The 284,103-nt window shown below is 49.9% G+C and overlaps 6 protein-coding genes, 2 long non-coding RNA genes and 1 pseudogene across 28 annotated transcripts; 5 read left to right on the top strand and 4 right to left on the bottom strand.

Annotated features, from left to right (window-relative positions):
* The first annotated feature begins 3,702 nt into the window (after positions 1-3,702).
* Positions 3,703-83,624, top strand: ABAT (4-aminobutyrate aminotransferase). Of its 2 annotated transcripts, none has more exons than XM_036074794.2 (16): positions 3,703-3,839; positions 48,587-48,701; positions 58,352-58,449; positions 60,383-60,412; positions 61,698-61,815; positions 65,285-65,334; positions 71,747-71,827; positions 72,548-72,640; positions 73,143-73,205; positions 75,280-75,343; positions 75,811-75,959; positions 77,108-77,245; positions 78,032-78,199; positions 79,528-79,674; positions 82,122-82,233; positions 83,393-83,624. In XM_036074794.2, exons 2-16 carry the CDS (start codon positions 48,632-48,634, stop codon positions 83,512-83,514), a joined length of 1,503 nt encoding a protein of 500 aa, XP_035930687.1. In that variant the 5' UTR covers positions 3,703-3,839; positions 48,587-48,631; the 3' UTR covers positions 83,515-83,624. The 2 variants fall into 2 exon arrangements, with proteins under 2 accessions (XP_035930687.1, XP_035930692.1); XM_036074799.2 differs by lacking the exon at positions 3,703-3,839 and adding an exon at positions 32,844-33,134.
* LOC118524581 (zinc finger protein 106 pseudogene) lies at positions 52,278-54,219 on the top strand (annotated as a pseudogene).
* A 2,614-nt stretch (positions 83,625-86,238) lies between the features above and the next one.
* On the bottom strand, positions 86,239-90,546 carry LOC144382296 (uncharacterized). The gene is made up of 3 exons (XR_013448919.1): positions 89,883-90,546; positions 89,590-89,663; positions 86,239-89,445 (listed from the first exon to the last, which is right to left on the bottom strand). It is a non-coding gene; the product is annotated as an uncharacterized LOC144382296 (long non-coding RNA).
* A 3,476-nt stretch (positions 90,547-94,022) lies between these two features.
* Positions 94,023-100,116, bottom strand: TMEM186 (transmembrane protein 186). Of its 3 annotated transcripts, none has more exons than XR_004911720.2 (3): positions 100,035-100,107; positions 97,480-99,133; positions 96,379-96,501 (listed from the first exon to the last, which is right to left on the bottom strand). XR_004911720.2 is itself a non-coding variant. In XM_036074814.2 (2 exons), the coding sequence occupies exons 1-2, from the start codon at positions 100,035-100,037 to the stop codon at positions 95,866-95,868; spliced, it is 639 nt and encodes a 212-aa protein (XP_035930707.2). In that variant the 5' UTR covers positions 100,038-100,116; the 3' UTR covers positions 94,023-95,865. The 3 variants fall into 3 exon arrangements, 1 of the variants encoding a protein (XP_035930707.2); XR_004911722.2 differs by having other exon boundaries at positions 97,480-98,644; XM_036074814.2 differs by lacking the exon at positions 97,480-99,133 and having other exon boundaries at positions 94,023-96,501; positions 100,035-100,116.
* Positions 100,117-100,214: 98 nt separating this feature from the next.
* PMM2 (phosphomannomutase 2) lies at positions 100,215-122,390 on the top strand. 2 transcript variants are annotated; one of them, XM_036074830.2, is made up of 8 exons: positions 100,215-100,369; positions 105,361-105,472; positions 107,836-107,912; positions 108,600-108,691; positions 111,143-111,242; positions 111,371-111,446; positions 112,539-112,654; positions 120,901-122,390. In XM_036074830.2, exons 1-8 carry the CDS (start codon positions 100,289-100,291, stop codon positions 121,000-121,002), a joined length of 756 nt encoding a protein of 251 aa, XP_035930723.1. In that variant the 5' UTR covers positions 100,215-100,288; the 3' UTR covers positions 121,003-122,390. The 2 variants fall into 2 exon arrangements, with proteins under 2 accessions (XP_035930723.1, XP_077930956.1); XM_078074830.1 differs by lacking the exon at positions 120,901-122,390 and adding an exon at positions 118,919-120,887.
* A 1,640-nt stretch (positions 122,391-124,030) lies between these two features.
* CARHSP1 (calcium regulated heat stable protein 1) lies at positions 124,031-136,412 on the bottom strand. Of its 2 annotated transcripts, none has more exons than XM_036074840.2 (4): positions 136,346-136,412; positions 128,419-128,583; positions 127,578-127,700; positions 124,031-125,850 (listed from the first exon to the last, which is right to left on the bottom strand). In XM_036074840.2, exons 2-4 carry the CDS (start codon positions 128,574-128,576, stop codon positions 125,688-125,690), a joined length of 444 nt encoding a protein of 147 aa, XP_035930733.1. In that variant the 5' UTR covers positions 128,577-128,583; positions 136,346-136,412; the 3' UTR covers positions 124,031-125,687. The 2 variants fall into 2 exon arrangements, with proteins under 2 accessions (XP_035930733.1, XP_077930957.1); XM_078074831.1 differs by lacking the exon at positions 136,346-136,412 and adding an exon at positions 128,729-128,817.
* Positions 136,413-136,484: 72 nt separating this feature from the next.
* LITAFD (LITAF domain containing) lies at positions 136,485-152,027 on the top strand. 15 transcript variants are annotated; one of them, XM_078074828.1, is made up of 12 exons: positions 136,485-136,764; positions 137,199-137,313; positions 139,436-139,563; positions 142,096-142,203; positions 142,855-142,971; positions 147,943-148,075; positions 148,173-148,348; positions 148,513-148,686; positions 150,299-150,388; positions 151,167-151,190; positions 151,610-151,754; positions 151,890-152,027. In XM_078074828.1, exons 8-12 carry the CDS (start codon positions 148,572-148,574, stop codon positions 151,996-151,998), a joined length of 483 nt encoding a protein of 160 aa, XP_077930954.1. In that variant the 5' UTR covers positions 136,485-136,764; positions 137,199-137,313; positions 139,436-139,563; positions 142,096-142,203; positions 142,855-142,971; positions 147,943-148,075; positions 148,173-148,348; positions 148,513-148,571; the 3' UTR covers positions 151,999-152,027. The 15 variants fall into 15 exon arrangements, with proteins under 15 accessions (XP_077930954.1, XP_077930955.1, XP_077930941.1 ...); XM_078074829.1 differs by lacking the exon at positions 151,167-151,190; XM_078074815.1 differs by lacking the exons at positions 151,610-151,754; positions 151,890-152,027 and adding exons at positions 143,696-143,842; positions 145,016-145,124 and having other exon boundaries at positions 150,299-151,600.
* Positions 152,028-157,618: 5,591 nt separating this feature from the next.
* USP7 (ubiquitin specific peptidase 7) lies at positions 157,619-222,743 on the bottom strand. 2 transcript variants are annotated; one of them, XM_036074674.2, is made up of 31 exons: positions 222,590-222,743; positions 190,416-190,520; positions 184,224-184,422; positions 182,319-182,457; positions 181,606-181,694; positions 179,399-179,507; positions 178,354-178,484; positions 177,701-177,755; positions 176,630-176,710; positions 176,440-176,530; positions 173,896-173,978; positions 170,868-170,977; positions 169,153-169,309; positions 167,948-168,092; positions 167,553-167,683; positions 166,573-166,707; positions 166,012-166,113; positions 165,744-165,849; positions 164,910-165,002; positions 164,753-164,820; positions 164,306-164,406; positions 163,298-163,451; positions 162,458-162,525; positions 161,863-161,971; positions 161,698-161,775; positions 160,903-161,003; positions 159,991-160,090; positions 158,968-159,087; positions 158,709-158,780; positions 158,478-158,568; positions 157,619-158,235 (listed from the first exon to the last, which is right to left on the bottom strand). In XM_036074674.2, the coding sequence occupies exons 1-31, from the start codon at positions 222,666-222,668 to the stop codon at positions 158,129-158,131; spliced, it is 3,309 nt and encodes a 1,102-aa protein (XP_035930567.1). In that variant the 5' UTR covers positions 222,669-222,743; the 3' UTR covers positions 157,619-158,128. The 2 variants fall into 2 exon arrangements, with proteins under 2 accessions (XP_035930567.1, XP_035930573.1); XM_036074680.2 differs by lacking the exon at positions 222,590-222,743 and adding an exon at positions 189,497-189,672.
* LOC144382078 (uncharacterized) lies at positions 198,892-211,237 on the top strand. Its single transcript, XR_013448475.1, has 3 exons — positions 198,892-199,070; positions 199,995-200,110; positions 211,139-211,237. It is a non-coding gene; the product is annotated as an uncharacterized LOC144382078 (long non-coding RNA).
* Positions 222,744-284,103: the final 61,360 nt, after the last annotated feature.

Here is a 284,103-nt window from a genome sequence, read left to right as displayed (position 1 = left end):
GGGAGTAAATGACTTGTTCAATGTCACACAACCACTGGGAATTCACTACAAGTCCCCAGCCGGTTCCCTTTCCGTCACACCCAAATGCCCTCCGTGATATCCCTATACTATTTTGTGAGCAGGAAGTGTGGAAAGCACAGACCTAAGAAATAAGGTACACACATTCTAGTCTGGCTCCAGGCAAGTTCATCCCCATCTCTATGCCTCAGTTTCCTCCTCTGTACAATGGGTAGCCAATCTCTAAGGGCCTTTCCTGCTCAGACTGCTGGCACCCAAAGAGCTTCATGCTCCATTGCCCTCATTTCCCTTCTCAAAGATGCTTTTCTGCAAGGAGCTCCATCCTGGGCCACAGCCAGCCCCTGGAAAACATTCTGGGCATCCCCTGCAAGACACCTGTGGCCCCAAGCAGCCCCATAGGAGAACCATGGGACTATGAAAAATGCAAGGGGAGCTAATGTGAGAAAGGCCTTGCCAGCGTGCTGACAGTTTTCTTCACAAGTGTCACAATGAAGCTATTTGAGAATCAGCTTGCAAAGCACCGGGCTGTTAATATCCCTCTCACACCCCTCCTTAACCAGGAACAACGCAGCTCCTCCCGAATGCCCAGTACCAGGGCCTAACCCCCAGTGGGTGCTGTGAATGTTTGTTTCCCCTGATCGTCTGGGACCAGGGCTTGGCAAACTTTTTCTGAAAAGGGCCCGATGGTGAATATTTTTGGCTTTGCAAGCTGTACGGTCTCTGCTACAACTACTCAGCTCGGCCATTGTAGCATAAGGACAGCCATAGATGAAGCATAGCTGAGGGGGTATCGCTGTGTGCCAATAAAACTTTATTTATGCACAGTGAAATTTGAATTTCGTTGTCATTTTCATGTGAAAGAAAATATTTTTTTTCTACCATTTAAAAGCTAAAACCCGGGATGCCTGGGTGGCTCAGTGGTTAAGCGTCTGCCTTCGGCTCCGGTCATGATCCCAGGGTCCTGGGATCGAGCCCCACATCAGGCTCCTTGCTCAGCGGGGAGCCTGCTTCTCCCTCTCCCACTCCCCCTGCTTGTGTTCCCTCTCTCGCTGTTTCTCTCTCTGTCAAATAAATAAAATCTTTAAAATAAATAAATAAATAAATAAAAGCTAAAACCCACTTTATATAATAGCTTGCAGGTCATATAAAACGGTGGGCTGCATTTGGCTTAAACTTTTGCTTTTTTGTTTTTCATTTTAAATATTTTTTCTTGGTATAGGAGCAATATATATTTGTTATAGAATAATTAGAAGTTAGTGATGTGTAAATAAAGTAAAATTAGAATCATCTATAATTTTAACATATAGCTGTAACTATTTATACTAATGAGCATTTATTTTTTCTCTCTCTCTCTCTCTCAATCTATATTGGTGCTGTCCAATGTGATAGCCACTAGCTACATATGATGATTTGACCTGAAACAAAAATTAGATAAAATTTAAATTTCAGTCTCTCAGTCGACTAGCACATGTGAAGTCTTCAATACCTGCGTATAGCCAGTGGCTACCATCTTGGACAACACAGGTACAGAACATTTCTGCCATCACAGAATGTTCTGTTGAACAGCACTGATCTATCCAGGTCTATTTATATAGACTTAACAAACACAGGACAATACCAAATAAATTTTTTTGGTGAATATCTTTGTTCACTTAATATTTTGAGATGACATTTTCATACCATCCAATATTTAATACTTATGTTTTATTGGCGGCATTCTGTTCATTCAATAGATGTCCCTTTAGAGTCTCTGTGGTTGTACTTTTGTTTCCAGTTTTTTTCTACAATAAACAAAATAACACTAAACCACTTTATCACTAAACCTTTGCACCATTCATTGCTCAGGAAAATGTTTTTAATAGGAATACCCAGTTTCTCTCCAGGAAGGCTCTGATCATTTATACTCCCATCAGTAATTCATGAAATTGTCCACTTCCTTGAAACCCCCACAAATAATAGTAGTTATAATAATAAAAATCAGGGGGCACCTGGGTGGCTCAGTCATTAAGCATCTGCCTTCGGCTCAGGTCATGATCCTAGGGTCCTGGGATTGAGCCCCACATCGGGCTCCCTGCGCAGCGGGAAGCCTGCTTCTCCCTCTCCTGCTCCCCCTACTTGTGTTCCGTCTCTCGCTGTGTCTCTCTCTATCAAATAAATAAAATCTTTAAAAATAATAATAATAATGAAAATCAGGCCATTTTGGTTGATGAAATTTTTCCATCTCTTTAACCTGCCTTTCTTTGACAAACTTTATTTCCTCCTATGTTTATTGACCATTTTATTTCTTTGGGTGGGTTTTGGGCAGGAAAGAGGATTATCTACATGGCTTAGATTTTAAGGAAAAATTGCTGGATTTATAACCCAGGCCTCATAAAGTTCTGCAAGCAAGGTGGCAGGATTAACCTACCAAAAAAGATTGGCAAAGCTCTTTCAATTTCAGCAGAACCTTGGATCAATTATATTTTCTGTCTGTTCCTTTGAATGATTCTTATTTATTGTTTCTTTTTGGTCTCTATTGTCATAGACCACACTAGAGGGCAGGTAGTTTTTTTGGGTGTTTTTTTATTTGCTTATTTGTTCTTTATTTGTCTTAATTCCTTAATTACTAGGATGACAGTCCCTGCCTAACCAGAGATAGAGCAGCCTGGATTCCTGGAAAGCAGAAAGGAGGGATCTCAGGTTTCTGCAAGATACTAGCAAACTAAAGAAATAATGACTGATCAGGATGAATAGGGAAAACCAAGCTGTGTTCTTTTGTGGCCTTTGAGGGTCTGGAATTTCCATTCATTATGAGCTGTTGGTGATCACATGTTGTTCGGATGGGCAGTTTCTGTGTCTTTGACTCTACCACTGAATGAATGCATCCTCTTTCCAAATACCTTTGGAAAGCTGCTGGGCTATCAGTCATTGACCCTTTAATATTAATTAGCTTTCATATTGCATTTTAATTTTTATAAAATCACCTTCATCACGTCTACAGTCTCATTTACACCCATGAAGGAGGTACTATCACTGTTGTCTTCATTTGCTGTTAAGGAAACTGAGGATCGGGTAGGTGGAGTGACCTGCCCTAGATCATGCAGGCGGAACCATGGACTCTTAGTCTAGTGCTCTTTGCATTGCCTCCAGGGTGCACAAGCCATTTCTCTTGCGGAGCTGGTGGGGCAGGAGGTTTGTTAAGTGAATGGCAGCTGGGAGGGCTGAGCGAGAGGGCCCTGAACGCCTGCCCCGGGGCGGGGGGGGGGGGGCGGAGAGGGGCAGGGCATCATACGGACTCTGACTCCAGATCTAGGGTTCCAGAGCCAGGGCGCGGGGTGCAGGTGGGGCAGCTACGCTCACCCGCAGGCCCCAGGACCCAGGAAAGAGGACAGGAGGTAATTCAGGTCTAGGTGAAATCAACCTATAGAGCCGCCCCCTTTTAGAGACGCGCTCTCCACCCGGCCATCAGATAGGCTCCCCTCCGGCCTGATGAGGGTCCTCAGCCTCCTCCTCCACAGCCCCAACCCTCGCCCCCGGCCCTCGCGGTCCCTCCTCCGGGCCCCCGGCTCCTCCGCCCCCGGAGGCCGGACTCTGCCCCCGCCCTGCCTTCCCCCTCCCCCCGGGGGCGGTGGCCCGTGGCGGGCGCGCTCATTGGCTGCGGCGCGAGCGAGGGCCGGGGCCGGCAGCGCTGATTGGCCGGCTCGGCTCGGCGGAGCTAGGAAACCCCGCGAGTCGCTGGGGGAAGTGGGGCAGAGACTGGACGCACCCGGAGCTCAGAGCGCAGGAACCTCAAGTCGGAGCCCGGCAAATCGGAGTCTGCAGATCGGAGCCTGGGCCTGGAGGTAAGGGCCCGGCGTCGGGTCGCGTGCGGGCGGGTCCTTCCACGCGAGATGGAGTCCTTTGGCCATGCACCCAGGGAGCAAAAACGGAGCGTCTTTCCCCAGAATCGGGGCCCTCATCCTCTCGAGACGCGGGTCCCCTCCCCCAAAAAGAGAGGGTCTCTCACCTCCCAGAGAGCAAAATAGCCTCCTTTTCCCGTCAGAAATGGGCTCTTCCTCCTAGCCCCAGGCTCTGGAGATAGGATTTCCCCTCCCTAATTTACCCATTGGGATGGAATGTACCCTCCCAAAGTGGGGTCTAACCTCCGCAGGTATCTAGGGCCCCCCTGATCTCTTCGGAGATGGATGCACCTTCCGCCTCCCTCAGAAACTAAGTTTGGATCTCTTCTCCCACCCTCGCTTCGGAATGATGAGGGTCTTCGTTATAGATAGGTCATTCTCCCTCCAGGGAAAATGAAGGCCCCCAGATGTCCTGGGAAATAAGCCCCTCCTTAAGGCAGGGAAATCTCGGGGCAGAGACTCACCATGTCACCCTCAAACCCAATAGGGACCTCCCTGTGTACCCCAACTCAGCACCTGGACTCTGGGATTTGCCTTCAGATATGGATGATTCCCTCCCCCTCCCCCACCCCACCCGAGACCCTCTTTCCACCCCTTACAGAGAAATGGTTGCCTCAGACACCACCACATTAAAGCATTTGGGGGAAGGTACCCTCTTCCTCCAACAGATGTGAGGCAAGGGCTTTCATACTCAGCAGTAGGACTGGGGTCTGGCCACCCATCTGAACCAAGTCGCCCACCTCACTCCTCCTCTCTCTAACCCTTTCAAGCCAACAGCCTCTCACTAACACCCTACACCCACTCTCCCAGCCTCTCCCAAATCCCATCCTTCCCCGACTGTACTCCCACACCTCACTGCTCCACCTAATCCCATCCCACCTTTCCTCTCCCACCCTGGCCAGAGATGAGACCAGATAATGTTTAATAAGAATAAAGCCCTTAAAGCCAGGATCCTGAGCCTAGGGACGGACCCTTCTACTGCCCTCTGAACTCTGACAGCAGAGATGGCCTCTGAGGCAGCAGGACCACCAGGGACACCCCCCCCATCCCCCACACAAAGGGCTGGTGATCAGGATGTTCTCCCCTGAGGCAGCCCAACCTCTCCCCTGGAGAAGGGAGTGTCAGATGCAGAGAGGAGGGCCCCAGCTTGCTCCCTGGGGCTGTCCCCTTACCTCCAGCTCCAGTGGGCACTGCTCAGTGGAATTCCCTGGGCACTTGGCCAGAGAAGGTAGATGCTGCAGGAACCATCCACTGGGCTGGAGACAGTGTTGGCTTTGCTGGGCTAAGGGTCAGGATGTTGGTGACTTGAGGGGGCCTGGGAAGAGCTCTTCCCTGGCAGGCAAGGGTGGAGGACAGGAAAGAGAAAGGCAAGGAGCTTTGCCTTGCTCTTTAGAGCTGCACCCGGGGCATGGGGTATGGAGAAATGTGTGTCCTGGATGTCCAAAGAGGTCAGCCCCAGGGAGAGGTAAGTCTGGAGTTCTGGGCTTCTAGATTAAAGATCCTGCCCCTTCATTTGACAGTTGAGCAAACAGAGACACAGAGAGGGGAAGACATTTGCTCAAGGTCATCCAGCCAGTGGGTGGCAAACCTGGTCACAGTCTCTGCAGGGATTATGGGGTGCTTGCGTCTGGGACAGGAGCTCCAGTGCTCACATTTACGGCCGGGACTGACCTCTCCACTTGCCAGAGGAGGTGCAGAGGCCCTGAGAATGTAATGCAGCTAGGATGGGGCAGAGCTGAAACGCAGCACTGCCCCCCCCCAACAGGCCACCTTGTAGAATCCACTCCTGGGGGTCCGCACTTAACTGCTCACCCCATGGGAGCTTTTTGCTGTGCCCACCACCACACTGACACTTGCCAAAAGCCAAATCAGTCAAGGATGGCGAACGAGATGGGTTGCAGTGTGCTGGTGCCCGAGACCGCCGCAGGAGCCTCAGTTGCATAGCTGGGTTTGCTCCAGGAACTTTGGACAGGCCCCTTCCCTCCTGTCCCTCCAGCAATCTCGTATCCCTGCTCAGAGCATGGCTTCTGTTCCTGAGGCACTGAATGTGGCCAGAGCTGAAACTAGTCGCAGGGCTCCAGAACCATCCAACCAGGCAACAGGGACCAGGTCCCTGCAGATGGGAGGGTCTTGAGGCGGGGGCTCCCCCCTGCCTCCAGCTAAAGGGTTGGCTGTCATGCTCCGATTTAGAGCAGGGAGCCAAGTCCAAGCTGCCAAGGCGAAAGTTCCAGAGCATGAGGGGGAACTGGAGTGCATAGAGGTCAAGAGATTAGTCCCTGGACCCCTCTTATCTGGGTCTAGAGCCCAGATCTGCTACTTGCTGTGTGATCTTGAGGAGATTATTAACCTTATCCACATAAAACGAGTTAATCCTCGTAAAGTGCTTAGCTACTACAACAAATGGGTGGAAGCAATGATTGTGATTTCAAGTGCAAAGTCATAAAACCTTTGTGCCTTTAGGACCACAGACCGTAAAGTCAGATGGAGCCAAGAGTGAATGGCTGGGGAGGTTTGGGCAGGTCATTCCCTCTCTGAGGCTCTTACCTCATCTTTGAACAAGGTTCGTTGGGGGGTAGGCATCAGATAAGAGACAGCCGCAGAGCAGGCCTTCTATCCTCGGCAGTGTTGACATTGGGGGCGGAATAATTTTCTGTCTCGGGGGCCGTCCTGTGCACTGAGGGTGTTTAGCTCTGTTCTGGCCCTTCTCCCTACTAGATGCCAGTACAGGCCTCTCTAGTTATGCCAACTAAACTGTCTCCAAGCATTGGCAGACGTCCCCTGGGGGGCGGAATGACACCCACCCCTCCCACTGAGAACTGCTGGCCTAACGCACATGTCTTGCACATCCTTGATCCTTCTTCTCCTTCCTCAGGCTCCTTGTTCTGCCTTCTGCATGATGGAGGGGTTGGTGTCCAGCCGCTGAGCCTCTCAGTGTTAACAACGATCTCAATCCTTCACGTAAAACAGGACTTTGCCACCTCCAGAGCACCTTTATGTGCATTAATCTGGGCCTCCTATTTTACAGATGAGCAAACTAAGGCTCACAGAGGTTAAATGGCTTGCCTAAGGGCATTACCCCCTTCCCTGCTAGAGGTCAAACAAATGTTCATGCCAGCAACAGTTTCAGAAATAACCTGGTTCTGGAGCCTTCTTCAGAAGGTCATCTGGCCATCTCTTCCAGAACTCACACTGCCCTCCCACCTCTAGGACTCTCCTATAGCTGTGTTCACTCGTGCATGCAGCTTGGCGAACACAGGAATGTCTGCGGCAGAACTTTGCGGCACCAGCACGGGGAGGGGCTACATCACATGCGTTCACAGAGGGAAATGAGCAGTCCTTTTAGAAAAATGAGGGAGAGGTACATTCCTGACCTGGAGAGTTCCCCGAGACATTTAGTGAAAACAATAAAGTTGCAGAATTAATATATACAGTATATTAAAAAACAAAGATATATGTGAATGCATATGGGAATGATTAGTCAGGCATGCAAGGGGTGTGAAAGAGACCTATCTATATATAAGAATATATTCATGGGAGGGGTGCCTGGGTGGCTCAGTCGGTTAAGCGTCTGCCATCAGCTCTGGTCATGATCCTAGGGTCCTGGGATCAAGCTCCACATCAGGCTCCCTGCTCACGGGGAGCCTGCTTCTCCCTCTCCCTGCTCATGCTTTCGCATGTGTGCGCTCTCTCTCTCTCTTAAATAAATAAATAAAATCTTAAAACAATAGAATATATTCATGGGGGAAGAAGAAGAGGAGGAGGAATCCTCTAGCCAGCTTCCTGTGCATTACAGATGAGCACACAGCACACACAGGTTGACAGACTTGCTCTGGGTCACCCTGCCAAGAGTACAGCCATGGGACTCCAGCCCACGAGAGGAGGCCTGCCGCTGTCCCCAGTGTCAGCGTGCTGGGTGCAGGCGAGGTCTGAGGACCGCACACTCCTGCCTGGACCCGTCCCTCTCTCTGGGGAAATGCACATGCCAGCAATTCTGGTGGCTGAAACTTGGGCCTCTGCACTTTCTGAGAGTTCGGGAACCATGAGAGAGGAATCTGAGGCTTCCCCACCCCAGGCTGAACTTCTGCCCTGGCTTTGGGGAACTCCTTAAGCATTCCAATGGGCTCTGGGGTCAGAGTGCCTGCAGCTGAATTGGGCTCCTACCAGCGTGATGGCCTCATGCCGTGACCACTCTACCTCTCAGCATCTCATTTCCCTGTCTTTGGAAAGGGGTTAATAGTGGAAAGCAAAAAGAAGAGTAGTGAGAAGAGGGGCAGTAATAGGACCTGCTCGTTACTGAGCAGGATTACTGAGAGGATTAACCGAAAACTGTGTTCCAACACCTGGCCTTCTCTGCTTCTGTGAACACGTACGTACAAGTTTTGGTTTAAAGACAATTTTGGTTTCCGTTCTTTTGGCGATATGCCCAGGCATGAACCACTCAGGTCACATGATCAGTCACATGCTAATTCTTTGTTTAACCTTTTGAGGAACTGCCAAACGACACCATTTTACATTCCCACCAGCAAGGAACGTGTGAAGGTTCCAATTTTCCACATCCTTACCAATGCTTGTTATTTTCCAATTATCATTATTTTTACTATTACCACCATTCCAGCAGGTGTGAAGTGGTATCTCATTGGTTTTGATTTACGGTTCCCTAGTGACTAGTGTTGTTGAGCATCTTCTCATGTGCTTGTTGGCCATTTGTGTATTTTCTTTGGAGAAACGTCTATGTAAGTCCCTTGCTCATTTTTCAGTTGGGTTGTCTTTTTGTGATTGAGGTTTTTGGGGTTTTTTTTTAATTCTATTTATTTATTTAGAGAGAGATAGTGCAAGTTGGGGCAAAGGGAGAAGGAGAGGATCCCAAGCAGGCTCCACCTTCAGCGCAGAGCCTTATCTGGGGCTCGATCCCACAACCCTGAGATCATGACCTGAGCTGAAATCAAGAGTCAGACGCTCAATTGACTGAGCCGCTCAGGCTCCCCTTTTGGTTGAGTTTTAAGAGCTCTTTATATACATGAATGTATGTTTGTGTTGCCATTTCCTCTTGCATATAAACATTTGCTCAGCTCCTGTAGTTCAGGCAGTCTTGTGACCTTAGGAGATCAAGGTGACTACAATTCAGTTACTTCCCACAAGGGGCTCCCAATCTAGAGCAAAGTTTCTCAACCTCAACACTATTAATTTTGGGGGACTGTCCTGTGCATGTTTAGCATCATCCCTGGCCCCTACCCCACTAAAGGCCAGTAGCACACTTTCCCCCATGTTGGGACAACCAAAAACGTCTCCAGACATCACCACACGTCCCATGGGGGCAAACTTGTCTCTGGTAGAGAATCACTGGTTTAGAGGCTAAGACAGATGTGTATATCTACAATTTCAGTCCTATCTCTTGTGCCTAAAAGGGTTCATGGTAGACATTCAGGACATACTTGTTGGATGTTGGGTGGGTGAGTGGATGGGCGGATGGATAGATGGATGGATGCATGGACATAACCACTTTGTTGGTTGGATAAATTGATGGATGAGTGTGTGAATGGATGGATGAATAGATGAATGCAATTTACTTTTTTTTATGTTTTTTATTTATTTATTCATGAGAGTCAGAGAGAGAGAGAGAGAGGCAGAGGCAGAGGGAGAAGCAGGCTTCCCGTCTAGCAGGGAACCTGATGCGGGACTTGATCCCAGGACCCTGGGATCATGACCTGAGCCGAAGGCAGATGCTTAACCATCTGAGCCACCCAGGCACCCCTAGATGAATGCAATTTATAAAGCCCAGACATGTGCCTGAAATTCTACTATGGGAAAACAAAACACTGTTTGTCAACCTAGAATATTCTACCCTTTCTCTCCCCCTAGCACAGTGGTTCTCACACTTGAGCATAAGAAGCCCTGGAGGGCTTGTTAACACACAGATTGATGGGGCCCCACCACCAGACTTCAGTAGAGTCATTGGCCTGGCAGAATACTCCCAACCTGTTTTCCATCCATGTTCTTTGAGAACCCTGCACTGGAATCCTCCACCTTGCCAACCTGTCCTTTCTCAGAGGTCTATAGGCTTAACTACCAAGACCTCCCATTTAGGTAGTCACATTTATTGCCTTAGACTATTGGCAGCATGCTGGAGATCTGTCCCTTGGCCACACTGAGAATTTCTTCAAGGCTGGGACCCATTGTGTCCTAGCACCTTACTTCTGGAAATGTGGTACAATGCCCAGCCGCACTGTAGCATCTGGATACTCATTCGAAATGCAGACTATTGGGGGCGCTTGGGTGGTTTAGTCGATTAGGCAACTGACTCTTGGTTTCAGCTCAGGTCCTGACCTTGGGGTCAGGGGATTAAGCCCTGAGTCGGGCTCTGCACTCAGTGGGGAGTCTACTTGAGATACTCTATCCCTCTGCCCCTCCTGCTCTCTCTAAAAAAATAAATAAAGCTTTAAAAAAAAGAAAAGAAAAGAAATGCAGACTGTTGGACCCTACACAGGCCTACAGAATGCAAATCTATATTTTAACAATATCTCAGGTTGGCGGTGGCAGGTGGAAGGTAGGATTCATGGTCACATTCAAGTTTGGAGACCTTGTCCTAGGACACCTGTATCACCCTCACAACTCAGAGCTAGGCCCTACTTAGCTTTGCCAATGAGTTACACTGACAGTGTTTGTTACAGTGTAAATGGTGTCTGGGCTGGAACATCATTTGGGCATTACTGGTCTTTCCTGTCTTTGCCTTATGTACTTCATCTCTTGGAATGTCTGAACCGAGGGCCTGACCCATGGGAAAACAGAGGCCCAGAGGGCAGTGCCTTGCTCAAGGTCGCAAGATGACCATGAAGCAGAACGGAGATTGCCATCCATTCCCTCAAGGGGAGCAGGACCCAGAGGGCTTGAAGTGCCGCTGTGGTGACTGACGCATGACAGTGTGGCGCGGGAGGGTGGTATTCGGAAGCTGCTGTGCTTGCTCTTCCGAAGCGGAGAAATGGGAGATTACTTAAAAGTAGTCCAAGCGGGGTACCTGGGTGGCTCAGTCAGTTAAGCATCTGCCTTCGGCTCAGGTCACGGTCTTGGGGTCCTGGGATTGAGCCCCGCATCGGGGTCCCTGCTCAGCAGGGAGCCTGCTTCTCCCTCTCCCTCTGTCCCTCCCCCTGCTTGTGCGCTCTTTCTCTCTCAGATAAATAAAATCTTAAAAAAAAAAAAGTAGGCCAGGAACCAGAAGTTGAGTGGTATGGTTTCATTTTTTCAACAAGTATTAATCGGGTACTCAGCAGATGCCAGACACTGGCATTGTGTATAGAGTATTGAGCGAGGAGAACAAGGTCTCGCCCTTAGTGGCTTCTGTCTAGGTGAGCAGTCTCATCACGCAGCGTTCGTTCATTCATTAATGTGTCTGCTTGTTGCACAACTTCGTGTGTCCTGTAGAGTACTAGGGGTGTGTGTGTGCGTGACACGGGAGAGATAGAGACCCAGCTGCTACGCCAGAGGATCTTCTAGGCGAGCTGTGGGGAGACAGACCGGAACAGCTGCCGTTCAGCGAGATGCATCCCGGGGAGGCTGGGAGTACATAGAGGTTGGAAGTCAGAGAAACCCTGGGGATGCTGGGGAAGAAATTGCAGGAGAAAAAGGCGGGAAAGATGTTCTTGACAGAGAGAACTTGAACGGAGGCTCAGAGACTTCACAGAAAACTGTTAAAAGAAAATCTTCAGGGGCGCCTGGGTGGCTCAATCGGTTAAGCGTCTTGTCTGGCTTCGGCTCGGGTCATGATCCCAGGGTCCTGATATCGAGCCCCAAGTCAGGCTCTCTGCTTAGCGGGGAGCCTGTTTCTCCCTCTCCCTTTGCCTGCCGCTCCTACTGCTTGTGCTCTCTCTGTCAAATAAAATCTTTAAAAAAAAAAAAAAAAAGGAGAAGAAAAAAAATCTTCATATAAAAAAAGGTTAAAATCATTATTCCCATGCAGACACAAAAACAGACACTTGTTTGAGATTGTATTAAGCTCACTCAATGAGGGAACTGGGCAGATGTTTGAACCAGTTCAAAGGCAAAGTCAACTAAAGCACAATTATGTATGGAGAAAAGGAATGTTGAAATGAATTGCAAATGGAAGGGGGAGATGATTGGACAAGACAGAATTTGCTTGTCTATCAGTTTCCTACAACTTACAAAGGATTGGAAAAAACAGCTCAAAGATAATGAACAGGGCTAGAATCAGATAACTGGAAAGTTTGTATTGTATGCAGATAATGCATAATATTCCATTGAGACACAGTTTTTTCCCCCCTATAAAACCAATGTTCAGAGGATGGTGGAGGCCTTCAGTGGAGCATAGGGTGGGTGAATGAGGAGAGGGGAAGCTTCAGGAGGGCCAGATATGGACATCCAGGTGACCGATGATAATGTGTGGACTTGACACAGAGACCCATAGGGAACCATGGAAGGGTTTTAAGCAACGAGGTGACCTGATTTGATTAGCACTGGAGAAAAATCCTTCTAGAAGCTGGGGGAAGAGCAGACTCCACCTATAGGTGGATCAGAGAAGCCTGATAAAAGATGAGATGACAGGGACATCACCTAGTGTAAGTCTCGGCAAATTTCTTCTGTAAAGGGGCAGATTCGTAAATACTTGAGCCTTTGCGGGCCATATGGTTAACAATCACAACTATTCACCTGTACCACGACAGACGCCAGAGACAATGTAATGAATGGGCAAGTCTCTGTTCTAACAGAACTTTATTTACATAAATGGGCCAGTGGACCGGATGTCTTTTCCCACCCCAGCCCTCCACCACTGTTGGTCCACCTCTGACTAGAGTGGTAGTAGAATGGCTAGAGCTGTCCATGGTTTTGACAGGCCTACTGTATCCCCTCCTCCGTCCAGATCTCTAGAACTCATTGGCAGCTCTACTGGGGGGAGCCTAGGGACACCTCCCATCTGCCTTTGAGCACAAGTTCCCTGAGGGAACCAGACAACCCTTGGGGCAGATAAAGCTTTTAGGACCTCAAAACTCCTCTGGGGACCAGGTTGGCCGAACAGCCTCTTACAAGCAGCCAAAAGAGCAAGCCACTTCGGGAGGGCTGTTCCTGTGTGGGAACAGGGCCTGCCTCCCCTCTCCTTGCCCAGAGCTGTAAATAGCTCTCTGCTGGCATTGCAGGCTGAGCACCCTTCTGGGGACAGGCTGGAAATAAGCACACCAAGGCAAGGAGCACTTGTGCAAATTACTGCCTGCATGCGGGTTTGCAAGCCTGGCATCCTGCCCCAGCCCTAAGTGCATAGTCCTCCCAGGGGCCGAAAGCAGGGTTCACAGAAGAGCAGCACACACAAGGACGTGGACTTTCAGCCCTGGGGACAGGGTCCAGGAGGGCTTCAGAGCTAGGTTGTCAGAGTAACCATAAGCTAGAGGGACAAGAGGAAACCTTCAGAAGATCCTGGACTCTGCCTACCCTAATGACAAGGACCCATAAATATTGGCCACTCATATTTGCCCAGGATTCAGTGGGTGCTAGGGCTATTGCTAGGCCTGTTCTAAGGGGTTTATGTATATTTGCTCATGTCCCTGGAGGAAAGACTGGTCAGACTGCAGGGGTGGGAATGCAGGCCCAGAGAGGATGGCAGACTTGCCCCGGCTCTCAGAGTAATAGCAGCATGTCCACCAAGAAACCCAGGTGTACAGACTCTGAGGCCCCGGGCCTAACCCTGAGCCACACGGATGCTGCTGTGCATCGTGTGCATTGTCCCCATCCCCCCACCCCCCTACCTGACCTCCCTTTACTTATCATTCAACAGAAATAATAATGTCTTATCCCTTGACCAGCTGCTGTGGCAAATGAGAAAGCAGAATTAAAAAGTCAGAAATGCTGAATAAGACCAGCAGCAGGCAGAGGAAAGTCCAGAGCACTTCCTTCAGCAGCCACCGCCCACAAATAACTCGGATTATTTGTAGTCATTGATCCCTTTCCGCCGTGTGCCCCACCTCGAGGGCCTGCTGTTTCGATGTTCCTATGGGGTCAAGGGAAAGGTCACGTGTGTTGCCGGCCTGTGGAAGGCCCCGGAGGTGGTGACTTCTGGACCTGTTTCCTCATCTGTAAAATGGCAACAAGGATACCATGTCTTGGAACAACATATTGGTGGTTACCAGGTAGGATGGTCAGGGCGAACGTGGTTGAATGCTTTCTACCTGCCAGACACCAGGCTCTGGATGATCTCATTTAATGCTCTCAGTACCCAAGTGGGAAGGTTCTCTTTTGTGGATGAAGGCAGAATCAGAGTTTTAAGTCCCTTGGCCAAGGTCAGAGGTAGGAAGGGCCATAAACTGGACTTGATCTGAGACCTGCCTGGCTCCAAAACCCATCTTCAAATGTGTGACCTCCAAGGGCCAGAGAGTCAGAATCCCACTCCTTCCCTTCCCGTGCCTTTATCCACCCAGTCCGTACGTACTTACTCTGTTTTTAAGTGATAATTTATTTTCTGAGTAGGCAGAGTAGCGCATGGTAAAATACTCAAATAGTACAACTCAGTTTACAAAGAAAAGTAAATTTTCCTCCTTTATTCGAATCTCCTGGGCCTCTTCCTTTCCCTAGAGGCAGCTCCAGTATTTTAAAGGGGGTCACTGTTTTGCGCTTTTTTTTGTTTTGTTTTGTTTTGTTTTTTTAGGGGAGGAGGGGCAGAGGGAGAGAGAGAATCTTAAGTAGATTCCCTGCTGAGCACGGAGCCCAACTCAGGGCTCAATCCCAGGACCCTGAGATCACGACCGGAGCTGAAATCAAGAGTCGGACGCTTAACCAACTGAGCCACCCAGGTGCCCCTCACACTTTGTTTTTTATCCTGAATATATTGCAGGGGGCTCTTCTTACCCCTTTTCATGGCTGCAGAGCATTCCATGGTGTTGGGCACTTATTTATCCCACCAGCCCCTGTTAATGGGTTCCGGATTGATCCCAGTATCTTGCCATCCCAGAGGAGGCAGGAATGGACGGCAATGCACATAGTCATTTCACACATGTGCAAATATTTCTGGAGGATAAATTCCTAGAAGTGGAATTGCTACATCAAAAGCTATGTGTGTAGGGTTTTGTTTTGTTTTTTTTTTCACATCCTTTCTGGAGACCTTTTTCTTTTTCGTTTTCTTTCTTTTTTTTTTTTTTTGACAGAAAGAGACAGTGAGAGAGGGAACACAAGCAGGGGGAGTGGGAGAGGGAGAAGCAGGCCCCCTGCCGAGCAGGGAGCCTGATGCGGGCTTGATCCCAGGACCCTGGGATCATGACCCGAGCCAAAGGCAGATGCTCACCCAACTGAGCCACCCAGGCACCCCTGGAAACCTTTTTCTTATTAAATATAGCATGCATATGGAAACGTACACAAAACAAAAAAGAACAATTTAGTCTTTTTTCACGGAGCTAGCGGTCCTATAACTGCAACCAAGTCAGCAAGTAGACCGCCCACTGGGAGCCAGAAACAACAGGCTCCTCGTGCCCTTCGTAACCGTGATCCCAGCCCCACAGAAGCCCTTCCAGTCTCTCCCAGAGCCTGTCCTTGCTCTTGTGTAGGGCTCTTGCACTTTTACTACCTGAGGGTGCATCCTTCATGACAGATTAATTTTGTCTGTTTTTTTCCATTGTGTTCCATTGTGTCTAGCTTCTTCTGCACGCCCTGACATCTGAGATTTATTCATGCTGCTCCCCATAGCTTTGTCCATTTGTTTTCATTGTTGGCCGGTAATCCAGTGTGTGCATGGGCCGTCATTTTCTTTACCCCACTGCTGGGGGACATTTGCATTGTTTGCAGTTTGAGGTCTGTCTTCGTCTGCCCAGGTGCCATAACAAAATACCATAGACTAGGGGGGCTTGAATAATAGAAATGCATTTCTCACAGTTCTGGAAGCTAAAGGTCTGAGATCAGGGTGCCAGCACCTTCAAGTTCCGGCAAGGGCTCTCGTCCTGGCTTGCACATGGTCGCCTTCCTGCTGTGTACCCACATGGCACTCTGGTGTCTCTTCTTTCGAGGACACTTATCCTACCATGAGAGCTCCACTCTCACCACCTCATCTCAACCTACCTATCTCCCAAAGGTCCCATCTCCAAATACCATCACACTGAGGGTTGGGGCTTCGATGTATGAAGGAGGAAACACAATGCAGTCCATAGGAAGGCTGTTACACATAGTGCTGCCATGAGCACAAAGTGGCTGCCTGATTCAGGCTCCACCAGCCATTGTATGAGACTTCCAGTTGCTCCATATCCCATCCAGCTCCAGTACCTTGACTTGCTATTGTATTTTGTAATTTTAGCCATTCTGGTGGGTGTGTAGTGGTTTTTAAAATTTCCCTACTTACTCACTGAATTTGATCATTCCTTCTATGTGTTTCTTGGTGGTTTGGATTTGCTCTTTTATGAAGTGCCTGTTCAGATCCCTTGTCCATGTTTCTTTTGAATTGTCTGGGTTTTTTTTCTAACTGCTTTGTAAGTGTCTTTGTCATGCTTGATAATGATCCCTTTGGCAGTTGTATGTTTTGCAAATAGCTTATACCCTATGGTGTGGTTCTCATTTTCCTGGTGACTTTTGGTGATTGGAATTTTTAATTTTTGTATAGCTCACATTATTAATCTTTTCTTTTAAAGTTAATGCTTTTTGTGTCCTTTTTCAGTAAACCAAGGTCATCCACAGTGCCCCCTCCTAAAAGCTTCCACGTTTTACCTTTTGGATCTATGTCTACTACTGCCTGGGGTTGATCTTTACGTACTGTGTTAAGGAGGATCATGAGAAATTTTTCTTTCCGTAGGGATAATCTAATTGATCCAATATCACTGCCACTTTGTCATAGGTCTCTTCTTCTGTTCTCTGTTCTGTTGCGTTGGTGTTTGTCTTTGCCCCCACACCATGTCATCTTAACCACGGTAGCCTTGGAGTGTGATAGAACGTGCCAGATTGCCCTCTAAAGAGACTGCTACTAACAATTTAACAAAAATCTACTGAGGGCCCAATGTGGTCCCAGACAGTGTAATGTTGGGGATATGATTTTAAGTATAAACACAGCGTAAAGAGTTCTGCTGTCTTGTAAGCAGCCAGACATGAACCAAATAGCTATAGAAATAGAGACGCCATGACAGTGTGGCGGTGCCCACAAAAGGGAGAGGCCTGTGGGTCTTACAGTATGTGAAGAGGAGGATTTGATCTAGAGGGAGAGGGTCAGGGAAGGCTTCCTGGAAGAGGTGTGTCACAAGTTGTATAGGAATTAAGGAATCAGAAGCAAGGGAAAAGTATCTGGGGTAGTGGGAATAGCATCTGCAAGGGCTCTGAGGCAGAAGCCTACATGAGACAGATACCAGATCGAAATGGGAGAACACAGAGGGAGGGAAAGGTGGTATATGTGGAAATTAGAACGGTGAGCGGGGCTGGACCTCCAGGCCTTTGAACCATGTTCATGGGCTGGTTTTTGTACCATCATTAACAATTATCCTGAGCCGGGTACCTGGGTGGCTCAGTCGGTTAAGCAGCTGCCTTCGGCTCAGGTCATGATCCCAGGGTCCTGGGATTGAGTCCCACATCAGGCTCCCTGCTCAGCAGGGAATCTGCTTCTCCCTCTCCCTCTCCCCCTGCTTGTGCTCTCTCTGTCAAATAAATAAATAAAATCTTTAAGAAAGAAAAAGAATTATCCTGAGCAAATAGCAGGAGTCGCCTTGAATCTTCCAGATTAAGAACAGTCCCAAGAGCCCTTTCAGCACACCTAGGGTTGCTTCTTTGCAGGAGAAAATGTGCAGCAACCTCTGGAGTGACACCTCTGTTCATTTAGCCTCATCCTGCAGCATCTGGCGCCGAACACTTGGGTTTTGCCAGCCGCGGAAGGGACAGCTCCTCCTCCACGCAGGTCTGCCTGGCACAGCCTTCTGCCCCCAGCCTGGCAACCATGTCTTGCCAGCTGGGCCCTCCTGGGACGGGCCTGGAGCCAGACGCCGTGCCGCGGGCTGGAACTGTTCCTCTCGCTCTTCATCATCATCCCTACTCATCACCCTGGGGAGGTGCTGGTATCCTCAGTCCATGGATGAGAAAACGGAAGCTCAGAGAGCCTAAGCCACTTGCCTAATACCACACAGCTTCCAAGGGACAAATATGATAGTTTCCAGCTCTCGACAAATTTAATTTCTAAACTTGAGTGGTATTTTTTTTTTAAGATTTTATTTATTTATTTGACAGAGAGAGAGAGATCACAAGTAGCCAGAGCGGCAGGCAGAGGGAGAGGGAGAAGCAGGCTCCCTGCTGAGCAGAGAGCCCGATGCGGGGCTCTATCCCAGGACCCTGGGATCATGACCTGAGCTGAAGGCAGACGCTTAACTGACTGAGCCACCCAGGTGCCCCGGTACTGTTTTTTTCTTTTCAAAATAAGGAGTGGGTCAGACTGTTGAAGAACTTCTCCGGCATCCTTACAGCACTGTTCTGAGTCAGGATTCTAAAATGTCCCCAGATGCATACCCTGAGCTGCACGGAGGAGCATCTAGGCCTAAGACCCCCGATCCTGCTCTTGGCACTGCCGTTTTAATTTGGTAGCTAGTATGGGGTTTGAGTTCTTTCTAAGTGGGGTAATTGAGAAGGTTTTAATCAAGATGTATGTCTGCTGGGTTTTTACAGAATTGGGAGGTGGGGAAGAGATCTATATACACCAGAGCTCAAAATCTCATTAAAATGGGTCCATCTCTGTTTCGGGATGAGAGATCCAGACGTGGCCGACAAGATTGCTGTTGTTTTCATGAATCCAGGCATCTGTTGTGTTCCTTGGGAGTTTTCAAGGCAGGAATTTGTTGGCAAGAGAACGAAGCAGCCGGGAGCTCCAGGGAGGTTTCAGAGCCTGGAGAGATGGTGCAGTCTAGGAATAAGGATTGACATTCCCCCCTATGGTGGGATAGGTCAGGGGTAAAAATCCAGCAGAATACAGACTTCTGCGTGTCCCTTACCTCTCCTGGACCATGCTCCTTGTGTCAGCGCACGCTCTGTGACCTGAGCATCTAGGCCGTGCTTGGCGGTCCGTGTGCTTGCTGCGAGCACCCTCTCGGGAACTCCCTCACAACCCCATGACATGATTTCAGACCCATTTTACAGAGGAAGGGCCATGACCAAACTTGCCCCTGCTCCCCAGAAACCAAGCTCAGGAGCTGGAGTTTGAACTGCTCTGTGGGTCCCTTGGAGGGGATGACCTGCCATTGTTCCTTAAGAGGAGGAGATTTCCACCAGGGCGACTGTGCCCTGCCCCTCCTCCCACGCTAGAGGACATTTGTCAAGGTCTGGAGACACCTTGGGATGTCACAACCTGCAGGGGGTTGGGGGGAGGCAGCAACATTGGCACCTAGTGGGCAGAAGCCAGGGCTGTCGCTAACCATCCTGCAGGGCACAGGGCAGCCCCCACCACACACGACACAGAAGGACCTGGCCCGCAAAATCCATAGTGCTAAGGTGGAGAGACCCTGCTTAAAAGCACACCTTTTCCATACCCTTTCTAGAGTTTTCAGAGGCCGTTTGCATTGGGGAGCACATCTCTCTCTATGCCTCCTTGTTCCTGGTGATTGGTTCTCAGGGGGTTTCTGGGGGTTCTCCCACTAGTATGGGAGCTCTGCGTTGGAGTCAGTAGAATGCTTAAGATAACATCAGTAAGGAGGGGGCCACTGAACCTGGCGTCGATTTTGAAACTCACCACTCCAGATCCTGCATTCCAGTCTGCTTCTAATAGGGCAGATTCGCCCCTGGGTTGATGGGGGAAGTGGAGAAAAATCCCCTACAGGGGCCTGAAGCCCTGAGCACCTGCCATACCACATTCTTGCCCTTCTTCTGGGAATGAGGAATGTTCATAAAGTCAGGCCATGCTGCTCAGCGCGGTGTGCCAAAGGTCACTGTGTTCGTCCAGGGGAGCTGTCTGCACGTTTATCTCGAGGGAAGGAGCAAGTGTGCAAGCCTCTCCTTGCCCTTTGTGTAGCAGTTCCACTGCCCTGTGCAACTGGATAAACACTTTCCCCAGTGCAGTTCGGGAGAGATTCGCTTGATTAAGACCTTTGAAGGAGCCAAAGGTATGTCGTAGGAGGTAGTAGATGGTAACCGAATTTTCCTGGGACTGGTAGTCTTTAACCTGGAGAAGGTTATGAAATGAGGCATGGTCCCCTTCCAGGCGCCGGGGTTGCTGGGAAGTCCTGCCAAGGCTCAGCTGGGGGACTGCAGGGACCCCCTCTGCATCCTGTCACTGGCGTGAATGAACAGAGCCAGCTGCAGGGCTCAGGGACATCCACACACGAAGCTCGCTGCCCTTGCTGTCAGGGCTTGCTATGGGGGCGATGCGGGGGGCAGCGCACAGCTCTGATTTTCACAGGGAACAAAAGGGCAAATGAAACCCTTTGACTAACCTCTGTTCCGAGCACTTTACAGGTATTATTATTTAACCCCCAAGGTACGTCCTGTTCTCATCAACATCTTACAAACGAGGAAACAGGCACAGAGGGTCTAAGTAACTTAGCCAAGATTATATGTGGTTGAAATTTTGAAATTCCCATCTTCAGTGATAGAGTTCAAGGACAGTCTGTCCCAGAGAGGCAGCCTCTTGTTGCTTAGGGCAGGTCCCCCGTCATTCATGGAGGAAGGTCCTCTGGCCGCCCCAGACCAGGGTGCCCACCTCTCTTTGGGGAAGTCATTGTTGGGGCCCTCCTTCTCACAGGGGCTTACCACTCTCTTTCTCCAGCACTCAACTGTGAATCCCATGAGGACACAGGCTTTATATGTCCTTTCCATGTCCTCAGCATCATCCCAGGAGCTGGCATAAAATGAACACGTGGCTGGTGTTTGTTGAATGAATACATGAACATGTTATTTGGATATTTGGATAAACTCTTTCAGAGAAGTTCTTGACAGGGTTCCGTGTACATTTTGGTTCTGAATTTGCTTGGAGGGATTTCTTTTGTTTTCATCTTGCTCATCTTTTTCCAGTAAGCTTATTGTTTTGAGATCCTTGTAGATTCACACGTAGTTGTAAGAAATAATACAGGGAGATTCGGTGTGCTCTGCACTCAGTTTCCCCCAATGGTAACATCTTGCTAATCTGTAGTCACAACCAGAAACAGCGTGGATGCCATCCACCCATGGGTTCCAATCCCCAGCTCAGCCTTAAAACCTTGAGCTCATCGGTTAACCTCTCTGCACCTCAGCTGGGTAGATGGGGGTAACCATCGTATCCACTGTGATGGTCGTGGTGGGGAGTAAATGAGGTAATACGTGGAAACACTCAGAAGAGTGCCTGACACAGAGTAATTGCTCGGTAGAAACCAGCATTATCCTCGCCATCATTTCTTTAAATTGAATCTATTTGCTTTATTCACTGGGCTTCGTCCCAGGCACCCATATCTGCACACTGATGTGGTTTCAGACCCAAGAACTGAGGGTGACTCACTGGGTATTGGGAAGTGACTTGACTCTGAGCCTCAGCTTCTTCATCTGGAGAATGGGCAAGATGATAGAACCCGCTTCACAGAATTTGTTGTGAGATTTTGGTTGTCAGGGCAGACAGCAGACCCTCTAGAAATGGAGTCCTGTTCCTTGCCATCTAGAACCTCCAATGAGGCATCAGACAAATTCCTTGTCTTCTCAGAGCCTTGTTTTTTCACTCTGTTAAAAGGGAGGATTGGACAAGATCTGATTATCCAGCTTTTAGAGTTTTAAATTTGAGTATCCCAGTCACTGCCACCACTTTGCTAAAAGAGGGACTTGTGTTTGAGTGGAATGGCCCATTGGAATTGGCCGTGGCAGGTGCCCTCTGAAGGCTGAGCCACCCATGGAGTAACTTAGAAATCTGGAGCTCCCAGGCAGAGAAGGAGAAAGAAAATGTGGCAGGCCACCACATCCTAACACCCGAGTTCCAGTTTGGAGACACAGCCTGCTCTCCCTTCTTCACCCACATGCTGCACTTCCCTGACCACTTCCCCGTCCCCGACGTATTTCACAGGGACACAAGGACTGGCAGGCCGGGTTCTGCCCACACCGCTCGGCCAGGGATCCCAGGCATTGAGCCTGAGCGGCTGGTACTGGGGCCACCGGCATCCATCCTTGTGACCAGAGCTCTTTGTTCCCAGGCTCCTCAAGCTTTGCCGGGGGACGTCCTTTGGAAATAAGAGTGGCATGTCGGTGCCACATGGTTGTAGGGGAAAGTTGCTGAGTGTACAAGACATTGTACACTTGAGCTGGCATTGTGAGAGAGAGTGGGGGACTCCTCAGAGATTTCTGCTAAACGACTGAATGGGAAACAGATGGTTGGTTCGCATTGGCTGCGATAAGAGGCCGGCGCCTTGCTGGAGTTTTCATTTCCTGCAGGAACCCAAGGACGGTAGAGGTTGTGCTTCTCTGTCTCTGTAGAATCACCCCATAGCACCATGCTCGTGACTGCAGAAAAGCGAGGCGGCCAGACAGACATGGGTTCAAATCCCAGCTGCCACTTATTTGCTACAAGGGTGGGGGTGAGTTTTGCCTAAACTACTCTGAGCCTCAGTTTCCCTATCTGCAAAATGGGAACGAGTCTTGCCCACAATGGAGCACTGCTAAGTCTTGAACGAATAGCACTCGCAGCGAACACAGGCACCAGCAGCTATCGGTGATAACCGAGTGGAGCAGTTTACCTGGGACATCAGTTACCTGCCATTCCTTGGAGCACAGCAGTGGCCCCAGGAGAGTGGGCAATCACACAGGCACAGAGCCTCAGAACCTGGGGCCGGGAGGGACCTCTGAGCTGATCCAGTCTAACCAGGCCCCTTCCTGGATGCTTGAAGTCCCTCTCCTGCATCCTAGAGGGGATGTCCAGAGTCTGGAGTGGAACCCATTCTCATGCAAGAAGTTTTCTTAAGTTATTAGCCCGAAATCTGCCCATTCTGGCTATTTCCCTTTTGTTTTGTAACTTATCCAGGACTGCAGCCATGGTACAGGCACGGCTGGACTCAAACCTGCGTCTCAGGGCCCAGCTCATGCCCATAACCTCCAGAGCCCGTTACCTCTGTTGTTCAGGGTCCTATTGCTCATTCCACTCTGCCCAGGACTCAGCACAGCTCTGGACACACAGAAGGCCGGTGTGACCTTGCAGGGGGAGTTCCAGGGAAGAAGGTTGCCCTCTGCCTGTGAGCTCTCCATAATTTTGCGTATTGGCAATCTGTGTTCCTGGAGTCCAGGCCAGCCCTTCTTGTCTGCAGATGCGGACCGGCTGATGGGACCGTTGCCGGAGAGATGGGGGAGTGTTCCCAGCAGCCAGGTGCCCTGGGAGGCAGATGGGAGGGCACCCATGTCGGACAGGCCTGTCTGAGCAAACCCAAGACCGCCTACTTCCCCAGAGGGCAGCTGCCTAGATGGAATGATCATTTGTTGATCTTAGGTTTTCCTCGTACAAGGTCATTCTGCTGCTCCCATCCGCAGACATGTCCATGTCCCAAGGACTTAGCAGCATTCAACACATAATTTATATTGTGCACTCACTAGGAAATAGAGGTGAGCCAGAGAGGTGAGGAGCTTGCATTCCAGTGCAAGAAGACAGCCACATCAATGAAGAAATGAGAAAAGTGACAGGCCACAACGAAAATCACATTTGGTGACGTGCGGTTGTGGGAGTCAAGGAAGGCCTCTCTGAGAGGGGTGATAGCTGAGGAAGGCGCTGGCCATTCAGAGGTGGGGGGCACGCATTCCAGGCAGGGTCGGGGGCACAGCAGGTGCATGGTGCAGGTTTGGGAGACTTGGAGCTTAGTCCTTCCAGCTGCCCCTGGGAAGTGGATGACATGGGGGCCACAGTGGAGACAAGGAGACCTTTTAGGAGGCTGCTTGTGGCGGAGGTGGCTTGGATTCGGGTGGAGACAGAAAGAGAGGTTGTCCTGGAATTGTCTGGAGTGACATCGGGCTACGAGGGGTGGAGTCGGCGCCTAGGTTCAGACCCAGGCCTGAGTGGTACGTGTACGAGCTTGGGCTCTCTTTCCCTCATGTGTACATGTTAAAGTGGGGGACATGGCAGTTTGTAGATTGGAGGTGATGAGAACGGGGCCTCTCTCACCTGACTGGTAGAAACATTCGTTGAGATAACAGTCGTTTCCCAGGGTTGATACAACAAAGTACCACAGACAAGGTGGCTTTAAACAGCAGGAGTTGACTCTCTCACGGTGTTGGAGGCCAGAACTCCAAAGTCAAGGTGTCAGCGGGGCTGTGCCCTCTCCAAAGGCACTAGTCCCGCTCTGTGTGCCCGAGTGTTCCTGCTACCAGAGGGAGGTCAGAGCAGCTGAGCTCACAGCTCTCCTCTAGCAGTAGGTTTGCCCCCCTTGGCCCAGGGCCCCTAAAGCCCGGCCCCATCAGAGCTTGCTGAGAGAGGGGAGCTGGGGGGATCAGGCAGCCCAGCGGGGTTGGCCAGAGAGGTGGACAAAGTGGGGCACATCCCTGGCTGTATCGTCTCTCCTTAGAACCAGCTGATAAAGCAGGTATGCCCCTTGTTTTAAGGAAGCTGACTTTCAGTGACCTGCCAGAGCTAATGGCAGTGACCAGAAGAGCCAATATTTGACGCAGAGCTTGTGTATTTTCCTTCCTGTGGCAAGCGACCCCCCGAGGGCTCTCCCTCCACCAGATGGCTCCCACGCTGTGAGCCTCTAAAACTTAGTGGCTTCAGACAATGATCATTATCTCCCCCACTTCTGTGCGTTGGCCAGCCTGAGTTGGGTGCTCCTGGCTTGGGTCTTTTGTGTAGTGCTGGGCCAGGTGAAGCTGGGGCTGGAATCATCCGAAGGCTCGGCTGGGCTGGACGTCCAAGATGGCTTCTTCACCCCCAGACCTGGCACCACAGTGCTCCTGACCTCTCTCTCCATGGGGCTCTGCCTCCAGGACCTCTCCTGGTGACCTGGGCATCTCATGGCTCAGACGTCTCCCAGGTAGTCCCTTCTTCCATGGAGGCAGGCCTGGACTGGCACCACATCACTTCCGCCACATTGTTTCATGTTTAATAGTTCTGTCGTGGCATAATTCACATATCGTACAATTCACTCCTTCAAAGCATACAATTCAGTGGGTTTAGGTATATGACATTATTAATGTTTTCAAATTGTGGTAAAATATATGTCACCAAATTTGACATTTTTCAGTGTACGATTCAGTGGCATGAATTACATACACAGGGATGTGCAACCTTTACCGCTATCTGGTTCCAAAACCTTTTCATCTCCCCAAATAGAAATTCTGCAACCAGTAAGCAATAACTCCAGCAACCAGTAACCTTAAATCTACTTTCCGTCTCTGTGAATTTGCCTGCTGCCCATGTGTCATGGAAGTGGATCATACCCCATCCTTCTGTCTGGCTTCTGGGTAGGAGGCCATGGGGGGTGCCCTGGGGATTTGGACACATGTGGCAGTGGGAGAACCGGGCAGATTCTGGATCTGTTCCCAAGGCAAAGCCAGTGGGATTACCGATGGGTCAGACGGAATCCTGTAGAGGGGGCCCCTGGAACGGTTGGGTGGCCTGGAGCCTCGTACGGGCCCCCAGCCCCAGGTGCAGGTGACCACACAGCTCTGTTGTCATCCTGTCATTTCAACGGGAACCGACTATTTGTATTAAGTGATACTGCTTTCCAGACAGAATAGTGATGTAAAATTACTTAAACTTATTTGTTAAAGTGCAAAATTATTTCAAGGGAAAGGGTCTTACAAATACTGGCCAATACAGCAAAATGAGGCAGACCACCGGTGCCGAGTCTGGAGAAGCACGCCCCTCCAGCGCTGCCGACGTGTTGGCAGAAAAACCAGACACCATCTGCTGTGGAAAGCGGCGGGGTGTGCATGCCCTCTAGAAAAACCAAACTTCTTGTGGAATGGACCGACGTGGACCGCGGGTTTGTTATTGGGAAGACGGGACAGATCTGCGGCTTGAAGGCCGCGAGTCCCTGGTTGGAAGGTCAATGAACTGTGTGCAAAGGGCCAGATGGTAAATGCCCTCAGCCTGTGGTCCTGCGGTTTCTGTCATGGCTTCTCCGCTCTGCCAGCCTAGCTCTTAAAGGCGGCTGTAGCAGCCGCAGATGATTGCATGTTCCAGAAATGTTTATCTGCAAAATCAGGCAGCTGGCCAGCATTTGTAGACCCCTAGCCTAGAGTCTGAGTCCCCGGGTGGCAAAGTGGCAGAGCATCCTCTTCTGGGACCTTGTGTGAACTCCAGACCCCCAGACTCTGAGCTGAAGCTCGAGCTTCCACCTCCTCCCCTCCCCCCGCCGTCGTCCTGGGATGAGCCGAGAAGTCCCGTTTCATGTTGACTGAACTCCTGCCGACATTGACCCACTTTCACCTTGTAAGCATTTCCACCTGGGGATTGGAATCTGGTTTGACCTGGTTCAATGCCAGAAAACTAACGTAGTTTTTATAGTCCATTTGGAAGCTCATCTCCTCTTTCCACACCTTCGGAAACCACACCGAACTCGGATCAATTTTCAAGTGCCTCTGGGCTCTGTGTTAATGCCATGTCAAATTATTCAGTAGTTGTTTTCCTATAATTAAATGTCTAGAAGCACTCGCCTGCCATTAACTGAGGCTGCACTCACCCCTCTTATGCCTTCTTTCTGTAAATTATTCGAGAAAGCCAGAGAGGCATCTTTCCTCCAAACATTGGAGTAAACTAATAATAATAATGCACGTCATCACGATAATTCAGAAAATACAAAAAAGTAGACCGCCAACCATAGATGAAAGATAAAAATGTTGAACAGAAAATATGTTTCTTTCTTTCAAGCCTTGCTTTCCCATGTACTGGTTTATGGTTTTGTTTTTGTGCCTTAACAAAATTATAGCCAAACTGCATGTAAAATTTCCTGGTTCTTTCTCTCTCATTACATTGCTTCGAAAATCATTTCCCTGCTTTTTTACATAGTTTTCGGTAAATAATTAAGCTGTTGTATCACAGCTAATTTGAGGGGTCCCCTGCTGCTGGTTGTTTACATTGTTTTCAGCTGTCCACTCTTGTAAACTACCCTGCTGTGACCATCTCTGAGCTTGGAACTGTTCCTGTTGAGGATTACTTGCATTAGCTAAATTTCTGGAGGTGGAATTATGTGGGGTTAAAATAGTTAATATCTCAAGCTCACTTTGGCAGCACATATACTAAAATAGTTAATATCTCTTGATTCCTAGTGGCTGCATTGTTTTCCAAAAAGTATCTGCACCCAGATACTCTCCAGCAGGGTCTGTTTGGAGAGCCAGGGTGATGTTCTGACTTTCAGACCTGAGATCAGAAAGACATTAGCTTAGCTCCTGGTCAGTTGGGTTTTCATTCTGGGTATCATTTCAAAGAGAGGAAACTGACTCTACACCTAACACACTCCCTCGATTTTACAAAGCAGTTAAAGAGAGGAGGCAGGCGTCATAGTTCCTGTGGCCAAGGATGCTGTTTCTGCATACTAGCCATTTGCCCACGTTTCTTGGTAGAGCCTCTAGACCCTTTGGGTTAGGACTTTGCACACAGTAGGATATTGAGAACTTTTTTAAAAAATAGAAGTGTCATTCGGGCAAGTTGCCTTTATTCTAAGCCCTCAGGTCTCTTATCTGTAAGACGGGAGTAGTAAGAATTCATTCAGCAGACACTGAACATGACCACTGTGTGTGCCAGGCATTGTGCCATCTGCTAGGGACACACTGCATCTCTGGGGAATGGGGAATGGCATGGAAGGCATACATTCAGGTGATACACAAATGAATATACACGTGCAAAAAGTGGTAAGTGGCAAGAAACAATACCACTCTAAGAAATTACAGTGGATGCTTTTATTTCCCTATGGTTAAGGAAAAGGCTTCTCTGAGGAGATAATATAGGATGTTTGAAACCTGAGGCATGCCTGGAAGTTGACCCAGCAGACGTGAGGCAAGCCATCCAGGCAGCAAGAATAGTCCATGCAAAGGCCCTGAGGCCCCAGAGCTCTGTGCTTTCCAGGAATCAGAGGCAGGGGTTGCTTGGGCAGCGTCCCAGAGGCCTCATGAAAGCCTGGGAACCAACACTGAGCCGAGAAGTGACAAGCTGAGGGCGCGGGAGCAGGAAGATGTCTGTCCCAGCAGTAGATGACCATGGTGGTCTGAAGGAGGCGGTGAAAATGAAGGAGAAAAACGGATGAATCAGAGTCCTATTTCAGACGCAGATCAGAGTTCCCTTTCTTACTCCCTTCTCTGGTTTCATCATCCAGCTGATGACCAGGCAGGTCAAGGAGTCAGTGCTCAAGTGTGGTTGGCTTCTAAGCGAGTTTGCAAGAGGCAAGAGTGAAGCCTGCGTTTCTGAGGCAGCAGCAGTTCTATGGAACCAAAGAGCTGGCTGGACTAAGCTCCGGTGCATCCTGGCCAGGAGTCAGGGATGTTGGCAGCTCCGGGGCACGTATCTCTCAGCTCTGGCCAGGATCATCCCAGAACGAGTGTCAGCATCCCCATCCCCAGTGAGACACAGCCAGTTCTTGCATGTCACAGGTCAGATTTGGCCCAAACAGGAGGGGCAAGTGAGAGCCAGCCCGCCTTCCCACATGCGATCCCACAAAGGAACGAAGCCACCACTGTGTCCAACAGGGAGATGCTCTGAGGGGGTAGATGCTGGACTTGACTGGTCCCTCTAATTCACATCCCATCAAGACAAAAGGAGGCCCACGGGTGGAGGCATTCATTGTCTGGTTTATTATCATTTCTTAAGATCCCACGCAGGTACAAAGTTCAGAGCAAGTTGCAGACTTTTTAGCTAATGCTTAAATGATCTTATGTATTGATTAATCAGATTGTTTAAAATTAAGTGCCACAAGTCAAATCCCCCTCTCAGGAGTTTAATTTTTACAGACCCGTGTGACTGACATGTTGAAATGGGATATTTGGCATCCGTTGGTGGCTCTGTGAGGGGCTAGGTTTCTGGATGAACTTCGGTTCAAACTCCAGCTCTTTGGGTAGGTAATTAGCTCTATGATCTTGGGCATGTTCCCTAAACTACCTGAGCTACATGTTTCTCCTCTGTAGCTCGTAAGAGCGCCTGCTTCCCAGAGTCGTGAGAATAAGTGAACTCATATATGTGAAATAATTAGTCAGAACAGGGCCAGGCATATGGCAGGTACTTAGTAAATGATGGACAATATCATTAAGGTTTGGATTCATTTCAGGAGTGTATAAACTAAGCTGCCTTCTCCAGGAAGCCACATGTGGCTCCTGACCACCCGAAATGTGGCTCGTCTGCACTGACGGGTGCTGCAAGCATAAAATACACATGGGATTTCCAAGATGTAGCAGGACCAAAGATACTAAAATCTCATTGATTAGTTTTCATGTTGATTATTTTCTGAAATGATGATTTTTTGATATATGAAGTTGAATAGAACATACAACTAACATTAATTTCATCTGTTCCCCTTTTTTAGGTAATATAGCCACTAGAAAATTTTAAATTCCTTCTGTGTCTTGCATTTATATTTCTTTTTGACAGCAGTGATCTAAAGGCATGACTTAAGAAGCAGGAATGATTAAGAAATGGGAAAACCATGGACTTTATAGCCAGAAGGATTTAGGGGCTTGGGGCACCTGGGTGGCTGAGTCGGTGAAGTGTCTGGCTTTGGCTCAGGTCATGATCTCAGGGTCCTGGGATTAAGCCCCACGTAGGGCTCCCCACTCAGTGGGGAGTCTGCTTATCCCTGTCCCTCTGTCCCCCCACCACCACTCATGCACACGCTCTCTCTCTCAAATAAATAAATAAATAAATTTTTATTTAAAAAAAGAAGGAAGAAAGATTTAGGGACTTAATCTGGGTAGCACCATGCTCTGGATGCTACTAGGGAAGTCCCTTAACCTCTGTGCACCTCAGCTTTCTCATCTGCAAAGTGGGAGCAAAAATCCCTACCACCAAAGAGTTTTGAGGCTTAAATGAAACTGTTTGTGAAGTGCTGAGCTGTGTCCTCAGCACAGGATAGGTGCTCAGACAGAAATACTTGCTCGGTGGGCTTAGCATTCCAAGGTGGCTGAGTACGCCCTGAAGATGCATTCATAACTACCTTTCAGTGGTTTAGCAAGCTGACCTTGGCATGCTGTTTTCACCCCCATCGCCACGTTTGACCTTTCAGAACGACCCCGGGAGGTATAGTCAGCCCCTCATGGAGCTGGAGAGACAGAGGCCCAGGAGCCCTTCAGGGTCGGAGCAGGAACCTTGTGCTTTCCAGAAACTTGCAACCTCCTGCCTCCTGCCAACCTTGTGCTTTCCAGAAACTTGCAAAGTCTTCCAGAGGCAGGTTTCAGTCTCACTTCCCCTCCAGTCAGATGGTGTCCACAGGCGTCCACAGGCGTCCCCTGAACCAGAGAGAAGACCAACACCTAATACAGCCCAGCAGCGTGCAGGGCAACCTTGCCTGGTAGAGCAGATGTGGTGCTGTGTGTTACTGAGGCAGACTGGAAGGTCAGGAAAGGCACCCCTGGCCTCTTGGTCTCCAGCCTGGTGGAGAACAGTGTTGTCACAGCTCACGAAGCCGTGCTCCCTGGACGCACTGGCACCCACTTCTGTCTCAAACCAACCTGGTACCCAAGTGTAGAAGCTGCTGGGGACACAGGAGACCTTGCCCCCTACATGCTGCATTGCAACGTGCTTTAACTTAATAGGTTGAACACTTTCTCTTGTCAGTACATAAAGCACTACCTCATTCTCTATCGGATGAATGTTATTCTGTGTTACGGATGCACCAAAATTTATTTAGCCAGTTCCTAGTGATGGACATTTAGGTTGCTTTCCATTTATATCAATGAGGAAAATTCCCTCAAATAGAATGATGCTGCAAAAAAGTGGTTGGTGCATTTAAAAGTTTATAGATTTTGATAAAAATGCTCTCCAAGGTATGTGTATAAATGTATAGCCCCACCAGCAATGTGTGAGGTGCCCGTTCCCCCACACTGTCAGCATGCCCAGATAGTTCATGATGGGAGGTCAGTGTGGAAAAAGCAGAGGGAGGGTGAGGTGGCCGCTGGGAGGCTGGGGCAGCTCTCCAACTAGGACACTGGGTACCTGAACCAGGAGAAGAGCAAGAGAGGGGAGGGTGGAGGCTAGAGCTACAGTGGAGGCCAAATCCAGAGTGTGGTGCTGAGCGAAGGTAACCGGACAGAGGAACCAAGCATGGGTCTCGGGTTTCCAACTTGAACAAATCGGGTCTGTTTACTGAGATGCTGCACATAGGAAAGGGAGTAAGTATGTGAAGGGAAAACGATGGTTTTAGCTGAGATCCTACTGAGCTCAATATGCGGGACATCCTGTTGGCTGTATCTACTGGCCCAGGGAGGAAGATTTGGGGATGGTGAATCTTTTGTGGAAATTGTGAGTGTGCATGAGCTCTCCCTGGAGTACATGGATGGATGGGTGGGTGGGTGGATGGATGGACAGATGGATGGACAAACAGGTGGATGGGTGGGTGGATGGGTGGATGGATGGACAGATAGACAGGTGGATGGATGAATGGAAGAGAAAACGGATGGGTGGGTGGGTAGATGGTCAGAAGGATGGATAGAGAGATGGATGGATGGACAGATGGGCAGATGGATGACAGACAAAATCTAGACTCTATTCTGTTTAGATTGAACCATATGAAATTTCTGCCTCTGTTGTTCAAAAATGACAAAATACTTAGTTTTACGCAGGCTAAAGTATTTGAGGGGGAAAGGCACATCACGATGTCTGCAATTTACTTTGAAATGCATCAGAAACAGAGAGGATTAACGGATGGATAGCAGGGTAGATGTGTGATAAAGTGAGCATGGTACAATGGGATCATCAGGAGCTGGGGGTGGAGGCAGCATACAGGTATTCACTGTCAAATTCAGTGTTTCTCTAGGGTGGAAATTGCTACAGTAAATTCATGGAAAATGTTTTTCAATGGTCAAATGTTGGCAATTTCATGTGGTTTCACTTAATATGTATTCCTCATTTGGCCAAGAGAGCCTTCTGGGTTCCCATCTGTGGCACCAACAGATCTGCCTTACAGGGTTTCTTTGGCTTTATTCTTCCCAGAGGTGGGGGCTGGGGGTTGGCGTACCTCCCTCCTGGATTTAACGTTGAATTGCCCTAATGAGCTGATTACTGCGCCAAGTTCGTTGGTATCTGGCTTGTAATAATTATAGATTTCCTTTGCGATTTGATCCCATTGGTTGCCACAGCAACAGCGTAATAGCTCAACTGAAGTACTGTCACGGTGATTTAGAACCAACATGTCTCTTGCAGCCTCCCATCCGGGTGCCCCCACCCCCTTGCTATCGTCATGGCAACTGATGAGCAGCACATGACCAAAAGCTTTGTGTCCCCCCTCCTTCCTCCTTCTCCCCCCCCCATCTTGCAACGAACCATCCCCGCTTCCTCTCCTGAGCACCCCGTGGACAGGCATTGACCCCAGCTTGGGCTATACTTGGGGGGGGTGCTAGAGTAATTGATGCCCCAAACCCCCCACCCAGAGAGGAGGTCACGTGGATGGTCAGAGCCAGAGATGCCCCTCTAGCCCCTAGGGGTCTTGGAGATGACTTGGCGCCCCTCAGAGCCCCTTCATGTCTGAGGCCATACCACAGGCAGGATCTGCTGTGCCTCCCCCATAGGAGAGCTGCAGGGGGCGGGGCATTGAGAAATCCCAAGCCTTGGATCACTGCTTTGTACTCCAGGGGTCCCAAGCCTATGAGAGAAATATCTAGGAACATGCCCCTGGAAGGAGAAGGTGGGGGGCTGGCAGAGAGCCTATTTCAGAAGGTCCCAGGTCAGGGGGCTCATCCTTCCGGTCTCAACTGAGCTGGGCTTAAAACGTCTTTTTAAACAGTCCATGTTCTATTTTTCTCTGTGTGTTTCTCTCTCTTTTTTTTTTTTTTCAGTCTCTGTGTGTCTGTTTCTCTGTGGATCTTTTCCTTTCTGTTTCTGCCTGAAACCTCTTTGAGAAGCTACCTCTCAGCCTCTCACTCTCTTCCCTCCCTCATCCTTCACCCCCTCTCCATCCCTCTGCCTTTAGCACTTGCTGGGAACTGGCTGAGAGCATCCGTTGCCCAAACCTCCTTTGGTTCTGAGGCTCTTTTCCTCCCTCCTGTACCTGAGCCCATGTTTCGGGGACTGCCTGGAAGTCCAGAGCATCCTCCCGAGGGGGAGCTGGTACCCGGAGGCACCTCTTAGGATGAGTCCAGCCTGTCTCATCCCTGGGACTCTGCAGAATGGCATAGAGGAGGCGTTTTAAGCAGGCAGGAGCTGGCCTTGCTGCAAGACCCTGACTACCAGGCACTGTGAGTGAAGACCTGTGTGTGTGTGTGTGTGTGTGTGTGTGCGCTTGATATGTATTTGCACGTACCTACTGGTGTATGGAGGTGTGTCTCAACATGTGTCAGTGGCTGTTACGCTAGTGTGTGTGCCCATGTGTGTACCTGTGCACTTGTGTGCAAGTGCGCCCGTGTATGGCTTTTGGTCTGAAGGACACACAACTGTATATGACAGATTTTTCAAGGACACTTAGTGGAGGGAGCACAGTGGGATGAGCCCCTTTAAAGTGGGAACAGAGGGGGAGGGAGAAGAAAAAAAAATTTTTAAATCAAGTGGGAACAAAATAAACAAAAATGGTATTAAAATGACAGATAAGGGATTCGTTTTTGCCTGCGGGCTTGCAGAAGCATTTCTACACGCGTCTGCCTTCTGTCCCCAGGAAATGAAGTGAGGGTCACCTTGAAAAGGTATTTTTGCTCAAGCGCTAAAATGAATCCTTCCTTTCCGTTCTGAGGGCTCAAACAGCACACACGCACATGCACCTGTCTCTTTGAAACTCGGGAATGGAAGGCTGGGGCGGGGGGAGGGGGGGGTCGCCATCAGGGGCACTTTGCTTCACCCTCCAGGAGACCGGAGTTTGCCATGAGAATCTCTTGCTTGACAGCCAGGATGGCCCATGCCAAGAGCAGGTAGGAGGGAGCTTTGGATGGCGACTCCCCTCACATCTCACACTTCTGCGGTCTATTAGAAGTTCATTTTGAGTTTTGTTTTGTTTTTGTTTTTTTTCCATGGCAGCAGCCCGTGCCCCGAGAGGTGGCGAGAAGGAAGCAGGTTTAGAAAGCAAAATTTCACTTGCAGGGTGAGATGTGGGAATCTGGATGACTTGCCATTTTGTAGTTAGTGTGTGAGAGCCGGGGGCCACACCACCCGGGGAAGGGAATCCGTGCTTCGCCTGACCCTGAACACTGGGGAGGCTTGGCGGCCAGCCGCTCTAGGTGAATGCTGACTGCAGCCTGGCCACTCCCAGGGCGCCTTGGGGAAGAGGATGGGGCCAGAGACGGGCACGGCCTCAGGAAGGCTGCAGGCCAAGGAGGGACAGACCCCGGTCCCCTGGCGCGGTTCCCTCACCCTCAGAGGACTGCTGCCCTTGAACGTCCTCCAGGATGGCATTCTTGTCCCCCTACGCCGTGGCCTCCATTTGCAACAGCTTCACCCCCTTGGTCCACCTGCCGAAGCCCTCATCACCTTTAAACCTCCTCTGTCCCTGCCTCCAGGGAATCTTTAACTTCCACTCGAGTAGAGCTGGTGCTGTACGGCCTCCCCCACCTGCCCCCAGTACCTTGTACCCCGGCATTACGTACCCTGCAGACCTTTCTCCGTGTGCCCACGAGCTGCAGCCTGTTTTACAAGGAACTTAAGAAAAATATTGATTAAGGGACACCTGGGTGGCTCAGATGGTTAAGCGTCTGCCTTCGGCTCAGGTTATGATCCCAGGGTCCTGGGATCGAGCCCCACATCGGGCTCCCTGCTCAGAGGGAAGCCTGTTTCTCCCTCTCCCACTCCCCCTGCTTGTGTTCCCTCTCTTGTTGTGTCTCTCTGTCAAATGAATAAAGAAAGAAAAATATTGATTAAGACAAATACGTACAGAGCAAGCAGGCTGGACTCTTACAGTACCTGTGTCATAAAAGGCATAACGGCTAAAATGGGGTTCCAGGTTAAAAGAGACCAAGGAGCCCCGTGAGCAGATGCAGCCGCGCGGTCCTGTGGTGGCGCCGGGAACACAGAGAACAGCTACGAAAGACATTTCAGGGACAAGAGGGCCAACTTGAATGTGGGCTCTTAGGTAGTAGCATTGTGTCAGTGAGAAATTACCTGCGCTTGGCATACGTGTGTCTCAGATCACTTGTGCTGAGGGTATATGGAATGTTCTTGTTCTGTTGTTTTGTTTGTTTTGTTAATGGAGAGTAATACTACTTATAAGGATTGTTCGGAAAATTGAAGGTGCTATATCATACGTAAAGAGCTTAGCACAGGGGCACCTGGGTAGCTCAGTCGGTTAAGCGTCTGCCTTCGGCTCAGGTCATGATCCCAGGGTTCTGGGATCGAGTCCCACATCGGGCTCCTTACTTGGCAGAGAGTCTGCTTCTCCCTCTACCTGCTCTGCCTGCCGCTCCCCCTGCTTGTGCTCTCTTTCTCTGACAAAAAAATAAATAAAATCTTAAAAAAAAAAAAAAAAAAAAAAAAGGAGCTTAGCACAGGGCTTGGCCCAGAGATGGCGATCGGTAGATGTTTGTAGTTGCTGTTGCTGGTTACACTTGTTAGTGCTGTCCCGGCACCTGGGATGGATGCACAGGAAGAGTCTTTCTCGTCTGCACCCAGGACCGGCCTCCCGGGCTTGTGACCCATGTGGTCACACAGGGCCTGCGCTCACCAGGGGCCCTCCCCATGCTTGGTATAATGCTCTACTGTCACTGTCTTGAAGTTCTTAATCATTTCTCAACAAGGGGCTTCGAATATTCACTTTTGCACTGGGTCCCACAAATCACCTCGCCAGTCCTGTCTGCACAGCAGCTCTTAGACTAAACTCCCTGTCACCGCATCGCAGCTCTGACAGGCCCAGTCAGGCACGTCCATTACTTCAGGCCCAGCCCAGCCCCGACACCATGGGTCAGTCTCCAGTGTCCAGCACAGTGGCCGCTCCCCACATGTGACAGTCAAGCACCCTAGATGAGACTCATCCAGATAGAGATGTGCTGAGGGTGCAAAATTTATACTGGGTTTTGAAGATGTCGTACCAAAAAAAAAAAAAAAGGAAGGTGAAATATCTTAATAATCATATTGATTACATGTTGAGATGATTATATTTTTAGGTATGTTGGGTTAAATAAGATTACTAGATTTCACCAGTTTTGACTTTTTTTAAGATTCTATGTTTAAGTCATCTCTACACCCAACATGGGGCTCGAACCCACAACCCTGAGATCAAGAGCTGCATGCTCCACCGACTGAGCCAGCCAGGCACCCCTGATTTTACTGGTTTAGCATGGCCTCTAGAAAGTATAAAACGACTTATATGGGTCTCATTTGAGGCTCACATTATATTTCTGTTGGACGGCGCTGCCTTCGACCAGATTACCTGATGCTCCATCATGACTAAACCAAACCAGCCAGCAGATGACAGCCCAGTGGATCAATTTCCAGCGTTTTTTTTTTTTTTTAAACCAGACTCCAGCCCTGATGCTCTAGCTTAGACCCACGTCTCCCCACAAAATCCATCCGGCACCTCTCTCTCTGGTGGGGTCATTGCTGCTGGGCAGCCTTTTTTTCCTCTTCCCTTCCTTCTTGAAATGCCCCAAGGTACTGATTTTTATACCTCCAAGAGTTTGTCGAGTGGCTTAAATATATTTGCAAGGCACCCAGTGGACAGAAGGAACACTGAACTTGGAATCAGAAGAACTAACTCAGGAATTAAAATCCCAGATCACTGACCCTTCTTTGTCGGGTGAACCTGGGCCCTTTACTTACCTTCTCTGTGCAGGGAGGCAGAACGGAACCAGCCACACAGTCTCGCAGACCTGGGTTTGAAGCCTGGTCCTGTGGCTTCCGAGCTGTGTGACACAGGGCAGGCCCCTGACCCTTAAACACTGAGCCTCCGGAGTCCACACCAAGGGGCTGGAACCAGCCTCTTGTGTTTTCTTTGTTTGTGTAGTGTTTCTTTCCCCACCTTGATGTTATAGCTCTTCAGAGTGATCAGGAAAGAATGTAGACAGGGAGTATTTATAAATTCTCTCACGGCTCTCTGGTGTTGTGAGCCAGATGTTTACATGCTTGAAAAGCTATCCTGAGAGCCAGCTGTGAAAGCGGGGGGTGGTCTCAGTCCTGAGCAGATGGATGGATCCCCAGTCATCTTGGTCCCCCTCTCTGTCCCCCTTGCCATAGTGACCAAGACTGACTGGGACCCCACGGTCAGAGCACTGAGCTCCGTGGAGTGCAGCATGTTTGTTGAGCCTTCCCTGTGTGATGTGGGGCTGCTGAGCCAAATCAGTCGCCTACTGTCAAGTGACGCTCATGATCCTCATCATAATGTGAAATTATTTATTGCCTGTTCCTTCCATTGGAACTGAAGGCAGAGACTCTGCTGCATTGGTTCTTGTTCCCACCCCCACCTGGGTCCTTAGGGTTTAGTATTGCGTCTTCAGGCAGTAGGAGATCAGGAAATGCCTGACAATGAATCCATGAATGAATGAATGAATGAATGAATTTCCCTGGCTAAAGGGAGAGACAGAGATTGTCACATTATAGGTGAACTGGAAAAGAATATGCATATAAGTTTATAGATAACGTACACATGGCAAATGCTAGCAGGTGTTGAAACGAGGTGGTGGGTACAGCCAGGTTTACCCTGAGTGTGTGAACATTTTCATTAAAAAAATGAAGTTAGGATTGCTGGAGAAATCCAGATGAGTGACATCTAACCCTGAATTGGTGAATCAGGAAGGCTTCCTGGTAGAGGTGGCCAGAGGTGCACTATGGAAAAGCACACAAGAGTTACAGGAATATAAACAGGAGGTGGGGGTTGCACAGGAAAGACATTTCAACAGATAATAGCACATGGGTGATGGATGACCTGGAGGCAAGATAGAGCAGAGTGTGAGCAAGTCAGTGTCAACAGGGCAGGGAGGGGCGACCGTGTACCTGGCCAAGCAGCTGGGCTTAATTCTGGGGGCAGTGGGAGCCAGGGAATGTTCAAGTAGGAGAGGGACTAGGTAGCTGCATTATGTAGCTGTTCCCCCAACCCTTCTCTTTCCCCCTGGAGGATGACCAAGGTTTTTGTACGTCTCAAGGAGTATCATTTTAGAGATTAGCTTTTCACTTAGCAAGTTTGTTTTCCTGTAAAGGTATCAAAAAGTCATAAAACGGGCACCTGGGTGGCTCAGTTGGTTGAGCATCCGACTCTTGATTTCGGCTCAGGTCATGATCCCAAGGTCATGGGGTCGAGCCCCTTGTCAGGCTCCATGCTCAGTGGGGAGTCTGCTTGAGATTCTTTCTCCCTCAGCCCCTTCCCCCACTCGCATGCTCTCTCTCTCAAATAAATAAATCCTAAAAAAAAAAAAGTCATAAAACAGAGGCACTTCTCTTTTTTTTTTTTAAAGATTTTTATTTATTTATTTGACAGAGAGAGACACAGCAAGAGAGGGAACACAAGCAGGGGGAGTGGGAGAGGAAGAAACAGGCTTCCCGCGGAGCAGGGAGCCCGATGCGGGGCTCCATCCCAGGACCCTGGGATCATGACCTGAGCCGAAGGCAGACACTTAACGACTGAGCCACCCAGGCGCCCCTAGAGGCACTTCTCTTAAGGGGTGGAAGGTGGAGAAGCCTCCTGATGGAAGTCAAGGCACCAGGGACACTGGGACACCTAGATGGCTTTCTCTGCCATTGAGGGTGCCAGCCCAGGATACATTCCATCACAATTTTATCCACTCCGGATGTTTGGCTCTGTGTAGACAAAACAAGTTGTTTTTGTTGGCTTGTTTTTGGACAAAAGTGACACTTTTCTGGCCTCGAAAGCCGATAAGCCTTCTTCCCCAGGCTTGAATCTGAGCTCTCTCTTGGTGCCACATTTTTGTCCTCCAGAGGCCCCACTCCTTTTGCAAAATAAGCTAAACAAGGCACTGTAAGCTTCGCGGTTAACGGCTCCCGCCATCTGCCCTCAAACGTCCCATGGGATGACTCTGAGTGCTCCCTATGTGAACAGATTATGTGTTCTGTCTCGGAAAAACAAGCTACCAGATGGGGAGGTAGGGCTGGGCATGAGGATTTTTGAAGTCTCCCATTCAGAAGGCCTGCCTGTTTGGCCACAGCCATGTGACTGATGACCGCCATGGTCAGATCCAGAGCAAGGGTGAGCCTGCCTGTGTGTGATTGGAATAGTCTTTACAGAAGGTGATGGATCAGGGTGCTTTATCTGACCACATCCTTGGACCTGCCCTCCACGGGCTCACCTGCACCAAAATGTTTAAAGAGTTAGCCAGAAAAATTAGGAAACAAGAAATGGTGGACAAATTCTTTTTCACAGATTCATATTTAAAATACTCAGCAAGGGGCGCCTGGGTGGCTCAGTCGTTAAGCATCTATCTGCCTTTGGCTCAGGTCATGATCCCAGAGTCCTGGGATCGAGCCCCACATCGGGCTTTCTGCTCAGCGGGAAGCCTGTTTCTTCCTCTCCCACTCCCCCTGCTTGTGTTCCTTCTCTCGCTGTCTTTCTTTGTCAAATAAATAAAAATATTTAAAATACTCAGCAAGATTTCTCCATTACCTGGAGCTGTCCTAAATACTAAGGAGTTCTAAAGATGCCAGTTCTTCTTCTGAAAGGACATTCCATTCCATGGGGCTCCTCGTAGAATGGGGGCCTCTGCGCCCTGGAAGGGACAGCAGGGACAAGTGTTGGGGCATAGGGAAAAGTCCAAGTGTGGCCTGAGGTTGGAATTGTTAGGGCAATTGTAGGCCCCTACCGATGATCCTGTGGCCAAAAGATTAGAGTCCTTGGGAAGGCTGCAGACAGTGACAACTGTTGGTTTGAAGTTCTTGGTCCCTGTGAAAATTGTATGTATTGGCCTGAGTTGTCTGATGAGATTTCTGGGTAAGGACTGAAGCCACCATCCTGGTAATGGGGCCAGGTCTCAGCCCTCAAGCTGACACAGCCCTGGTTCTCACCCAGCTCCATTGTCTTCAGCTGTGTGACCTTTCGCAAGTAGCAAAACCTCTCTGAACCTCTCCCCCACCTGAAAAATGGGAATAGTACCATTTGCCTCCAGGAACAAGCGAGACAGTGTTTTGAGCCTTGACATGATACACATTATGGGTTCATTGAATTGTAGCAGATCTCTGCATGCACACAGAAATGAACAATCCTTTGAATTATTGAAAAGTGAAGACATCTCCAAGGGACGTGGTCAGGCACATCTCGTAACTCGAATGAGCAACAGTGTTTCCAAGTCACCTGCCTTGCAGAACTTGAAGGGAAGAAATTGGCTCCTTTGTTATCTGCTGTAGTATTTGCACCCTTAGCAGTTCCTGGAGTCCTTAAAATGATTTGTTTTCTCTGAAAGGGAAATGTACCTCCTCCAATCACCTATTCGTTGTTGGCCCTCCCACAGGATTGCAAGTTCCCTGAGAACAAAGTGGGACATGTCCTTGTTTAGCATGGCATCTTGGGGGCTTAGCCCTGGTGCTCCATACACACCTGTGGAACCAGACCTTCCTTCTGCAGCTTTAACCTGGGGTAGCTTCTTCCGCATTGGCACAAGCATCCTTTCCAACCGGATTCTGTTCCTTCAATCCTCCCCCCTTGTAGAATCAGAAATACAAAACTAACTCAACCATTTGCAAATGTTTCTGTCTGAATACGTGCTACACACAGAACAAAGGCTGTCTGTCTCCCCGTTCAGAAGGCTTGCATTTGATGCCTTGTCTGTTCTTTTTCCCCTTTACCCTGTTCACGGGCTAGGGCCCACCTGCCTTCTAGCACCAAAGCGCTCATGCCTCATGGGTAGCTTTCATTCTTCCCATTTCACAGATGGGGAACCTGTGGCCCTGGTGAGTTGTGCAACAGGTCCAGAATCATCAAGCTAGAATATGGCACCTCTGGACCCCATTTCTGACTCATGTGACTTTCTCAGCTGCGACTCTGCCTTTCGTAGAAGTCAACATTTGCCTGTTTCCAAGAACAGTATCGCCCTCCCCTTGTACGAGTCACCACTGATTGCATGTTGCTGCAAGAGGCCAGTCATAGAACATCATGCATGCAGGGAGGGAGGGCTGGGGCCCATGCTGTGGGGACAGCCAGGGGAGGCTGCAGGATCTGGCACTGGAGGAGGGAAGCCAGGTCCGAAATAAAGCCTTCTGTCCCAGCGCCATCCATCACAGCCCCGTGAATGGGGCCCTGCTCGCCATCTGCACAGGCCCAGGGCTCTGGCTTTGTTGGTTGCCATGGCGACCCTTGGCCCTGACAACAGAGGCGCACTTGGCTATGTGTGTCATTGTGTCCCATTGAGTCTGCAGAAAAGCCAACAGACAGCCGGGGCTGCAGATGGGAAAGGAACGTCCCAGGCCTCAGCCAGCTCTTTTGTCTCGGCCTGCAGAGCAGATATGAGAATGAGAGACAGAGCATCTTTTGGGGCCCCAGAGAGGCCTGGGGGTCCATTTCTAGCCAATGACTCATGCAGAGATTTTGTGTTCATGGGGCCTGCGAGGCAGCGTAGTGGAAAGGTGAGTCAGACACCATCTTCAGGACATTTATGGAGCACTTAACTATTTATTCAATGATTGTTTGTAGCCAGGCACTGCTCTGCGGCTGGGGATACAGCAGGGACCCAAGTCTCATGTCTCAGTTCACACTCTGCTAGCCCATGAGTTAGGTTCAAAGGGGTATTATCCCCATTTTACAGATGAGGGAAAGGGGCACAGAGAGGTTGTTTAACACGCCGAAGGTCACACAGCAAGTAGAGGAGTCTGGTTTCACATTCAGCACCCTGCACCCCACCTCTCCAAACGGCCACCATGGGCTGCTTTCTCCCTGTATTTTTGAGATGTTTAACTCTCAAAGTCAGAAACCCTTCATTTCCAGAGAGATGGGGATCATGCAGTCCTGGATCAAGTGCAGGGTCCACCATCCACCTCTAAAGACAGTAGTTCTCAGCCTCCCCTCGGGGGCTTCACCAGTGCCCATGTCACACCCGTGAGACTCTGGTTTAGTTGTGCTGGGTGGAGCCCGCCATAGGTGTTATGCTCCTGGAAATTCTCACACGCAGCCAAGGGTAAGAACGGCTGGCTCTGAGCTCGGAGACCCTGGAGGAGCCCATCAACCTTCTGAGCCTGCCATCCTGCAGAAGGCTGAAATTAGACGTGAAGGTACATCGTATGTAGCAAGTGAGCGATAAACAGCTGCCAATGCTTTGATGACTTTTCTTCTTCCTCCAGGGCATTTTTTCTTGGGGGGGCCCTTTCCCTGAATTCCCCTACCCCATTGATTTAAACACTGCCCTGGCCTCGCCCCATCCCATCCCACCCTCCGAATGCAAGCATACGAATGCACGCATACGCATACGAGGCAGATAAGAGGGAGCAGAGAGAAGTAATTAACATTTTAATTAAAGAAAAGGGGCTGGGGAGAGGTGGGTGGGCCTGGAGGGCTCACTGTCTGGTTGCACCAGGGTTTGCAACTTGTTTTGACCGAGACACACAGTAAGAAACAGCATTTCTTGCAGGTGTCCTGCATGCCTCAGACAAAAATTACCCTCGCCCGCCATGCGCTCGGATAGATCCTATTCTATTTAGTTTATGTTGGTTTAAATTTCCCTTTCAGTTCTGATCATGTCAAGGAATGACATCCCTCTGTGATGCTAGCCTGCCTTTGACACCAGACTGATATCTGTCTCCAGATGTGCAGATCGCACAGGGCGTGGGAGACAGAGCAGAGACATAGATGCTCACACCATCTCGGGGGCAATGCAGTGGGCCTCTCGGCATGCAGGCCAGATGGTTCTCGGGGTCAGAAGGGGCCATGGAAACTATGTGATCCAACATGAGGGGAAACTGAGGCCAGGAGAGGCACATGGCTTTGGCTCCTGAGCCAAGCAAGGGCTGTGGTGAACAGTCACGTACACAATGATTCCAGACTTGGGCAGAGGGGAATATTATTGTTAAATTGTTGTTTTAACACAAATTTCAGACCCGCACACTAATTTTCATGAGTCCTCTGATGGACCTTTTTAAAAGGCAGGTGTTGCTGTCCCCGTTTCACAGCTCAGACGTGTTGAGTTCACTCACTGCATAAATTGACCCGGGAACTGCGCTGAGCTCTGGGTACCCTGGAGAACAAGAAAAGCCTGATCCCCTCTCTCTTGGGGTTTGCATTTTTCTGAGTGTGATTGGAGTGTTTCAGGCAGGAAAGTGATGTGAGATGAATTATCCTTAAAAAGGTTGGGGACCAAGTAGAAAATAATGGAAGGAAAGCAAGAGAGAAAGCCAGGAGAGCACCGAGGGTATCAGTGCTCCAGTCCAGGTGAGATGATGCAGTTTGTGCCAGAGCGGTTTAGGGCCTTGCCCCCAAGCGGGACCCCTGGGCACCCAGCTCCCTACCTCACTGTGGGGGGGAAGGGGAGCCTTCCTTTGTAACTGCCTTGCATCTGAGAGGCTCCAGAGCATGTCCCCAGGAAGAGTCTGCCTTCTGTTGGGCCCCTTTCCCTGGTAACCCCAGAAACCTCCATGGACCTCAGACCACAGAGCTCTAGAATCAAGCACTGCATCATTGGCAGAGAATACAAAAGGGAGGGACAAGTCAGAGACAGAGGAAACTCAAATGTCTGAAGAGCCTATGATCCGCCAGGCTGTTCACATCAGTTGCCTAATTCCCAGCGCAGCCAGTAAGAGAGGCATCGCCCTCCCCATGCCGTAAATAAGGACTCTGAGGCTCAGAGTGTTTTTGTAAGTTCTGCTCTGTTAGTTACATAAGACAGTGAGCTTTAGAACTGAAGCCCAGGCTCCAGGCATTGCACACATATCTGTAGTGTCTATTACAGGGCCCATGACAGACATCACTAATCTATCACAGCTCTATTTAATCTTGATCTTGGTCACTGGTTCATCACCGGCACCTACACACAGCCCTGGCATATGGCGGGGCGCAGTGGTTTCTGCTAAGGGAATGACTGAATCAAGCAGGGTAAATGACAACTGTAGCGGCAGGCACTCAAACGCAGGCCTGCATGTCCTCAAACCCTTGTCTTGTCTCCCATCTCTAAAAGGGGAGGGCCAGCTCCGTAATTCTCTTGTTTGCTTTTATTTTTTTATTGCAGTCAAATTCACATAAAACAAGATTACCCAAGAACCATTGTAAGTGAATAACTCGGTGCCTTTGGCACATTCAGGCACATTGAGGCAGACATCGCCACCAGCTCCAGAACTTTCTCATCATCCCGAACAGAAACCCCATTAGACAGTCATCCCCACTGGCCCCTCTCCCCAGTTCTTGCAACCACTCACTTGCTTTCTGTCTCTTTGGCCGTGCCTGTCCTAGACATTCCATACAAATGGAAGCTGTGTGTGGCCCTTCGTGTCTGGATTCTTGCACTGAGCATCATGTTTTTGCGGTTCATCCACTTTGTAGCATCTATCAGCACGTCATTCCTTATTATGAAGGACCCTGTGGTGTGGACAGACCCCATGTGGCTTACCCATTCAGCCACTGATGTACACTTGGGTGGCTTCCATCTTTGGTATTGTGGATGGTGCTGATATCAACGTGTGTGTACATGTATCTGTTTGAGCTCCTATTTTGCATTCTTTGGGGTGTACACTTAGGAGTGGATTGTTGGGGGCGCTTGGGTGGCTCAGTCAATTGAGCATCTGACTCTTGGTCTCAGCTCGGGTCTTGATCTCATGGTTGTGAGTTCGAGCCCCGCACTGGGCTCTGCACTGGGCATGGAGCCTGCTAAAAAAAAACCAACAACAACAAAAGGAGCGGAATTGCTGAGCTGTGTGGTAATGCTATGTTCAACTTTTCGAGGAACCCATAAGTCTTAAAGGCTAGGGATTTAGAAGCTGGTCTCTGGCTCCTTCCTCCCTCTCAACCCTCACCCCGTAGGTGCCCTCCAACATGCCTTGGGAGCCCCCCTCCTCAGCTCACAGTGACCCCAGCATCTCATTGACATGTGGCTTGTTCCGTGCACCCCTCCGCCGGACCTGGCTGAGCAGGACCCTTCTGAATAAGATGGAAGAGCTGGACCCCCCCACACACACTGAGGGTGTCTCCAGCCGACCCTGTACATCCTCTTCTCTTCCACCTTCCCTTCCCCTGTGATTTCGTGTCCTGGCCGCCCTCGCCATGTCCCCGACTCTTGCCCATTCTGCATCTCATCACCCCTGAGCATTTGCTGGAGGTACCTCCCCTTTCCTCTGTGGCTTCCGAAAATCTGCTCACCTTTGAAGGTGCAGCTCGTGTGACACCTCACTGGCATCGTAAGCCCCGCCAGAATGAATCTCTGTCTGCGTTTCCACAGCACCTTGCGTATTCGTACCAGCAGAAGTCATGATTTCACCCTGTCTGGTACAGAATTACTCGTTGACAGTGAACTGGAAAATTTTTATATACATAGCTTGCCCAGTTATTTTAAGGATTTATTGACATGAAGGGGAAAGCAGCCTAGTGCATTAAATTCTCCTATTCTCTCCCCTCGTCCCTCTGCCACTAAATTATGAGCTTCAGAAAGAGAGGAGCCTTTTACCCATCTCAATACCTACATAATGCAGTGCCTTGCCTGTAACAGGCACCTAATTAATTTTTGTTGATTGAATTAGTGGGCTAGAGAAAGTGAGCACATGACATCAACTCTTCTGATTGTTGGAAGCATATTGTGCTAAGAATTCACGTCTGATAGAGATCAGGTTTTGTTATAAGGTCAATTTCAACTGCAGGCCACCAAAATGTCACCGCCATGTATTTCCCATTGTGACATTTTGTAATTGAAAGTGTGCAGGTGTGACTCTCACTTTTGCAGAGCATTCAGATGTTAATATGCGCATTCTCCGAGATTCTCGCATTTTCAAACACATGTTTAATGGAAATTAAATTGTGTGGAGTCTTAAGTTTGAGACAAATGGTTTTAAATGAGAGACAGCAGCCGCTGGTTCTGCATAGTCACTGTGCTGCTAAATGAACAGGCTTGCTTTGAGTTGGATATGCTGCTGGAATAGATTAAAAAACAAAAACAAAAAAACATTGAGTTATCAAGGAAAGAGTATGGTTTCTCAGTTAATTTATGGTCGCATGTTCCAGACCCATGCTCTCCTCAATAACATTTCCTCTGCTGAAAGGCAACAAAATTTCCTCTCTGAACTAGATCATTTGTATTCATCAAGCCCCAGTATCTACTATGGTGAGGTGTTTTGTTATTCGCTGAGTTAATCGATGTTGTCATGAAGGGCTTTGGGCTCAGACAGTCCCAGGCATTCCCGTAACCAAGGCCAAATACATAACCCCTCCGAAATTCCATGTCCTCATCTCCCTCCCCACTGGATGGCTGGGCACATTGAGGGGGATAAAGTGCCCTTCAGAACCGTACCCCGCTCCCTCAGACTACAGTCACTTCCTCCTGGGACGCCTCCCAGAGCCCCCACCAGGAGAGACTTTATCCTTAGCCACCCTGCACATGCTGGGTGGTGGCTGAGGAGGAGAGCCCTAGGCAGGCACTCCCAGTGCACTCCCAAGATGTGGGGCCCAGTCTGATTCTCTAACTGTGCTATTAGCTGGACTCTGTAAGCAAAAGAAACCCAGATACTCAAGCAAGCTAAAAGGGGGCGGGGGCGAAAAGGAAGGTGGAGGGAGCTTTCTTCTGGACCAGTGGGATGGGAACACTTCTCCCTCGGTCCTTCCATTTGGAGGGACATCTATGATCCTGACACTCCTGGCCCTCCCCCTGCCGTACCGGCTCACCCCCAGGGATATGGGGGACTCAGGTTGGCCCCAACAGGTTCAGAAGTGAGTGGTGCACTCATGGCCAGGCTGGGCTGCAGGCTTGAGGTGGAACCAGGGAGCCTCTGTGTCCAGGACCTCCGTCCTCTCTTGCAGCTGCTTCTCTGTTGCACACTGTTCTGCATGCCGGCTCCTCTCCTGGGGTAGGAGGTGCGACCCCACAGCTCCCAGGACTCTGGCCTGTCCCCGTCCAGTCAGCTGCGGCCAGGGGGGTCACACAGCATGGACAGGGCTGCCGGGTCTGCACCCCTGTAGACAGAGGAGGAAGTTTCCAAGAGCGGGGAGGCACGGTGTGCTGAACGGACACCCCAAAGCTACCTCCTGCACCCACTTCCCAGGAGCACCTCAGTTGCCTCATCTGTGAAGAGTGGATAATGACGTAGCCATTCATCTCCTGGGGCTCTGGGGATGAAACAGGGTGGTATCTGCAGCACCTCTAGGTGCTCAGGACATGGTCATGCTTGGAAGGCAAGCACTGCACTTGACTGATCCCTGTGCCCTGTGCCCAGTGCCCACAGGGGGGAGAGGGTGAGGGGGACACATAGTAGGTGCACCATGAATATTCATGGAATGAGTGAATCCTTAAACCAGTGCCAACACCGCCCTCCTTTGTTTAGTCTCTGCTTCTAATAATACAGCTCCACGTCCCATTAGCTCTGGGGTACTGGGTTGGGAGCACTGCCAACACATCGTCCTGAGCTTGGTGCCAGACATCCGTCCAAGTCCTCACCCGTGCTGCTAAGCCTGCAGCCGCCCCTAGTTGGCGCTTCCTCTGTGTTTTGTTGCAGCGTGAATGGATGGACATCTATGAAGTGTTAGGACTCAGTGACTCTGGGGTCAGACAGATCTGTTTTCAGATCCACCATTAACCTCTCTGTGCCTCAGTGTCCTCATCTGTAAAGAGGGGACCACAAAGTATTGTGCGCATTCATAACAATAATGAATATTAATAGTGCCCTATGCAAAGAGCTTAGCACAGCGTGCAGCATGCAGAAAGGACTCAGGAAACAGGGTCCAGAAGTTGTGAGACGTGAATGGCTCCATCATTGTTCTGAGATCCAGCACAATATAACCAAAAATACACACTCCAGATAACAAAGCAGGGATTTAGCAAGAAAACCCACAAACCAAAAGATGCAGGGGGAACACACTTGAATGGTGGCCTGGGGAGGGGGTGGGGGAGGTGATAAAAAGAAAACAAGGTGGGGGGGCTGTTGTTCCAGGCCCACAAAGCAATGGGCAACTGGCAGGTCTAGCCAGGGAGAGCAGGACTTGGGAGGGGTCTGGGGCACGGGAGCTGAGAACCCTCACTCCCTGGGTTCCAAAGCGAAGTTCCACATCCAGGGAACCCCCTCCATCTCCAGCAAACTTGAGAAGGTTGGTCACACTGGAAATATGCACTCCCCAAAACGGGCCACCAGGTACTGCATGGGGTCCTGGGATTCCCAGACAGTGCTGGGGACCAGTGTTCAGTGTGGGGACAGGGCAGCAGGGCTCCCAGCCTCCCGTGTTGTGCGGCCACTGCATCTGCTCTGAATCTTCCATCTGAGCCCTCCCATCTCACAGATTGGGCTGGCTTGTCCCCTGTGGATGATGCACCGAGCTGGTCAGCTTGCCTGCAGAGGGATCTCAAGCCAGCTCTGTCCCCTTGCTCTGGTTTTCCACCTAGAAAATGTGCACAGTGATCCTGCCTGGGGTGTGGTCAAGGTCAAATGAAAACACTTTTATTGAAGGAATCTCTACAACTAACATGGGTCTCAAACCCACGACCCAGAGATCAAGATTCACATGCTCCTCCAACTGAGCCAGCCAGGTGCCCCTGGCCTTCGGTTTTTAAAGTGTATCCCCAGTATGAAAGCAAAGGATGTGATGTCAGAAGAAACTACATGGGAAATGGCAGGGAAGTGTTCTTGGCTGGCCTGACTGTGCATTTCTGGTTTCTTCCAGGGTGGAAGCGTGTGAAGGGGGCCTCTGTTCCTGGAGGAGAGGATCATGGCCTTCATGTTGCTCAGCCGGCGGTTGGCCTGCACCTTCCAGCACAACTACAGCCTGCTCGCACCCAGTAAGCCGTGGAGGGGGGTCTTGGCAAGAACTGGTCCTGATGGGAAACACAATCCAGACTGGGGATACTTGGACTGGGAGAGCCCTTGGGGGTTAAGGGGCTGGCCAGCCGGTATTTCTGGGGCTGTCTCCCCCTCACACACACTAAAACTGTCCCCATCACCCCCCTCCATCTCCCGTCTCGGCCGTGCACTCCTGTCCCCGAACGAACAGCTCTGTGGTGGACAGGAAGCTGATCCGGCCTGGAGCCACGTTGCTTGCCTGGAGCGGCAGCCCCAGCAGCCGGAAGGGTCCGGCCTGTCCTCACAGGGACTGTTGGGGAAAACACATAGCTGAGCTTGCTGCCAAGAAAACAAGAAGGCTACAAGTATCCCTGTGATTGACCCAAAGGCCAAGTGGGCTTCCAGGGTACTGGATAGGAGGCGGCTACCCCCACCGCACTCTCCCTCGCGGGCACCCACCCACCCCCAGCTGGCCTGCAGCACCGCCCACTCCGCGGCCACGTCTCTCCGTCTCTCCGGGGCTTCTGTTTCTCTCTGCCTCGCTGAGTGCAGGCAGCTCGGCCAGGCCAGCCTCATCAGCTTGCAGGATCCCGTGAGACCTCCTTCCCAGTGGCCCCACCGGAAGGCACGCATGAATCCCATTTTGCAGGTGAGAAAGCCGAGCCTCAGAGAAGCAAAGTCAGTCTAGCTGCAAACACTGGGTTATCATCCCTCCCCCATGTGCCTCCCTGGGGCTCTGGGGGAAAGAGGGGCTAGTGGTAACCCCCTTAGGGGAACCCTACATCCCCCCCACCAAGCCTGTCCCAGTTCTCTCAGAGCCCCGTGTTTGTCATCGTTGTGTCCTTTTCTTATTGGTCTCGTCTGCCTTCTGAAGACAAAGTGCTGGCTGTGGCCTTGGTTCGCATGTAGAATGCAGGTGTTTATACCCTGGGTAGGATAAAGAGCAGGCGTGTTCTCTCTCCCGCAGGAGTATTAGCAGGTTTTGTTTTAAAATAAACCTTTTAACTTGGGCTGATTTTACAAGTGCAGAGAAATTACTAAGCTAGTCCAGAGAGGTCCCCTGTGCCGCAATGTCCCCCACAGTTAAAATCTTACATCACTGGGATGCATTTGTCGAAAACTAAGAAGCTGGCCTTATATTTTACTGTTAACCAAACTCCAGACTTCTCTTTGGATTTTACCAGCCTTTCCCTTGACGCCTCTTTCTGGATCCCAGGATCCAGCCCCAGTTCCCCCAGCGCACTGCGTTGTCACGTCATCTCCTCTGGTCTGTGACAGTTCCTGCCTTCCCTTGTTCTTGACCTCCGTAGCCTTGAGGAGTTAGGTTTTGAGGTTTTGTTTTGTTTTACACAATTATAAGAGAAGCATATTAATGCTGACCCATTATTATGTTAAAAATAAACCGAAACCTGACCAGTGGTGCAGGTATGGGGTGCTCCAAGCAGGAGGGAGAGTCCTCCCTAGCTAGTACTATGGAGCACCTGCTGGGTGCCGAGCACTGTGCCAGGCGCTGAGGATACACCAGTGATGAGAGAGCGTGGCTCCGCCTTTGCAGGTCATTCTCACGGACGTCGGAGCCTTCCCAAGGAGAAAACCAGGAAAGAGCAGTGGGTCAAGACTCCTACTAATGGGCCCCATTTCACCAAGTGAGCCTGACCAGTGGGCAGGATGTGAGCCTCCGTTTCTCTTCGGGAAAGTGGGGGTGGTACTGGTGTCCTCCCTGCTTTGCACATTTCTTGTCTCAGAAGGAACAGTTCATGTGAAAGCTCTTCGTTTATGCTTCCATTAGGCGGGGAGTGGCTTAACTCCCATTTTACAAGCATGGATATGGAGGCATGATGAAAAACCAAGACAGATGTGACTAAATCGGAGTTACCAGCTCTGCATTTTCTTGGCCAGAGCTGAATCTTTTTTTGGCACACTTGTGCCAGATGGAGAGAACCATACCGTGAAATTTTTTTTCTTTTCTTTTGGCCTATCACTTTGACATATCTAGTATGATAGATGATTGATAGATGGGTTGATTGATAGATACGAGTTTTTTAATACTAAACCACAGTGTTGGCAAAGATTCAGGAATCTGTGCACTCCTACACTGCTGATGGGCAAGTAGCAATAAGGAAATCATTGTAAAATGACAGCTAACCTTTAATCCATTTAATCCCCTGGGAGAGGAAAGGGAGACTCAGAGAAATTATATCACTTTCCCAGAGCCTCAGCGCGAGCAAGTGGCTGAACCAGGCTTTGAACGGAGAGCCCGGCTGGTCCCAAAACTTGCAACCTTAACTGCTATATTAGTTATTTATTGCCTTGTGACAAATAGCCCCAAACTTAGCAGGTTAAAATAATGTTTTTTATTTAATATTTTATATAATTATTTATTTATTTCATGGTTCGTGTGGATTAGGAATCTGGGTTGGGGGGCAGCTTAGCTGGATGTTCTGGCTCCAGGTCTTTCACGAGGGTACAGCTGAGCTGTTAGCCAGGGCTGCGGTCTCACCGGAAGGCTCAATGTGGAAGCTGGGGGATCTGCTTCCAAGCTCACTCCTGTGGCTCTGGCTCGATTTGGGGCCACATGGACATCTCCACAGAGCAGCTCACAACATGGCACCTGCTTCCCCGGAGTGAGGGAGAGCAGGAGGGTGCTTCAGCCCTCACCACACCCACTGTGCTTAGGTGTTGGTGTGGTGTCTGCACCCATCAGATCACTGTGAAGCCATTAGACACGGTGGCTCAGGGCTGAGACAGTGCTCCCAATGGCATTGCTTCATGCCCCTCCCCCCAAATCATTGATAATCTTATCCTGGCAAATGGAGTGCAGAGACTGAGAGACTAGACAGCAAAGCGGTTACCTCTGGGTGGTGAAATTGTTGATATTTTCCTCCATGAGTGTGTTAAAAAAATCAGTGGCATGCTGCCTTCCTGAGAACAGGAGAAAGGGCTGGAACTTTGCTACTCAGAGGCGACATAGTGCACAACTCTCCTCTGACCATACCATACCTATGATGCATTTGGCAAAAGACCTGAACAGCCCGGAGAGTTCCCTGCCCCCTTAGAGAGCCAGCACGCCCAGAAGAGTGATGGAGAAGGAAGCCCTCTTCCGTCAAGTTCATCGTCAGCCCTGCGGTCTCCAGTTTGGCAGATGCAGACACAGACGGCAGCTGTGCCTCTGCACTGAGCACAATGACAGCCAGGCTTAGAAATGGAGAGTTCCTGGGGGTGGATCGGCCTCTGGGTCCCCTTCACCCACGGGAGTCCTGTCCGAGCAGCCACATCCCCTGCTCTCCGAGTCTGCGGCAGTGTTCCTGCTCCAGATGCCTCTGTTCAGGTTAAAGGAGAACGTCTCCCGAACAAGATGAGAATGCAAGAATGTGAGTGCCGTGTCACGAGGCTGTGGCTTGCAGTGCATCCGAGGAATGACTGCGAGCTAACAGAGAGAACAGTGCCAGTGGTCCAGCTTAGCCAGCCATCACCGCAACCTCGTCCTTCTCAGGGCTGACGGAAGCTTGCCAGGAGCTTAGCCAAGAACCAAGGATCTCCACGGAGCAAGGAAACACCAGGAAGAGAGGAGACACATGCTCTTCAAAATCAACTGCCCCCCCGCCCCAAGCATAGGTGAAAAAGGTGAGGAGCCACCCAAAGGCAATAGTGGGTCTTCCAAGATTGTCATTTGCATCAGAAACCCCCCTTGGAGAAGGAGCCCCACCTCCAGTTGACCAGCCTGCACACAGGCGGAGTCCACTCCGACATCAGCTGGAACAACGGGAAACGAGGAAAAAGAAACTCAGGAAGAAGAAGGCTCTGTGGGCTGCCCATGTTCTTGAGAACAGTGACACTGGACAGGATGTATTTACTGCTCACCCTGCAAGGGAAGTAAAAACAGGAAAGTCAACCAAAGTGGGGAGAGTTACAGCCTCCACGTGGGAAGGCAGCAGAAGTGGTCCAGAACAAGAGTGTCAGAGATGAGAAGTCCTAGGAACTCCTAAACCTCAGTTCCAGGCAGTGGCCATTGATTCTTCTGACTCTGGTTTCTCTTGAGAAACCAAACAGTCAATCTGAAAAGGGTATTTGAGACCCCAGAGAGCAAAACTCATGAGAAACACGTCGTTGTGGTTGTGATAAAGTTAGCTCTATGTAGGAATTGGCGCTTGCTGTAAGGATGGTGTCCCTGTGAGTGTGGCACACACTCAGACGGTGATCTCTTCCATGAAGGGATCAAAGAACTCTTTACAAATATCCTAGAGGGGCACCTGGGTGGTTAAGCGTCTGCCTTCGGCTCAGGTCATGATCCCAGGGTCCTGGGATCGAGCCCTGCATCGGGCTCCCTGCTCGGCGGGGAGCCTGCTTCTCCCTCTCCCACTCCCCCTGCTTGTGTTCCCTCTCTTGCTGTGTCTCTCTCTGTCAAATAAATAAATAAAATCTTTAAACACAAAACAAAACAAATATCCTCAGAGCCCGGAGATGAGGATGAGTCACAAAAGGCAGGGTGAGGGGCACCCAGCCTCAGTGAAGAATGCAATTCAGATACCTGAGAACTTACCTGTTCAGCAGAGAACACTGTCCGAGCTTCTAGCTGGTGAGTCGGAAGTGCATGGTGTCTGTGAGAGCTGTACCTCCGAAGTGAGCTGCCCCCTGATGCTGGAACCTCTGGGGAGATGCCCTTTACACTAGCTCCAGCGGCCACACCATTGGCTGCTACGCATTCAGACGCGAGGGCATGTGGAGCAACCACAGCAGGAAGAGCCATAGTAGACAGCGAATCTTCTATGCAGGGCTGGCAAATGGCACTGTGGTCACCTTCATCAAGAACAATAAACGACTCGAGGTCTTTGAACACCATGGTCCTCAGGCTGGCAGCTGTCTCACCACAGCTGAGGAGGGTGCCCCCAAAGTGGCTCGTTGTTGGGTCTCGTGCCTGGACCATGAGATGCACAGAAGGGACTCCTCCTCGGAGTCCTCCGGAGGGCCCCAGCAAACCATCCTTTGCATGAAGGTGGTGTGTGACCTTGTGTTCAGTGGCTCCAGCCCGGCTCAGTCAGCCTATGCCTACAGTATTCGTACTGGTGACCTTGCGTGGATCTGTGAAAGTCACAATCACACAGTGACTGTAGGAAAATCCTAGGAAAAATGATGGTGGCCTCGTGCCTGGAGAAGTTTGTGTCTGTGGGTCACAGACCCACAATCGATTGCAAGTTTACAGAGGACACAGAGACATGATTATGTGTATGACCACCCTTAAAAGTATGATTTATCCCGGCCGACATGATGCCAGTATTCAGGCTGCGAGGCTAAATCCGATGCAGAATTACCGCTGTCAAAAGGTGGCGCAGTTGCCCTCTGATATTTGGCGTTTCTAGATCATTCAACACAACATCTGCTCGCAGACCACATGGACCCAAACTTTCAAACCCTGAGATGTCGCTGGAAGAAGTGTGATGCTCTTTTCATGGCTAGGAAAGGATCCAAACAGGACACACAGGACGACGTGCTGAGGATAACAGCAAAACTGATTCATGAAGTTTTTTGCCTCCCATCTTGGGAGGTCATTAGTTGAACTAATTTCACATCGGCCCCGAGCAGAGGCCGTGGTCTTCCCTTCCCCAGAGAAGCAGGGAGGAAGTGGTATCCAGCCAGGCGCACCCCCAACGCAAGTCTGGGCATCTCTATGGGATGATAGGTTACACTTGAAGTTCTTACTGGAGGTTTATCAGAATTAAACAGATTTTAAGGAATGATACTTCTCTGGGACAGCATGTAGTAATTTATGCTAGTAGTATTCTCCAGATATTATAGATCTTAATTGGTTAAAAAAATAATAAGTAGGGTGGACACTTGGGGGGAGGGAGGATAAGATTTTTTAAAAGAAAAGCAGAGCATACAACTCCAATTGAACTTGACTTTGACTTTGGCCAGGCTCACATACAGAGACCTTGCTGTTTGGGAAACTGGCATTCGTTTATTACTCTCACTCTAAAGATCAAGAGAACAGTAAAAACATTTGATGGCTGTTTTTATAGTTTGGAGTTAAACATTGACTCTGGATTGGCGAGGCCCCGAGGGTGGCAGGCATCGTCATCAGACCCAGAGGGCTGGGTGGACCACCCCCCCACCTTGCGGGGTCTCAGGTGTTGAGGCACACGCCTGCCTCCTGGCTATGCTGCTTCGTTCATGAATGAAAATGCTGGGTAGTTCAATATTAATTCAAACTTTCTTTTCTTCTTTGTGCCTCTAGGAATTTGTCTTTGAAGGAAGTGAGTTGTTTTGCTGCAAATGTTTCATTTCAGAGCCCGGCACGAGATGAGATGAAGGATAGTCTCTGGGAAAGGAGAGGTCTGAAGGACAAATTCTCAGCTTAGCCGCTTACCAGCTATGTGACCTTGGGCAAACTAGTTGACCTTTCTGAGCTTCAGTGTCTTCACCTGTAACATGGGAATGATCATGACATCTACCTCCCAGGGGGTTGTGAGGCTTAAGTGAGACAGTCCATGGAGAGTGCTTGGGATGCTGTTGGGTATGCTCACCATGAACTCCTGATGAATGGACACCTCTGCTCGCGTGACTTGTTGTAAGAGATCCCAGGAAAGGAAATCTGGTTGTTTTCTCCTGTGGTTTATATATCATGATTATATATCATCATTAAGAGAATATTCGGGGGCACCTGGCTGGCTCAGTCTGTAGAGTGTGCGACTCTTGATCTCAGGGTCATGAGCTCAAGCCCTACGTTGGGCGTGGAGCCCACCGCAAAAAAAAATACGCAAGAGAATATTTGTTATGTTGGTATTTGGTTATTTTCCTCTACAAAAAGTCATGATTGAAATATAGTAGGAAAAGCAAAAGCATCGGACCTGGGTTCAAATCCTGGCTCTGCAGCTGACTTGGTATGTGGCCTTGGGAAAGTTGCTTAACCTCTCTGCTCCTCATCTATAACCTGAGAACCATCTCTCGAGAGGGTTGTGGATAAATAAAAACAGTAGATGGGAGTTCGCCTGGGTAGGGCCTGCCTAGCACACAGTGGGGGCTGAATCCATGCTAGCTGCCCCATCATCCCGTGTTCGATAGCCCTGTTGCCAGCAAACTTACCAGGCTGTGGTTTTCAGGATCTCTGCCCAGAGGCCCTGGCCCTCTTTCATCCACACCCACGAAGACTTGGCACATGGTAGGAACCGATGCAGCTCTTCATACAGACCTGTCCCTCAGCTTCCCCGTCTCATGCCCCATCCCTCCCTGATCCCTGGGGGATGGGTTCTCGCCCTCTCTCCACTCCCCTGCTGCCGTCTGCTCGCAGCCTTGGTGTCCTTTTACCAATAGCCCCACATGACCCCACTCGCGCCTGTCATTCCTCTCGAGACCCTTTCAGCTGCGGCTCCCACTGGGGATCTTCCAGCACCAGCATTTCCACTTTCCAGATCCCAGGAAATCTGGCTGCTTCGGCATGGTGTCAAGACACTTTCTGGAGAAAGGAAGAGCGGACCTGTGTGTCCTCATTAGAGGACAGCTTGCAACTTTGAATTTTTCACTTTCCCTCTACTAGAAACAGTGGGACCCGCACCAGTTAAGAACTGTTTTTTATCCAAACGTGCGTCCTTGTTTTATGCAGGTCTAGCTGGAATCAGTCTGGACCAGTCACGTTTAATGTAAAAAAGAAGTCATCGATATGTTCCACGACCTTTAACGCTCTGCTAATGGGACAAACTCTTTAGGGATTCCCTTTTCATTTTAAGATCAAACAGAAAACAATAAAAGCTGGCTGCTTCATGCCTTCAAATAAGAGTAGCACTGGATTTTAACTGGACTTCATGTTCAAAGGGCTACATTTTGTTACATAATTAATTTCAAAAACCCTCTTTGATATCCAGAGCAATTATGGAAAATTAAGAATGAATTTAAATATGTTTTCTAATATGGCTTTGTAGAGTTTCGCAAGCTGTGTGTGTGCGAGACAGAGAGAGGGAGGGAGGGAGAGACAAACAGAGCCTAGCATGTTCTTTGCTTCTCTGAGTTTTGGTTTTCTCTCCTATAAAATGGAAACAATACTGTACCCCTCAGGGTTGCATAAAGAGAAGTGAAATCATGTATACGACTTACATGTGATTCCCTAGTTTGATGCAACCCAAGTAAGAGGAACTAACATTTCCCATGTACCACTTACGTGCCAGGAAGATCAAAGATGAGCAGGGACATTAAAGGGATTTCTGGGGGTTACTGATGGTCTGTCACCCAACCCTTACCTTGGGTTCAGCACAGATGTCTTTCAGTCAGGGATCAAGGGTTCAGCACAGATGTCTTTCAGTCAGGGATCAAGACTTGGGGTTCAGGCTGCCCTTTATTTCCGCCACATGCTGAGCTCAAAAGCCTTGTGGGTCTAGCCTGGGAACTCCCCTATGTACATTTATTACAATGCAGAAATGTGAAATGGATCTCAAGCAAGTAACTTGTGCCCCAAACCACCTGAAAATTAGAAGAGTTTTTTTTTTAAAAAAGGTTTTATTTATTTATTTGAGAGAGAGAGCAGGAGCGGGGGGGGGGGGCAGAGAGAGAGGGAGAAGCAGGCTCCCTGCTGAGCAGGGAGCCCGATGCAGGACTCGATACCAGGACCCTGAGATTATGACCTGAGCTGAAGGCAGACACTTAACCGACTGAGCCACCCAGGCGCCCCGGGGACCACCTGAATTTAGACATTTGATTATTCCTCCTAGGTGATTTTTGAATGCCACAACTAGGGGCACAACTCGGGGGGCGGTGCTCCTGGCACCCGGTGGGTGGAGCCAGGGATGCAGATAAACATCCTCCAGTGCACAGGACGGCCCCACAACAGAGAGTTATCTGGCCCGAAATGCCAGTAGCACTAAGGGCTGAGGAACTCTGCTCTATAGAGACATTTGGATATAAGTTTGGGTATAAATTAAATTTTGGCAAAATTTGGATAATCTTTATAATCGGACCTTTCACATGGTAATACTATGGCCATCTTTCCATGTCCATAAAAGTTCAAAATTTCCAGGGGCGCCTGGGTGGCTCAGTTAGTTAAGTGTCCAACTCTTGATTTCAGCTCAGGTCCTGATCTCAGGGTTGTGAGATCGAGCTCCACATTGGGCTCCACGCCCAGCATGGAGTCTACATAAGATTCTCTCCTTCTCCCTCTGCCCCTCCACACTCGTGCTCTCTCTCCCTCTCTCTCAAAAAAAAAAAAAAATAATAATAAAAATGTCCATGTCCCTGAAATAGTGGAATATGCCATATTGTGTTTAGCTGCCGTCCATTGTTGGAAATTTAGGTTGTTTTCTTGTTGAAAGACAGTATTATTATAAATATTTGTAACATACATTTTTGTGTACTGGTCCCATTATTTTCTTAGGATGAATCATGAAATGAGATTGCTCGGTGGAAAGGAATAGGAAGACATCATTAGCTGATACTCACACCAGCAGAACATGAGCATACCTATTTGCCTACAACTTCACTAGCACTGGGCTTTCCCATTTGTTGGAATCTGCACTGTTTTTGTGGTGCCCAGGTCTGGCCAGACTCCATGTTCAGGGGTGGTCTGGCTAGGATGGGGTCTCTGTTGGGGACATTGGGCACCTGTTAGGTCAGAGTTCTCATTATACCTACTGTTACCAGGGATTCTCACCATCTTTGTCTACTACAGGCTCCAGACACATCAGTCAAGCCGCAGCCAAAGTCGACGTCGAATTTGATTATGACGGGCCTCTGATGAAGACTGAAGTCCCAGGGCCTAGATCTCGGGTGAGTTGAGCACACTTGAGTGGTGTTCTTAAGAATGGAGCGAAAGGAGTCCATGAGGCAAGAACACAGCGAAGCTTACGGACCTGCGTTCTTAGCTGCTTTCAGAGAGCTTACCACTAGAGATCCAGGACATTAAACTAGGCCATTCTGCCGTGAAAAGTCAAAGACGCCTTCTCAGAGGAGATGTATCAATTGTCTGTTGTCACAGTAATGCTGTGTACAAATTACAGAACCTCAGTAGCATACAGATGACTTACGCATCTGGGGTTAACTGGGAGTTAGCTAGGCAGCTCTGTTGGGCCCATCTACATGCCTGGGGGATGACTGACCACTGGTTGATCTAGGCTGAGCTTGTCTTAGTCACTGCAGTGACCTGGCTCTACTCCATGTGTCTCTCATCCTCCAGCCCCTGGGCTGGGCTCATCCTCATGGCAGTGGCAGAGAAGAGCACATAATGGGTCTCTTAAGGTCTAGGTTCCACATTGGTGTACCATCACTCCTACCTCATTCTGTTGGCCAAAGGAAGTCACATGGCTTGCTTTGAGTCCAGAGTGAAGGTCTGGGGCAGAACATCTGACCAAAGTGGAAGAAAATGGCAATGCTAGATGGCACAGGGCAGGGTAGCAAAGGCCCTTGATCTTGATCTTGACCTTGAAGGATAAAAAGGAAGAACTCACCAAAGGAGTGCATTATTCTTTTGTAGACAAGGGGAACGGTATGTGGAGAGGCGTGCAGGGTGACAGGACATGGCATATGAGACACATTGGGTAGCTCTGAATCCCTGGAATAGATGTTACTGTGTGAGATGGAAGAGGCACAAGATGAGTCCGATGAGGGAGGTTGGTGCCTCTCCTCAAAGATGCTACACAACGTGCATATTATGCATTTCAGAAGGCTGACTAACCTTGGCTCTATGTTGTGATGTGCTATACTGTTTCTAATGTTTGCACCGAAAAAATAACAGTGTAAACCTTTTTAATACAAACTGGCTTTTTTTTGCAGATTTTGCAGATTTTGCAGATTTTATCCACAGTGCCACTTTTTTTACTGTCAGAAAATATCCCTTTTGTCACTGCAACTATTTTATAAATCCAGAAATCTTTGTACTAATGCAAGTGATTGTAGTTATTTTGATAGCATTTTACCAACGGAAGGAGGGACATTTTTTCATGCATATTTCTGTGGAGGAGGAGTGGATTTTAATTTCATAGTGGTGAAATACCTGGAATAATTTTTTTTATATTCTTGTCCTTAGTATTAGTTTCTATTTTTATGTGGAAATATATAATTTTATGACACTAATTGCTAAAGTTGATTTTATGTTGTATTATTTTTATAGATTAAATCTTTGTAGTAGTAAAGCAACTAGTTCCCAGTTCCCAATTTATAATTCCCAGTTTCTATACAGACTTGTACATGTGGTTTTTGGAGTGTTCAGATTATAATTATAAATGGTTCTTTGATGAGCAAGTTTATATTTTCAGTTGATTTTATTTTTTCTAACGGTGTTAAAGCCTTTTTTCCCAAATGAAAAGGGAACCAGGGTGCCTGGGTGGCTCAGTCCATTAAGCGTTCGACTCTTGAGCTCAGCTCAGGTCTTGATCTCAAGGTCACTGGGTGTGGAGCCTACTTAAAAAAAAGGGGGGGAGACCTATGCTTTTATGAGCACTAAATAAATACCTTTAGCTTAAATATTTTATTGTTATCCTTTCAAGTTTCTAAATCTCTGTTACACTGGTAATGTAACTGGCAGGAATAGTTTCCTGCCAACTATTTATATTAAGCAATTTTTAAACAATTATAATATTGCTGACTAATTAACTATGAAGTTATTGGCATAAGGGTTGGGGGAAGCCCCAAGACTTGAAAGACTTGAAGTTTCTTTGGCAAGAGTATGTCCTTGCTATAATGCTTTTGCTTTTCTTGCCTGCAGGAGTTAATGAAACAGCTGAATATAATTCAGGTAAGTGAGGATGAGCTAGCATCCCCTCCACTCCTTCTCTGCCATGACTTAACTGAGGGACACAAACATTTAGGCTGTGCCAGCTCTTTAAAAAAAATGCAACTGACTTTGTTCTAAACCTTTTTTCCCCCCTAATTTCCCTTACGATTTCTTTTTTGACTTATTTGTTATTTATGTGTTAGTTTCCACATTTTGGTGAACTTCCCAAATTTCTTTCTGTTACTGATTTCCAGTTTCATTCTATTGTGATTGGGAAACATATTTTGTGTGATTTCAATCCTTTTAAATTTACTGAGGCTTTTATATTGTCTATCCTGGAAAATGTTCCACGTACACTTGAGGAGAATGTGTGCTCTACGACTTTTGGGTGGAGTGTTCCATAAGTGTTTGTGGGACCTGTTGGTTTAGAGTGTTGTTCAAGTCTTATTTCCTTGCTAATCTTCTGCCTGTTTGTTTTATCCACTATTGAAAGCCAGCTATTAAAGCTGCCAGCTCTCCTCTTATAACTATATTTTCTTCACTTTTGCCCATTTTTGCTTCATGTATTTTGGGGCTCTGTTATCAGGTGCTTACATGTTTATAATCGTTATATCTTTTTAGTGGACTTCACCTCTAGAAACACTTTTGTTTAACATTGATTTTGTCTGATTAATATAAACCATTTCAGCTTTCCTAGGATTGCTCTAAGAATCATGTATCTTTTTCCATCCTTTTACTTTCAACCTATTTGTATTCTTGCACTGAAAGTATGTCTCATGTAGACAGCATATAGTTGCATCTTTTTATCCAATCTGACAGTTTCTGATTTTTGATTGGGTTGTTTAATGCACACACAGTTAATGTTCTCATTGTTATATTTATATCTTCCATTTTACTCTTTGTTCTCTATATGTCTCATATATTTTTGTTCCTCTTTTACTTTTTTTGCATTAAGTGGATATCTTCTAGTGTGCTACTTTAATTTCTTTCATAATTACTATATATTTTTTAGTTTTCTTCATGGTTGCTCTAAGGCTTACCATCATCTTAACATCAGAATCTTCTTCAGATTTATTTCTGAACCTTTTGTTGTGATATATAAAATACAGAAAAATTCATAAAATACAAATTTACAGCTTAGTAAACTATTATAAAGCAAACCATTCATGTAAGCACCCACAGATACCCTCTGTGTGACCATAGAATGGGCAGGATATGGTTTACTTCACCAGTTCAAGCTTCATCCGAAAAGACGAAGAATCTAGGGGATTGTGGCAACCCTGAATCAGTCTCTGTTTTCTCCAAGAATGCAGAGGCTGTGCACTTTTTCTGCAATTATGAAGAGAGCCGAGGCAATTACCTGGTCGATGTGGATGGCAACCGGATGTTGGACCTATACTCCCAGATTTCCTCTGTTCCCATAGGTAAGAGCTGGGATACCCACCCTCGTATGTACCTCCTCTCTGTTAGTTGTGGCAGTCCAGACTTTAGATGCTCCTTCCAGTACACACATCCCTGTGTGCTGCCAGACACTTCCTTCAAGGGCAGAGAAAAGGAGCAAGTAATTGGTAGAGGATCTATTATAGGGACTTTATGTGCCTGCTCTTCTCCCATTGACTCTTCCTCAAAACCCCACAGGGTGAGTATGTATTAATGCCCCCATTTTGTAGATAGATAAGCAAAGCTCAGAGAGGTGACGTGGCTTGCAGAGGAAGCATGGCCGGGACATGAGCCCAGGTCTGTGGAACCCTAGCCTTTAATGTCAGCTGTCTTAGGTTAGGTGTCATAGAAGAGCCTGAGGCAGGGGTTCTGTGCAAGTTGCTTATTAAGGGCATGCTCTCAGGAGACAGGGGAGAGAGGGAAGGGCTAAGAAGGATGAGGTCTCAGCCAGAGACTAGCCATGGCCTGATCCCACAGGGGGCTCTGGAGCATGACTTGCACCCCAGAGTTGGTCCCAGGCAGCGTCAAAGAGGCTGGCCTTTTTGTACCCCAGTGGCAGTCAGTCATTGCCTGTTAGGTGCCTGCAGGAAGGACACGGCTCATCTCTTAGGCAAAGGGGCTTCCATTCACCAAGGGCAGTTTTCCAGAAAAAGAGGCAGCTGGAGCTGTTACTGGCCCCCACACAGGCAGCTGGGAGAGGGGTGGCCTGCCCAGCCAAGGTGAGCAGTGGGGGCACCAGCAGCATGTGCCTCACCAGGCTCACCTCTGGCCCATACAGAGCCTGGCTTGCTGCTGGAGGAGGGCACGGCAGATGATGGGATGGATAGGGCTGACACAGACACGCAGGTCGCTGCTGTGCTCAATGGTCTGTGGGGGCTGAGCGTCTCATCTGGTGAAGCCTGACCCTTCATGCATGATGCCAGTCCCTATTTATTTCCCATTGAGATGCAATTAGACAGTAAGGTGACTGATTCTTTTTTGGAAGCCCATCATTCAGACACACTTTGGCCTCTGAAGGCATTTTGGGTTCTTTGATTTACACAACCCCGTCTGCATTCTCGGTTGGAGTGAAAGGGCTGGTTCTGGAGTTCTCAGGGTCAAATCCTAGCTCTACCATGTAACAGCCATGGGCTGCAGGCCCTTCTCTTCCCAGCTAACTCCACCATCCTTCTGACCCCAGCCCCTGCAGGCCTCCCTCAGTTCTCATCCCCAACCAGCCAACAAATGTATGGGGGCGTGAGAGATCAGGCCAGCAGAAGTTGAGAAAGCACAGGGAGTTCTGAAAGTTCTCCGCTGGCTGCCTTTCCTCCCCTATCTGTAGTCTTTGAGATGATTTTTTTCTAACTGGTAACTACTGAGAATTTGCCATAGGCCTGGCATATTGCTAAGCACCTTACACACTATCCCATTAGACCCCCACAACAGTCCTATAACTGTAGGTCTTTTAACATCATCTCTAGCTTACCCACGGGACCAGGTTTCAAGAGGTCACAGGGTTTGTCCAGTGTGTGCAGGGAGCCCAAGGAGTTGAACCAAAGGCCCTCTGCCTCCTAACTTACTGCTGTGATAGCAGCCTCACAGACAGCCGCTCCACCCTGCCGTGGCCTGCAGGGCAGGGTCCCACAGCGTTAGAAGCCCAGGCGTGGATTTCCTTGATCAGAAGGACCAGCTTTGCTCTCATCTCTTCCTCTGAAGTCAGTAAGACAAGCTGTATCTGTGGTTTAATAAGATTTTCCTGGAACTGGCTTATCTACTGAGGCAGAGAAGTCATCAACACCCAGGCAGCCTGATAAAGAACCAGAGCTGAAAGACCTCTGGCTAAATACAATTGGAAAAAACCACAGAGTGCTCCTTCCTTGAGTAATGAGCACCCTGCAGCCTTGGACCCAACACGCCCTCGAGTAGGGCGGGAGGGCAGGGAGGCTGCTCACAGCTCTGAACCCTTGGACCCCCAGATCACCCCCAACACACACACCAGTCCACCCTCCTCGAAGCAGGCAGCGAAACCACAAGGCTCTTCAAGTCCGTTCACTCTTTGATGCTGCAGAGGAGAAACTCTCCCCAGGGTAGCGCCAGGGCCTCACCACCCCTCTGAACTTGCTAGCCTCCTCTGGTGGAGCAGAGCGGGCCTCAGGCCCGGAGCCTTGGGCAGACCTCTCACCTCAGTGCTGCAAGTCCCCTTTCCGAGTAAGTTCATTTAAGGGCGCCTGGCTGGCTCAGCAGGTGGAGCATGTGACTCTCGATGTCAGGGTTGTAGGTTTAAGCCCTACGTTGGGTGTAGAGATTACTTAAATAAATCTTAAAAAATAAAGGAAAAAAACCAAAGTAAGTTTATTTAAACAAAAAATGAATTGGCTTAAAGAAAATAGGTACAAGGTATGCATGGTAAAAATTCTGATAGTTGGAGACCAGGAGTTTCCCTCCAAGATCTGTTTCCTGTTCCAAGATCCACTGGCTGGTCTCTCTGGTGTGACAGTTCTGGGCTCCTGCCCATGTCCCTGGATCTCCACGTCATTCACTCATTCAACTACTGTCTACTGAGCACGATACTTGGCCACTGCCTCAGAGGGGCTTCTGATCTGGTCTCCTGACCGCCGTGCCCCCCACAGAATTGGCCTTCCTTCGGGAGTCATTGCCAAGATTGGGACCGATGAACAGAAACCGGAAGTTCAGGCCTTGAGCCGGGGACCCTCTGGCTCCGATGCTGTGCAGCGTCCTCCCTCCTCTACGATAAAGGACTCCCCTGACTGAGCATGCGCTGTGCGCAGAGGGCTTTCTGTTCAGTACGGCCCCCGGTGGGTGTCGGGTTGCCTTCAAGCCTGGAGATACCAGAGCACATTGCTCATTTTACGGGTGTGTAGGGCGAATTTGTAGAAGACCAGTTGCAGAGTCAAAGGGTGTCCCAAGCCCTGTCGTGCAACCTCAGACTCAGTCTGGACAGTCGATGCAGCGGGACTCTGGAAAGCAGCAAATGTGCGAAGTGGGGGAGTGCAGGTCATGGGTTGCAGGCTGCACCATTCACTCGCTCAGTTCCTGAGCAGATGTCTATTACGATTTGACCCGAGCAGTGGCCCTGGGGAGGAAGGTGAGGGCCACGTCTGCAATTTGTCACACTGGCTTGGGGGACCACTTGCAGCCCTGGTCCTGAAGTGGGCCTTAACCTTGCATTCACTGCCTCGTCTGTGTGTCTAGCCCAGTAGGGCTCATACCTGGGCCTCAGGATCAGCTAGAGAATTTGGGAAGATCTCTGGCAGCAGCCCAAGTGATCCTGAGTCCAGAGGTCTTGGAGGGCCCCAGGAATGGATCTTGTCTGCAAAGGATAACAAGGTCCCTTATGAAGGGAGTGGCAGGGTTGGAAGGGAAGGTGGGGTGCACCCGTGGGGGAGGGGCGAAGGGACCCTGGGCGCCATGCGGGCCTCTAACCAGGACTCTAACCGTGCCCTCTCTTCCCAGGCTACAGCCACCCTGCTCTCCTGAAGCTGATCCAACAGCCTCAAAACGCGGTGAGTCCCCAGTTATGCGGTGTTCATGGCGATCCAGAGGATCATTGGGTAGCCTTTGGAAATAGCCCATTCATTCATTCATTCATTCATTCCACAAATATTTATGGAGCACATACTATACGCTAGGAACTTGGAATGCCTTGGTGAGCAAAACCACAGAGCCACGCTTCCACAAAAGCATTGGATTGCGTCCGTATCACGAGCTACAGAATTAGGCAAACAGTACTGTGTCGGCATGAAACAATGATGGTGGCAATAGTGGTCGACATTTATCGAGAGTGAAATGTGTGCCAAACACTGCGTTCAGCACTTCACAAACTATAGAAATGATCCCTGAAAGTATAGTCTTTGCGTTCAGCACTTCACAGCTACAGTGTTGACAAGTCCTACAGGATGACAAGTGAGGCAGGGCCCATTGTCATCCCCATCCTACGATGAGGACACTGAGGCACAGAGAGGTTAAGTATTTGTCCAAGGTCACACAGCTGGAGGAGATGCTGGGAATAAAACCCATGGGGCCTGGGCTTGTCAGGGATTGAGTAGGCCGAGGGTCAGGGAAGTCTTCCAGGGAAGTGACTGAAGGAGAAGCAAGTGCCTCCAGGACCCCTGCAGGGAGAAGGGAGTGGGAGGGAGAGCGGCTGCGAGGATGAGGAGCAAAAGAGGACAGGTGGCCAGAGCCGAGCCAGGGACCTGACAGTGTGCAGACTTAGGGACCATGCAGGCGGATGTCAGTCTCAGCACCGGTGATGGCCGGAGAGGTGGTTCTCTGCCGGGGAGCCGTCCTGGGCACCGTAGGACGTTCAGGGGCACTGCCGGCCTCCCAGACTCAACGCCAGGAGCATCCCCGTCTTAAGTTGTGAGACCCGAACCTGCCTGCGGACATTGCCGCATGGGCCCTGGGGCGGTAGAGGCGCCCCCTAGATGAGCACCCAGAGGGAGAGGGTCAGGGAGCCGTTGATCGGTCACACTGAACGTAACACACACAGAGACGCGCATCCCCCCCAAGCGCACTGCTCAGTGAACCGTCCCATATAACCCGGTGTTTCTCAGCTCTGCTTTCATGATTACTTCCTTAAGGAGCCTTTTTAGACGTTATTTTCCTAATTGTTCCCGTCGTGGTGCATTGTTAATGCCACCACGTTTCCTATTGCCGCCATGGCCAATTACCACCAGTTTTGAAGCTTACAACAACACCCATGTATTGTGGCACAGATTTCGTGGGCCAGGAGTCTGGTGGGCTCAACTGAGCCCTCTGCGTAGGGTCTCACAGCTCTTAGCTGGAGGCTGTGGGGCAGAATCTGCTTGTGCACTCATTCAGGTCGTTGTACCTTATTCTCGTGGTTTCCCTATGGTCCCTCTGTCCTCAAGCCAGCTGTAGCCAGGCCAGTCCTCTCTCTGCCTGCCTTCTGTTTCTGCTCTTTCTTTTTTTTTTTTTTTTTAAGATTTTATTTATTTATTTGACAGAGACACAGCGAGAGAGGGAACACAAGCAGGGAAGTGGGAGAGGGAGAAGCAGGCTTCCTGCGGAGCGATGCGGGGCTCAATCCCAGTACCCTGGGATCATGACCTGAGCCGAAGGCAGACACTTAAGGACTGAGCCACCCAGGCGCCACTGTTTCTGCTCTTCATAGAGGGCTCACGTGGTTGCACTCAGCCCACCTGGAAAATCCAGAATAATCTCCCTATCTGAGCGGATCCAGAACCTTAATCTCTTCTGCAAAGTCCCTTTTAGCATGTCACGCCTTCCCGGTATGGGATGGGAAGAGGGTGTGGCATCTGCTTGGAGGCCGAGGTAGCGCCTATAATACTCCTCTGCCATATGCTATACGTGTACCATGTAGACCGTGCTTTCCACATCCCTGGGGGAAGAGGTTTCTCACCCCTGATGAGAATGCATGAGTTGCACCTGGTCCCCACAGCACGCCCCCGCCCGGATGCCGTCCCCTTAGGTCTAACGGCACAGGTGCGTTTCTTCCATTCTGTCCGGCCACGTGCACAGAGTCGTGCAGTGCGTCTTTATTGTGCCTGGCTTGTTTCCCTCGAAGTCCGTCTGAGGGATTCATCCTCATGTGTAGCCGTAGACCATCAGCGCCCAGGACTTTCTAGCCTTCCCCCGTGTGTGTTCACTGCCGCTGGACCGTTGGGTCGTCCCCCCCGAAGACCGCTGGGGAATGTTGGAGCACGTGTGCTTTGGGGACCCCATGCGTGCCTTGCCGCTGGCCGCCACTGGTGTGGCCATGCACACACGCAGGCGGCCGCAGCTCCTGCCAGCCCCCCCTTCCAACAGCAGCGTGGGAGTTCCAGTTGCTCCACGTCCTCACCCACACCCAGTGTCGCTGCGAGGCTTTCATTCTACTAAGTGACACAGTGAGTGTGACTCCTCAAGAGAGATCTAAGCCAGACCAAGGCGGGGGGGCGGGGGGTAGGTGCATTGGGAACCGACTCCCCGGGCTTGAAGTCCCATCCCTTTTTACCCTCAGAGTTGAAGGTAACAGGAAGGAACCACATGTGCCCCCTCAGAGATGGCTGTGCCCCGCAGGGAGGGGCTTTGGGACACGTCCGCCCCTGCTTGTTGCCAAGTTCAGGGGCTGCTGGAGTGGAAATGGGTGGCCCCCTGAAGGTGCCTGGTGAGCCCGTTTGGGAGGCTCCACGGGGATGTTTACATTCAAAGCCTGGCTTTGTTTCGAAACGTTGTGCAGATCCCAGATGCCTCAGCAGTTGGTGCTGAAAAAAATGTGTCAACAAACATGTCACACACATTTGCGGTGTCAGCTGCCTCCGGAGGCAGAATCATCCCCGAAAACACGTGATTTCAGGGGATGCCCTGCCCCCACCTGTCTCTGCCAGGAACCTGGGAGAGTCGGCTTCATCCTCCCTTCCTCCTGCCCACTTCTTGCCTCTCACCCCTCACCCTGTCGGGACCAGCCCTGGCCTTCACGTCCCCAGCAGCTCCTCTCCACCAGCCCCCACCCCAGCAGGCCAATGCTCACCTCCTCCAAGCTGCGCCTTGCGTGGAACTCTTTCCCGTACCCCCTGCCTCTGGGATGCACCCCAGTGCCCCCACTTCAGATGCAAAACCTTTGGTGGTCTGGCTCCTGCTTCTTTAGCCTTATTTCTTGACTTTTGTTCAATCGTCAATTATTGATTGAATCCCTGCTGCGTGCTGGGCACTGTTCTGGGTGCTGGTGAGGTCCCGGTCTGCGTCATTCTGGACCTCAGTCTGTGCTGACGCTGTTGTCCTGCAGAAGTCTGGGGTCGGCCAAGTGAAAGGAGCCCCCAGCAGTCTTAGAGAAGCGGTAGCTGCCATCAGCTCAGTAGGGCGGGGGCACCTGGGCCACCAGCTGGAGGACCACAGGCTGACATGCCGGGTCTTCCATCAAGGGCCGGTTCCTGCCAGGTTGTTGAAGTCCTACGAAGGGGCCAGTCAACCCTTTTGTACCCCAACCACATCACCCTTAAACTCCAACGTCATTACTTCATGTGGCTGCAGAAAACGAAGCCGTGGCCCCTGGATCCACTTTCTGGGTTCCAGTTCCAGTTTCTTACGTCACCAGGGCCACTCATGACACCGCCCACCATTTGTAGCTTGGTCAGTGCAGAGTCATCTCGCGTCCGCGACACCTGGGAGCGCTGAGTTGCTCAGCTCAGACACGTGCCTCCACCGTGACCCCCAGGCCTGTCCCCCTGCGTGACTGCTCGGCTCGACTGAGCTGCTGTCCCATCGCATGCTCGGCCCTCTCACCAGCCCCTTACAGGCACCAAGGGAGGAGTCCCCATTTGGGCGGATAAGGACTCTGAAGACCAGAGAGGTTTAGCCTGTGCCCAGGTTGTACAGCCACTTAAACCCAAGCCCATTCTTTTCACACTGCACTTTACGAGTGCTGAGTCTGACAGCAAGGGTTCTAGAAACCTGTCCTCATTTGATTCTGCTACCCAATGTCCCAGATAATTTTCTGTTCTTAATGTCATGCTTTGTTGAACAAGAACACCACCCCCACATCCTCCCTGGTCCCAGATAGGCAGTCAACCTGCCAGCCAGCATGGCCGTCCCCTCCGTGAGCTGCTCCCCCCCACCAGCGATGGCGCTCCCCCAACCCTGATCTCACGATGTGCTTGATTTCTTAGGAGCCCCACCAACAGCTCAGAGCTAAAAGGAAATGCCCCTACAAGCCAGCCAACGTCTCTGGGTTGCACCATGCAAACTCGTATCCTGCATTAACATTTTTGGGTGGAGGCTGCCTGCAGTGTCTGGCAAAGGATGGAATCTGAAGTCGGCAAGCCTGATTGGAGTCATGCTTCTGCCCCTCCCGGTCTGTGTGACTTGCGGCAGGTTGCTTGACCTCTCTGGTCCTCAGTTTTCCCAGCACTACAGTAAGGAGGGTTAATGTCCCCAGCTACTTACCCTAGACTCACCCAGGTGGTCACAAAGCAGAAAAAATAACAGAGTATGAATCTAGCAGTCCAAGCCGAATTCCAAAGCCACCAGGAGGCCTCCGTCTGCAGCGATGGCGCTATTTGGATTTGCGCTGAGATTATGGCACTGATGAGAGAGGAACCAGAGCAGTCCCCAGGCCCAGTCATTCCCCCTGCTTTTAACTAGGTGATGCAACTGCAGACTAGCTTCAGATGTACCGATGAGGTGGAGACAGTTCCCACCTGCCTTTCACCAAGTTCGCCCACTGCCAACACCTCCCTCCCCACAGCGCCATGTCAAAACTAAGGAATTAACATGGGCACGTTATGGAGTGCAGACCTCGTTCAGATTCCCCCGCTTTCCCCAATGTCTGTTTTTTGCTTCCAGGATCTAGTCCGGGATGCCACATTACACTTGGCCCAATCGCTTCTTAAAACCCAAATCCACCTCCTGGCAACCTCGTTGTTTACCCATTGTGTAGACCCTCCCTGGGCCCTTCCCGACCCAGGCCTGGGGCACTCTGGACCTCCAGGGGGAGAGGGCTCTAGTCTTATTCCATCTGAGCACACAGCCTCACCCCGCGTGGACGAGATTCCTCCCGTGGTCGGCGTCTTTCCAGAATTAGATGTTCTCCTTTATCCTCACTCTAAAGCAAGTCTCTGCAGACCAGCCTTTGGGGAGATTTGGGACCCTTGGCCGGGCGTGTGCCTCCAATCCTGTCACTTCAGCAGCTAGGAGCACGCTTGTGTTTTGAAGCCATCAGGCAGGGAGGGGCTGGTTTTCTTCAAGAAGGCGGCTCCCTGAGTGTGGGACTGTTCCTTAGGCCAGAGGTTGTTTTAAGAGAATTTAAAAATCCAGACACAGCACAATTCAGCACCCAGACATTCCCCCAGCCCATGTGTAGTCCGTCCCACCCCAGCCCCTGGCAACCGTGCACTGCTGTGTGTCCCTCTAGTTTTGCCTTTTCCAGAATGTCCTATGAAGGGGACCATGCAGTGCGTACCTCTCTGATTCTGGGTTCTTTCGCTCAGCATCGTGACTTTGAGATTCTTCCGTGTCCCTTCATGTTAGCGCGTGTGTCGGTAGATGGTTCCTTCTATTGCTGAGTGGTTTTCCGTGGCATGCAGGTATCACTTCACTTACCCTTCCTCCGGTGAAGGGACGTGTGAGTCGTTGCCAGGTTTTGGCAAATAAAAATAAAAGCCACCGAACACATTCACATACACTCAGGTCCTTGTGTGGACGTGTGCTTTCATTTCCCTTAGGTAAATATCTAGGAGAGGAATTGCCCATTGACAGGGTGTATGTGTGTTCAACATTGTGAGAAATGGCCACGCCGCTTCCCAAAGTGACTGTACCAGTCTTCGTTCTCACCAGCCGTGAACGAGGGTCCTAGTGGCTCTGCACCCTCGCCCAGTACTTACTAGTGTCCACTCTGTTTTTTAGCCACTATGCTGGGTGGTTTTAAAAATCATAATTATAGTTTAATTATAAAAATATAATTATAGGGCGCCTGGGTGGCTCAGTTGGTTAAGCGACTGCCTTCAGCTCAGGTCATGATCCTGGAGTCCCTGGATCGAGTCCCGCATCGGGCTCCCTGCTTGGCAGGGAGTCTGCTTCTCCCTCTGACCCTCCCCGCTCTCATGTGCTCTCTCTCTGTCTCATTCTGTCTCAAATAAATAAATAAAATCTTTAAAAAAAAAATATATATATATATAATTATAAAATTGCAGGAAGTTAGTAAAAAATAGTACACAGTGTACCTTCTCCTGGCTTCCCCCAACGGTACCATCTTCTAGAACTGCAGTGCAATATCACAACCAGGAAATACGACGGTACTTTTTTACACCTAGAGCAATCCTAGTGGATTTCTCTGAAAGTGCGGGGAAGTCAGCCTATCTGAACACACTTGCTGTGAAATGCTCTCAGTTGGTCTTTGGTCGGCGGGGAGCCGGGTCAGGGCTGAGAAGTCACTGTCGGTCTCCTGCCTTTTTGCAGAGCATGTTCATCAACAGACCTGCCCTCGGAATCCTTCCTCCGGAGAACTTCGTGGAGAAGCTCAGGGAGTCCTTGCTCTCGGTGAGTTCTCAGGAACAGCCCACCCCTGCTGGGACCCACCTCTACCCTCCAGCCCCGCTGGGAGGCAGTTCCATCTCTTGGAGGGGGTGCCAGCCAGGGGAGGAAAGGACTAAGAGCCACACGTTTGAGGATGGGGTATGTCTACTTCAGTCTTGCTCTTGTGCTGTATCTTTCATGAAGAGCATTTTTAATTTTCCTTTTGAAGAAAAGAAGGGATTCCTTGTGCACATGAAAAGGAACCAGGGGAAACTATTTGTTGCATGATCGGAGCTTTGCATGTTATTCACCCCTCCCTGACATTTTGGTTTTAGTGGTTACAATTAAAGTCATTCTGAACCTCAGCTTCCCACCTATAAAATGTGGGCATCTCAGGGGATGGCGGGTGCCCCTGGCAGGACAGTCTGGGCTTTTCTTTGTGGTTTTTTCTTCCCTGCCCTCCAGCCTCGGGGCCTTCCTGGGCTTCTCCACCACACCCTGGAAGAGCCCAAGTCCGTTCTCCCAGTCCTGCTCCCTGGACCTTCCTGGATCCCTCCCTCGGGACCTTCCTGGATCCCTCCCAGTCCTTCTGCTCTCAGGACCTTCCTGGATCCCTCTCTCGGGACCTTCCTGGGCCCCACAGCCCCCAGTGCCCAGGGTGGGCCCCTGTGGAGGCTCAGCACCATCTAGGGCCATGTGGAAGTCAAGATGGAGCCGAGGCCACAGCTGTTTCTCTCCCTGCAGGTGGCTCCCAAAGGGATGTCCCAGCTCATCACCATGTCCTGCGGCTCCTGCTCGAATGAAAATGCCTTTAAGACAATCTTCATGTGGTACCGGGTGAGGTTTGGGGCATGAGCACGTGCTTGTGCGCACATGAGCGCACACACACACACAGCCTCCCCAGCCCCCAGCCACACACTCGCCCCCTGTCCAGCTGCACATCCCCCCTGGCCAGAGTACTGAACATCAGTCACCACGGTTAAAATCCAGAGAGGGCCACTACCTGGACAGGGCTTCCCAAGCCTCCCACGGCGGGGGTGGGAAGACCCGAGTAACCCAATTTCATTACACTGGTTTTCCTTGGCATCATATACACTATCTCAGCAGCTCTTGTTGTTGCTGACAGAACAATAATGCACCTCTGTATTCCTCTCCTTAAGTTGTTGCAAGCACAATGAACAATCTCATGCATTAGTACATACTCAGACCGGTTAGTGTATGTGAATAGCCTGGAGAAAGCACTCACTAGGGACCCGAACTGAACATGGGTCTGAGTGCAACGTGGAAGCCCCTCCTTCCCTGGAGAGTCTCTGAGATTTTGTCTGTTCTGTTTTGTCAGAACAAGGAAAGGGGTCAAACGGGTTTCTCCAAAGAGGAGCTAGAGACGTGCATGATCAACCAGGTAAGCGCAGCGGGCCCTCTGCCCCGGCCCCTCACAGACCCTGGCCCTATCAGGGAGGAGGTGTCTCATGCAGCTCGGCACCCGTAACAGAATTCCACACACAGACTGGGCGGCTTACACAACAGATGTATTTTCCCACAGCTGGGGAGGCTGGAGTCCAAGGTCAAGGTCAATTCCGTTCCCTGGGCCAGGCACTCTGGGGTCTCTTCCTCTAAGGGCACCAACCTCATCACCAGGGCCCCACCCTATGATCTCATCCAACCCTGATCACCTCCCAGAGGCCCTTCCTCCAAACACCATCACATTGGGAATGAGGGCTTCCACATGGATATTTGGGAGGGACACAGACATCATGTCCCTACCGAGGGGTTCCCAAGCATTCCTACTCCCTGGTCCGTTCCCCTGGCATCAAGGCTGAGTGGAGCCCTTCCTGACCAGCACTCATCAGTTTCCCAGGACAGCTGCCTGAATTTGACTGTCTGAGGAGCCTTTAATATACTCTCCAGAATCATCCAAAATGTCAGCACAAAGGAACGTACAAGGGTGTTCAGCCCATTGGTGCTTATAGTCTTGATAACCAGAAAAAATTGGGAACCAGCTATATATCTCGTAACGGGGACAGGGGAATGAAGTGTAGGGCTTCGTCCACAGAGACACCAAGGAGGCCAGTGTCGGAGGTGAGGGGTGGGGGTAGGGGCACAGGAAGAACCAGGTGGGTAGATCTCAAGCTCCCCAACCAGCTTCAACCAGAGCAGGCCTGTCCTCCCCCATTCAGTGATTGAGACAGAAGTGTCTGCTATTAAAAAAAAAAAATCAAGAGCCACTGAACTCAACCACCTCCTGCATACATCCACAAGATTCTGCAAAAACAGTCACAAAGGGTTTCTCTTGGCCTGGAGACATGCGTGCTGTAATTTAGTGAAAACAGTGGAATGTTAATTGCATGGACACTGTGCTGTCAACCATGTAAATAAATACACAGGAGATTACTGGAAGAAGTCCTGCTAATATGTTTACAGTGGGTTGCCTCTGGGTGGTAAGATTGCTTTTAATTTCTTTTCATGCTGCCTTAAATTTTTTTTTTCTCCTAATCCACCCCTTTCTGTGTGTTCATACAAACCTACATAAACTTAAGCATTCTCTTCTTCCTTCTGGCCATCTTTAAAAACAGTGGATCGTGCCCTCCCTCCTTCTCACCTGATCCCCATGGACATCCTGTTCCATCAACATTTGTAGATCCCATTGCTCACATGTCATGGCTGCATCAGGGGGCAAACAAGGAAAGTGACAGGAGGATATTCCAGAGTTTGCTTGGAGGGGATGAGAGGGGGGTTGGTGCTTTTCCCTGGGGCTCTCAGGAACCTGGGGGAGATCAACCAGCCTGAGGAAACACGATGTGAGCCTCCCAGCATCTCTGGGTCCCCAGTCATCTGCATGAAGCAGCTGGAAATGGGTCTGGCCCGGTGGGGGCTCAGGAAACAAGGCCGCTGTGCTATCCACATGGGAGTTCCTGCTCCCTCCTGAGCCTGGGGCAGCCTCTAGAGGAAGAGGGTGCCACTCCTGCCCCAGCCCCACAGACCCCTTCCAAAGGCCTGGGGCATTTCCGGTGAGATGCCCAGTCCAGCCTCGTGTCCCGGGAGACACCTGGCCCACCAGGGCAGTGGAAGCCAGGGCAGTCTGGCCGCAGGAGGAGTTCCAAACTCAAAAGCCATAGCAGACCAGCAGGTGACATCAAGGCCTATGGCAGGTATTGGGCCCTAGCTCAGCGAGCTCTCGTCCAGCCTTTAGGCTTGGCCACCTGCTGTGGCCACAGGAGGAAAATGGGCCCAGATGATGCAGAACTTGTGAGAAGCCAGAAGTTTAGATACTTCCATTAAATCTCATTCTTACTTTAAGGGCAAAACAGAATGTCTGTGGGCTGGATGCAGACCTTAGGACTCGGTCTGTCACTTGGTCCTGAGAAGGGACTCGGGTTCTTCTGATAGACGTGTGTGTTCCTCTAGGTGTGCGGGGTCAGCAGTACAGTCCCCCAGCCCTACGACTGTGACTGACCACCACTGTTTCTTGGTCCTAGGCCCCCGGCTGCCCCGAGTACAGCATCCTCTCCTTCATGGGCGCGTTCCACGGGAGGACCATGGGTAAGGAGGGACCGGTGTGATCCCCCGGTAGCAGTTAGAGTACGAGTAACAGTGGCAACCGCAGTGATGGTCACCTTAGGTCCCACCTTGGCCGTTTTCACACGTAGTGTCTCACTGACTCCACACTGTCCTCTGCAGAGGGGGGTTGTTATTCCCACTTTGCAGACGTGGAAGTCGAGGCTCGGCAAGGAAGGAACATGCCAAGGGTCGCCAGGGGCACAGGCAGCATTCAAACCCCGGCTCCGTGCCTTCGAAATCTGCTCAGTCCGCGATGAACCAGAAAGCAGGGTGCGTGCACGTGACGCACACGCGCACAGGTGCTGCTTCAGCATCAGGGCGTCAGGAACTCCAGGCGGCAGGCCTCCCTGGGCGTTGGGAGACGTGGCCTGAATTGCCCATGATCTCCTTTTCAAAGACTGTTCCTCCTACTTCCCCAAGCCCAACCGCCTTCTGTTTTGCTGGCCTAGGATGCTTAGCGACCACACACTCCAAAGCTATCCACAAGATCGACATCCCTTCCTTCGACTGGCCCATTGCACCGTTCCCACGGCTAAAATACCCTCTGGAAGAGTTTGTGAAAGAGAACCAGCAGGAAGAAGCCCGCTGTCTGGAAGAGGTAACACTGCTCCGTCTCCTTACCCCGGGGGGAGAGGAGCAGAGTTTGTCTGGGACCTGCGTGGTGGTCCCTGGGAGGGACGTAGGGACAGAGAGGCCTCGTGTCCCACATGTTCTGCACCAGGAAAAGTAACGGACACCTTGATTTTGCCTCCTGGCATCCATCACCCCATTTCTGGTTCTGATTTCTGTATCTCTTAAGTTTCTTTGGGGGCAAGCTTCGCTGACTCCAGAACAAGAGGGACTTTATGAGAATATGGGGCAGCCCATAGAAAAAGTGGACACCTAGGACCCTGTCGTCCACCACTTTTCAGCCTTCTCCCAAGTCCTAGGGCTGCTCTGGGGTTGCAGCGGGGGCAGGGGAGGGACTGAGGACGGGCAGCCCCCTGTTGCCGCGCCTTCACCACACCCAGCAGCCCTCCTTCGATCTGTTCCACATACTGGGCTTCCATGTTAGACTCTGGAAGGAGTCTTTGCTGGGGAAAAGACACTGGAAACTTCTTCAGGCTTGGAACCTGAGCTCCAATGAGGCTGGTTTGAGGCTGGTTTGCCTCTTAGACATGTCATCCTTTTTGATCAGTTAATAATTAACATGGACTGCGTGTGAACAAGGTGCCAGGTGCTGGGTACTTAGTGGCAAAGAAAAGAGACGAGAATGGAGTCCAGTACAGCCCCGTCCAATAGAAATATTTAGCTACATATGTAATGGGAAATATTTAGCTACATATGTAATGGAAGTTTTTCTAGAAATCACCGTTTTTTTAAACAAATATACATCTGAGATTCTGCACAGAAAGGACTCTTCTACCAGTAATAATATCACACTAACGATACAGTAGTGATAGTATGTACTTGAGGTGACGGCAGCAACCGCTTCCCATACGCCAGACCCTATGCTGGGTGGTCTCATTCAGTCCCTCTGTGGCCCGAGTCCTTACTTTCTCCCCCGCAGGTGCTAGCACCGACCCAAGTAGGACACATTCCCACCCACACAAGCGGCTCCAAACGGATGCCACAGTCTTCACCAGAAGTGCACGTGAACACATGTTCTGGCATCACTTTGGGGTGGGGGGGGACCACCTGCCCAGCCGTGGACGCTGCCCTACTAAGGCTTCCGCCAACCACTGTTACTTGCCCCCGGGAATGCAGGTGGAGGATCTGATTGTGAAATATCGGAAAAAGAAGAAGACAGTGGCCGGGATCATCGTGGAGCCCATCCAGTCTGAGGGTGGAGACAACCACGCGTCTGACGACTTCTTCCGGAAGCTGAGAGACATCTCCAGGAAGGTCAGTGCATGGGGCTGGGGCTGGCCAGGGCCATGGACCCTCTCCAGCTGGTTTTCCGGAGCAAAGGGTCAGCTCTGGGGTCCTTGCACGTGTCCAGATGGTCAGAGGCTGCCCGGTGGCCTCACAGATAGAGGTGTTGGAGGCAGGGGCAAGGTCGGGAGTTTCTCCCTCAAATCTCACTGCAGAACCAGCCTCCACCCTGCCATGTTAGTCAGGGACTTTCCCAATCCAGGGACGCCTGGGAAGGCCTCAGCCGCCTCCTTTTCTCTCTACAGACCCCACCTCATCTTTCAGCCCAGTGTGGTCCACACTCAACAGATGCAAAATGAGCAGACTCTAGGCTAGTATCACGTGTTTACTTTAATATCTCGTGCACGTGCAACTGGCACATCCAACCAGTGAGACAGGAGCTGCTCTAAACACAAATACTCAGTAACTAGCAGTCAGGGTGGTGAGTTGAACTGGCAGACAGGACAGCTGGAGCCTGGGGGGCAGGTCTGGGCCTCTCTGCTGGGACTGCCGGCCCGCAGAGGGAGTCCGCTCACTTGCTCGGGGCCTGAAGCCAAATGCAACGTCGCTGTGCATGGGTTCAGGGCATACTCGATGTTACGGTCCTGTTCCAGCTCAGCAGTCTGAGGACAGATTCAGGTCCAACTCTGATGGAGCTGCTGTGCAAGGCCCAGGAGCAGGGGCCTGATTCACAGACCAGAAGGCCGTGCATCTCTGGCTGGATGCTGGTCGACAGTGGTGGGTGTTGATTTGCTCCTTCTCTCCCTTCTCGGCCAGCATGGCTGTGCCTTCTTGGTGGACGAGGTCCAGACAGGAGGGGGCTGCACCGGCAAGTTCTGGGCCCACGAGCACTGGGGCTTGGCCGACCCCGCGGACGTGATGACCTTCAGCAAGAAGATGATGACCGGGGGCTTCTTCCACAAAGAGGAGTTCAGGCCCAATGCTGTGAGTAGCCGCCCGCCCTCTCCTGGCTCACCACCACTCCTTTCTCCAAACCCAGAGCTGAGTGGACCCCCACCAGGTCACATAGGGCCCCTGACACCCACTTCTTACCAATGTAATGAGCCAGTGGTTATGATCACCCAGATCTGTTCAGGGCAACTTCCTCACAGCCCACTGTCAGGCTCCTGATTTCCGTGTGCCCATACGATAATGTTGTTAAGAGCTGCTGCTGTGAACTGAGCATCGGCTCTGTGCCTGGCCCAGTTCTAAGTACTTCTCATGTCCTTTTAATCCTTACAACAATCTAACCAAGTAGGTGTTATTTTTCTCTCCCATTTTACCAATGAAGAATCAGGCACGGAGGGGTTTTAAGTAAGTTGTCCAAGGTCACACAGCCTGTTAAGTGACAAAGCCAGGATTCAAATGAGGAGCCCATGCTCTAAACCACTACACTGTACTTCGAGATTTACAGAGCGGTTCTCATACACACACATACACACACACAGTTATCAGGGGCCCGGGATCTTTTCTTCCACCATTCCTGTATATGCTTTCCACCCTCAAGATTGCCTCATGATCCAAAATCACTGCTGGAGCTCCAGCCATCACATATCAATTCCAGACAGTAGGAAGGAAAAAGGGGGGAAGGACAAAGTGGCTCCCTTTTTGTCTTTATAAAGCAGCCTTCCCAGAAATCCCACATTTCTATTTCTAATACTTTGACTAAGATCTGGTCCACATGTCCACTCCTGTCTGTGAGGGACACTGGGAAGTGTGTTTTAGTTGGCTGCACTGACACCTGAATAATGCATGCAGGAATAAATCGGTGGTCATTGTGAGTCAGACTCACAGTTTGAGTCTGCTCAGGCCACAGGCGGCTGGACCCTCCAGCTCTGGGCAGAAGGGCTCTTCGTGACCATTAGCTGGGGAGGGTCAGCTGACCTCCAGCCTCTGCCTGCTGGGTGTGCTCCACTCAACTCTGCCACCTATATTTTCTGGGTCAAATCACCTAACCTCTCAGAACTTTGGCTCCTCTTCTATAAAATGAGGATTATAGTAGTTAAGGGCCAACTATCGTGGTTGCCCCAGGACCGAGGGATTGTCCAGGGCATAGGCCGACTTGGTCTCCCTAACAGTAGCACCTAGCTAGAGGGTTGTTGTTTTGGAAAGAATTCAGTGAGATGATGTGCGTTACCCTCCCTGGCCTTGGTAGATGCTCGCTGGGCTAGTTTCTCTCCTCCTAAGGAGGGACAAATGTGTCTGAGGGAAGCGGGCCCCTCCAGGGTGTGCCTGTGTGTGAACCCTTGGCGACACCCTGTGCCTCATTCCAGCCGTACCGGATCTTTAACACCTGGCTGGGGGACCCGTCCAAGAACCTGCTGCTGGCCGAGGTCATCAACATCATCAAGCGGGAGGACCTGCTGAACAACGCAGTGCATGCTGGGAAGGCCCTGCTGACGGGGCTGCTGGACCTCCAGGTACCCCTCCCAGACCCCCACCCGTGGCTCCCCACCGTCCCCACCGTCCACCCACCAGCATGGTATTGTACCTGCTCTCCCGTGCCGTTTCTGTAGGGCCCGTCCCTCCCCCACTCCCAGCCCCTGGCTCTCTTAAGTTCAGGCATCTGTCCTCTGAGAAGCCTCGCAAACACCCCACTTACATTCCCCCGACTTGTCACCTTGGCCCTTGTCGCTCCTGTCCTCTTACACGTACCACTCCCAGCAGCGCTGTCCAACGGGACAAGCCCCAGAAGCAACTTTAAACGTTCTAATAGCAGACCGACAGTAAAAAGGAAGGACGCAAAGTTAGTAATAATGTATTTTACATAACTCATTACATCCATACGATGATTTCAGCCTGCCGTCAATACAGAAAATAGTCACTGCTGGATTTCGTATTCTTCACTAAGACTTGGAAACCCAGCCCGGACCTTACACGGACAGCACGGCTCCAGTAGCACTTGCCACATCTCAGGCCACACGTGGCTGCCGCATGGGACAGCACAGCTCTGTTATCACCGCGTGTCTTTGTTATGTGGTGCTCCCTGCCTGACACCCTCCCCTCACCCAACACGGACTCGCCCAGACGGGGCGGGCCAGCGGGAGCACACCCAGCAGGCTGAGGCTGGAGGTCGGCTGACCCTCCCCAGCTGATGGTCACAAAGAGCCCTTCTGCCCGGAGCTGGAGGGTCCAGCCGCCCGTGGCCTGAGCAGAACCACCAAGGGCGATGGCAGGGGTGGTGGGGAAGGGGGGTCGGTCAGTAGTTGTAACAGCCTCTGTTTATTGAGCGCCTCCTGCATGCCCGGCCTGGAACAGGGGCTCTTAGTCGCCCGTGGGGTGAAGTCCAGCAGGGATACGTGAGTGTAGCCACCGTTACTATCCCAGTTTTACAGATGAGGGAACTGAGGCATGGAGGGGTCATTAGCTTGTTCAAAGTGACACAGCTTCCATATGGCACCCAATCCACCAACTGGAACCTGATTCTGGTGGACTTCAAAATCCATGTTCTGGGGGGTCCCCAGGTGGCCCAGACGCTGAAGGGGTAAAGTGAGACCCTCCAGCCAGTCAGCAGGTGCACGAAAGAACAGAGGAAGTACTGCAGTCACTTCCAAGCCTCAGTTTCCCCATCTGTGGAGATCGGATGGTCTCCTCTGCTGGTGGAGTGAGGATTCAAGACCATGCATGTAAGTGCCTGGCACACATATGGGCCCAGTTATTACCACCAGAATGTGGCTTTATCTCCACTTCCCACCAGTGAGATGACACTTGCCCCTTGGCTCTGCCCCCAGTGCCCTGAGATTATGTTTTTTAAGATTTATTTATTTGAGAGAGAGAGAGCAGGGAGAGGGGCAGAGGGAGAATCGATCCCACGACCCTGAGATCATGACCTGAGCTCAGATCAAGAGTCAGATGCTTAACTGACAGAGCCACCAGGCGCCCCTGCCCTGAGATTATTTGGGGTCATGCAAGCCCTGTCGATTATCCTTCCTTCACATGAACAACAGAGTGGGGAAGAACAAAGATCTCCTACGCCGACTGACTGCAGTAGCTTCCTCGGGCTGCTGGAACAAACGGCCACAAGCTGGGTGGTTTAAAACAAGAATTGGTTCTCTTACCATTCTGGAGACCAGAAGTCTGAAATCGAGACAGCAGCATACGTAGGGATTCTTTCTGGAGGCGTGGAGGGAGATTCCACCCCACACCTCTCCCGGCTTCTGGTGGCAGCCAGCAATCCTGGGTGTCCTCTGGCTTGTGGGTATGCATTCTGGCCTCTGTCCCCAGTGTTCCCATGTGCCCGCGTCTCTGTCCAGATCTCCCTCATGTAAGGACGCCAGCCTTGGAGTCAGGGCCACCCTAATCCAGTGTGACCTCCCCTTAACCTAACTAATTGCATCGGCAAAGACTCTACTTCAAAGTAAGATCACATTCGCAGGTTCCAGGTGGACGTGAACTTGGGGAGGGGAGCACTGTTCCACCCAGTACCCAGTCACAGAGCCTAGAGTGAGGATGAGCGTCCTCCCCTCAGATTCACAGGTTTTCTAGAAGAAGCGCTGACAGATGGCTAACATCCTCTGAGCACCTGCCAAGTGCCAAGCCCTGCGCCTGACATAGAGATCTTGTGTCACTAAATTCCCACCACAGCGTGTGGGGGGCAAGAGCATTTGCATCCTTGGGTTTACGGAAGAGGAAACTGAGGCACGGGCCACTTCCGCAACTGGCCCCAGGGTGCATCAGGAGAAAGACACAGGGCAGGTTCTGGACTCAGGACTGATGTGTACAGAGCCAGAGCCCGTGACCCCACAGCCGTTGTGCTGGCCGTGCAGAGGCCCGAAGGCCAGACCCTGGGGGGCACGTGAGGAGCTGCTCACAGCCCGGCTGCTGCCTGGGTGACGGGCTTTGATGCAGCCTTTTCCCCCCACTGCAGGCCCGGTACCCCCAGTTCATCAGCAGAGTGAGAGGACGAGGCACCTTTTGCTCCTTCGACACTCCTGATGAAACCATACGGAATAAACTCATTTTAATGGCCAGAAACAAAGGTAAGTGAACAGGACTGGAAGCTGAGCCGCATCGGGGACCCAGGTCACCTGGGGAGGGTGCACCGCGGGGCGCAGGGAGGCAGGGGGTTTGCGGGGCTGAAAACAGTCTGAGTGCTCTTTCTCAAAAGAAGGGGAAGTGGCCAGCAGACTTCCTTATTCATTCACTTGATAGATATTCACTGAGGTGGTGAGTTGCATTAACAGAGGAGAGAACTGAGATGATGAAGGAACGAGACCATTGGGGCCCTTCCTTCGAGGAGCTCAGGGTCTAGCAGGAAGGACCATGTGAGACGGCGTTTCATAAACCATCGGTTGTAGTTCTGCATCCTAAGAAGAAAGAAAGGAGGCTAAGGATGGAATAGCGGGGGGGGGGGGGGGGGGGGGGAGTGTGGAGACCAGGAAATCAGGGGAGGCTTCCTTGAGGAAGAGGCATTTTACCTTAGGTCTAGCCAGGTGAGCCAGGGCTGGCCAGGTGAAGATGAGGAAGGGCATTCGGGCAGAGGGAGGCACATGTGCAATTACCTGAGGCGGGATGGAGCCCACAGAGGCAGAGAAGCGTCTGGAACGGAGTGTGGGGAGGGGCTGCCAGGCGCATGTCACATGGGCCTGTGGAGCCCGTTCAAGAGTCCCAGCTTCTTCCTGAGCTATGGGAAGCCATGGGAGAGGCTCAGGGGGGTCAAAGTGTGCGATCAGAGGGCCTGAGATGGGTCAAGCAAGACTCAGCCCCTTCACTGCTCCATCTCAGAATTCCCGAGGAGCAGGGGTAACTCGTCTCCTCTGTAACGAGAAAGCTGTTTCGGGGGCGCTACGAGACCTTGACCAGAACACCTAGCCAGTCAGTGCGCAAGACACCCTTTAAAATCAGCAGGCCCGACCGCCCCTGGTGACAGTTGTGCCCCTTGCACCTGCTGCCGGCTGCCCGCACTCCGTCACCTCTGTTTGCTTCTTTCCTTCCTGACCCCACCATGAGTTTCTGGAAGGCAGGTCTCAGTGGGCCTGGTTCAGGGGCAGCAGAGCAGGCATTCGAGGTGGGAGGGAGGGAGGGAGAGAACGGCCGGCGGGGTGGGTGGAAGGACAGACGGAAGCTGGACGGAAGGAAGATGTGCAGTCCCCGGCCGGCGCCCAGGCCGCTGACTGCACCCCCCACCTCTGCTTTCAGGCGTGGTGTTGGGAGGCTGCGGGGACAGATCCATTCGGTTCCGCCCCACTCTGGTCTTCAGGGATCACCACGCGCACCTGTTCCTCAATATTTTCAGCGACATCTTAGCAGACTTCAAGTAAAGAAGCCATTTCCACTACGCTCTGAGAAAGCCCCGATCTCAACTGTTGTCAAATTGATTAGTTTGCCTAATTCATGTTTTCACTTAAAGTATCAGAGGCGAATGCGTAAACTGAAGGGTTCTTTGTGGGGAGGGGGTGTTTGTGATGGCTTTGGGGGGGAGGGGACAGGCGGGAAGGGCTGGTTTTGATTTTCCTCCCTGCAGAGCCAATGACGCACATGGGTCTAAGCCCAGGAAGTCTGCGTGAGCCCTGGACATCGTATTCGGCAGGGCCATGAGGGTCCTGGCCATATATGTGCCCACCTTGACCCCAACAGTGTCTTTGGAAGCCAGGAAGGGAATACAGCTGCTCCCGGGATGGGGGCTGGGACTTCTGGGTTCCAGTCCCTCTCAAGTGCCATACTGTGTGATCGACCATGCGGGCTCCCCACATGGTCGCCCCCTCCCGCCCGGCCCTGGAGCTCTGAGCAGGTCCCGTGCACAGTTCAGCAAAGGACAGGACAAATCACACAAGGGCAGGACAGTAGGAACATTAGGCTGGAGCTTGCAGTGTGGGAAGGGGTCCAGTGGCCTCCTGATGACTCGGGCCACTCCATTCAGTGCATCTGGCGATCCTCTAAACTGTGAATTCCGTCCTTGATGGGTCTTGGCCTTGGCCTTGGAGAATCTCTGGGTGGCAGCTCTGGCACTTCTTACTCGCCACTCTCCATTCCCCCAACTCTGTCCCCTCTGTTAAATGTCATCCCAGTCCTCTGGGGGTGGGGGGACTGCAGCCTGGGCATCCACGGGGACACACAGGAGCCAAAAGGGCAGGGGCACAAGCCAGTCACCCGGGAGCGGAAGCCCAGGGCCTGGGGCAGCAGAGCCACCTCCTCTTGTCTCCCCGGGCATCAGGGGTCTGACCCGTGGACGCCTCGCCCCGGGGGCCTCCGCTCCACTCCTGAGCAGGCCTCACTGGACGGCAGAGCTGTGCGAAGCTGCTCCAGCACGGGCAACCAGTTGCTGAACTAGATTTCTTGAGGGAAGCACCGTGAACTCAAGGCACCAGAGCACCATGCAGAAAAGATTGCCTGTTGGTTCAAGGTTTCCTTGTACTTGCCGCTCCAGATTACAGGTTTTCCTGATGGAGAGCAGGATGTAACTTACCAGGCAGATGAGTTAAATGCTTAGTTGGACGGTGGTGGAGGCCAAGGGGCCTCTTCTGGAGGCGAGACATTCTTGGAACCGACTGGACTTCCGATGTCCTACAAAGAGCCTCTGGTTGTCCCCCAGCAGTGGAGTGGTGTTTAGTGGGCAGACTCGGGAGGCCCCGCTGTAACCCCTGCCCCGAGGGAAACGCTCTGCCTCCCCCTGCCGGCTCGGCTGTCTCGGGAGATGGACACACCAGGGTTTTCAGTTCAGCACTTTGCTCTTCTAATAACTTAATCATCCAAAGACCTCAAGCTGGTGGTAGTGGTTTCTTTTTCTTTTCTGCTTCCACTGTTCCAAGTGGTCCTCAACCTACGTTTGTAGAGAAGGAAAGGCACTAGCATGTTTGACAGACGCGGTCAGATCCGTGGACTCTGGCGCACGCCGCATCTCGTGGTCCATGCGAACCATTGCTCTTCAGAAGGACTTGTGTCGGTGTCAGTGTGAGGCTGTTTGCTCTGCCAGCTGAACGGAGGTGTCTGCCCCCCTCTCTGTGCCAGGTACCACTCGCTCGTATGATCATCTCTCTATTCTGTCATTCCTTCATGGAACTTTCGCTAAGTCCCTCCCTTGTCCCAGGCCCAGCGCGAAGCACTAGGAATACAACATGGTCCCTGCTGTCAAGGGACTCCCATCTCATTAGGGACAACAGACTCTTCAACCAGCAATCCAAGCCGAGTGGCAAGTGCTGTGACAGATGTATGGAACGTCGGGAAATCAGAGGGAGTGCCAGGCAGGCTCAGGAGGTTTCGGGGAGAAAGTAACATTTGAGCAGGGTTTGGTAGAATGAGCAAGAGTTCTCCAAGCAGACAAGGCAAGGAAGAGTGTCACACAAAAGGGGACAGCACGTTCAAGGCACATCAGTTCACAGTCTCACACCTTCCACTGGGGATCCAGGTTCCACAGGCAATATCCCAAGATTAAGGCCTTATTTAACAAACAAATCAGATGCAAACCGAACCATAATTCATTTATCGGCATAAGTATGCTTTCTCTGGAGAACTTCAGCATTGGGTGCAAACATGCGGTAAGGTCCCGGAGTCCAAAAGGTTTTCAAGCCAGGGCGCAACTAGAAACTCAGCTCTTTGGTGGAGAGAGTGGCTATAAATATTTTGTTCTCTCCCATGGGGCAATCATAGAGAAATGAAATCATTTTACCTGGAAAGTCATTTCCAGACTTATTCACTCCTTACCAAGGGAAGTTACTTCTCATGAAACTTTTTAAGCCATTTTTCAACACGCTCTTGTTGGCTCAGGGCATCACATGAGTTCCTGAGGCATCCTCTTTTGGGGGTGGGGGTATAGCTGGAAGAATCTGAAGGAAAAGTCTCTCGGCAGGGCTCACGATTGTAGGGAGAGAGGTAGGTAAAAACGGGGAGCCCAGCTGACAGGTGGCTGACTAGGGTAGGGCCCGTGGAGTGCTTCTGTGGCCGACGGTCTGGGAATGAATCCATCGCCCATCAGTGCCATAGACTTTAGTAACTATCTCTAGCAAGTCTTGTCACTTTTACAGAAAACAAGGTCCTGTAATAGCAAGTCTTAGCACATCCTCACTTTTATTATAAATGGGTGTTTTTTTTATAATTTTTACTGACACTCAGTAACCATGCAAAAGTGTGCACAACATTAATATACCTGTATATCTATACCTATCTCTATACATACACACACACACACACACATATATATATACACATACGTATATCAGCTCATGGTAGAGAACCATAGCTAGGGAGCTCCGCCGACTTACACATTCAAAGTGATCTTGTTTACAGTATTCTGTTGACAGTGCCAATAAATGATAAAGAAATTAACATGTCACAATGTAACTGATGACCATATGCACAATTCCGTGAATTAAATCTGTTTCCTGTTGTTAATCAGTATTCTTAATTAAAAAAAAATTTATAATGGAAACATCAGCATGAACGTGGCCTTTTTGGGGTTGGAAAGTTTTGTTAAGTCATTGTCTGACAAGTACATATTAAGCACCAATTACATACCGCTTAGGGAGGCCTTGGGGGATTCCTCTGGCTGCATAAGTCTGCCTTGGGCTCAGGAAGCACCGTGAGGCCATTAACCTCACCAAAGCTCATCGAGGACTTATCATGTGACAGGGGCACAGGGCTGGACAAAGCATGGTCCTTACACTCAGGTCATCTTCCGGCAGGGCAGAGGTCACAGCAAGCCACAGTGTAGGGACCGGAATACAGGCAGACCCTGGCTGCTGTAGAGGCACAAAGGGCAGGTCCCAAAGTTGGAGTAGAAGTTAGGTCCCTGAGTTCCATCTTCAAGGTCGAGTCGGAACTGCTGCAGTGACTCTGAGGAGGGACGGAAGGCAGTCCAGGCTGAGAGCAAAGCTAACGAGGCACGACGGCAGGGTGAGGGCAGGCATTCTGTGGTGCAATCAGAGAGAGGACCACAGGAGCCAGAGACCGGACCAAAGAAACAGGCAGGGCTCGGCTGCAGAGGGCCTCCCCCGCCCTGCTCAGAGGCACGGCATTTCCACGCTGTGGCTCAGGCGCCGCAGGTTGGGAGCAGGGGGGTCACCCACCGTGCTGAGCGCTCCTGGGAAGGACGGGGAGGCCGAGAGACCAGTCAGGAATCTAGTACAGTCAGGGCGACTTGGCGGCCCGACCTGGACCGGGGCTCGTGGGCTCCTGTCTTACCAACGCTCCCAGCTGTGTCAGCGACCCTGTAAAACTAGGCAAGGCATGGGTCCCATGGTTTTCCAGGCTTCCTCCACTTTGGACACGCAGCATGTCTGTAAGAGAATTCTCTTGGAAGATAAGATTTACCATTAAACATGTTTTTAAAATAATCACATATAGTGGGGCGCCTGGGTGGCTCAGTCGTTAAGCATCTGCCTTCGGCTCAGGTCACGATCCCAGGGTCCTGGGATCACATCCCGCATCGGGCTCCCTGCTCAGCGGGGAGCCTGCTTCTCCCTCTCCCTCTGCCTGTCGCTCCCCCTGCTTGTGCTCTCTCTGTCAAATAAATAAAATCTTTTTAAAAATCATAATCATCACATCTAGTAATGATAGTTATCATTTGTTGAGCATCTACTATGTGCACGCATATTCTGCGGGATCTTTATAATTTTCAGGAAAACCTACGAGCTATGTATTCGTATGCCTATTTTCAAGATGAGGAAACAAGCTCAGGGACGTTGGGGGAACTGCTGAAAATCACACAGCTTGGAAGCCAGGATCTGAAACACACAGCTGTATGAAAGATGGTCTATTAGTGTATAAACAAACGTGTGTGTAGACACATGCAGTCAGCTTCGGATTGGGTGAGGGTGGGGACTGTCTTCCACTCCAGGACCCTTCTCACAGCCAGCCTAGCTACCAGCCTGCCCACTAGCCTTGGAAAGTCAACCTGAACTGGTCGGCATTCATGTGAGCTCTTAAAGTAATTTACTAGAGTGGGTAGTGGAAGGCACCAAAACCTCAAGGTCAAATACTCTCTGTTCAAAACAGATACTGTTTTCTACTTTCTGTTCTCCTGCGGTGCTGGGGAGGCAGGATGCTGCAGGGGAATGACCTAACTCTGCTGCTTTCTAGCTGGGTGGCCTTGAGCAAGTCTCTTCACCTCTCTGAACCTCCTCTACAAAAGGAGGCTGCTAACAGTAACGCTCGCTAGCACTTATCAAATACTCCCCTGGACCGAGCACTATTTTAAGTGTATTCCAGGTAGTCAGTCCTCTCACCACCCTAGGTGGGTGCTATGGTCATCGCTGCTTCCCAGGTGAAGAACCCAAGGCACGGAGAGAACTCCTCTAACGGGTCACAGCTGACCCACATACAATGTGGCAGGACATACAGTGTCCAAAGAATGATATATTTCTGTCAAAGTTAAGTTCCTACTCGTAGATACTAAGTCTATTTCCCGAAACGGATACAAGCCCGACTGAGTGCCGGGGTCTATCTCAACTGTTAATCAGTGAAGCGGATGTTTTGGCACCAGCGTTGGTACAAACATGGCCAGGTGGTGTGGTCCCTGATTAACTGGGCAGGATTTTATAGTTGAATGCCACAGGATCAAAACAAGGCCATAAAAGTTGGACTCTGCCTGGGGCTCAAAGGGACCCTGGTGCTTTCCACATGGGGACTCACAAGTCCTTAAGTCACAAAGCAGCAGCAAAACGAAAGCCCCCACCCCCGGCTGTCTGGGCAGTTCACCCCAGGCTGCCCCCCCACCCCCGCAAGCAGCAAAGCCCACCAAATGGGCGCTGGGAAGTGCACTAAACATGGTCCTTGAATGACAGAAGCCTTATCTTTGGTAACCAGGGCAGGGAGGACACCAGCTCCCAGCTGTGCACACTGTGAATGTCCCCGGATAGTGCCGACCTCACCGTGCTCTGGGGGACCACATCGGTCTGCTCAGGTGACTACGACAGAATACGACTGTTGGCTTACAACCCCCCTGGTGAGCTTCCTGGGTGTAAACTGGAACTGGCCCCCATGCACAGAAGGCAGGGCGAGACTGGAGAGAGGCAGGCCACCCCAAACAGGCAGGAGGCAGGGGTAATAAGCAAGGAAACTTAACTTACAAGGCTTGTCTTGGGCAGCTGCAAGATGAGGAGGTCTCCACACCCACCTGCCAGAATCTTAAGAGTTTATATGAAGGCCTTCACTGGGTTCAGGAGTGTCCACTGTGCAGATGGTCTCAACACCAACACATCACCATGTCAACGAGGTGTCCTTGGGCAGCTTCCGGAAACAGAGAAGTCAGGCGGAACCTGCATTCCAGGGACAGGGCAGGGGGTGAGGAGCCTCCGATTGCCCGGGGCCAGTCTGAGGGTCAACTGGCAGTCGCGCCCTCTTGATGACCTCCCCAACAACCATACACTGGACGGCTTAAACGGTAAACATGTATTTCTCACAGTTCTGGAAGCTGGAAGTCCATGGTGAGGTTCTTGGTCAGGACCTCTTCCTCCGATGTCCTCACATGGCCTTCCTGGGGTCATACAGAAAGCCTCTTTATTTGTAAGGGCCCGAATCCCATCATGGGGACCCTAATCACCTCCCAAAGGCCCCACCTCCAAACACCATTACACTGGGGGTTATGGCTTCAGCATCTGAATTTTGCGGGGGGTATACACCTTCAGTCCATAGCAAGTACCGTATGGAAACGGACATGGTATAGACCACCCCACTACCTGCAGCTAAATCATACCCAGCCCAGGGCACGGAGGCGCCCAGAGTCCAGACAGGTCTCAGCAGACAGCCAGGAAAACCACTCTAGGAGGGACAAACATGACCATGTCACCAACGATCTCCACGACTGAATGTTTCCCAATGTCCGCTCAGGTTCCAAGTCCAGAATGGGAATTCATGGTGGAGAAACTTCTCTTCACCTAGAAAGCTGACTTGAAAGAGACCTTGTTTTTCACAGCATTTTTCTTCATTTGTTAAGATAGACAACATACTCTATCGTGAAAACTTAAATACAGTATTAGGTTATAAAGTTCAATGTGCACATCTTCCCTCCATCCTGTCCACCCCCTACCACCCCCAACCGTAACCACTGTGAACAAATTAGAATCTACGTGGTTTGTACAAACATAGAAATAAGACCACATGAAACTATATTGTTCTGTGACTTGCTTTTTCTTCCACTTACCATTACCCTATGGTTACCTTTCTACATCAGCAGATATAATTCAACCTCATTCTTTTCTTTTTAAGATGTATTTATTTATTGGGGCGCCTGGGTGGCTCAGTCTGCCTTCGGCTCAGGTCATGATCCCAGGGTCCTGGGATCGAGCCCCGCATCAGGCTCCCTGCTCAGCGGGAGGCCTGCTTCTCCCTCTCCCACTCCCCCTGCTTGTGTTCCCTCTCTTGCTGTGTCTCTCTCTGTCAAATAAATAAATAAAATCTTAAAAAAAAAAAAGATGTATTTATTTATTTTAAAGAGAGAGCCTATGAATGGTGGGGAGGGGCAGAGGGAGAGAGAAACTCAAATAGATTCCTCGCTGAGCACGGAGTCCAACACGGGGCTCAATCCCATGACCTGAGCCGAAACCAAGAGTCGGATGCTCAACTGACTGAGCCACCCAGGTGCCCCTCAACATCATTCTTTGTAAGGGCCATGTAAGACTCCATTGTATGGCTATGCCAACATTTATTCACCCACGTGACCTACTCACAAACTGTTAACTTCCAGTTTTGTCACTGCTGTTCATTCGTTTAGCTATTAGAAACATTCGGTGAACATCCTCGTAAGTCGGCTTGGGTATTTCTATTAGATTATTATTTTGGCATTGTCGTCAAAGTGGGGGAATCGCCGATATATCCACTGCCTGAATCTGAAGGCCACTTGCATCTCCTGAGAAACTGCTTTATCATCTGCATGGCTTCCAGGCAGGGTAAATCCCAGTGATTCTCAAAAGCCCGGGTGCCTCGGAATTACCTGGGAAGCATAAAAATGCAGATACCCCAGCACCTACCAGAATCCACAGGGGTTGAGCACAGGTGAGCTTGGACAGATCCCAGGTACTGCCCCCCTGGCGTGCTGCAGGAGCCCTCGGGGGTCAAGTGAAGATCTGTGGTTCTGGCCCAGGGAATAAGGGGAGGGAACAACACATTTGTTCTGTGTGCCCTCTGCTGGTGGTGGGAACAGACAGCACATCGAAATGGTGGCTCTTTCCTGCCACTGGTGAGAATGGGGCTCTCACCTCCAGTGTGGGGATGCTTCAGGGCAGCAATCATCAACCCAGGCTACACGTGAGAATCACCTGGGGGACCCGGACAATAGCAATGCCTGGTCACGGGCCTGGGCAATGACATTTCCTTTTTTAAGATTTTATTTATTTGACAGAGGGAGAGCAAGCGAGCATAAGCAGGGGGAGCAGCAGGGGGAGCAGCAGAGGGAGAGGGAGAAGCAGACTTCCCACTGAGCAGGGAGCCGGTAGTGGGGCTCAATCCCAGGACCCTGAGATCATGACCTGAACAGAAGGCAGACGCTTAACTGACTGAACCACCCAGGCGCCCCGGACAACGGTATTTTTTAAAAAGCGCTCCAGGTGATTCTGCACATGGAGCCAGAGCTGAGAACCTATTCTTTAGGCAAAAAAATTTGCCCCGGGAACACGAAGTCCAGAGGCACAAGTTACTGTGGTGTTTTCTCTCCTGATAGTCGACATCTGAAATTTCCAGCCTGCCTGCATTTCAGAATCGGCTTCAAGCTTGTCAAAAAGATTCTGGGGACCCATCCCACAACATAACCAGAATCTCCAGGAGTGAGGTTCACTCAAGTAATAGCTTACAACTAGACCAACACCAGGGGTTATTTGAGTTAATTCTTGTCTTTAATGAGGTCAAAGTCAAATCATTAATACCTCTTAAGACATTTTATAGGGGCGCCTGGGTGGCTCAGTCAGTTAAGCGTCTACCTTTGGCTCAGGTCGTGATCTCAGGGTCCTGGGATCGAGCCCCGCGTCGGGCTCCCTGCTCAGCAGGGAGTCTGCTTCTCCCTCTGCCTGCCACTCCCCCTGTCTTGTGCTCTCTCAAATGAATAAATAAAAAATCTTTAAAAATAAAAATAAAAAATGATAAAAATAAAGGATCACTTTGGTGATCCCAGGATCCTGAGATGAAGCCCTGCATCGGGGCACCATGCTCAGTGGGGAGTCTGCTTGAGGATCCTCTCTCCCTCTCCCACTGCCCCTCCCACTCATGCTCTAGCTCTAAATAAATAAATCTTAAAAAAACAAAAAGCAAAAAGCAAAAACAAAGGATCACTTTGGCTGCTGTGAGAACAGACTCTAGAAGAGGAAGGATCATGGAAGCAGCAGGTTGCCACAACCCAGAGGAGATATGAGGGCGGCATGGATCCGAATGGCAGGGGTGCACAGGGGGAGAAATGGTCAGCTTCTGGTCGGATTTTTGAGAGTCGGCCTAAAACAAGAACAACATGCCATTTCCCCTGAACAAAGAACTGGTGCTTCTGAATGGGTTGGTGGCTCCCCGGGACGCCCAGGCTCTGAGTCAGGGCTCGGGGAGAGTGTTCTCCTGCATGCAGAGCCCTTGTGTCTGGGAAAACCCCAGCTATGCCCAAACGGTGGGTGCCCAGCGTCCCCAAACGCCTGAGGGACATAACCACACACTCCCCCAGACTAGGGTCTCCAACCACAGGAATCAAATCCACAAACCTACAACCTTACATGTGCATCTCTAACTACAACTGAATACAAATTACAAAGTGTGGTTTCTTCTTGTTTCTAAAAGATCCCACACTTTGGGGCACCTGAGTTGCTCAGTCAGTCAAGCGTCTGCTTTCAGCTCAGGTCATGATCTCGGGGTCCTGGGATCGAGCCCCTGTCAAGCTCCTTGCTCAGCGGGGAGCCTGCTTCTCCCTCTCCCTCTGCTCCTCCCCTCAGCTTGTGCCCTCTCTCTCAAATAAATAAAACCTTTAAAAATGTATAAAAATAAAAGCTCCCGCACTTCCTTCCACCGTTCTCGCCTTTCGCTGACCCTCCAGGCTTTCCCTAGCGCTTAGGATCAAATCAGGGTCGGCCCCAGCACATGCATCCCGCTCTTGCTCTTGTTCCTGCCTCCTCCTCACGGCTACCCACTCCCCCCTCACTGCTCCCAGTCACCTAAGTACGCATGTGCACTGGTTCACCGGCCGTCCTGCCTCCCCCAGAGGGACCCAAATCAGCCTCTTTGTGGCCAGTGCTGAGCAGGGCCTGGCACAGATTTGGGCAGAATGAAGGGCTGATCTGGAAGCTTGCGGGAATAGTCTTGTGTTACAGGCTTTACTTGCGCCTGTGAAATGAAATAAATTAACTAAGAAAACCAAACTTCTTTTGTGTTAGTGACAGAGCGGGGGAGGGAGGGAGAGAGAGAGAGAGAGAGAGAGAGAGGATATCAGGCAGGCTCCACGCCCCGTGCAGAGCCTGAAGCGGGGCTCGATCTCACGACCCTGAGACTTTGACCTGAGCTGAAATCAAGTCGGGTGCTTAACCTCTTGAGCCACCCATACGCCCCATGATATACCACATTCCTTTGTTAACAACAGGGAAAATGGAAATGACTTAAGTAGAAAGGTTTAAGGACCAGCTACATCCACTCAGTGGAGTATTTTGCAATTTCTGAATTTGTTTTTACACAGAGTATTTAAATGAAAAAATCAAATTATCTGCACCTTTTGTTTCAGGAAAGGTGTGCTGCCTATTGTTTTCCCCAACTTTACTGAGCTATAACTGACCTATAATGCTGTACCAACTTAAAAGTGTACAACGTAATGATTTATCTATGTATATATATTGCAAAACGATTACTACAACATGGTTAGTTAACGTCAGACATCTCAAATCGTTACAAAGTTTTTATTTTCTTGTGATAGAATATTTTTAATGGTTTACAACTAAAATAGTCTTGTATTACAGGAAGCAAAAAGCCCAAACACTTCCAGGTACAGGATAACATCTATGTTTTTAGAAAAGCCTGGAAGCACAGTGAGACACCACTTCACACCCATTAGGATGGTGATTATCCAAAAGATGGACACGGAGAAACTGGAACCCTCGGGCAGTGCTGAATATAAAATCACGCAGCCACTGTGGGAAAGCCTGGCGGCTCCTCACAAAGTTAAACGTGGAGTTACCCTATGATCCGGTAATTCCACTTCTCAGCACACATCCAAAAGGACCGAAAGCAGGACCTCAGATTTCTGTAGACCCATGTTGACAGCAGCATTATTCACAAGAGCCAAATGCTGGAAACAATCCAAATGTCCATCAACGGATGGATAAACAACATATGGTCTACACATATATTATTCAACCATAAAAAGGAATGAAGCTCATACACGCTATAGGCCGGATGCACCTTGAAAACAGGATGGCAAGTGAGAGAAGCCAGACATCACAGACCATGGGATGTCTGATTCCATCTATACAAAATGTCCAGAATAAGCCAATCCACAAAGACAGAAAGCAGATGAGTGGTCACAACGGCCAGGGGAAGTGGGGAGTTATGTTTAACGGGGACAGTTTCTCCTTGGGATGACGAAAAAGTTCTGGAAATGGACCCAGGTGATGGTTGCACAACGCTGTAGATGTACTTAATACCACTGAATTGTACACTGGAAAATGGTAAAAGGATAAATTTACATTCTGTATATTACACCGCAATAAAAGAAGACTGGAAGTCCACACAACAAAACATGTAGTTATTGACTTTTGAGTGGCAAAATTACAAAGATCATGTCTCCCTTCCTCTTTACTCTGTTACAGATTGCATAACAAACATGTATTACTAATTGAGAGGAAGGGCAGTGCATATAATTAGCTTTAGTTTATAAAATAATGCACCAGAATACAGTTCATATCACTTTAGCACACTGCAGAGCCTTCCGACAGGAGGGCCCCCAACGTCTGGGTGTTGAACACAATCTTGGCAGGGGCCGGGCCGACACCTGTCCCAGTCACTGTGCGGTCACCATCCCGGCGGGGTCAAATGACCCACCTCTATCTAGGCTTCTTCCTGGTCCTTTCTGGGGCTGAGTCCCTGAGGAGGGCCGGCACAGGGCTTGGGAAATCTCTCCTGACTGCTTGGAAGCCTTGCACCACACCATCACCTCTGCACTGACCTTGACATTTACTGTTTATTTTCACACCCATCCCATGAGACAGGCAGGATTTTCCCTTTCATGGATGTGACAACCAAGATTCAGCGAGACTCGATAACCTGCCCCAGGACCAGGAGTTGAGGACTGAGGTTGCTATTATTGCCAGAGACACAGGGAAGAATGTTTTAAGCTCATGTGAGCTTCACAGAAGTGCCCAAGCGTTCTCACTTGGAATCCTGTGCTCCCCCTGCCACACCTCCCTGCCTTCTGATTTCTCAGCACAGCACAGCTTGAGTGAACCCAACATAGCTTCCTCCAAGAACTGGCAGTTAACAGAAACTTCTGGCCATTATCTGGCTGAATGTCACACACAAATGCAGTAAGAATTTGTACGAAGGACCGCTCTCCTAAACCCAATTAGTAGCTCCTGCCTCATGAATTTCCTCATCCCAAAAGACAAGGGCCTAGAGGCCCTGGCAAAGTCTCCGGCTGCCTGATCCCCTTCTTTGGCCTCACCCATGCCCTCGGTGTTCCTGCTGGAGATGCAGGCAGCCCAGGGCCACCTGGAGGCCCAGTTCCCAGCTCACTTGAGGGTGTCCAGCATCCCAAACACCTGCGTGAAACGCTCTCTGTCCAGGACGCGTCCGTAGCGCAGCGTGAGGTAGAAGCTCTGCTTCCCACTGTACTGCTGGAGGCGCACGAACAGCTCCTGGGGCCGGTCCGCGCTCTCCGTCATGGGCATCACATCTGCCACGGGCCAGTCCGTGTCCTGCCGCCGGCCCCAGAAGGTCAGGTGGGCTACCCGCAGCACGGTGCCTGCCTCATTCACATACAGGATACCCACCAGCCTCCGGAAGAAGTGGCTCATCCAGCAGAGCATGGCCAGGGCGAAGCCAGCTATCCCGCCCGCAAAGCACAAGGAGCCGAGAGTCACGAGGCCGTGCGAGTACCAGTAGAAGCCAGGGGGCAGGGCCAGCAGCGTCAGGGCCGTCTGCGCCACCTTCAGCTGGGACAAGTACCCGAAGGCTCGGATTGCATCGAACCGGTAGACCATCTGGAATTTCTCTGTCTCCGTGCCTGCAGGCTTCTCCTTCAGGGTGGGGGTCCTGCTCCCCACCCGCCTCCCAGGATCTTGCCCGAGGCGGCACCACAGCCCGCAGACAGGCCTTCTCCATGCAGCTGGGCCTGCCAACCGTAGCGTGGCTCGGAGGAGGGCGGCCTGGAAGGCAGACAGGACACCGTTGCTCTCGAGAGCTCAACCACGCGAATCACAAAATAAACACCTGCAGAGCATCTTACCTGGAGGCCCCTGCCGATCCTGTGAGGTTGCTGTTATTACCAGAGACACAGGGAAGGATGTTTTAAGCTCATGTGAGCTTCACACAAGCGGTGCAAGAGGGGTGCCATTACAGTTGACCCTTGAACAACGCAGGGGTTCGGAACACCAACCCTCCAGCAGTCAAACTCCACATACAACTTCTGACTCCTCGAAAACTCAACTACCAATAGCACAGCGTTGGCCAGAAGCCATACCGATAAATCCATTAACACGTATTTGTTGTTACATGTATTATATACGGCATTTTTACAATAAACTCAGCTAGAGAAAAGAATGTGATTAAGAAAACCATAAGAGAAAATACATTTACGGTACTGTATTAGCGATACCATTAAGTTTATCTTGTTTCCAAGATGAATTGTCAGTACCCACATCAACACTGTCTTGTAAGACACAAAACACTACAGATAGTACAAATATTACTGACACGAGACACAAAAAGGAAGGATAATAAGAAAGGGAGATTCGTTGTTGATTTATAAGGACAATGATTCATGGATTGGTAACAAAGCAGCAGTAATAGGGTTGCTTTATGGCAGCCTAGTGTAATCGATACTGTTTCCCAGGAGCCTGGTCTATATGCGAATGAATGAATCCTTATAAACTTCTGATGGCATACAGTATATTACAGTCAGGTTCAGAATACAGTATCGGAAACAGTTACTTTTTTAAAAAAACCACTTAGCCATGATGATAGGCTAATAGGCATTTTCTCCAATTACGGGGGGCGGGGGGAAGGGATGGAGGGAGGGGGAGGTAAGGGACACCCTGCAGGGTAATTAAATCTTTGAAAACAAAAAGCAAAGTTACAAAACAGTAAGAAGACACATTGTTAATTTTATATTAAACATCACTCACCTTACAGCCTCTAAGGATAGGCTACCCACTTCCAAAGGAGGCTTTCCAAAGGAGATTTTCACATGAAGACACTCACATGCGCAACAGGGAAGTTTAAGTGGACGGCATAATGACTATTCACTATTTATTACACGGAAGCGGATCAGCGGGTAGGTCTTCTTCCTTGTTGTCTTCCTGCTGAGTAGGCTCAGGGTGAAGAGGCAGAGGGGTTGGTCTTGCGGTCTCAGCGGTGGCAGAGGTGGGACAGGTGGAGGGGGCGGGAGGGCAGGCAGGAGAGGCAGGTACACTCGGCGTAACTTTATGGAAATACATAGTAACTTCTGTCTGACTTCTTTGCTTTTTCATTTCTCTAAAGATGTTTCTGTACGGTACCAATCCCTCTTCCACCACCTGCTTTAGTCTCAGTGCCCGGATTACAGAAGGGTCCATGTTGTAAAAGAAGTCAAACGCCGTCTTGAATAATCGAAACCCTTCTGCCAGGTTGTCTAATGTCAACTTGTTTTCTGGCCCTGCTGCTTCTACATCTTCCTCATCTGGCACTGGTCCGGAAGCTCTCATCTCCACTGAGGTGCCTTCGGTTAACTCCTCTGGTGTGGGGTGTATGAGCTCTTGATGTGGGAACTCATCGGCGGCCTCTTGGTTGGCAGAAGCTGCTTCTCCTGCTATCTTAACATTTCTTAAGCCAAACCTCTTCCTAAAATTATCAAACCATCCTTTGCTGGCATTAAATTCTCCAGCTTTAGTTCCTTCGCCTTCCTTTTGCTTCAAGTTATCGTACAACGACTTTGCTTTTTTTCGAATCATACTAGAGTCTATAGGGATGCCTTTCTTGTAGCAATCCTGCACCCACATAAAAGCTGCATTTTCAATACGAGATAAAAAAGTATCTCGCAAAAAGTGCAAGGTCTTCGCGCCTGCTGGTGTAGCTGCCACAACGGCTTCGCGGATTTCCTTTTCTTTTTTTACAATGGTCCTCACGCTGGACTCATTTATCTTGAAATGGCGGGCAACCGCAGCTGCAGACTTCAATCTACAGTACATATCGAGCAATTCAACTTTTTCTTGTAACGTCATCACTTTTCTCTGCTTCTTGGGAGCACTTCCAGAATCACTAGTGGCATTTCGTATGGGTCCCATGCTGTTATTCAAGGTTTACGATATTGCACTAAACACGATGAAAAATACGCGAGAACCACGGGATCACTTTTTACTGCCATTTGCAATTTACCAGCGATGAAGTGCTCACGCGGAGATGATTAGCAACACACACCGTGTTAAGCACATACAACACTTGAGCTCACCACAATAGTAACAGGGGGTGGCTATGGAATTATTACAGTAGTACAATACGTACTGTAGTTAATTTTATGCAGTTAGGATTTAATACTGCATCTTCATGTTTGTTTGTTTCTCTCGACTATGAATGATGCCGTGTAGAGTCTGTAAGTCTCTGTGTGCATTTTGATAAACTTTTTATAACTTGTGTATACTTTATGGTAGTAAATAAAATAAACTAGTATCTACCTGTATTTTAGGCATTCATGACATACCTTTTTATTTTTTCAGTAACTCTAGGCTACGCAGTTCATCTGCCAGGTTTTTCAAATTGTTGCAAATCTCTGAAAAATCTTCCAATGTATTTATTTTCAACAATCTGCATAGAAGTGGACCCACACAGTTCAAACCCAAATTGTTCAAGGGTCAACTGTATTCCCACTTTACCACTGAGGAAACTAAACACAGAGAAGGTCAGAAATTTGTCCAAAGACACACAGCCAGTGAGTGGGGCAGAGTCTGACTCTCAAACTGGTCCTCTTTCCTTCAGGCAGTTCAAAGAGGTACAAGAAAGGTGGCAGAGCTTTCATCCATTCAAAAAATATCTAGGGACGGCCAACTCTGGGCTGGGCACTGAATGCATTAGGCTGTGGGAACATTTTCCCCAGCAGGAACCAACGTCCTAAAGGGTAACAAATCCCTGCGATACTTAAAATAACCTATTTTCTGTCAGGTTAAAGCATCATCTTCCGTGCTGAAGGGGAAGCGCTGTTTTCTGAGCCCAGTTGCGGGGCTGGGGGGGGGGGGGGAGGCGCCAACCCGCAGCACAAGGGTTTTATCAGGTGCACGGTTGTGCAGCGAAAGATGCTCCGGGCTTGGGGGCCTGATCTGGGTTCCGATCCTGGCTCCTACAGTCACTAGCTGTGGCTCCTTGGGCAAGTTCCTCCGCTTCTCTGGGCCTCGGTTTCTTCGCCTTTCACAATGCGGATTCACAACATACCAAATGAGACAGTGGTTTCAAAGCCCTCAACTGCACTTGGTGGACCCGAGGATCTGATGCGCCGGGACGGCGCTCAGTGAATTTCAGTGCGCGCTACTGTCGGCCCACGTGACCCAGGCGCAGGAAGGCGCAGCACAGAAAGCCTTAACCTACGCCGGAGGTCCCCCACCCCCCGCGGATTCTCCGAATCAGAACCCAAGGAATCCGCCTGCCTGCCCAACCTGGACCACGACCCCCAAAGCGCACGACTTCCCGCAGTTCCCGCCAACCGCCTTCTTACCATGGCCCAGCTGCCTGTCGCCGGAAGTGAATCCCCTCTGTCCCCGGAATCTCTAACGGCGCCTGCTCGGCAGTAAGAGGACGCCGTGTTGGCGCATTGCATCCTGGGATTTGTGGTTCCGAAAGAATATAGGATGCAAGTCCCGGGTACCGTGGGAGTGGATCCTCCTCCTCCCAGCGTGCCCTGCGGCACGGGGCCGAACCCGGAAGTTCTGGGCCGAATTCCCGGTTGCCAACAAGTCCCATCCACAGTGGATGGAAACCGGCGACATGGCGGCGTCCGGCCCAGCGCTATGCCTCTTCGACGTGGACGGGACCCTGACGGCCCCGCGACAGGTAGGCGGCGCCCGGCGGGCTGGCGGCAGCGGGTGCAGACCCTCGGGGTGCTCGGAGACATGGGACGGGGCCGAAAAACCCTTGAAAGCGAAAAACGTGTATGGGGTTGGAAAACGCAGTTCTGGACTCTCACCGCATGCCCTGGATTTGAACCTCAGCTCAGCCCCCTTGCCAACTATGTGCCCTCCTCGGTCCTGTCACCTGTGAGCTGTACCTTGTAGCCTAATATAAAAAACATAGGTTTCCAGGTCAAACAGACCTAATAGAGTCTCAGTTGTACCCTTTGACAGCTGTCTGACCTTGAGCAAGTCACTTAGCCTCTGAGTCTCAGCATCCACGGCTTTAAATGGGGACCTTCCCAGTTCCATATGGTGTTTGTGAGGGTCGAATGAAATCGCATAAATTCATAAAAGTATCTTGGGTACGGTAGGCTGTGTTCAGTAATAGTCAATAAATATTAGCCGCTGACACCACCCCCTATCTCAGCCCCCTTCTCCAGCAGGAGTGAGCAAGGAGACCTAGATTTTTTCACACTGCCTGCTGAGAGCCCCCTTGAACTGCAGGAAGCTTGCTTCCCACTTGCAGATTTTGCTGCTCCAGGCATGGACATAGGTTTCAGTTAAGATCAGCATTTGTGATGAAGCTCATGCTGACCTCCTTGCACGGACTGGTCACCGAACAACAGCCATTCAAACTTGAGACTGGGCCCAAGTGACCTCACTAACTTCCCTTTCTATCCCTACCTTCTTAATTTTGGCCGGAGGGTGGCAGTGGTGTGCTCCAGACGTCCACATTAAACGTGTGTGACTTCGGATAACATCATTTTGCCTTTCTGAGCCACAGGTTCAGTGTATCTAGTGATGAAACTCAACTGCAAGTTCTTCAGAGGCCCTTTCTGACTCAGATTCAGTGACCCAACACACACTTCTGGACTGTTAGAGAATCTCTTGGCCATCTAGAGCCAAAGTCAACAACTCATTGTTTGTAAAGAGACAGCAATAATGTATGTCTTTGCCAACCACATGGTCTGTAGTAACTACTCAACTTTAATGCAAAAGCAGTCATAGACCTTATGTAGACACAGCATGGCTGTGTTCCAATAAAACTTTATTATTTGACAGAGACACAGCAAGAGAAGGAACACAAGCAGGGGGAGTGGGAGAGGGAGAAGCAGATTCTCCACTGAGCAGGGAGCCCGATGTGGGGCTCGATCCCAGGACTCTGGGATCATAACCCGAGCCAAAGGCAGATGCTTAACGACTGAGCCACCCAGGTGCCCCCCGATAACTTTTTTATTTATTATAAAAACAACCAGCTGCTCAATTTGGCCCATGGGCTGTGATAGTCTAGGGTTCACATTCCAAACCTATTTACATGATATCACTGGACCTTCTCAACCTTTCTCCCTCTTTCATCCCATGCAGGATAATTTCTGTTACCCATTTAAACATAAGGAAACCGAGACTCCATGAAACCATGACCTTGATTTCTCACAGCAAATCTGGTACAAGTCTCGGGTTGCTGGGTATTGTTATTTGCTAAGTTTGCCATTTTCTGCCACTGCTCTAAGATGGGGGCTTGCTTCCCACTTGCAGATTTTGCCATTCCAGAAGGTGCTTCTGCCTTCCAGAAAGAATCAGGGCAGATGAGCATGAAGTATGAAATAGCAAAGAAACCCACAATGTATTCCCATAACACATTTGAAACATGACAGTCTTTGCAGCAAACTAATAATTTTAACACTGAAAAAAAAGAAGTCTAACAAAAGAAAGTTGTTTCTGTGTGCCGGGTGTTCCAGGTAAAAAATAAAAATATTTTAGCAAGAGATCTATTCATTATAGAATAATACCTTCCCTCCCTCAGTACATGCATTCTCAAACACTGATAAGCATATTACAGTCCAGAAGCAGAAGAATGGGTTATCTTACAGCTGCTGAAACACAATATGACATAAACAGATAAAATCTAATTAGAATGGAGTCCAGAGCTTCGCAATATCACTATAAACCTGAGTGAATTGTTTTCCGGCTTTATGTCATAAAAAATTCAAACATACAGGGGCACCTGGCTGGCTCAGTCAAAGGAGCATATGACTCTTGATCTCAGGCCTGTAAGTTTGAGCTGCACATTAGGTGTAGATATTACTTTTAAATCTTAAAAAAATAAAATTAAGATTAAAAGGAAATTCAAACATACAGAATCACTGAGAAACTAGTATACAGAACAGCTGCATCCCCACCACTTAAATTCAACGTCGATTGACATTAACGCTCTTTTTTATTCTTCGCTGTACCACTTCCTAAGCTGCAGTCATCATGGTACTTCACCCCAAAATATTTGAGCCTGGATCTCTTGAGGACATCTGTGGTGACCATAGTGCCATCATCACCATCACCAATGAAAATTATCACCAGTTCCCTCCTATTATTTAATGCCCCAGTCTAGCAGTCAGCAAACGTTTTTCTGTAAAAGGCCAGATAGTAAAGAGTTGAGACTGTGCCGGCCAGGTGGTCTCTGTCACAGCTACTCGGCTGTGTCCTTGCAGCCACAGACACCACGCAGATGATATGGCTGTGTTGCAGTCATACTTCACAGAACCCGACAGCAGGTCAGTGCCGGCCCACACACCCTATTCTGCTGACTCTTCTGTACTCCCATCAGTTTTCCTCTGTTGTCCCCAAAAAAGTCTTTTATAGTTGGTTTTTTCAGAAGGTGAATTTTTAACATGCTTTGACCTCAATTTTAAGCTTTTGGGTCTTTCTCTGTGCTTTATTTTGTCTAGGATGATTTATAAAGAATTCCTTGTGATTAGCAACACAAAAATTATTTGGGAACATCCCAACAACTTTGTGATTATTTTGCTCCAAAGATCTCTCCTGCAGTGGGTAGTTTAGATGCTCTGTTGTGCTCACAAGCAGCTGGGTCTTATTTCCTGTCAAAAATCATTTGCTGCCACTTGGAAGTGAGAAGGTGCCTTCTAACGCACACACATTGCAGACACACCTGATGGCCACAGTACCACAGAGCTCATCAGTGTGCACAGGGGTTAAGATAAAATAAATTGCAGCTTTGGGTTCTGCTTGAAGATGGAAGTATTGCATTTTTAATATTTTGCAATCCAGGGAATCTTGCCCACTTCTTGCCATTCTGACGTCAGGAGTCTTCCCCACTTTCTGCCATTCTGACATCATTCTGACACTTGGAGGGCTCCGGGACCCATTTTCACAGGCATTGATTCATAGAGGCCACTGGTGCACTTCTAGATTTTGTCTGCTAGCTCAAGATTCCACTGGAAGGCGTAGAAAAGATTGTATTCTGTTATAAGCCCTTCTGTACAATTTTATTAATCCTATGTGTATATTACTCTAAAACAGTTTCTTTAAGAAAAAGAGAAGAATTGAACTCTAGACGTTTTTGTATTGAAGTTTGTTTTTGTTTTTAATTTCTGCTAACTTCATTTCTAAAGATAGCCCATGTGTGGGCTGCCTGGCTGGCTCAGTCAGTGGAGCAGGCAACTCCTGATCTCCGGGTCATGAGTTCAAGCCCCATGTTGGGGGCAGAGTTTACTTAAAAAATAATAAATTAGGGGTGCCTGCGTGGCTCAGTCAGTTAAGCATCCTACTCTTGGTTTCAGCTCAGGTCATGATCTCAGGGTTGTGAGATCGAGCCCTGCATTAGGCTCTGTGGCTGGGCATGGAGCCTGCTTAAGATTCTCTCTCAAAAAAATAAATTAATTAATTAATTAAAGATACCGCATGTGAATATACAATTCGGATTGGTAAAAGTAACAAAATAACTTCAAAAAATGAATTGTGTTTGTCTTAATATAGGAATATTTTTTCATGTTCATAATTTCTTTTGAAATAGTGCACAGTTTGGACTTTAACTAGCATAAAATTATACCATTGAGACCACTGTTGATAGGTAGGAGCTTTTCTTTTAGGAGAGACTAATAGTGATCTTACTTCTGTACTTTATTTATTTTTGGTTTTGTATAATTATAACAAACCAATTCTGAACATCCTCTTTAATCTTATCATGTTATTTTGCTTTAAAATCAGCAACTTATATTTGTAAGTGGAATACAGTATAGCATTTGAAAGGAACGCTCTAGATCTATGTGTATCGGCCTGGAATGGTCACCGCAACTCACTGCTCAAAACACAAGTCACTGCACAAGACAGAATGAGTCCTTGTGTTTCAGGGCACCTGGGTTCAGGTCGTTAAGCGTCTGCCTTTGGCTCAGGTCATGGTCCCAGGGTTCTGGGATCGAGCCCCACTCAGGCTCCCTGCTCAGTGGGAAGCCTGCTTCTCTCTCTCCTACTCCCCCTGCTTGTGTTCCCTTTCTCACTGTCTCACTCTCTGTCAAATAAATAAATAAAAACTTTAAAAAAATAAAAATAAAAAAAAATAAACCAGAATCAGAGTACAACTTCTTTAAAAAAAAAAAAAATGAGTCCTTGTGTTTCAGAAATAAGACCTATTTGGGGCGCCTGGGTGGCTCAGTCGTTAAGCGTCTGCCTTCGGCTCAGGTCATGATCCCGGGGTCCTGGGATGGAGCCCCGCATCGGGCTCCCTGCTCCGCGGGAAGCCTGCTTCTCCCTCTCCCACTCCCCCTGCTTATGTTCCCTCTCTTGCTGTGTCTCTCTCTGTCAAATAAATAAAATCTTAAAAAAAAAAAAAACCAGACCTATTTATTTGTGTGCGTACAGACAAGCATATGAACGCAGAGAGGAATAGCTGGAACAGAACACAGCAGTTGTCAATATATTGCTTGTGTCTTTTAAGCTAGGTAAAAATAAGTAAAATTTAACACATTTTTCTCTGGTAAAAAGTTGATGTCCCCAAATCACAACTAAAATATTTGGACTTACTACAGATCTAGAGCCTGAATTGGCATATATGAAAGTAAGGATTGTGTCTCTCTTAGAGTTTTAGCCTCCTGGTTACTTTACGGCTCATGACTTTTTATCTTCCTTTTTGAAATGTAGAAAATTACCAAAGAAATGGATGGCTTTCTACAAAACTTGAGGCAGAAGATCAAAATTGGAGTAGTAGGCGGGTCGGACTTTGAGAAAGTGCAGGAGCAGCTGGGAAAGGATGGTAAGGAAACGCTACTTGTTCACGTCTGGTTAATGGCAGCTTCCTATGAGGACGTCAGGACCTGTGGCCATTAAGTATCTTAGGCAGGCCTGAGCTCTCCTCCCCATGTGGCAGGGTTCCTGCTGCCTTGTTTGGACAGACATTCTCTCTGCTTTCTCTTTCCTCTGTTCTTAATGCTATGAATAAATTTCTGGAGTTGGTGGTGGACCACTCGGGACTCATACATGGATGGGGTCGCCCAGATGTTGGAGTGTGTGTGGCACTGCCTGGAATGCTTCCCGTTGTCCCCGTCCACTCTCCTAGCTCAGCTCAGGCCCCATCTCCTGACCGTCCTTCTCACCCAGGTGTTGAGGTGCCCTCTGGGTCTAGGGGCCCCTCTCCGTTGCCCTCACACAGGGTCTCCCAGAGTTCCCTAATCATGAGTCACCCAGGCTCCTCCCCTGTCTATTAAACCAGGATCTCCAGTGCAGGACTCCAGGAAGCCAGGGGTTCTTACTGGCCCCTTCACTGGAGATGCTGAGGTCTCTGGGGCCTTTGAATCGTATTTTAGCAGCCCCCCCCCCCACCCGGGAGATTATGATGCACAGCCCTGCTGGCAGAGCACTCTGCTCGCTGGAAACTATCTGGTATCCGTCCGTTTTTCTTGAACACTACGACTATGGATTCCTCATCTTGTAGCCCCAGGGCCTCCTGGGTGCCTGGCCTATAAGAACTAGAGGGTGGCGAGATGGATGAGTTGATCGTTCTTCTGGACACCGTTGACATTTGGGGCCGGCTCATTCTCTGTTGTGGGGGGCTCTCTTGTACACACTGTAGGATGTTCAGCAGCGCCTCTGGGGCCTCCAGCCATGGGATGCCAGGAGTACCTCCATGCCCAGTGTGACAACCGAAACTGTCTCCAGATATTGCCAAGTATCCTCTGGGGGACCGTATCACCCTCAGTATATAACCAGTGTTTTAGCTGTAATATCTTACAGTCCAAATCAGCGTAAGCTGTATGTATTGGATTAGTTACTCTGAGCATAATCTATGCATTCTCTTTAAAGCTCTCTGTTCTGCTTACACTTAATTTTCCCCGTAGATGCTCTACTTAGAAACACCAGAAACAACATAATGGGGCACATTAAGCCCCGGAAATCCTGTTACCCGACCCTGATGGCCCTTTCTGCCTCTGGCCATATTTTTAACCACAGGCACAGAGAGGTTTTATGTCAGGGTAGGGCACTGTCTAGATTTCAGAGTGTGAGTCAAAACAACAGACTCAAAACATTCACAAGCTAGAAGAAAGTTGAAGACCCAGCTGTATCAGAATCACCTGGGGAGCCTGTGAAAATACAAATGTGAGGGCCCCCCCAAAACACAGGGCACCTGGGAGTCTGCATTTTAACAAGCAACTAAAGTTTGAGAACCCAGTTAGACTTATGTGAGTGGTCTCCAAATCTGGCTGCATGTAAGAATCACCTAAAGACCTTTTTAAAAAAATTGGGTTTTTTTATTTTTTATTTTTATTTTTTCTATTTTTTAAAGATTTTATTTATTTATTTGGCAGAGAGAGAGACAGCGAGAGCAGGAACACAAGCAGGGGGAGTGGGAGAGGGAGAAGCAGGCTTCCCGCTGAGCAGGGAGCCCGATGTGGGACTCGATCCCAGGACTCTGGGATCATGACCTGAGCCGAAGGCAGCCGCTTAACGACTGAGCCACCCAGGCGCCCAAAATTGGGTTTTTTTAAATTCTGATTTTTAGCCTGGCCCTGCATGTTCTGATTCAGAAAGCCTGAGAGCAGAGCCTGGGAATCTGCACATTTTCATCACTGCCCTGGGGATGCGGGTCCACAGGGAGGCTTGGGGGCTGTCCTTGGCTCCCGTCTTCCTCTCCAGGTAGAGGGGGCTGAAGGCAGAGACGTGAGAGGGCCCACCAGCAAGTCTTCCATCTCCAGCCTGGCCACCGTCTTGTACATTTGTAATTAGAGAGTCTTCTTTTTTTTTTTTTTTTTTTATAGATTTTATTTATTTGACAGAGAGGGACACAGTGAGAGAGGGAACACAAGCAGGGGGAGTGGGAGAGGGAGAAGCAGGCTCCCCGCTGAGCAGGGAGCCCAATGCGGGGCTCGATCCCAGGACCCTGGGATCAGGACCTGGGCCAAAGGCAGACGCTTAACGACTGAGCCACCCAGGCGCCCCCCAAAGTCTTTTTTAGAAAAAGAATTTTTTTTTTTTTTAAGGAGCTTTTTTCCCCACCTGTTGAACCTGTTAAGACGAGATACCCTTTCACAGTCCTTATTGGAGTTCAGTTTTATTGACGATATGTGTTAATCGAAAAATAGAAACTCCAGCTTCAGTTCTTTTCTTTTATTTCGGTTGCAGTGGTTGAAAAATATGATTATGTGTTTCCTGAAAATGGCCTGGTTGCATACAAAGATGGGAAACTCTTGTGTAAACAGGTAGGTTCTTGAGTATCCAGACGACCATATACTGTTATTGAAATGGTTTCTAAAAAGATAATTTGACATTGGGTGCTTCTGGAGAGGTGTATCTGGAAGGTGAGGAGCAGGAGGAGTGAATCCCTACCCCACATTCTTTTCTACATCTTGAATGTTGAACCATGTGACTATCACATATTCCAAATTGTGAACTAAATTTTTATCATTGTTTTTTAAGGATACATAATCTGATATTTCTATTATGCGAGCAGAGACTAGGATAGACTGCCTCTCTACAAGCATTTTTAAGAGGTACTGTGTAGCTCTTATTAGTAACAAGATCATTCCACTCAGGCATAAGAAAAAGTCTGAGGGGAATGAATACACTTTTTGTCAGTGTCTCTAGATATTTTAATTGAATAAAAGCAGCAGTAATAAACTGTTTGGGCCTTCCATGAAGCATTCGAAAGATAATGAGTACAAAAGTCTTGAGTCATGGAGCAGGAAATGCTTTAACTAAAGCCCTTTGTGGTTTGCCTTATGTTTGCAAGCAGGGAAAGAAGGAAAAGGTGGTGGGGCGTGTCACCCTGGCCGCCACATCAGCCCAGTGACCCCCACCAGTAGTGGCTGAAGCCCTGGGTTTGCTGTAAAGTTATTTTGAAAATGCATCCCCCTAAATCAAGTAACCCCAGTATTTTCTTTATCTAGAGTATTCAAGGTCACCTGGGTGAGGCCCTAATCCAAGATTTAATCAACTACTGTCTGAGCTACATTGCAAAAATTAAACTCCCGAAGAAGAGGTAGGTTTGCTTTTAGCAAAGAGGCTGCGTGTGCTAGCATGGGGAGGAGTGGCATTGGCTGGGTTGGTGCTGATTCCAGTCCCGGGCTCTGTGCTTAGTTAGTAAGACATTGCTGGAAACCTTCTAGTGGAAGAATGAATCCATAAATGATGGCTTTGCCACATGATGGGAATTGGAAACTAGACGCTTGCCGAGGCTGTGGGTCCGAGGAAAGGCCTGTAAAACCGCAGTGTGAGAAGAGCATCAGCCCCAGACCCGGGAGTCGCCCTGGAGGCCCAGGCCACACTCCACGCGCAGCCTTGCTCGCTCGGCCCACGGTGTGACATAAAATCTGCATTAATTGCTGTCATTTGAAAGTTAGATTTCACGTTGTAAAATACCATCACTTCTGGCTTCTGTGGTCTCTGAAGACCTGTCATTTCAAATTCGCACAAGATCCCCCCTGAATTCAGGCAGCAGAGCTGAGACCCACCTGGATCAGCATTTGCCCACACCTCTCGTCAGTCTCACTGTGCACCCCACACACAGGTCACATAGGCGCAGGAAGGCTTCAGATGAGTCCAGATCCTCAGGGAGGAGTTGAACACTTGATAAACTTCCTTAATCCTAGTTTTTGAGAACAGAAGCCTTTCTAAAATGCATCAGCCTCCCTCCCTTGGGAATGAGAGTAATATCATGTCCTTGAGTTGGGGAGAAATCATCGAGCCTCTCTTTCTGACAGTTTAGCACCGCAGTCCTAGGGTCACCCCTGGGAAGGGTCACCAGGGTCCCTGTAGAAGGTATAGGGGACAGGCCTGGTCCATACCAGCTCCAGGACATCCCAGGTAGGGGACTCTTGAAAAAGCATCTTAGATGCACCTGTGTTGTATCATTTGCTTCTGTGCAAGTTGAGCACAGCCGGGGAGAGGATCCAGCGGTTGAGATTTTGCTGCTTTTACTTTACCTAACGAGTATTCATTGCTTCCCAGTTAACAAAAACTAGGACATTTGGTTTTCTCAGGACCCCTTAGAGGTAACCACAATGACTACGTCAGCCCCTCTGTGAGGCTCCAAGAGGCGCCCAGAGTCACACAGCCTCACAGGAGGCCGCGCTGGCCTTGAAGCAGGCCCTCAGCTCAACACTGGGCCGGGGTCCCTGGGACTTACAGGTGGCTGGTGGCTCGAGATCAGGACTGTGTGTGGAAGACAGAAAGGGCCGAGGGAAGAGGTTTGAGAGGCTCATAGGCATCAGCGTTTAGAACTAGAAGATACTTCTGGGCACCTGGGTGGCTCAGTTGTTAAGCATCTGCCTTCGGCTCAGGTCATGATCCCAGGGTCCTGGGATCGAGCCCCGCATCGGGCTCCCTGCTCTGCGGGAAGCCTGCTTCTCCCTCTCCCACTCCCCCTGCTTGTGTTCCCTCTCTCGCTGTGTCTCTCTCTGTTAAATAAATAAAATCTTAAAAAAAAAAAAAAAAAAAACTAGAAGATACTTCTGAGCGCACAGTCACAAAACACTTAAATTGCATTGTAAGGATAAATAGCTCACAGTTGTTTGAGCTTTTAAGAAACTATTTTGAGATTCAAACTGGAAACACGAGGGGATATGGGTTTTTTTTTTAAGCATCTTTATTCAAAATAAGTAGTGTTGAGCTGTTCTCATTTTCTGTGATCAGATCAACCATTTAGTAGCGGCTGGCTGCACAGTGTTTCCTCGGTAATGAGGGAGGAGGCTCGCCAAACAGCCCTCCGAGCCTTTCCCCGTAGCTTTGTGTGGTCAGATCAGTGGGTTCAAGGGGTCACTAGCAAAGGGGTCAGGCGCATGAATTTTCAGACTCCTCAGGGAACTTGAGAGATGGTAATCATTTCCATAGCTCTTTTTTTTTCTTTTATTTGACAGAGAGAGAGAGAGAGCGAGCACAAGTAGGCAGAGAGGCAGGCAGAGGGAGGAGAAGCAGACTCCCCAGCTGAGCAGGGAGCCCAACGCGGGGCTCGATCCCAGGACCCCAGGATCATGACCTGAGCTAAAGGCAGATGCCCAACCGACTGAGCCCCCCAGGCGCCCATCATTGCTCTTTATTAATGATAAAATTCACTGTCCAACAGAAATAATGTGGGCCACGTGCAATTTTAAGTTTTCTGTAGCTGCATTAAAAAAAGAAAAAGGAACACCGAAATTAATTTTAATCGTGTTTTATTTAACTCGTTATAGTCAAAATATAGTCATTTTAACACATAGTCAACGTAAAACATTTCGAATGAGGATGACTTTCCTTTTTCATGCTACATCTTTGAAATCTAATCTCAGTTGAGATTAGCCGCATGTGGCCCATGGCTGCCGTGTGGCTGAGCCCAGCCCTGTGAAATGTTGATCACACCAGCCCCTGCCTTCTGGAAATTTGAGCCTATTTACCCATCTGTAACGTCGCCCACATAAATAATGTCTCTCTGGGGCCCGTCCCCTTTCCTCTCCAGGGGTACTTTCATTGAGTTCCGAAATGGGATGTTGAACGTGTCCCCGATTGGGAGAAGCTGCAGCCAAGAAGAACGCATTGAGTTTCACGAACTCGATAAAGTGAGCCCCTTGAACACAGCCTGGGTCTATGGAGATAAGATAAGATGTGCAGCCTGGCGGCCGGCGGCTGAAGGGTTTTTTCTGAACTGCCATGCACTAGATAATCGGTATCTTCTTGTTCTTCTCAGAAAGAAAATATCAGACAGAAGTTCGTAGCAGAACTGCAGAAAGAGTTTGCGGGAAAAGGCGTCACGTTCTCCATAGGTACCGTGCATTCAGGCGGGTTTCCTTCGGGCTTTGGTAACCGCTTGCCAGGGGGTTTGCCGGGGGCCGGTGTGGAGGTGGGCAAGAGGGGTTCAGGGGCAAGCACTCCTGTGTGGTCAGCCCTCATGGAGACTCACCCCAGCTGCCGGGTTTGGTTCTAAAGTCTCACCCGGCAGGATTCCTCCCCACACCTCTCCTGCTGGCCCAAAATAGCGCTCGGCCCAATAGATTCTGGAATCTCATGCTGGGTGAGCAGCAGAGATCCTTAGCAGTCAGTTGGGTTGGTTTTACAAATCAAGAAACTGAGGCCCTGGAAGGAAAGGGGACTTGTCTGAGCCCACAGAGGTTGTATCTACAATGGCGGCCCGGCGTGCAAACGGTTCCGGTGTCCGACGGACTTCTTCCTGCGGCACTGGCGTCTTGGCCTTGGTTTTTGGTAGAATATACTTGTCAGACATTTGAAGCGAACGCTGATGAGTGATTATGTAAAGCCCTCTTGTTTTAGCACCTCCACTAAGTGTACAGTTGTAGGAAAACCGGAATCGCAAAGGGATTATGTCTGATAGACAAACGGGTAGATGTTCAAGTGTTCTTGAACAGCAAGGTGAACATCTCTCTGACAAAGCTTTCAGAGGGTTTCATCGCTCCTGAAAGCTGCCTGCAAGTCACCTTCCACGTGCTTTTCCTTTTCCCTGCAAGATGAACTGCATGCAGCCTGCCTCGTACCCTGAGAGCCAGAGCATGTTAAAGCTCGGGCCGGCCCAGATGAATGAAGCTGTTATCAGCTTTTCCACCAGCATGCTTCATTTAGACCCATGCGCTTGGCGCAGCACTTGAATACAAATGCATTCCTTGTTCTGAGCTGGTGGTCTGTCTCGCTTTTCGATTTTAGGTGAAATAATGCTGGAAAAAGCAATGTCATATTAATTTCTAGAACTGGTCCCTAAAGTAGCATAAGTAGCGAACAAGGGTGTTAAAAATCAAAGACCTTGGCCCTCCACTTGCTGACGAGTAGGCCACACGTTCTTTTCAGCAAAGTGCTCTTTGCCTCCTTTCCACCTTTAGCTTTTGTGTCTTCCCCCCTCTCGGCAGGAGGCCAGATCAGCATTGATGTCTTTCCTGATGGCTGGGACAAGAGGTATTGCCTGAGACATGTGGAAAATGACGGCTATAAGAACATCTATTTCTTCGGGGACAAAACCATGCCAGTAAGTACGGGAACATTTTTTTGGAGTTGGACTGTTCAGTTTGGGCTGGAAAAGGGGACATGGACACATGGGCCTTTTCCCCTCCCCCACGCGGTGCGCACTGGCCCAGCTCACACTGAGTGGGGGCTTCTGCAATTCAGCCTCCCTCCCTTTGCACTCCCACACCGGACGCCTCGGTGGAGGCAGAAATGGAGCTCTTTGGAGGCTCACTTCGCGGCCTTCCAGAACATCTGCCCCAGTGCTTCTGTCCGATCCTTTGTGCACTTCCAAGCTCTTGGCCAGTTTTATGTCATTTTTCCACTGTGTTTTTCCCCCAGGGGCATTCATTATGAGTTGGGCACGAGGAGTCCTAAATGGTAGGAAGACAGGAAATCTCACGAGTCTAAAATTCAAGAGACTGTGCCAGGGACTGTTTAGCAGTGGACATCACACACAGACGGTTTGGGGAGCTGTTCCTGTCGGAAGTCCCAGGTCCCAGACTGATTCTAAATCAGGGCTGAGAGCAGAGCTGTGTCAGGCCAGCACCATTAGGAGGACTACAGAGAGGGATTTCCCCAGAGCCACTGTGGCAGCAGGATGGGGCTCTCCTTGGGAGAGGTGGGCCCCGAGAGGAGGTTCGGCACCAGCCACTCACTGCCCAGCCCTGGGCCTGTCTCCGGGCTCCTCCTTTAAATTCCTATTGCCCTTTGGGCCTCTCTGCTTCCCTTTACACACTGCCCAGTAACGGGATACCTTGCCATCAGAGGTCCTGGTTTGGGCTTTGTGGCCATCCTGCACCCAGCAGGTGTGTCCTGGATGCTGCACATTCAGAGTTTTCTTATCCCTCTGGTCTCTGGTCCACTGCAGAGTACTTGCCGCTCTGCTGAGGTTTCTGGGGTGGACCTACCTGCCTTTCAGCGAGGTCTCTGCATATGGTCTTCTAGCATGAAAGGGACTTCTGATCAGGAAAGGCTCGTGTCCATCTCTCTAAATGATGAAACCAGGACTTGGGCGCCTGGGTGGCTCAGTCAGTAAAGCATCTGACTCTTGATTTCAGCTCAGGGCATGATCTCGGGGTCCTGGGGTCAAGCCCCACAATGGGCTCCCTGCTCAGCGGACTGTCTGCTTGTCTCCCTCTTCCTCTGCCCTTCCCCGTGCTTGCGTTCTTTCTCTCTCTTAAATAAATTAATAAATCTTAAAAAAAAAAAAAAAAAAACAGGACTCAGAAAGGGTAAGTGACTTATTCAGGGTCACACAGCTCACGCCAGAGCTGGTGGCACCAGAACAGACTACTTTGTCTTTAAGTACATAGGCTTTCCAGTCCAACAAACCGTCCCTCCATCGTGGTGGGGAACATTCTCTTCTAGTTCCCAGACCACATGGTGCTGCTTTTCAGGAGGTGTAGCCTTTAGCCTCGTTCTTAATGACGGAGAGAAGTGGTTTACAACCGCGTCCATTTGTTGAAATTCTTCGGCTGCAGAAATACTTTGAATGCAAGCTTTGAAACAAGCCTCTGTCAGATTTGGATGTCTCTTGAGAAAGCAAGCTCACGCACTCACACGTGGGATCCCAGGGATGGCCAGGTGCCTCTGCAGCCCTTCCAGCCCCGTGCCAGCCCTGGGCTGGGAAGAGAGCTGTTGAGACAGGCGAAGCCAGGTTCTTAGTGATGACACTCTTGCTGTGTGCACATAGCTGTCAGAAGCCTCAGCTGGGACTTTGCAGAATGGAATGCGGTTCTTGAGATAAGCAGAGAATGCCTGCTTTGGGGAATTCTCCATCTGGGAATTAGAGCGTTTTCTGTGCTATTTAGCTGCTACAGGACCACACACTGATTCTGTTTGTTTGGTTTTTAGTTCTACCTACTTTTTTTTAAAAGTGGATACTAGTTACGGAGGTGTTTTTCCCGATTCTTAATGAACATAGTTCATCGTAGAGCATTGGAGAAAGTTCGAGGGAGAAAGTTTGTCACGTGTGGTGACACCTCCCAGCCTTTTCTTTGTGGACATATGCGACCCCCGAAGTGGACCCTGCATGCTCATTATTTGATTTTCTGCTTTGTTCTCAGTACGAATTTTATTTCCCCATGTTAGTGAATATTCTTCGAAAACAAGGTTTTCAGGGGCTGTATGACCCGTTTCCCCAGCAGAGGCCCTGGGACTGTCATTGTTGACACCGTGGTGACAGTTCTCTGCCCTCTCTGACGCTGTCAGTCAGTGGTTTCCTGGAAATGGGAAGTGACAGTCCAGCCGTCTAAACCTTTAAACAGGCACAGAGCCTCCCAAACACTAGCTTTAAACTTCTCGTATTCAGTGATAGATTTTGAAAGCTGTTTTCTTTCTTTGCACCAAGGCAAATGTTCTTGCTGGTTTCCAGGGAAACAGCACTTGAGCTGAGAACTGTCAGTAAAAAGCCATTTCCCAGGCGTGCCTGGGTGGCTCACTCGGTTAAGGGTCTGGCTCTTGATCTCAACTCAGGTCTTGATCTCAGGGTCATGAGTTCGAGCCCCATGCTGTGCTCCGTGTTGGGCGTGGAGCCTACTTAATTAAAAAAAAAAAAAAGCCATTTCCCTGCCAAGCACCACAGGCTTAGAGACCTGCCTGGCAGCCTCCTCAGCCCTAGCAGCCACGTCCATCTGGCGGGATCAGATGTTACACAGAGCCCCTCCCCCCTTCCCTGCTTGGAACACCCCCAGAGAGCAGGGTGAAGAAACTAGATGTTGGCCCTTGCTTTTCTAAATGCTTGTCAGTCCTGGAAAGCCCTACCCCCGCATTCCTGCCCATCAGCCACATCAACCAGGGTCTGTTAAAACCCAGCTCTGAGTGCAGCCTCGAGGCTCTGGGCCCAGCCTGGAGTGCCTTGGTTTGCTGCAGGGAAAGGGATGGCCAGGGCACAGAGAGGCACCCCACCCTGCTTTGCATGGCTTCGGGCAGCGGGGAGACTTAGGCAACTGACTCCACCCCCCCCCCCCCAGCCTTTCCGTATTCCCAGGCTAGACAGCTTCCGCTGGTTTAATGCTTCCTGGCTTTAAGGCAGTTGGAACATGAAAACATTCTAACACGTCATGAACATCGACAGCTGATTGACTTTTTGACTCAGCAGATCCTTTTAGGTGATTGAGCTCTCTGGGGGGCACCCTGCCCTGCTGCGGGAGGGGACTGACCAAGTACACGGCGGCCCCGCAACACGGCGGAATGCCCCATGGCTGTACAAACCGCTGATGCAGACCGATCTCTGGGGTGTTTTATCAGGCGAGCCAAGTAAGGTGCAGAACAATAGAAGTAACATGCACTACTTTTGTCTAAAGAAGGGGAAGTAGTGTCTCTTCACGTTGCTTGTAAGTGCATAAAGGGAATATGAAGGGACACCCAAGAAAGCAGATGACAGACCTCCGGAGGGCCAGGGACAAGGATGGGAGAGACACTTAGCACTCTGTCCCTTTTTTAAATTTTGAACTCTGTGAATGTGCTATCTATGGAAAAATAAAGCTTTAAAATATCAAATTAGGAAAACTAAATTCTTTAGCTTCTAAAGCACTTCAGTCTCAGATCCTCAGCTGGGCACTTAGACGTTCTGTCCTCTGGTCCTTGGGCAGCCTGGCGGGGAGCATGGGACGGGCAGCAACAGGCTCCGTGTGGGGCGGGGCGCAGTGCAGGGTCAGAGACGGGGTGGCATCCAAAAGCCTCTCGTCATTCTCCCACATCGCCTCCAAACTGCTATTTAATCGTGCAACACTTGGTTTTCCACAAATGTTAAAAAGGAAGATCTGTCTTTATTTTTTATTTTTATTTTTTTTTAAGATTTTATTTATTTATTTGACAGAGATAGCGAGAGCAGGAACACAAGTAGGGGGAGTGGGAGAGGGCCTCTCCCGCCGAGCAGGGAGCCCAATGCGGGGCTCGATCCCAGGACGTCCTGGGATCATGACCTGAGCCTAAGGCAGACGCTTAACGACTGAACCACCCAGGTGTCCCAGGGAAGATCTGTCTTTAAAATAAGCTTCAAAGAGGTCCCCATCGGCCTGGTGGGAAGAGGCAGCTTTGAAACCCAGAAGACCCAAATCTGGCCCCTGCTGCCCACACGGTGACCACACACGTCTCTGTATCCGTGAGCCGCAGTGCCTGTCACCCCCGTGGGCACACAGTTCCTCTGAAGCAGTGGGAGGAAAGGGAGGTTCTGGAGGGAGGGTGGCCCGGGAAAGGCAGCAGGACTTGCCTCTCCCAGCAGGGGAACCAGCCGGCTACCAAGTCTGCAGCTTTTAATAAAGTTTAAGAAAAGCTCATCCAGTATGAGAGATTGGAGGCCTACAGGGTGGGCGATGCGTGTAAACCGACGAGCCTTGAGTTCCTGCTCAGGCTTTGGACGGAGTTGGCCTTTGGCCATGACCTGGGTGTCCTCGCCATGCCTGGCATCTCCTGCGCTCACTCTCAGGATGCCTGAGGGCCGATGAGGGCACAGAATGTGTCCTGTGCGCAGACCTGCCCTACTACTCATGTGTTTCAGTGCGAAATCTGAGACCCAGGTCTTAGGGGACTAGTGGCAGGGTTAGGTTAGCACGGAGAGGGGAGTCCCTTGCTCCCAGAGAGGCCCCCAGGAAAATCGCTGCTCCCCGAGATCTGACTGAAGGAGGTTGGACCGGGTTAGATATTCTTCACGCAGCTGAGGGGGTGCAGCCGGCTCCCTCGTGGGAGGACGGGAAGCAGGACACCGGACAGGGGCACCATGGGTGCAGGTGTTTGTTGGGGTCCCTGCTGACCCGCCTTCCTTCTGTGGTCTTGTCGCGCCTGAGATCGGGGGAGGACTGGCTGGATAAGCCCTGAAGAAGGAGCAGACCCTGCTCTAGCTCTTCTGTTCAGGGGGACCCCAGCTTCAGGCCCCTAGAGTGTGGCCAGCCCTCGGGGACTCCCCTGGTGCGGTCACTGATGTCTATAAATCAGCATTTCCTGGATGCATGTCTGTGCCCAGGCCCCTCACACAGCGCTCAGCCCCATTTTTGTGAATGAGGGGATGTGCCGGAGCCAGGAGCAGACCCAGAGGGCACCCCGGGGGCATTAGCAGGACAGCAAGCCAGCTTGCTTTCCACCACACCCCAAGCTGGTTAGTCATCAGATATCTAAGGGCATACGTTTTTATCAAATCTATCTGAAAGTTGTGACAGTTTTCATCCCCAGCTAATGATCACACGTTGAGAAACAGCTACATACCAGTCATGCAGCGCGCACTCAGATCCGTTTGGCTTCCCACACAGCGGCCCGCGGGCTGGGGACACTGGCCCTGGAAGTGCTGGTAAAGCTCCCGCAGTGACTGTCACCTCAGCCCAGCGAGCATGGCTGCCCCAGGGCTTTGAGGCCAGAGCCCTTTTCCCTTTGGCCTTTGTACCCTGATACCTAGAAATTTGATCAATCCCGTTACATTGCCGAGAGATGAATGTCCACGTGCGGCAGGAGTGGACTCCCAGCCGGAGGGGGTCTGCCTGAGCCCCAGATGGGTGGTCATAGCAGAGACCCTCTCGAGGTCTGGCGGCCTGCCCAGCAGGGCCCACCGGCCGGGGAACTTGATCTGTGTTCCCTTCCTCAGCTCCCCCGTCAGGATCCTCAGGCTTCACCAGAAGCCCCCCATCAGCTCAGCAACAGCGTGTGCGGAAACACAGCCTGGTGGCAGGGAGACTGGACCCCACGCAGAACTGCCCTCTGGTTTTCTGTTGCACCCTCAGACTTGGGCCTTGTAGGGATTTAAATATTAATGGTCTGTTTGCACTGAGCTGCAGACCTCTCCTCTGGGCCCTCAGGTAACACGATCTGGCATCCGTCGATCCGTCGCTTTGGCTTTGTTCCCTTTGTCTTAAATCTAGTGTGACCCGTGGTCCCTGTGCAAATCCAGTGTTTGGAATTTTCAGTTCTCTGAAGCCTAATTCTAGGGGAGGGCGCTCACACTAGCTCACTTTGTGCTTCTGCTTCTCCCGACCTCCCTCTGAGTCTGCGTGCGAGCCCTGTACAGCCCCAGGGAGCCACAGGGGAGGCCAGGTCCCCTGGCAGGAGAGGAAGTTAAAGTCTGAGGTTGGTGGTGGTGGTGGTTCCGAGACGCTCTTGCCGACTTTGCTGAGCCCAGACAGAGCCCAGAGAGCCGGCCCCGCATGGACCAGGTCTCCCGGGAGGGACAGGCTGGGTGGCTGCTTCGGACTCGTTCGCTGGGGAAGGGCGTCTGCCCTCCTACCCTGGCTGGCCGTGCAGCCTCCTAACTGCGGTGCTTCTGCTCGTCGTCCTCATCCCCCACTTTTCCATCCTCCAGAAGGTGAATCTGATCGTGTCCCCAGGTGGCAGCTTTCCTGGTGGCTTCACAGAAGATCCCAAGTCCTTACCTCCCTGGCCTGGCGGGCTGCTGAGCTGCCTTCCCAGACACGGCTTGTCCCCTCACTTCCTCTGCTCACAGGTGCCTCCCTTGCCACCCCGGGTTCTCTTCCCCTGTTCTCTGCCCTGCGGAGTTGTTCACCTCCGTCTTCTGCCCTCTCCCCGCCCCCAACTCAAGCTGTGAAGGTGGCCCCTACCTTGGTTTGGTTTGCCCAGCAGGTAGTAGGTGCTCCCCGGGCTGGTTGGGTTCATGTGTGAATACAGACTCCTCCCTCCTGAGTGAGTGAGTGAGTGGGAGTGAATGTGTCCCTGGTAGATGCTGGGTTTTTCTGGATAATGCACGAATCTTTTTTCTATGTTAGGTTCTCTGCAGTGGTTTTTACCTCCCGTGCTATTCGCAAGAGGAATCCGACTTTAATTCTAAGAATTGCATGAACTGGTTTCACGTTTACTTGCTTAGGTAGCACATGGTGGGCGTGACGCTCAGCGCTGACCCAGAGCCCCTTGACAGCACAGAAATCTGTGAGGCCAGGGCCGGACCCCAGCAGCTCCCCCAGTCAGTGCTGGGAAGGGACCTTCCCCAACATGGCTCCAAGTTCGTGGCCCCCTAACCTGACTCCTACACCTGGCGCACTTTGGGCCCCAGGAGCGGCCCCTCCTAAAGTTTGGGGAGAGGTTATTCTCACAAAAATGAGAGCAGTAGGAATTACCGTGTCCATCAGTCCTTTATTTTTTTTTTTTTTTTTTTAAGATTTTATTTTATTTATTTGACAGAGACCAGCGAGAGAGGGAACACAAGCAGGGGGAGGGGGAGAGGAAGAAGCAGGCTCCCCACAGAGCAGGGAGCCCGACGCGGGGCTCGATCCCAGGACCCTGGGACCATGACCTGAGCCGAAGGCAGACACTTAACGACTGAGCCACCCAGGCGCCCCTCCATCAGTCCTTTAAAGGGACGTCAGATTTTTCCTTTAGAATCTTTACGATAAAAATCCATTTTTGTCTCTGCAGTCATTTTCATCGTATTAGAAACTAATTGATTTTTCCAAGGAAAACCTAGGGAATTGCATGAGAAGCAAAGCAGGGGCTTTGCTGCAGCTCGGATGTGGGCACGGCAGGAAGCCTGCTCCACTCACCCGAGACCAGGGGCGGGGTGGGGGTGCCACACGGACCGGAGGACCCACAACCACGGAACCCCCGTGATGTGCTAGGGCCCGGCAGAAGCAGTCTTGCCCTCCACTCTTGGAAGTGGCCCAGGGGAAGTGCCGTGTGCACACGCCTGGAGCCCATGAGCTGAGGGGCGGGTGCTCACCTGGTGACCCCCACAGGGCTGCGGGCGGGGTGCGGCGTTACCGCTCCTCCGCGGTACAGGCCGGGTCCACAGCTGGGCCGCCCGGCTCACACGCCAAACACACGGACTATTTAAATGTAAACGAATCAAAATCAAACAAACTGTTCCTCTGTGGCCCTGGCCACATGCCACCAAGTGCTCAGTAGTCACCGGTGGCTGCTGTCAGCTCGGAGGCCGGCCTGTCAGCATCACCGCAAGGTCCAACGGCAGCGCCGCGGTGGGCTGTCAGCCCTGCCCCACTGCCTGTGACAACAGCTTGGGCACGGTTAAAACACGGTGGCACAGAGTGCCATCACCTGCCGCGCTTGCTGTATAGAAAAATAAGCCTCAGACAGATCCTCACAAGAGCGTCGTGATTTCTTTCATAGGCATAATTACACGTTCCAAGCAAATTGCAGTTCGAGGGAAGGTGATAAAGCCTTTCTCGGTAATGCCTGTGCTCGGGCTGCTACTCTCCCGGGGGCTCAGGTGACCGAAGCCGGCCTCCCTGCCGGTAAAATCGCCAGTTCCTCAGCTCCCCGGCCGCCTGTGCCCGGGAGAAGCGAGGCGCCCACATCTCCTTCGTGTCTTTGCAGGGCGGGAATGACCACGAGATCTTCACCGACCCGAGGACCGTGGGCTACACGGTGACGGCCCCCGAGGACACCCGCAGGATCTGTGAGGAGCTGTTCTCCTAACGGCCCCTTTCCCAAAGGAGGGCAGGGCATCCCGCTGACAGGCTGCAAGGGCCACTGGTGGCCACACTCAGGATCCCTCCCTCCCTCACACGCCAGGCTCCCCACACTGTCCTGTGGCCCCGACCACGACGTGGCCTCCACCCCCAGTGCCAGAAGCAGCCAGACTTGTCAAGAATGGCCTGAAGGAATACCTCCACCCCGATTTCATCCCCCACCCCCAAGTCTCAGACCCTCCGTACGTGCAATCACGGTACACACGGTTTTGAGGGGAACCTTCCCCATCATTCTAGAATGATACAGAACGAATGTGCCTGGACCCTCACTCCTCATGGGTCTTGTGAAAAATGTAACCGGTATCAATGTTTGGACCCCCTGTGTCAGTACCGACGGGGGCATCTGGTGATGAGAAAGGACAAGATGTTTACAGCCATCCCTCCCCAGGACAGAAGTTCAACAGCGCCTCCGGAGGGAAGCTCCTGCCTGCGTGTCAGCCTGGGGGGACTCTGAAAGCCAGGGCCCTGTGGCCGCCGGGCAGTACTGAGCTCAGCGGCGCGTGGGACGCAGACAGGTGGCCGCCAAGTGACCACTGACCCCAACGAGTTTGCACCTTAGCTGGCCTGCAGCACGGCAGGCGAGCTCCGAATTCACTACACTTAGGAGAGCCCACTGCGCCTCCGCCTGTCAGGACGGGAGCAAGTGGGCCCCATCTGCCCTGCCCCCGGATGCTGGCACAGGCTGGCTCCCCGAGGGCCTCACTCCCCTCCACTTTCTCAGGGATCACATGAGAGCCTGGATCGTTAACAGAAGAGGAGTGGCACGGCTGCTCTGCAGCTCTTTTCGTGAAGCTGCAGGTCTGCCCCGGCCTCACCCAGACCTGGACCTAAGGGGTGGGAGCCATCCGGTGGTTGGGCCTGCGACCCCCACTCGTGCTTCGAGTTCTGCGAGGTCCTTGTGCCACTGGAAGGCAGCTCCAGGGTCCCGTGGGGGAGCGCTATCCAAGGAAACGGTTCACAGGTCACTTTTCAGAATCTGGACTCGTCAGGACCCACAAATCCTCAGTCCACTCCAGTCCACAGCACGGCCTCTGCCTGGGGCTGGCCGACCTGAACGGCGGTCTGCACCCCCGCCGCCCCACCCCCACCCCACCAGGTGCTTTCATCTCAGTGTTCGCTGGGTCCTTCCAAGCCTCCCAGGCGCCCCCAGGCTGGTCTTAGCTTGGGGTCTGGTTGGGGGCAGTCTGCATGACCACACCCAGGGCTGACGTTGCTCCATGGTTCCCAGGACACAGCCACCCAGGGGTACCTTTCCTTGTTGGATTTTGCAAATGATACTGTAATGACCTTTCACAATGAAATGCAGCAAATTAAAGTTGATTTTATTGTTTCCCATTTCTCATTTTGAGGCCTTTCTCCTTCTTTGACGGTTACATGAATAGTGAAGTGAATGACCAGCCATGCTGTCTTCTCAGATTCTGGAAGATCTGCAGATCTGAAGGCCACTGCTTCAGACACTGGTGTTCCCGGGGTTTCTGCAGCGCCAGGGTTTTGTGCTTCCCGGCTGGCACAGATCCTCGCCTTCCTGCCCACTGGGTAAGGATCCACAAGTTTCCTTGTTACAGCAAAGCAAGTCTTAACTCAAATTTGCCCTAACCTTTAGAACTGGAGACAGCCCTGCCTGGGCTGCCCTGGGCAGGTGCCCCGAGGCTGTGGGGCTGGGCCCCACCCCTCCCTGGGTTCCCACCGTGGCTGCCAGCCAGACACTGGGCGGCAGACCCCCTGGGCCCCTTTCACCACCCCCGGGGCCTCCCTCTGTGCTGCCAGGACCTCCTCCCGCCTGCCCCGCCTTCCACAGGCACCTACGCCTACCACAGGCATCTTCTGTCTCCGGGTCTTCCAGAACCCCCGGGGCTCCCCCAGCCAGGTGTGGCAGCCTCACCCACGCTGGCTCTGCTGCTGACCAGCGGCGTGACTCAGGACGGGTTCATCGCAGCCTACTTGCTCCTCTGTTGGGTGGGGTACGGCCCCTACCACACAGGAGACCTAAACGAGCTACCTCCAGCCAGGCTACTACTAACTTCACGACCCCCCGGGAAGCCTGTGAGAAAGTGAGGCGCCTTCAGTGAGGCGCCTGCACTCCAACCCGAGGGAGGAGACGGGACAGGATCTACGGGACACTTGGCAAGGTCTCTCAGCCAGTGGGCAGGGGGAGCACCCCGATCGGGAAGATTTGGCAGATTTGTCGAGGTGGAAGTGGCCTTGAATCACTTCCTCTCCAAGGGCTGCTTCCTCTTCCCCCACTGCTCCTTGACCTTGGCCCCATCAGGCCACTTGGGCTCCGTCCCATGGCCACCCCACCCTTCTCTCAGAGCTGGATTCCTGCACCACCTGCAGGTTCTCCCACCTGCACAGTACTCGCTGAGTGCAGCACTTGGACAGATCTCCTTGTTTGGGACAAAACGCCTACTTTGGCTTCTCCCTAAACAGGTCCCTCGGCCTGGTTGTAATTGTTCCGAATACACTTTGAAAATCAGTACTGCAGTAAAAATACTCATCTCTGCACCATCAAAAATGATCTACCCTCCCTCGGGAGACCCTGGCTGGGCAAGACCTTCCCAACCTGACCCGTAAATCCGACCCAGAGCATCCCTGCCTGTCAGCCCAGCCTCCCCGCTGCACCCCTGGACACCCAGTCCCTGGGCCTTCACACCTCCCACCACCAAACTTCCCTCGGTCGGGCCTGCCCCTGCTCTCGCCGCTCACGCTCACACAGTAAAAGTTCAAGTGCATCCATGCGGCAAGTGGCATTTTGTTGTCCCGAAGCCTGACTCTACTGCTAAGCTGCCCAACGTTGGAGAAGGATGATTAAGGGAAAAGGGATGATCCCATTCTCTTATTCACCACCCCAAAAAACCAGCCTGTGAAGCAGAATGACACGGAGCATGACTGTCCGCCCCGTTCGGGGGAGACGCCCTTACCTGCTGGCTCACAGGCGAGGCACCGGCCTCCACCTTCAAAAACAACCCAGAGCCTTGCACAGAACACACTTTATTGAGAGAGAGGCGGTTGGTGGGAGGAAAGATGTGGATGGAATCCCAGATGCTATTCCCAGCTCTGTCACCAACATCAAACGTCCTCCCGAAAGGAACTCTGGAAGCGTGGCCTGTAGCTGACAAAGGCCTCCAAGGACCCAGCAGGAGGCAGGGGGCGCAGGAACCCTTCGCGCGGCCCCACGGGCCAGGAAAAAACAGACCAAATGCTCACTTCACTGCACTGTCTGCCGGCACGCGCGCGCGCGCACACACACACACACACAACACACTTGCGTATTTTAAAAAGTCACTAGTCGTCAGCAAAATAGTTCTACCTTCCAACCCCTTTCAAAGGAAGCCCTCCCCAGACTGAAAGACAAACAGGTCCACAGACTGAGACACCTGATGAGGGCCTTCCTGCTCCCGGCATCCCCCCAGCCCGGCACCCGAAGGCCGCCCTCCCTCCTCTGCAACACCCGTCTGCCCCAAAGCTTTCAAGGGTTCACTTCCCTGCACTGACACATGGTTTCCTGACTACACATAAGCCCCATATTTCAAAACATTATTACCCAGCTATTTCTAATTTTAAATCACAACGAAAGCCAAACCAAACCACCGCAAAGAAACTCCTAAGGATGTGTTTACGGCAAATATCTACAAATGTTTGAAATGTCGGCAGCGAAGTGCGCACAGGGCTGGCTCTGGCTGAGAGCCTTCGTTATTAAAAAAGGAAAGAAAAAAATCCTAAGCATTTCTTAACACCGGTTTGCAAGAAAACCCCATCACCAAAGGTGCATTTCTCCTTTAACTTTTGATTTGACCAGGCCTGCCCAGAAGCAAGCTACCAACTCTCTTCTGGAGGCATCTGGACAAAGGTCTGATTTTAAACAAAGACCCTCCCTTCTCCCACCCCCACCCCCCACCTAAAGGACCAGGGATGTGAAATGCCTTCTAAGTGATAATCATTCACCTTGAGGGTGGAAGGAGACCGGGCTCCTAGGAGAGTATACAGCTGAGCCCGTTATAGCCGGAAGGAGGGGGGGCACTCAGGTCTCCCAGAGAAACTCTTTTCCCCGGGTGCCCAGTAGTGACACCTCCCACTTGCAAGGCACCAGAGCCCGCCCAGCTCTCCCTGCTCCCCGGCCGCCCCATGAAGCCAGTTCCCCTAGAACCAACCACAAGGAAGGGTCTGGGCCTGGAGCCACGGACACAAGAAGGGTGGCCACATGGGTAAGAATGCATCGTGGGAAACGTGCAGGGCCCCGGTCAACCCCAGCGCGGACTGGGCCTGGGGATTCTAAGTCTCCAGTCCAGGGGCACAAAGGACTCTATGGGTTGGGGAAGCGCCGCCTGACCCACCCCCGGGCTGGGGTTGGACCCTCCACTCAGCCACCAGCGGGCACCCCTCCTTTTTCCATGCTTTTAATGCTTTTCAGATGGTGAGAGGCTGTTGCAATGGTCAGAGGCTGTGCTGGTGGCCGAGAGCACCCCCATGCCTGCCCCCCACACCCCTTCCTCCAGGAGATACTCAAAAGGGACCGGGCTCCCCCCTTTGAAGCCCCATCTCAAGCAGTAGACCGGCATCTCCAGTTTGGTCCTGCCTCCTCCCCCCAGAGTCTCCCGCAAGCCCAGGAGAAAGGGGTGCTTCCGGCCTCTCCTAGGAGCTGACGACATGGCCGGACCAGGTCTCGTGCTTGGTGCCCGGGGCCAGATGGGTGATGACCACCTCCACGGCCTGCAGCTTCTCGTTCTTGGGGGGGATGGAGCACATCTTATAGGTGACCTCGTCGCCTTCCACGGGGACGTACTCCCCTTCCACGCTGCAGAGGTGGGAGACAGCACTCAGTGCCCAGCACTCAGAAAGGACCGCAGCCCCTGCTGGTCAGAGGGCCACCCCTTTCACAGGAACTGCCCCTCCTGCCCTGCCACCGGAGGGAGCCACCCCATTTCATTGGTGCCACATCACCCCTCGCCTCCCCTGACGTGGAGGCCAAGACCAGGCTCAGCCTGTGCAAGGGCCCCTGCTGTCCATTAAACATGGGCCTGTGGACAGAAGGGCAGGGAGAGCCAGTCTGAGCCTGAGACAGAAAGATTAGGCCAGCCCGTCACTGTCGAGCATGGCGCACCAAGTCTCCTGAGCTCCTGCAGCACACCCACCCTGGTCCCAGGAGCCCCCCAAACCCAGCTGCGTGCATCTCTGCCCTCCAACTCCCCAGGCACTCAGTGAGCTTACAGGAAAGTCCCTTCTGTGCTTAAAGCTAGTTCCAGAAAGCGTCCTCTCCCTGTGACCACCCCCAGGAAGATTCCCTCACGTTCCACGGGGCACAAGCCACCATCTTGATGCCCCCTTGAGGATACCTCCAAGAGGAACATCCCCCTCAGCTCTTGGAACTGGTTTGTCTTGACTGAAGAATCCCCTAGCAAATGGTGCCTCCCTCTTGGATCTGGCCACCAGGAAGCTCAGGAATATACCTACAGTCCACTTCCGGCGTGCAAGTGGCCATCCCCATCTCTCTACCTCTCTGATTCACTCCCTGCCCCCATGTTTTCCTGACTTATTTTTCACGGTGCCTTGTGAATATCCTTGTAAGCCACTACAAATCCCTTCTGGACAGAGGCAAGATGGAAATACATGTACACATCCACGTATGTGCGCATCCACACATCAGATGCATTGCCTCAGCACCCTTCTCATGTGTGCACTGCAGAGGGGCCCGTGTAAGGCCTGACGTGGAAGAACGTTGGGAGGAAGGCCTCAAGAAGGGATCATTCGCCCATCCCGACAGACATTTGCGACAGTACCCTTCCTATTTGCAAAAACATGGTTTTTCTCCATTGCCTGGTCTGCTGTGTGGGGTAGGACTCAGCCTGCCACAGATTGAAATAAAGATCGGGGGGTGCAGAGGCCAAAGAATGGAGCAGGGGTAAAGGAGTGCCAGATGAGGTCCCCACATATCTGAAGGCGGGAAAGAAGCACAAGCTCTGGCTGCCTTCCAGCCCCGAGGCCTCGGATGTGTGAGCCGCACCCTGGGCCTCCCGAGGGTTTCCACACAGGAAGGAAGGACGTCAGTGAGCAAATGGCAGGGGAGAGGGTCCAGCTCCAGACTTCCTTCCTGGACCACAGGGGTCGCGCAGCCCCCAGCCTCACCAAGCGGCCTCCCCCGAGCTAAGCAGGAGACCAGACCCCGGGTCCAACGCAGCTCCCACAGCTCCTGGGGGCGCCCCCCTCCCCATCCACCAGATACACACGGGAACTCAGACCCATCCCAGGGGCTCTCAACATACCTGCGTGCTCTCTCTCTCTCCCGCACGTGCACACACATGCACATGCACGCACGCAGACTGTCGTCACCTGCAGCCTCCCACACACACCACTGCCAAGTACAGTCTCACCACCCCACCCCCAGACACAGTCACACACAGGTCACAGGCAGAGTCTCACACCCTCACACACAGCGCCCACTGAAGTCACACCCTCCCCCTGCCTCCTTGGGGCCTAGGCAGCACCTGCCCCAGCCCCAAACCATCCAAACCAGCCCTGACTCACTCTGAAATGTGCAGGAAGATGTCAGGGCCGCCATCGGCCGGGGTAATGAAGCCATGGCCCTTGGATCGACAGAAACATTTGCAGACTCCTTTGTAGACGGGACCTTGAGAAGCCCGCACCGTCCTGATAGAGATGAAGAAGGTGAGGAGGCCCCCACCAGCCCTCCAAAACAGCCATCCACTCTCCTGGGGCACACCCAGCTCATCCCAGAACCCCCCCACCCAAAAGCTGTGCCCCAGGCAGTAGCCAGGGCCACAATGTCCAGCTGTGCAGGCTGTGCACTGCACAACTCTGGGAGCCATTCACACAGACCTCCATAAGAGTGACTCTCTGATGACCCTGGCAAATTTTCTCAGGCCTCAGTTTCTCCATCTGGAAAGGGTATTAGACTAAAAGCTCTCTGAGCATCCCTCCGGGGACTAATTATTAATAACTACAGCAGCCTCTACTCCTTGGGCCTGAGATCTGGATCCGCCAGGCACCGTGCAGGTCCTTTGCAGCTCTGTGGCCAACCTGCTACTGTCCCCATTTTGCAGTTGAGGAAGTCGAGGTCTTGCAAAGGAAGAGGCTTGTGTGTGGTTAACACCCAACGATTTAAGACCCCAGTGATTTCCCATTTGTTATGACCCCCAGCCTGGGGCAGGCTCAAAGGGGCCTGGGGCAGTGCCCCCCAAAGTTTACAGGGTGCCTTTCCAGTCTCTCACCATCGGTCCTTAACCCAACCCATCTACCCCTTTGACAGTCAAGGACACTGAGGCACAGAGATGGCCAGACACAATGACTCTGGCTCTGGGCAGGAGACCTATCTCAGGAGGCTTCCCCAGGCTAACCCAAGACTCACGCTGAGAAGGTCCTTGTCCGGCGGGTGGGCAGTGGGCTGGGGACCACGTTGCCCCGAAGAGGGGACGGTGACCGATCTCGGGCCCGCTGGGTGTCCAGCAGCCCCACCGAAGTCTGGTGGGTCGGGGGCTGTGGTGGCGGAGGAGGCTCAGATGACATGGCTAACCTAGGGAGAGACAGAGGGCTCTCAGGGGCTAATGCCTTGCAAGGAGGGGCCCCCCAGATGCACCCCCCAGCCCTGTGAGAATCTGAGAGAGTCTGCCATCCGAGACCCAGTGCTCTCGGCTGGGGAATGCAGGCGCAAGGCTCACTCAGCGTAGAGGTCCCCTTGTCCGGAAGCATGCCCGGCTTGCCCCAGCTGGGTCAGGCGCCTCCTGGGCTCCTGCGGCAGCCGTGGGCCTCCCTCTGGCATCATCCTGCCGGGAAATGCCTGCTTGTCCCAAGACAAGGATGCCATTAGTCCCCTCTACATCCCCAGCGCACAGCACAGATCTCGGGGCACTGAGTCAATACTCATGAGAGGGAGGGAGAGAAGGAGCAGGGACGGAGGGAAGGAGCCAGGGAGGGAGGCAGGGCAGGGGGGCCTTACCACCAGCCACCTAGATCACACTCCAGCTACTCAACAAACGACCCGCTAAGTGCCAGGCACCGTGGAGAAGGCGGAGAGGCAAAAGAGAGGACAGCACATGGTGTTCCTCCCAAGAAACTCTGGACACAAATCAGAGAGGCACAGACCCCAGGTTTGGATCCCCGGGGGCTGTCACCAGCCTGCACCTGGGACAGCGAGCCCGAGGGACCCAACATGGCGGGCCACTGCAGAGGCCCTTACATATCCAGGCGCTCAGTGTGCACCCTGCCTGGGTCACTGGCCGCGAGGAATGCCAATTCCCCCAATTCCCCCCGGTCACCCTTAACATGCATCAGGGGCGGAGTCAGCCCTGGCCGGGGGCGCTGGGCAGAGCGGACTCCATAGCTGCTGCCCTGCTCTGGCACTTGTGCCAAGAGCAGGATGTGGCCACTGCCCTGAACACGTGACCACCAACGTACCCGCTCCGACTCGGCCTTGCTTGGCTCAAGCCCAACAGGAAAGAGCAAAGCTCAGGAGCCAGAGGGCTTTGGGTAAGTCCTTCCCCCTCTCTGGGACCAATTGCCCCATCTGCAACATGGGGCAGCTGAGTAGGCGTCCCTGGGCACCTGCTCGGGCTGGTGATGGCACGGGAGGTGAAGCAGAGCCAGGCCCTGCGGCCGGGGCAGTGGAGGAGCCCGAACTCACACTTGGCCAAGGCACATAGAGCGAGGTGGGGGGGCGGCGGCAGCCCCGACGGCTTGTGGGACTCACACAGGGTTTTCACATTTAAAACGGGGGCTGTCTTACACATAGCTCTCTCAAACAGGGGCTTCCAACTACTCTTGGAAAAAAACTCGAAGCTCTGATCACTCTGAACCCCCGTTTGCCACCCTGCTTCCCTCATTGATGGCGACTCTGTGGCCCGGGGCCCTGGGCTTTCAAACTACATCACCCAGGAGTGTGCCCTCTGCCCGCAACCCAAGCCACCCAAGACCCGGGCCTGGTTCCTCCACCGAAAGGGCCAAATTCTCCCCGTCCCTTCCCCCACATTCTACCCACAGCCCCCCACACTCCCCTGTCTGGCCTTAGATCTGTCCTGCTAGGAAGAGAGAGGGCCGGCTGGCCTTCTCGAGGAAGTGACATAGTACCTCCTGACCCTTCTCTCAGCTGTAGCCGTGGCCAGGGAGGACCGGGGAGCCCCCACCTCATAAAGGCCCCGGCTGCTGGGCTGGGGATCAGGGCTCCAGCATGACCCACAGCACAGGTCATAGAGTCCCAGAATGTTCCGGTGCTTGGGGTTCTGGGAAGGGGGCTGGCCCAGAGAAAGGAGCGCCCTGCCCAGGCCTCCCGGGGCCAGAAGCGGGGGGGGGGACAGCGGCATGAGGGCAGGGGACCCCCCCCCCGCCTCCCCTGCCATCCACATCCTTGTCCTCTGGAGTCAGGCACATCTGACCTCACACCATTGCCATGAAGTTGAAATCATATAATACACACTAAGCACTCAGCATCTACCAGCACAGCTATGATTGTTGTAACTGTCACCATAAGGTCATTCCACCAACAGGTGACTGGTGCCAGGCCCTAGTCATGACACTAGAGACACAGGGCCTGAATTTGGAGGCAGAGAATAAATAGGTAAATAAGTATATAAATAAGATCATCATAGATTCCCAAAAGGGCTGGTAAGAAATACACAAAAGGAGATAAAAAGTAAGGGGTGAGGATGCTTTTCTAATGAGGGTACACCAGGGCCCTGAACAGTAAGAGTCAACCTTGTGAAAAACAGAGAGGCTCTCCCAGGTAGGGGAAACAGCCTATGCAAAGGCCCTGAGGTTGGCAAGGGCCCAGGTGTGGCTGAAGGCCAGCAAAGAGGCAGTGTGGTGGGCACCAGGGATGGGGAGACAAGGACCAGCTGACGAATTATGGGGCATCATCAATATGTGTCTCTTCCTTTCTTCACACCCATCTGTCCGTCTGTCTGTCCCATGCCTTTTACGATGCCCACCTCCCCCTGAATTCATGAAACAGGCCCAAATTGGAGGCCCCTTTCTCTCCACCCCAGCAACCCTGATTCCCCAAATACACCCAACCCTCAGAGATGCCAATGGGAGCCCATGGCCTTGGGGGTGAGCAGCCTGAGGGCAGCACAGGGTCCCTCCGTGTCCCTAGGGCCCAGCACTGAGGCTGGTGGAGAGCAGGGCTCCCTTCTTAACCAGCATTAGAACCAGGAACGTCAGCTGGCGGCCACAGGGAACTCGGTGTGTCCTCGCGGGCCCAGTCCAGCAGGGGGTGGTGACAGCCAGGCTCGCCCGGCAGTGTTAGAAACCGGGGCCCAGAGGGCACCACTGGCTGGGGTGGGGGGCATGGGGAGACCTCGGAGCCTTCACCACCGCCCTGCCTGCCTCTCTCAGCCCATCTGAGCTGAGAGAGCAGCTGGGGCAGCTGGAAAAGGCCTGGCCACGGGCCAGCCCACCCCCAGGGCCGGGCACAGAAAGAGGAGTGAATGGCCCCTGTGTGGGGGAGGCCCGGGTCAGAGTCCAGCTGTAAGGAAAACAGCTGGGGGAGGGGGCAGCCAGTCAGCCAGGAGCCAACCCTGCAGCTGCTGCTGACCCCCCCTCCAGCACAGGTGGGGAGAGGGGTACAGAGGGCCAGCCACACCCCCCGGCAGAGGCGGGGGCCACCCTCTGTGACCAGCCCCCTCCACCACCAGCCCACGAGCCCCTCAACTCCCCACAACTCCCCGCGGCCGGGAGCGGTTTGCAAGCAGGTGCCTGAAGCCCAGACCTGGGATGGGCCTCTGACGGGCAGCAAAGTGGCCCAAATGTCCCCGGCCAGGGCGTGTCACAGCTGCTGTGTGCAAGTGCTTGTGTACATGCCTGTGCACGCGTATACATGTGTCCTCACGTGCGTGGGCTTGTCACTGCCTGTGTGTGCACACCAGGGGACCGGGTGGGGCCGCGTCTGTCCCCCAAGCACGCTGGGGGCTTGCACTGGCACCCGAGGACCTTGACGAAGGTTACATCCTTTCCAACGGTTACCGGGCCACCCACTATGCACAGGAAACGGACACAGGGCTGCAAATTCCTGCCCTCAGGAGCATAGGCTCGGGGACTGGAGACCCACCACCGGGACAGGAACGTGTCCTGGAGCTAGGCACTTCACCTATCTCCACTGGTTCATCCCCATTTAGCTGATGGGAAAACTGGGCACTAAGTGTCAAGTAGCTTGCCTTGGGCCCCCCAGCTAGGAAGTAAACTAGGGAGATGTTCTGGAGAAAAAGCAAGCAGGGCAGGGGAGGGGAGCATGGGTGAGGGGATGCATCTTCAAAGCAGGTGGTCTGAGGAGGTGGGTAAGCAGGGGGCCATGCTCCCCTTCCCTCAGTCAGCTCCCACCCCAGGTTTTAAACAGTGCCCAGAGCCAGGGGAAGGGGACCCAAGGTCTAGAGGTGAGGGAGCCAGGAAGTCACTCCCACCCTGGCTGCCCTCAGGGAGGGGTGTGTCAGCAGGGCCTTCATCCCCGGAAAGGGTGGAGAAGGGGGCCTCAACCCAAAATAGCCTGGGAATTTTCCACATGCCCTGCGTGTCCTCCTATTAGGTTCTCAGAGTCCAGCAGGCACCAGGCTCTGGCCTTCCCAACCCCTCCCCTCGGCCCACCCACCCATCTGGGGACTCCAGACAACCCTGCAGACCCCCCGTGAACCCCCACCTCCTGCCCTCCTGCCCTGAGAAGCCAACAAACAACCGTATCAAGGATGAATGAGTCTTAAGCCAGAGCCAGGTGCTTACTACAGGGAGGGGAGCTTTGGCAGTGTTCTCTCAGTCATTTACACTCTAGCGAGAGGGAGTTTGCAGTTTATTTCCCAAGACTCCATTGTTGGTAGCTTTCACACCTCTCCCTGAGGGCAGGAAGATGGGGGGTGAGGGGGGGACTAGGGGAACAAGAACTGGGTTCAATCACGTTGGGTGCTTCTTTCCCAGTGTGGTTCTTGGCAAAGCCAGGCCACTCCAAGCCTAGGCTGAAAACTGGGGGTCTTGGGCCTTGCGTGGGTTTCTGGCTGGGGGAAGCCAGAGCTGGGCATCGTGCATGGGCACTTCCCAGCTGCAGGGCCAGGCTGCTGCTGGCACGTGGGGATGGCCCCGAACCAGCCCACAAGAGGAGGGGGGCAGGGCACTGGAGAACCAGCCACAGTCGGGGAAAGGGGACAAGAGTGAGGCTGTGCTTTGATTCGCCCGATGTCCACTGCCCACTACCCACCGACTTCCGTGTCAGGCTCACCGCTGGGCGTTCGCATCCACGAACTAGATTCATCCCCATGGCGGCACAGCTGGGGAAGTGCTTTTCTCATCCTCGTTTTACAGGTGGGAAACTAAGGCACAGAGGGTCACACACTTTAGGGTCTCCATGAGTCTGTGGGGTGGTGATAAAACGCAGATTCTGATTCTGAAGGGCGGGAAGGGGATTTGGCAGGTCTAAGGCACTCTGGGGAGTCAGGTGCTGCTGGTGCATGGAACAGAACGGCACCAGAGTGGGGCGGCTTGACGACCTGCCCACCTTCACAGCCAGTGGGTTGGCAGGTGTCAACCCCGTGTGAGAGGCTGGAAGGGAAACTGGGGGGCGGACTCTGGGTGAGTCACAGTTACTCTAGGGCACCCAGGTTCCTCCTCTGTCAACTGAGGCTGAGACTGGGTGACCTCCTCCCCACCTCCAGGCCAGCTGGGCCCCCACCTGGCAGAACGGAGGGCTGGCGGTGGAGGGGCGATCCGCCAGACAGAGGGGTCCCAGGAAGCAAGAGAGGCCCCAGGAGGAGACCCTAAGCGGGCCTCGGCCACCTCCCACTCCATTGTTCGGGACAGAGCCGAGGGAGGCGGGGAGGGAGAGGATAGAGGGGAGGCAGGGGAGGGGCGGAGGCCAAGGGAGGGGCGCGCAGTGGAGCTGAGGGCGGCGGGCTGCAGCGGGCCAGCCACCGCCGGGAACCAGCAGGGCCGGACGCAGAAACACAAACAAGGCGGGAGGGTACAAGCCGCGGCCAGACCCCCGGCCGGGAAGTGCCCTCCCGCCGCCCCTCGGGGCCCCAGAGTGCTAGGAAGAGGCCAGAAACCCGAGGACCGGCGGCCCGGGAACCCGATGCGGCGCCTCCGGCGTGGCCGCCTGACCCCCGCCCCGGAGCACCCCGACGGCCTCGCCGGGACCAGCCCCGCCCGGCGGAGAAGGTCCCCCAGCGCCGCGCCCCACCCCCCAGCTCGTAACCAGAAGCCGACTCTGCACTCCATCACCCCCGGAGTCACGCATTCCCGTATTGCATCCTTACCTCCAGCACCCCCTCCCCCCTCCGCGAGGGGCTTCGGGGGGCTGACCGGAGTTTTAGGCCTGACTGTGCTCTCCACTCCCCCTGTGACCCCTGGCAAGCGACCTCACCGCTCCACGCCTGTTTCCTCATTTGTCAAACGGGACAGTAATGCAGCATCCCAGGCCCCCGGACGCGGTGCGGACGGTGCCAGCTACAATGGGCTCAGCCAACAATACTTGAGCCGCTAATGGTGGAACTGTCAGGCATGGGGCGATCTAGAATAATCCCTCCCATTGCTGTCCCTGCTGATGAGACACAAACCAAAAGCCCTGACTTGGCCACCCCGCGGGACAAAGAAAGACGTTCCCCTCCCAGGGGAACCCACCCTCAACGTCCACCCAGGGCCCCAGGGCCCCAGGGCCCCGCTGGGTCTGGCTCAGCTCCACGCTACAGGACCCTGTTCTTGCCCTTGAGGTGCTCCCGCGCCACTTGGGGGTGTGGGGGCGGGAGGACGGGCAGCCTAGCACTGAGAACCCGCCGTCACCAAGTCCCCCTGGGGAGCAGGAGCGCAAAAGTAGGTGGAAAGGGCCCTGGCCGAAGAGGGGAAGCTGCCTTGAGTCTTAAAAGGGTCACTTCTGGGGGGGAGGGGGTCATTCCTGGCAGAGGGACCTGCAGGGGCAAAGGCGTGGGGGGGTGGGGGGGTAGGAGGCCGCGGAGCCTGGAGAAGGTCGCCTTGGAAGGTAACAGAAAGCCCTGTGGACAAGTTTGGGACTTAGACAATAGGGACATCAGCGGACGGTTTTAAGGCGGGGGTTGATTTGAACCGGTTGTTTTTACAAGCTCCTTCTGGCTTCGGAGAGGCGAGAGGATTGGAGGGGCCAGACTAGAGGCGGAGACAGAAATATCAAAAAAGCAAGTAGAATATATGACAGTAGATAATGCTTCTCCCGGGACTGGGTTAGCCTCCTCCTTTTATTCTCTCACACCCCGTTATGAGAGAAATTATACCACTAGTCTACAAACTGGGGAACTGAGGCACGAGGTCTCCTCTTATGCAGTGAAGACACCTCCACCAACGGGAACGGAGGCCCTGCCTGGAACCGGCTGATCCCCGCTCCCCCCACCCATACACACATCCACTCCAACCCCAGATAAGATGTGAGGGCCGGGGACTTTCTTTTTCTTTTTATTTTTTTTTTAAGATTTTATTTTATTTATTTGACAGAGAGAGAAAGAGAGACAGCTACAGAGGGAACACAAGCAGGAGGAGTGGGGGAGGGAGAAGCAGGCTTCCCGCTGAGCAGGGAGCCGGATGAGGGGCTCGATCCCAGGACCCTGGGATCATGACCTGAGCCGAAGGCAGACGCTTAACGACTGAGCCACCCAGGCGCCCCCGGGGGCTTTCTTTTTAAAAAATCAAAAAACAACGCTGCATTTCCGGCCTGTAAACCGGTTGCCGGCGGGGCCCGCGGAGAGGGAGCCTGCGGGCGCGGGTGAAGTTTTTCTGCTCCGCCCAGAGGCCCCCCATTCGGGCGCAAACACTCGGCGAGCGCCCGGCGGCTCCTCCTCCCCCAGAGGCGGCCAATCGTGCGGCGCCAGGACGGCTCCCTCCGCCCCAACCTCCCCAGCAACCGGGGTCCCACCGCCCGCGCCGCCCCACCGGGCTGGGGGGTCGGCGCCCCCTCCCCGCGCGGCGCCCCCCGCTCCGCCCCTCGAGTCCCCTACTCGCGGTCTTCCCACGGGTGAAAGCGAGGGGAGGCTGTCCCTGCACGCCGCAAGCGCTGCTCGACGTCCGCCCCAAATCCCTCCCGCTGCTGCCACACCCGCCCCCTTCCCCGGGATGAGTAACCTGCTCTCCCCAAACAGGCCGCGGCGGCTCGGGCATTTCCTCGGGGCCTAGAGACCCAGCCCGGAGCCCCCTGCCGGCGGCCAGGAAGACCCTGCAAGAGGGGGCTGGATGCTCCGGCAGCCGCAAGGAGGCCGAGGTCCGGTCCGAGGTCCGGTCCGAGCTCCCGCCGCCCCGGAGAAGACACCCCGCCACACCCCTCTGGGAGACCCGGAGAAGCTCCCTACCTGCGATCCGCTCCGCTCCGCCAGCTGCTCAGCTCCGACTGCGAGAGCCGAGGAGCTGGGGAGGGGGCGTGGTCCGCGGGGGCGGGCCGGCCGCGGCCCCGCCCCCACGCGCTCCCAGCCAATGGGGCGGCGGGCCGGAGGCCGGACGGCCGGGGAGCGCGGCGCGCGGGGGCAGCCCCGACGGGAGCTTTGTGTCCGTGCGCTGGACTGGCGGGGGAGCCTGGGGGCCCGCCGGTGCTGCCCGTCAGGTCGGGAAACTACCCTGAGGAGTGGAGGGCTCGTGCAGGTCCCTGCCCTAACCACCCGCGGCAGGTCCGGCCCGAAGCTGACCTTCGTTCCAGAATGCGGAAGGCCCGGGGCGCCTCCATCTTGGCGGAGAGAAAGAGCTCCAGGAACGTCGAGAAGGAATAAAAAGAGAGGTAGAAGGGAAACAAGCCAAGAACTGAAGGGAAGAAAAGAGGGGAGGAAAGGAAGGCAAAAAAAAAAAAGGCAAAGAAAAAAAAGAGGGAAAGCTACTGATTTGTTCTCTTGTTTGTTCTTAATTTGCACTCCCTCCTAGAGTCCTTGAGTCCCTTGTCTGTGCAGGTAAATGACAAGACTCTCGTGTAACAGGAGAGGAAACTGAGGCACAGAGAAGTGACACCTCCCTGGCCCCACCTTTTCACAGCGCGTCCCACCAAGAGGGGCCCCTAAAAGCGAGCCCAGCCCTGGACCGAGGCTTATGTTGGTGGAAGGGGGGAGGGATCCCAGAGCTGTCCTGGGACTCTGGGCCCTGCTGAAGCCCATCCAGCACTAACTGCCTCTCAATCTCTCCCTCTTTCACCCTCCTTTCCTCCTCTGATTGCCTACAAAGAAGAGACCACTGAGGACACAGCAAGAACACAGCTGTCCACAAGCCAGGAAGGTGGTCCTCCACCAGGAACCCAATTGCCAGCACCCTGATCTTGGACTTCCCAGGCTCCAGAACTGTGAGATGTCAATTTTTGTTGCTTGGGCCACCCAGTCTCTGGTGGTTTTGTTGTAGCAGCAGGAACAGCCTTTCTCTTTCTTCTCAACTAACCACAGTCTCTGAGAATTTCACACCCAAGTTTGGTGCAGTTCTGGGCTACAGTCATTCACTGGGTGTGGCGCCCAGCTCTCTTTGGGGTGCTGAGCATCCAGAAGTAAAAAGTGCCCACCCAGTACCCGCCCAGGAGGAGTCACCTCCTGTTGAGACAGCGTGCCGGTGGATAAGGAGGATGCCACGTGGTGGGCTGGGTAAGCCTCTGTGGCTCAGTGAGGGCCCTGCCCTCGGCCCTGTCAGATAAGACCGGTCCCAGGGCTGAGTTCTCTCTCCCAAATTGTCATGGCTTGAGCCTCCTGCGACCCGAGACGTCAGCCCACCATTGTGACCCCATCCGATGGCACTAGCCTAATGGCCAGACTTGAGCCAGCAGCAGATGAGGAGATCTGGCCTAACTTTTCCCAAAAGCCCAATAAGGACCAATTATCTATTCAGCCACCTGACAAATATTTATTGCACCTGAGTTCTGTTCCAAGCCTGGGACTAAACAAAACTTGTGTGGGTTCTGTCCCCCCTCCCCCAGGGGGTTATAGTCTTAAGAGGGGAGGCAGGGACTCCTGGGTGGTGCAGTCGGTTAAGCATCTGCCTTCAGCTCAGGTCATGATCTCAGGGTCCTGGGATCGAGCCCCACGTCTGGCTCCTTGCTCCTCCTTGCTCAAAGGGGAGCCTGCTTCTCCTTCTCCCTTTGCCGCTCCCCCTGCTTGTGCTCTCTCTCTCTCTCCTTCTCTCTCTCACATAAATAAATAAAATCTTAAAAAAAAGAAAAAAAAATAAGAGGGGAGGCAGATGTTAAACCAGTAATCACAATGGTATAAAATCCCGCTGTACCCGCAGCAAGGACAGCCACTGGGATGGAGAAGCCAGGAAAGTGCTGGTTGGCCTGAGATCTTCTGGAAGATCAGGAATTAAACAGACAAAGGAAAAGACATTCCTGAGGGAGATTAGAGCAAGTGCAAAGGCCCTGAGGCAGGAGTGTGGTGGGGCTAGAACTCAGGGAGAGAGGAGAGGGAGTGTGAGGTATGGTAACAGGAGCCAGAGTGGACTAAATTTATGGGTCTCCATTAGGAAGCCTCATCTTTAAGAGTGCTGGCAGCCAGGGAAGGTCTAAGAGCAGGGATGAAGTGGAGACTTCTCCACCCACCTGCCCCCGTCCCCCCCCCCCCCCCCGTCCCTTCCCACCATGACTGGGGCCTCTTCCATCTCACCAGGAGGAATGGCCTCCTGCCATGGCTTGTGCCTCCCCCTAATATCGGTGCCCATGCTTGTTTCTCATGCAGCAGCCAGAGTGAGCTTTCAAAAGCATAAATCTAACCATTGCTAAAGAAAAAAATGACTTATGACACTTGTTAAAACAGTAAGATGGACTTCATTCAGGACTGTCGTGAAGGTTCAGGGACCACGGCTATGGGGCTTTGCCCTAAGGGAGAGAGTTGGAGCTCAGCTCCGAATATGGCATGGAAAAGTGGGGATTTATATAGCCAAAGAGCGGGGTCAGCGAGTGGGGAACTGCTAGGAGGAAGTATCGGAGGGAAGGGGGGATTCTGGCTAAGCTGAACTGGCAGGATTCTTGCAGAAGATGAAGACAGGCCAAGGCAATCAGGCATCCCCTGGGAGGTGGCAGGGGATGAGGAATTTGGTGAGATCTTGAGGGTAGGGAATTCTGGCTAAACCAGCTTGACGGGATTCTTGCCAAAACTGGACTCTCCAAGGGCAGGGTCAGAGGCTCACATTCGGGCCTAGTAGAGCAGAGGGCTCAGAGGGACCTACATACAGTTTGGCCAGGGAGAGAATCTTTGTCACCATGTCCTTCCCCTGCTCAAAACCCTTCTGTAACTCCCTGTTGCTCTTTAAATGAAAGCCAGACTCATCTGCTGTAACACTTCGGATTGACTTGACATAAGAAAACTCCAGTAGGGAGCATGAGCAAGCTGGATGTGTAGACCTGTCAGGTAGAAGACAGGGGTGGTATGCCTGGGGTTGATAACGGCAGGTCTGGAGTCCTCAAGGACTGGGTGTCTCTTCAACAGGTCCCCTCTCTTAGCACCTCCATTTTTCATCTGTAAAATGGGGACAACGTCAGCACGTCTCTCAGTAAAGGTGGTCGTGTTGTAGAAGTGAGAGATTCATGGATGCTTAGAATACAGCCTGCTACACTGTAAGCATTTTTTTTTTAATTTGCTTTTTAAAACACTTCTTGCTTAAATCTACGTGTCACCCTCGTAATGACAATAGCTGCCCAGTTCTGCTCCCTACAATGTGCCAAGCACACTAGACACCATAATGTGTGTCAGAGCTGGTGACCGGCACAGTGGAACTTCTTAAAGCCTTATCGCAACCCAGAAAAATTGTCGTCCCATTCTACAAATGGGGAAATGGGGCTCAGATCAGCAATGCAACTTACCCAAGGTCACACAGCACTAACTGGACAGGCCGAGATTTGAATGTCGCCATGTGACACCCCAAGGTGCTCATTCCCCAGGCCATTTAGACCGAATTCCCTCCCCGTGCCCGGGATATCACACACATACACACACACACCACCCCCCACCCGACCCCCGATGTCTCAGAGAGGGGCCTCCCTGGGCTGGAGCAGGGATGGGAGCTCGGGCTCTGGGAACACCTGCTTTTCCCCGCCTAGTGCTCTTTGTCTCTTTTGGGCCGCTACTTTCTGGACAGTCACACCCAGGTTCCTGGTCTGCTTCCAGCCACTGCCCATCCATGTAGCAGCCCCAGGTGGTCTTACCAGGTCTCAGCACTCTCTGCCCAATCTCATGTCCCTCTGCTCCCACCACTGCAACCCCACCGGGTACCTCAGGGCCTTTGCACATGCTGTTCCCACAGCTGGAAACTCTCTTCCCCCACATCTTCCCAGGCTGCCTCTTTCTGGTCATTACACCTCAGAAGAGGGGACCCTCTGCCCACCCTGAACCAAATATGGTACCCCTAAAATGTGTGCTCCCCAGGGCGGGCACCTTGTCTGCCTCCCTTGGTTTCATATGCCTGACACATAGTAGGTGCTCAGTAAGTACACGTTGAAGAAATAGGGGCCGCAGCAGTGTCATGGGATGCAGTGAGATATGTCAAGGACGAGGGGCCTGACAGATGACTAGGTTTCCCCTTCTGTAAAGTGGAGCCAGGAGAGCCTGCAGTTGAGAAGGAGTTGCATGGGGAGGCCAGGGGAGTGCTGCACCTGGGCTGACCCCGTCCAGGCAGCTCTTGAGGCTGGAACCTGCTCAGGACGAGGTCCAAGTCAGTTGGCCATGCCTGTTGGCTGAAGGAGAAAAAAGATGGGCCCAGGAGCCCACCTGTGTGAACACACCCCACGCCCAGATACCCCGTCTGCGTACCTCTCCCGTGCAGACACACAGACATGGCAAGTCCCAGACACGTGGCCCACACCGGGTGAAGGGACACACACACACACACACAAATATCTCCACGTGCAAACCTGCTCTGCACACAAACACAGCATGCAGATGAGACACGCCCCCGACCCAACAGGACCCACATCACGAGCAGCATCAGCATCTCCCCACACACACACGCACACACACGCAGACAGAAGCGTGCATAACCACACGCCCCCACCACACAGCTCCTGAGGCTCTCCCCCAGACCCCAAGAGCTTTCTCTGTCTAGAAAGTCCCCCTCTCCACCAGGCAGGCCTCAGGGGCTCTGTCCTGGAGTTCTGAGGGCAGGGGATGGAAGGCAGCCACCCAGGAAAGCAGTAACCCTGTCACCCCCTCTCATCGAGGTGCCTGCTGTTCAGTGAGAGGGCCTCCAAGGGCACCCAGGACAGGAGAAACCCCCGCTTTCCTTTCCTGACCCCGGTAGGCAGGGGGCTTGGGTGTGAGGTGCCCCTAGCAGCACACACCTCCTCACATTCCTCCAGCCCCCAGCTCGCCCCAGGCTGGGCGGAAGAGGAGGCAGACAGGGTGGTTGGCAGAGCTGGAAATTTAGCTCAGAGAGGTTAGGGGATGCCCCGAGTTGACCCAGCAAGTCCCCGCCCAGGGCTCCCGGCGCCCCCGCAGACAGAGCAGACGGAAGGGAGGGCTCTGGGGAAAGCCCCACCCCACACCTGCCCAAGAATGACAATTACAACTCATTCCTCCGGATTCCTTTCTCTTCCCGTCACCTTGCCGTCACCTTGCCCGAGGTGGGCCCTTCTGGGAGGAGAGGATGAGCAGGAAGCAGAACAAAGAAGTTGCATTGCCTTTTTCTTTTAAGCAGGCCCCAGCTGCAGAGCCTTATTGCTCAAGAAGATAGCATAGCCCAGAGAGGGTGAGTGAGGCGCCCAGGGTCACACAGCAGGAGAGGACCAGGGGGCCTCCCAGGACCCTTAGCTACCAAAAGTCCAGGCTTATGCCATTCCTGGGATGGCCTGCCTCCAGCCCTGGCTTTTATGACTCTGCTTATTATTGTCTTGCTTATTAACATTATTGATTGCGAATGCATTGCAAGCTTTCTACGTGCCAGGCACAGAGTGAGGTTCTTCACGTGGATATCTTTCGTTCATTACTCATGCAACAAAGTTTGATTGAGCATCTACTGTGTCCTGGGCACTGTGATAGGTACTGAAGAGACAAATATGAACAAAACTAATGAGGTCCCTGCTCTCACAGAGCTGACATTTTAGGGGCAATAGACACTGATCAAGTAACCGAATACATGAACCTGTCCATTCCAGACAGAGCTCACCGGAAGAGCATTCGGGTGCAGAACAGCAAGTGCAAATGCCCAGGAGCAGGATGGAATAGAATGGACCATAGGCATGCATAAAGGATCAGCCAACAAGGTAAAACTGTCTATGAAATTTTCCTAACACTCTTGGCAGCAAGGATTATTATCAGACCCATCGTGCAGGGAGGTGGAGATGCCTGCTTGGGGTCACACACAGTTGCGAGCAACAGAGCCCACACTTTAACAGCTTCCTCCTTTATGCTCCGCATCATTTTGGGGATTCAAAGGTGGAAAATGAACAAACAAAAACCTGTCCTCCAGGAGCCCTGAGTCTGGTGGAGAGCTGATGCTTACAGAGGGGCCCCCGAGGAGCCCAGTCAGGCCTCCTGGCTCCCTCTTGGGGGGCCCTGTGTCTGGGTGCCAGAGACTGGGGTCTAAGCCAGCTCCAGCTCAGCCTGGCTGTGTGGCCTTGGGCTGGCCTCATGCCCTCTCTTCTTCCAGCCTGGCCTGAGGGATTCAGGGTAGGACAGGAGTTCTCAGCCCCAGGGCAGCCTTGGGGAGCACTGGAAAAGCCCTGAAGGGAGGGTGATGGTGGGAGCCCAGGGGAGGGGCAGGATGGGGACCTCAGGACCCACAGAGCCCAGAGGGAGGAGGCCAGGCTGACTTGTGCAGCCTGATGCTGCCCCCTGGTGGCAGTGGCCAGGATGGGGGGGAAAAGATGCCGAGAGCCCAGCCCATCAGCTCCCTCATTCATTCACCCTCAAAGGGTCCCAGTGCAGAGCCGCAGCCTGGATCTCAACCCTGTGTGAGGGGGACTACCGTCCCCAAAATCCCCCAAGAGGGAGACTGTACCCAACCCTGTCCAAGGACCCTGTTTCCCGAGGTAAGATATCCAGGGGATTTTAAGCCAAATGGGGTGTACTGGATGAGAGGAGCATGCAGCTCGTTTGTTCCTTCGTTCATTCCCTCATTCAGTCATTCAGTCATACATTCAACCTATATTAATTGGGCACCTTCTGCATGCCGGCCTCTGGGGGATGCAGCAAGCCTTAAATCTCAGGCACCTATACATACAGGGGTGTGGACAGGCTCCAGAGGACATGCCCCGAACCCTGCCATGGAACAGAGAAGTGATGATGAGCTGACACCAAGTGGAGGCAAAAGGGACTGGGCACATGGGCAGGAATGCCAAACCGGAGGTTTCAAGACTCTAGGGTGTGGGCGCCACAGTTACTGGTAAGAGAGAGAGATCAGAGGGACTGCTAAGGAGGTGGGGCTGGAGGCAGGCCCCCACCAGAGAGGTGATGCCCATGACGACAGCACCTTTGTGGGAATTAAGGAAGCGCTTCCTCAAGATGCCTTTTTTTCCCCATCAGCTGAGAAACAGTTGTAATCACAAATCTCTTGTGCTCATGATGTATGGGGCACCTGTTATGCCATGCACCCCCACCTGCGTGCCCAGACTGCCCCCCCTCAAAGACGGCACCTTCAGGTTTACCACACCTCACAGCTGGCATCCTGGTAGTTGCTGATGCTTGGAGGAAGTTGATCTCGTTAAGGAGGAAGATGTGCAGCCTGAGAGCAGACACCCAATCTCTCCCTCCCAGTTCCCTGCTGGAGCAACCCAACCTCTGGAATAACTGTGGCCAGCAGATGGCGCTGTGGGAGCCGGCCCCTGGAATAACTGTGGCCAGCAGATGGCGCTGTGGGCCCCCGGGGACAGTTGGATTGCTGCCTGCACACGTGATACACATGTAAAGCAGATGCTCACTGAGCACTTACTCTTCTCTGTTCCTCCATACAATAGATTGTAGCGATGGTCCCCATTCTCCCTCTCGATGCCCGTTGTCATGTAGCTTTTTGCATCCCCATCACAAAAGGGTGAGCTGTGCCATTCTGCCTTTCTAGAAATGTGGGTAATGAAAGCTCTCCCATGGCCACTAGGTTTAAATGCCCATAGTTCATGCAAACAGCAGAAACCCAGTGGTCTGCTTCTGCGCCAGTTCCAAAGTCCTACACAAGGAGATCTGATTGGTCTAACCCGGGTCAGGCTGCTGCCCATTCCTGGGGTGGGCAGAGATCTCAGAGAAGTGATCCTGTGGCTCAAGTATAATTTTGCCCATAAATACTACAGCGCTGTCCTGCCTCATTTAAATAAGTCTGCTCTGTATAGTTCTGCCATCAAACTCACAAGTTACATTCATTTTTGTTTTCCACTTTTCGAGATTTCTTTTTTCCTTTACTTTTTGCCCCCTCCTCATTTTATTGTAAAAAAAAAAAAATGTGCAAGCGTAAAAGTGGAAATAATTGTGAACACCCCCAGACCCACCACCTTGATCCTACACCTGTCGCCATTTTGCAAGATTTGTTTTTTCACAGATGTATCCATCTAAGAATCCATCAACCCTTCCTACCTTTCAGTGGTTTTAAAAGTGAGCTGCAGACATCAGTACACTTTAATCCTGAACACTTCAGCTTCCATAGGTCATTAACTAGGGGGCGCCTGGGTGGCTCAGTCGTTAAGTGTCTGCCTTCGGCTCTGGTCATGATCCCAGGGTCCTGGGATCGAGCCCCACATCGGGCTCCCTGCTCAGCGGGAAGCCTGCTTCTCCCTCTCCCCCTGCTTGTGTTCCCTCTCTCGCTGTGTCTCTCTCTGTCAAATAAATAAATAAAATCTTTAAAAAAAAAAAAAAGTAGAACTCAGTATTTATCTGCAGCTTTTGAAAAAGTTTGTAATGAAAGACACAAATCTCACTGTACCGTTCTGCAAGTTTTGAGAAGTGCATACACCTGTGTAATGCCAACCCCTATCAAGACATGGAACGTCTCTACCAGCCCAGAGTTCCCTCAAGCCCTTTCTGTTAATAAATCCACACCCCTGTTGGCAGGCACTGTTCTGATTGATTCTATGACTTTTGTCTTATCAGGAAGTCCATATAAATGGGATCATACAGTTCGCACTCCTGTGGGAGGCTTCTTTCACACAATGCATTTGCAATTCGTTTATGTGGCTGCATGAATGGTGCCTTCTCATTGGTGAGCAGTATTGCAGCCTGTGAATATACCACAGTTTGTTTATCCATCCTCTTGTCTATGGGCACCAGAGTGGTATCTAGTTTGGGACTAATTTCTTTTTATTTTTTTTTTTTAGAGAGGGGGAGGTGGGAGGGGCAAAGGGAGAGAGAGAGAGACTCTTAAGCCCCAATCTGGGGCTCAGTCTCATGACCCTGAGATTGTGACCTGAGTGGTTTCTAGTTTGGGACTAATTTCTTTTTATTATTTTTTTTAGAGAGGGGGAGGTGGGAGGGGCAAAGGGAGAGGGAGAGAGAGAGAGAGACTCTTAAGCCCCAAGATGGGGCTCGATCTCATGACCCTGAGATTGTGACCTGAGCCGAGTCTGACACTTAACTGACAGAGCCGCCCAGGTACCCAGTTTGGGGCTATTTTAAATAAAGCTGCTGGGAGCCTTTATGTCTATCTTTTTGGCGGACATGTCTCCCTTCTCCTGAGGAAACACCTAGGCATGATGTATCTGGGTCATAGGACAGGTTTATGTTTAGTTTTGCAAAGAAACTTCCAGACTTTGGATGCTCCCACTGATGACAGATGATGAGAATTTGGGGTACTTGTCATCTCTGCCACTACTTCACATTAGTTTTTGACGTTTTTAACAATCCAGGGGTGCAAGCTCCAGGAGTTTGGAAAAATGAATAGTTAAGTAGTCATGACAGTCATCTTTCCATCATTTTAGAAATTCTAGTGTGCCCTTTGCAGTCAACCTTCCACTCCCACCCCAGAAGCAACCGCTGTTCTGAGTTCCCTCACCGGGGCTCAGCTTGGTCTGCGTTAGAACTGCAAATAAATAGAATCACCAGTTATGTACTGTTTTAGGTCAGGGTTTTTCTTTTGCTCAAAATCATTTTTTGACAACACACGCATGTTGCCAAGTACATCCATAATTCCTTCCTTTTGCTGTTGAGCAGTATTCCTTGTTATAAATGTTTATCCGCTCACCTGTTCACAGATATCTAGGTTGTTTCTAAATTTTGGCGATTAGGAAGACAACTACTATGAATCTTCTCATACGGGTCCTTTTTATCTTTTTTTTTTTGAACATATGTTTTTATCTCACCTGGGCAAAAATCCGGAAGTGGAATTGCTGGTCACAGGCGGGCTTGCGTTTACCTTTATAAGAAAGTGCAGCTTTCCAAAGTGATGCAGCATTTCACACCCACACCAGCAGCGTATAAGGGTTCCAGTTGTTGCCCATTCTTGTCAACACTTAGGATTGTCTATTTTTAAAAATTTAACCAGAGGTCCCTTTGGTTTTCACATTTCCTAGGTGGCTAGAGATGCTGAACACCTTCTCATGTATGTATTAGCCACAGCCATGTTCTCTTTTGTGAAGTGTCTGTTTGGGTCTTTTTTTTTTAAAAAGATCTTATTTATTTATTAGAGAGAGAGCAGGAGAAGGAAGAGGGAGAAGCAGACTCCCCGCTGAGCAGGGAGCTCCACATGGGACTCGATCGCAGGACCCTGAGATCATGACCCGAGCCAAAGGCAGTCACTTAACTGACTGAGCCACGCAGGTGCCCCTGTTTGGGTCTTTTGTCCACTTTTAACATGGCACTTTTAAGATCGTTCAGTTGGAGTTCTTTTATATTCTGTATACCTGTTCTGCAAATACTGTTTTCCTGCCTGTGGCTAAACTTTTTTTCTTCCCCCACGGTGTCTTTTGAAGAGCAGGTGCTTTGATGAAGTCGTCTTTCAAGTTTTTTTTTATGGCTTGTGCTTTGTGTCCCGTGGAAGAAATCTTGATATATGGCCACATTTGTTTGTTTTCCGCTGCCGTCCGTTGTTCGCTGTTGCTTTTTTCTTTTGTCCATGCTTCCTTTTAAATTAGTAAAAGTAATGATATGGTTCCAAAGTCAAACCTATAAAGCAAGACATAGAGAGAACCTGCCTCCACCCCATCTCCGTCAACATCAATTTTGATTGGCAAGCACTGTTCTGATTGCTTCTATGACTTTTGTCTTATCAGGGAGTCCATATAAATGGGATCATACAGTACACACTCCTTTAGTTTTTAAAAACTCGTTCTTTTCTTTCGTTTTGGAAATTTTTTTTATTTGTACTTATTTATTCAATTAATAAGTATTTATTGAGTTCCTACATTATAGGTGGTGAGGTTTGTCTTGGAAATTATATATATCCCTCCCCATTTCCTTACACACACGTGTGCACGCGCACACACACCCACTATATATATAGTTATATATAACTTCTTGGTTTTTTAGCAATGTATCTTGGAGAGACTACACCATAGGAATTTATGAAATGTATCCTCTTTGCTCTCTCATTCTCTCCTCTTTCCTTCCTTCCCTCCTTCATTTTGGGTAGTTTCTGAGTAGCTATGCATGGACATTTGGATTATTTCGAGTCTTTTCTGCTGCATCAAATAGCCTTGTCCCAACGTCATTTGATACTTTTGCTGGTCTGTCTTTGGGATGGATTTCAAGGAAGAGTATTGCTGGGTCCAAGGGTCCCACATCTTTAAGTGTGTGACTTATCACCAGATCCCCCTTATCGGGTCCTATGGGAAGATTCATCTCCCCTGACTCGCCATAACTTTTGGTCTCTGTCAATCTGAGGGGGCGAGCAGGGCCGTTTGGAATGTTCCCCGATGTTCTGTGACAGTTTATTGGCCGTGTCCTTACTGGCCGTGATTCCTAGCTAAAGCCCCAAACCAGCTCTGGACACACGGGCTGCCCTCTGCCATTGGGAATGTCTCTCCTGGGCTATTCCGGCCAGTAGTCGTTTTGCAGTACTAACACCATCTTCACTTCATTCGCAGTACTTGGGTTGTGTCTCATATGATCTCCTAACAATCCTCTAAGGAGCAACTAGCATCCCCATTTTACAGCTGAGGAAGCCAGGGGATGGAGGGTTGGAGAAAGCATCTTGCCCGAACTCACACAACTAACCAGGTAAGGGCGGTGGTGGGATTCGTGAGGAGACACCACATACGAGTCTGCAGGTGTATATATAGTGTGTATCCACGTGCCTCCGTACATTTCTCAACAGGACGTGGCCATCCACACGGCCGGCTGTTCACACACATCAGGATGACTTCCTCAAAGCAGAATCTCTAGCTCTTGTCGGATTCCGGTTTTTAAGTCTCTGGATTGGTTGCCGCCCCACCCCCGCCGGCCCCTGCGCTCCAGGAACTCAGGGCTGGATTCGGCCGGGCCCCTGAGGAGGTCAGTGGGCCCCGGGGGGGGGGTGGGGGGAGAAGGGCCACCTCCGAAGGCTTCCCACGCCAGGCCCCGGGAGGCCCCACCCTCCCCCTGCAGAGAGGGGTGACAGAGTCCAGCCCTAGGTCCCCTGAGGATGCACATCACAATGCCTTTTCCACCTGGGCCAGGCCTGGGAAGAGGCACCAGGGAGGTCCGCACTCCGGTCCCAGGGCAACCAGGTGGCATCATGGGGACTCCTCGAGACAAGCGCTTGGCTGCTCAGAGCCCGGAACTCGATGCTGCCCGGATACCGTTGCTGGAACAAAGGATGTCCAGGGCACCAAGATGGAACCCTCCCCAAGGTGAGAGTACCACCCCCCTTCCAGTGACAAGTTGACTTTGGGGCCCACGGGAAGCAGGAGAGGAGACTCTGGGTCCCCTTGCTCAGCTGGGGGCTGAATCCAGTCCTCCTACTGTCCCCCACCAGCCGGGGGACCGTGGGACCCAATGTGTGACCCAGCGTGGGACAAAGTGGGGTCCCCAGCATCCCCTACCCTCTCTTAAAGTGTTAAAAAGTCAAGGAAGAAGACTAATGGCTCCCTCGTATCAGGTACGACCTGCCCCTCCTGTCCCCTGCCCACCCTCATGGCCAGACACAACCCAGACTGGCAGGGTTGGCGGGGTCGGGGGGGTCCTGGCCCTGCTGATGAGATCTTGGTCAAGTCACTCAATCTCTTTGGATCCATTTTCTATCTGGAAAATGGTTGCGAGGATTAAGAGCTGGTTGATGCAAGGCTGGCAGCCGCTAACTCAGCTGTGAGGCCCGGTGACGGGTAACCCCTGGCCTTCACTTTCCTCACCTGTAAAATGGGTACAAAACCCAGCTTCAGGCAGGGCTGCTGGGGGCACCTGTCCCCAGGAGTCTAGACTGTGTGGCAAAAAGTGAGGAGGGGCTTCCTGTGCTCCGGCTGTCCCCACTTTGGGAAGAGGCTGTGGGTGGGGGGACCCCAGGCTGCCCCCTTCAAGCCACGAGGCCCCTAACCTGGGAGAGGCAGATCCCCATGCCAAGGGTCCGTGTGCTTCCCCGTAGACACGGAAATGGACCCCCATCCATCAACCAAGGGCTGGGAGCTGGGGGCCAGATTGGCTGTCCACACGGTGTGGAAGGCCCCTCGTGGGGCAGGAGGGAACCAAGGTTGGGAGCAATGTGGGCAGACCTGGGGCCCAAACAGTCCTTCTCGGAAGGAGTAGATGAAACTCTGCCCCTCTTGGAGCTGTCCTGTCCAGAGGCAAGGGGCTTAACACGCAGTGGCATGTGCTCCGGACGTGGGCATCCTCACCTTTTGTACCTACGGGGCGACCTCGGGCAAGTTACTTAACCTCTCTGAGCCTGGTCTCCACATCTGCAAAATTGGAATGATACCACATGGCTACCTCTTTGGTGTTTTGGCAAGAGTCAATGGAATGAGGTATGTCAAAGGTTTAGCTGAGTTTGGGACATAACAAATGCTAGATACTGTTTTTTAAAGATTTTATTTATTTGACAGCACAAGCAGGGGGAACCGGCAGGGAGAGGGAGAAGCAGGCTTCCCACCGAGCAGGGAGCCCGATGCGGGGCTCGATCCCAGGACCCTGGGATCATGACCTGAGCCGAAGGCAGACGCTTAACGACTGAGCCACCCAGGCGCCCCTCCAAAGTTTTTTAAAGAGAGATTATGGGCCCCGTGCTCTTTTTGTATCCTCAGCTTCCTGGCAGTGCGTCCAGGAAGCTCGTACATCCTAGGACACGAGGACACATTTGGAGCCGGAAATGTCTGGGTTCAAACCTCAGCCACTCACATTCATTCCTCCAGGCCTCAGCCTGCCCTCCTGTAAAGTGGGTGACACCCTCAGGCTGGCCACACTGTCAGCTCGGCGCCTGGCACGGAGCAAGCCATGGGATCTGAGGGTGTGTTTCCTTCCTCTCTCCCAAAGAGCCTCTTCCTCTTCCTCCTGGTCCTCCGCCTCCAGGAACTCCAGTTCTTCCCCCGATGTACATCCAAGGCCCCCCGGGGGCTCAGCCGGGTGAGTACCTCTACCCCCCTCCCCTCCTCGTTTTCCTGGGTTCAGGCTCAGACCACCCTGACCACTCGCCAGGACTCTGCCCCAACAGCACCTCCTCTGAAAGCCCTTCTCCACGGACCCCACTGCTGTGTGACCCCCAAGCTGGCTGGTGCTGCCCTGTCTCTGATGGGAAATCAGTGGTGGAGGGGGCTGGTCCATGGTGGGCGCTCAGGGAAGGCTTTGGGAGTGAAATCCTGGTGAAACCCCATTCCCTACTCCGCCATGCACCACCCCCAACGGGAGGAGGGGAAGGCAGCCCCCCACCCCCCGCCGCCCAGGTTCACAAGGGTGCCAGGGAACTGAGAACACTTCAGAGGTCTCCAAGGGTCGAGCGCTGCAGGGCTGGGCTGTACGTTGCCAGTGGGCAGGATGAAGAAGACCCCCCTCACAGCCGGAGAGACCATTGGGGACACCCATATAAGCCACACAGTTCTTGCCTTAGCTCCCTGCCCACCCAGGGAGTCTGCACCCCTGCCTGTCAAGGTTCTGGGGCTCCAGATCCCTGCTCCCCCTCACCCCCGACCCCAAAGGGATTGGCACACCCCAAGGCCATAAGCTCCAGACAGCCTATCCAGACCAGACCCCGAGCCCTCGGCCAGAACATAAAGCTCGCTGGGACTGTTTTAACAAACTCAGCCACCACCAGAGTCCTCCTTTCTCCGCACACCCAAGATGGTAGAAATGGCTGTGGTGTTTAAATAGCTAAACACGTATTTTGGCCCCACTGTGCAAATGCAAGAGGAAGACACGAGAACGCCAACAGGTGGGTTCTCGGTTTTGTTGCTTTCCCACCATGCTTCACCAAGGTGTCGGAGCTTTTTACCCAGGGCGGGGATTCGGCCCTGTCATGGACACCCCGGGAAGGGGACGGACGAGCACGCTATCCTGGAGGGCTCGCTGATTTGTAGGGGCCCAGTTCCAACCCAGAGATGCTCCCCAATTCCCTGGGTGTCCTGGCCAGGGGAGACAGGGTGTCTTGACGGAGGGAGGCCCCTGGGTCCTAAAGGCTAGTGGCAGTGGGTGGTGGGAAATGGAACTGTGAGGGGAAGTCGGAGCCCCCCCCCCGGGGGGGGACCTGACGCGCAGGGGAGCACAGAGAACACGCAGTAGGGCCCAGCCAGTGGTGGACACCGGGAGGGCGGGGAGGGGGCCAGGGTCTGAGCTGCCATCCCCCACCCCCAGCGGTGTTCACCAGCTTGCCTAGGATGGGGTCTGCCACCCCCATACGGTCCGTATGTCGGTACTGTGGGAACTACATCATCACAGTGACCAGCCCGGTCCCAGGGGTCCTCACCTGGCTGTTGTGTACTGGCCTCTTTGTGTTTGGGTGAGTGCCCCCCGCCTTCACCTCCGCAGGGCCCCGCTGGGGGGGGGGGGGCTGCCAGGCAGGAGCAAGGACAGAGGGGGCCCCCGGGGGAACCTCAGGGCTGACCCCCACACCCCGCTGCTCCTGAGGCTGCAGGTGCGTCCTGGGATGCTGCTTCCTCCCCTTCTGTGTGGACAGTTTGATGGACGTGAAGCACACGTGCCCCGTGTGCCGGCAAGAGCTCTTCCGCTACCATCGCCTGTGACGTCCGCGAAATAAATGTCCGTTAAGTGCCCTGTGTGTGTGCCCACGTCTGTCCTGCTGGGGTCCCTCCTGGCCCAGGGAGGGCGGGGCTGGCACTGAGGGCTCAGGCAGCCATGGGGGAATGAAGGGGCGGCGTGGTACCCCGCCCCCTTCTGACCCCTCAGAAACCCGAGTGCGGTTAATTCCCCCCTTCCTGGCTCCTTCCCATTAGCTCAAGCTTGGGCATCTCCCAGAACGTCTCTGCACCTCCAGCCGGGGGGGACGCCTCACTCCCCAGTACCCACGGCCTCACAGATCCGCGGGGCTTAGGCAAATGCTTGGGACAGCGAAGGCCCCAAGCTGGTGAACAGAATACCCTCTGGGTAACATGGGGTCTGCAGGGGATGGGGTGGGGCTGGGGAGAGCCTATAGGGAAACCCGGGGGCACAACCAAGGGAGAGCTTTTGGTTTTGGGGTTTTTTTTTTTTTTTTAAAGGTTTTTAATTAATCTCTACACCTGATGTGGAGCTCCAGCTCACAACCCTGAGATCATGCTCTTCCGGCTGAGCCAGCCAGGTGCCCCCCCCGACAAATTTTATTTAGCAAAACAAGATAAATGTTATTCACCCATCTTTTCAAGGAAAATGAATTTCTTATAGAAGGGAAAGGAAGTGGGTGAATTAGGGGGCAAGAAAGAAGGAAACTGGGTTAAAAATTTAAAAAATTAAAAAAAAAAAACTACATTTCCTGTGGTGCTCCTCGGCATCCCCCTCCCCACCCCGGGAGGGCAGCGTGCCCCCATCCCATAGCTGCGGAAGCCCGGGCAGGAGGGCCCCCCGCCCCAGTAACCAGCAGCTGCAGAAACCAGGGCCTGTCTCCCTGGAGCACCCGACCTACAGTGGGCACTCAGTACCTAGGGACCCGTCTCTCATCAGGACGGGGTGGGGGCGCCGGGTGAACTCAGGGAGATGGGCCACCCACCTGGGCTCGGCGCCGTCTCAGCCACAGTGGGACACAATTACAGCAAGGGAAGGAAGTAAGCGAGGCCAGGGCAGGCCTGCCAGCCACCAGCACACAGGAGACGTCTTCACTGGGACTGGGCCAATCTTGGGTTTGGAGGAGCTCCACGCCTGTGCAGAGGCGCCCGGGCCATGTGGGGACAGTCACATGGGTGTCTGGCTCTGCTGACGAGGCCAAGGCCGGTCTTGAGCTGGAAGCGGATGCATCTGCAGAACTCACCCCAAGGGCCTTATTTGGGTTCCATGCTCCTAGCACGCAGCTCACTGGTTTTGACTGGGATTCCCAGATGGGGCCACAGACAGGAGTGCTCCGTCCTAGGACAGGTACTTGTCACGGGGCACGCCACGTTGCTCGCGATGCCCCAGGGCGCCAGGGTTCGGGGTCCTCCTTCCCTGTCCTGGTTCAGCTGTCACCCTACCCTTCCGAGGCCGTGGGCCCCCGAGGTTCCGCACAGCTCTGGCCAGCACCCAGCCGTGAGCCCATCAGTCAGTCCCCGGGCCTTTCTGACTGCCCAGTGTAAGAAAATGTCATTCGTGGACTTAAAAATCAGGAGATTCACAATGAAAATCCGGACTTCAACTTTTTAAAACCTCTGAAGGGCCAGCTGCACGGACCCCTCCTCCAGCAACGGTTGGGCTAATTGCTGTCCGTGGGGCTCGGCCCCACCACTCCCTACCATGCCCATGATCCCAGGGCCTCCTCACTGCCTTGACGTGGGGCCCCACCCTGAGGGGGCCTCAGTGGTCCTGTCCCAAGACCTCACTAGAATCAGGCTGGGGGGTCGCGGCCTCCTCCTCCCGGAGCGCACCTTTCCCTGAGGGCCACCTGGGCAGCGTGGCCACAAGGGCCCGGGGCTCAGAGGGAGCCCCTGCCTTGGGATCCTGCAAGCCCTCCTCACCGGCAAACGGGAACAGCCCTGCTCCTTCCACCCTGGGTGGCCGGCTGGGAGCACCTGGGAAGTGGGAGGCCGAGAGCCCAGCCAAGTGGCACAAGCTGGTGCAGCCCCGCGTGCTCCACGGCGACGGCCGGCACAGCCGTCTTAGCTACTCTCTCCCCCAAGCATGGCCCAAGCCCAGAGGGGGCACAGGGCCCCCCCCCGTAGCACGGGTGCAGGCCGGAGGGTGTGCTGCCAGCCGGGACAGGCGGCCTAAGGGGCTAGCGGGCCTCTGTCGGCATGGGGGCCCCGCCACGTCCAGGAGCGCTCACGCAAGCCGAGCCACCGCGGGGAGCTGTGGGCATCCAGGCCGAGCCGTGCGGTGTGCGCAGAGGCGAGGACGGTGAGGGCCTGTGGGCGCTGAAGCCCGTCTCTGCCGCCTGCCCCCCGCGAGGCTGACTTTGCAGAAAGGAGCCTGAAGGGACCGGCTCTTCACTGGTGAGGAAGGGGATGGGTAAGCACCTCGGGGGCTCTGAGTGTACTTTCCCCTCCCAACATTTTAACACATTTTCCTTTTAAAGATTTATTTATGAGAGAGGGCACAACCAGTGGGGGCTGAAGGCAGAGGGAGAAGCAGACTCCCCGCGGAGCAGGGAGCCCAACGTGGGGCTCGATCCCAGGACCCCGGGATCATGACCTGAGCCGAAGGCAGACGCTTAACCGACTAAGCCACCCAGGCGCCCCATTTTATCACATCTTCGAGTCTGTATCAACTCAGGCCACATCGTGGTGTGAACACCTGCATGCCCACTCCTGGATCCATCCACTGGCGGTTCGGAGGGCAGATGCGTAGGGATCCTCCCTGCAGTTTTGCTCTGAGCCCTCTGAAAACCCCCCACAGGCCTGGCTTCAAAGCCTCCCTCCAAGAGGAAGGCGGGAAGGGTGAGTCTGCACAGGCCCCTGTTCCCCACTGGCAAGGCAAAGGACCTCGGGGAGCTTCGTGTTATTTAATTTTGCTCCCATCCAGTACACGAAAGCTCTGGAAGGCTCTTTCATGAAAAGGTCAGGCAAACCCACTAGTGTTTTAGGTCTTAAGTTGAGGCTCCAAATGAGCTAATTGCTGGAACAACCCAGAACATGGGGAAAATCTGGTTAGAACGGCCGTTTCCAGGGACGCCTGGGTGGCTCAGTTAAGCGTCTGCCTTCAGCTCACGTCGTCATCCTGGGGTCCTGGGATCGAGCCCCTGCTCAGCGGGGAGCCTGCTTCTCCCTCTCCTTCTGCTCCCCCTGCTTGTGCTCTCTCGCTCTGTCCAGTAAAATCTAAAAAAATAAAGAACGGCCTTTTCCAACCTTGTAGAGGTTAGCCCCTTGTTGCGATTTAAGTTAAATTAAAACCACTCTCAGCCCCTTGGGCAACACCCGAGGAGCTCAGCAGGGGCACAGAGAGCCCCCAACGCGGGCGGGCAGGAGGGGGGGCTCCTCCACAGCGCGGAGCTCGCACAGACACAGCAAGATGCAGGGAGAGGCTCGGGGCCCCCAACGGGACTCCGCGGGGGCACAAGGTTCTCCACAACATCTGACACGGGCGCCCGGGGTGTCCATGAGGGGCCGGGCCTGGCGCCACGGGCGTTCTCTGGCAGTCTCTCCCGCGTGGGCCGACCCCCCCCCCCATCAGGGTCAGTGAGCTCTGACCACTTTTGCCTGGTTTGATCAAGTTCTGCTGGAACCCCGGCTCCCCCGTGTGCCGTATGGCAGGTGGCGGCCCCCAGACAAGCAGCGGGGCCGAGCGGAGCCGCCCGGGAGCCGCACACAGGCCCCCGCAGCCAGCGCCTGCCCCGCCCGCACTGCGCGTTCGCACCGGGCACTTCGGCAACGTCCTCACGGGTCTCCGTCCCCGGGCGGCGGGAAAGCCCTAGCTGAGGCCTGCCTGGGAAGACACGGTCCTGAGACGCCACTGTCCATCCCCTGCTCACCACCGTCAGGCACCGATCGCCCACCTGGGGTCGGGGCACCTCACCCTGGCGCTTCGTTCCGCACCAAAGCCGCACCTCCCAGCGGCACACACGCAGACCCCACCGTTCACCACCTTAGCAACACACGCCCCTTCCTGCGGGAAGTGGTGGTCCCCGAGGCCGCCGCCTTGGAGCTCCGAGAAAGGCCAGCAACGCGTTCCAAAGATGCCCCCACTGCCCCCACGGGAAGGCACTTCCCGCCTTTTCTCCGCCCACGGCGCCCGCGTGCAGGTCACAGTCCTGTTACAGCATGCTTCCCAAGGGACTCCCCGTCTGGGGACTCTGACGGCCGCCAACAGATGGGAAAGTCCTCGGGGTTTAGAATGAGCTAAAGGCAGTTCCACCCCGTACCCCAAGACACATTCTACGAATTCAGACGCTCAACCCCACAGCTGGGACGGAATGAAGAAGTAAACGCAGAACACGTCCACACCATCAGGCTTCCGTACAAACAGTCACTTGGTACCTTCAGGGAGAACGCTGTGCCAGCTACCCAACGAGAACCGACCCACAGCCAAAGCGGAAACACGAGATCGACCGTGTAATGCCCAAAGTCAAACACGCAGAAAAAGATCCTCTCTGGCCTGCCCGTACCTCCTCCTAGTACAGCAGAAGGACTCGGGCGTGGAGGGCACCCCTGCAACGTGCCGCCCACACGCCCCGGGAGGCAGCTCTTGGGGAACGAAGGCACACGCGGGGCCGTGGAAACCTGGAAACGAAGTCCTTCCGCAGCAGAGACCAGCCCAGAGCCCAGGAACCCACGCGGGGTGGCACAGTGGGCCGGGCAGTGAGCCGCACACGGCTCCCCTGGGCAGCGCCTCCCACCGTTCCCGTAGTTTCCAGCCCCCTCCTGCATGCCCGGCTTCCTCCTAGAAAACCTCCTCTTGCTTGAGCTTCAACGGAACTAGGAAGAAGCAAAATCCCAAAACCCCCAGGAAACCAGGACCGTCCGAGAGCAACACGACCAGCAGAGGGGACACAGACCTCCCTCGACCTCCACGTCACTCACTGATTTATAGTTTTTATAGAAAATTTTATTCAACATACAACATTTTCCAGCAAAAAGGCAATATACAGGAAGAGTTGGTGTACATTGCTGCTACAGAAACAAACAAAAATCCTGGAAAAGGATGAAAAATAAGTGTGATCTGCTGATTCTATTTTACTGCACTCAAAACTAGACACGCAGCCGGCATTAGCTCCAAAATAAAAGGAAACAAGGCTGGGACTGAAATAAAACTACACACAATGAATATCAACATCAGTGAGAGTCACTTAGATGCACCCAACAAAGTCACCTCCTCCCAGTGGCGAATTTTACATGTTCATTCATTAAATATACAATTTCATTTCTCTTTTTTTTTTTTTTTTTTTTTAACTTTTTTACAAAGTCAACAGCTTACTGACCACTAGTGAGCATGCCCTCTTTGCTAAAAGGCTCTCCTTTTCTCCTTCCGTCTGTTCCGTTTCGAAGAAATTCTACTGGTAACTGCTTCACCTGCCTGTATGAGTGGGTGAGATCGTTAGGTCTGCCGAGGCAGCAGATACACCTTAACTGCATTGGACAGTGTTTTCAATTGAATAAAAAGACCCCGACCCGCCTGGCAGGCCCGTATTTGTGTTCAGCGCCTCCACGTTGCGAGCAGGCTGCGGAGCGGGGTGACTGGCAGGGTGAGACACGTTTACTGAGACCCAGGCAGCGGGAGAGGACCGAGGAAGGGGGACAGTACACGCAGTGAAGGAAAGAGCACTATTTATTAGGTTGTGAGTTTCTCTGTTTTGCCTTTACAGATGCACAAAAGGTCATGGCAAGTAGAACTGAGAGGGAAATACGTCAGACGAGCCTACACGCAAGACCAGCCGCGGGGCTGGTGACCGCGACCCTAGGAAGGCAGCCAGGCGGCCTCCGCCGGCTAGGAACAGACCAGAGGCCTCTCGCCAGAGCCTCACGGCCCTCACCTCTTCTCCCCCGCGAGGCTGGCCGTCGCCTTGCACTGTGGTTACCATAAAATAACTCTCATTGGCATCCAAGCTTTATAAAAACACCTTCATTTTGCTCAAAAAGGGCAGTCAATAGATACAGAGAAGCCAAACTGAACAGCCTCAACAAAATAAAATTAACATCAGCAGCAAATCCCCTTGCTGAAGACTTCGGATAGAGTGCACGTGTACCAAAGTTCTAGGCTGTTAAAAAGGGGCACACACCCACGCACGGCCCCTCGCCTTGCACACACTGGGTAAGGAAGTCAGTTATGGATTTTAATGGCCTTTTCCAGGTAAGTGTAGCGACTCCTCTTTGGGGCTTTGTTGAAGTGGTCGAGCCCTAGCCAAGGCCGAGGATGAGACATGTTACCTGGTGGAGAGAGAGACACAGCTGAGACCGGACGGAGAGCAAGTCCTAGAAGCCCAGGGCCAGTGGCCGACCCGAGGTGTGGCTACCGGGGAAGCTGGGACTCGGAGCCAAGCACCGCCCACCCTCACGGACCAGGCCACCGACGTCTCAACCCTGGTCACGCACTGTTCCTCCCTGCTTCACAGACGCCACTGCAACCCGGGGCGGGCCGCCCGCTTCTCGGCCCGCGGGAGGGCGCTTACCAGGCTGGGGCTCAAAGTCTTTCAAGTTCACTTCATACTCATCCTCGTTTATGTACTGGTGTCGGCCCATCATCACAATGGCAAATTTAAACTGAAAGACAGAAGGGCCCCTCCTCCGTGAACTCTGGGCACAAGCAAACGCACACCTCTGGCCAAAGTCTCGGCTGCTTTCTGAGCCAAGGTTTCGGGGTGCTGCCCGACATCCCTCACAAGTGCCCAAGACGTGTGTACCTTCTCAAACTCCTTTTCCTGGATGTCTAGCAGACTCTGAATCCGTTTCATGACTTCTCTGAAATGCTCGCCCTACGAACGGTAAAGGACACGTGTGTGCACACTCATCTGTGTGCGCCCCTCCGTGGCGGCGGCCCCTCGTGGCCCACGTGGACACCACCAAAGCTCATCATCAGCCCAGAAGAGCCCAGATTCAGCAGCATGAATCCCAAAGCACTACGAGACGGAGGATACTCGACCTATTACCAAACACCCTCACCTGGTGTATCCTCAGCAAAAATGGAATCCCGAACGTCCCAAACACCTCTTTGTGGAAGTGCGCCACGGTGACGAGCATCTCATTCTCCTTGTCTATGTCCACCTGGTCCAAAGGTATTTCCTGGGGACAGAAGGAGATACACAGAGCTGAGCGACGCGGTCTACGCAAACAAACTCCGCATGCGCTTCTGACTCGATGCTCCAACGTGGCATCACTGTGGGTGACGCCAGGTTTGGGTCTTGTTAGAATGAGGAGAGCTCCGAGTTGGAAGGTATCTGCATTTTTTTTTTTTTTTAAGATTTTTTTATTTATTTTTTGACAGAGAAAGACACAGCGAGAGCAGGAACACAAGCAGGGGGAGTGGGAGAGGGAGAAGCAGGCTTCCCGCTGAGCAGGGAGCCCGATGCGGGGCTCGATCCCAGGACTCCGGGATCATGACCTGAGCTGAAGGCAGACGCTTAATGACTGAGCCACCCAGGCGCCCCAGGTATCTGCATTTTTAAAGGAAACTCTGGGTTTCTGGAGACCAAATGATGTACTAGTCTAGTAACTGGAAATTTCAAACACTCCTCAATCAACAGGGAGCCACAGCTTCTAACCAGACTTGCTTGGTGGCCCATATTTAGAACTCACTCCCGAGAACAAGTCCTCTGCGATCCTACGTATATGGGGACCTCTGCAGTCAGACCCAGAGCAAGGAGGACGCTGCGGCAGGGGCAGGGGGGGTCAGGCGGGTTTCAGCAGAGCAGGCCAGCACTCTGTGTGACGGACGGCGGGCAAGGTCGAGCAGCGCTGTCAGCGGGCCTCATGCCGCTCAACCCGACACACCTGATGTGCTTGCAGAGGAAGATTTCAATAAAGGATTAATTCCTCAAAATGTGTAAGAGTAAAATTAACTGCAGGGATCACATCTACGGGTATCCTACACAACACTTAGGCCATGTCCGCAAGTCAGGGCTATCTGAGGGGAGAGGCGGGTGGCCATCCCACCGGCCAGGGCGCCCACAAGGGAGGGCCGGTTACCTCTATTCGAAACGTTCTACTCGTCGCCGGAGATAAGCATTCTAACAGTTCATCTTCTTGGTGCACACCAATAATCTTGTAGCTTACGATTTCTAGCAGCCTGCACAAAACAAGGGGGGAAATGAACTACATCAATTCGTGTGAGAAAAAAGGACGGGTAAGTAGCTTCCTAAAAAGAAATTCTTTATTATAAAGCTATCTACATTTGCTTATTTTCTTCCTCTTCAGAGAGCTGAAAGGCCCAAAGAGGGCATCCTCGGGGAGGAACAGAGGCCCCGTCGGCGGCCCCTGCAGTCTGAGGCCATGCGGCCCCATGTGGGCACAGGGATGGAGGGGAAACCAAGTCTCCAAGAACTGTGTACATCGTGTCCACAATGGTTCCCAGCTGGGCAGGACCTGTGGTGTTTTTCTCGTGCACTCTTTAGAGAATAAAGATCTCATTCTTTTATTGATAACACAGAGCACGCATTCCGGGAAGCAAAGAGCCCCAAGGCTTGTTTTGTCCTATGAGCGGGCGGCAGGGCACGGGGATGAGAAGGCCCAACCCTGGAACAAACACTGCCCGTCAAGTCTGGGGCTTCTGTCTGCAGCCGGAGTATCAGCCCCATGGATCAGAAGCACCTGGATTTCTCCACTGCAACCAAGAGCAACCTGGATTTCTGCCCTGTTTCAGCTGATGCTCCATTTGAGTCCTCTCTTTACTGTGGGTGACTTTTCTACCCAAATCTCATCTTTCTACAGCTTAGTAACAGTCAGGAGACAGGGAAGGAAGAAAGAAAACATGGCTCAATTGTGAAATATTTATAAACCGCCACAAAAGCCGGGCAGAGAGCCGGTCTGCCACTCTGCTGCGCGGGTCCTGGGAACACGGCCGCAGGGCGCAGGCCGCCCCCAGCTGCAGGAAATACTTGCCTAAGTTTCCCTGACGCCTTCTCCCCAAGCTCAACAGCCTTTTTACATTCTTCCAGCAGGTCCCGGACACACCCATGCTTATCGGGATATAGTGTGATTTCCTAGGAAATGACAAGATGAAAGAAAACGTAAGGGGTCTGCTCGAGCACATCCTCGATGCTGGAAGAGGGGAAAAACCTGCAAGGGATTTTCAGTTGTCCCTAGCTCCCCACCACATCACCGACGCCCCCAGTCTGAGGGCCCCTGATGCATGAACTCGGACCCCCGGCCCCAGCCCAGGCCTGCAGGGGAGTTTAAGAAATGCCACTTTGATGCCAAAAGGTTGCCGTTTACAGGACAGCTTCTCGGCAAACTCTCCCACAGAAGGCCAGCTCCTAGCTGGCTCTCTCAGCAAAGTGACAACAGGACAGTGTCAGCCGAGACAACAACCAGGGCTGGACTTGAGGATGTCAGCCTGTCAATTCCACCCAGATGAGCATGTTTTATGGCACACAGCGAGCATTTTCCTTAAAACCGGCAGAGCTACAAAGGCGAAACACTAGGGTGCAAGCAGGGAAAGACTTTTCTAGAACCACCACCTCAAGTGGGCGGGCAGCACCCACCCCGCCCTCAGGCCCGCTGCTAGAGCCCAGAGGGCCAGGCAGAGGCAGAAATGGTTCAAAAGCAGTGGTGGTGGCAAGAGGGGGACAGAGGGCCTCTAACACCTTTATTTCGTTGTTTTAGTTTTCAAGAGCTAGAAAAACACTAAACACCCACCAATGAGAATAAAAATTTGTATCATTAAAAAGCACGTACCTCTTCCCTAAACTGGCTGTTTAACCAAATACACTTAAAACTTCGTCTGTTTTCAAAGTCTGTGATTTTCATCTTAAGCTATTGAGAAAAGAGAGACTATCAGATATGTCTCCACAAAACCCAAACCTCCTTATGACCCACGGTTACATGAATTCGGACTCATACCTGCTGATAGTAAAGTTTCTTAGGTTGTCTAGGCTTGAAGAACTGTAGGAGATCTCTTAAAGTCCCTTCATAATTATGTCTAAGAGGGTTACCTGGGCCGTCCCTATAACTGCACAAGAAAACAGCATATAAACAAATGATTTGTTTATTTGCCTAAAACAAATATCCGTGAGTTAGCATAAACACAAACCACTGCCCGTACGCCTAGATTCAAACTGTGGGCCTGGCACAGGGCTTCCCTCCATACTCCTGTTTCCCGAGCCCTTAGTCCCCCTGGCGGTCCCACATGCGCTCTCAGCAATGGGGACAGGGCACGCGCGAGCCTGGCCGGGGTGGCCCCGGCTGGATGCTCGGGAGAGGTGTTGGTGATGTATCTAAACAAGTCTGGCTCTAGATGAGGCAGACTGCCAACTACTCGGACATCTGGGAGCAGCGTGGGCAGGATGTGCGTGGTGACGACTCTGTATCGGAAACTAAGCGGTGGCCTGTCAGATGCTGCAGCCAGCTATTATTGGAATTAGTTCCACGATGTCAAGATCAATTATGGAGGGCATGCAGTACAGACCAAACAGCAAGGGGCCAGGGAGCGCCTTACCCTTGAGACTTGAAAAACTGGAGCAACATGGGGTCAGTGTTGAGCCTCTGGGCCACTGTCTTTGCAACCTGGGAGGGAAGGGACCCAAAGTCAGAAAAGAAGGCCCATGTTGGGGAGTGAACTGAAATTTGCTTATAAACTCTACCATTAACTATTTATCTAATGTTCTTAAAGAAATGTGAAATGAATAGCCTGAATTTACATGGCCTAAAAATCTACCACCGACTGAGAATAAACTACACTCCCCAGTGTATGCTCCATGGGGGCGGCACATCGGTGAAATCACCTGTTAAAGGGTTTTTTGCCTTTTCTTTTTTTTAAAGTAGCCTGAACACACGACTTGAGCTGAGATCGAGAGACAGACACCTAACTGACTGAGCCACCCAGGTGCCCCACCTTTCCTTTTAAAGATTATTTATCTAAGCAAACTCTACACACAATGTGGGGCTCCCACTCACAACCCTGAGATCAACAGCCACACACTCCTCCCACCCAGCCAGCCAGGCTGTTCTCTCGGCCCTACGTTTCTAATGAGAGTGCTAAGGGTTTCTCACTTTTAACGGTGAGGTCTATAGGTTTATTTTCCAATGGCAAGTTGTAATTGAAGGAAAGCTGCTGTAAAAACTATCGTCTCAAACCAAATCACGCCGGGGGGGATGAGGTGGGGGTGGGAGGGGGCAGCACCAGCACCAATCCCCTCAAGAACCGCTCGGACAATGGGGCCCTCACCCTCCTCCAGAACCAAACCCATCAGCCTCTCTCTCTTCAGCAACCCTTCCTTTTTAAGAACTTGGGCTCTCTGGTATAGAATCTGAAGGGGAAAGACCATTTGTCAAATACCTGAAAATAATTCATTCGGTTTGATAATGTAACCACAAATCCAGGATCATTAGGGATTGTTTTATCACAGAAAATGACATCAACACGGTGATAGAGGTCTCTGAAATATTCTTTTGCAGTGGGTAATTCACTGTTATCATTTTCAGGGTCATCCCTGCAGGGGGAGAAAGAAACAGATTGCAGACTGAATCGAAGTCCAGGCCAGGGATAATGGTTATTAAAAAAAAAAAGGCATCACCTCTGAACCCACAGTGACACGGACTAACAGTGTGGATGCCAGGAGTCTGTCCCAGCGAGTCCGTAGCCAGGACAGTTAAGGAAAGGCCACCACACACAGGAGCTGTGCTCGGAGGCTCCCACGTGCTAGTGCGAACCGCCCCCTGCTTCGCATCCTGGCGAGGGCACGAAACCATGTCCTCCCATTTTATACACAGGGAAGGACTCGGCCTCACAGCAGAGCCCACTCTCTGACCCCGAGCTGGCAGGCGACCACCTCCCTGCTAAGGCAGCAGATATTTACTACCTGGTCCTCCAAACACAAGTCTGCCAACCTCTGCTCTCGGGGGCCCCATCACCGGTGCTCAAGCCCGCCACGGCCAGGTGGCTTCTGCAAGAGCCCAGGCAAGGCTGCTTGCTGGCAAAGCGGTAAGACGGCAGACCTGCTGGTCCGACGGGCCCTAGACGAACTGCCTATGGAGGTGTGTGCCAGGGATGCTCATGCTGAGGGGAAGGAAAACCAGCCTGCTACTGTTGGAAGGACTTCTGCCACCCCACTAAGAGCTGCCGTGCTCATCACGGATTCTTAGGAAATGAGACCATTCGTTACATGAGCAAAAGGTTCACTGCCCACGATCCCCAAACCTGGAGAGGCCGACTTCTGTCAACATTCTCAGCTACTTAAACAAAATCTAACTCAGCGTCTTGACACAGTTTTGTTTCCTGCTTCTGGGGCTTATGGGGAAACTCGCTCTTAGTACAAAGTGAAACAGTCCTTCAAAAAGTACTTACTTCTGGAAGACTATAATGTCACCGTCCATTAGTTCATCGAGGGCTTTATCAAGAGACACGTCATAATCCTGAATTCTCTCTGTTAAATTCGGTTTAACTTCCTACAGTAAGAGAGATGAATGGTTACCAGGGAACGTCTGCCTAACGTTTAATACGACCAGACGCCGCAGGTGTTCTCCCCGAGAATTCTGTTCTCTCGGCCCTACGTTTCTAATGAGAGTGCTAATGGGAACGTTACTACCCACAAAGACGTAATGATCACCGAGCCTGAATGAGGAAAAATCAGACATCTACAAACGTGACCCTCTACTAGACACCACCCGAGGCCCCCACCACTTAGCTGCAGACTGCACACAACAAGGAAGTCAGGGCTAGCAAAACAAACAAGAAAAGCCCTCCCCAAACCACAAACGATACACTGATTACAGAAAAACAAGCCATCCAAACCTCATAGAGGATAAGGCTAGTATCTTGGATAAATCCTGCTCTGTCACACATAACCGGGAGCAAGTCACCTGCGTTCGAGAAAAACAAAGAATCCAGAGCTGTAACGGACCAAGACTTTAGCAAAACCAACTCCAACGGTGAGGGCAGTAGGACTTACGTATTTTACAGGATATTGGTGTGTAGATGTGCCCACAGTAATTCAAGCTCCGTGTTTTGGGGTCATACATCTTCAAAAATAGCATGACATCATCTACAAGGTTAACAAACAGGTTTTGTTAGGATCTTAACACTTAGGACAATGTCCTAAAAATATTAATAGTAGGCAACCAAGTGACAGCATCTTGCACCCAAAAGCTACCGTGTCAGGTGAGGTTCATCAAAACGCTGACTGACCCTAGGAGGACAGCATCATTCGGCACGTCCAGCCCCCGGGCAACAGTAATCCGAGGCAGTGAGGATGGGACCGAGGGCAGTGAACTTATGAGGCATCTTATTTTCAAGGATAGGTACTACCAGCTAGCTGAGTGTTGCCATGAGAAAATGCTAATATTGTGTGTCTTTGCAGCAGTAAGAACTGACCATTTTAGAGCGACTGTCAGCAGACTCTGACCCCCGTTTTGGCAGAGTTGTGCCAGCAGACGGCCAACCTGTTCGTTGCCGAGTTTCTGTACCCGCTTTCGGGCGGTAGAGGCCGCCAACGGCCCACAGGCGTGAGACACTTACTACCCGGCCCTGGGCAGGGAGGGTCTGCAGCCCGGCTCTGTGGGCCCCTGTGAGGCGCGCGGCAAACCACGCGGACTCAGCACGGCCGCGGCCTGCTCGCCACCGGCAGCCAGTCAGGCCCGCCCAGCTTCGCCAAGAAGCCTCAACACGGGAAGGGGTTCAGGGGCATTTCTGGAACCGGACCTCTTGGCAAGGGAAGCATGCCTAAGCCCATGTGTGTCTAGACGCTGGTCCTGGGCCCCAGCTCTGCTGCCCCGGGGGCACTTACGATCTTTGTCAAACTTGGGTAACGTGGCTCCACTGGCAGCCAGCTCCGGATCAACGGTTTCCAGGAATATCGTCCACGGGTTTTCATTATCACTCAGCTCAATCATCTATTTCCAAAAGAGATGCTGGTGTTAGAGTATTTCCAGGGCTAAGTGAGAGTGAAGAGCACGGCTGCCCGCCGCTCAGCGGGCCAGAGGCAGACAAGCGACCGCGGCGCAGAGCGACTCTGACCGAGGTGCAAGGCGCCCGCCACCCTCACGCGCCCTCACCGTCTTGTTGCCGTCCGCCTCGTTATCCAACATTGCTGGCCGTTTGGTTCCATTGCTCCTTGCCTGCATGGGCCATAATCGAATCTGATCTTGTGGAAATCCCTGAAAAAAATTAACACTAAATTAAAAAAAAAAAATCAGGGGCACCTGGGTGGCTCAATCGTTAAGTGTCTGCCTTCGGCTCAGGTCATGATCCCAGGGTGCTGGGATCGTGCCCCACATCGGGCTTCCTGCTCAGCGGGGAGTCTGCTTTGCTCTCTCCCAACTCCCCCTGCTTGTGTTCCCTCTCTCGCCGTCTCTGTCAAATAAATCAAATCTTTAAAAAAAAAAAAAATCAGCTCATACTTTAATTCCGTATGAATGTAAATGATTCTAGGATAAGAAGAAACAAAATGATAGTCTGAGCTCTCCCTGCTGATGTGGACTAGAGAGAGCCCCCCCGCTTCCAGGGTTCCCGGGACACCTGGGTTCAAATGCCCGATCCCAGCTCGTCCAGTTAGTGAGGAAAGCAGACAGAACCTGGAGATGAAAACAACCATCCCCAGAAGGGCCGGCACTCACCATGGTCTGAGAGAGGTTCTGGACAAATTCAGCCAGGGAGGAGTTTTTCAATACTTTGAATACAGTGTATTTCACCTTTTCTTCATCGTACATATCATTTCCTTGGTGGCCACAAAACTGGTCCTCTGCAACTATCTGAAAGTACACAAGAAAACACACAACAGTTTCCAACGGACGCAGAGATGCCGTGAGACCACTCCAAGCAAAACAAAGTTTCAACAGTAACAAGCTAAAAAGAGCTAGTCTCTGGCTTCAATGACCGTTCTTCCAGAGACCCAAAGAGAAAAGTATCAAGATGACGAAGGATGAAATCAGGTGTTTAGTTAGAAAGTACAAACACGGATGCCTTGGTGGCTCCGTCGGTTAAGCATCTGCCTTCGGCTCAGGTCATGATCCCGGGGTCTTGGGATTGAGCCCTGCACTGCGCTCCCTGCTCAGCAGGGAACCTGCTTCTCCCTGCCCTCCCTGCTTGTGCGCTCTCTCTCTCTCTCTCTCTCTCTCTCGCAAATAAAATCTTAAAAAAAAAAAAAGTACAAACACCTGCACCTCCACACACCCCCACCCCTTCCCTGGAGGGCGAGCTGGAAGCGTGGCGGGCTCTGGATGCAGCCCGGGCCCAGCCAGGACGCCAAGCTAGCTCCTCTTCCCAGGCAACCAACCTGCTGAAAGCAGCACCCACTTCCCAATAGAGCAACCGAACCATAAACCCAAACCTTCTGGAAGTTCACCTCCCCGTCCAGCTCTCCTTCCTTCCCCATCACCGGTGACGCCTCTCCATGGCCTGGAGCGCCACCTCCCACCGCGAGCTCGCCCTCCCACGCCCCCCTCCGGGGGCCCTCCCCCCCTGAGCTCCTCCATGCCCACGCTGAGAGAGCGTGGCTCAGTCTGGGGGCCCTTCCCCTGAGCGGCCCCTCAGTCACAAATGCTCAGGGAGCAAGCCCCCGCCACGGGGGCAGCGACGCCGCAGAAGCGAGGCTGACCTGCACTTGCATGTAGAGGTGGGCTTCCTGCCGCTCCTTCCGCTTCTGGGCCTCGATCCTTTTCTCCTCCTGGAGTCGCTCTACCAACTGCTGAGGGATGTCGTGGTCAGTGACCGCTTGTAAAACCTCACCTGCACGACAAACGTGCCTTCTCGCTCACCTGTGTGCAGGTTCTCTGCTCCCCTCCTCAGAAGGCCCCAATGCCACGTGGTTGTCAATACAGCAATCTTATTCGAGTGAAACTACTCAGGACCGCGAGTCCCCTGGAGGTGCAGGGACCAGGGCCATGCGAGCCAAGACCGCGACCACGTGGGGACAGCCGGTAGAGCTGGGCAACACCCAGGGATCGGGGACTCTGGCCTGCAGCGCGGAGCCGAGCGAGCGGTGCTACTCACTGAGCTTGGACTCCCTGATGTACACCAGCATGTACGCGTTGGTGCAATGCCGCACAGACAGGTCGTCATCGTGGCCCCCGTAGTTGTGCTCGATGGCCTCCTCCTTCGTACACCTGGACACCACGTCGTCGTCAAATTTACACCACTGACAAGGAAAGCAAGGAGACGCGGCAGAGATGAAGCACACAAAGAGGCGGTGTTCTCCTAAAACGAGTCATCTGAGGATGTGCCGGCCCCGGGCGCCGCGTCAGGTAAGCCGGCCTCTCACCAAGCTCCCCGGCACCCCGGCCGACTCCAGCCCGCATTCGGGGTAGGCGGGGCGGGGGCGGGCTCTGAAGGCACGTCTGTTGGCAGTTCTTACACTCCAACAGCCTGCTTCAATTTACATTCAATCGGCCGACAGTACAACTCTTTACACATTTGAGAAAACCATATAGAGCACACCTACGCCGCTTGTAAAATCGAAGTTTTATGGTAGAGTTATAAAATTAAATGGGGACATTTGATCCTATCTCATGACATAGTGTCACAGCAAGTGAGGGCCTGACTTTAAAAAGTCAGCAGAGTTGTACATTATACTTATCTTCCAATCTCTTCATTGTGGATCAAGTCACTTTCAACGGTACTTAAATCTTACAGTGAAAGGTTCATCGTGGTCTGGTGCTATGTGGGTCTCTCCACCAAATCTCCTCAGCTCGAGCGAGGTGGGCTCAGCCTCTGCGCTGTTCCTCACTGGCCCTATAGTCCTGGACACAGAGCCCGAGGAGACCCTCGTCCCCTGGGGACGACTACGAGAGAGCAGATCCACGCAAACCTGGGGCAGCCGGAGGGTCACAGAGCGCAGACAACCAGGCCCGCAGAATGACGTGCCACCAGCACTGCCTCCCCGGCCTGGGCCCAGCCGTGGATGATTATTCTGCTGGTGTTCTTAAGTGGGAAACAGGTGCCACACTTCACATACAAAGGGATCAAGGTTCAACGCTCAATACTAATAAAGAGAGGCATAATACAGTATAATCGCTAATTTACTATTCACCTTTAAAGTATCAGCAATTAATGCATGAGAGCACAGAGATAAATCAGAGCCTGGGGGGGATCTTTCACTATCCAGGCCATCAGGCAGGACCGGGCTAAGGTGAAGCTGAGTGCCAGGGTGAATGCCCTACACACCATCACATCCGACTCCACCCCTGCCCAGCACTTACTTTGCCATCCCCTTTGGGGTTCAGATAAACCACATAATGTCCACCATGATTATCTCCACTGTGAACCAGGACTGCATGAAGAATATAATTTGCAGGGTCCTTAGGATCTGTTTTTTGCAAAAATTCATCGAGTGGTAACTGTTCTGGGAATTCAAACCTATTAAAAAACATTTTTAAAGAAATCCAGGTTTCATTCACACGTGAAATAGTTTAAAGATAAACTTTATTTATTGCTAGACGTTCTAATTTATTGGCTCATCTTTATTTGGAAAGGCAAGTATCAATGTGACTTGGGAGACCCCATGAACACTTCGGAGGCAGCTCCCATTCATTAGAACAAGTTAATTATTCAGACAGCAGTAAAAAATTTGAAGCTAGGTAGGAGGAAAATGCTCTAAATGCACTGAGATGATGCTTGACAGAATTTCAAATTCAGGATATTACACAACAGCCAGTCTTGTGATAGATGTACACCGTGACTCTTCTAGGATGTGGGTAATTCCAAATGTTATTAATGAATAATTCTGGCTGTCCAGAACTTAGAACAGAGCATATACTGTACGTTTGAGAAACACAGGAAATCGGATCTGAACAACAAAGACATGTAAGCAAGGATCCCCTACACCCCATGATTTCTAAAGACATCCTGAACTTGATTTGCTTTTAAATGACTGGGTCCATAAACATTTTAACAACATGGTCGAAATTAATCGGCAGTGCCTTGAGAGGCGGGTGGTCGAGGACTCGGAGAGCAAGCTCAGAGTCTGAAGGGGCAGCCGCCCCAGCACCAGCCCAGTGCCGCCCTCAGCAATCCTGGCTGCGCTGCCAAATGTTCAGAATTCCTAAAGGATGCCAGAAATCTGGGCTTTTACGTGAAATCTGATGGGGTTTTTTGGGGGGGGGGGGTTGTTGTTGTTGTTTTTTAATGTTGGCAACTAATGCCAATAAAAACAGAAACAAAAGGAAGGTGGGGACCCAACGAAACACAGCAGCAGATTGGCCTTGGTCTGCGGGACGCCAATCTGTGAGGTCTGGTGGAGACTGTTTCGTACAGATTCCAGAGCGATGGGCAAGAATGAAAGAGCAAAGACCCGGCTGGTGGCAAATAATTTGACTGGGTCCATTCTCCCTCAAGTTTGATGGGTGACTAACCAACCTCTATCCTGTGCCCAAACTAACCAGTACCAAAGTTCTGTATTCTAAACCAAGTAAAGTAGTATTTACTATCATTCTTTTTATCTGGCATTTTAAGAACGGGGAAAACACCTAGAATAAGGCACACACATACATCTACATCATCTTCCTGAAAATTCCAACACATTCTAGAATACCAACTGAGAGATTACAAAATATTGGAGGATTGTATTTAAACAAATACAGCAACATCAAATTCCACTCCTGAGGTTAACAGCGGCATTCTGGTGAGTGCAAAACAGGTGGAGCAGAAAGCCCCCTCCCCTCAGACCTCCATGTGCCCCAGTGTGGAGGGGGCTGGGGTTCCCTAAGAGGGAGCAATGGGAGGAACAGCCTCTGAAATCTCATAAGGGAAATTATCCCTTTAAAACCATTATTCTTGGGACAGTGAGGCAAGAGAGAGACCTAAATACATCAGAGATGCACTGAAAATATAAAAAGACTAATAAACAAAGCGCTAAGACTGACCCCCAAGTCAGGCGATGATTCAATCTTAACTTTCACATCCCACTATAAATTACCTATCATTGATCTTGATATTTTGGTCCGTCTGAGGGTCATACATAAATCTCATCAGCTGTAGATGTAACACTGGTGGCAAAGTTAGGAATTTCACACCTTTCTCTGCTTCCTGAACATTGAAAAAGAAATGCAAGTTTAGTTCAGCCCTACTTAGTCCCTGAAGCAAGGACAGCAATAGCGGTTGGAGAGATTTGGTGGGAGAGGAAGGGTAGGTATCCAGCTGGGGTGCTTTTAAAATGTTGTTTAAGAAACAGGCTCATGCGGGCACCTGGGTGGCTCAGTTGGTTAAGCGACTGCCTTCAGCTCGGGTCATGATCCTGGAGTCCCAGGATCGAGTCCCACATCGGGCTCCCTGCTCAGCGGGGGGTCTGCTTCTCCCTCTGACCCTCTCCCCGCTCGTGCTCTCTCTCATTCTCTCTCAAATAAATAAATAAAATCTTTATAAAAAAAAATTAAAAAATTTAAAAAATAAATAAAAAAAAAGAAACAGGCTCACAGGTGTCTCAGTCAGTTAAGCATCCGACTCTTGGTTTCACTCAGGTCCTGATCTCAGGGGTGAGATCAAGCCCCCGTTGGGCTCCAAACTCAGAGCGGAGTCTGCTTGAAATTCCCTCTCCCTTCCCCTTCCCCCAGCTTGCACGTTCTCCACCCCCTCCCTCTCTCTGACAAATAAAATCTTAAATGCGCACACACAAAGACAAAAGAAGAGAACCAAGCTCAAACAGAGAAAACCTGGTGGTTGTCAGAGGGCGGGGTGGGGGAGGGGCGAAACAGATGAGGGTATCAAGAGATACGAACTTCCAGTTACAAAACAGGTCACAGATACAAAGTACGTGTAGGGACAGAGTCAGCAGCACCATGCGAACTCTGTAGTGAGCACTTCATGATGTATGTGAACACGGCATCACTACGCAGCACGCCTGAAGCAAGTGTAATACCGCACACGTCAACGACACTTCAACTAAAAAATAAAGTCAGGGGCACCCGGGTGGCTCAGTCGTTAAGCGGCTGCCTTCCGCTCAGGTCATGGTCCCAGGGTCCTGGGATCGAGCCCTGCATCGGGCTCCCTGCTCAGCGGGTAGCCTGCTTCTCCCTCTCCCACTCCCCCTGCTTGTGTTCCTGCTCTTGCTGTGTCTCTGTCAAATAAAATCTTAAAAAAAATAAAAAATAAAGTAAAATGTTCTGCTTAGCTCTTTCTCAGGTTTGCTGCAAGAGCTTGTGTGTGAGCGATTTACTCTGGATTATATTCTGATGCCCAACGACAGGGGAACAGCTAAGTAAATTAGGGCTTAATCACTTGCTGGTGTGTTATTAAACACGATAGGAAATATGGAAAAACACAGAAAACCATGCACTGGAAAGGCAGACGCCGGGGACTGCAGGGAGGCGAGATCAGGCGTGCTTACAGACACCTGGCCGCAACAAGTGTGGCTGCTCACAGGCACGGGGCGGGACGGCGACCGGACAGCAGCCTCCTGCCCCTGGTCTCGGAGCACATTCACTTCAGAGCACATGATGCACAGCACGCACTCGGCGCTTACAGTCCAACCCACTTCTGAACACTGTCCTCACTCGATAGCAGCAAGACCCTCACATCAGCAACGCGGCCTCGGTGCAGCGGGAGGTGCCCCGCTTCTCAACAAGGCCTCCTCTGGGGGGGGGGGGCCGACTCCACAGCTCCCACACGCCTCGCCCCACCTCAGCCGCCTCTGGTTTCCTCACGAAAATAAGCCTCTGCCCAACCCCACCACTACCAGACCACCGGGCTCTCAACACAGCTCAGCTTCTGATTCAGACCTTCCTTCTGGGGCTGGGTACGTCCAGCCGAGGAACTGTGCCTGTGACAAGCCACAAGACAAGGCTCTCTGATGTCGCATTAGCGTGCCTAAGACGACAAAGTATCTCTGGGAAGAAAAATGAAAACCCAAGGAACCTGCCATACAAAGGAACGGCATGGTTTTGATATAACTTAAAAGAACAATAAAAGAATTGTTTCTCTACCACAGTCCATTGAGGCTATGATTCTAAAATACATACTGCTCACCCAGACCCCAAACCATCCAGTGTGGACAAGGGCAATTCTTGTGAGTTGACTGTTTGCTAAGCACATCTAGTCACATGCTTGCAAAGTGACTTTCTGATCCACAACGCAGCATCCTGAGCGGCCTGACCAAGCAGAAGAGCAGATCTGCGGCTCACTGAAACGTGGGCACACCAGCACCATGAATTCTAAGATAGCCAGCTTGGTAAACACAGGATGGTGTGGGAAATCATAAAATGGCTGAGCCCATGTGTCCAGGTTATGAATCCAACACAGACTCTGGACGCTGCATCCGTGAAGATGCTACTGACCCACTTACTGACCGGCAGCCAGGAACACGCCACAGTCCGTGTCTCTCCACCCGGCCACGGACTGACCAGTCACTTGTCCACAGTGCTTGGTGCTCTGCCAGAAGCTTAGAGTCCCCGCGGGGCTTTGTGGGAAACAATCAGGGACACCACGTATTCACAGAACAAGCAACAGAAAATGCACTCCTCGTTCTACAAGCCATGATCCTTTAGATCCTTTAGATCCTTTAGAAAACCCCATCTCACACACACACACACACACACACACACACACACACACGCCAAAGTGCAAACCACCCATGAGCCCAAAGTCCAAGAAAGAACGAACTTCTACTGCAACTAGAAGCTGAGGAAAAGCTCCAGCGGAAACCAGTGAGGCGAGGAGCAGGGCCCTGGATGCTGTGGAGAACACGCCTCCCTACAGCGGGACGGGGTCTCCCGTGTGCTGGGTGACGGGTCTACCCGAGACACTGCACGTCAACCTCCCGCCCCCAGCTCAGCCCCACCAGCTGCACAATCGGAGGCCCCAAAATATAGTGTCTGCACTAAGAAGTAAATCTTTTGAGCTCTAAATATGAACAGCGTATAAAAAGGTACAAGTGACTTTCCCATCCACAACTGAAGCAAAGGATGTGAAAACACAGTGATGGGAAAGGCGGTACACAGTTCCCACGTTACCTGCAAACCGTGCTCCCCAGCGTCGTATTTATTGTCACCGTCTAGTTGTTCCACAGCCACGTAGTCCACAAATGATTCAAATACTTGAAAGAGAGAAAGTGAAGAAAGTCAGCCGATGATTTCACTAGAGCCCTGATGGTAACGCAGCCGCCCCAACACGCTTCGGCACGCTGGGAAAGAGAGCGGAGAGAAGAGCAGCCCGGAGCAGCGGCTCCCGGCCTCTGCCCGCCACCCGCCACCCGCCACGCCTGCCACGACCCCGCCACAGCTCCAGAACAGAAGCCCTGAACCTCTAAGAACCCCACCGACATGGTTTCCTAAGGGTGTTATAAGCGTTCATGTGGAGTCAAATGTTTTACCCACTTTAACAAAATCAAGGAACCTTAAAGTACACATTTTGACCCACTTATCATAAAGCTACAACTGAGGCAGTGCAGGTAGAGAGCAGGACCGTGGGGATAAGAGGGACAGGATGGGACATGAGTAAGATGAATCGGGACAAGGGCCTAATGTCAAACACGGGGACTGAGCCGGGAAGCTCCTGTTGCTACGAGAGAACTCAAACGCTCTGACTCGCACACAAGAGGACGATGTGCAGGGACAGATACGTTCACGGGGATGGAGTGCTCCCTTCACAGTGTGTCCAGAAGAATCACAATGCTCGCTGTGATTAGCTTACGATTTTGCCAGTTAAACCACAACAAAGCTGGGGCGCGTGGGGCAAGATAGAGAATTTGCCCAAGGACAACCAGTGGACCAGAAGACAGAGGCTAAAAACAAATCCACACGGATAGGAACGTCTGCTGACAAAGGTGCAGAACAAGGGAAGAATGTGACGGGTTCAACAGAGACCCATATGCGGGGGATCAGTCCTGACGTCCTACCACGTGCAAAAATCCATTCCGGGTGGATTACGGATAAAGAGAAAAGAGAAAACAGTAATAGATAAAATAGCTTATGCCTTCAGAGCAGGTGTTCTTAACACAAAAAGCAGAGAACGATTGGCTGATTTCACTCAAATTCTGAAATGCCGTTCAACAAGAATGAACAGAGGTGAGCCCCACGCGGAGCAGCCCCGAAAAGCCCACCGCCGGGCGAGCACCCCGAGCGCATGCGGCAGCACTCCTGCCCTGTTCCTGCCCAAATGACCCGCGCCGGACTCGATGTCCTGTGCTCAACAAGGTCACACCCTGGACAATGGGCACTACAGAACCGGGATGTGGAAGGAGCCCTTCACCTGTCCCCGCTCACTGTGCAGAAGAGAAACCCAAACAAGGCCCAGTGTCTCCCTAACAGAGGGAAGATACTATCTGGGGCCAGGGAAAGAAGTGCCCAAAGGACGGGATTGCAGTCCCCAGAGCTCATGCCGGCCTGCGAATGGTCTCTGCTCCGCTCCCTCCAGCCACGGTGAAAAGCCCCCTCACACATGGAGCTCCAAGCAGAAGGCTCAGAACGGTGCTGCCTCAGCCGAGGGCCCAAGTAGCCTAACACTGTTGAGCTCCCACCTGACAGAGCGTAAAAACGAGCCTCCGAAGAACCACCCTATGTCCAAGTCACTTCAACGTGCCCCAGAACAAAGGTTAAGAACATCCCATACCCAACGGTATAAAAATCACCATGGCAGGCATCCAATAAGGATGCAAAGAAGCTGGAAAACAGAGCCCATGATGAAAAGTAAATCCACACAGATCCATAAATCACAGGCGACAGAACTGCTCAACGATGACATTAAGTCCCTATTAAATACATTCCTGAAGTTCAAGAAGATACCCTAACTGCCAGTAAGCATTTGGAAGGGTGACAATGTCGCTGACCTTCAGGGAAGCGTGTATTAAAACCGAGATGGCACCATACTCCCACCAAAACGTTCAGTTGGACAGCTGACAGTCCTGCTGGGAGTGTGGCTCAATGGCAGCTCTCACTCACTGCTGGAGGGACCAGACTTGATAAACTGAGCTGAGAAACTTGCTGGCTTCACCTACTGAATGTATACAGACCCTTGGAGCCAACAATGCCGCTCACCATGAACACAAACGTGCACCGGAGCCGGGCACGAGAACGGTCAAGGAGCCTTCAGCCCAACAGTCCCACAATGAAAACCCAAACATCAAGGAAAGAATGGTTTCAAAGCACCTGCAGTTTACCCCGCATGTGGAATACTATAAAGCAGCGAAAACGATCACACGATCACTACTCGTGGGTATGATGTGGAAGAGAAGAAATGCAAAGCAGACACTGTAAGCTACATGATCTCATCTCTATAAGTATTTCAAACATGCAAAAATAACCTAGGAGGGGAGGTTAAAGGCCCAAACAGTGGATTCCTTTGAGAAGGGGAGGTCGTGGTCAGGAAGCGCCAATATCCGTGCCGTGAATGCCATGGGGCCTGACCCAGGTGGGGAACCGAGCCTGTGTGCACTCTGTGAGCCACATACTCGTCACTTGGGCAATGCAGTATTTCAACGAAAACCACTTGGGTAAATGAAGCATTAACGCAAAACAGAAATTAGCAAAAGGTCATGCCAATATGTACACGGGACTTACTATTTTTCTTTCCTTTTATACTTAGCTGGATATCGTAATAATCTTCTCTTCTATCGGATCGATAGTCTACTTCTTTACACTGGATATAGGACTACAAATAAGGAAAATAAGATGGCTTAAGTATTAATTGTCAAAATACTAGCATTCTTAAATCATTTAAAATCATTGTTGAAAGCTGGTAACCACATACCACCATTTTGCCTCTGAATAATTTAGGTATGGTGCCTTCCACACACGTGCCTTTCATCTTATTCTCCACATTATCAAGCAACTGGAAGAGAAAGTTTCGACTCTAAGAAAATGTTATGCTCAATTAACATACAATAATTTGAAACTTGACTAGGAAATTTCAATGGTCAAAGAAGTTCTAGACTATAAATATTATGACCTTTAGCATGCAATTATGAAAACATACAAAGTCTTCTTCCTTGGTTGGATATTTACAAAAATATCTACATGCAACAGTTGAGATTAACCTCTATACAGCCTTTGGAATGAATTAGTAATCTGTAGTGCCTTTAGAAGCATTTTTTATATTCATTTTACCTCTGTGGAAAAGCATGTAAATTGAGCACTAAACTTAACTCGTATTGGTCCACACCAAGAGATTAATGAGGTTGAGCCTGTCAACAGGATTGACTGGTTTGTCCATGGATATTTAATGAACTGGATTCAATCCAGCTAGTGCTGCAAAAAAGAAAACACACCTTGCCCAGCCAATCACCTTGAATAACCATTTCATGTTGTGTGTGTATGTCTGCGTATCTGTGTGTCTCTGGTCACAATTGGAAGGACAGGAATTTGCTAGCGACTAAAGATGGTTTTGGGGAGAATCACTTGCACAGAGGCCTGCCTCAATTAGAAACTCTGTGCCAAGGAGGAGTCTGGACGCTCCAGAGTAACAATAGAAGTCACGATTCTAACAGCGAAGCCAGATGATCGGGACAGCTACTTAAGCCAATCTGCGGTTTCTCGGATTAGTAACTCAGGCAGATGTGCCAATTTAACGAATTTAAACCATACTACCTATTGCTATGTAAATCCAAGTTTCCCCTCACACTGCCCTCTCCAACAGCAATTTTGTTTTCATTCTTTCTGGCTCGTAAATGAGACAGACGTTGCCTCTCCTTCCTGGCCTGGTTCTGTCCTGCACAAGGCGCACTGGCGTGAAGCAGGTCTGGGCTTGGACGTGGTTACCGCTTCTGACAGTGCTCTGCAGCAGTCAATGTTAAGGAGTGTACAATTACAGCGCCGGACTTACCACTCGACACAGCTCTTGAACGTCGTGCTGCATGAAGCTATCTAAAGTTTCCCACCTTGGAAAGAGAAAAGGAACATTTATATTTAAACTTCCACATTTCAAATAACAGCATATTAAGCAACTCAGACTTAAAAAAGTAAACTGCAGGGGCGCCGGAGTGGCTCAGTCGGTTAAGCAGCTGCCTTCAGCTCAGGTCATGATCCCAGGGTCCTGGGATCGAGCCCCGCATCGGGCTCCCTGCTCAGCGGGAAGCCTGCTTCTCCCTCTCCCACTCCCCCTGCTTGTGTTCCCTCTCTCGATGTCTCTCTGTATCAAATAAATAAATAAAATCTTTAAAAAAAAAGAATTCTTTTTTTGAGGAGGTTATGGGGGGGGGTATGGTTAAAAGACACACTGGATTTTATCAGGACACCACAGCTTTGTCCTGCTCTGAACATCTTGCTGTGTGTGAGAGGACATCATTACGTGGTAAATTAGGTCTCAAGCAAAATTCTAAAACAGAGCCTTTACATCCAAAAAGGACAAACCAAATACAGTGATAAAAACACTCGGGCATACTTAAATGCCTACACTCTGCTCTCGATTCCCCTCCTACATGCTCATTAGTCTTCCTTACAGAAGGAAGAAGGGAAAGGCAGATTTCCGATACATACCCGAAGGACTTCGTTAGCTTTTTTGTTCCTACAGGCTTATCGCTGTGCTGTAATTCGTAGAACACTCTTTGTAATGCTAAGGGGACGCTTTTGGATGAATCATCACCCTCTGTTGGCATCATGTACACAGCCTAAAATAATTGATTAAGAAATAAAAATGGAATTTTATGTGAAAGTATCATTTCTAGTATCACAATGGCTTAAGGTAGTTGATAGGGCTTCTAACTATCCCCCAAAATAGGTCAGGAAGTTTTTTTAAAAAGTAACCATGAAAGTCTTTAGAGGCAATATAAAAAAACGCAAGAAAGTAAAAACGAATTTAAAAAATTTCCCACGGCTCACCATCCAAACAGAACCACTTTTATTTCCTACCTCTTGGAGCCACACTTTTTAGCTTAACGTTACTTGTGAACAGAGGTTGTGATAAGACCTAAGTGCCATTGCAATGATCCACATCCGCCTGTCCCCGCGACACCGTCCTTCGGGGCAGTGACAGTGCCGCCGGAACTGGAAAAAGCCAGCAGACCAGCCAGCGGCCCCCCCAACAACCAGGAGTCCGTGTTGCCTGCACTGCTCCATGCTGTTCACATAGCATTCCAAAGGGACAGACGACTAGCTATCCTACATTACAGTCAAGGGATGTCTGTGGTTTTTATTAGTATTCTCACGAACCTAAGGTTTACCTGTAAGTGAAAATTAGACTTCACCACCAGGGCTTTTCCAAAAATTCAGTTTTGATAAAAACTTTCAAATGTCGCTGCTAATGGCTTTCATATTAAAAACAAACTTTATTATGGAGCTACAGAGCCCCATAAAGTTAGGTTTGTTAGCCAGCCAACTTTTGATCACCCAAGTTAGCTTTACAAGTGTCCACACGCTGAGGAATAAAGATACGCATTCGCATAAAAGAGGGGCCCTCTCTGGAGACAGCACTGTGGTACTGGGAGAGACACGGCAAAGTCGGGTGACAGGACTTTGCCTGTCCCTGAGGACTTGAGCAAGAGGGTGGGTGGAAGGTTGAGGGAGAGAAATACCATCCATTTACCTTTCGTAGTTGATTTGTGAAAAATAAAGTCTGCAGCAGGCTGTTCATGTAACAAGTCGCTCCCTGATTCTTTAAACCGACATAGCCCGTGTGCTTCTTTGAATCCCACCTACAAGATCAGTCGGAGGTTGAGGGAAAACCGCACAGGACACCTCCTCACTTCTGCAGTGTGTGTGGAGCGTTTTGGCGAGACGCCGGCGAGACCCCGCACTGCCGTGCACCATCACCTCTTTCCCACCAGCCTGACGCAGGAATGACAGCCACGCACCCCTCCAAGGGAGAAACTCACCGCCAGGCCCCCGGGCACCGAGGGCACCGAGGGCGCCAGGGCCAGTTCTTAGCACGGTCACAGGCTCTGCTCGCCCCAGCGCACGAACCCAGCACTGGAAGAGCGGCTTAACGCCACCGACGGCAGCCCTGCCTCCTCCTTCCGAGATCAGCACTGACAGACAATTGTGAATTCTATGGGACTGGCTCCCGGTGTGGGTCCATCACACACACACTAGGTCACATGTGGAGTCAGCAAGAAATGCAAACAGTCGGAACCCCTCTTTTTGCAGTTATACACATAAGCAAAGACAAGCATGTACACTGGGGCAAGTTCTAGCTCAGGCTTCTAAACTCCTAGTGCTCTTTCTCCCTGGTCTACAGTGCTGGTTGCTGAGGAGAAAAGGTACATTTTCTCAGAGTTAGCAGCCCCCACTGCATGCTCCCCCCATCATAACAGGAAGCTAGAGAGAATGCCAGTTGAAGCCACCCCCTTCCCCATCTCCCTCTGAATGTAATGCAAAGACATGAACAAACACGATCGCCACCAAGCATGACCAACACTAGAGATGTTTATTGTTGGCCGAGGTCAGGGTCAATAATACTACTCTGGGATTCCAGGGCTTAGGCTGTGACCCTGCTGACACGCTCGGGTGTACCAAAGGGCCCTGGTTAAAGTGTGTGCGTGGGTGGGTGTGAGTGTCTGTGCGTGCAAGTGCATCTGTGGATAATTTTAAAACTTGGCAAGAAAATATAAGAATCCTAAATTACAGATGGTTATTTTAAAAACTATAATCAAAAATTAAGTGATGATGGCTGAACAGGTTTTGATAAGTCAGACTAAAGCAAGAAATCTGTTTTGATTGGTAAGGCTGGAAAACCAATCCAAATTTTTAGTCAAGTGTATCATAAACAAGGGGAAGTTTTTCAAAATGGAGAGGAAATACCCATAAAAAACTTAGTTTTCTTCTTTTCGCCCCCACTCCTGATATCTGAATACGATCTGAGCTCTGAAAAGGCCCCTCAAGAAAAGCTGGATTCCTCCTGTACACACCCCAGGCCACAGCAGCCAGGACACAGACTAAGTAACAGCTCCTTCTTGGCTGCCCCACGGTTCCCTGCCCCAGTTCATCCAGGTCAACCCACACCCGCACTCTTGCCAGAGCAAGGCCACGTGAAGACAAAATAACGTGGGCAAGAAAGAGGTGCCTGCCACTGAACTTCTTCCCAGACTGCACCTACAGCCTCACCCTCAGGCCTCGACCAGTCAGCAGGGCCCCACAGCCTGATTCCAGCTTCCGGCTCAACCTCCACACCTTCTGGATGTGCCGCCCAACCCCACCCTTCCCTGCTGATGTCCTCGCTCCTGTTGTTCTCCCTGCCCCAACCCCTCACCCTCCTTGACAAGTAACCCACCCTCCCCCCATGCTTCCTGTAAGGCCGAACACTGCCTCATGCACACAGACCTCCCACCGCTGAGCGACATCCCATCTCTTATGGATCCTCCGAGCTCGGGTCCATCGGACTCACCACCTCCAACCCACCCATTCCTCCCCTGCTTCCTCATCATACCCTCCGCTCCCAGGCCTTCCCATCCCTGCCCTCTTCAGAGTAAAACCAGGGCATTTCCTCTGTAGGATCCATGAACCGCCCCACCAGTCTGGACATTTGAGGACAGGAACCCACAGCTGTCCTGCCGAGCATCATCACGTTCCTAGTGCACAGCAGTGTCCGGCCTACAGAAACCACTCAAGAAAACACGCCAAGCAAAGGGGTGAAGGTGAGGCTAACATACAGAGCCGTGTACCCCCCGTATGTGTGGGCAAGCGCAGGAGAGTGTGTATCTGTTAAGTATGTGCATCTCTGTCCACATGCTAGTGCTTCTCTCAGCACAGCACAAAAGGTGTTTCTTAATAGCACCCAATTAAAGAAAAACTTACGCAACTCCATGGGGAGCATCCGCCTGTACAAAGACTTCAAAAGTAACTTTGTCATCATCTATAAATCCTTTCTCAGGATCAGTCACTTCCTATAAAAAATAAGAATATCCAACTTCCATAAGAACACACGAATGCTCGCTTCATTCCGAAGAGACAATAACCCTAGTGCCCTCTACGTATTAAGAGGAAAATACTACTTTTTCTAACCCCTAAATAGTGCTTCTGATTTTGCAGTGTTTTGATTTGCTTTAACTAGTGTCCTCTGAACAAAACCAACAAGAGCTTGGTTCCTCTAGGAAGCATCCAGGGGGCACTGGGGGCTCGTCCAAGGCACGGCCTGGAGGCATCGGTGCCTGCTCCCCAGAGCAAGGGCTCCAAGAGTTCTGGAGAACTCGCACTGGAGGACCCAGCAGGACACTCCTGACAACGCGCTCCTGGGTTCCACCTCTGCCAAGAGCAGCCAAAACAGACAGGGCTGAGAACTGAGGAGGTAACCTGAAACCACGCCTGACTTAGGGGGACCCCCACCAATACTCCCTTGTCAGCTGCTTAAAAACCTCAGCTAGCCATCTGGGGGAAACACATTTTCGGACACCTGTCCCACTTAGGAAGCACACATTTTGATTCTAGAATACACAGAAGGCTCTGAAGAATGAAGGAACTCGGGAAGGAGTAAGGCTCAGATCATTCTGCATAAATACTCGGTTACTTACGCTCCAGGCCATGAAATTGGAAAACCCCCAATCGTTCTCCTTGTGGAAAAACAAGTGGCTAATGCGGCGGCTGAACGACTTCTCATCGTCTCTGTAATTTATTATCTTCAGCACAGCTTGCGCGTGGCAAGACCACGACCTGTTCAAAGAAAATCTAAGCCTCAGTTGACCTATTTAACTGATGTTTGCACACTTTCAAAAAACACAGCACACAAAAATTCCCACATTTTTTCCTTTTTTGTCTTTTATTTTTTGGGAGGGGTGGGAGGAGCTGGGGGAAGGACATATTTACCTTTAATGGTGAAAACCGCTAAAAGGGTTTGGGGGTGCCCCTAGGCCATCCGTAGTGATCTGACCCATGGTTTTATTACTTTTAATTTCTTTAAAAAGTTTTAGGTCAGGTTCTTTTTTTTATTGCTATCAATAAAACAGAGAAGTTTCTGAATTTTAGATACCGGTCTTTAGATTCTATGAGATTCTATTTTCTGGTCACATGGTAGTTTTAGTATCTAATCTGGGTATTACGTGAAAGAACAGAACAAGGGAAGATCAAAGTCGTGCCCTCCGGGAGCCCCCTCTCCCAGCGGCTCCCAGGCAGGGCTGTGCCGCGCGCTCCCGGGACTCTGAGCAGAGCCACCCAATCACAGCACAGAAGCGTCCCCGCTGCCGTCAAGGTGGGCACAGATCACAAAAGGGCCTCTGGATCAATGTTTAAAACCCGAAAGGATACAGCCCTTTAAAGGTCCGCTAAGGGCCTGGGACTACAGGAGAGATGAACCCACAAGAGCGCAGCCTCGCGGCACCTGCGCGTCTGCTGGCTCGGGCCCCCGCCCCAGACACGGACCGCTCGCTGTTTCCCCAAACGACTGTCAGCCTGAAGTTGTCTGTCAGACTAACGTGTAGCCCAAATACTCACCAGAAATCAGGTCAGAATGGGAACACAGGAAGAAAAAGTTCAACCTACACACAGGCCCTGGCTGCAGCACACACTTGGCTTCGCGCCTCTTACACATTCAAATCAAAAGCTCAAGGAAACGGACTGCGTTCCCCGAAGCCTGGACAGAACAGCAAGGGCCAGGGGAATAGCCTCCACTGAAAACCCCAAAGGGCCCTAGTCTGGGGGTGACCGCAGAAGGAAGCAGCCTTCTCATGGGCTCCTCGATAAGGAACGAGAAGGACACGATGACCCAGTGATCCGAGGACCCCTTCAAACAATGTCAACTAAGCTTCTGAGAAATGCTGAACAATGACAGTTTTTAATTAAGGGAAGACTCAAACTTTTGAGAATGAATCAATGGGTAGAAGATGTGAAGACTTAATCTTTAGTTTCATCTGAATAAAGGTACCATGAAGCTTTACTCAATTTGAAGACATTTTATTACACACTTCTTTTTAAAAATTATAGGAACAAAACGATATTCCTAAAATAAGCTGAAGAGGCCCGTGCTGTAAAACTCTCAAAGAATGTTTTAATTTCATCTTTCTGAATTAACACACAGGAACTGTTTAATACAACAATGGGGAGGCCACAGGACCTGAGGAATTTTCCTGGACTACAGTTTTCCCCTCAGGCAGTGACTTGTAGAGTATGAAAGCCTGCAATCCAGTAGTGAGCCTGTCCAAAGGGGCCCCGATTCCAGGTTCCATGGGCTGGTAGATTCTAACCCGTGAACTTCACTTTCTCATTTGCAAGAAAAACAGACACCTTTTCTAGTTTGGATAGAATACCTACCAGTGAGTTTTAAAGAGGGAAATGTATTTCATCAAATGTAAAATCAAAGGGCTATGTAGAGGCAGCAAGGAAACTCAAAACTGTTAAGTTCAAAGAGGCTGATCAGATCGGGCCTCCAATCACGTAGCATAACTATTTGTGGGTTTGTAATCGCATCATTTAAACTGTCTTACGTGGAATCAGATTCAGCATTGCACTGGAGAAAGAATCCTACGCTTTTTTGGTGTGGTCTGTCTGGATAAAAGCGTGGCATCACCATAATCTTCCATGGCAGATTTCGCACAAAACACGGAGGGCTAAGGACCGACTCACTCAGTCTGCTGAAGCGCTCGACAGTGAACTGAAAGGTCGCCTCGGAGCGCCAACTCGTGTCTGCAAGAGAAGGCCGTGTCAATCACAGGGCTCGGGCATCGTGAAACAGCACCGACGGCCGCCGACCGTGGGACCCCGCGTGGGACAACCAACGACTGCGGGCAACCGCAACCTAACTGCTAGACCCGACTCTTGGGGAACGCGAGAGCGTCATTTCCCGAGCACTGATAACCTAGAACAGTGAGGTAACACACAGTTTATGTGTGAATGAAATCCAAAACCCAGAGGGCTAATGACACACACCTGCCTGCCCTCCTCAATTCCAGAGTTCGGCCTGTAAGAACGTCTACTCTACTCTGGCAATTCCCGAGTCCTCCTCAGTGAGTGGGCAGGCTGGGCAGAGGCCAAGGCCCGGGGAGGGGTGGGGGAGGGCTGACCTGGGCCAGGTCTGCAGAGAAGCAGTGAGGGGGGCAAGGCGCTTGTGGGAGCACGGAGAGAGTGCCACAGCCATGGCCACAGCAGCGCAGACAAGACTGCTGAGAAGTGAGCCCCAAAATCAATGTTAACTTCATCAGTTCACAAGTTTTGTGAAATACCAGCCTGGACTCAAAGAAACTGGGATTCTTCTCCACATAAATCGTAAAAATTGTTAAATCTACTCAGCAAGACTTGAAGGCCAATTTAGGGAATTAAGGTTTTCTCCGACAGAAAGTTGAGTGTGGATATAGTGCCTCTCTCTTAGCAGACTTTCAATTAAAAGTCACACTTTAGGGCACCTGGGTGGCTCAGTCGTTAAGCGTCTGCCTTCGGCTCAGGTCATGATCCCAGGGTCCTGGGATCGAGTCCCATATCGGGCTCCCTGCTCCGCGGGAAGCCTGCTTCTCCCTCTCCTACTCCCCCTGCTTGTGTTCCTGCTCTCACTATGTTTCTCTCTGTCAAATAAATAAATAAAATCTTAAAAAAAAAAAAAAAAAGTCACACTTTAGGGGTGCCTGGGTAGCTCAGATGGTTGGGCATCTGCCTACGGCTTGGGTCATGGTCTCCGAGTCCTGGGATCGAGCCCCATGTTGGGTTCCCAGCTGGGCGGGGGGGTCCACTTCTCCCTCTCTCTCTGCCTCTCCCCCGCTTGTGCTCTCTCTCAGATGAATAAATAAAATCTTTAAAAAAAAAAAAAAAAAGTCACATCTAGGGGCTCCTGGGTGGCTCAGTCAGTTAAGTGTCTGCCTTCTGCTCAGGTCATGATCTCCGGGTCCTGGGATTGAGCCCCTGGGCTTCCTGCTCAGCGGGGAGTCTGCTTCTCTCCCTCCCTCTCTCTCTCAAATAAACAAAATCTTGGAAAAAAATTCAAAAAGTCACACTCTAGAATTCCACCTTTGACTGATGGTGACTATTCATTTACAAGTCACATTGGCTTCTGATTAGCCCTGATAAGCCCAGCAACGTCCTCACAGATGCTTCTCAAACTCAAGTGAAGCAGCAGCCCTCCCCAGGCCACCGCGCCCATCCTACTGGCTGGCACTTTTACGGAACATCGGGAAGCTGCTACAGCAAGGTCGAGGTGCTCTACAAGTCTCTACATGCTTTCTCTGCACTTCGGTACCTAGCTGGTTGCAGACGGGCTACAGTTCACCGGGTGGAAGGGGACCAAGAGCCACACTGTGAAGAGCCACCGCTGGTCTACAGAACACTCTAAGGTACATGGAAGAAGGCTTTTCCTGGTTTGCCATCAGGGGCTATTTTGGCATCACTGACCCCCAGGCTCCTGAAGCACCAAGGAAGGCTCTCAAGCTTGGAGGAATAGAATGTTAAGAACAACACACTGCCTTCCTTCATCCTTCAGTCTCCAAACTTCACTAAGCCAACCAAGTGCTTAGGATAAGGACTTCTCAGGGTACGGAAATTGCTTATGTTTGTGACTATCTGAATTTGTTCTTAAGAAAACATGTCCATCAATCCTCATGAGAGGGTAGTATTCTTTACCAAAGAAATAAGAACCAAAAGTAAGCGTGACAGCTGGCCCTGATCCCTTGTTTCAACACTCTTCCTCCCCAGTTTTTCTGCTACATGTAACCTTGCTCAGCATACTGCACAGGCCCTTTTCAAAAGGAAGGGCTGCTCAAGAGGGGTGAGTCCTGTCTAAGAGATGCAGCATGTACTCGAGCTTCCTCAAGTGGCAGCTATGACCTTAACCCCTTCGAGGGGCAAAAGTACCCAAAAGGCCAAGAGATGGGCTCAAGGTCATGTAATGGCTTAGAAGAAAGTGGGCCATTATTTCACAGACTCCAATCACATGTGAGCAGCATTTCAATCCTGCAAGGTAGGCAAGGGCAGATGTTACTCCCACTTTACAGATGAGGGAACTGAGGTTCACTGAGGTTAAGTGGTTTATCTTATCTGAGGTGTTTCACAAAATGAGCACAGTGGGTTTCAGTACCCAAGATCTGTGGCCCCTAAACGGTGACCTTGCCTCTGGTTTGTAAAATGCCATATTCTAGAGTTTAACATCCCCCCAAATGCAGAGCCCAATCAAACTGGCCTGCTTTATGGGGACCAAAGAAATGCAATCAACCAAATAAACATCAACTCAGGGCACGCACTCATGAGACCCTAAAGAGTTCAATGTCCCAAAGTTCTGCCTCTCTTCTAACTCAACTATTTGTTTTCAGATACAATTCCATTCTTTGTCAGATTAGATTTTTACATAGACAAAAACTGAAACATATCATAAATGCTTTTCTGTTCTCTCCCACACTTTAGTCAAATTCCAGAATTAATCTTAAATATTAATAGGACCCACAAACCTCAGCATGGCACTGTGTCCACAAGATGGCCAACCCTTCCTTCAGAGGCAGAGAGGTTCAGCGGCTCCTGCCTGGCGCCGTCCTGCCTCACCCAGCTCAGCTCACACGCGGGGATTTACACACTTGGTGTGAGATTCCACCTCACATTCAAAGCACATCCTTAGGACAGACTTACTTCTGAAATATGCTAACTAGGACATTTAACATGAGATTTCATGCAAATAAAAATGTTGCCTTATGGCTTCTCAACTCTTTGCAACTAATTACATAAATGAAAAATAACATTATATACCAAAAGGTCAAGGCAAGAGGGTCTACAAAAGAGCAGAGAAGGCTTGAAACCCATCTTTGGCAGAAAGGCCTGGCCTGATCACACTCCCATAAGGAATTACAGGAGATATAAATGTCTTTGCCCAAGAAAACAGGTGAAAGGTACTCCAAGATCCTATTTTTGCAACTTCCCTGTGTCTATAATTACTTCAAAATTTAAAAGAAGTGTAAAGCAGTACACTTGGGATTCTGAAGGATGCCCCACATCCTGCAGAATTAGTGTTTCATCTGAACAGAGACTCTATCACCTGCCTGAATGCCACATGTAGTGCATTACTCCACACCGCTTTTTATTGTTAGGGACAGGATGAGGAGTTTCTGCTACCTGATGTCACCGTACATCCTCAGCCGGAAGACTTGAAGACTCAGTACCCACCACCTCCACTCCTGCCTTCACAGAGCAGCGCCACCGTGCCCATTCGTACTCCCACCTTATCTTCACAGGGCAAAGGCCAATGAACCAGACTAGGGTCCAGTTGCATGAAAAAAGTAGAGGAAGATATAGTCTTTTAATTTTAAATCAGAAGGTTAGCCTAAAGAATTCCCAAATGGCGCTCTTGCAGTAATTTTATCAAACCTCTATTTTTCTTTCAAGAAATGACTTCTGTTTCATGGGTACCAACAATCTCTATTTGCAGAGGCTGCATTTACTCTGAAACTTCTCATTTTCATCTAAGGAAAGATTGAGTAAGAAACTAAAAGTAGCATAGGTAGGTGCAACCAGAAAATGATTCTGACACTTGCCCGTAATCCCATGTTACCAGAACTTTTAAATATGTTCTCTATCTCAACCCAACACCTGTCTGTCTGTGCTTTCAGCCATTCAACTTTTGTGGAGAAACTCCCCTCCCAAAGAAGGCCCCTCTGCCCAGTAAATAAGCCTAATCTAGCATTTCCTAGATTGTGTGTCCTACTTTACCAGGTCAGAAGGAGATTCAGGAAAAGGATTTCTGAAGTTGAGAGTCTTGGGGAATCATTAACAAGTCTTTTGGAGAAAGACATTAAGGTGCAGACAGCACAGAGAAGCCGCGATACAGACGTGTGGTTGGCCCAGCACCCCTCAAACTTCCTAGACCACTCAAGACTTCTCACCACATGCTAACATCCCACAGAAGAGAGTTTCAAAATACCTAGCACGACCGGGAAAATGCTGCCCTATACTAAGGCTTCTACTCCTAGAACCAAAACAATCTCCCTCCCGTCCCCTTACCACCAAAGAGATAAAATCTTTTCACTCTCTTACGCTGGGCCTTTCAAAAGACACCTAAAATCCCAAGCCAGGAACATGGTGCTACTGAAGACCACTCTGCTTTGTCCTATAATATACCCTTTCCCTGTTTGGTAACTCACTATAGGAATATTTCCACTATTAGGTTCTATGGTTTGGCACCATTATTTACTACTACTACTTTAGTAAAATTTGCCTGCTAAGGAAAGGGGTTTTATGTACATTACGGATCTCCTAACAGTGGTTCTCAAATGAGGCAATCTGGACCCCCAGAGACGTCTGGCAGTGTCTATTTCTGGTTGTCAGGACTGCGGGGAGAGGGCATAAGGGTGGGATGACACTGGCATCCAATCACGCCAAGGACAGCCCCTACAACAAAGAATGATGAGTCCAAAAGGCAACAGTGCCAAGGTCAAGAAACCCTGCCCTTTATCTACACCTGCACCTCCTCCCAAGCCCTCCCCAAAAACACACGCAAGGAAATATTCCTTTGGAATTGCTCTGTGGAACTAGACAGGGAGCTGTCTGCCTGGGGTGGACCAGTTACTGCTCCTCAAGGGACTGGCACCCGTCTCTACCTCACACCTGGCACATCGGGCCTAGTCACACCTTCCCAACTGCGCTCTCTGAATCACTTTCGGCATCTCTGGTGTCTGCAATAAAACCAAGAGCCCAGCAACCAAACAGACCACACCCACACCGTTGCCCTTGATCTACAGTGGAAAGCGCACTCCACAGGTAACAAAGCAGCGGGGTTTAGACCACGCCTCTTTACCTTCCTCAGATATTGCCTCAGCCAGCTGCCAGGGGGTAAACCGCACTGTGAGAGAACTCTCAACTACGGCTGCAGTTTCTCATGGAGGCTGAACTTTTGGCAGGAGGTCTGAACAGCAGTCCTTCTGGTGGTGCAGCCCGTGACTGACGGTTTCTTTCAACTGCCCCGTTACTCCCCTGGGAAGGACACAACCCTCATGAGGATTGATGGACATGCTTTTGACAGAACATGGTTTCATATTACACTGCAAGATTCCAGGGACTGCATAAAGTGATTACTCGCTGCTACCGTCTCAGGACATTGACTAAGTGTACAGGTCACCTATGTAATAAATTATAAAGAAGAAATAGCCTCGAAAGAAAATGATTTCCTGGGCACAAAATGTCCATGCATATACCTATGCATACACTTTTTGCATAGAAGATACAGACCAAAAGTTAGTGTGGGAGAATGAAGCCCAAAGCTCGATTCTGATTTCACACCTAATGGGAGCAGGGAGGGATTATCAGCTACAGACAACTGATATACACACTACAATAAGAATGCAATGGAAAGCCAAGTTCCAATGTCTACAAGTATCTTGCTGCAAACACAAAGGAAAGGAGAGTAAGATAAACTTGTTCTGAACACTAGCAGTGGCTGGGAAACTGCAAACCTGAGTAAATCCCCATCTATTACAAATTTCTGTATTTAAACCTTCTCACCTAGGCTGGGGAGAACCACCTTACCCTGAAATTTATAGGTAATCTTGAAATTCAAAACCAAAACAGTCTCCTAAATTTTCCTCAGATACAAACCTCCTGAAAACTAGCTACTCCTACGAAACTCAGAAGTACTCAAGGAAGAAATCTATAGCACATCTAGTTGTGTTTCTGAAAGTTTTCTGCCCAATGCAAGTAAACAAACCACACGTACTCACCATCCTCCATATCTTCCTCTGTGTTGTTGTGCCCATCACTCATGGCTACATTCCCGTTGATAACAGGGTTTTGAGTAATTCTTGGTGGGTCATCTGTATCTCCAGCTTTAAAGAAAACAAAGAAATTCCATGGTTTTTACCTTCAGGTCTTGGATTAAATAAATAAAAACATACTGTACTTTTGACGATTTCTAGTCACTAATACCATCCAAATGTGCCATAATCAACACGCTCTAACCCAAAGGGTATATACTAATACGTTTACTAAATATGAACTTTCAGTGCTTTCAAAATGCTAAATGGGATGCAAACAATCATTATACCACATTTGCTCCATTTACAACGATATTTTGAAATGGGCTTCCTACTCATTAAGACTCAACCCATGGGGTGCCTGGGTGGATCAAGTGGGTTAAGCGTCTGCCTTCGGCTCGGGTCAGGATCCCCGAGTCCCGCGATCAAGCCCCAAACCCCACGTCGGGCTCCCTGCTCAGTGGGGAGCCTCCTCCCTCTCCCTCTGCTCCTCACCCTGCTCATGCGCGCGTGCTCTCTCTCTCTCAAATAAATCTTTAAAAAAATAAAAATAAAACTCAACCCCAGAGAAAATATTGTTAACTAAATATATACATAGCAATGTGCATTAGAACTTTCTACCACATGTCAGTGCTTTAAAACATCACAGCCTGAGTCTCAAAGTGTCACTGGACAATTACTGTAACAACTGAAGTATAAATCCATGCAAAAACCAGAAATGGAGGTTGGGGGGGCAGAGGGGGTGTGAAAAGGGGGGGTCCCTAGGAAGACTGGCATTTATAAAGAGTCTGGAAAGGATTGAGAAGCACATAAAAAGATGTGCTACAGATTTCTTTTTTTTTTTAAGATTTTATTTATTTAAAAGAGAGTGTGTACGGGGCGGGGGGTGGGGGGGTAGGCTCCGTACTGAGCAGCTCGACATGGGGCTCGATCCCAAGACCCTGGGATCATGACCTGAGCCAAAGGCAGACGCTTAACCAACTGAGCCACCCAGGTGCCCCTGTGATATAGATTCCTAAATGCTTGCTGAAATGTGGCTTGACAAACATTTACATATAATCAAAGACATGGATAAAAACTTTGCAGCAATGAATGGCAACTATAAAGTGTAAACTCCAAATGTAACATTCTTATCTCTATTTAAGAACAATTTTCTTACGCTGACATAGGTCCTTGACGTAAAAGGAAAAAAATGCCCAAGTCAGGACTTGGGATTTAAAGAGCCTTCACTAGCCAAAAGGGTCCATCCTTCATATGCAAACCCACTCCTGCCTCCAGATACCAGAAGTGCTCACTGCAACTAATGTGACCCCTTTATGTTGCCTCTACACATGCTGACTGAAATCAGCAGTCTTAGCTACATACAGGAGATGCGGTTTTTAAAAACAGCTACCTCAGTGTGTCCTAGGCCTGCGACATTTCAGAACCTTTCCCCCATTTGGATCAGCAGTCGGCCTGATTCAGCACCACGGACAGCGCCCTCCACGTCCCCTCTAGACACTCTCCAAAACCCCCAATTACCAGATTACATCTTAAGTAATTCCTGAATATAAACCATGTTTTTTCCCTTAAGCATCTCAAAACACACCTTAGAAATCCCTGGAGGCCAAGAAACAGGTATTACCGAATTTATATCACTTCCAATCCTGATACTCTTGTTTTATGAACTATCAATACATACACTTAAAAATGTGTTAAAAGTTATTTTTAAAAACAAACATATACATTTTTGAACTGGTCCCTCAATCATCACACACTCACCAAAAAAAAAAAAACTGGAGTGGGGAGGAGAAATTCTTTTTGCTGTTGATTAATTAGCTTAAACTCTAAAACATATGTGCTTAAAAAGCAACATAAAAAAAGGTACTTTGAAATGTCTTTCATCCACATTTATCCTCCTAAATTAACAACAAACCATCATTTAAAATATTTTATGAGGAAAAACCCCTATGAAGGCCTATGAAATAAATTATGGCACATTCCACCAATAGAATATTATGCAGCAATGTCTTATAAAGCAGTGTTTCAATGTACCTATGTGGAAAGTTCTCTAACCTGTAAGTTAAAAAAAAAAAATTAAAGATACCAAGCAATAAATATCTTCACATGCAATCTCCGTTATAAAAGAGACAGAGTATGTTGGAATAAGAGCAAATAAATTCTCATTTCCCTTTACATGATGAACAAACACTGGAAGGACACATCAACTATTAAGAGGCTCTCCAGAAGTGGCAACAGTGTGAGTCTGCACTATACACACTCTCACATCACACGAATGCACCGTAAATCTTAAAATAATTTGCTTGACGTAGGCTTGGTATTTTAATTTAGTTCCTCAGTTCAAATCTGCCCTACTACAATTGCCTTAAAAAATGGTTTTTAGTGCATGATTGCAAAAATAAAAACCTCGGTATACAGAACAGCATCACACCTAAAACTAGGACGCTTTGTAGATGTAAGCAGTCTGAACTACAGAGCGGGTCATAGAATTCCCCAACTGATTCATAATCCTGAAGATTCTGAGATCCAAGTGAATTCAGATTATAGCTGAAACAAGGTATCTTTAAAGGTCTTGGTGACTTGAAATAGAGTACTTTTTCACCAAAAGTTATGGTAATAATAAAAATCAAGTTGGGGCGCCCAACCCTTGATTTTGGCTCAGGTCGTGATCTCAGGTCGTGGGATCAAGCGTGGGTTCCCCACTCAGCAGGGAGTCTGCTTCTCCCTCTCCCTCTGCCCCTCTATGGGCTCATGCTCGCGCACGCTCTCTCTCTCTCTCTAAAATACATCTTAAAAAAAATATGAAGATCAAGTCAAAAAGATCTATGGATCACCATCCCCGGCACCTTACTGTGTAGGGTACGGGAAAAAATGGGCCACAGTGTTTCAGAAGTAGGATTAACTACAATGCAATGACTGACAAAAGTCTAATATTTTATAAATGAGGGATCCTATTCTAGTGTTAATTAAGACAGGATTTTCTGCAGTTGGTCCCTAAAGGCAAAATAGTTAGAGTTCTACATTTGAACTGGGTTCTCCTCAGCAATACCCCACCTTTTTACACATTTGTGCTGGGCTGTTCCATTTGCTCTTTTCCACCCTCCTTAAGCATGCAGATGCTGGTCCAGGCCAGTGGCTATGAAATGACAAAAAGTCCCCGGTGGGTCCACCACGTACATGAGAAATCTGGCCAGTGACAGGCCCCCATGAAGCTCCCAACCAACTGCCATGGGGCCTTGGTAGAAAAAGTTGGCAACTCAAGTCTAGCTCCTAAGGGACTGAATATCCAGTTAAAAAAAGCTCCTTATAAATGAGTTAGTTCAGCAAGAGGATTAAAAATTTAATTAAGACACAGTAAATCCCTGGACCTGAATTCAATGAGGAAAGTACCCAAAGCCCACAAAACCTCTGTATTAGACTTCCAGAAATATCTTCAATGGTTAAGACTGCCTTCATTATCGTCAAAGAAGTGCATGACTGGTGTGTGTATATGCATTTATCTCTATATATAAAGTGATCCTGTTCCTGAATTTTATGTCCCAACTGACTGGAACTTCCCCAGATGTGGGGAAGTTTGGCCATTTGTGAACTACATTTGGCCATTTGGCCATTTGTGAACTACAACACTCATTTTTTGACACACAATCGTCTCAAGTAAGATTGGGGACATGCTTGGCAAGCACCAAGGACAATATGGCATGCTTCAAATAAGAAAACAAAACCTCCAAAATATGCCAAATATCGGGGGGGGGAAGCAGTTATCGTTCCAAAATATATTTATGACACCCAAATACAATCAAAGATCATTTCCATTACTTGTGACTGGTAAAGCTTTTGATGCCTAAACCCTGTGATAAGTCCCAGAGGCGCAGTTTTAATATATATATACAAAAGGACACAAAATGCCTTTTCTAAAGTCTAGAAACACACAGAAGAGGCTAACGTGGCTGGTTACCGAGCCTATATATTTCTTCCTCTTTCTACTGAGGAGGCCATGCTTATATTCAGCTTCCCTTCCCACTGACTTCCATTTGTGATGTCATAACACAGGATTATTCAACAAAGAACACTAGTCAATTGCTATGGAAATGATGTGGCACTAATTCAGTGCTGAATCTCACTCCTGGATGACGTAATGAAGAGCAGAATTTCAATTTGCTGGCTTTGACATTTTCTGTCACTTCACAAAGATTACTCAAACCTCTCCCAAAAAGGCCAGATTTGAGGGGACAAACCACCACAGTAAGACCTTACAGCCTTCCAACTAAGAAGTTTGTATACTGCCACCAGGTGGTGCCTAGGGCACAAAGATCCAGCCACACCTCAGATTCAGTCTCCACTCAGGCCCCCGATTCCTCCTCAAACTTTCCAACTAGTGATACAACCCAGTGAGCAAAACCACAGCTCAGTTAAAGGCCAGAATATATGGAGTGCCAACACAGAGTACACGGTCTAAACTCCCAACACCACCAATTCACCTGGAATTCCAAGTCAAAAGCCCTCTGGCCTCTGCTTTGTCCTCCTCCCCTTGCCTCCTCTCCTGGCACCCATTTTAAAGAATATTACATAAAGTAGAAGTTATCACGGTAAATGAGAACACTGGTATCTTCCTGCATACTGATTTCTTAATTAACAATCCCAAATATATTTCAGTAGGACAATTCAGAAATGTCAGTACTGGTTCTGGAAATCCATTTGCGCCTATGGACCCCCATCTGAACCCCCGAGTCACCTTCTCGTCCAAGCTTGTGGTTCCCCGCCATGTCTGCATGGCTCCGCGGTAGTATCTGCGGGGGCTGGGGAGGGGAGGGTTCTCTCTTCCACATCAGAGTGACTGCATAGAATCTCTAGGAGCTCTACCTCAGCATTCTTTTTTTTTTTAAAGCCCCCCCAACACGCACACAGAATTCTTGGGTTTAGGACAAGGAACATATTCAAGCAACCTCATCAATTTAGATAATCACTTCCAAAAGGCAAAGTGGTCCAGAAAGAGGATGTTAATGGGAAAAAAAGAAGTCGGGAGTTGGGTTACCAGTTCCTTAGCTGCTGATGTAAATTGCTAACAGTGGGGAAAACTGGCTGAGGGGATCATGGGCACACATCACACGAACTACATCTCTCCTGTAAATCTAAAATTCATCCCAAATTAAAAGTTTACTTGAAAAAAGACAAAACAGAAAACCCTTAAGCCTAAGAAGCAAGGAATGTAACTGAGACTAAACTGACACGTGGAAAACTTCACCATGCAACATGTACCTCAGCATGTCTGTAATTCTCACCCAATTCAAGGTAGAAAAGGGCAGTCTAAGAGCGAGCTTGGGTCTGTGCTGGAGCAGGACCAGCAGAGCAAACAGGAGGTAAAGTCTGCCCCAAGTGTTTCATGAATCTCTAACTCCATTTACTGACTCCCTACTGAGTGCCGGGCCCAGTGCAGACATGCAGGTGATGACCACAAGCTCACTTTACCCACTGGCTTAAGGCTACAGCTGGATGTGGGGCACTGCCCCCAGGGGAGCCGGGTCCACATTCTCTGTTCTTCCTCTGAAAGACCGGCTCTGCCCACGTGGTCTGTCCTCCAGGAGGAGTACTCACTCCTCAGTCAAAGTACAAGTTAGATGGAGGCCCCAAATGAACCCAGAGGCACCAGTCAGGAAGAAATGAAGAAGGAAAAAGTCCTGAGTAAAGAGGCACAATGCTGTTTTGTGTTGTTGTTGTTGTTGTTGATATAGATTTACTTGTTTATTTATTTAAGAGCGAGCACATGAGCAAGTACACGGAGAGGAGCAGAGAGAGAGAGAACGTCAAGCAGACCCCCCTGCTGAGTGCAGAGCCCAATGCGGGGCTCCATCTCACGACCCTGAGGATCATAACCTGAGCTGAAACCAAGAGTTGGATGCCAAACTTGACTTGAGCCACCCGGCGCCCCAGCATAATGCTGCTTTAAAGGCTGAATTTCTGTATATGCTTTATTAAGTGCCTACTCCCAACATAACCTATACCCCTGCAAATTCCTATTAGATCGCCCTGACTTCATTCTTTATTAAACATACTGTTGAGATAACTGTAGATTCACAATTATTATAGAAATAATAGAGATCCACTTCCTTTCACCCAGTTCCCCCGGTACCATTTTGCAAAATCATAGTACGATTCATAACCAGGACACCAACGTTGACTCAACACACTAATCCTATTCCTGTTCACTTGCACTCTTAAGACACGTGTATGTGTGTCCACCCAGGAAAGACGCTGAACAGTTCCAACACAAGGACCCTTGAGCCCTTTCAAAGAAACCCCCACCCCCCTTGTGCACATTCCCCTCCCATAACTCCTGGAAACGACAAATCTTCTCCATCCCCATAATTTTTCATTTTAAGAATGTTATATAAATGAACACGGTATATAACCTTTTGGAATGCCTTCTGTCACTCAGCATAATTCCCCTGAGACTCAGGTCAACAACTGGTTTCTTTATATTGCTGAGCAGGATTCCATGGCAGGGACACACCATGTGACCTGCAAACATCTGGGTTGTTTCCAATCTGAGGCTATCACAAATAAAGCTGCTATAAACAATTTTGTGCAGGTCCTGGTTCTGTATTTATTTTTACTTCTGGATTTGAAAGAATGAAATGCTCACAGTAGCAAAGCGAGCAGTACAGAGATGAATAAGGGGAAATGATTCCTCCACTCCCAATCCTAACATGAAGGAAGCCATGGTCTCATGCGTCCCTTTCCAGGCGTCCTCACTGTTCCTATATATGCATATGCAACAATGTACACGCATTTTCTCATGAACAAAAAATGGTATTCACATTACACAAATAAACTAGAGCTACCCCAAGTAGGTATAAATATGCATAGGAATTTAATTCTGAATAGCGCCATAACATGCCATGATTTACTCAACCATTCCCCAACCATGACTGCCTCCAGTTACCTATTTTTGTTTTTTGCCACTTGAATGACGTGACCATCTGTATTATGATTTTTGTCCTGTTGCATTTTATCACCAGAGATCATCTTTCCCAAACACATCGGAACCCCCCCCCCAAGTAGTTAGCCAAACTCTTCCCAATGACAATGAGTGGCAGAGCAGAGCAATCTAAGACCACAAGGCTGCCAAGTGACACCAAGCGATCCATCAGATGACCCATGTCCTGCACAACATTCATGCACCGTTCAGGAGAGCTCTTCCAACTCTTAGACACAACTCCTTCATTCTTCCTTTGGAGAATTCAAATAAAATTCATGTGCTGATGTTGTGGTCCACAGTATAAATCCTAACGTACAGGCCCTAGCTCTAAGCTCAATGAGCGGAGGAAAGTGACAGCTGAGAACCCAACAGTGAGGGAAAGAGTGCAGCTGTTGGGGCTAGCTATAAAGGGAGGCAGTCCAGGAGACAGACTGGGCGAATGATGTGTGGGACCAGCAAGCGTCAGTGAGGAGGCAGTCCTGTCAAGACCCCTGCAGGGCAGGAAGAGGCGGGGAGCTCCAAGGGGATGAGGGTATCCCTGGAATCAGGGTCTCACAGGCGGTAAGATGGTGCACTCCCTCAGAAACCAGAACCCCTGAAAGCCGGGAAACGCTCCTCGCAAACAGAGCTCCTGGCAAACAGAGTACATGGGAGCCTCGGGGGCTGTGGAGTCAACTCCAGGCTGGGGGGGGGGGGGGGTGGATTCCTCTAAGGCAACACGGGGCCTCAGGCAGAACCATGGACCATCTCCAGACCTTGGACAGAACCTGGGGGTCACAAAGGGGTGACAGTCTCCCAAGGAGACAATGAAGTGAGGATGGTGGGTCTGCTCACAGCCCAGCTGCAACTGGCCTTCTCTTTTCCAGAAATCGGTGGTTCCTGAAGGTGAATACCCCTCACAGTCACCTGTGACTGTGCAAGAAGTGGGTGCTGACCAGGAACACTGCCTGTTTGCCATGTTTGCCTCCCCAGTCACAAAGACCACACACCCAGGAGCCGTGAGGAAACACAGATGGTCCCCTAACTGCTCTCTGTGCCTGGCAAGGAAAGGGGAGCCTCTCAGAAGCAGTTTCTGAATGTGGTCCTAAATGGAAAACTTCCAACTGTGCTTCAAAAAGATCCTTTCTAATCCATTATCATTACATTACCAGGATTCAACATATCTCCCTAAAACACTGGCATGCCCAATGTGCCTGCAAAGACAGTAACTACCAACTAAGACAATATTTTAATTACTTCCTTGCTGCACACTGTCTTTTCCAGGCAGGAATAACTTGAGAGGTAAAGGCCTTCATTTCCAGTGGGGCTGGGCAGAGCCAGCTCCCTTCTCAGTAGGTAGTCAACCTACTTATCAAGTGTCTCCTATGTGCCCAGAGCTGGGCTGGGCCCTGGGGTTCAGGAGGAACAGAGAGATAAGCCCCCGGGTGTCCTGGTGTTCGCTTTCTTGTGGGAGGAGACAAGAGGGGATAACTGCAACAGAGGGGAAAACAGAGTCCGGTCACGGAGCTGCAGGAACACTAGCCTTGAAGGAAGAGGTGACATCCGGGTGGAACCACAGAATGAAAAGGAGCCAGGATGGAAGAGATCCTAGAGAAGCACACTCTGGACAGAGCCAACAGGGACAAGGGCACTGGGCGAGGGAAAAGGTGGGAGATGAGGTTCAGACAGAAGGCGGGCAAGGGCCAAGGCCATGGAGGGCCCTGAAGGCTATGATAAGGACTCTGTTTTCAAATGTTCCCGCTCGCTGGGCAAGCCTCCCAGGACTTTCAGGGCACTGAGACAAAAGAACCAACCTCCTGGTGCTCAACCTGAGATGTCCAGTGCTCAGACCAGGGCTGCCACCACCAAGCACCCACCTGGTCAAGCCTGTCCCAGCTATCACAGGCAGGAGCTCCACTGGCCACTCCCCAGAGGATGCGGATGAGGTGGTTTGGTTTTATTATTGTTTTTTACTATCTTGCCCCTCAGGGCTAGCCTGCCAGATTGGCAGTATTGTTAACAATGAAACCATGGCTTAATCAATACCGCAACTCTAAAGTGGTCTGTTTTTATGACTTGTATGATTTTATATACAATTTGGCCACATGCATCCCCCATGAGGCTGGCTGGGAGCCCACTTCCAGGTGGCAGTCCTGTCCTACTAACCAGGGACTTCTTTGGTCCTCTGCCTCTGGTGGGCCACTACAGAGCCCAAGGGCAGTGTCCACACCGCTTCTAAGTCATGGAGCCTGACAGTTCAAAGCAGACGCACTGTGTTGAGACCTGACAGCTAGTTCTATACTCTGAAATAATCCAGATTTAAATTAGATATATAAAAATAAAATCCCCAAAGACAGCCACCTATGAATTTGTGTACCTTAAATAAAAATATTTGTTTGGGGCCTCCAGTTTGGCTTCATTATGTAAAACTCATCGGTCCCCGAGAGGCTTGCCCTAACTGCCAGTCTTGTCACACACTCCCGTGACTGGTGTGAGTGTGAATGCCGGCAGGCACCGAGGAGCTACAATTGCACGACCGAAGAGCCTGCAATTCTGTGTTGCTTGCTCACACATACCGTCTTGTTCCACAGAAAAAGAGAAACGGTATCATCTGCTAGCTTGCATAGCACAGACCGCTTGTGGGAAAGAAAAGGAAGTCCCGGCACACCCAGCAGAGACAGAGCTTCAGGGAAGCCACAGGATGAAGGTAGGAAGTATTTGCATCACACAATGGATTAATACCCAGAATACACACAGTTCCTAAAACTCAAGCAGCAGCCCAATTACCACAAAGGAGAAATTCTTAAAAAACACTAACGACTAATATATATGCTCAGCTTCCCTAACTCAGGCGATACCATTTTTTATCTACCAGATTAACAGAGAAAAATATTGAAAATGCCCACTGATGCGGAGGGTCTCACAAAATCAGTGGTGTCAAATGGCTGTCAACTATTCAACCCAAAGGCTGTATGTATCAAAACCAAAAAGCCAAATATCCTTTTACTCTAATGTCATTCCTAGGAACCTATTCCAAAGAAAACCAGCATCCATGCCCGAAGATCTACACAAGCATTTTTCTTACAGTGAAGCACCATTTTTTAGAGAAAAGTTAAAAACAACATAAATGCCCATTAATACTAAGGGTTACATACAGTAGGAAGTGCCCAGAACAGGCAAATCTATAGAACGCTGATCAGCGAGGGTTGCTGGAGTGGGGGGTGGGGTGGGAGGGATGGGGTGACTGGGTAATGGACACTGGGGAGGGTATGTGCTCTGGTAAGCGCTGTGAATTGTGCAAGACTGTTGAATCTCAGATCTGTACCTCTGAAACAAATAATGCAATATATGTTAAGAAAGAAAAAAAAAAGAAGAAGAATGTAGCAGGAGGGGAAGAATGAAGGGGGGGAAATCGGAGGGGTAGACGAACCATGAGAGACGATGGACTCTGAAAAACAAACTGGGGGTTCTGGAGGGGCGGGGGGTGGGAGGATGGGTTAGGCTGGTGATGGGTATTGAGGAGGGTGCGTTCTGCATGGAGCACTGGGTGTTATGCACAAACAATGAATCATGGAACACTATATCTAAAACTAATGATGTAATGTATGGGGATTAACATAACAATAAAAAATTAAAAAAAAAAAAAGAACGCTGATCAGCGGCTGCCTGGAGCTGGGGGACAGGAAGGCAGGAGGGGTCCTGGCTAGGGAGTGCAAACATTTCTTTTTGGCCTAAGAATCTTGCAAAACTGACTGTGGTGACAACTGCACAACTCTGTAAATATGCGAAAAGCCACAGCATTGTACACTTGAAATGAGTGAAGTGCAAGGTGAATTATATCTTAATGAAGCTGTATTTAAAAAGACAGAGTCAGGGGGCGCCTGGGTGGCTCAGTTGGTTAAGCGACTGCCTTCGGCTCAGGTCATGATCCTGGAGTCCCTGGATCGAGTCCCGCATCGGGCTCCCTGCTCGGCAGGGAGTCTGCTTCTCCCTCTGACCCTCCCCCCTCTCATGTGCTTGCTCTCTCTCATTCTCTCTCTCTCAAATAAATAAATAATCTTTAAAAAAAAATAAAAAATAAAAAGACAGAGTCAGTCGGATGGGCATCTGCCCTCAACTCAGGTCATGATCCCCGAGTCCTGCTCAGCGGGGAGTCTGCTTCTCCCTCTGCCCCTCCCCCAGCTCATTCATGCTCTATCTCAAATAAATAAATATTTAAAAAATAAATAAAAAACACGGGGCGTTTGGGTGGCTCAGTCGTTAAGCTTCTGCCTGGAGTCCTGGGATCGAGCCCCGCATCCGGCTCCCTGCTCGGCGGGAAGCCTGCTTCTCCCTCTCCCACTCCCCCTGCTTGTGTTCCCTCTCTCACTGTGTCTCTCTCTGTCAAATAAATAAAATCTAAAAAAAATAAAGAAATAAATAAATAAATAACAAAAATATTGGAGAGACAGAACTTAATAGAAACGGGCCATTTTGCATGGGGCAAAGAGTTCCACAATCACAACTACTGCTGAGGGCTCCTGCATAGTAAATGATGTGCATACTAAACAACTGAGTCACGTCAGCTGGAACATATTTGTTCCACTTTTTGCAGTATTTCTCTAAGAAGAGTACTAAACATTTTGGTATTTTAAAATTTCAATTATCTACAAAATTTACTTATGTGTGGAAGTTCACTCTACACTTATTAAAGAAAGTAAACTGTAGTAAGGGAGAATGCCCACCCAGAGAGGAGTCACTGAGTGAGTCACCAGGATGTCCTCCCGAAATGAGTGAGGCTACATGCGTGTACCCAGGACAAAGACCCACCATACATTAAGTACACAACGCTTACTTCTGAGGAATGGGGTCTTTCTTTCTTGCCTTCTTGCTTCCATATTGTTTGAATGGTTCAGAGAATATGTACTACTTTCTAACAAAGTAAACAAACACACACAGAGCAAAGCAAACCATGGTGTAAAAGGTACAAACCAAGTACTTCCTAAGGCATGACACCAGCCCAAAAGTCATAGAAGACGCACCAGCTGCGTATCTGGAGTCAGGAGGGAGTGGGGGTCCTAGAACAGTCACAGAACAAAGAGATTGCCTCAACTATGTGTGGCCTGGAAAGTCTGTTTACACCTTGGCAGATGGCAGCATCTTCTTAAATGTCCAGGTTTTCCTTAAGAACTAGTTTAAAAAAAGGGGGGGGGGAGTCTAGGCGCTGGGGCTGGTCGAATACAGAGGAGAGATTTTAAGCAAACTTGATTGTGCTAATTAAACCTTTTAAAAAGTAGTCAAACACAGCCATTTCAAATGGGTTCCTCTATTTGAATAAAACCACAAACAGCAACCTAGAGGGGCACCTGGCTGGCTCAGTTGGCAGAGCAAGGGGCTCTTGATCTCTGTGGGGTCAAGAGTTCAAGCCCCAGGCTGGGGATAGAACTTTTAAAAATAAACAAACAAACAAATAAATAGCAACGTAGGATAGAACGCTAAGTTGTTTCTGGTTTCTTTGACACACTGGTGCAGGCAGACTACCACTCACCATACCTCCTCCTCACCCTCCTTTTGAGGGGACCCACCAGGGCTATCAAGAAACAGCCACATTCAAGACCTTTTAAAACACTAGTGGCGGGACACCTGGGTGGCTCAGTCGGTTAAGCATCTGCCTTCGGCTCAGGTCACGATCCCAGGGTCCTGGGATCGAGTCCCATATCAGGCTCCCTGCTCGGCGGGGAGTCTGCTTCTCCCTTTCTGCCACTCTCACTGCTTGTGTGCTCTCTGACAATAAACAAAATCTTTAAAAAGCGGGGGGGGGGCGCCTGGGTGGCTCAGTCGGTTAGGCGGCTGCCTTTGGCTCAGGTCGTGTTCCTAGGGTCCTGGGATCGAGTCCCGCATCGGGCTCCCTGCTCAGCAGAGAGCCTGCCTCTCCCTCTCCCTCTGCCTGCTGCTCACCCTGCTTGTGCTCTCTCAGTCTCTCACTATCTCTCTCTCTGTCAAATAAATAAATAAAATCTTAAAAAAAAAAAAAAACACTAGTGGCCACAGAAATTGTTTTAAGAGTTCCTGGGAGGGAGACTAGTTTCCCAGAGAACAGCAAAGGAAATCGGGTTTTGTTAAAAAAAGAAAAAAAAGAAAAGAAAATGATGGGGAGGTGACACTTCAGTCTACAAACCAGTGGAAACCTTGACCATCTGCTGTGGGCAAGCAACGTCCCCTGTGAGAACTGGACATTCAAGAGGAAGGGTCATTAGAATAGGAGACACCATGTTCGTGGAAAGACTCCTTCCTAGTCAAGATATCAGCTCTCTACAAATTCATCTTTATGTCTGAACACAATTCCAATCAAAATCCTGAGAATTTTTTTACACTTACAGACAAGCTGATTCTAAGTTTTAATGGAAAAATGAAGGAAATACAGCAAATAAACAATTTTGGAAAGAACACGGTCTGAGGAATAACACCACCTAATTATACTCACTCCAAAGCTTCAGTAATCAACATGGCAACCAGAATAATCAGAGAGAGAGTTGTCTTAGCAAAGGGATGAGCACGCGAATGGCACAGGAGAGCCCAGTAACAGACCTGCACAATGCTACTGTTTTTGACAAAGGAGTAAGCAATTCAATGGAAAGGAATGGTCTTTACAACAAATGGTCAAGCAACAGCTGCACGTCCACAGGCCACAAAAAGGAACCTCAACCCCCCACCTTATGCAAAAAGTAACTGATAACAGATCTTAGATATAAATATAAAATTTAACACCCTAAGACTTTAAGAAGGAAACACGTGGGGTAGGGCAAAGAATCCATACAAGAACATTTTGACAAACTAGACTTCACTTTTAAAACTAAAAGGTTCTGCTCCAGAAGGACACCATTATGAGAAAGGACAAACTACAGATTAGGAGAAAATGCGTGCAAATCACCCCCCTGACAAAGGACTTGTGTCCCCAATAGATAAAGAGCTCAACACTTGACAGCAATAAACAACCCAATACTCAGGACACACTTCCAACACAACAGAGGGATGGCAAATCAACATGTGGAGAGTTGTATGCCCGGCAGCTGTTAGTTGTGTGCAAATCAGAACCACAATAGCATATTACTGCCCAACTATTAAGGTGCCTAAAACTCAAAGTACTGACAATATCAAGTGCTGACAAGGGTGTGGATCAACTGGCTCTCTCATACGCTGATATGGGACGCAAGACGGCACAGTGGTCTGGGAACAGTTCGGCAGTTTCTTGTAAGGTTAAGCATACTGTGCCAGACAACCCAACAATTCTGCACCTTACTCTACAGAAAGGAAAACTCACATCCACACAAAACCTGCCACAAATATTTAGAGAGGCTTCATTCATACCGGCCCAACTCTGGAGGCCAGACAGATGTCCTTCAGTGGGAGCAGGGATAAAGTGTGGTGTGCATGTACACGGGAACACTGCTCGCCATAGACGGGAATGAAGTATTGAAACACCTAGCCTGGATGCTACTCTGAAGAAAGCAGCCCATCTAAAAGGTTACATGCTATACGATTCCATTTACATGACATTTGCAAAATGGCAAACGGTAAGGGACCGAGGACACATCCGTGGTTGCCAGGGGTTTGCAGTAGGTGGAAGATGTGACTACCCGGAAAAGCCCAAGGGGTGTTTTGGGGCGAGGGAACTGCTCCATATCCTGATTGTGGTAGTGGTTACACAAATCTATACAGGTGTTAAATTCACAGAAACCCCCCCCCCCCCAAAGTCAATTTTCCTTTATAGTAATTTAAAAAATAAAAGGGGAAAAAAAACACCTATAGGGCAGAGAGAAGAAATAATTCACTTTTTTTTTTTTTATAAATTTAAGTAAGTGAGCTTTTTTTATGATTTTATTTATTTGAGAGAGAGAGAATGAGAGACAGAGAGCATGAGAGGGAGGAGGGTCAGAGGGAGAAGGAGACTCCCCCCCGCCGAGCAGGGAGCCCGATGCGGGACTCGATCCCAGGACTCCAGGATCATGACCTGAGCCGAAAGCAGTCGCGCCACCCAGGCGCCCTCACTGACTCTTTAAATAACACTCCCTTGGAGCGCCTGGGTGGCTCAGTCGGTTAAGCGTCTGCCTTGGGCTCAGGTCATGATCCCAGGGTCCTGGGATCAAGTCCCACAGAGGGCTCCTAGCTCAGCAGGGAGCCTGCTTCTCCCTCTGCCACTCCCTCTGCCACTCCCCCTGCTTGTGCGCACTCTCACTCTCTCTCTGACAAATAAATAACATCTTTAAAAATTTTTTTAAAAATTAAATAAATAAACACTCCCTTGATATATGGTTTCAGATCTTTTAACTATTTGGGAAAAGAGAACTGAAGGATTTTATACCAAAAAGTGTACGGTCTGACTCTTCTTTGCCCCAAGACCTTCAGATGGTCTTGTACAAAGCAGTACACAAATGTTTGCATCAAAATCTGTTCTTTTGGGGGAGAGGGAGCTGCAAATGTCAAGGATCCAGGGAAGTGGGAGATGAGAACAGAACTGAAAGCACGTATGTACTGAAACACGGGTTTAAGAATACGCACATACTATGTGCCACTAAACTGAGGTGCATAAACATGGTGTGCTGTTTTACCAATCGTGTTTAAATCCAGAATAATTTCCCAGTGAGTACCAACTGTTCCACACAAGCCACTGGGAAATGGAGAAAATGGGGGGGGGGGGGGACGATACAAACAAAACAAATATTAACAAGAGGAATGGTAGCTGTTATAAAGGGTTAGGAAGGAAAATAATCAAAATCACAAATTATTTTTGGTTTAAGTGCTCCCTCCTTGAATTCTCGTGAAATCTGTGACTCATCTTAACAGGATCGTCTTATATACACCTTGATGTAGGGGGAGAAAGCGCACAAATCTGGTGCCCACACCCCAGTCCATGGCACTTTCCCATCGCAGGGGGGCCAACCAAGAGGGCCTGCTTCCACCCCATGGCAGCGGCCACCCTGCTGCTGGGACAGGGGACAGGGGACAGCTACTAGCTGCCCTAATTACCACCCAACCATCTGCACCCATGCTGCCAACTGGTATTAAGACTTTTCATACACAACAGAAGTCACAGCTCTCTGTCCCAATGAGCTTTCTAGAAATATAACTACAACGCTGTTCCCAATTAAGTAACAGCACAAGGCTGCTACCACACATAAACGTGACTTAGGGACTTACACTCAGTTTTTTAAAATGTAACTGCAGTATGCAATGTGTCAACATTCAGAAGATCTGGGTAACTCAGTGAATCAAACTCTTCCAAATTACCAATGAATGGTACAGAAAAGGTCCATTCGAAGTACAAGACAGGCGCCTAGGTGGCTCAGTGGGTTAAGCGTCTGACTCTTGATTTCAGCTCAGACCATGAGCTGAGGGTCCCAGGCTTCACGCTCAGCACAGGTCTGCTTCTCCCTCTCTCTCTGTTCCTCCCCCGCTTGTGTTTTCACTCTCTCTCAAATAAATAAATAAATATCTCTTTTTCAGGGCACCTGGGTGGCTCAGTTGTTAAGCATCTGCCTTCGGCTCAGGTCATGATCCCGGGGTCCTGGGATCGAGCCCCACATTGGGCTCCCTGCTCCGCAGGGAAGCCTGCTTCTCCCTCTCCCACTCCCCCTGCTTGTGTACCCTCTCTCACTATGTCTCTGTCAAATAAATAAAATCTTTAAAAAAAAAAATAAATATCTTTTTTAAAAGACCAATGAATTTCAATGTAATAGAAAAATTAATTCGTAGGGTTTCAAACTGACACATGGCAATTAACCTTAAGAAGCTACCAAATTTGGTGTATATCAAAAAACTGTCACAATTATCTGAAAAGGCTATTAAACTACCGCTCCCTTTATGAACTACACGCCTGAGAGACTGGGTTTTCTACTTCTACTAAAATACACTGCAGGGCGCCTGGGTGGCTCAGTTGGTTAAGCGACTGCCTTCGGCTCAGGTCATGATCCTGGAGTCCCGGGATCGAGTCCCGCATCGGGCTCCCTGCTCGGCGGGGAGTCTGCTTCTCCCTCTGACCCTCCTCCCTCTCATGCTCTCTGTCTCTCATTCTCTCTCTCAAATAAATAAATAAAATCTTTAAAAAATAAATAAATAAATAAAATACACTGCAACTGACAGAAAGCAGAGGCAGAGAGAAAGCAGAATCCAGCTGTCTTCTATTAAGCCAAACAATAAGGAAATTTGTAAAAATGTAAAAATAATGCCATTCCTCATTAAATTTTTCGTTTTGGAAAATATTTATTTCCTATAATACATATGTTATTTGTGTTACCATGTTACTGGTTTATTATTCCTAAATAAGTAAGACTGGTCTTAGTTTTAGCGTTTAAGATAGCAAATAATATAACCCACCCACCTAAAAGCTCTTTGGGGTTCTCATCAATTTTAAAACTGTAGGGGCGCCTGGGTGGCTCAGTCGTTAAGCGTCTGCCTTCAGCTCAGGTCATGATCCCAGGGTTCTGCGAGCCCCACATCGGGCTCCCTGCTCAGCGGGAAGCCTGCTTCTCCCTCTCCCACTCCCCCTGCTTGTGTTCCCTCTCTCGCTGTCTCTCTCTCCATCAAATAAATAAAATCTTTTAAAAAAAAATTGTTTAAACTGTTAACAGGATCCTGACAGCAAAAAGTTTGATAGTCCAAAGACCACACCAAATGGTGGATTTGTAGTGTGCCGGGTTAGCTAAGCTGGAATTACATGCCCTACTTTGCACAGTTCCCACTTGGGAGGCACTATGCCAGCAATTTGGAAGGCGGAAGTCAAGGAGCCCACATTCCTTTATGGCTGGGGGTTTCTCTGCCTTCTGGGTCATTAGGGCACCTGGAAGTCATGAGAGGCTCACATGGATATGGTTCCAGCTCAGCCTCACTTACCCTGCCTCCCACTCATCTTCCCTTGCAGACTACATGCCCGATGGCCTCCAGCAGATCCATTAGCAACAGACTGTCAGCAGCTCCCACGGTTGTGCATGGCAAAATCAAATAAATCCGGGATGCTTGGGTGGCTCAGTCGGTTAAGCGTCTGCCTTCGATTGAGGTCATGATCCCAGCGTCCTGGGATCAAGCCCCCCATTGGACTCCCTGCTCAGCGAGGAGCCTGCTTCTCCCCCCCCCACGCTGCTCCCCTGCTGCTTGTGCTCCCTCACTCTCTTTCTCTCAAATAAATACAATCTTTTATCCTCATCTCTACTGCTACTCTGCAGCTCTGCTTGAACCCTCAAACGACAGTAATATCCCCACCTTGCACCACCCAGTTAATTCAACTTAGTAATGAAGCACATGCATAACCACAAAAAGTTCCAAGTCCCTTTATTTTTTTTTTTAAGATTTATTTATTTGACAGAGAGAGCACAAGCGGGGAAGCGGAAGGAAGAGGGAGAGAGAGAAGAAGGCTCCCCACTGAGCAAGGAGCCAGATGCAGGGCTTGATCCCAGGACCTCGGGATCGTGACCTGAGCCAAAGGCAGATGCTTAACTGACCGAGCCACCCAGGCATCCCCCAAGTCCCTTTAAAACATACTGAATAAAACCTACTGCAGATGGCAGAACCATGAGAGCCCACGCATCTTCAAGACCCAACATGAACCACAGTGAGGTTCCACATGCACAGATACAACTACAACGTGGAGAAACCTGAGGATGGGACTTTTAGTGCAACAGATGGACACAAAAGACCACATACTGTATGATTCCATTTATACGAAATGTCCAGAAGTGGCAAATCTGAAGAAAGAAGAGACTGGTGGTTGCTGAGGCTGCAGGGAGAAGGGTAGTGTCCCTAATGAATACAGGATTTCATCTGGGGGTAATGAAAATGTTCAAAATCTGACTGTTGAGAGCTGCACAACTGTGAATATACCAGAACCCACTGAACAGTATGCTTTCGATGGGTAGATGGTGATGTATGTGGATTACGTCTCAACAGAAGTTGCTATTTTAAAAAATCATGGTGACTAACACGTTTTATCGAAAAGACTTATAGAAAGGCAGGTGGAAATCTAACCATTTATAACTGTTACCAAAGCAGGTAAAATGAAGAGTTTGCATTAAACACTGTAGCATGTTCCCATCTGACTGAAAATAAAATACAAAAATGTAGTGCACCTGGACTGTCTGTACTACTGGGGAGAAAGTGCTGTTCATGGCATAGAAAATTGCTCAGGCTCCCCCCTGGTCCTCTGACCTCAAAGTCTGATGGGAAGTAAAGCAAAGAAACAGCACACAATGTGTTAATTACACTACCATGAACATGTCCAGGAAATACAAAGGTGCCTCTTTTCGCCTACCGGAAGCCTTGCCTCTGGCTCCCACCTCCAATTCCATGGAACTCACATGCTAGGCATCCAAGCATCTGTCCTTCACAACCCACTCCCCAGCACCACCACACCAGGCCTCGGGGCTTCCCCACAGCCGATGTAATCTTTCTCTTCGCTTCCAGAACCCTACCTCCTCACCTCCGGTGGCACTCACTTTCTACCCTGCAGTAATTATGTGCTCAGAGGACCTATCTATGTCCCGCTGACTTTCCTTAAGCAAAGACATCTTATCACTTCTGCGTCTTTGCGAACCACCCCACCCCCACCCCACCCCACCCTCAGTGCCTGAGGCGGTGATTGAGAGATTACCAGCAAGTCTGTACTTTGCCGAGCCGGTTTGGGGAAACTTCTTCCTCAGTAATTACAGAAGAAAATGCTTGGTTTTCCATTATGTTAGACGATCCTGTTCAAGGCAGCATGCACTGGAGAGGCAGAGCTAAAATCCAGCTCATAGGCTGGCTCCAGAGCATCCATCCCTGCCCCACTGAATGTTCTGTGCTAATGGAGACGTTCCATAGCTGCGCCATCCAATACCAAAGGCACGACCCCCATGCGGCAGCTATGGAGGCTCTGGAAAATAGCTAGTCAGACTGAGGAACTGAATTTTTAATTTTACTTAATTCTAATTAGCTTAAATCTACTTAGCCACGACAGGCTACAATACTGGACGCTGTAAGTCTAGAAAAAGCTCCATCCCTCGGAGCCTTGGTCTCTTCATCATGAGAGTAGTGGGCTTGCCAGACACTTTCTGCTCGAAAGCCAGATTCTATGACCAGTGCCTTCTGATAACATACCCAAAATGAACACAGAATTTCAAGAAAAATATAAAGGACTTAAAAAAAAAAAAACTGAAAGGACTTAATTCATCAAAATAGAAATTAGACTGTAAACAACAGCCTCTGATTTCCACAGAAATACTGGCCCTAAAACGTTGGGATTTGCAGTAGTAATTCTCCCTCTCCCCAATTACCTGCCAAGGTAATTCATAACCAACTCTAGAATCGTCCTAAAGACAGAAGTGTGGCAGGGACCATGCTTTCCAGATCACCCCACGGTGCTGGGACTGAGTTCCCCATCAAGATGACCACCAGCACCCGCCTATGGTTGGTGAGCACACACAGTGCTGTGTCCGGATACAGAAGCTGTGGGACTGGCACCAGGCATCGTGACGCTCACCTCAAAGATCATTCGCACACACAACCCCCAACTAGGACACCCGCGAGCCACTCACTTAATCTGCATCTTCTGCAGACACCCCCAAGTCAACTCGCTTGAAGGCCTCAATTCTGCTAATGCGCTGCTCAATGTGGTAACAGCTGCCTGGGCCTTACTGCATGTTACCCTTCCTTCTGGACATCTTCACCCCTGGCCATGTCCCTTGAGGCCAGAACTTGTGTCTCCCATCTTCCTCTTTTTTCCCTGCAGAAATTCAAGCACCAACGATGACCAATAAATATCCTAAATCTATTATCTGCACCATGAGTGAAATCATCCATCTGACGTGATGACCAAAAAGGTATGCTTTCGGAGGAAATTATACAAATGAAAGATCCTGGGGGCACCTGGGTGGCTCAGTCGTTAAGCGTCTGCCTTCGGCTCAGGTCATGATCCCGGGGTCCTGGGGATCGAGTCCCGCATCAGGCTCCCTGCACGGCAGGAACCCTGCTTCTCCCTCTCCCACTCCCCCTGCCTGTGTTCCTGCGCTCACTCGCTGTCTGTCAAATAAATAAAAATAAAAAAGAAAGAAATGAAAGATCCTGTGCTCACACAACGCAGTCTTGTGTTGTGCTGTGTGGGCAGAGGGGACGTTCAGGAAAACTAAAACCAAAAGGCCACATTCACTTGAGCTTTCTTCAATCAGTTACTTAATAGGCAAAGACTAGCTAGCACCCAGCCACGTAAGGGTTTCTTTATTTAAAACTGTTCTATAGTTTTTGACTGCTACAATCACTTTCCAAACCAAACATGCTTCCCAAAATAGCCTATATGTGTGTGTGTGTGTGTGTGTATTTTTTTTCCCCCAAATTCCCTGTCAGGGAAAGAGGCCCAAAAGGAAAATATTCAAAATATGCCATAAAAACAACGCCACACAGCTAGGTGGCAGCTAATGGGTCAAGAAGAGTAGCCACTCAGGCCACCCCACTTCTTCCAGCCCCTGCCTCCTTAAGGAATCCGGGGCTCTGGTACCCAGATCCGCATAATCAGGGGCTCTGAAATGCAGTATGTTTTTTCTCATACTAAGCCTTCTCAATTTTTCATCTCTCCACATACCCAGAGTCCTGAATGGTTTGCTTTTGGGATGATTCATTTCAGCTCAGGATCTTATTCTAACATGTTACTGAATACCTGATTCAGTTACTTCCATTCTCAAAGGAGGGAGGCATCTACCTTTAAAAACTCATACATTTTACTCTGTATCTTCTTATGCCACCATATTCCTCTTGCTGAACTGTACATGTGGCCCCAGCCTATCTTGGCAGTGAGGTACTTTCTATATTCAAAGCATGTGGTGAACCACACAAAAACGTTCAACTAGGAAGCCCAATTACAGCGCATCACTTTGGGGCGGTGAGGTAAGAGACGTGGGAGAAGGCAGCAGAGGGATTTCAACTAAGCAGCAGTAACCACAACTTCTATGACCAACGGGGCCTACGGGGTATGATGAATCGCAAATGGCCGTGAAGCCAGACCACATGGGTTCAAATCCTGAACCTGAATCACTGACCCTGAGTAACGAGTCAGTGCCCGGTTGTGCTCTGAGACAGGGATGATGACACATCTATCTCAGAGTTGTAGTAGGAAGCGCGTGAGTTAACACATGGACAGCGTGGCACACAGTGAGGAGTCCTCAGTGAGGGTGAGCTGCCACACACTCATCGAGCCTTTCCAAAGCCTCCGACAGGTTTGAGGCCAGCTACATATATCGGGCACACACCTGCTGCTTCTCACCCACTTCCCTGGATCCCGCATTAGTTTCTGATCCCGGCCAGAATGGATTACCATAAACAGTGGCTTAAACAACACACACTTATTCTTTTACAGTTCTGGAAATGAGAAGTCTGAAAACGGGGCTCACCGGGCCTCCCTTCTGGAGGCTCCAGGGGAGAATCTCTTTTCTTGCCTTTTCCAGCTTCTAGAGACCTCCCCCATTCCTTGGCTCCCCTTTCTGTCCTCAGAGCCAGCAATGGCCTTCCCACACCACACCTACACCACACCACCGGACCTGGACCTCCTCCTTTCACATGTAAGGGCCCTTGCGATTACACTGGGCCCACCTGGGTAGCACTGGATAATCTCCCCATTAGCGATCCTTAATCACCTTTGCCATGTAAGGGAATACAGTCACATGCCCCAGGGATTTCTACATGGACATCTATGGGGGCCATTATTCCACCTACCACAGATCCTAAACCTCTGCCACAGATTCAGGTCCCGATCTGACCAACCTCATCGTGCTATTCTACATCAGCCTCTGACGAGCCCAGCGGCCCCCTACTCAAACTGAGCTGTGGTCCTCTCCTCAGCAAAGGCTCAGTTGACCCACCCTTCCCCAGGGGAGCCAGTCCCCTCCCTACTTTGTAGCACAGCCCCCTCCTGTCCACCGCTCCTTCAGAGCCCTCCCCTGAGGGCCTTCCCTACACATGGTTTCCAGGCACCTGCGCTCAGGCAGTCACACGGGGGGGGGGGGGGGGGGGCCTGCCAGCACCGTACCTGCCAGATGAGAAGGGGATCCTAAATGTCTGTCCTGTAAACTGGGCTCTGTGAGCACCACAGCAAGCACACCTCTGCTGCCACTAGGGTGCAATGGAGTCAGGAGCAAGGCTCGATCCCAAAACCAAACAAGCAAGCAAAGAGGACAGGGCTAAAAATGACATGCCCTGCGCAGAGTCCACAAACAGGCGCCCCTCTGTGGACCTAAAGCACAATGAAGAACCAGCGTGGAAACTTTCCAGCAATCTGACTTTCCTGTAACACAAAGCATGGGACAGTTGGGGTGTTGTCAAATTGGTGTGGTATGTCAAACAGGACCACGTTACACCTTGTGAGAGTGTCGTGTTCATTTGCTAACTGTAACCCAAAAGTAGGTATCACACGCAACCCATTTCTTTGAATGAAAGGTAATTTAGCTATACGTTTAACAGGACACAGTTGAAGCTGTCCACAGAAAAATTCTGGAAAATCGCTTTAAACCCCCACCCCCATTCGCATCAGTGTACATCCGCAGCGCTGGATTCACAGGAGTATTAGCAAAACAGAGAAATGGTCTGAATAAACATCATCCCCTATGAGTAGTAGACGTGCCATCCATCCAAGCAGGAAGCAAGATTATTTGTTACTTTAAGAACTACTCATGTATGCTGCATTCCTTCAAAGCGTGAATGTAGGCTTTCAATATGGGGAATTGCTATTTCACACAAAATTGTGTTTGGTTACCATGGTGGAACGACAAAGTTACAAGTGTAATCGAGTTTCTTTATATTAACCGCCTATACACACACTTTCAATGAACATAAACAGTTTCTGCAATTTTCTTTCTCCGTATGTGTGTTTGTTCTAATAACTGATTTCAAGAGTTAACTTTACATTTGTTGAATTTAATAATCAACCGGGGCTTGTATTTTGTGGGTCTATTTTATTTCATGTAAGTAATTTGTTTGCACTGTATTTCTACAAAAAACGTTTTAGAAACTGTCCACAATGGACTAGAAATTAAGGGGAAAAAACCTGGTTCTTCACAAATAACTGGACAAGCCCTGCTGTACAGGGTTTGCCCCGAGAACTATTTTGTTCATTTTCCCTGAGCTTTTCCAAGACACACTGTAGTTTCAATGCAATAGCAATGCTACCAGAAACCCCTCCAGCCAAGGAACCGAGGAGACCATGTAGGCCAGCGCCGGCCACCACTAACACTTTCTGCCATTGACGGACGTGCCCTGGACCTGCGATGCCCAATGTGGTGGCCACCAGCCACGTGTTGCTATTCAACACTTGAAATGTGGCTAGTCGGTTGAGGAATGGGATTTTTTTTTTTTTTTAACGTAAGCCCCACACCCAACATGGGGCTCAAACTCACAACCCTGAGATCAAGAGTCACACGCTCCACTGACTAAGCCAGCTAGGTGCCCCAACTTTATCCTAAACCTAGAATCGCTGCCCTGCGGCTAGTGGCCACCACAAGGCACTGCACAGGTCTCAACCCCACATGCGGCTCCCCCTGCCCCCCCATGAAAACAAGTCGATTTCTGGAGAAAGATGGGTCTAAAGTAGGAACATGATCTCGATTTGTTCTCATCAGAACCAGCAGACCTGCAGTGCTTCAGAGAAATGAGGGCTCCTTCTGGCTAGGGCGGCGCACCGCTCCCATCCAGGAGAAGCAGATCCTTAGCCACCGTAGCTCCCAGTCTTGAGAGGGAGGGTCAGCCCAAAGGCTGGGGCTCAAAAAGGGGCCACAGCACCCTGCCCACTGCCCCCACCAGATGCTTCTGAGGGCATTCTGCTAGTCAGGCTTTTTCCACCCTATTTGTGCACCCTCTTAATCCTTAACACACTCCTCAAAATGGAAGTGAGAATGGCTGAGAATCACTGGGGGCAATTCTTACAAGTGTCTATGATGGTTACAAAACAGCAATATGGATTGAGGAATGTTTTTAACCACTTCACACAGTTTCTTTGAATAACGTCTCCTCTGAGGTAAGAATGTAAGAAGTACCAAACGTAAGCAGCAAGCACTAGGAGGAGCTGGGCTCTGTAACCACAGGAACAGTGAAGAAGGGATACAGGTACCTGTTTTAAGACAGCCACTGCACAGGGTCAATTAAGCACCTTGAGATAGAAAGTATTCCCGAAGTGCATTGATGAAATACACCTGCAACCCCAGCCACAGGGCCCATAAGCCTGTTTATAAGGGGGGCCCTCCAGTAACACGGTTTGCTCAGCACACATATTACAGCAACAGCACGTGGTTTCCCCTGAAAAAGCCCCCATCAACTCCTCAAGGTACTAGGAATCAGGCGGCAGGAAGGGGAGCCGAGGGAAGTTCAATTACCACCCAGACACCCTGGGGCGTACCACGCTCTGCAATATGGGTCACCTTAATGAACTCATACAACCGATTTCCACACCAGAGGCCAGTTTAGCAACTCACTGTGAGAGCTAGACCTTGTCCAGGTGGATATTCTGAGGGCTGGCACATAATGCAAGACACTGCCTTACCAGTATCAGGATGTCAGGAAAACTGATTTAGTCACCGGCATGGAATTCAAACCAGAGAAGGACCTGGGTTTTGAATACTCTATGCCAGGCAGGAAAATCACACAGAACAGTTGTGCGCACACAAGGGAACCTCCTTCTCTACAGCTCTTAGGTTTTCAATGACACACACACACACACACACACCCCATAAAAAGAACTGACCACCACCTTGAGACTCGGACTCAACACTCACACTTCAAACACTGGGTAAGCTAAAGGTCCCTCAGGCAGGTGACCTGGGCTCTTCTAAAGGACACTTGGGCATCTCAGTCCCTATTAGCAGCTGCAACCTCAGAACGGAGGGCTGCACACGTCAAGGTTGCCCTAAGAACAGAATTGGCTATAAGGCAGCATATACACAGCCCAGCGAGGGCCCGACCCACGCCAGGCGCCAGCCCACGCCAGGCACTGAGCTCTGCACTCACTGTGACCCCCTGCAGGTTTCTATCCCCAGCTCCCGTCAACCCAACAACGTCAACTCAACATCGTGCAGTGACACCACTTCTCAGGGTGTGTCCTCCCAGACGCTGCTCTCCCTCCCCAGTCTCCTGCTAGTCTCTCACTTAGCCGTGCCGTCGTCATGTTCTGGAAGCACTCAGCTCTTGCCCAGGTCAGTGTATTTCCTGACATAAGAAACTTTCTCGTTACCCCCATTCCCAACTCCCAAGTTAAATTCACCAACCCTCAGAAGGAGGCCTGCTTCTCTTCAAGAGAATTTCAACACGTTTGACTTCTCATTAGCCAAGGCATGTGTTAACTTACTAGAAAAATGGCATAACTGACCCTTGCCCACGCATGACACTCAAAAGCCTGCTTCCTCCAACTTTCTTAAGTCCAAATTAGTTCAGAACAAGTTCATGAAGCAGGTGACACCATTTAACTGTCACAGTACGTGTTAAATACCTCGTTACAACGCTTGGTCTCCAGAGTAAGATCCCTTTGCCTTGGAAATCAAACAAATACCCAGGCTACATACATACTACTCATCCAAAAAACCAGGAACAACAAAAACACCTTTCAAAATACTCAGAAGAAGCCTTCAGTAATTTATGAAAGTCCATCAATGCCCTTGTCTGGAAAACAAGCTTTTCTTTCCAAAAGGATCAAAAATGCCATTGTTCAAAGCAATAAAACTGAATTAGCAGCTATCAAAGCAACATCGGTTTACGGCTGCGGCTTTCTCTTTCACACACCACCTTGCCAGCCAGCCAGCCAGCGCCTGTTCTACCGTTTGGACTTAGAACTGCTGTTTCCTGAATGAGGAGCTCCCACAAACACACTGAACAAAAAACGACAGTCACCTTCCACACAAACCACCATCGAGGAAGAGGTGGGAAAGTGTGGTGACCACATGATCTACATGACTCTAATGCAAGCCAAGCAGCTGAGACCACGTTTCTGGTTTAGAAGGTGGCACTGGAACAGGTTCTGAACCACCATCCTGGGGTATCTATCTGTTCTGTTTGCATTCCAGAAGGAGAAGCCATCGCTGTCTATGCAAGCGTGAGGCCCCAAAGCCGGGGCTGCACCCCATGAAGCACAAACCTGTGTGTGCTCAGAGCCCAAAGCACAAAAGAGGCCAAGACCAATCCTGAGGATCCTGATGGCCTAGCCTGGACTGTGTGACTTCCCACATCCAGGGAAGACAGCCACACCTGCGCCCTCTTAAGCAGGGGGGGTGACAGGGCATGGCAAGTCTGTGGGCAGTGTTTTCATAGCTTTGTCAGCTTTAGGAAGGATGGAAGCAGAGACCAGTAAGAAGGTTATTGCAAGGTCCCAGCATGAGGCAACAGGGACCTCATTTAGGGTGGTGGCTGGAAAACCCAAAGGACTTGGTAACAGGATGTGGGGATCCAGAGAGAAGGATGCAAGGCCGACTCCCAAAGTCTGGAGACCCGGTGACCTGATTCTCAATTCCAAATTCATCACTAGATGCTCTACAAGTTATCCAAGAACAAGAATCCTCTTATCAGAGGGTTACTGAGCTGAGCACACTTCAGTACCCGTGTCACAATGCCCCGAGTCCCCTGGTCTCCTCCATTACCCATTTCATGTTTCTTAAAATATTAGACCATTAACCTTAAGTAGCTACTGAGGCATCTCAAGCCCAGGATTCCATAATGGTGCTTAAATTGAGGCTCGTTATGTTTTCTTCCTAATCCACATTAGAATATAATACCGTAGGGCATTTTCTGCACACCACCGAAAATCACAACATGCTTTGTTCCTAAGTAGATCCCTTCCTCGGGTGTGACACTTACCATCCACACGGAACACCATGAATTGAACATCCACGCTCCCAATTCTTTGTGTGGCACTTTACAAGTGCTTTGTGCCTCCACCCTCACAATTACCTTGCAAGATAGGACTGACCTCCTTTTTGACAATGCAGAAAAACTGAGGCACCAAGAGTTTAAGCAACGCACCATGAGGTCACACAATTAAAAGGCAAAGTCCACACTCAAACTCAGGCCTGGCCCGAAGCCTACAGGCACCACACAGCCCTGCCACGAAGAGCTATTTACTCAATGGCCCCTTTCTCCCTTTCCACAAAACTAATTCCAAAAAAATAAAAATCAAGGAGGAAAATATTCGCTTCCTTCCCATTTTTGCTGTTATCAGTCTTTTATTTGTTCACCAATACTCAAAATCAGCAGCCAAAGAAAATCAGGAGGGCTGATGCTTGTGGGGAGTAACTTCCAACCCTATCAAAACCTGACAGGCTCAGAGTCAGATGTTTCTAGGTTTGGCCTAATTTTTTCTCTATTTCTTCTGGGTTCTCTGAGTTGATTTTCATTTTGTAGCTTCGAAGAGTTCTTTTACCAACCAAAACTAACGTGAGAGAAAAATCAATACTTTCATATTCCATAGATTTTTGTCTTGTTACGGTGCAATCTGAAGAGGAAACTTGCATTTCAGATAGAATAAAATGCACACGTTTGGTTTACCTGGGTGCATGTGTGCAAGGCAACTCCCTACCTGCCTCAGCAGTAGAGTAACTTGAAACTCCACCTACCTGAGTTTGAAAGAAACAAACCCACCAGGGCTGCTGCCCCCCAGACAGAAAACAGACGTCAATGATCAATTCTTTGCAAAAACTGCAGACGACTCATTGATTTGCTCCCAGGTTGGCGTCCTGAGAGCAGTGGTCTGAGTGTTGTACAAAAAAAAAGTCAAACAAAACTGTCTGTCCCCATTAGTCGCAGAGATTACACTCTGAAAGAGACTGCTCACACGGGCAGAAGAACCAGGGAACAAACATCAGGGTATTTACGTTTGTGCTAGCCAGTCTATGCAGCAGAAACAAGGCCTTGGGAAAACTTCCTGTTGACTGGACCGGGCATAACACAGACCAGATTATCACCTCTCCAAGTACTCAGGGGGCAGAGGCCTGCGCAAGTCACTCCTTCAGCCCCTGGGCCTGCACCGCCTCTGAGTTAGACAATGAATAAACTGCTAAGCAAATTCCTTCTGGCCAGACCCAATAATGCCACTGCTCCACGGTTCTATTTGCCTCCCGACCTGAAACGTGGGGCTCAACTGCTCCAGGCCTTACAGGAAGCATGTGGTCCGACCCCGATGAACTGTCGGCATGTCCCCCCATCTCCTCCTCTCTGCCCTTCACCCTTCTTAACTTTCCCAACTTCTCAGAGCAAGCCATTTTTAAAATAACTAATCCCGAGCATTGTTATTCTCCAACGGATATGCAAGGACTGTGCAGAGTTCAGTAGAAAGCAAATGCTATCCCAATAAAGTGGAGCAGGACAGCAAACTAACATTGACCTATTGATAGGAAAAAAACAACCAACCAAACCAGTCTCCCAAGCTCCTTCGAAACCTGCCCTGCCCAGGAGGGGCGGGTATGATGCTCCTCATTGACAAAGCCTTCCTTTCCTCAAGCTGATCAGAACCCTGACAGTTTCCAGCTGCTGATTCAACTGGACTCAGGGCAAAGACACCAAACAGGTTCAAGGCACTACCACAGCCTGGCATATGAAGCCAACTGGAGTTGATATTCACTAAATCCCACCCCTCTGGCTTTTTAATAGCAAGGTTTCTTTCATGCTTCCGGATCCTCAACTACAATATCTACACCTAGCACCACGTTTTAGCAGTGGGAAGGCTAAGAAAGGCTGGCATAGGGCACCTGGGTGGCTCAGTCGTTAGGCGTCTGCCTTTGGCTCAGGTCATGATCCCAGGGTCCTGGGATCGAGTCCCACATCGGGCTCCCTCCTCGAGGGGAAGCCTGCTTCTCCCTCTCCCACTCCCGCTGCTTGTGTTCCTGCTCTCGCTATCTCTGTCTCTGTCAAATAAATAAATAAAATCTTTAAAAAAAAAAAAAAAAAAAAGGCTGGCTGGCATAGACTGCCTAAGACACAGGCAGCTTTTTTAAATCACACACCTGTGGGTGCTCACAGGGTGTTGACAATCAGAAGTCCTACAGAGACAGGGTACCTTCTGGATAATGAGTCTGGGACAGAGGTCCACTCAAAAGAAATGAGCTTAAGTTTAAGGAATCAGCATTAATAACCGCAACCTTCGCCATCCAATTTTGAGATTTTAGTGCATCTGCGTATTAATGATTTTAGGGGTGACATTTCCAGTGCAAACTTTGATACAAAAATAAAACTTCAGGGGCGCCTGGGTGGCTCAGTCGTTAAGCGTCTGCCTTCGGCTCAGGTCATGATCCCAGGGTCCTGGGGATCGAGTCCCACATCGGGCTCCCTGCTCGGCAGGAAGCCTGCTTCTCCCTCTCCCACTCCCCCTGCTTGTGTTCCTGCTCTCGCTATCTGTCAAATAAATAAATAAAATCTTTAAAAAAATAAAAAATAAAACTCCAGGAGGAAAGAAAGTTGTACTGGAAGCATGCATGGACTTCTGAAAATTCTTCCACCACCCTTCTACACTCTCCAATCTTACAGAAAAGTCCTTGGAACTTGTGGGCAGGACTCTTTCCCCAAACACACAGTTCTGTACCAGAAATAGGCTCTTCAGTGAGGTCCATGTTTATTACTTCTCACTCGTGTTCAAAAACACTTGAAAAGTGGTGAGACAATGGAACGGGCAATCAGTATGCTAGCACTACTGGACTTCTATCTTGACGGAGTGATATTCAAAAAGGAAACTGAAAAAGCAACCCTTTTTGTTATGTGGCATAAAAGGAATATACAAAATTGTCTCAGCAACATATTCCTGCGACTAGATGGTTTAATCACACAGGCCAAAAGCTCTGGTGAAGCTATTATTGCCTTGCTGAGGCCAAGCGAAATACACAGCCCGGGTCCTTGGCGTGGACTCGGCTCTCCTGTCCCCCATTACTGCCATTGTTAAGTACCACTGGGAAATGCTTTCTGCAGGCATTTCCACCGCTTTGCCTTCTGCAATCTGGCAAGCATTTTTTCAGTGAACATCCAGTCACTGGCAGTAGGTTATTCACAGGGGATTACCAGTCATGGTTAAGTGTTCCCACCAACCAGGGTGCAGTGCCCCACACGTGTAGCCACCCCACAAGACAAATGGTACTTTGCCTCAGCTTCCTGAGCAAGGTTCCATTCATTTATACAACCCAAGATCTCTGCTTAAAGCAAAATAAGAACATTCACTGCCCCGCTTATTCAGGTACCCCCTTTTTGACTCCTGCCAGTCTCACCCCAACAAGGCGGGTGAGAAAGCTATCTTTTAAGACTTCTTTGGCTTTGCCCTTAAAGTAGTTGGGGCCATGAGAAAAGATGCCTTCCAATGGCCACCTGTGCCGGAGCCATGTAAACCAAAGGCTCTTTACATCAAACCTTTACAACCAAGACCTTGTATCTAAAAGTACTTGGGAAAACTGCTGCCACATGGGCAGAAAATTAAGTTACCTTTGGAGTCAGCTTTGATTCGGCTGTAGGTAGCCATGTGCGGCGGGGGCTTTCGCGCAGTTTCAAACGCACACCTGGCCGGATGCTGACTGCACCGCACAGAGTCAGGTCACCAAACAGCCCCCCAAAAGAGGTAACTTAGAAACGAAGAGCGCCCGGCTCAGAACTCGGGGCCAGTCCAAAGACTGAGAACATGTGCCTTCCTTGCAGGTGTTTCAAAATGAAGCCCGACGCTAAGAAGTGCCGGTTTAAAGCGATCCCAGGGAACGCCTTGTAGCCCCAGCGGGCTCTCCGGGGGAGCGCACGCGAGCAGGTGCGGGCGAGCCCCGCGTCCACGGAGGGCCAGAGTGCTCCCCGAGCTCGCCGGCCGGAACCAGGCCAGACGAGGCAGGCCCCGGGGACGCCCGCGAAGGGGCACGGCCCCCCGGAGCCCGGCTCCCGAGCCGGCGGCCGCCAGCAACCAGAGCACGCCTCGTCCCTCGGCGGCCGGGGCGCCCTAATTCACAAGCCCGGGCTGCGGGCGCTTTGTGCCGGGAGGCGCCCCGGACAATGAGCCGGGCAGGGGGCCGCCGGCCGCCCCCCGCGCGCGGGCCCGGCATGACGGTGCAGCCTCGCCGGGCCCGGCCCGGCCCGGCCAGGCCCAGGCCCGCGGCCGCCGGGGCCTGCTTAAAGATGGCGAGCCCCTCGCGTGGCTCCCGCGGCTCCCCCCGGCCACAATGGAAGGCGCCCCCCGGCCCTGCCGCGGCCGGCCCGCGGGCCTCACCTTCCATCTCCATGTCCTCGGGCTCGCTCAGCTGCTGCTCGCCCGCTTTCTGCTGCTGCTGCTGCTGCTGGTGGTTCATGTCGGCCGCGGCCTGGGCCTCGCCTGCGGCCGGGGGCCCGGGCTGCGGGCCCGGCGGGCGGGCGGCGGCGGCGAGCCGGGGCGGCGGCGGCGGCGGCGGCGGCGGGGCGGCCTCCTCCTCCTCCTCCCGCGCGTCGTCGGCGGCGGCGGCGGCCCCGGGGCGGCCCGCGGCGGGCGGCGGCGGCGGCGGCGGCGGCAAGGAGACGCGCACGTACTTGCTCGCGATTCGCCCAATCTCGGCGCCGAGGCGGGCGGGCGGCCGGCGGGCCGGGCCGGGCGGCCTCGTCGCTCGCTGCGGCCGCCGCCGCCGCCGCCGCCGCGGGGCCCGCCTCCCGCCGCCGGGGCCGGGGCCGGGGCTGCGGGGCCGCGGGCCGGCCGGGGGCGGAGGGCGGCCGGGCGGGGGCCGCGGAGTCAGCCCCGCCTCGGGCCGGGCGCGGCGGGCGGGAGGCCTGGCCGGCCGCGGCGGGCCTGCGGGGCCTGGGGCCGGCGGGAGCGGCGGCGGCGCGGGCGGGCGACGGGCCGGCCGCGCTCGGGGCGCTGCGGCCTCCGCCTCCTCGGCGTCGTCGTCGGGGCTCCGGCAGCGGACGCGGCGCCCGGCGGCTCGGCTCGGCTCGCTCTCAAAATGGCGGCGGCGTGAAATGTCACATCCGCATGGGGGGCCCGAGAGCGAGCGAGCAAGCGAGCGGAGAGCGGGCGGGCGGGCGCCGAGCCGGAGGGCGGAGCGGGAGCGAAGGGCGGAGCAGGGGAGGCGGAGCAGGGAGCGGCCCGCCCGTTCGCCGCCCGCTCGCCGCCCGCCGCCCCGCCGCCCCGCCGCCCGCAGCCGCCACCGCCGCCTCGGCCCGCCCGCTCGCTCCGGCTCCCGCTCCCGTGGCGCCGCGCCCCCCGCGCCCCCCGCGCTCCCCGCGCCCCTCGCGCCTCCCGGCCCCCGAGCCCCGGGGCGCGCAGGTGCGGCTCTCCAGGCCTTGGGGGGAGAGCGCCGGGTGCCCTGCCCAGCGCGGGGGCCCGGGTCCGCCCCGACAGCCCCGGGGGCCCTCGGAGCGGCGGGCGTGTGACCTTGGGCGTGTAGCTGACCAGGCTGCTTAGAACAGGGCCCGGGACAGAGGTGGGACGACGCGTACCACCCGCGACTGTCGTGGTCATTAGTACTACTAGTAGTACTTAACACCCCCCCTTCACCGAGCTGTCATGTACACACCCAGAACCTAACGTGGGAGAACTTAGGTTCTCGCCATAGTCCAAAGCAGAAAAGTTTAGTCCCTCGGAACCGGCCCAAATAGCTCTTCACGTGGCCTTCATCGGTTCCCCTCACATCAGCCCAGACTAGTGAGTAGCGCGCCTCAGCTTTTCTATGGTAACCGAGGCAGCGTAGGTGAATAAGCAAATGGGCAAAAAGGACATACATCTCCCCACCCCGAAAAGAACGTCTTGGGCGCTGTGGTGTCCCAAATGCCTGGGACATAGTAAGGACCCGATAAATATTTGTTCAATGAATGTATGATTCAAATGTGACTGGGCACCCCCGCCCCCCAAGCATTTCAGTCACGCGAAGGTTTCCCACCAGTGGAATTTCTTGATAGACGAAGGAAGGCAGCAAACAAGAGGGAAGGAGTGACTTCACCAGAAATCAATCCCAGTCCCTGGGTCACCCCCAGGTCCCGAAGAGGTGTTGTTATTCACACAAATTCTCACAAATGCTAATGAGACGTTCTCAGATGCAAAGGAATCCTCCCCTCCAGCTCTCTAGAGGCTTGGGGGAGGGCAGAAAGGAACTTTCGGGCGGAGAAAGGGGTGACAGGGAGTGATACACAATGCCTACCTGGGTTCCACACCGCCCAACCTTATCTTCATGGCTGGGTTCAAAACCAACCAGGGAAATAGATGAGTAAAAAGGATGCCCTGCAAGGTGGGTAAATTAAATGGGGTATACCCATCCCATGAAATACTATTTGGCAATTCAAAAGAATGAAGCACTGAGACGTGCTACCACGTGGATGAGCCTTGAAAACATGGGGCCCAATGAAAGACACAAAAGACACGTAGTGAACGATTCCCAGTACGTGAAACATCCAGAGCAGGCAAAGCAATCCATGGAGACAGTAACTAGATTGAGGACTGAGGGGTGGAGGGTTTGAGCAGGGCCGGCTCCTAGGCACAGGGCTTCTTTTGGGGAGTTCTGAAAATATCCTAAAATTTGATTCTGCTAATGGTTGCACCACTCTGCGAATATGCTAAAAACTGCTGAATTATACGCTTCAAGTGGGTGAATTGTATGATACATGAATCATATCGCAGTAAAACTGATTTTTTAAAAAGGGTATCTTGCGAAGGACAAAAATGAGTGAGGAAGGCCAGGATGAGGGCTGGTCCCAGTCTAGGGGAGAGACGGAGATGAACTGGACAGGTGTGGTGGACATGGAGAAAAGAGTTCAGGTGTAGGTGTGCTGACAGGTCGAACTGGCTGGACTTGCTGATAGGCTGGAGTTGGGTGGGCGGGGGGGGGGGGGGGGGAGAGGTTGTTTTAAGCCTCTGAGTTTGTGGTAATTTATTACACAATAATAAAACATGAAAACAAATATCTGTCTCCCGTCCTAGAAGCATCTCAAGGAGAGAAATGTCACAGCTGTATCCTCAGCACCTAGCAGAGTGCCTGGTACATAGTAGATGCTCAATAAAGAAGGAGTGAATGGTTTCACCTCAGCTAATGTTTACTAACTGCCAGGAGCTAGGGGTTTGCTTGGGAGACAAAAGACTGCCTGCTCGCTTTAAAGGCCTTTCATAAGGATTCAATGACATTACTGCTTTGCTCTTTCCTGCCTTGCTCTAGGAATAGCTGGTAGGTGGGGAGTTCAATTCTAGGCCACGTCAGCTCCCAGGAAAAAGCAGTACCAGTGCCCTTTGAGGCCTATGAAGAAGGCCCAGACTCAGTTACTCCAGAGGCTCCTGCTAGCCTGTCTGCATCTTCCCCTGGTAGAATCTTGTCTGCATTAGCTGTAAAGCCCATTTGCTCACAGAAGGGGTGTGTAGGGAAGAAAGCTACAGAAGACGCAAATCAGCTGAGTAATGCTGGCTTCCCGGGAGGTTGAATGCCAAGATGTCTCCAAAGGGCCTGGAGCTGCGAAGGGCAAGGCAAATCGGGGCACCATTTCTAATCATTGCCAATTTTTTGTTTAAATTTCACAACCCTCACCGTGATTCAGAAACTGGGGACCTAAGAAAGGGACAGGAAAACCGGGGTGACAGGAACCGCTGGAGCAGCTGACTTGTCATTAGGTAGAGTCAGTAGGTGCAGGGAGGGGCCACCCTATCATTACTCCCTGAGCAAAACATATTTTTGCCGCTCTCAGGGCCCGTGCCATGACTTGGCATAAACAGCCGGCTGGTTTTTCTTATTGAGAACCAAAATATTTATCTACCTGGCAGCGATGTTGGCCAGGGTCTAAAATAATTTAATGGAAGTGTCAGAGGGGAAAATGGAATTAACAGGAGCTTTTTATTTCTCAGGATAACTAAATTCTTAGATAATCCATGCCTGGAAAGATGACCTAACCCCACAACCACTGGGTTAGTTAGGAGGATATGAGCTTAAAGGAGATAAGGCATCTGGCCAAGGTCAAGGTCATGAAGCTAGAAGCGGTGTGGGAGGGTAAGGGGTTTTAGGATTCAGAACCCAAAGACGTAGGTTTTCACAGGAGGTTCTGCAAAGTTGAACTTGGGAAGCTTACAACCTCTCTGAACTCAAGGTTCTTACCAGGGAAATGAGGAAGACAGTTTCTATCTAAAGGGGCCACTGGAAGTCAAATGAAATGATAAACTTTAAACACTTCAAGATCCAGAGATTGTGAGATAGTTATTGGAAGAGCAAGGGCAGAATGACCCGAGACCCCAGCCCCCAGTTCCTGACCCACCATCCTTTCACAGGTTGAGTACCTACTGTGCGCCAGGGACTGGGCTACTTTCAGGGAAAATGAGGAGCAGAAATGAGCACAGGGTGTCTCATTAAAATAAAGTCCCATGACTAACATTTTCCTGGGCTGTATTTTGGGAAAGGAGAGGCAAGACGTTAACGCGAGCTCTTTGCTACAATGACTGCCCATGGTTGGTCACGTGTGCGTGCGGACGGTAGCGTCTTGTTTTTATTTTTTGAAAAACAGCTCACAAAGATGCTTTGGTAGTGTGACCTGGCACTCAAAACAAAGATCCACTGATAAGAGGCCGTGAAAACATGGGCAGACATCAGTGTTTTCTTTTCCTTTTTTTTTCTCTCATTTTGTTGGTTTGTCTGTTTTTAGGAAAATTAGTCAAACCATTATCCATCCCTCTTGGTCAGACCCTCTTAAAAGGATCAGAATAGGGAGGGGCGCCTGGGTGGCTCAGTCGTTAAGCGTCTGCCTTCAGCTCAGGTCATGATCCCGGGGTCCTGGGATCGAGCCCCGCATCGGGCTCCCTGCTCGGCCGGGAGCCTGCTTCTCCCTCTCCCACTCTCCCTGCTTGTGTTCCCTCTCTAGCTGTCTCTCTCTCTCTCTGTCAAATAAATAAAATAAAATAAAATAAAATCTTTAAGGATAAGAACAGGGAACAATGGGATATTTTCAATTATGTGATTTGGGGGGAAAAGACAAGAGAAACACTCGGCTAAAGAGCACTTTCTGGGGCACCTGGGTGGCTCACTCATTAGGCGTCAGCGTTCGGCTCAGGTCATGGTCCCAGGGTCCTGGGATCGAGCCCCACATCGGGCTCCCTGCTCGGCGGGGAAGCCTGCTTCACTCTCTCCCACTCCCCCTGTTTGTGTTCCCTCTCTCGCTGGGTCTCTGTCAAATAAATAAATAAAATCTTTTAAAAAAAAATAAAGAGCACTCTCTGTGAGCCCAGGACTGTTTAGAGCATTCCGTATAATAATTATTTTATTCTCACGTCTATCCTACAAGGCAGGTGCTATTTTACAGTTGAGGTCCCTGAGGTACAGTCTCCAGATTAAGTAACTAGTTCAAGGTCACACAGCTAGCCAAAGACAAGCCCACATCTGAACCCAGGCAATCTGGCTCCATAGAACCCAATAGAAAAATATTAATAAGAGGTTTACTTTATACCCCAAATGTGATCAGGAGTCCCATCACTTCCCAACCGCATTTACACCATTTTCTCGTCCAAGTTAGCTGGAAAACAGACAGAGGCCACCTTTCCACAGAACTGCTCTTGAATCGTGCAAAATCTTCAGTAAGCACCCTTTGCTTCAAAGGCAACTGCTCTGTGTTTTTATTTGGCCAATATTCACCTAGAAGTTTGTCACCTTAGGTACATTCTTCACACAACTGTTTCAGCTCCAACTGTAAACCAAGTAAGTCACTGGTCGCTTCACTAGGTAACACGTGTTAAGTGGCTATCCTGCTTAATCCTCACAACCAGGTAAGCATGATAATCATCACTAATATTTATTGAGTCCTTTCGTCCTGCCAGGCACTGTTCCAAGGACTTTACATTAACTCCTTCATTTAATTTGTCAACAACCCTGAGAAATAAAACTGTCATGCACCCCTCTAAAAGAAATGACAAAACCAAGACAGAAGAGAAGGAAGGCGATTGGTGTCTCAGAGGTGACAAAGAGCAGTAGAAGGGTTACTTCATAGAAGTCGAACACAGAACTAGCAAGGGAGTGACCCAGGTATTCTACTCTTGGGTCTCTACCCAACAGAACCAGAAACAGGGTCCCCAACAAAACCTTGCACACTAAATGTTCATAGCAGCCCTATTCACAACAGCTAAAATGGTGGAAATAGCCCAAATGTCCATGGATAGATGAATGGATACCAAAATGGGGTCTATCCACACATCATTCAGCCGCTAGAAGAAATGAAGTACCAGTCCACACTACAAGACAGATTAACCTTAAAAACAATCTAGGAAGTGAGGGGGCGCCTGGCTGGCTCTGTCTGTGGAGCGTGCGACTCTTCATCTCACTGTTGTAACTTCGAGCCCCACGTTGAGTGCAGAGATTACTTAAAAATATAATCTTAAAAAAAAAATGCTAGTAAATGAAAGAAGCCAGATGCAAAAGGCCACATATTCTATGATTCCATTTATATGAAATATCTGGAGTGGACAAATCCATAGAGACAGAAAACAAGTTAGTGGGTGCCAGGGGCTGAGTATGGGGTTGGGGGGGTGGCTGCTTCATGGCTATGGGGGTTTCCTTTTGGGGTCATAAAAATGTTCTGGAAATTGAGCAGTAATAACTACATAACACAAACGTACATAATGTTACTAATGGTAAATTTTGCTATATGTATTTTACTACACTAAGAAAAAAAAATAAGGTAAAGATAGTAGGGTATTCTCTTATTCCATAGCATATGTTTCTTTTTTTTTTAAAGATTTTATTTATTCATTTGAGACACAGAGATATATATAGAGAGAGAGCATGAGCAGTGGGAGAAGCAGAGGGAGAGGGAGAAGCAGACTCCCCACTGAGCCAGGAGCTCGATGTGGGGCTCGATCCCGGGACCCTGGGACCACAACCCGAGCCGAAGGCAGACACCCAACCATCTGAGCCACCCAGGCGCCCCCCATAGCATATGTTTCTAATCACTATGTCATATCTTTGCATTCTGGTAGAAAGCATTATTTTTATCATACAGAAGAGGAAACTGAGGCATAGGTAGGCAGTGGTGGAAATGGGTTTCAAACAACTCTGCGGGCTGCAAAGGTTGAGACACCACGTGCTGCCTACCAATGTCCCAGGCTCCTTGCTTAGGATGGGTTCGGCATGACTGCCACTTGGACCCGCTAATCCTTTGCGGGCAGGGGGGGGTTATTCTGTGTACTGTAGGATGTTAAGCAGCGTCCCTGGTCCACCCACTGGATGCCAGGAGCACCCCAACCCCAGCTGTGGCAACCAAAAATGCCTCTAGAATTGCCGCTGGGTTATTCAATGACTCAATTTACTTTCCTATTTATAACTCCAAAAATAAAACTGCTGACCTGGATAATTACATTATTTTCAAAGACATTTGGCAAGGAGGGTGGAGAATATGTGTTAAAAGTAAAATTAATTCAACACTTCTGAACCTCACACGCATTCATTCATTCAACAAACATGGGCAGAGCGCCTCTCCTGGCCCGGGTGTTCAAGGTCTAGATTGGAGGCTGCTCCACCAGGAGCAGAAAAAAAGAAATACTGCTGCAAGAGAGCAAGGTGGGTCCCCTGTCGCGTAAGACGGTGGCTCATCCTCTAGCTGGAAACACCCGTTCTTGGAACCACTCGTCCCACGTTTCTGGGCACTTAACACACAGGACACAAGGCGGCTGGGCTCTTGTTGCCAATCAAGGAGCAGGTCCTCCCTTTCATAGCGCTTGCACAGGAAATACTTTTTATCGAATCAATGAATACACACACTGATACCACTTGCAGGCAGATTTCTTACACTACAGGAAGAGTTCAGTGACTGTTGCAAACAGGAACTGGATTTTATCTGCCAGATGGGAACTCGGGAAATTTAAATTAATTAAAATAATGGCATTTGATATCAGGGTTGATAGGGAAAGAGTTTCAGTCTCAGGTTCTCAGGGCAACAAGCAAGCTTGAGAACATCGAGATCCCTTCTGGATTAAAGAAAATTACACGCAAGCAATGGAGAACATTTATTAAGCACTTACTGTGTGCCAGGCAACCTGGTGAGTGTTTTCCCTGGCTTTTTTAATAACCCAGAACCCCCAAAGACTTAATACAGAAAGATAATGTCCCGTGTTAATAACTGTCACATTTCTTTGGAAAGTAATTTTTGTTCACAAATAATCTCTGCTGCTCCTCACCCATGTCTACCAAAGTAAGGCATAAAGGAGATTCTTGTGTATAATTCAATTATCTACATTTCGTGAGATCCTTTGGAATTTCTTTTAAAAACAGTAACAATATTTTGAAATGGCAAAGAACAATGTGTTTCAGGATTAGGTGTTATTTACTTACATATTTTTAAGGATTTTATTTTATTATCATTATTTTTTAAGTCGGCTCCAGACCCAACATGAGGCTTGAACTCACAACCCTAAGATCAAGAGCCTCACGCTGTACAGACTAAGCCAGCCAGGCACGCCAGGATTGGGTGTTATTTAGGTATTTTTTCTCACAATAAGAAAAACCGAGGCCCTAAAAAGAGTGACCTTTTAGCAGACTCCCAGTGTAACCACTTTGTTTTGTTTACTTATTTATTCAGAGGTGAATTCTGCTATTGGCTTGAAGTAACAAAACAAAAAGGAAGCAATGGTAAAATACAACTAAGAATATGGAATGAAATTCTTAGAGATATCTCAGAGTGGAAATTCAAGAGAAGAGGAAAAAGAATACAAATATGCAATTAATGAATCTACATTGTTGTTATTGCTCTGTTTCAGATTTTGCATTTAATTTACTGAGCCAAATTTATTTTTTTATTTTTATTTTTTTTTAAGATTTTATTTTTAAGTAATCTCTAAGCCCAACATGGGGCTCAGACTTAAAACCCCTGAAATCAAGAGTCACATGCTCTACGACTGAGCCTGCCAGGCGACCCTAATTTACTGGGCCAAATTTAAATTGAACTGCCCTGATTCCTGCCTGAGGAGAATGATTGTTAATTCTGGAGGGTTTTTTGGGGGGGGGCAGGGAGTATTTTAAATCAAATAATGCAACAAACATTTTTGGAACATCTATTGAGTTGGTCATTAACCCAACGATATCAACTATTTATGGTAGAACATCTTCGTTACTTCTCAACTCTTTGATTTGGTTTATCAATTCAATAATACATTCTTGTATGTCTATTATATTCAAGGCAGTGAGGGTGGGAAGTGGATTGGGCTTTTGCTTTTTCTTTTCTTTTTTTTTTTTTTAACGTAAACTCTACCCCCAACATGGGGCTCAAACTTACAACCCCTGAGATCAAGAGTCGTATGCATGTTCTACCAACTGAGCCAGCCAGACGCCCCTGGGCTTTTTCTGTTTTACCATAAATTATGATGTTACCTGGCTTGTTTTATTTCTCTTTTATACAATAATTCTAATATTAATAGTATTCCCATTTTATATATCCATGGGCACACAGGAGCCCAGATAGGATCTAAGACATCTGACTTCCAAGCCCCACTTTTAGCCTCAATACTATGCACAAGAAACTGTTAACATAGGTTTCTTCTGAGGAATGGCAACAAGAATTGGGGGGGTACCATGTCTATCTTTCACTTTACGCTTTTCTCTTCTATAGGAATCAGCAAACTATGGCCCATGGGACAATTCCGCATGTGCCTGCTTTTTTGAATAAAGTTTCATTGGAAAACTGCATTCATTCATTTACATATTGTCTGTGGCTGCTTTCACCCTGCAAAGGCTGAGCTGAGCAGCTGAACCAGAGACCATGTGGCCTGCAAAGCCAAAATATTTACTGTCTGGCCCTTTACGGAAAATTTGTTGACCCTTGCTGTACTGTTTGAATTTTTTCTTTTATCACGTGCATATAATACTTTAATAATAACATTTGGAGGAAACATACACCAACATTATCACATTAGAGCAGACCTACAGGGAACCTCCAAGATGGTGAAGGCTGAGAGCCCAGGAAACAGGCATTACCCAGGGCTTCAGAGTGGGTTAGCAGTGGAGAGAATCCAGGTGACTGTCATCTGAAATCTCCACTCCATAACCATTTTTCTTGGTTCACTCTCTGGGTACAGTGGGCTCCCCAGGTTCTGCCCGAGCAGAGAGCAGACACTTCCTTTGTTCCCTTTCACCCTAGAGATACCAGGATTTCTCCAGTGCTTTCTGATCCACATTACACAAGCCAAGCCAAAGCCACTTCTCAGGGTGTGTGTAGTCCCATGATCTTTTGTGCCACCAGCCCAGAAAAGGCTCCATTAAGTATCCCACCCAGGGAGACTCTGTAGGTTGAGGGTACGGCCAGAGAGGGGCATTTTTCAGAAGTGCCCCCAGGTGATGCTGACTCAGTGTCTGCAGTTACTTTGCTGGTCTCTAGCACCCCCACCCCACGGTGGACAGAGCCCACCAGGTGGTGGCCTTTGAGATATCTTGGACAGTTAAAACAGCTCATATGTGATGGGTACTTAATATGTGCCAGGCCCTGTCCTGAGTACTTTCCATAAACTAATTCATTTAAATGTCACAAGAACCTCATGAGCAGAGAGCCATGCTTATAGTCATAAAGTGTGGCTGCAAATCATTGTTTGCCAGGGTTTGGGAAGGAGTTGAACACACAGGGGATTTTTTTTTTTCTTTTTTTCACAGGGGATTTTTTAAGATCTTCGTTTTTATCATGGGGGTGTTACACGGCCCTATGCATTTGCAAAACCCATAGAATCTTACATCAGCAAGAGTGAATTCTAATGTAGACAAATGTTTTAAAAAACTCAAGAGGGGAGGGGCGCCTGGGTGGCTCAGTCGTTAAGCGTCTGCCTTCAGCTCAGGTCATGATCCCAGGGTCCTGGAATCGAGCCCCGCATCGGGCTCCCTGCTCAGCAGAGAGTCTGCTTCTCCCTCTCCCACCCCCTCTGCTTGTGTTCCCTCTCTCACTGTGACTCTCTCTGTCAATAAATAAAATCTTAAAAAAAAAAAACCTCAAGAGCGGAAAGATGCCTGGCTGGCTCAGACCATAGAGCACGGAACTCTTGATCTCAGGGTTTTAAGTTCGAGCCCCATGTTGGGTGTAGAGATTACTTAAAAAAATGAAACCTTAAAAAAAAAAAGAGTTGGGGCGCCTGGGTGGTGCAGTCAGTTGAGCGTCTGACTCAGTTTTGGCTCAGGTCGTGGAATCAGGCTCTGCACCCGGTGCAGAGTCTGCTTGAGACTCTCTCCCCATCTCCCTTTGCCCCTCCCCCCTCAAATAAATCTTTATTTTTATTTTTTTTAAGATTTTATTTATTCATTTGAGACAGAAAGAGCATGAGCAGAGGGGAGAGGGAGAGGGAGAAGCAGACTCCCTGCTGAACTGGGAGCCTGATGTGGGGCTTGATCCCAGGACCCGAAGATCATGACCTGAGCTGAAGGCAGATGCTTAACCATTTGAGCCACCCAGGCGCCCCTAAATAAATCTTAAAAAAAAAAGTCAAGGGAGATATTGGTGGATCCCAAAATGGAATGCAGACAGTGACAAATAAGTGTATGACAAAGAAGCTCTCACCTCTTTAAAGGAGGTAAAGAAAAGAAGGAGCTGACTTAAGTGACTTTGGAAAATGGCATTTTTAATGGAAACTATAAAGCTAAAATCAAAAAACTGTACACTTAAGGGGGAAGGGCTGAAATCCAGCCCAGGAAGCCCTAGCTAACCTTGCTTCTGACAACAAAGGCTCAATCTGTTCACCCTCCCATGGGATGAGACAGGTGTCTGCCAAGAGGGGCACCTCTTTTGAATTTGCATGGGGGCGTCTATAGAGGGTGGTAGTGGCCCTGCCTATGATCAGGGTGTTTTATTGCCCCCGTTTTACAGATGAGGAAGCCAAGGCAGCAGGAGGTTAACTGGCCCAAGAACCGATCCAATAAAGCACCAAGATTTCACGTCTGGAAACAACTCAAAATGTCCACTGACAGATGGATAAATAAAATAGTTGTCTCTCCATACAACAGAATATTATTCAGGCATAAAAAGGAACATCACACTTATACCTGCTACAACATGGGTGAGTCTTGAAATCAATACACTGAAGTGAAAGCAGCTAGACACAAAAGACCATATACTGTATGATTCCATTTATAGGACACGTCCAGAATAGGCAAATCCATAGGGACAGAAAGTAAATTAGAAGTTGCCAGGGGCTGGGGGTGGGGGAGCAGGGAATGGGGAGTGACTGCTAGTAGGTCGGGATCAGGGGGAGAAACGAAGATGTTCTAAATTGACTCTCCTGATGGTTGCACGACTCCCTACAAACACTACAAACCACTGAATTAATTATGCACTTAAAATAGGAGAATTATGTAGCATGTAAATTACATCTCGATAAAGCTGTTATTTAAAAAAAAAATTTTTTTTTCAGCTCTGACAGCCTGCACGCCACGCCATGGGAGCTCTTAACAGACGCGCCGGGTTGCCCTCACCCAGGCAGGCCTGGTAATATTTCCAAACCCACATCCAAGGAATTCCTAAATTAAAACTCTGCCACTGAATGCACACAAGTTGCCATTGTTTTGCCTGGTCCACTCTGTGTCAGCCACTTTTTCTATATTAACTCCACTTTTCACAGCAGCTAGGCAGGTTGGGTTCCAGGCTCCCATATTTTCTGGGAGGGTGGTGTTCCTGAAGACTTGGCAACATTTAAAGCTAATCATTCAACACTACCTTTGACCATGGGGGGCAGGTATTTCTGTTTATCAGCTCAGGGAGGGATTGCCCTAGTGGCGAGAGTATAGGCAGAGGGTGCTGCGGACCTCTCTGTCCTGCCCACCCTGAGGCTCCTGGATTCTTGCATGATTTCATGCATGATTTCACTTCAAGACAAAAAGTGAGCCTTACCCCAATTTTTATTGTGCCGATTCAAATTTGCACTGAAAGCGACAACCCTATACGATTATCTTTCTTTTATGGAGCGATTAGCAACTTCTTGTCCAAAGTCACATAGCAAATAAGTGACGGAACCAGGATTCTGAGTAAGTCTGTCTAACTCCGTGAAGCTGGAGCTCCAGTGTCCCAACCTCCTAAGGCTCCACCTCCCTCCAGGCATCCTGGTCTTGTTTGAAAGGCTCATCTTTGCTGAGTTTGAAGTGGGCAGCATTGATGGGATCCAGCTGGGCAAGGAAAGTATTGAGATAGTTACTCTCAGAGGGACACGAGAGTATGCCTTTTTAAAAGTATCTGGTCTGGGGGTGCCTGGGTGGCTCAGTCGTTAAGCATCTGCCTTCGGCTCAGGTCATGAGCCCAAGGTCCTGGGATCGAGCCCCGCATCGGGGTCCCTGCTCAAGCAGGAAGCCTGCTTCTCCCTCTCCCACTCCCCCTGCTTGTGTTCCCTCTCTCGCTGTGTCTCTCTGTCAAATAAATAAACAAAATCTTTTAAAAAAATAAAAATAAAAATAAAACCTTAGAGTTTAGTAACCTTTCAGTTTCTAAAACCTGTTAACACTTTGGATTTGAACAGAAGCTTTTGGCTTCCACTGACCCGTTTGCTCTCATTTGTTTTTCTTTGGAGCATGTATATGATGGAGCAGGACGCAGCCAGACCACATGAGGTCCGTGCCCTCATCTGTCTGAACTTGCTTCTGCATGTACTGGAAATAGAGACTCACGCCTCCCTGTACACCTCAACAAGAGACAGTCAAGTTCAAATGGGATAAAGCAGACACTGGCAAACTACAGCTCATTGGCCACATTTGTCTGGTTTCTTTTCTGTTTTTGTAGAGCCCAGGAGATAAAAATGGTTTTTACATTTTCCAATGGTTGAAAAAAAAAAATCAGAGAATGATATGTCATGACACAGGAATATTATGTTAATTTCTCATTTCAGTGTCCATTCACAAGGTTTTGTTTGAATACAAGTCACACCCACTCATGTACTTATTGTCTGTGGCTGTTCGACTGGCAGAGCGAAGAGTTGGGACAGACCTCGTGGCGACCGATTCCTAGTGGACCTTTATAAAAAAGGCTGCCAGGGCACCTGGGTGGCTCAGTTGGTTGAGCATCTGACTCTTGATTTCAGCTCCTTCAGTGGTGACCTAGGGGTGGTGGGATCCCCACTCCGAGGGGAGTTGGTTTGTCTCCCCCTTTGCCCTTCCCCCTGCTTGTGCTCACTCTCGCTCTTTTGTTATCTCTCTCTCAAATAAATAAATAAATCTTAAAAAAAAAAAAAAAGAGTACTGCCCCCCAGAATAAAGGATGCTCTTGGTAAAACAGCCCACATGATACATAAATATCAGCTCCTGTTTATTCTTCCTTATTAACAATGTTCCCAATATACACACCCAAGTTTTTTTAACCTCCTATATTTGTGAACTATGAGATTCATTTGTGACCATGCAATATCTTTTATATTTTTCAAGATATTAACCCAACAAATGACAAATAGGGGAAAAAATACTCATGATATAGACAAAGGGCAGGAATCCTTGATGTGGATTTTATTTATTTATTTATTTATTTATTTATTTTTAAGGATTTTATTTATTTATTTGACAGAGACAGACACAGCGAGAGAGGGAACACAAGCAGGGGGAGTGGGAGAGGGAAAGCAGGCTTCCCACGGAGCAGGGAGCCTGATGCGGGGCTCAATCCCAGGACTCTGGGATCATGACCTGAGCTGAAGGCAGACGTTTACGACTGAGCCACCCAGGCGCCCCCTTGATGTGGATTTTAGATACGGACCAACTAGGCTTATACTCATTTATTTGGTCATAAAACCAAACCAAACCAAAACCATAACAACTAGTGAAACATGTTCAACCTAGTTAGTAAGAAATCCAAATTAAACACAAGACACTTTTTCATCCTGCGGATCGGCCATGGTTAAAATTTAAAACGATGGAATACCCAGGGATAGAGAAGATGCAGGAAAATGGACATTCATGGCACATGGGATGGTTCCCTGAATACGAAATAATTTTAGATGTGTTAACCTTTTTACACTTTAAAATGCCTTTAAAAAATATATAGGTTTGGGACAAAAAGACATAAAACATTTTCCATTATTTATTCGACACATATTTTAGGAGCAGCAAATGAGTGCCAGACCATGGGAAAGAATTTACATTTGATGAAATTGCAATGGAAAGCCACTGAAGGGTTTTCAAGCAACGGATGGCGTGATCAGATTTACACTTTTAAAAATATCTCTTTGACTGCTGGGCGGAGATTTAGCCCCGGGGCAGAGAGACCAGTTAGCAGGCTTTGTCAATTACCATTGAGAGAGATGAGGAAGGTACATAAAATAAAAATATAAAAGTTACCCAAGGGTACCAACCACCTCTCTGCCCAGCACTACCTTCCCCTCACCTAGGAGTCTTTAGTATATTCTTTTCAACCTTTCACAACAATGCTTGGGCCCAAAGTAGACATTCCAGGCCAGCTGTACAATACAAGTATCATATGAGCCACATTTGTAATTCTTAACCTTCTAGGAGTCACATTTTATTTGTGTATTTATTTTTAAGATCTCCGCCCAGCGTGGGGCTTGAACTCATGACCCCGACATCAAGAGTCCAATGCTCTACTGCCCCAGCCAGCCAGGCGCCTCTCTAGGAGTCACATTTTAAAGATTTTATTTATTTATTTGAGAGAGAGAAAGAGCACAAGCAAGGGGGAGAGGCAGAGGGAGAGGGAGAAGCAGGCTCCCCGCTGAGCAGAGAGCCCGACGGGACTGGCGAGCCAAAGGCAGATGCTTAACCAACTGAGCCACCCAGGCGCCCCTAGGAGTCACATTTTATTCTTTTTAAATTTTTAAAAAAGAATTTATTCATTTATTTGTCAGAGAGAGAGAGCACAAGCAGGGGGAACAGCGGGCAGAGGGAGAAGCAGACTCCCCGCTGAGCAAGGAGCCTGATGCAGGACTTGACCCTGGGATCATGACCTGAGCCTAAAGCAGACGCTTCACCGACTGAGCCACCCAGGCGTCCCAGGAGTCACATTTTAAGAAGTAAAACACGGTTCCTCAGAAAGTTAAACAGAGTTACCATATGACCCAACAACTCTACTACATATAAATCCAAGAGAACTGAACATTTCTGTCCACACAAAAGCATACACACAAATGTTCATAGCAACCTTATTCTTAATGGCCAAATAGTGGAAGCAACTCGTATGTCCCTCCACTCTTAGATAAACAGCACGTAGAATATATCCATACAACAGACTATTATTCGGCCGTAAAAGGAATGAAGTACTGATAGCTGCTGGACGTGGATGACCTTTGGAAACAATATATTAAGTGAAAGAAGCCAGTGACAAAAGGCTACATATTATATACTTCCTTTCATAGGAAATGTCCAGAATAGGCCAATCCTAGGGAGAAAATAGATTAGTGGTAGCTGGGGCTGGGGGAGGAGGATTGGGGAATGGCAGCTAATTGGTATGGGTAGGGGTATCTTTGGGGAGCAATGCAAATATCTTGAGATTACAATTATAGCAATGCTTGTACAATTTTGTGAATATACTAAAATCCACCAAACTGCACATGTTAAAAGGATGAATACTGGGTTTGTGAGTTATATCTCAATTAAAAATACATACATATATATATATATATATATATATATATATATATATATAAAGGGGTGCCTGGCTGGCTCACTCCATGGAACATGAGACTCTTGATCTTGGGGTCATAAGTTTGAGCCCTATGTTGGATGTAGAGATTACTTAAAAATAAAATCTTAAAAAATATATATACATATATAAGATATATATACACAGGATATATATATATAAACATATATATACACAAGTAAAGAGAACTAGTGATATTAATTGTAATACTACACCTAATTTAACCTAACTGTATCCAAAATATCATTTCAATAGGTACTTGATGTAAAAAGTTATTGATGAGATATTTTATGTTATTTTTTCTTTTTTAAAGTTTTATTTATTTAAGTAATCTCTACACCCAAGAGATCAAGAGTCGCATGCTCCTATGAATAAACCAGGCAGGTGCCCCTCATTTTTGTCTTACGAAGTCTCTGAAATCTGGTCTATACTACACACAGCTTATCTCAACTTAGATGTTAAAATTTCATTGGGAAGGGGCGCCTGGGTGGCTCAGTCGTTAAGCATCTGCCTTCGGCTCAGGTCATGATCCCAGGGTCCTGGGATCGAGCCCCACATCGGGCTCCCCGCTCAGCGGGGAGCCTGCTTCTCCCTCTCCCACTCCCCCTGCTTGTGTTCCCTCTCTCGCTGTGTTTCTCTCTGTCAAATAAATAAATAAAATCTTTAAAAAAAAAAAAAAATTCATTGGGAATACGTGATCTGCATCTAGATTTCATCAAACTTACCTTTGAAAAAGTAGAGTCAAAATGTTATCATGAGCTGTTTAAATATGTGTCTTAATGTATATTTTCAAATTTCCTTTGAAGATAATATACTAATTTTTTAAAAAAGTAGAACCACATATCCAAATGGTTTCAAATGTACTTAAAAGTCTTCCAGTAACAGGGGCCCCTGGGTGGCTCAGTCGTTAAGCGTCTGCCTTCGGCTCAGGTCATGATCCCGGGGTCCCAGGATCGAGCCCCGCATCGAGCCCCGCATCGAGCCCCGCATCGAGCCCCGCATCGAGCCCCGCATCGAGCCCTGCATCGGGCTCCGGGCTCAGCAGGAAGCCTGCTTCTCCCTCTCCCACTCCCCCTGCTTGTGTTCCCTCTCTCTGTGTCAAAAAAATAAATAAAATCTTGGGCGCCTGGGTGGCTCAGTTGGTTAAGCGGCTGCCTTCGGCTCAGGTCATGATCCTGGAGTCCCGGGATCGAGTCCCGCATCGGGCTCCCTGCTCGGCAGGGAGTCTGCTTCTTCCTTTCCTGCTCCCCCCCTCTTGTGCTCTCTCTCTCAAATAAATAAATAAAATCTTTAAAAAAAAATAAAATAAAATAAATAAATAAATAAAATCTTAAAAAAAAAAGTCTTCCAGTGACAAAATCAAGCACCAGTTTTTTTTAAACTTAAATTAATTAAAATTAAATTGCATTAGAAGTTCAATTCCTCAGTCACACTATATTTCAAAGGCCCAACTACACATGGGGCTGGTGGCTCCTACTCTGGGAACCCCAGATAAAGACTATTTCCAGTGGCGCCTGGCTGGCTCAATGAGAGCATGCAACGCTTGATCTCAGGGTCCTGAGTTTGAGCCCCATGTTGGGCCTACAGCTTACTTTAAAAAAAAATTAAAATTAGGGGCGCCTGGATGGCTCAGTTGGTTAAGTGTCTGCCTTCGGCTCAGGTCATGATCCCGGGGTCCTGGGATGGGGCCCCACATCAGGCTCCCTGCTCCGCGGGAAGTCCACTTCTCCCTCTCCCTCTGCCGCTCCCCCTGCTTGTGCACTCTCTCTCTGTCAAATAAATAAATCAAATCTTTAAAAATAATAATAATAAAATAAAAATAAAAGACTTATTTCCATCATCACAAAAAAGTTCCTCAGCATCCTCTCATAGAGGGTAATTGCGAGGGATTAGCCGAACTGACAGACAGGAGTGCTCAGCACTATGCCTGTCTAGTTCTCAATACTCATACCATATAGCTCTTCCATGGCTGCCTCCTCCAGGAAGCCCACTCTTGGCAGGCTGGGCAAGACCCAAGCCTCCCATCATGCTTTTCCCTCTCTCTCCCCACTTGTAACTCTCTTTTGCCTCCTCCTACTCCTAAATGGACAGGTACCCTCCCACACCAACGATGGGCAAGTGCAAGTTTCCTGAGGGCATCCCCAGGCCTGTCCAAGTGTTGCCACCCTCCAGGTGGCAGCCAAAGTCATCCTTTCAAAATGCCATTGGATGGAGTAACTCCCTTTCTTAAGAACATTCCAGATCTGGCCTTGTTTGATTGGCCCCTCCCAGCCTGCCTTTCCACCCCACCTTGGATTTGGAAGTGCCTCTGGCCTCAAGGCCTTTCCCCAAAATGCCATCCTCCTGCCTCCCACATCCTTTGCCCCAGCTGAGTCGGGTCATGTTCTTAGGGTACCCCTCCTGCCCCCCCCACCACTGTACCTCAAACTGCTCCTTCCCAGCAGTTGCAGTTGGTAGCCACCTGTCTGTTACTGTTCGGATTAAAAGCCTTGATGAGTTAATGTGTTATTATGTGCTTATAATGCCCTTCTTCGGCTAGATGTGAATTTCTTGAACGAGCAGGGCCGCATCCGCTTCAACTGTCCCCTACCCCCAGGGCCCGGCGCACATAGGTGCTCAATCAATGTATGTGAGTTGAAATTTTTTCTTAATATAGATTTAAAAAAAAAAAAGTCTGTCTCCTCTATTGAAATGTAGCCTCTGAAAGGTAGGAACTGCCCTTATCTGTTCAAGGTAGCCAGGGCAGAAAAGACTCAAATATCGCCTGAAGGAAGAAACCGATTCGTTTCATTCATTTCGTTTGCAGGTTTCCCGGAGCCAGAATGTCTGAGACAGCTGTGGTCAGGAGCCTACCTGCAGCGGGGAAGCCCGGCCCCCTGCTCCAAGGCGCCCCCCCAGGGACTCCCCTGCAAACACGGAGGGAGCTGTCAACCACAAAGGAACAAGAGTAAGGGCCCCCGGGGGGTTCAGATTAAATCACGGGAGGGAAACCACCTTGCGAGCTTATGGAGCTAAGAACCAACGTCCAGTATTTCAATGCTTACTTACAAGATTTCAACTCTGGACTCACGTGATTCCCAGATTTGCAGTTTTTTGTTTGTTTTGTTTTGTTTTGGGAAGGGGCGATGTAATGACATTTCTAAATACAATAGTCCATTCAGCAGTACTTGGTAAGGTGATCTGTTCCTACTCTGGAAGAGAATTGGATAAAGGTCACGTAAGGGATTTTTCAAGGGGAATTATGACCACACTTCTGCATCTGTGCGGATCTCGATCTCCAGAGCCTGGGTTCGGTGTGGGAGCCCTTTCGCCGTTCTTCTGATTAGACCTTGTAACAGCTCTCCACCCGGCCTCTAGCCTCTGCCCCAAATCCATCCTTCCACTGGTTACCCAGGACGCAACTCCATTTTGGTTAATCCAATCAACTTCCAAAGGAACGCCGCCAAAGGCAAGAGAAGGGAACTCCGACAGGCTCTACTGCAAGGAAGAGGTCAAACGCGTATTTGCAAATCACATGCTTGCATACCTAAAACCCTCCGGACGAGAGGCAAACCCGCTAAGGAAGGCAAAGCCTACCCCTCGCCCCTGAAACCCACAGCTTTCTCAGGAACCAGCAGCAGAGTTGGAAAACATGATTCTTAAAAAAAAAAAAAAAAAAAACCTACCTTGTTTTTTGCTGTTGTCCCTCCAGCTAAAGCTAGTCAGGAGCAACCTGGATTGGAAACTTGTGCTGGGGACGTGAGGGGGAAGCTCCCTCAGGCACCTGGGGAGGGACCACCGAGGGAGAGACCAAGCTCGGCGCCTCCGGCTAGGCTTACAGCCCTGCCCTGGCATCTGCCTCCCAGATGGCCTTGACTCCTTGGAAAACGCCATGAGAGAGAGCAAGGTCTCTGGGGCCTCGCAGGCCGTTCTGCGCCCACTAGAAAGGACCTGGCCAAGAAGGGGAAAGAGATCTGGTCCTCTCCTTCCCAACCTCCAGCCTTTTATAGGCCCCCTCCCAGCGGCCCACCCTCCCCCCACCGCCAGGTCCAAAACGGGCTGGAATCATTGCTTCATTTGCATAACCTAAAGATTTACTGAAGGCGTCGTTCCAGAACCAGAGTGGGAGCTACTCTAAAGTAATTTTGAAGACACTACCTCTCTTCTTCTTCTTTTTTTTTTTTTAAAGATTTACTTATTTAAGTAATCTCTACGCCCAACATGGGGCTCGAACTCACTGCCCCAATATCTAGAGTCCCATGCTTTTCCGACTGAGCCAGCCAGGCGCCACTCCACCTCTTCTTGAAGTGTAGTGGAAAAACCCCTCAGGTGAGGACTTTCAGTCCAAATACAGTAGCACCTCCTCCCCCTTATCAGGAGGATACAGTCCAAGATCCCCCAGTGGATGCCTGAAACCATGGATCACACAGAATCCTACATATACCGTTTTTTCCTATACACACATACCTATGATATGCTTAACTTTTTTTTTTTTTGGTAACATTTTATTTTTAAGTAATCTCTATGCAACGGTGGGGCTCGAACTCACGACCCCAAGATTCAGAGTTGCATGCTCTACCACTGAGCGATCCAGGAGTCCCTTCATATACCTATGATAAAGTTTAATTTATTAACCAGGCACAGTCTGAGATTAACAATAATAACTAATAATAAAATAGAACAATTATAGGGGCGCCTGGGTGGCTCAGTCGTTAAGCGTCTGCCTTCGGCTCCGGTCATGATCCCAGGGTCCTGGAATCGAGCCCTGCATTGGGCTTTCTTCTCCGCGGGAAGCCTGCTTCTCTCTCTCCCACTCCCCCTGCTTGTGTTCCCTCTCTCACTATCTCTCTCTCTCTGTCAAATAAATAAAATCTTCAAAAAAAAATAGAACAATTATAACTATACTGTAACAAAAGTTATGTGAATGTGGTCTTTCTCAAAGTATGTTATTGTACTCTCCCTTCTTCTTGTGATGATGTGAGATTATAAAATGCCTACGAGATATGCAGAGGGGAATGAGGTAGGGGCTGTGATGTGTTCACCACTGTTGACCTTCTGACCGTACATAGAAGGAGGATCATCTGTTTCTGGACTAAGGTTGACCATGGGTAACTGAATCCTGAAAAGTGAAACCACAGATAAGGGGGAGCTACTGTATTCACTAGGACACTTTTTTTTTTTTTTTTAAGATTTTTTATTTATTTATTTGAGAGAGAGAGAGAGCACATGAGAGGGGGGAGGGTCAGAGGGAGAAGCAGGCTCCCCGCTGAGCCGGGAGCCCGATGTGGGACTCGATCCTGAGACTCCAGGATCATGACCTGAGCCGAAGGCAGTCGCTTAACCAACTGAGCCACCCAGGCACCCTCACTAGGACACTTTTTTAGATAGATAGATAGATAGATGATAGATAGATGGATAAATAGATAGGTAGATGGAAAGATGATAGATAGATAGAAAGAATGAATTTAGCTGTGGTACAAATAAATGTCTGCTATTGCAATATTGTATGTTTCATCTTATCCATTCTTTCCCTGCATACTTAGCCTTTAATGGGTCCCAGTGTTGGCTTCTTTTTTTTTTTTTTAATTGAGTTGTTTTATTACTGTTGAGTTTTGTTTTTTTTTAAAAGATTTTATTTATTTATTTGACAGAGAGAGACAGCAAGAGAGGGAACACAAGCAGGGGGAGTGGGAGAGGGAGAAGCAGGCTTCCTGTGTAGCAGGAGCCCGATGTGGGGCTCGATCCCAGGACCCCGGGATCATGACCTGAGCCGAAGGCAGACGCTTAACGACTGAGCCACCCAGGCGCCCCTAATCTGGTAATTTTAAATGCTTTATATTTTGCAGAAATCCTTAGTAGGTTGTTACACGGGTGTTTAGGAATATTTTGCAATACGTTTTGGGAACATATTATTAGCTGGAGAATGCACTATTCTTTTTTAAAATAATGGGATATCCTAGTAACAACAACAACAAAACCAGAAACAACCCAAGTGGCCATCAACAGGGGAATGGCTAAATTGTCTGTAGTATAATCCTACAATGGACTACTCTACAGCAATAAAAAAGAACAAACCATTGAGACACACAACATGACTCTCACAAACATGTGTGGTTCTCTTTATGTGGAACACAAGAAGAAACAAAATTAATCCGTGGTGCTAGAACTTGGCATCATGGTTACCACTGGATGGGGAATGGGTGGTACCTGGCTAGGCCCTGAGGGAAGCTTTGGGGTCCTGGAAAGGTTCTGGGGTTTTCTTTTTTTGTTTTTTGGTTTTTTGGTTTTTTTTTTAAAGATTTTATTTATTTATTTGACAGAGCGAGTGCACAAGCAGGAGGAGTGACAGGAGGGAGAAGCAGGCTCCTGCTAAGCAGAGAGCCCGACAAGGCTGGATCCCAGGACCCTGGGATCATGACCTGAGCCGAAGGCAGATGCCCAACCAACTGAGCCACCCAGGCACTCCTGGAAGTGTTCTGTTAGTTGGTGTTGGTCTGCACGAGGTTATGGGATGTGTCCATATGTAAAGGTCATTAAGCAGGATATGGAAGCTTAGCGCACTATACGACATGTGAACGGATTCTCCTTGTTCCCAGTAGCTGTGTTTTATAAGGTCACCGCACGCACTGCATTAGTGAACACTGAACAATTGCTCCTAGGGAAAATATAGCAGTTAGGTTCCTGCAAGCCTTGGGTCACATTGCCCAATCAATACATAACCCTGTTTTACGTGTGTTTCTGATTAAGGACACCTTACTTAATAGACCCTGTTGAGTCCTAGACATGGAATTTGAGGACAGCTCGCACCTGAGTGATGCTTATCTAATGCATGTATTTTCTCTGTGAGGGCCCTTCTCGCACTTAGGAACACGAGCCAGCCCCACTATGCTTGGAGGCCATTTTTAGCAAAATCAACAAAACACACCAAAATGCAAAAAACATGGCACTAAATAGACCACACAGAGGACATTTGTTCGCAGTACAAGAGCTGAAAGAGGATGCAGAGCATCACTGCCTCGTTGGACATCGGCCGGGAACGTGCCTGTCGGGAGATTCAGTTACTTTGCTGCTCTGTGTGCCTGCAGGAATGACCTCCAAAAAGCACCCCAAGTATTGATTTGGGGGTTACAAATAAATTTTAGTGAGTGAATTCGCAAATACAGAATCCACCAATAATGAAGACAGACTATTTTATAACTCAGTGAGAAAAGTTTTAAGAATATAGGGTGTAGGGTAGACTGGGCGGCTTAGTCAGTTAAGCATCCAGCTCTTGATTTCGGCTCAGGTCATGATCTCAGGGTTGTGAGATCGAGCTGGCGTCAGGCTCGTGCTGACATGGAGCCTGCTTGGGATTCTCTCTCCCTCTCCTCCCAACCGCTCACACTCTCTATTTCTCTAAAAAAAAAAAAAACTGGGGGGCTCCTGGGTGGCTCAGTCGTTAAGTGTCTGTCTTTGGCTCAGGTCATGATTCCAGGGTCCTGGGATCGAGCCCCCACATCGGGCTCCTTGCTCAGTGGGGAGTCTGCTTCTCCCTCTCCCTTTGCTGCTTCTCTCTCTGTCAAATAAATAAATAAATAAATCTTGTAAAAAAAAAAAAAATAGAGTGTAGGCTCTCGCCATCAGAAAATTTGCTAAGGCATAGAAAGGAAAACAAAGGCTTCCCCCATAGTCCCAGGGTTGTGTACAATACATACAGCGGTAGTTAACTGAGCTGGCTCGGCAGCAGATCTCCCTGATAAGCCTCCCATTTCTTCACGTGTAAGACAGGGACCAATCACAGTATTTAACTCAAAGGCTTAACCCACCTGCCTGTACGTGGCAGGTCTGTCTTCCTTCCCTCATTAAACAGTTATTGAGCACCGATTATAGGCCAGGTGCTGTTGTAGGCACTGGGGCTATAGCAGAGATTAAAAAAAAAAGACACGTCCACATACAAATCCCTGATGGATTTGGAGCTTACATCAAGTGGGGGGCCAACAAAACAAGTCAATTATTAAGTCTATTAGAAGCTAACAGGTCTAGCTGCTCTAAGAGGCTGTTCAGAAGGCCAGAATGATGAGAAGCTAGCCACTTACAGATCTAGAGAAGAAGGAGCCACCAGTGCAAAGACCCCGAGACAGGAAAGAACCCAGGCTCGGTGAGGGGCAGATGGAGGGCCAGTGTGCCTGGAGAGCAGTGAAAAAGTCAGCAAACTGGAAGGAAGTGAGCTCAAAGAGGCGCCATGAGCTGAACATGGAGATTTTGAGAGCCAAGCTCCTAGATCCAGCTGTGCCTGAAGCCACCAGCCTTCTCAATGATATGAGCCAATAAATTCCCTCCTTTATCCGGAAAAAAAAAAAAAAAAAAGAAGCTAACAGGTCTATGGAGAAAAGGAAAGGAAATCAGGGAACTAGGGAGTTTGGGGGGTAGGTAAAGTTTTGAAAAGGATGGCAGCTTTCACCAGACCAGGTAAGCAATGCTTTTGCGGAGGTGACCTTTGCACAAAAAAAGTTGGCCAGGAGGAGAAGAATAGCAAGTGCAAAGGCCCTGAGGCAGGACTGTGGAAGGTTTACTGGAGAAAAAGCCCAACAAGGCACAGCAGATGAGTGGAGAGAGCAAGGAGGAGTAGGTGAGAGCCAAGAACTAGGAAGTGCGTGGGGTGGGCTTGTAGACTATAGTCAGGACGTTGGCTATTACTCTGAATGACATGGGGTATCGACCAAGAACTTTTGTGCATAGAAGTAATATTATCTGACCCCCTTCACACAGTGTTAACAATATTTAGTGTATCCTTTCAGAAAGTTTGCATGCATATATAGACCTACGCTCAAGGCTACCTTCCTGGGCTTGCAACCTGCACAGGGGCATGTAAGCCCACGCTCCCAGGCTTCACTCTGGTTTAATGCTCTGCTGTTGCCATCTTGAAATTATTCTTCTTCTTCTTCTTTTTTTTTTTTTAAATTTAATTTATTTATTTGTCAGAGAGAGAGAGAAATAGAAAGAGAGCACAAGCAGGAGGAGCAGCACGCAGAGGGAGAAGCAGGCTCCCCGCTGAGCAAGAAGCCCCATGCGGGACTCGATCCCAGGACCCTGGGATCATGACCTGAGCCAAAGGCAGCTACTTAACTGAATGAGCCACCCAGGCATTCCTGCCATCTTGAAATTCTTAATAATCGTTGAAGAGAAGGCCTCACCTACTCCCCACTGGCCTGGGGGCTCTATGGGAGCCAGGACGGTGCCTCTGTGTGTGTATAGCCAGCAAAGCACCTGATACACAGGGTGGCCTCCACAAATGTTGAAGATCAGCACCAGGAAGGGCTAAATCCCACACTATCCGCATTCATGTTGTCATTCTGCAGAGCACGCGCGGGATGGGCAGTGAGCCCTATGGATACAAACCTGAGCCGTTCTCAGTGGCCTCCCTGCTTAGTTAGCTTCCAGTGTAATTGTATGTGTGTAGGTGACACCAGAGACTATTTGTTATCAATCCTTCTGTTAATAGGCAGGGAGAGGTGGTGGGCAGGGAGATAATTTATCATGATTATACCATTTCAGTCCAAACCGCCAGTCTAGAGAAAAACACTCCCTACTGACCAAATTATATATACCACACAAAACAATAAAAATGCTCAAAAATGTGGGGACACCTGGGTGGCTCAGCCGGTGAAGCGTCTGCCTTCGGCTCAGGTCATGATCCCAGGGTCCTGGTTAGCAGGGAACCTGCTTCTCCCTCTCCCTCTGCCCCTCCCCCGCTTCTCAGGCTCTCTCTTTCTCAAATAAATAAATAAAATCTTTTTTAAAACATGCTCAAAAATCTGAAACAGCAAATATACAGGCTGAACAAAGTGTGTACGGTGGGCTCTTTCCCAACTCCAGAGACCCTAATTTAAGCAGGAGATAATGCTACAAAGGAGGCTTTTTCCAAACTTTGATCACTTTCCTCAACAGCTCCTGAGGCTACTCTTTTAACAAGAGAGAGACTCTACCTTATGGAAACAGACTCCATTGCCTGGGATTTTTCCAGAAGGATGCCAGTGACGGTCGATCTCAAGTTTCCAAATGCGCAAAGGGCTTCTGAGAGTGAGTGTGGTTAAGGGTGTGAGCCTACAGGTTAACAATTTCTGTTGGAGTCTCAATTCCACCACCACCTAGCTGCGACGCCTTGAGGCCCAAACAAGGCACGCTCTGCACCTTCTTTAAAAAGCACTTCTTGCAGGGTGCCTGGTTGGCTCAGTCAGTAGAGCATGTGACTCTTGATCTCTGGGTCACGGGGTCAAGCCCCATGTTGGGCATAGAGCTTACTTAAACAAAACAAAACAAAACACTTCTCCAACAGGATGAGCAGTTCTGTAACGAGTATTAATTCACCATACAACCACTCCGCTCCTGGGTATCTACCCAAAAGAAATGACAACATACCGCCCACATAGACTTGCGGGCGAACATTGCTCATGGCATTATTCACAACAGCCCCAAACTGGATGCCATTAAATGTTCATCCGCTGGTAAGCGGATAAATAAAACAGAGCCCATCCACACAATGGAATATTCAACGGCCCTAGAAAGGAACGGAGTACCAATACATGATACAACACGGATGAAGCTTGAAAGCATGTTAAAGGAGCCAGACCCAAGACACCATGCATGGATTGTGGGATTCCGTGGGATTCCGTGTATACGAAATGTCCAGAATCAGCAAAGGTATGGAGATGGAAAGTGGATTCAAGGCGGCCAGGGTTGGTGGAGGGATTAACTGTAAAAGGACCTAAGGGATCATTTCAGGGTGATGGAAAGGTTCTAACATTAGATTATAGTGATGGTTGCACAACTCTGTAAGCATACTAAAAATCATTGAACTGTACACTTTAAATGGGTAAGTTTATGATATGTAAATTATACATACCTCCATAAAGTTAAAAAATAAAACCCTTCTACTATTGATGTGTAAAATCTGCAGCCACTTGACTAAGAACTACTTGCAAAAGGACTCATTGGCATGACGAACTGTTATTCCCTGCGAAACCCTCCCACCCTGCTGCCCTAGGCCCCTGCAGGTCCTCCGCAGTCACCTACACACTCCACCTCTGTTCTAGCAGTTTCCACCAGCACTGGCATGAGGAGAAATCCCGGTCAGTTTTCAGGGTCTTGCTCAAACCACAGCTCTTCTGAAGCCTTCCCCAGTGAGGACACCCCGCCCTCCCGCCCCCACCAAAGAACCGATTAGTCCGCCCTTTAACTTGGTTCTAACTATAAGATCAGTGAGCTCTAGAGATCTGTTGTAGTGAACAGCACAGTGCTGTGCACTTAAAAACTTGTGAAGAGGGTAGATCTCAGGTTAAGTGTTTTTGCCACCAAAAAAGAAAAGAGAAAAAAGAAAAAAAAAAAAAGGAAAGGAACCCAAGAAGTCTTTGGGGTGTGATGACTTTGTCTCCTACCCTGATAGTATTGGTATTGCGGGTATGTGCATAGGTGCCGAGTCGAGATGTGTACATTACATAAGTGCCATTTGCGTAGATCAAGTATTCAAAAGCTGATAAAAAAAAACAAGTAAGGGAAGCCTGGGTGGCTCAGTTGGTTAAGCGTCTGCCTTCAGCTCCGGTCATGATTCCAGGATCCTGGGATCGAGTCCCACTTTGGGCTCCTTGCTCAGTGGGGATCCTACTTCTCCCTCTGCTTGTACTCTCTCTTTCTCTCTGTCAGATAAATAAATAAAAATCTTAAAAAAAAAAAAAAAAGGCAAGTAAGTGATAGGAAAATAAAATAATATAGTGCTCGGCACCTTATATTAAAGGGAATTTTTTTTTAAAGATTTATTTATTTATTTATTTTAAAGAGAGAGAGATAGAGAAAGCACAGTGGGGAGGGGCAGAAGGAGAGGGGGAGAGAGTCTTAAGAAGACCACCCTGAGTGTAGAGCCCAACGTGGGGCTCGACTTGGGGCTCAATTTCATGATCCTGAGATCATGACCCTGAGATCATGACCTGAGCCAAAACCAGGAGTCAGACGCTTAACCGACGGCACCACCCAGGCATCCCCAAAGGGAATTTTTAAAAATATGTCTGTGGAACCCACTATTGTGAGCTTCATGTCGCTTTTCATCTGCGATCCAAGGCTCTGAGAAAGTGCGCAACATCTAGTAGGGACTCATGAGTTGTGGAAGGAAAGAAGGCAGGAAGGGGAGAAGTATAGAAGGAGGGAGGAAGAGAATGAGGACAGCGTGGATATGATTTAGCAGTGAAAGGAGAAACCGAAACAGCTTCAATGAATTCTCTCAATGAGTATTTACTGAGCATCTACTACACGCCTGGCGTTGTGCGAGGCCCTGGGAACGTGTGTGTGAACCACACACATCTAGCAACCACTTCCATTAACAGGAGAGCTCTCAGAACCAAAAGGATCTTATAGGGCTAATCAAAGTCAGTTGCACTCATTTCTTTCTAAATCCAATTATTTTTGGCCTTATGCACCATGCCACCAGCAAGGGATGACTCATCTACCAGCCTTCCTTTGGCCTCACACGCTGGCAGAGGAGACAGACGTGCAGCGACTACATCAGTAAAGAGGAAGAAGCAAGGCAGGCTGAGGGGACCAGTGTGGTGAAGGCATCCTCTAGGAGACGGTGGACCGGACTGCCTTCTAAAGCGGGCCCGGAGAAAGCAACGCTCAGACAGCCCTGGTTTCACAGCCCACCAGCCCTGCTACTTGTCAGGGGAGGCAACCCCCCTCCCCCCAGGGCCTCAGCGTGGATTCTGAATTCTGAAATATGGACATACCGATGCTAGCCCCTGGGGTTACTCTGCAGTTGCAACAAAGCAATGCACAGACCACCGGAGCGCTGACTGTCACTGTCATGAGTACACAGATCGGGCAGGGAACCTTGTGTTTCCAGGATGTTTCCTTCAGATTCTGACACTGTGCCCACAGATTAAGAAGTGAGGTCAGCTCACCTCTATAGAGAATGTCCTAAATAATAATTTGTTCAGCTATTTAGTTAATGGCCATCTGCACCTTGACTGTCAGCTTCAGGAGGCAGAAAGAGCTGCTTCTGCCTCCTCACCATCTCCGTGGGGCCTGCCCATAATTGGGGCTCAAAACCAATCTGGAGGGTGCCTGGGTGGCTCAGTCGTTAAGCGTCTGCCTTCGGCTCAGGTCATGATCCCAGGGTCCTGGGATCGAGTCCCACATCGGGCTCCCTGCTCGGCAGGAAGCCTGCTTCTCCCTCTCCCACTCCCCCTGCTTGTGTTCCTGCTCTCGCTGTGTCTCTCTCTGTCAAATAAATAAATAAAATCTTTAAAAAAAAAAAAAAAAAAACCAATCTGGAGAATGAATGAATGGATGGGTCTAAGACAAGAGGTGAGAAAACACCCATGTGTTGTGTTCTTTTCCTTGGAAGTGAATGGGGAAGGGGACAGGACCAGTCAGGGCCTCCAGCAGGGAAGGCACACGTGTGCTCCACCCCCCTCCTCCATCTCTGCACCCCAGCATACAGCAGGAGCTCAATAAATGTGTGCTGGGCAAGTGAGCGGATGTCCTGCTTGGTCCTCTCTGTCCTTGGAGGGCAGGAGCCTATCCCGTTTTGCATTAGGGTAAAAGCACACTAGCGTGCCCCATGTGTGAGCATTTACTCCCATCTTCAGATAGTTTTTGAGCCCCAATTAAGGGCAGGCCCCAAGGAGATGGTGAGGAGGCAGAAGCAGCTCTTCCTGCCTCCTGGAGCAGACCGTCAAGGGGGAGATGGGAAGTAACTATCTGAACAGAGGACTATGGCTATAATCATGGACCTATGTATAGAGGTGAGTTGGCCGTACACCTCACTTCAAGGTACAACATTGGAATGTAAGCAACGCCTCTCATTCTCTTGTTTCCTCCTTCTCTTCCCTTCCCTCCCTTCCCCTTCTCCTCCATTCCCACCCCTCGCTTCTTTGAGGACTTGACTTTTAAGCTGTGCCTTGAAGCTACACAAAGAAGGAGCAGAAGACCCCCAGAAGCGCCAGAAGGTGCAAGACAAGGATGGAGGTTTCTGGCAGCCCCTGAAGCCGTGGGAAGAATAGGACGGGCTCTCAGTCAGTTGGTGCGATCAGTCTGGGTGGCAGAGTGGAAATTGGATTAGGTTTCTAATCTTGGTTCTGCTCCCACACCTTGGGCTTGACCTTGGACCATCTTTCTTCTGAGAAGGAAACATGTCCTTCTCTTCCTTACCAAGGTGGTCCTCAGAAGACTTCCTAGGGCTGCTCCCAATCATATCTGGAATGTTCCCTCTCTCTGCAGCCCAGCATCCAAGCACCATCACCCCACCCAGACTCCTGTAGTAGACTCTTACCTGGCCCCCACGGGTACTCTTGTTCCCCCCCGTCTGCAGGGTGATGTTAGGACTTCATCTTCAACAGTTGAGTGTCTGTTTATTGAACACCTATCAGATGCCAGGCCCTGTTTTATTTATTATTTATTTATTTATTTATTTATTTATTTATTTATTTATTTTATTTATTTTTTGAGAGAGAGAGAATGACAGAGAGAGAATGAGAGGGGTGAGGGTCAGAGGGAGAAGCAGACTCCCCACTAAGCAGGGAGCCCGATGTGGGACTCGATCCCAGGACTCCAGGATCATGACCTGAGCCGAGGGCAGTCGCTTAACCAACTGAGCCACCCAGGTGCCCCTGCCAGGCCCTGTTTTATGTGCCAGGGACACTGTGAAGAGAAATGTCCTTGGCTTTGAGGTAGGTGGAGAGAGAGAAGCTGAGAGGTGAAATGTGTAGAGTCCCAAGGGGTCTCTGGAGAGGAATACAGTTGGGGGGAGGCAGAGGTAGAGGGCTGTGTGCGGGTCAGGTGCTTTGTGTGTGTGGTGGGGGGATGAGGATGTGGGGAGTCTTGTCCAAGCCCCGACAGACACCATCGCTGCCGGTGGGATGTCCAGGCTGGGGAGAGGTGGTCTTTCCTGGGGCGAATTAGGTCCCAGCATTCCCTGGCTTCACACCCTTAAAGGCCTCTGTTACTCTTAGGACAAAGACAAAGCTTTCCAAGGGGGGCAGCCTGCGTGTGTGACTTGGCCTCTGTGGTCCTCCCACTCCTGGCTTCTTCCATCACCCCCACCCTGTCCTTGCCACAGAGGCCACAGGGCCTTTGCACAAGTGGCTGCTTCCTCCACCTAGAATGTTCCTCCCTTCCCACCTCTGCTTGGGGACTCCTACTCATGTCCCAGTTCCTGACTGTCACTTCGTCCAGGAGGCTGTCCCCAAACTCCCCTGACTATATGGAGTTGGTTTTCATGCCCTCTTCCAGGTACTTTCCTTCTCAGCACGTGTCTCCGTTGTGAATACACATCCATCTGGGCGAGTGGGTGAACGGTCTCTCTCTCTCTGTCTGCTGAACCCCAGCATTTGGTACAGGACCTGGCACATAGCAGGGGTGCAGCTCATGTTTCTCGAATGAAAGAACTAAAGGATGAAGGGATGAGGGGGCAGCCGCGGTACCGCCCTATGGTGCTTGGTGTTCCCGACAGTGTCGAGCACGCTGGGACACAAGGCAGGCTGAGCTGCTCCCAGCGCCGTGAGCCTGGGCAAGCACAGGTGTCTCTGAGCCTTGCTTCCTCTCATTTGTCATATAGGTGTGATCACCACAGCTCCTAGGAAAAGGAGCGGGCATGTGCAGTTTCCCCGGCCTGCCTTATGCCCAGGTGTGTGTGCGTGGGTGGGGAAAACAGACATAACATCGCGTTTACCATTTCAACCATTTAAAGCACACATTTAGCAGTTTGGAGGCAGTGAGGACATTCACAAGATTGTGCAACCATCAACATTATCTGGCATTTCCAGAACTTACTGTTTTGTTTTAAGTAATCTCTACACCCAATGTGGGGCTTGAACTACAGCCTCGAGATCAAGGGTCACATGCTCTCCCGACTGAGCCAGCCAGGTGCCCCCAGAACCTACTGGATTTTTATGAAGATTATATCACGTACCTAAAGCTTTCAGGGGTTCAAGGAGGGCTTGTTAAGTATGTTTAATTATTACTAAGCAGTACTGGCAATGGAACCAAGAACACTTAATTCTCACTTGCGGAATCACAGGCAGCAAGCACTCTGCGCCCCTGACATACATTCACACTCATTAACTCATTCAATCCTCACCTCAACCCAAAGTGGTGCAGGCCCCATGATCCCCGTTTTACAGATGAAGAAACCAAGGAAACAGAGCGGTTCGTTAACTTGCCTAACATCACACAGCAGAGCCAGGGGTTGAACCTGGCTCCAGAATCCACACTCTTGATGGCTCCGTGCAATGCCGAGCTCAGGTGAAGCCAGAGCCCTACGTGTTTTCCCAGAAGCAGGGAAGAGCAAAGAGTTCAAGTTTCCCAAGTGAAAACAGGGGACAGTGTTCTCAGCTCACTCCAGGTGCCCCCTGTAGGTGACACAACCCACTGGCGGTTGCACAGAAAGCGTCCCCCTCCCTCCTTCTGCCCGCCTTCTCTTTGATGTCTGGCCTTGTACACCATAGCTATCACCTTGTTAGGCTGCTAACAGGTCGCTGAGCCTCGAATTGCCTTTGCCCCGGGGACCCTGAGGGACCAGCTGTGACTCTGACGGGCTGAGCTGTGGCCAGACTGGAAGGCAGGAAGCACCCATTTGCTCCTGGCGTGGGCTGGCCGGGAGGTGATTCAGATCCAGCGCTCAGCGTCCCCTCGGCTCGTCTGCCATCAGAGGGACGCCAGGCAGCAGTGTCCCGAGAAAGGAAAATGAGCAGGCATGTCCAGTTTCCCTGGCCTGCCTTATGCCCAGCTGCTCGTGACATCCCAAACAATGGGCTGTAATCTTCTTCTCCCCACTGAGGTTCTTACGAAGAGAGAGCAGTTTTTCAATTTAGTAAGCCTAAGAATCTCTGGGGAGTTTTTTTTAAAAAATGCAGATTCCTACATCCCACCTCTGATCAGGCTGGGCTGAGGTCTAGGCATCTGCAATTTCCACCAGCACCCAACCATCCCAGCTAGACACACACACACACACACAAAATGACTTGGATAAATGTGGTTTTTGGACCACGCTTAGGGAAACGTAGGAATACAGCATGGATTTTCATTTTATTATTATTATTATTGGTATTTTATTTTAGTTATTTTTAAATTTTTAATTTAATTTTTTTTTATTTTATTTTTTTTTAAAGATTTTATTTATTTATTTGACAGAGAGAAACACAGCAAGAGAGGGAACACAAGCAGGGGGAGTGGGAGAGGGAGAAGCAGGCTCCCCGCTGAGCAGAGAGCCCGATGTGGGGCTCGATCCCAGGACCCTGGGATCATGACCTGAGCCGAAGGCAGACGCTTAACGACTGAGCCACCCAGGCGCCCCTAATTTAATTTTTTAAAAGATTTTATTCATTAGAGAGAGAGAGAGAGGGAGAGCATGAGCGGGGGAGGGGGGGAGAGGCAGAGGGAGAGGGAGAGACAGACTCCCCACTGAGCCAGAAGACTGACATGGGGCTCCATCCCAGGACCAGGAGATCATGACCCAAGCCGAAGGCAGACACTTAACCATTTGAGCCACCCAGGCGCCCCTGGCATTTTTATTTTAAATAGGGATAACTAACTAGCTATAGATTTTCCTCTCTCTTTATTCACGTTTATACCAGCCGATGGGGCCACCTGGGTCTAGAAAATGTACCCGCTCTTAGTTTCCTATTGCTCCTATTGAGATAATAGTAAAACCAAGAGCAAACATTTATTTAGGACTGACTAGGCAAATTTGCATAACATTTGCATTTTTACCCTTGCAACACTCCCAGGAGACGGTACTATAATTATCATGTCCGTTTCTTGAGAGGAGAAAATAAAATAACCTAACCAAAGTCACCCAGCCAGTAAGAGGCAGAGCGAGGATTTGAACTCTGGGCTGAGTGCTCAACCACTGCGCCATGCTGCCTTCCTACCTGGGGCACCCTGAACAGGAGGCAGGCTCCGATGTGCACCACAAACAGAAAGCACAGGCATTCCCAGGGAGATGTTTCCCAGGGCATAGGGTTGGCATCCAGACCTCATTTGTCTTTTCCTCCAGTGGCCACAGAGACATCTCTCAGACATCCCATCAATCCCAAGGACACCATTCCCACCAGGAAGGGAAATTGGCTGAGAATTCTGTGTGTGGGGCTGGGTTGGCCAGGGCCACAGTTTGTATCCAAAAAGCATTAGGTTTGTTTTCAGCACGGTGCCACCCACAATAGGATAGATTTTTAAAAAGATTTCATTTATTTATCAGGGCGCCTGGGTGGCTCAGTCAGTTAAGCATCTGCCTTCAGCTCAGGTCATGATCCCAGGGTCCTGGGATCGAGTCCCACATCAGGCTCCCTCCTCAGCCGGGACCCTGCACCTCCCTCTCTCACTCCCCCTGCTTGTGATCCCTCTCTCGCTGTGTCTCTCTCTGTCAAATAAATAAATAAAATCTTTTTTAAAAAATAAATTTTAAAAAATTAAAAAATTATCTGAGAGAGAGAGAGAGCTTTTTAAGGTGACTCAATTAACTGTATCAGTCAGGACAGGGTTCCACTGCATAACAAATTACCCCGAGAGCCCAGTGACTCCAGCAGCCAAAAACAACAAAGGTTTATTCTTGCTCACACTACACGTTCATTGCCAGGCATCAGAGACTCTGCTTCTCATGGTGACTCAGGACCCAAGCTAACATGGCTGGATACAGTGCCGGAGAGAACGGAGCCACTAAATGTCTTACACGGTCCCTTTCATGCACGACTCAGCGGCCGGACAAATCAGGGAGCCTCACACATACAGCAGAGGGCAGGAAGTGCCATCCCACTGTGTCCCCAGAAAGGGGGAACTGGGAACATGACTTAACACATGACCCTCCTCACCCTTAGCAGAGAGTTTCTGGAAGCCATGTTTGGATGGCATGCTCCCTGTACCACTTACTGGGCTAGGGTTGTACGTCTGACTCCTTTGGGGCGAAGAGGAATCCTTTCCCTGGGAATTTGGAATTGAGACTGAATAAGAATTGGACTCTGGAGCCAGGTTGCCTGAATCCAAATCCAAGCTTAATACCTGGGGGGTCCTGAGGAACTTACTTTGCCTGCTCAGCCTCAGCTTTCACATCTGTGAAATGGGGATAATTACAATAGCACCTACCTCATAGGGTTGTCATAAGGAGTAAATGAGTCTACACAAAACGTGCTTTGAACAGGGCCCGGCACATAAAAAGTGCTCAGATATGTCTGGTCTTGTGACGGCTGTTGTAAGTTAGGGTTCTTTGGTTGTAAGCAGCATACAACTTTACTCCAACTATCTTAAGCAACAAATAGGCATTTGTTGGAAGGAGAAAGGATAGATCAGACAATCAAAGGAAAAGATGAACAGGGACAAGAGCAGCCTTGGGGATCCAGGAGGCAGAATCAAACAGTCTCTCCAGGCACTGTTGCTGGGCAAGTAGGCTCCAAGATTGAGATTCCAAGATAGACCTAACTTCAGCATATCCTTACCCTTTGATACCTTGATTGACAATCCCAACCAAGCTGCAAGTAGCTGGGAGAGAACAGTTCTTTGAAGGGATTCAAGGGCTGTAGTTGGAAGATGAGTCCAGAGTTCACTCTGGGTGCCACTAACCCACCCAACAGCTTTGTTGAGTTAGGGGAAGACCTTCCCTGTGGGTGGAAGTGCCCCCTGAGCCTGTGCACATGGCTTGACAAACACAGGGGGGTCTCCTAGCTCAGGGGTCCTTGTACAGCGTGGAACCTGCTTAACTGTCCGTGGCTACCCTACATCCTTTGCCAGGCCACAGAGAAAGAGAGTGAGAGAAAGACACCATGTGGCCAGGACTGAGCTCTAGACCTGCCACAGCCCTTGGGAAGTCAGGCTGGAGAAAGAAAGAAGAAGAAATCCAACTTGCAGAGAAAAACAGAGCCAAGAGGCTCCTGAAATGCAAATCTGGTTTGCAATTCTGATGGCTTTCCATTTCTGGACCCTCCTGAGGCCTTTAGGTTCTGCAAGACGCTCCATATCCTTATAGTAAGCCCTCCCTTTTGCTTAAGCTAGCTGCATTCCAGCCCCAGCAGACTCCTAACAAAGGAGGAAGCATTTGGTTACAGCTATCATTCTCCTGGGTTGACAGGGAGACTCTTTTGCTGAACACCCCTGGGAGGTGAGATTCAGACGATACCCAGGGTACAAAGGGGAGCGGTGTGGTGGAGTTAGTGTCCCGGGAGGTCATGATGAAAAATGACGTTGGATTCTCTGTGGATGATGGATGAGAATTTAGCTACTTCCACCCCCTGCACCATAGCTATTCTAGGAAAGCAGCTCTGGCAGGAGGGAGAAGCCTCTGTGGGTATATTAAACAAAATGCCTTTGATGAGCCCCCAAAGAGTCCTGCTAGACAATCTGACACCAGGCCTTTCTCCTTTTTTCTGGGTCACAAAGCCCAGGATGATAAGTCCATGTCAAGCATCAGGGTAAACTTGGCACTCTCTCCCTTCCCCCTGTGAAACACCCGGGTGGGGCGACTGGGTGGCTCAGTCAGTTAAGCATCTGCCTTCGGCTGCGGTCATGATCCCAAGGGTTTGGGATTGAGCCCTGCATTGGGCTCCTTGCTCAGCGGGGAGCCTGCTTCTCTCTCTGCCTGCTGCTCCCCCTGCTTGTGCTTGTTTTCTCTCTCTGACAAATAAATAAATAAAACCTTAAAAAATAAATAAATAAATTTCAAGATCCTATTTCCATGCCTGTGATTGGTTCAGGAATCCAGGCCTAAGCCAATCAGCTTTGGGCACTTCCCAATCCATGGGTAGGTATAAAACCAATTACACTGCAAAGATCTGGAGGGAGAGGGGGGCTCTCCAGCGCTCATTGGGTATGAATAAGGCATATAGCCTCAATTACCAGGAGAAGCCACCCAGTGACCACAAAAGAAGCTCAACCTTAGCCTGAAGGCGAAGCCTGGATAGAGAAGGAGTTTCTGGGTTCTTGAGGACCAGATTCAGTTTCTGGATTAGCCATACCTGAAGGACACCCCATCTCTGGGCTCTCTGCTATGTGAAATGATACATTTTCTTATGGTTAATATAAATCTCTGTTCCTCCCAGACAAAAACATCTGACTGAAGCATGTAGATATTTACCTTCATTTTACATTTGAGAAAGCTGAACTCAAAGATGTTATGTAACGCAAATGAGTCACTCGGGTAGTGAGTGCCGGATCTGGGGCTATCTGACTTCCATGCTAATGCCTTCCATCATGCCAGTATAAGGATTAGCTTGAGCATCCATGTCCCACTACCCCTATTTCTGCAATGCAACTAATGACAACATCAACAACAATAATTATGATAGCTAATACTTATTGAATGTCTATGTGCCAGGTACTGTTCTAAGTGATTCACCTTTGTAAATTGTTACTTTTTTTTTTTTCTTTTTGAGAGAGAGAGAGAGAGAGAGCACGCTCGAGCAGAGGGGCAGAGGGAGAGAGAGAATCTCAAGCAGGTTCCACACTCAGTGCGGAGCCCGACGTGGGGCTTGATCTCAAGACCCTGAGATCATGACCTGGGCCGAAATCAAGAGTCAGTCGCTTAACTGACACTTGGCTGAGCCAAGAAACTTGTGGCCACAGACCTCACCAATACCCTATCCTTACACTCAGGCTGCTTCACTTATTGGCAAAACCAGCTAGCTCCTAAAGGCATAGAGTTTCCAAACCTGATGCAGAACAGGGAGGCAAAAAATAATGGGCATTATTTTTCTATATCCATTTATTTCCTGGTTGATTTTGCTTGTTGGCTAGCTTTTTCCAGCTTGCTTTTGTATCTGCACTGCCACCCACTTCCGTATGTTATGACTTAAAATGAATTACATTCTTGGAACATTCACCTCCCTTCATCCCTCTCCTGTCTGAAGCTCAGTAAACCCAGTTGGCAAGAGGTTCATCTCCTCCTTGTTTCTTTTTTTTTTTTTTTTTTGGACAGACAGAGACAGTGAGAGAGGGGAACACAAGCAGGGGGAAGTGGGAGAGGGAGAAGCAGGCTTCCCACAGAGCAGGGAGCCCGATGCGGGGCTCGATCCCAGGACCCTGGGATCATGACCCAAGCCGAAGTCAGATGCTTAACGACTGAGCCACCCAGGCGCCCCTCCTCCTTGTTTCTTCTTGCACATCATTAACTTCGGAGCTGAAAGCAATTCCAAATCCATAGCCATTGTCCAATGGATGCTTCCCACAGGCCCAGAGCTGTTCTAAGTTCTCAACATATGCTCCTTGAAACAACCTCTGAAACAAGTTCTATTATCATCACCCACCCTTTAGGGATGAAAAAAACTGAGGCACAGAGAGGTTCAGTAATTCACCAAGGTCACACAGCAATACACAACAGAGCAAAGATTTGAATGTAGAAAGTCTGATTCACCACTCATTATGGTGGACCCTGGCATTGCACTTACAAGGGGAAAAAGGTGCAATCTGTATGGTATCAGGGAGCTTTTGAAATAGTCAAGCATGCCACCATCCCCCACCTCTGGGCCAATCCTGTATTTGCTAAAGATCCTGTCAAGTGAAGAATTATATAAACTCCGACCTGATCTTTCTCAATCTGGCCGTTTGTGCTAACCCTGATTTCCTCAGCTTAAAATGCTCTTTGCAGGAGTGCCTGGGTGGTTCAGTTGGTTAAGCATCTGACTCTTGATTTCAGCTCAGATCTTGATCTCAGGGTCTTGAGTTCAAAACCCGTGTTGGGTTCCATGCCCAGTGTGAAACCTAAGTAAAAAAAAAAAAAAAAAAAAAGCTCTTTGCAGCCTTTCTCATTGGCTCTTTCAACCCTCCAAAGATGGGCTGTTTAACATGGAAGCTGTCAGCCAGGTATGACTCCTGAGAACTTGAAGTGGGGCTAGTCCAAATTGAGAAATTGAGAAGTGCTGTAAGCATTCAATGCACATGGATTTCAAAAACTTAGCATTGGGCAAAAGACTAATCGAACCACCTAGTAGCTGGTTGCTCCAAAAAATAAAAATTAAAAAAACAAACAAAAAAAACTTAGCATTAAGAAAAAAATAAAATTTCAATAATTTTTGTATTGATTACAAGTTGAAATGACAATATTTTGCACGTAATGGGTTAAGCAAGATATATTGTTAAAATTATTTTCACCTGCTTCTTCTGACTTTGTTGTTTATTTATTTTTTTAATTTTTTTCTTTTTCTTTTCTTTCATTTTCTTACTTTGTAAATGTGGCTACCAAAAAATTTTATTTTATTATTTACTATCGTTTTATTTGTTTGTTTTGTTTTTAATATTTTATTTATTTATTTGACAGAGAGAGACACAGCCAGAGGGGAACACAAGCAGGGGGAGTGGGAGAGGGAGAAGCAGGCTTCCCGCTGAGCAGGGAGCCCAATGTGGGGCTCGATCCCAGGACCCTGGGATCAAGATCATGACCTGAGCTGAAGGCAGACGCCTCACGACTGAGCCACCCAGGTGCCCCTATCGTTTTATTTTTAGAAAAATTTAAATTACATACATGTCTTACATTATGTTTCTATTGGATGTCACCCTTCAAATGCCTCTTCCTCCAGGAAGCCTTCCTGAACCACCTCACCTAGAGTAAGCCCTTTCCCCTTAGATGGGTTCTAACCACAGGTATTTAGTTCTCTGTCACCTATCAGTCTGAACGTGGGCAGTGCAGAGCTGGGATGGGGCTTCCTGGTGTCTGGATCCCAGGCTCCTTCTAACTTGTTGCTCTGCTGTGCACAGCCTTCCTTACATGGTTAAGATGGGTGCTCCAGGGCGCCTGGGTGGCTCAGATGGTTAAGCGTCTGCCTTCGGCTCGGGTCGTGATCCCAGGGTCCTGGGATCGAGTCCCACATCGGGCTCCCTGCTCCTTGGGAGCCTGCTTCTCCCTCTGCCTCTCTCTCTCTCTCTGTCTCTCATGAATAAATAAATAAAAAATCTTTAAAAAAAAAAAAAAAAAAAAAAAAGATGGGTGCTCCAGCATTCGCCTTTCCAACGGGAGAAGGACCTGCCTGCTCTTTCATGACACTTCCCCATCAGCTTCCATCTCATTGGCCAGGGCACAGTCACATGGCCATGCCTGCTGCAAGGGAGCCTGGGAAATGTTGCATGGCCATGTGCATGGCCAGCTACAAACTGGGGGACTCTATGACTATAAAAGAAAGAAGAGATATGGGAGAGACAACCAGTCATCCCTGTTCCAACTCCTAGAAGCAGCCTCCTCTTGATTTCCTAGCACAGGTTATAATCTGTTACGATTTTGATTGCTTATCTGTTTCCTTTGGGACACACTCCCTCCTTTGATAAGTTCTAAGAGGGTAGAGACTTGACAGTCTTCTAAATTGTGTCCCACTACTGGTGATGTGCTACCCAGCACAAATGAGGCACGTAGTGGCGGTTTGTTTCTTAGATCAGGGTTTGTGGGGGGCACCTGGGTGGCTCAGGTGGTTAAGCATCTGACTCTTAATTTCAGCTCAGGTCTTGATCTCAAGGTCATGAGTTCAAGCCCTGTGTTGGGCTTCATGGTGGCCGTGGAGCCTGTTTAAGATTCTCTCTCCCTGGGGCGCCTGGGTGGCTCAGTCATTAAGCGTCTGCCTTCGGTTCAGGTCATGGTCCCAGGGTCCTGGGATTGAGCCCCACATCGGGCTCTCTGCTCCGCAGGAAGCCTGCTTCTCCCTCTCCCACTCCCCCTGCTTGTGTTCCCTCTCTCTCTCTGTCTCTCTCTGTCAAATAAATAACAAAATCTTAAAAAAAAAAAAAAAAAAAAAGATTCTCTCCCTCTGCCCCTCTCTCCCTGCTCATGTGCACACTCTCTAAAAATAAATAAATAAATAAATTAATTAATTAATTAAATAAAAATAAAAATAGATCAACGTTTATAAAAGCCCAATCATTTCTAGGAGAGCCATCATGCAGGTAATGAGTGGGGTCTATAGCATTTTGCCTATCACAAAGTCAGGGTACAAAAGAGGTCGTTTTCCAGATGATTGCTGGGCAGGTGTGGGGCTGACATTACTCTAACTTCCCTTTACTACTAAATCAGAGCAGTGCCCCAGCGGGACTTTTTCCAGAGAGAATGAATCCTACCTTTGCGTGGCTAAGGCCCTTCACCAATCTTGGACACCTCTTAGAATGTTCCCTGGAATGATTATGGCAACCCACGAAGACTCCAATCCCCGCTGTCAAATTCATCTCCCTCAATCCCACTTAGCTCCTTCCCCCAGCCCCCAGTGTCGTGATGTGTGTGATCAAATCCCAGCTCCCACAACTGTCCTTTGGGGATTTCTCTCATGACCACACCTTAAGGAGGAGTGGCCCATTCTTGCCAATAATCCCAACCATGAGGAGGATGATAAAACAACTCAATTCTGTGTCAGGCACTGTCAGAGACACAATAACACTTTTCATGGGCTTGGGGTGCCGGGCTGGCCTGGTCAGCAGAGCATGCTACTCTGGATCTTGGGGTCGTGGGTTCAAGTCCCACATTGGGGGTAGAGATTACTTAAAAAAAAAAAAAAAAGACTTTCATGGGCCTTTCCCTTTTAAAAAATATATTACATCTTGTGACTGTGTTGATACAAAGATAAAACCAAGGTAGGTGGGATTATGTTCATTTTTTCTTGATATTAAAATGAATTAAAATAGTTCCACAGGCCCCTAAAAGTATCAGGGCACCTAGGCCTACTGGAGAATCAGCCCTGGACACTGTCCTAAACACAGTCTCACTTATTTGTCACGACAGCTGCCTGGAGCAGGGACAGGATGGAGCACCTTGCATGTCTGGGATTCCTTCCTAAAGATGTGGCATGGTTTTAAATTTATATAATTTACCGTAAAATCCAACCCAAATTGGCAAATACTTCTATTTCCCAAAGACACGATATAGCAGCCGTCATCAAACCATATTCAATATCCTGAACCTCGCATTGCTGGTCATTTTGGAGATTTTATGATTCCTGACCCATTTAACATTTGAGAGGCTGGGCAAAGCTGCCAGCCGCTGGCTGCTGCTAGCCCCCGGACACCGGAGGAACGGGGCCCTGGAGAAGTAGCCAGGCACACTCCAAGGGCCTGCCAAGTAAGCACACAGCCCCAGGAAGGAAAGCCTTTTCCTCCTGCAATGTCTCTCCGGTGCTCTCTCTCGACAAAGCTTCAGCACCAGGTGGCCCCGGGAAACAAAGTTTCAAAGGGCCCAGATCCACTTTCACAGGGCCGATAAAAAGGGTAAATTTTGGTAACTGGCATACACTATAATGATTAGGATTCTTCTGGTGGCAAGGGACAGATATCCAATTCAAACCTGCTTTTTAAAAAGCTGTATGTGGGGGCGCCTGGGTGGCTCAGACGTTAAACGTCTGCCTTTGGCTCAGGTCATGATCCCAGCATCCTGGGATCAAGTACAGCATCAGGCTCCTTGCTCAGCAGGGAGCCTGCTTCTCCCTCTGCCTGCCACTTCCCCTGCTTGTGCTCTCTCTCTTTCTCTCTCTCAAATAAATAAATAAAATCTTAAATAAATAGATAGATAAATAACATTTTTAAAAAAGCTATATGTGTTGGGGTACCCGGGTGGCTTGCTCGGTGAAGCCTATGGCTCTTGATCATAGCTCAGGTTTTGATCTCAGGGTCATGAGTTCGAGCCCCACACTGGGCTCCATGCTAGGCATGGAGCCTACTTTAAATTAAAAAAAATTAAAATAAAATAAATAAAATAAAATAAAATAAAAAGCTGTGTGTGTGTGTAGGGGTGGAGGTATACAGAGTCTTAAACTATCACCCCACAGGTTACCTATCAAGTACCAATGACAGAAGGTGCCTTTTATGGGGGATAAATCTGGAAGATGCCACCTTCAATAAATGGCCAAATTTAACATCACCAACGGTGAGAAAAATCAACATTAAGTGTCCTCTGTTGGTGAGGAACTAAGGGACACATCATCACTAGGAAGTACTCTCACTAAAAACATTTCATCAGCATCTCAACAGTGGAGGGGCATCTGGCTGGCTCTGTCAGAAGAACAGGTGTCTCTTGATCTCAGGGTTATGAGTTCGAGCCCCACATTGGATACAGAAATTACTAAAAATATAAATAATAAATAAATAAACTTTTTGAAAAAGAATCTCAGCAGTAGAAACCAATTTTACAAATCCAAATTGAGATACTCTACAAAATAACTCTTTAGACAGAAGCATCAGTGTCACAAAAAGCAAAAATAGTTGGAGAACAGTTGTGGGTTGAAGGAGACTGGGGATCTGACAGGAGAGTGCAGTGCGTGATCCTGAACTGGAGACAAGAAGGACATTATGGGAACAACTGGGGCAAATTGCTTGTAGACTATCTATCAGAAGACAGTAGGGCATTAATGTTAAATTTCGTTCTTTTTTTTTTTTTTTAAGTTGAAGATAGTAATAGACAAACACAACAAAGAACTAAAGAAATGTAGGAAAAAATAATTTTTAAAATAGGAGCAGAAGAATTGACCCACACAACTGAAAATGAATATACTAGCTTCGGGCATAGTCGGATACACGTGTCAAGTAATGTGTCAGGGATCTGTCTTTCTCTGTCTATCATCTCTGCTTTGCTCCCCTTGGTTCTCCAAGCTCATACCCTACCAGCTTAGCCAGGCCAATGGGTAGACAATATCTCTTTCCAGGGCTGATGCTCATTGGACACACTTGGGTCATATGTCCACCCCCAAACCATTATGAGGATGGGGTGCCCTGATTGGTTAAGTTGGGTCATGGGTCCACCCCAGGAATCTAGGAATGGGATCAGCCCCACAAACACAACTTGAGCTGAGAACGAAGGACCAGTCATTCCCCAGAGAAAACTGGGGAAGGTGTTACCAGAAGAAAGAAGAATCAATGCAGGGTGGGTAAAAATAACATCTATGGTACATACATATATATATATTTTTTTTTTTAACTATCTGTACTTTACATCCTTTTCTGAGACTAACATTTTTCTTTTTTTTAAGATTTTGTTTTTTTAAGATTTTATTTGTTTATTTTAGAGAGATAGCATGAGCAGGGGGAGGAGCAGAGGGAGAGGGAGACAATCTCCAGCAGACTCCACGCTGAGCCCAACACAGAGCTTGATCCCACAACCTCGAGATCATGACCTGAGCCGAAACCAAGAGCTGGATGCTCAACCAACTACACCACCCAGGCACCCCTAAGATTTTATTTTTAAGTAATCTCTACATCCAATGTGGGGCTCAAACTCACAACCTCAAGATCAAGAGTTGCATGCTCCACCAACTGAGCCAGCCAGGCACCCTGAGACAAGCATTTTTCATTCATCAAGATATCACTATCAATTATATCTCAATAAAGGTGGGGAAAAAATATTTATCACAGACAAGAACAAAATCACGGACAGTAGAGAAACCTGAGAGACATTACCTTATCCAGGTCATCGTCAAGGTCAACACCAACAGTGAGAAGTTACGTTGGTGATCTGCACCCTTGATTTGATGCAATGAGAATGGCACTTCATCTTTGTGGTCTTCCTCCCCAGCTCCATCATCCCAGGCTCTTTATGTGAAAAACATCAGACAAATCCCAACTGAGGGGCATTCTGCAAACACCTGGCCGGTACTCATCAAAACTGTCAAGGTCATCAAAGACAAGGAAAGTCTGAGAGGAACCTAAAGAAAAATGACAAATAAATGTAAAGTAGTATTCTGGATGGGACCCTGGAATAGAAAAAGGACATTAGGTAAAAACTAAGAACATCTGAATAAAGTTTGGATTTTGGTTAATAAAAATGGATCAGTATTAGTTCATCAATTGTAACAAATGTACCATACTAATGTAAGATAGTGATAGGAGAAACTGAGTGCAGGTAGATGGGAACTTTTCATGCTATCTTTGCAATTTTTCTGCATTTCTAAATAAATTTTATTTTTTTTATTTTAAAAGATTTTATTTAGCATCTGCCTTTGGTTCAGGTCATGATCCCAAGGTCCTGGGATTGAGCCCTGCATCGGGCTCCCTGCTCAGTGGGGAGCCTGCTTCTCCCTCTCCCGCTCCCCCCGATTGTAAGCTCTCTCTCTGTCAGATAAATAAATAAAATCTTTAAAAATAAATAAATACAATAAACCAGGGATCAGCAAATTTTTCTACACTGGGCCAGAGAGTCAATTTCTTTGGTTTTGTGGGGCAGGCTTTCTTGCAATTATTCCGTTCTACAGAGTTGTAGCCACGGACAGTAGTGGGTGAATTGGTGTGGCTCTGTTCCAATAAAACCTTGTTTGCGAAGACAGGTGGCAGGCTGAACTTGACCTGTGAGCCATAGTTTTCTGACCCCGGCCCAAACCAAGTGTGATTCACTGGAGCTGGGCCCATTTCAGTCTGCACGACATCAGGATGCTGTGAGCCAGAAGAAAGAGAAATGGTTTGCTGGCAGGGGGAGGGGGGGCATGATGGTGAACTTCTCGAAGACAGGAACAGTGTTTCCTTCATCTAGTTTTGTACGGTCTCTAGCACAGGGGCTTCTAGCTCAGGCAATGTTTAGTTGAATGAAAACAACCAAAGGGAGTAGTTTATGGAAAGGCTTGCAAAACATTTTTCCTGAAACACAATTCAGGATCAGTCGAATCTCCAAAAATGGTTTGGGAAGAAATGTAGTAAGATCAGTCAAGTGCCTCTCTTCCTACCCTACGGTAGGCAGAAGAACGTCCCCCAAAGATGTCCGCGTCCTAATGCCTGTAATCTATGAAGATATATGTTACTTGGCAAGGGGGAAATTAAGGGTGCGGATGGAATCAGGATCATTAATCAGGTCACCTTGAGATGGGGAGGTTATACCTGGATTATTCAGTTCGATCCAGTGTAATCATAAGGGGCCTTCTAAGGGGAGGCAGGAGAATCAGAGAATTAAAAAGGAATGTGTTGGTGGATGCAGAGGTTGGAGATGTGCTTTGAGGAGGGGGAAGGGAGCACAAAGCAAGGAATGTTGCTGGTGTCTAGAAGCTGGGAGAGTCAAGAGAAAGGATTCTCTCCTAGAGCCTCCAGAAAGGAAGGCATCCAGGGCACACTCTGAATTTAGCCCGGTGAGTCCTGTTTTGGACTTCTAACCTCCAAGACAGTCAGACAATAAATACGTGTTATTTTAAGCCATTAAGTTAGTGGTGCATTGTTCTAACAGCTATGGGACACTAGGACATCATCTCTGGTGTCCAGACCCCAACAGGGGGTAGCTCCCCCCCCACACTGAGTATGCACTGCCTGGGGCTTACTAGTGGGCAATGACAGATGAGATTCGAGGTCAGCTCCAGATCCAAGCCTCAGAAGGGCTGGTGGCTCCACCTCGCACTTTTGGGGAGACCCCAGGTGCAGGAGATAAAGCTCTTCGGTCCTGCTGGAGGAAGCTGGTGGACAGGAGAGATCCTGAGACAGGCAGCTTGGAGTGGAGAGGGGCCCAGTCTTCTCAGGGTCCCCCTGGAACCTCCAAGTCACCCCAGCCTGTCAGACCCCAGGCGGGACCAGCCAGCCAGGTCCACCCACAGAACTGGAAGGATAATAACAGGGTTGTTTTAAGCCACTGTCTAATTTTAGCTACCACGAGTTGAGGCCCTGCTGTGGGGAGTGCTGGGGAGCCATGGTCTCCTATCACTGTCCTGAATGTCACCCCCACTTCCAGGATGAAGAAACTGAGGCCCGCAGAGGGAAAGTAACAAGAGCTGCTGGTAGATGGGAGAGCTGGGTTTGAACCCAAGTGCGTCCACCTCCAGAGCCCCAGGCCCTTAGCACTTCCCGGTGCCAGTTCTCCTCCATGCTCCTAGGCCTGGCCCGGCTCGCAGCTTCGGCCGCCCGTGGGGGCCGCCATGCTGGTTCAGGCGAACTCAGAGCTACGCTCCTGCCCTTTTTTTCCTCTTGCTCTCAAGACTCACCGGAGGCGAAGCAGGATTACTTACAGTAAGTGAAAACCAAGCCTTAGAGAGGAAGCACAGCCTGATCCATTACAGGGTTACTCTAGCCCGGAATGGACCTGCGTGCTCTCAGACCCAGCCAGACAGTCTGGAGAGGGGCCGGGAGGGTTTCAGGCTGCCCTGTGGCTGCTCCTGGGGTCCGGGCTCAGGAATGCAGACGTGAGGGGACCACAGAGGGTGTTGCTCCGGGTCTCCAGGAACTGCCACCCACACTGCCAGTCAGCCTGGCTAGAGGAGCCGCCAACAGATGCTCTGCCGCGGAAAACGTTTACCTGCCGTCCTGGGGCTTTCCAGAACCTGCTGTTGCTTCCCCTGTCAGGCTGGGAGGGCCTCCCGGGGCTGATCACTCCCCTGGGCCTGACTCCAGCGGCCTGGGCAGCGCCGAGGTCCAGCAGCAGCCCGTGGTCCTTGCACCCTCTAGTGGCCGTGGGGAGAAAAGGGCCGCTTGGTAACAGGTCCGCGGAGATCGGGGAGCTGGGAGGTTGTCCCCGCCGACATTGCAAAGTCAGACTCTCCTGTCCCTGCGCTACCAGGTAAACAGAAGAGACAATTCAGAAGAACAGAGGGCCCCAGTCAGACCTCTCTTCCCCAGTCAGGCGCTGAATGAATGCAGGTGTCCATGGCCTTCTCGAATAGATTAGCTGTGAAGGGAATCTTGCTTTCTCATTGTTTTTTCTTAAGACTGTATTATTTTTTGTAGAGCAGTTCAAATTCACGGCAAAACTGAAGGGAAGCTACAGAGACTTCTCATACATCCCCTGCCCCTACACCAGCACGGCCACTCTCAACATCCCCACCAGAGTGGGGCATTTGTTACGATGGATGAGCTCCCATGGACGCATCATCATCCCCCAGAGTCTGTCGTTTTCATCAGGGTTCACTCTGGATGGTGTGCATTCCATGGGTTTGGACCATGCATAATGACATGTGTCCATCACTGCAGTATCATGCAGACTAGTTTCACTGCCCTGAAAATCCCTTATTCCTCCCTCCCTCCCTCCCCAAACTCTTGGCAACCACTGATCTTTTTTACTGTCTCCATAGTTTTGCCTTTTCCAGAAGGTCACATAGTTAGAATCATACAGTATGCAGCCTTTTCAGTCTACCTCCTTTCACTTCGTGTTGTGCATTTAACGTTCCTCTGTGTCTTTTCATGGCTCGATACTTTCTTTTTTTTTTTTTTTTTTTTAAGATTTTTTATTTATTTGCGAGAGAGACAATGAGAGACAGAGAGCATGAGAGGGAGGAGGGTCAGAGGGAGAAGCAGACTCCCCGCTGAGCAGGGAGCCCGATGTGGGACTCGATCCCGGGACCCTGGGATCATGACCTGAGCTGAAGGCAGTCGCTTAACCAACTGAGCCACCCAGGCGCCCTCTTTTTGACATTGAATGATATTCCATCATCTGGATGTACAGTTATCCATTCACCACCTACTGAAGGACATCTTGGTTGCTTCCAGGTTTTGGCAATGATGAGTAAAGCTGCTCTAAACATCCGTCTGCAGGTTTTCGGGTGGACGTCACTTTTCAACTCATTTGAGTAAATACCAAGGAGTGAGACTGCTGGATCATATAGCAAGAGGATGTTTCCTTTTGTAAGAAACCTCCAAACTGTCTTCCAAAGTGCCCGTGCTACTGTGTGCATCCCCATCAGCAAAGTAGGTGACTTCCCGTTGCTTCGCGTCCTCACCAGCATTTGGTGTTATCCGTGTTCCTGAGTCTGGCCGTTCTTTTTTTTTTTTTGAAGATTATATTTATTGATTTATTGGACAGAGAGAGCAAGAGAGCACAAGCAGGGGGAGCTGCAGAGGGAGAGGGAGAAGCAGGGTCCCCGCTGAGCAGGGAGCCCAATGCGGGGCTGGATCGTAGGACCCTGAGATCATGACCTGAGCCGAAGGCAGACGCTTAACCGACTGAGCCACCCAGCTGCCCCCTGAGTCTGGCCATTCTAACAGGTATGTAGTGATGTGTCTCTGTTGCTTTTCTCATTGTTTTTCACCATAAAATCAAAGATGGATTCTCGTGAGTTAAAAACAAAAAACAAAACAAACGTGAAAACCAACTCTTAGTTGACTACTGGGAAAGTGTTCTCTAGATACATCTGACATGACTTTCCCTTTTGCAAGTGGCTCCCATCACCCAAAGTGTTTCTCAATCTGGAGCCATGGAACACCAGAGTATCCCCAAATGGGCTTCAGAGAGAGAATCCTCTGAAATCGTCTGTTAAATTGTTTGAGTGGATTGGGGGAGGAAGAGTGTCTTCATCAGCTGCTAGTAGGGGGTCTCTGACTCCAACCCCCTCAAAAGTTTAAGAAAATCGCTGAAAATCCTGGTTTCTTAGCATGGTCTCTCCCTCCCTCATGATCCAGCCTGTTCCTACCTCTGATCACCTTCCAAAACCAAAAACAGATAAACAAAAGTCACCCTCCTTCCTTGCCTGCTGTATTAATGGGGAGAGGACAACTAACTGTGTAAATCAACCCCCACATCTCAGGGGCTTAACCCCCCTCCTGCCATACACACACACACACACACACACACACACACACACACACCATGCCTCAGCCTGCCTTGGCCCTGATTCCATTAGATTAATGCTCCTCAAACTTTAATGTGCCGTCAAATCACTGTGGGACTTTGAGATGCAGATTCGGAGTCAGTGAGTCTGGGGTGGGGCCCGGGATTCTGCATTGCTGACAGGTGCCCCGGTGATGCCCGTGCTGCTGGTCCATGGACTGAACTTGGTGGAACAAAGAGTCAGATGCCTCTCACCTCATGTCCATAGCCCCCCGTGCTTTCCTCCATCAAATCACTGTGTGGCTGACATGGCTCATTCCTGGGGCTGTCTCCCAGTCTCCCCGAGACCAGGCAGCTGCATCTGTTCATTGTTGGGACTCCTCCAGCCCGACCACAATACCTGGCCCAGAGTAGGAGCTCAGGGAATGCTGTGGTGTGAATGATAGATGAGTCTCCTCCTTTGTAATTTGAGCTTCCCCCTTCTGGCCCCCTGGCTGAGCCACAGTGGGGTTGGGGGACAATTTGAAATTGCCAAATTGATCAGCGGCAGAGCTGGCCCCTGGAGATAGTCTACGATGTTGGAGGAACGGGGAAAGACCCTCTGCTCGGGATCCGAGGTGGGCTTTGCCGCAAGTCCCCCGCCCCCCTCCACCAGCCCCATCCCTGGACTTTGCTTCTCACAGAGCATCCCCTGGTCTCAAGATGCTGTGTTTCTGATTTCTGTCACGGCAGTGACTCCCACCCCAGAAGGGGTACCCCCCTCCTCTTGCTGGTTGGGATACCTGTGCTCAGGGGAAAGCCTCTTGGCCTCACGCTGTCTAGGCCACTTTGCTCAGAAGCAGACCTTGTAACAAAGATTTGTGGACAAGCATTTTTTTCAAGAAGGGCTCTCCGGAGAGAGCAGTAAGGCTGTCTCATGCTTAGGGCTTGTTCTGGCCTCAGATTCCTTGGGTTCAAATCCCAGGTCTACTTGTTGTCTTCCTTGAGTCAGACACAAATTCTCCAAGTCATGGTCCTGTGAGAATGAAATGAGCTGATGTGTGTGAAGTACTTAGCTTGTGGCGATTAGTAACAGCCATATGTACATTTAGCCCTTCAATAACACAGGGGTTAGGGGTGCTGACCCCCACAAGTCAAAAATCAGCATATAACTTTTTTTTTTAAGATTTTATTTATTTATTTATTTATTTCACAGAGAGAGAGAGATAACGAGAGCAGGAACACAAGAAGGGGGAATGGGAGAGGGAGAAGCAGGCTTCCTGCCGAGCAGGGAGCCCGATGTGGGGCTCGATCCCAGGACCCCGGGATCATGACCTGAGCCGAAGGCAGACGCTTAACCGACTGAGCCACCCAGGCGCCCCAGCATATAACTTTTGACTCCCCCAAAATTAACTACCAGTAACCTCCTGTTGACTGGAAGCCTTCCGATAACGCGGTCAATGAACACATATTTTGTATGTTATTTTTATTGTATAGTATATTTTTACAATGAAGTAAGCTAGGGAAAAGAGAATGCTATGAAGAAAATCATAAGGAAAACACATTTCCAGGACTGAACTATATATATATATATTTTAAAGATTTTATTTATTTATTTGACAGAGGGAGACACAGCGAGAGAGGGAACACAAACAGGGGGAGTGGGAGAGGGAGAAGCAGGCTTCCCGCGGAGCAGGGAGCCCGATGTAGGGCTCGATCCCAGGACCCTGGGACCATGACCTGAGCTGAAGGCAGACGCTTAACAACTGAGCCACCCAGGAGCCCCTGAACTATATTTATTGAAATAAATATTCACGCGTAGGTGGACCTGCGCAGTTCCAATCCGTGTCGTTCAAGGGCCAGCTGTCTTTGGCAGGGGACGCTGTTCTCCACTGAGCATAGGAAGAGAATGGGGTTGGAAGTCAGATGGACTTGCCCTCAGCCGCATGGCCTTCGCTTCCGGAGCCTCAGTTTCTTTGTCTGTGAAGTAGAGCTGAGTAGGGTTCATCGAGATGTTGTATATAAGACAGTGAGCACAGTGCTCGATGTGCATTCAAAACGTGGTAGTTACTTCGTTTGAAGGATAATTGGCATATAATAAAGGGCACCTATTTTAAGGGTACCTGTTGGTGAGCTCGACATATATACATACACCTGCAACACCATCGCCATGATCAAGAGGGTGAGCATCTCCGTCACCCCCTCAAGTCCTCGTGTCCTTTGTGACCCTCCCTTCCACTCTTCCCCCCCCATACCGCGCACCCCCACCACCCACTCCAGACAACCAGTGGCACCTGCCTCCAGTGAGGGAGAAAGTAAAACACAGCTGAAGTGTTTGCTCCTGGGAGCTGCTAGTCTCCCCAGTGGCCTGGTAGCTCACACAGGTATTAGGGCTGTGGAAATGGACATTCTCAAGCCATCCAGAGGTTAAGCAGACATTAGCCCATCTTAAAGTAATTGTGTTGGAGAGAGAGAGATGACACCAAGTGCAGGGGCTTCCAGGGAAAGCATCTCTGATTAACCAAAACATCTATAATACAGTGTCAAGGAACTGCAAACTGGCTTGGAGGTCTAGAGGGGGAATAGCCAAATGTATTCTTCTTCTTCTTCTTCTTCTTTTTTTTTTGGTGGGCAGCAAAGCAAAATTTATTGAGCAATAGTACAAACCTCCCAAAGAAGGAGGGGACCTGAGAGGGTTGTCCTCAAAGGTGTTCTTGGTGTGATCTGTTTCACACTAAAAACTCATCTGCCTTGTCTTTGGAGAGAAAGAGGACTTTTTCCTTGATAGTGGTGGGAATTAGTAACAGACAGAGGGAGAAGCAGGCTCCCCGCTGAGCAGGGAGCCCCATGCGGGACTCGACCCCAGGACCCTGGGGTCATGACCTGAGCCGAAGGCAGAGGCTTAACCGACTGAGCCACCCAGGCGCCCCATAATCTACTTTATATTCATATCTGCACTGAGAAATGTCCGGAAGGATACACACCAACATGTCAATAGTGTCCGTATGTCTGGCAAGATGGAATAGGAAAATGGTAGGAAAACCTTTTATTTTTTCGTTGAGTATGTTGCGTTGAACAAGTACTATTTTTGTAATGAAAAGTTTCCTGTTCTAAACACTGCCCCCATGTCATTAAGTATTTGAGGAAAACATGATTTTCAGTGACTGCATGATATTTGAAGGGCTGAATTCGGGTTGGGGATTAAATCCACTGTCCATTTACTCACCTGTTTATGGCATGAAACTGCCAGATCTCCAGGGCTGGGACCTTGTGCCATTCATTCCACAAGGGAGGGAACAAAGAAAAGGCCCATTCAGGAATTCTGGGAATGAATGGGCGGAGGAGGGTGAGGGCTGTCTGGGAGTAGATGGTGGTTAAGAGAGCTGGCTTTGCATCCAAAAGGCTTGCATTCAAACTTTTGGTGTGGCCTCCAGCAGGTCACTTAACCTCCCTGAGCATCAGTTTCCCATTTATAAAGTACAGAATAGCAATAGTGTCTACTTCATAGGGCTGTGCTGAGGATTTTTTTTTTTTTTAAGATTTTATTTATTTATTTGTCAGAGAGAGAGAGCATAAGTAGGGGAAGCGGCCGGCAGAGGGAGAGGGAGAAGCAGGCTCCCCGCTGAGCAGGGAGCCCAATGGGGGGTCTCCATCCCACCCTGGGATCCTGACCTAAGATAGCCGCTTAACCGACTGAGCCCCCCAGGCGCCCCCCAGACATCTGCACTTTTCTTTAAAGATTTTATTTATATTTCAACAGAGAGAAACACAGCCAGAAAGGGAACACAAGCAGGGGGAGTGGGAGAGGGAGAAGCTGGTTTCCCGCCAAGCTGGGAGCCCGATGCGGGGCTCGATCCCAGGACCCTGGGATCATGACCTGAGCCAAAGGCAGATGCTTAACGACTGAGCCACCCAGGTGCCCCTGGGGACCATTTCTAACCTAGCAACACTATTGCCTGTGTCCAAAAGCTAGGAGCATTGTTTTTTCTTTTCCTGTGGCCTTTCCAGGGCCCCCTCAACACTAAGTTGTGACATATGAAATTGCCTATATTCAGTTATTTTTGACTCAGGAAAAGTCAATTTCATAGGATTCAGCCTAAGAATCCAGTAATTCACATATTTACTTACTCATTTCCCCAAAGGGATCTACAGATACTCCTTCCTGAAATAGTATGACCCAAAGTGGGCAACAACGTCAAAACAAAGAAAAAAGAGTCACCTCTAACCACTTAAAAGGAAGGCAGGATAATTGTACTGGGAGCCCAGGACGAGACAATCAATGAACTTGATAGTCTCTGTACGTACAGTTAAGTTATTTCCAGGAATCCGGGGTGAAGAGGGAAATTCAGAGAGCGTAGGCTTTTTTTTTTTTTTTTGCTGTCAGAAAAAGGAATTAAGTTCAGAAGGGGAGCCAGATGTTGTCCTCAACCCAAATTCAGGGAGAAAATGGTCACGTTAAACCCAAGTCTGGATGAGTTGTCATTTCCTAAACTTGAGCTCCTCGGAAATCTCATTTTTCTTTAAGCTGGAGGAAGTAACAGTGGCTTTCGGTTCCAGCAGGGAGGCATCCCCGCTGCAAAAGGCAATTATCAGATCAAAGGCACAATTTAATGCGTCTTTAAAAGCCACGAATTTGATGCAGAGATGACAATCAAACCCTGCTCCCAGGACTGTTTACTTGACCTTAAAAAAGGTCTTGTCATTTTTGTGCCTTGCTTTAAATTTTCAAATCAACATCTCTTTTATTCTTAGAGCATTAAAATATAAACAAACAACAGCAAAGACCCAGAAAGCTTCAGGGACTGGTAAGAAGTGATTTCCTGCATGCAGGCTCTCCCCACATCAGCACCAGGAATCTTATCTCCAGGGAAATCCAGATTCAGGATCCAAACACTTCTTTACCCACCATTCCAGCCCATAGTTACCTCACAGGTAAAGTTTCTTCTTTTAGCCTAGTGGTTCTTTTTTTTTTTTAAGATTTTATTTATTTATTTGACAGAGAGAGACACAGCGAGAGAGGGAACACAAGCAGGGGGAGTGGGAGAGGGAGAAGCAGGCTTCCTGCCGGGCAGGGAGCCCAATGCGGGGCTCGATCCCAGGACCCTGGAATCATGACCTGAGCAGAAGGCAGACGCCCAACGACTGAGCCACCCAGGCGCCCCCAGGCTAGTGGTTCTCAAACAGGGGTGGAGAAGGAGGGATGATTTACACACAAATCCATTCTGGCAATGCTTCAGGTGTGTTTTTGGTTGCCACAACTAGGGTATATGTGTGCTGTAGAGGAGGGGACTGAGGGGGAAAGGGAGAGAGAGAAGGGGAAGAGAAGAGGGCTGGAGAGAAGAGGTTAGAAGAGATAAGAGACACAAAAGGAGACAGAAGAAGAGAAGGGGGGGGAAGATGCCAAGCCTCTCATGAGTGCTGGATCCAGCCAGACCTGAAATCTCCCCTTGAACTTTCCAATTATGTGAATCAATCACTTCCCTCTTTAGCTTAAGCCCGTTTCAGATGGGTTTCACTTGTAACTCACTTGTAGCCAAAAGACTCCTAGCTAACCCAGAAGTAACCACCCACATTTTAAGGGTGCTAAGGCTAAATATGAAGTTTCCTGCCCTGGGAGGCCCTTACCTTGGGTCACTCTCAAAGCTGGGGGAGCATTCTGCTCCAGACAATCATCTTGGGCTTATGGTGTGATGTGGGAATGAAGCAGAGAGACAGAGACCCTGGGTAAGTGAGAAGGGACAGCAAGTGCAGGAACCCCCAGCTCCTGAAGAAGTAGGCTGCAGCCTGTTACCCCTTACATTGGAGGTGGGGGTCCCATACTGCCTGAGACAGGGGAAGGGGTGGTTCCAAACAGGAGAGTCCTTGGGGCCACCTGCTTGTGCTCCCTAGGATGAGGAATTCATGCAGGAGAGTGCAAGAGCCAGGGGGTGGTTCACAGGTTCTCCCTTCCAGCCTCCCCTTCCGTCCCCCTCCCCTCCCCACCTGCACTGGGGCGGGGGCAGGTGCGGGGGGCGGGGGCAGGTGGAGCAGGTGAGCTGGGTGGCGCTGCATCTGTGCAACCTCCCCCTGGGGGGAGGTGTGGCAGTGGGGGCTGGGCCATTTTGGGAGTCAGGATTCAGAGCTGGCTCCAGGGAAGAGGCGGCCCCAGCAGCTAGCTGCCTGCCTGCCTGCCTGCCTGCCTGCCCAGCCAAGCCCGACTCCCGGTTTCTCACTGGGTGGGAGTCCTGCTGGAAAAAAGACTCACACACAGGGGAGGGAAGATACTCTCAGCTCCTTTTCTTGCATAAGGGATGCAGAGACGTGGGAATAAATCAGCCAGGCCTCTTCTGCTGAGGAATGAGCGTGAGGTGCTCTGCTTTGGCACACCACGTTAAGCAGGTATGATGAAATCGCAAGCATCTGGACAGTGGAAATAGGAATTTGGCATCACCAGAACATACTCTAGGATATAGGAGGATTGTCCACCCAGTTGTTCTCAATCCTGACTGCACCTTGGAAGTACCTGGGGAGCTTAAAAAAATCCTGATGCCTGGATTCCATGTCCAAGGAGTCTGGGGGCTACGATCTAATGCAGAGAAGAAAACACAAATGAATGGAGGCTTTAAACTGCAAACATCCTATAAACTTGGGTTTGGGTCCTGACTTCACCTGGACGTCACAGGGGCCAGACCGTACACTGGCCAGATTTCATGATCTCCCTGATCTGTAATTATCTGTAACACGGGGGGGGGCAGGGGGCAGCAGCAGCGTCTCCAGAGACTTCTCTTGCTCTGAATTCTCCAGCCACACTGGACTTCATGTCCCCGGAGACTGGCACTTCTCAGGTCTTCATGATTCTACCTGGACTATCTTCCCTGAGTTGCTCACCTCCAATCCGTCTTCAATATCCAGTTCAAGTATCTCTTGCTCTGAAAGCCCTTGTGAGCACATGTAGTTCCCTCTTCCTCTTGCTTGTGGCAGAGACCACTAACTACCCCTCGTATTCATTCTTTTCTGATTCCTTTAGTACTAGATCCCTGAGTGATAACTGAGTACACAGACACTCAGAGGAAGGATGTATTTCTCACTTGAGTGAATTGTGGCTAAAGGAATGTGAGTCCTGTGATGTCCAACTTCTAGGTCATGGCCTTAAAGAAAAAAGTGTGCTCTCCATTTTCCTTCGTGCTGGCTGGAATGTTAGTGTGATGGCCGGTGCTAAAGCAGCCATTTTGGACTATGAGGTAACAATTTGAACCCCTGACACTGAGGAGCTGCCCTATCAGTCCTGGACTGAGGTAAGTTAAATAGAGAGAGAGAGAGGATGAGAGAGAGAAAAAAGTTAAATGAGAGAGAGAGGATGAGACAGAGAGAAACTCCTATCTTGTTCTCTCCCCCATTAATTTGACCTTTGTTGCAACATCCAAACCAATATCCTAACTAACATACCACTCATTCCCTGGCTAATATCTGCTTACTCTTCAAACCTCAATAAAAATATCACTTCCTCGGAATGCCTGGGTGGCTCAGTCAGTTAAGCATCTGTCTTAGGCTCAGGTCATGATCCCAGGGTCCTGGGATGGACTCTCGCATCAGGTTCCTTGCTCAGCGGGGAGCCTGCTTCTCCCTCCCCCTCTGCCTGCCACTCCCCCTGCTTGTGCGCGCTCTCTCTCTGACAAATAAATAAAATCTTAAAAAAAAAAAGATTTAAAAGTATCACTTCCTCAAAGAAGTCTTCTCTAACATCTTCATATCTAAAATAGGTCCCCCTTCGTACCTATGCCTTCATCTAGTGTGCTAAGTATCGTATATACACTATATCTTTGAAGTTTTTCAGATCTTAGGAGGCAGATCCTCATTAATCCCATTTTACAGATGAGAAAGTAGAGCCACAGAGAGATGGTCTCCTAGGCTAGTCTGATTCCAGGGCCCATTACTACAATATACAGGCCACAAATGCAGGTGTGCAAAAGCAATTACTTCCTTTTTTTTTTTTTTTTTTAAAGATTTTATTTATTTATTTGACAGAGAGAGACACAGCAAGAGAGGGAACACAAGCAGGGGGAGTGGGAGAGGGAGAAGCAGGCTTCCCGCCGAGCGGGGAGCCTGATGCGGGGCTCGATCCCAGGACCCTGGGATCATGACCTGAGCCGGAGGCAGACGCTTAACGACTGAGCCACCCAGGCGCCCCAAAAGCAATTACTTCCTTAGTGTTCTAGAATTCAGGTTCACCCAAACCCCAGTCCTTCCGGGGACTCCCACTCCTCTCTCTCCGTGGTTGTGCTGCGGTCTTGGGGTCTCACGCATTGCCGAAGTGGCCCTCTGTCATTGAGCCACACCAGTTGCCATGGAGACACCCACCATCTTGGTGTATGTGGCGTCTAAGGCTCCAGACTTCTCTGCTGCTTCTACATCCTGTTCAGGGCTCCAGGAAGCCTGGGTTCAATCGTCGCTCTGCCACTTGCAAGTCCTTTCACCTCTCCAGGCTTTGGCTTCCTCACCTGTGAGATGGGGATGGAAGATTCTGCAGTCCCTTTTGCTGGGGTGCACCACCCAACCGATCCCTCCCCAGCATCTTGCATCCTACTCCCTAACTCTGCCCAAGGCAGAGCCCTCGATTCTGAGACCCACAGACCTCTGCTCCCACCACTTCTTTTCCTTCTGCCCTCAGCCAAAGGAAATCTGTTTCTGCTCTGGATTGAAGCACCACCCTTATTTCTGTTTCTGCCTTTGGTTGTCTGACTTGACTAGTAAATCCATTTTACTTTTTTAGGAAAGCCATTTATATGCTTAACGTACATAAAAGGATACAATGAAAAGTCTTCCTCCTTCCTCCTTCGCCTGTCCATTTCCCTCCAACTCCTGACCTCGGATGTCAACCTTGTTACCAACTCCTTTAGTCCTTCCAGAGACAATCCATGCAGATCCTAGCAACTAGTTCTATATAGCCTCCCTCTCCCATGTGTACACACTGTTATTTAAATTTTTTAAAAAGATTTTATTTTATTTATTTGACAGAGAAAGAGAACGAGAGAGAGAACACAAGTGGGGGTGGGGAGAGGGAGAAGCAGGCTTCCTGCTGAGCAGGGAGCCCGATGCAGGGCTTGATCCCAGGACCCTGGGATCATGACCTGAGCCAAAGCAGACGCTTAATGACTGAGCCACCCAGGCACTCCCGTTATTTAAATTTTTTGAGGGAAATTCCAAACACATGCCAAAGTCCAGGGAACAGCATAATGACCCCACCCTGTGCCCATTGCCCGGTATCAACCACTGTCTACTCACGGCCAGCCTTGTGTCATGTGTACCCCCTAGATTAATTTGAAGCAAATCCTAGACACTTTAGTATTTCATTCGTAAATATTTCAGAATGGACCTCAAATACATAAGGACTCCTCAATGCAATAAAACATCAGTGTTCAAATGTCCCAGGTTGTTTTACTGTTTGTTTGGATCAAGATACAAATAAAGGGCCTATGTTACAATTGCTCCATGTGGCTAAGTCCATTTTGTTATTGGTTCCTTCCACCTCTGCCTTTTTCCCTTGTAAGAGTTTGCTGACTGCATGCCCGGTTATGTCACTTCACATACTCCTCTGTTCCCTGTGTTGCCGTTAAGTTGGCACTTAAGATCTGACCCGCATGACAAGGCTCCTGGCGACGCAATCCATGCCAGCCTCTCTCACAATCTAGAGATCTAATGGCTTCATCAGAATCAGATTCAGATTTTGTGCGAGACTGCTTCCTCAGGGTGGTGCATGCAGCTTGTCCGTCACACTGGACACCGTTCGTGCTCTTTGCCTCCATCTATTACTAATTCATTAGCAGTTGAAAACCGTGACATACTGACTGCATCTATTCCTCTTCCTGCGTTAGGTGGGATCTTCCCTTAATCAGCTCTTTGCTTATCCTCAGAACTAGAAGGCAGAACAAATGCTCGTTTCTTTGCTTTTATTTACCAGTTTTCAAAATCATGAGTTAGTTTATTGGCATCTGCCAAGGTGAGGCTTTTTTTTTTTTGAAGTATGATTATGAGTTTATAGATTTATTTTTTTAAAGATTATTTATTTGAGGGGCGCCTGGGTGCCTCAGTCTTTAACTGTCTGCCCCACATTGGGCTCCCTGTTCAGCTGGGAAGCCTGCTTCTCCCTCTCCCGCTCCCCTTGCTTGTGTTCCCTCCCTTGCTGTCTCTCTCTCTGTGTCAAATAAATAAATAAATAAAATCTTTTAAAAAAGTAAATAAAGATTATTTATTTGAGAGAGAGAGAGTGCACACAAGCAGGGGGAGGGGCAGAGGGAGAGGGAGAAGCAGACTCCCCACTGATCACGGGGCTTCATCCCAGGACCCTGAGATCATGACTAGAGAGAAAATCAAGAGTCAGATGCTTCACCCATTGAGCCTCCCAGGCACCCCAAGTTTATTGATTTAAATATATTTGCTACATTTCAGCCTGTTTGAGTTATCCTTATCGCTACTCAAATCATCCCCTCTTTGGCCTATGGAAGACTCTTGAACTTGGCACCTGAGATGATTTGATAGGACTCCAGTCATCCTTGATAGCTGCCATGCTCACCTTGTATACTTTCTGCTCCAGACCTAAAATCAGCCATTTCTCCACGGAGCCATCTGGGCACTAGGGTTACACAGTTCTGTTTTCCACACACAAAAACTCTAGCAAACTAACCAAGCCCTTCTGCATCTTCTTCACAAGACGGTGTATCTTGGATATCGTTCCACATACGTGCTTTCGACTTTGGAAAATGAAAGCCCCAAAGATTCGTTCTATGCTGTCCCCTACTACATCTCTCCCCGCTGAGGCAGTGAGCCCCAGGCTTACTTCATTGTGAATTCAGGGAAGAGGAAGGGGGAGACCCAGGGAGAAAACTCAGGGTATATAAAGTGCATAGCATGTGAACTAGGTGATAGATAAATGATTAATCTCATCCTTCTTATTTGCTCTTTCCTCACAGCTTCAAAAAAATACCTTTCAGGGGCACCTGGGTGGCTCAGTTGTTAAGCGTCTGTCTTCAGCTCAGGTCATGATCCCAGGGTCCTGGGATCGAGCCCCGCATTGGGCTCCCTGCTCAGCAGGTAGTCTGCTTCTCCATCTCCCACTCCTCTGCTTGTGTTCCCTCTCTCGCTATGTCTCTGTCAAATAAATAAATAAAATCTTAAAAAAAAATAAAAATAAAAATAAAAAAATACCTTTCAGCTCAATGATCCTTAGGAGCATTAACACAACTACTTCTTATTGGAGAGGGAAAAAAATGCACAGAATCCAGTGGTTACACTGTAAGACACATTGCTGAGAAATGCCTTCTCTGATCTCATGCAACTCAGTGGCTTGCCAAAATTGCTGGCTCTGTTTGGGTGCTTGAAGAAAACAGCAGTCTGTCCACTTCCTGTTCCTCAGAGCCTCCTAGAGCTTGCTTTCATGCCCCAACATTAGATTTTGTCGCCGCAGTCCAAATTTGAGTCCTGGAAACTCCTCCGTGCTCTCTATTCTCCCTCCACACCCAGCCCCTCCCTCCTCATCTTGTCAGCTTCTGACAGGTGTTAGAGAGAATCTGAAGTTCAAAAAGGCAAGTTCATGGAACTAAATGCCAAGGAGCCTTGAGTAATCTCACTTTGCATAATACAGTTCTTAGGGTTACTTTTCAAATGCCAAAGAGCCTTGTCATCTAACTTTCCTGTTTTTGGTAGAGACGTGGGTGCTGAGAAATATTGCTGTGTGGAAGGAAGAACAGTGATCCTGGTCATTGAGCCTTTGAATTGATCTTGCGTATATGGTGTGAAGTAGGGATGCAACTTTTGCATGTGGTTATCCAGTTATCCCAACCTGTTGGTTGGCCTGCCTCTGTAATTGGCAGTTC

Source organism: Halichoerus grypus, chromosome 6 (genome assembly GCF_964656455.1).
Source record: "Halichoerus grypus chromosome 6, mHalGry1.hap1.1, whole genome shotgun sequence".
NCBI lineage: Eukaryota > Metazoa > Chordata > Mammalia > Carnivora > Phocidae > Halichoerus > Halichoerus grypus.
The sequence above is the reverse complement of the archived record's forward strand: the minus strand, read 5'-3'. Positions and strand labels throughout refer to the sequence as shown.

What these genes read in the sequence shown, in the direction of transcription:
- PMM2 (XM_078074830.1), top strand. Translation starts at nt 100,289, where the DNA reads ATGGAAACCGGCGACATGGCGGCGTCCGGCCCAGCGCTATGCCTCTTC. An exon ending in ATTAAACTCCCGAAGAAGAG is followed by an intron (nt 108,692 to 111,142) that starts GTAGGTTTGCTT and finishes TTTCCTCTCCAG; the next exon opens with GGGTACTTTCATTGAGTTCC. An exon ending in AGGCGTCACGTTCTCCATAG is followed by an intron (nt 111,447 to 112,538) that starts GTACCGTGCATT and finishes CCCTCTCGGCAG; the next exon opens with GAGGCCAGATCAGCATTGAT.
- ABAT (XM_036074794.2), top strand. Translation starts at nt 48,632, where the DNA reads ATGGCCTTCATGTTGCTCAGCCGGCGGTTGGCCTGCACCTTCCAGCAC. An exon ending in AACAGCTGAATATAATTCAG is followed by an intron (nt 60,413 to 61,697) that starts GTAAGTGAGGAT and finishes GTTTTCTCCAAG; the next exon opens with AATGCAGAGGCTGTGCACTT. An exon ending in CGGGGCTGCTGGACCTCCAG is followed by an intron (nt 79,675 to 82,121) that starts GTACCCCTCCCA and finishes CCCCCACTGCAG; the next exon opens with GCCCGGTACCCCCAGTTCAT.
- LITAFD (XM_078074825.1), top strand. Translation starts at nt 148,572, where the DNA reads ATGGGGACTCCTCGAGACAAGCGCTTGGCTGCTCAGAGCCCGGAACTC. An exon ending in AAGATGGAACCCTCCCCAAG is followed by an intron (nt 148,687 to 150,298) that starts GTGAGAGTACCA and finishes TCTCTCCCAAAG; the next exon opens with AGCCTCTTCCTCTTCCTCCT.
- USP7 (XM_036074674.2), bottom strand. Translation starts at nt 222,668, where the DNA reads ATGAACCACCAGCAGCAGCAGCAGCAGCAGAAAGCGGGCGAGCAGCAG. An exon ending in TATTCAGAGGCAAAATGGTG is followed by an intron (nt 176,531 to 176,629) that starts GTATGTGGTTAC and finishes CCTTATTTGTAG; the next exon opens with TCCTATATCCAGTGTAAAGA. An exon ending in AGGCGGACGGCAACAAGACG is followed by an intron (nt 165,850 to 166,011) that starts GTGAGGGCGCGT and finishes TTTTGGAAATAG; the next exon opens with ATGATTGAGCTGAGTGATAA.
- CARHSP1 (XM_036074840.2), bottom strand. Translation starts at nt 128,576, where the DNA reads ATGTCATCTGAGCCTCCTCCGCCACCACAGCCCCCGACCCACCAGACT. An exon ending in CGGACAAGGACCTTCTCAGC is followed by an intron (nt 127,701 to 128,418) that starts GTGAGTCTTGGG and finishes CATCTCTATCAG; the next exon opens with GACGGTGCGGGCTTCTCAAG. An exon ending in ATCTTCCTGCACATTTCAGA is followed by an intron (nt 125,851 to 127,577) that starts GTGAGTCAGGGC and finishes CCACCTCTGCAG; the next exon opens with CGTGGAAGGGGAGTACGTCC.